The sequence below is a fragment of the Gorilla gorilla genome, chromosome 6 (genome assembly GCF_029281585.2).
Source record: "Gorilla gorilla gorilla isolate KB3781 chromosome 6, NHGRI_mGorGor1-v2.1_pri, whole genome shotgun sequence".
In the NCBI taxonomy this organism is placed as follows: Eukaryota; Metazoa; Chordata; class Mammalia; order Primates; family Hominidae; genus Gorilla; species Gorilla gorilla.
In genome coordinates, this window is record NC_073230.2 from 110,986,630 (window position 1) to 111,274,987 (window position 288,358).

A 288,358-nucleotide genomic window follows, 5' to 3' on the forward strand; every position below is an offset into this window, starting at 1 on the left:
AAAGAAAAGAAAAGCCAGGACAGAAGACAAAAGGACTTACAAGCTATCCTGAGTTGTCCTCTTAATTATCATATCTGAAGTGTACTGTCAGTGCCAAACCTCAAATATAACTCTTTCATAAAACAGGCAATGCATTCTAAAACCAGTAAAATTTTGTTTACATATAAATGTAGTTACATCAAGTAAGAGAGAGAGTGAGATCTATTCTACCACACCTAAAACCCATCATGTTTTAGCAGCCTAAAAGTATTTTGAAAAGAATGGCACTTTTGTCTTCCCTTCCTGGGACAGAAATCGTTATGTCTAGCAGGACAAGAGAGGTATTTATCATACCATTCCCAGCACCCATACCTAGTTTAGTGACCTTGGTTTAAGATAATCCTCAATATCTGTCTCTGTTGGCGTAAGTCAACTTTTGATAATTAGCTTTAAGAGTAAAAAAAAAATTCAAACTGGAGTCAATTCAAGATTTTACGGTTTCTACTGAAGACAGAAAAGAACTTTTAAAGTTGACAAGATTAAAATGTCAATTTTAAGAAAATAATTACAAAAGTAAAAAGACTGTGGTTATCAATTTTAGTATTTATTGAATGATGGAAGACAAGGAAAATATCTCTCAAACTCCAAAAACAAATGTTGCACCTTTGCTAAATGTAAAATGAATTTTGAGATATTTGTTTTACATGACAATGAACCTGTCCAAAAAATAATGCAAATTTACCCAGATGGTGCTAATTTATTATTTACAAAAATGCTCTTATCTGCCATAAGTATTGGGGAAAAAACTGTTTTACACTCAGGAACACTAATGAAATACCTTAACGACAACTTAAAAAATAAAATCTTCCCTACCCTCAATGACCACCACTCAAGAAAAGTTACAGAATGCATTAAAAATGAATATATGTGGAAACAAACATAATTATTTCCCACAAACATACACACACAAAAACAGGCACATGCACACACACAAATACAGTGTTGTGCAAAATCAACTTAATGTTTATTTAAGGTCAACAGCCTTGGTAACAAGGAAGATAATGAATATGGCTTCAGTAAAGTTTGCAAGTAAATATCACAAATGTTAATTCTTTTGCTAGCTAACCAGCTATCCTGAGTATGGAATACGTATTATTTAGATAGCTAAAAGGTTATAAACAAAATGGAGGGGTAGGGAGGGGGAAGCACTATAGCAGATTCCACTGAGGTACCTTAGTTTTTATGTAAAGGTCTGTATACCCATTTAATAATTTACATAACAATTCTTTATTCTATATAGTATATGACCATATAGAAACAATGTCTTATGTATTTTATTGTTCTGGTCCAAGAAACTGGAAATAAAAGCAAAACGCTTGTATTCAGATAAAGAACTGGAATGTACTATGAAACCATTAATATAATGCAATATTAAAATAGAAAATTTTTGCATGTAACAAAGGTAGTCAACAAGTTCTCAGATTGTATCTGAAGAGGATTTGAAAATTATAACCCATAAGACAAGGTACGTAAGCATTATTGAAGGCAGTAACAAGGCTGTACCTGCAAATCTTGAGCCCACTGATTTATACTTTACCTTCAGAGATGTATGCTTTTTTTTTGAGACTGTCGCCCAGGCTGGAGGGCAGTGGGGCAATCTCGGCTCACTGCAACCTTCACCTCCCCGGTTCAAGCAATTCCCCTGCCTCAGCCTCCCGAGTAGCTGGGATTACAGGCACACGCCACCACGCCCAACTAATTTTTTTGTATTTTTAGTAGAGACGGGGTTTCACCATGTTGGCCAGAGTGGTCTCAAACTTCTGACCTCGTGATCCGCCCGCCTCGGCCTCCGTAAGTGCTGGGATTACAGGCGTGAGCCACTGCACCCGGCCGATGTATGCATTTTTAAAACAATTAAATGTTCATATTATAGATAAGTCTGACTATAGGTGATACAGGAAACTATACCTAAAAGTAACCACTATGGTTGTTTTTAGATATGCCTTCCTTTAAGTTAAAAAGTTTAAGGCTCATATTTTGGAGGGATACCCTAAAGACATTTTCTCACAGTATGACCTCAATGCATCTACATATATGCTACTGGAAAATTAGAAATAAAACACAACTCTTGTTAAATATATCATTCTTCAACTTTAAAGAGAAACAGAAAACCATTTTAACTACATCCCTTCTTATTTCTCAATACTGGTTTGTTAAGAACTTTTGTCACTCAAAAAGGTAGGTGCAAATCCATAAATTTAGCTTAAAACAGAAGATTAAATAGGTGGGGAGCATGGTAAGACAATGACATATAAAACAAAACCCTTACTATCTTGATTTATACCTTCCCTATCCCATGAAACTTCCTACGTTGCAAACACTGATTTCCTACAAACCATGAAGATTTCCTATGATATTTGCCTATCCTTTTATTAAACTAGGGGCCAAAACTGACATCATTGCTGCAATTAACTTTTACTTGTTCTGGTGAAATGCTTCTTCCTAAATGGCTTCGCCCTAACCAGAAATATAAGCAGTTTTGATGGTTACCATAAATTAAGCCAGAAATGGAAATACCAACAGTAACCCAAAAGGCAGCACAAAGAACCCCAACTGAAAGTCATCAACCAAAGTATGTGCCCAGAATAATACCAAAAACAAACAAAATAGATTTGCAATGAGCAGAGTTTCTTACAGCAACGCATACATCAAAGACTTCTGATTTTTAATTACAATAGTAGAAGCAGTGTCAAATAGTGAGTCTATCATTAAAGAGGTCTGTTTTACTCATCTTTAGTTAGGCACTGTCAATCTGTCTCCTACCTCAATTTAATTTCTAGAACTTCTTTCGAAAAGGAAGTACTCCAAGTTGTTTGCCTTGCTAGGGTAGGGAGGAGATCCTGAGAGATAAGAGGTACCACAAAGTATTTTGTTAGTTATATCTCTATATGGCAGTTGAGTCATTGTCATTGCCCTTATTTTACAGTTTTGTATTTGCCATATTTTTCTCCCATTCTGCAAGAAAAATGTAAAAGGATTTTAATTGCTCACAAGCTTTCTGTAACTAAAGATTTTATACTTAGCTATTACTTAGTAAAGGTACTTACTAGTAAGAAAATTCTCTAAACTTCTTATCATTCCATACACAATAAAAAAAATCTATGGTAGGCTATGTAATCTGGCCACGTAACTATTAGTTAGAAGCCTTTGTTATCTTTAACATACCTTGTTTCTCCCAACTTTCTAAAACTGTTTCTATTACCTAAACTGCTTTCTTAATCGTTTAATATAAAACTTTTTTCAATGTATTTTGGGGAGAAGGGCTAAGGAATTTCACATATTGATCTTATTCAGCAATTTAAGAAAATTATGCAAAATATGATATATATATATACACACATTCACACACACACAGATGCACACTTTCTTAACTGAGTCTTGGTTGTTAAAAATGCCTGCACAGGCTGGGCGCTGTGGCTCACACCTGCAATCCCAGCACTTTGGGAGGCCAAGGTGGGTGGATCACGAGGTCAAGAGATCAAGACCATCCTGGCCAACATGATGAAACCCCATCTCTACTAAAAATACAAAAATTAGCTGGGTGTTGTGGTGCGTGCCTGTAGTCCCAGCTACTCAGGAGGCTGAGGCAGGAGAATAATCACTTGAACCCGAGAGGCAGAGGTTGCAGTGAGCCGAGATCACACCACTGAACTCCAGCCTGGTGACAGAATGAAACTCCATATCAAAAAAAAGAAAAAAAGAAAAAAAGAAAAAAAAAAAAGCCTGCAGTGTGAGGAACTTAAATATTTACTAGATTTGAATTACATACATTTGCACTACAATACCACACTAAATAGATATACCAGCAGAGAATCATATCAAACAAATGGCTTAAATGAATTGTCAGTTTGTCTTTACAGACTCAACAGAAAACATATTTATTAATATGAACATATGAACCTTTATTAAGTGGCTCACATTTCAGTATAAATCACACTAAAAAGATATTTAAAAGCTATTTACACTACGGTGCTGACACATTTAAAATGAAAAAAAAGATATAAATAAGCTCTATGGAAAAGCTTTAAATTGTTGAAAAAGAATTCTGGCTCATATTACAAAATATATATATATTTATATATATATATGTTAATGTCAGCTCTATTCTAAAACCTAAAATTCCAACGTAAATGATTTTTTTTTTAAAGACTCCTTTATGTTTAAACCTGCAATGTTTACAGTGCATCTGGCCCTAAGTGCTTAATACTTCACAGTTATGGACAGGCACTGAGGAATGTTACAAAGCTACATAAACTATGTTTTGTAACAGACATAGGAGCAAGTCCTTGGCTTGCTTTCAGAATTCATGAATCTTTATTACATTAAATTTTTTTAAAAAAGGATTTTAGATGGTATATGCAAATTTAGCACAAAATGTCATCGTCTTTTTTATCTTGATTTGAATGTGCTGAACTGTGTTGCCTTGTATCAACTAGACTTAGATTTCCAGGGCACAATTCTTCCTTTAAATCTTTGTTGCTATTTTCAAATTTAGAATCCATGTCAATCTTAAATTCTGTAAATTGAACATGATCCAATTTTGCTTTAACATTCTTGCCATCCATATTATTCAGTGCTGTAGTCTTTTCAGGAATATTAACATTCACAGGTTCTTCCTTGATTCTTACAGATGCAATAGGTTCATGTTTAATCTGCTGTAATTCATATTTAGAATGAAGTTTATCTGGAAAAACAGAATCCAAGGAGGCTTTGCTTACAGCACAAATCATGTTGTCAGTGTGAGGTCCAAGAACAGATGATGTGGAATCTGATGATGTGCCTGTTTCATGAGTAGCTGTATTCTGAGAAGTGTCCTCCTCTGAGTGATATAATTTGAGCCGAATATGCCATGCTAAACTGCATACAGCTGAAACTGTCTTGAACTGATGAACAACATTCCTTGGAATAAAATAAATGTCATTATCATATAGCTGAATCCTGGCATAGCGAATGCCTTCCCTCCTCAGTTGATTCAGTTTTGCATCATCAACCCATTGGACACACTAAAAAATAATAAAACAAGAAATACAAATAAGTCTCTTCACAATAAAAACTAAACCAAAGACAGTAAGTGTATTAAAAATACCTGGGACAGTGGAGGTTCATGTAAATCTAACTGCATTCGTTGAACTACTTCTAAGAAATCTTCAGCATGAAAACAAATTACATCTTTGGTTATACGGGGTTGATCAGGCCTAAAAAAGAAAACGAGATAACAAGAATCTGCCATAAATGCTTCACTCTTTTGAGTCCTTATTAAACTCAAAGCAAAAATAGTTTATGGTCAATACCATAGTACTGTCTTACAAATAAAGTTAAACTGTTAATTGGAAAGCCATTTCACATATTTAAAGAAAGGGCCAACACCATGACTTTCAACCTAGACACAGATTAAAAACTGACTTCGTTTTTATATAAATATTTGTCACAAGAGTTTGGAAAATTGAAATGATCTGAATTGGTAAATTATACAAACCAAGAAAATTAAGTGTTCTATTTGAAGAATAAGATCAATGCTTCATAAATTTAAGTGCTAAAGTTGAAAACACTACATAAAAATTAGAAGTAAATATGAGGAAAAGGGAGTTATTTCATTTCCATAGAAGATACATATAACTATACTGATGCATAAAACTCTTAAATAACTTTATAAATTAAGAGAGTTCATTAGAAAAGTACTAATACAATAAACTTGGTATTTGCTGAGGTTACTCATGCCTTTAAATATAATTCTAAAAAACTCTCAAATTCTTCAATTAATTAGGAATATATAAATACATTTTTAAAGAGATGCTAAAAAATGGATTTTGGAATAAAATTCCAAACAACATAAAGAAAATCATATGAAGGCAAATCATAACTAAATTTCTAAAAACCAGTGATAAAAGAGAAAATCTGAGAATCATGTAATACATTATATACAGAGAAAGAAGGATAAGAATGATCATAGACTTAACAAAGACAATGCAAGCCTGAAGAGAATGGACTACTTTTAAAGTATTAGAAGAAAAAGTCAATCTAGAATTCTATATCCACCAAAAATATCCTCCAAAAAATGTGAAATAAAAACATGTTCAAATAAACAAAAGCTGAATCTGTCACCGAGAAAACAGCATAACAAAGACTGCTAAAGGAATTTCTTCAGGCCGAAGGAAAATGAAACTTAAATGAAAATGTAGATCTATGAAAAGGAATGTACAGCACACCTAATGATAAATATGGAAGAGGTTTTATTCTCTTTAAATTTAAAGAAATCTCTTTAGAAATGATTCTTTAAAGCAAAATAACATACATCATGGGGTTTATAGCATATGTAAAGTAAAATACATGACAATTAGCACAAAGGCCAGAAATGTGAGGGGGGAGGGAATAAATGGAAGTATACTATTGAAAGGTTCTTACACATTACATAAAGAAGTCTCATATTATTTGAAGGTAGATTGTGGTAAGTTGACAATACTGAAATAAAAAAAAAAACCCACAGAGCTACAAGCTACTAACCAAATCATGGAGGTAAAATGGAATGCTTAAAAATGACAAGAAAAGGGGAAACAAAAGAATAAAGAATAAAGAAGCAAATTGGAAAAAGCAAGATGGTAAATTTAAAACCAAATTTACTAATATTTCTATTAAATATAAATAATCTAAATACTCCAATTAAAAGACAGAGATTGTCACTGGGTTAAAAAAAAGGTAAGACCCAACTATATGATATCTATCTACATGTAACAATAATATAGACATACAGATAAGTTAAAAGAAAAAGAATGGGAAAAGATAGAGCATGTAAATACAAATAAGAAGAAGGCTGAATTGGCTATATTAACAAAGTTTCAGGACAAGGAATATTACCAAGGATAAAAAGGGCACTTTATAATGAAAAAAGGGGCCAATTCATCAAGAATAACAATTCTAAATGTGTACTTGCCTAAGAACACAGCTTCAAACTATATGGAACAACCTTCAAAACACTACGCTAAGTGAAAGAAGCTAATCACAAAAGACCACGTTATGTGATTCCATTTATATTAGATGTTAAGAATAGACATATACCTACAGACAGAAAGTAAATTAGTGCTTGCCTAGGGCTGGCAGGATGGAAGATGGAGGATTGGGGAGGTGATGTCTAAAAGGTGTAGTTCCTTTCTGAGGTGACGAAAATGTTCTATCATTTTGGTGGTGGTTGCATAACTGTGAATATACTAAAAACTATTCAACTGTACACTTTAAATGGGTGAACTGTATGATATGTGATCATAGCTTGATAAAGCTGTCACAAAGGAATAGAGCAAAACCTAGAAAAACTGACAGGAAAAACAGGCAAATCCAATATTAAAGTTGCAAATTAACAAGCAGACAAAAATAAGTGAGAATATAAAAAAAGTGAACCACATTCACTATCAACAAAGTTGACTTAATTGCTCTTAATTTATAGAGCACTATATCCCTAACAACAGCAAAATACACTTTTTTTTTTGAGACGGAGTCTTACGTCAATCGCCCAGGCTGGAGTGCAGTGGTGCCATCTAAGCTCACTGCAACCTTCACCTCCTAGGTTTAAGCGTTTCTTGTGCCTCAGCCTCCCGAGGAGCTGGGATTACAGGTGTGTGCCACCACGCCCAGCTAATTTTTGTATTTTTAGTACATATGGGGTTTCATCATGTTGCCCAGGCTGGTCTGGAACTCCTGACCTCAGGTGATCCGCCCGCCTTGGCCTCCCAAAATGCTGAGATTACAGTTGTGAGCCACTGCGCCTAGCCAAAATACACATTTTTTAAAGTGGACATATAAAAATTCATCAAGATGGTCCATAAAACAAACCCCAAGAAATTTAGAAGCACTAAAATCATACAGAATATGTTCTCTGACCACAAGAAATTAAATTAGAAATGAAAAACACCAAAACAAAAATCTGGAAAAAAATCCTCAAATATTGGAAACTAAACAACACTTCTTGATAACCCATGGGTTAAAAAAGAAATCAAACAGGAATTAGAGATATCCTGAACTGAAATGAAAATGCAATAGAAAAATCTGTGAAACACAGCACGATCTCGGCTCACTGCAACCTCCACCTCCCAGGTTCAAGCAATTCTCGTGCCTCAGCCTCCCAAACAGCTGGCATTATAGGCATGCATGCCCAGCTAATTTTTGTATTTTTAGGAGAGGCAAGGTTTCACCATGTTGGCCAGGCTGGTCTTGAACTCCTAACTTCAAGTGATCTACCCACCTCGGCCTCCAAAAGTGCTGGGATTACTAGCATGAGCCATGGCACCTGGCCTGTTTCTCCTTTTTTTAAAAAATTAAACTGCTCTAATAAGGCCAGGTGCAGTGTTTCGCACCTGTAATCCTAGCACTTTGAGATTCCAGCCTGGGCAACAGAGCAAGACCGTGTCTCTACAAAAAATTTTAAAATAGGCCAACTCTGGACATACTGCCTATGAGTTAGTCCTGCTCTACAAGGAACAGTAATACAAATAAACAGAATGTAAAAATAAATAAATATTCACTGGATGTGGTGGTGTGTGGCTGTAGTCCTAGCTACTCAGGAGGCTGAGGCAGGAGGCTTGCTTGAAGCTGGGTGGTCAAGGCTGCTGTGAGCCATGACAGCACCACTGAACTATAGCCTGGGCAACAGAGTGAGGCCCTATCTCTTAAAGAAAAAAACAAATTTTAATGGCTCTAATAAGCAAAATAGCATATTCCAACTCACATTTCATACCCAAACAATACTCGATTTTGGAAAACAAAAATCTAAGCAAGCAAAATTATCTTTTTTTTTTTTTTTTTTTTTTGGTGGTGGGACGGAGTTTTGCTCTTGTCGCCCCAGGCTGAAGTGCAGTGGCACGATCTTGGCTCACTGCAACCTCTGCCTCCTGGGTTCAAGCAATTCTCCTGCCTCAGCCTCCTGAGTAGCTGGGATTACAGGCACGTGCCACCATGCCCAGCTAATTTTTGTGTATGTGTGTATTTTTAGTAGAGATGGGGTTTTACCATGTTGGTCAGGCTGGTGTTGAACTCCTGACCTCATGATCTGCCCACCTCAGCCTCCGAAAGTGCTGGGATTACAGTTGTGAGCCACCGCACCTGGCCCCAGCTAATTTTTGTATTTTTAATAGAGATGAGGTTTCACCATGTTGTCCAGGCTGGTCTCGAACTCCTGACCTCAGGTGATCCCACCCACCTCGGCCTCCCAAAGTGCTGGAATTACAGGTGTGAGCCATCACACCTGGCCGCAAAATTACAATAACTTTGCTTTATATGTTTTATCAATTTAATAAATGGAAAGGTATTTAATGTATGAGATGACACCTCAAGTATATTAAAAAGAATAATCTATTTTTTAATCTGTCAAAATATTCAAAGTGAAACTTGTAAGCAAAGCTGGAAAAAAAAGAATACAGAAAAGCAAATACATAAGAAAGAGAAACCAAACCTCAGAAAGGGTACAGCAAAGCAGGAGGAAGAGAAAACAGAAGAGTATGGAATCAGATTGAAATCAGTCTCAGCTCTACCATTTATTAACTATATGACTGTAAAAAAAATTATTTGACAGCCCTGAGCCTCAGTTTCCTTATGTGATAAATACGGAGCAAAAAGCAGTTGAGAAAAATTAAATGACATTTGTAAACAGGCATACAGTATGCACCAGGTAAGCCTTAGCTTTCCTTTTCATTTTTTTTACATCTAGTCACTTAGAACATGAAATTAATTATTTCAGTTAACCCAAATGATGAAACCTAGATTCTAGCAATTTATTTGTTTTTGTTTTTGTTCGAGATAGAGTCTTGCTCTGTCACCCAGGCTGGAGTGCAGTGGCGCGATCTCGGCTCACTGCACCCTCAGCCTCCTGGGTTCAAGCAATTCTCCTGCCTCAGGCTCCCGAATAGCTAGGACTACAGGCGTGCGCCACCACGCCCGGCTAACTTTTGTATTTTTAGTACAGACGGGGTTTCACCATATTGGCTAGGCTGGTCTTGATCTCCTGACCTTGTGATCCACCCACCTCGGCCTCCCAAAGTGCTGGGATTACAGGTGTGAGCCACCCCACCCAGCCAGATTCTAGCAATTTAAAATCTTTAGTACAATTATACAATTAAGATATCCAAATATGGGTAAAAAATGAAACTTTTCCCACAGTAAGGAGGAATTACTAAGATTTTCCAAGAAAAATTGTAGAAGCCAAGAAATTCTTTCATTAAAATAGCGGTAGTTATATATACCACTCTCCACAGTGCACAGCCTTCAGCACTCCAACAGCAGCTGTAGTCTGTCGTTCAAAACCTTGTCCTATATGATCTGCATGAGCTCTTGTCCTGTCTTCAAAGAGCATCTCACGGGGCTCACTTGTTCGAGGTAGGTACTGAAGATTTTTTATTTCATTGGTAGTTCTGTTTTTTAAAAAAAAGAAAATTACATTTATATAATGACACTTAATTGCTATCAAACATTCAATAATCACATAATTCAGACAAAATATATGAAATCTGCTCTCAAATCAAATTCTATCTTTAAAATGAACACAAACAAACAAAAACACAAATACGATGCCCTCATTTTTCTAATACACCTTCACAACAGGAACAGTTGTAAGGAAATACATGGATAAAAAATTAAATTACAAATGGTGTTGTTTACCCAAGTTTCCCTATACACAGAATCTTTACCTGGGGTTTGGGTACCATGCCCCCACTCAGATCTCTTGGGTAACACAAGATAGATATATATCTGAAACAAATGGGTAACTTTTAAAAATGCATTAATTCAATATTGATAGGACACATACTATGTGCTAGGTACTATCTAAGAACTGGGGCCAGTGAATGAGACAATAGCAAATAAGACAGAAGAGGACCCCACTCTTGTGGGAGTTTATAGTCTGTCTAGTGAGGGAAGAATCAAAAAATAGATTTAGCAATAAAACACCCAGCAATAAGTGCTTCCACAAAACATGCATGGTTTATTGGAGGTAGAAAGGAAAACCTTAGCTCTGTCTTGGAAGACAGCTATTTCCCACTGGCCCTCTCCTCCACCACTTTCCTTCTAGAATGCATATATACACAGAAGTTGCTGCCTACTTAGCCTCACTCATTGCAGAAACCTCTCCAGTTTTGCTGTAGGCAAGGAAAAGGGTAAGAATTTCTTTGGCAGAGAGTCATCATTTTATCTTCCTCTACGGTTTTTGCTTCTTCCAGATGCAACTCTGCATTACCCCCATAATTGTCTCCTCTCATCCTTATCTATCTTCCCAGGGATCACTCTTCCTTACTGGTTCTCTACTTTCCCACCCTTAATCTCTATTATTTAACTACTCTTTGTGCACCCCTGCATTACAGTCTTATTACACATATACATAATAATTTGTTTTTTTTGGTTCTTTGTGAATAATGTTCTACATGTGTCAGAATGCCAGATGGTGTTGCTTCCTCTGGAAACCTAACAGGTTCTCAAACCCACAAATTTAGCTGCATAAATACCACATTCTAATGAATTAAGACTGTACAGCACTTGACACAATGCCTGACACTGTTTTTGTTAGACTATTATTATCGTATATACCATGGGTTGTATACCCTGAAGTGAATGGAAGTTCCTCAAGGTAGTGGTGAACCCCCTTAAAGTACATCTAAAAGTTTGTATTTATCTGCATTGTTCTGAGAAAAGACTTTCAGATTCTCAAAATGATCCATACATTCTAAAAAAATAAATAAATAAATAAAAATTAAAAAAAAAATTAAGAATCACTGAGGAGGCCGGGCGCAGTGGCTCACGCTTGTAATCCTAGCACTTTGGGAGGCCAAGGCAGGTGGATCACCTGAGGTCAGGAGTTTGAGACCAGCCTGGCCAAAATGGCGAAATCCCGTCTCTCTTAAAAATACAAAAATGAGCTGGGAATGGTGGTGCACGCCTTTAATCCCAGCTACTGAGGAGGCTGAGGCAGGAGAATCACTTGAACCCAGGAGGCAGAGGTTGCAGTGAGCCGAGATTGTGCCACTGCACTCCAGCCTGGGTGACAGAGCTAGACTCTATCTCAAAAAAAAAAAAAAAAAAAAAGAATCGCTGAGGAACACATCAATTTTACCATTTACTACTAACTTACAAATTAACCTGTAAAATCTTATTCATCCAATATTAAGCACCAGACACTGTTTAGGTGCTAGAGAAACATTAGTAACAAACCCAACAAAGTCCCTGCCATCATGCAACCCAGAGTTTACTCAATGACTTTTTCCCTGTTTTCTTTTTAACTTAATAATCACTGTAACCGGTAAAACCATCTTTAGGTAATCTAAAAAGCTATAATCAGGACGGGCACAGTGGCTCACGCCTATGCACTCTGGGTGGCCGAGGCAGGAGGATCACGAGATCAAGAGATCAAGACCATCCTGGCCAACATGGTGAAACACCATCTCTACTGAAAATACAAAAATTAGCCGGGTGTGGTGGCGTGCGCCTGTAGTCCCAGCTACTCAGGAGGCTGAGGCAGGTGAATCGTTTGAACCCGGGAGGTGGAGGTTGCAGTGAGCCGAGATTGCACCCCTGCACTCCAGCCTGGCGACAGAGCAAGACTCAGTCTCAAAAACAAACAAAACAAAACAAAACAAAAGGCTATAATCTCTCCTAGCATCATCTCCATCCATTCCAATCGACGTTAACCTAATGTACATTTTCTCCACACTTTTCTCTGTGCTCACTTAAGTACACAATCACACATAATAGGGTTTTGTTATTTCTTTGGATAAAAACAAAATCATATTAGATACATTACTCTACATTTGGCTGTTTTCAAATGTCATGAATATCCATCCAGATCAAGACATTTTTTAAAACTTTAACTATTTCACCATTTTTTTTTTAAGAGATAGGGTCTGGTTCTGTCACCCAGGCTGGAGTGCAGTGATGTACTCATAGCTTACTGCAGCCTCAAACTCCTGGGCTCAAGCAGTCCTTGACTCAGCCTTCCGAGTAGCTAGGGCTACAGGCATGTACCACCACATTGGCTAAATTTTTTAATTTATTTTGTAGAGGCGGCATCTCACTATGTTGCTCAGGCTGGTCCTGAACTCTTGGGATTCAAGTTATCCTCCCACCTGGGCCACCCAAAGTGCTAGGATTACATGAAAGAGCCACTGCACCTGGCGTATTTCACTATACTCTTTTTTTTGAAACAGAGTCTCGCTCTATCAGCCAGGCTGGAGTGCAGTGAAGCTATCTGGGCTCACTGCAACCTCTACCTCCCAGGCTCAAGCAATTCTCCTGCCTCAGCCTCCTGAATAGCTGGGATTACAGTCATGTCCCACCACGCTGGGCTAATTTGTTCTATTTTTAGTAGAGACGGGGTTTCCTCATGTTGGCCAGGCTGATCTTCAAACTCCTGACTTCAGGTAATCCACCCGCCTCAGCCTCCCGAAGTGCTGGGATTACAGGCGTGAGCCACTGCACCCGGCCTAACTATACTCTTTAATAAGAATGTATGAAATCTATTCAACCATTCCCCTACTGACAGGCATTCAGACCATTTTAAAATGTTTTCCTTACCACAAATTTATTTGCCTTTCGTGTTTTTATTCCTTGGGATTCCCAAAAGTAGGAGCGCTAGATCAGAGAGTTTTATGTTAAATTTTATGATCTACTGCCAGATTACTTTCACAAAATTACAGCAGCTCATCCTCCAGTCAACAATATATAAAAAATTGTTTCTTCACATACCTACCAGCCTATAATATTAATGCTATATTCATAATTTTTGCCAATATAATGAATAAAAATATCTCATAGTTCTTTTAAAATAAACTTAACTACCTGAGGTTATTTTTCTACTGGGTTGTTTACACTTGAGAATGCTCTTTGTACATTAACTTTGGTGTGTCATGAGTTCCAAATGTTTTAGTCCAGTCTATCATAATTTTGAACCTCATTGTTGATGTCGCTTCCCCCCCAAATACTATTGCCACTGCATTGTTTGGTCTTGCTTAGGAAGGTCTCCTCCAAGCTTAAACAATTTTATTCTAATATTTTAACTGTTTTATCTGTGATGCTTAATTCTCTAATTTACTTCTTGTATGAGGCAGGGGCTCTGCCTTTGTTTTTATGAGAGCCAAATATGCCAGCATTATTCATTAAATACATCTTCCTCTTCCCACCTATCTCATATATTAAGTTCCCAATATACTTAGATCTATTTCTGGACTCTTATTCCAATGATCTATTTGAACTTTATAGTAATTTTTAATATCCTGTATCATAAGCTGCCTCTCACTAATCTTCTCTTTCACTGAAAACTTTACTTCCTTATGAATTTTAAAATAATTTTATCCAGGACTGGAAGTGTTAGTCCAATTGAAATGCAGAAAATTTTAAAGAACTATCATTTTTATCCAATCCAGAACACAGCAGGGCTTTCCATTCGTTCTGATCTTATTTTATATCCTCCACAAAACATTTTAGTCTTCTTAGTACAGGTTCTGAATATTATTACATTTATTCTAAAATAGTTTATATCTTATGACATTTTTTCCACCATCATTACAATTTCTTGTCATTTGCCTCCATTTCTCATGCCTTATTTACATTTTAGGTTTTATAACAAATTGTATTAGCATGTATCGCTATTTTGAAATTTATATTCCAATTGTGCTCTAAACTTTGCATTCCTCCTTCCTCCAATTTTTAACTAACCTACACACCCCAACATACAAACACTCATCTCCTCCAATAAAAATGTGTATACAACATACCTTTTCCTTTTGAAAGGTGACTTTGGCATATCAGCCACAGGGATCATTTGTTCTCCTGGACGAACCCACATGATGGGACCATCATCACTATCTTTTCGACTCTGTAATTTTAGACTAGATAGCGTCCCCCATGGCAGTGTACACTGGAGATAAATAATTAGGTAGATTGCAATTATTTTCAAAATGTATCTTCAAGTGTATGTTAATAATAATATTGTTCCCCTGACAAACACACTTTCATACACAGCTTTATACTTAAGCATCTGAAATACATAATATTGAATATATCCCTATATATTGATATACTTTGCTTCAAAAAATTGTTTCAAACACACCAAGAAAATAATTATGCTTGGATGGTTCTGTCCCCCTACCCTGCTAGAGGTATGATTCACTATATTCATCATTTGTTATTCTTCCTTCTACCATATAGATCATATGATGTTAACGGACTAAATAAGCAAGTGCTCTCGTAAGAATCTATAAAAATGAACAATTAAATTTGAGTTTAAAAACTGGATACCTCTTTGATTAACGATAATTAAAAACAAAACAAAACAAAATCAAAACATATTTCTGTTTAGCAGTTTCTTGAAGAGGTTGTTGGCTTAAACCAGAGATTAAAGTATTTTAAAATGAAAGAACAAGGCTGGGCGCGCAGTGGCTCACGCCTGTAATCCGAGCACTTTGGGAGGCCGAGGCGGGCGGATCACGAGGTCAAGATATCAAGATATCGAGACCATCCTGGCCAGCACGGTGAAACCCCGTCTCTACAAAATACAAAAATTAGCTGGGCACGGTGGCGCGCACCTGTAGTCCCAGCCACTCAGGAGGCTGAGGCAGGAGAATCGCTTGAACCGCGGAGGCGGAGGTTGCAGTGAGCCGAAATCACGCCACTGCACTCCAGCCTGGTGACAGAACGAGACTCCAAAGAACGAAAGGAGAGGGAGGGGGGAGGGAGAAGGGGGGAGGGGGGAGAGGAGGGGAAGGGGGAGGGAGAAGGGGGAGGCGGGAGAGGAGGGGAAGGGGGAGGGAGAAAGGGGGGAGGGGAGGGGAGGGGAGGAGAGGCGAGAGACAGAGGGGAAGGGGAAGGGGAAGAGAAAAGAGAAGACGGTGGCCGGGCACGGTGGCTCAGGCCTGCAATCCCAACACTTCAGGAGGCTGAGGGAGGCAGATCACCTGAGCTCAGGAGTTTGAGACCGGACTGGGCAACATGGAGAAACCTCGTCTCTACTAAAAATACAAAAAATTAGCCTAGCATGGTAGTGTGTGTCTGTAATCCCAGCTACTCGAAAGGCTGAGGCATGAGAATTGCTTGAACCTGAGAGGCAGAGGTTGCAGTGAGCCGAGATCGCGCCACTGCCCTCCAGCCTGGATGACACAGCGAGACTCCATCTGAAACCAAAAACAAACAAACAAAAAAAGACAGAGAGAGGGAAGAAGGAAACTGAGGGCCACTGTCCATGGAATGTTGAGAACAAAATTAAAAAAAAAAAAATTTCACCACACACCCCCTTTCCAAAAAGGCTTGTCAAATTTCTTTAGAAACAATGCATTTAGGTTGGGTGTGGGTGGCTCACGTCTGTAATCACAGCACTTTGGGAGGCTGAAGGAGGAGGACTGCTTGAGCCCAGGACTTCAAAGCTAGCCTGGGCAACATAGCAGGACCCCATCAAAAGAAAGGAAGGGAAAGGGAAAGGGAAGGGGAAGGGGAAGGGGAAGGGGAAGGGGAAAGGTAAGGGGAAGGAGAAGGGGAAGGGGAAGAGGAAAGGGAAGGGGAAGGGGAAGGAAAGGAAAGGAAAGGAGAAATAATGCATTTAGTTCATGTGCTTTGAAAATTAAATTTGAAGCAACCATTTAAATAATATTTGGTAATTTTTAAATATAATTCAATAATAAATGCAACCTAATTCCATGATGTAACTACTAGAGAGAAGTAGAAAAGGAACAAAAAGTTTAAAAGGAAAAGAGAAAAAGGAATGGAACAAGGTTAAAGAGAAAGGGAAGAAAAAGATATATGTACATATAGGGTAAAAACACCAAGCAAATAGAAGTAATAAAAGAAGAGATGTCCTATAGATTATGTGGTATCAGAAATCTTGTCACATTCCACAGCTTACCTGGACCCTGAATTTCAGTGTAGGTTTGCACTGACCTTTGAGTTACTGATTAAATAATTAACCTAACCACACAGCTCAGAGTGGGATAGCCCCAGCACCTCACAATAAGAAATACTTTTTGAAAATCAAGAGGCTTTAAAAAAAAAAAAAAGGAATCTGGCTACAAACTATTTAAAGGGGCCTGTGGGGGTGGGCACAGTGGCTCACACCTGTAATCCCAGCACTCTGGAAGGCCAAGACAGGAGGATCACTTGAGTCCAAGAGTTCAAGACCAGCCTGAGCAACATGGTGAAACCCCATTTCCACAAAAAATACAAAAGTTAGCTGGGCATGGTGGCATGTGCCTGTAATCCGAGGTACTTGGGAGGCTGAGGTGGGAGGATCGTCCAAGCCCACGGAGGTCAGGGCTCCACATTACACCACTACACTCCAGCCTGGGCACAGAGTGAGGCTGTCTCAAAAAAATAAATTAAATAAAGGGGCCTTTGGCTACATTGTCTAAACATGTTATTTTATGGATGATGAAACTGAAGCCCAGAAAGTTTAAAGGGCTTGACCAACCCAGATAAGTACAGCCATGGCTAAAATATGGGTGTGTAATTTCCCAGGCGAGTTTTCCTGGAATTTAGTTTAGGAATGCTAAACTGCCATTCGTTTGTCTTAAACATTTGTAGTAGAATCCTTCCTGTACTTTATAAGTCCTTTAGTACTTAGTTCACAAAGAGCTGATAAACACATGGAACCTAATTTCCTAAAGTGTTAAGAGGTGTTATTTCATGGCCCACCACTTAGCTTTGCCATTACAATTAGAACCTGAGATGTCGCATGTACACACTACACAAGAATTATGTCAGTTTCCCATCTCTTGCTCTCCTTCCCTCCAGTTCAAATAAAACCAAAACGTTTCTATTTCTGAAACAGCCATTCATTTATATTGCATGTAGCATGAAAGAAACAAACACACTTTAGATTACTCATACTGGTTTTTCTTGCCTTTTTTTAAAAAAACTCTAATCCCATGACAGATTATCTCTTACTTTTAAAAATGGTGACTCTTCCAACATGTCAAGGAACTCAGGGAAATAATCTCCTACTTCTTCATCAACTGCTCCCACCAAGCTTATTTGTCTCATTGGGCCAGCTCTGTAAGTACCATGAGAATACGTTCTTTTTACCTGAAGAAACATGGATTTAATTAAAAGTTAAATACGTTCTTTTTACCTGAAGAATATGGATTTAATTAAAAGTTACACATAAGATAATGCTTGCTATCATTTTGTAACAATAAATTATTATCTCAGAATATTATATCATAATGAGGCAAGCAAAACAAAACTTTACTAACAGTAACAGATAAGGCATTTTAAAAATAAAACTTGCACTAAATCAAGCTATTTTACTTTCTCTAACTATTCCTACACACTGCTTATGAAAACAGAGTTAAGACAAATAAGCATTAATTCTAGACAACTGACATCTCCTTAGAACAGAGGAACTCATTATCTGAGTATTCAAAAGTTGGTGTACCTGCATTTTTCTAAAGTGAAATGAAGTTCATATCTTTTCATCAACATTTTCAAAATTAGACCCTCTGAAAACATTTAACCATCAACAGTGGCTTATATGACTAAAAGGCCACCAGGGATGCTCTTCTTTTTTGATCTTACCATATTAACTAGAAACCAGTTTATATATCTATTATTAACTCTCATGAGAAACTATTAGAAATTAAGAATCACAGCCGGGCACAGTGGCTCACACCTGTAATCCCAGCACTTTGGGAGGCCAAGGCAGGCGGATCATGAGGTCAGGAGATCGAGACCATCCTGGCCAACATGGTGAAACCCCGTCTCTACTAAAAATACAAAAAAATTAGCCGAGTGTGGTGGCGGGCGTGCGCCTGTAGTCCCAGCTACTTGGGAGGCTGAGGCAGGAGAATGGCGTGAACCTGGGAGGCAGAGCTTGCAATGAGCCGAGATTGTGCCACTGCACTCCAGCCTGGGTGACAGAGCGAGACTATGTCTCAAAAAAAAAAAAAAAAAAAAAAAAAGAAAAGAAAGAAATTAAGAATCAGGAATCCTAAAATCCAAATCTGCCTTTGCTATCTACCAGTTACATGACCTTCAGAAATCATTTGCGTTCCTTGAGCTGTGGTTTCCTTAACTGGAATGTTTTACAGCAGATTGCTGAAGAAAATTTGATAATGATATAAACTCACCTGCCACAATGCTAGCAAATGGGTGGCATTCAAAGAGCCAAAACAAAGCCATGTGCACCTCAAGATTCTTTGGTAACTACATTTCTTGCCAGCATATTTAAATCCTGACAAAGAAACCTATGTGTTTTCATATACTAACACTAGTAAACAAGCTGAGTCTGTCTTCAAGCGAAACAACTCGTTTTGATAACCAAATTATAGGCAAAATTGTAATTGTCTTTCTCTGGATTAGCCTTTGTGGACAACAAGTTTAGGAGACCAATTTGTCCCAGTTTGCCCAGGACTATCAGTCTTAAAACTGAAAGTCTTGTATTTCAGGCAAACATGGATGTCAACTTTTATCACATCACAGACACAGATTATAAAAGATAGTCACAGCAAAAGTTGAATCCTTACAATCATAGCTGGTAAGAGTGTCACAACGTAACAAAGTAAACCCCAACCCACATGTTTTCCTAACAAAATCATTTAAGAAAGAGAATCTCATTTGTTATTATAATCAGCAAAGCAGTTTAATAATGACATTCTTTAATAAATTCACCAGATTTCTAAGCTTAAATTTTCCTAAACTGTTACAAATTGACTTCTCAGAACCACAAACCATTCCTACAAGTTAGAAAATTAAGGGCCTGTAAGCCCAGCACTTTGAGAAGTGGGAGGATATCTCCAGCCTGGCAGGTCCAGGCTGCAGTGAGCTGTCATCACGCCACTGCACTCCAGCCTGGGCAACAGAGCGAGATCCTGTCTCAAAAAAACAAACAAAAATAAGAATAGCTGGGGCTTATGCCCCCATTGTATGCTCACTGTCTCATCTTTTTCCTGTCGCCTAGAAATTCCTATCATCTCCAATATCAAGAGAGCTAACAGTTAAAGCCTAACTCTACAACAGTCTTCAGGCTCTAGATGCATTAATAGCAGCACAGTAAGAAATTCAGTCTATGCACCTCTGTAATGCAGTCTATCAAAGAAGCTAAGAGTATCAATCTCAACTCTAGCACATTTACCAGAATAGAACACATCAAGTCTGTTAAGTGATTCTGAGATTCTGAGTTTTGTGTCTGCAAATGACCATAAGGGGTTTTGAGAGACGATAACCATTTAGAAAGTGAAATCAAATAACTGATATTGTAAAACACAAATTTTCCAAGTGCTTTGAAATATATCTAAAAAGTCAAATTAGAGTTAGGGGTGGTGACACGAAACTGTAATCCCAGCTACCCAGAAGGCAGAGGCAAGAGGATCACTTGAGCCCAGGAGTTCAAGATCTGCCTGAGCAACACAGCGAGACCAAAAAAAAAAAAAAAAGTCAAATTATATATATTTCCACCTCAAACAAATAAGTACATTTTCTGTGCATAAATTTCCTTATCTTGTTTAAATTAGATACCTAAAACATTTAGTTCTAACAAAGCCATAATCAAGTCCTTGCCACTGAGTTGGTTCATTCTATGACATCACAGTACCAACAATGATCACCTAAATAATTTGGGCAGTTTATCTTGTGGGGAGGGGATGACTGTTAGGAAAGAATTTTCATTAAGTGAATTCTTCTAAAATACGAAGCACAACTAAACTTTCAATTTATCTAGTAGTTTTAAAAAGTCATATTATACATGAAATAAAACCAAAAAACTGTAACATTATTAAACTATAGAGAGTAGGAGATAATACAATAATCAGAAAACCAGAACCAATTGTTAACACAGTCCTTGTAGAGTAAAATTTATGTATTTAAATGTGAGTAAAAACATGTATCATTGAGTAACAGGAAAAAAAATGGGTAAAACTTGGGTGGTAATATTACAGACACATCACATGTTGTGTCATGACTCAAGAACTTTATTTACTAATTTTGCTTTGACCAGATGTTGCTATTTCAGGTTAGAATAATTATTTCATTGACTGAAGAAGTATTACTGACCTAGCCATCTCATTTCTTTCAAATTATACATTTACATTAATTTCCAAGTTTACAAATATTGCTTTTTATTTCAAAATAAAACAAATCACGTCTAAATTAGTATAGACCTAAACATTAAAATGTTTAACATAATAGACTGAATAAATCAAAAACCGATTTTTCCCCCTATTCTCTGTCTAGTTTGGGCACTACCTAAGAAAAGGCTTTTATCTTTTGTTGATTATTTTTAAGTATGGTCCTATTAAAATTCATAACTATTTCAAAGGATTTTTTAGAGACCCTGAATTTTTAAAGTAAAGTAAAACAGACTCTACTCTGATTATATTGCTAAATATCTTAATTGAATTTTTAGTTAGTTCTTCCCACCTCATGCCAAAATACATATAAAACATATAGATGATATGTAAAATTCACTTTCACACATAACTTATTATAACAAAAGTATAAGTCTCTCCCTTGTAACCAGAATGTAGAGGTAGATGCCATTTGCCCACTAATAAAACCAAAAATAAATTCTATTAGGAAATTGGCCTTTATAAAAACTGCTTAGCTCTCACGTTTAAAATAAAACGGCAATGATCTTCCAAAACCTTTATTCTCCAACAGTAAAGATAAAATGATGATCACCCACCTGAATAAACATATTTAAACTTAGACCAAATTTTAAAAATTAAATTGAAGTCATCAAAATCTTAATCTATAAAAGTATTAAATTTAAAAATATATTGTAATATAACCTTTAACTATATATCATTTAATACAAATTTCTAGTTTAATAACAATATCTCAAATCCATCAGTTGTAACCATTAACTTAAATGTTATAAACATGGCAAGTTACACGCAACGTTTCCAATTTAAAAAGTATATACTGCTTGATAAAATACATGATGGTACTTAAGTTGTTAAAATAAAATGTAAGAATAAAATCCACACGCTTTTCACAAAAATGTAAATACTTCTTGATTTTGGTGACACCTCTTTTGTAGAAAAACTATATACCAAATATGCAGAATTCACCTAGTACAAAAAAAATCAAGCCTCATTTCTCTAAAAATCACCTATCCAGACTATGCCAGACTGCGAAGAACTCAAGGGCGGTGAGGTGGGAGAGGTAACAGATAAGGATTAAAAGAATCTCTAAATAATCAAAGTAAATGTCACAAAGACCATGGCTCATAAAAGTTCTTCTTCTTACATATCAGTTCCTATATTAGGCACAATTGTAACTACTCTCTAAAATCATAAAGGACAAGAAACCACATATTTAGAAGGGGAAGGAAGGGAAAAGGGTAAGCACAGCTGCAGCTGCCCTAAGGCATCAGTATTGTATCATAATGACAAACCAATACTGAAAATAAAGTGACATCATGTTGCATATGTTCAGCAATGAAGATATTTTTATAAAATCTTGATACTTAAAACTACGTTTCCATTAACTAAAAAAATAGCCTATCTGGAAAACCTCACATCCTGATGACGCTCAATGTGAGCTTACTATATTTGCTTTTATTCACTCCAGTAAACATTAATCAAACCAGTTTTCTGGTGTAGTTAAAAAATTAACCTGAAAAAAAGTCAAAACATGTCACTGCTTTAAAATATACACCAGGCGTCACGCCTGTAATCCCAGCATTTTGGGAGGCCAAGGCGGGAGGATCATTTGAGGTCAGGAGTTTGATACCAGCCTGGCCAACATGACAAAACCCCGTCTCTACTAAAAATACAAAAATTAGCCAGGCATGGTGGCAGGTGCCTGTAATCCCAGCTACTCAGGAGGCTGAGTGAGGCACAAGAATGCTTGAACCCAGGAGGCGGAGGTTGCAGCCAGCGAGATCGCACCACTGCACTCCAGCCTGGGTGATAAAAGTGAAACTCAGTCTCAAAAAATAAATTAACTAAATAAAAAATAATAATAGAATATATTTGCTTTCTAAAAAAAGAAATGCACTGAATTACAAAGATTATACATATAGCTCCTCTTGATTTAGGTATATAGATGTGTCAGAACACAATAGAAGACAGGCATGGTAATTATGTATTTGTGGAAAAGCTTATATTTAAATAGTGGCCTTCAGAAGAAATATAACATATTTAATCTAAATCTCCTCCCCCTCCCCACAAAACCCCATGACCATCATGGCCACATTTTCACTTTTCCCCTTGTATATTCTCTATAAATATTATGAAGGGAAAAAAGAAAGCAGAAGTAGGAGACCCATTGTACCCATTGCCAGTAAGTGTCAATACCAAAATCTGAGAAGCTTTGGTTAACATAAAATGAAATAATTGTTTAAACTAATATTCGACTTATATAATGTAATCTTTAAAAAAAACACTTTAGGATTCTGAGGTGGGCTTGCTACAAAGGGAAAAAAGTAGCCTATTCTTAACAGGAAATATGCTGCCAAAAACAAATCTATAAGATTTTTTACCTACTGCTGTTTTCTCTTATGTAATTATGAAAACTGCTGCAAGGGGGAAAAGGCAAATATAGTAATAACAAGTTTTTTTTAAAAAACCCCAAAGAACGACTCACTTGAAACAACCTGCTGTTTCCCAAAACATGTTCCCTGAAGAGAGAGCTCTACAGTCCACTAAGTTTGGAAAACCCTTCTTGTTTAGGAGGCTCACCACGCACACTGGCTATTAAAGTTTCTGAGGAGTCTCACTGCAAACAAATATTACTTATTTGGTCCAGCATTACACTATTTTGGACTTCAAAACCTCTTTTTTTTTGTACTTGTTTTAGTATACCTATCAACATTCCAAGATATTAAAAGTTCCTCAGAATACCTTCATAGTGATCCACCATAAATATGGAGATACAGATATTTTTGGCTTGTATCAGCACCAATGTGAAGAAAATACAAAAACAGGATCCTTATTAGAGCCAAAGAATTGAGGGGGTGGGAGCAGAAGCTGTTGATTCAATTCTGCTGAGGTTTTTTTTAGCGGGTGGGGAGGAGAGTCCCTTATTTTTAAAAACAAGGCCTGCTCAGGACATTCTGAGGCAATCTAAACATGTCATAAATGACTGTGCCACAAGGGGGAGCCATTATCCATCACATCTGGCAGATGGTTTCTAATCAAAATAGGCAATATTTAACCAACATTTTATTTCAAAAATACCCATATAACGGCAACTAAAATAAGAACGAAAGTATTATCCATTTTAAAATTAGTAAAATAAAGGGGGAAAGCTTTTTGATTATTATTAGAGCATCTGGTCCCTGACACGATATTTTGTATAGATCAGTTCATAAGTATTGGGGGAGGATGGGGCAGGCACAATTGGTCAAAATGAAAATTTAGTACAAAGGCAAGCAATGTTTCAAAGATGAAACATCAAATTGCTTTTAGTAGCCTAACACAGTGAATGGCCCCAGCACAAATTCAACAAATGCTAGTGTTCTGCCCCAACTCTATAGTGAAGCAGGTCTAACAGTCAGATGAGATTTAATAAGTTTCATTATTAAAATAATAGACTTTTAATCATCAATTAACACTTTGACATAAGTTACCTGAGAAATAACTTAGAACCAGAATAAAATAAAAATAAGATTTAGAGTTTGGAAGTGGAGGAAGGGTGGTTAGAAAACAACTACTCCAGTTTTTACATTCTCACAGTTCTTAGTACAGGGTTCCAGAGTATGTACACTGATTAAACATAGTGACAAGACAGAAATCTAATTTATTTCTTGACAGAGAAAATTCCTATTTTATTTGCCTTTTTCTATCCCTACGGTAGAACACAGGAGCACAATAAATGTCTGAGTGAATATTTGAATGAAATACAGATGCTAGAAAACCTAAAACGAACGTGGTCAATTGCAAATGGCCCCAAATTCTTCCCAGGCCTGTATGCTCACTCCTGTGCAATGTGATTTTGCCACTCCTGTCATCAAGAAGTGGAGTCTATTAATGGGCACGCACAAAAAAAGAAAGAATGAATAAGGCCTACGATTTCACTGCACAACAGGGTGACTATAGTCAGTAATAATTGCACATTTTAACTAAAAGAGTGTTGTTAATTGGATTGTTTGTAACTCAAAGGATAAATGCTTGTGGAGATGGACACCTCATTCTCCATGATGCACTTATTTCATATTGCATGCTTGTATCAAGACATCTTATGTACCCCATATATACATCTATTATGTACCCACAAATATTAAAAATTTAAAGGATTTTTTAAATAGGCCGAGCACTTTGGGAGGCCAAGGTGGCACATGCCTAATCCCAGCTATTTGGGTGACTGAGGCACAAGAATCACTTGAACCTGGGAAGTTGCAGTGAGCCGAGATCGCACCACTGCACTCCATCCTGGACAATGACCTGTTAAAATATATATAATGCACAACTTCTCCATCATATAAGAAAATACAAAACACATATAACATTACTATATATACTCTTTTATCGATTAAAAATGGTGCTACTTAATTACCTAGAGGATAGCATTATCATGAATTTCTTTCTTTTTTTTTGAGACGGAGTCTCACTCTGTCGTCCAGGCTGGAGTACAGTGAGACTCTGTCACAAGAAAAAAAATTAAAGTAAAATGAATAAATAACCTAAAAGAAGTGGAGTCTATTTTTCCACACGAATCTGGGTTTCACCATGTGACCTCCCTTTGTCAATGGGACATTAGCAAACACAACACAAGCAGAAGCTTGTACACTGGGGCTTACCCTCTTTCTACTCAATGGAACCCTGGAACCCTGGAACCACCACCATGCAAATGAGCCCAGGCTAACCTGTTGGATGATGAGAAAAATGTGGCCATCAACCCAGCTAACATATAACATACATCAACCACCAACCATATAAGTGAGGTGTCCCAAGACCCAACTGGTCTGCCAATCATCAGATATAAGAATGAAGCCATATAGCCCCAGCTAAGTTAGCAGAGACCACAAGAATTGTCCAGCAAGCCCAAAGAACTGTGATAAATGAAACCTTTTTTCAAGTCACTAAGTTTTGAGGCTTTTGTTTATACATTTAATACAGCAAAAGCTAACAGATATGGACAGGTTACAAACTTTGGGAAAAGTCCATGCATATGTTTCTATCCTCAAACAGACTTTCATGATACAGTTTCCTAATATATCACTAACCTCAGGGCCACAGCATTAGAGAAATGACATGACCTGTTAAAATATATATAATACCACATGGTCTTCAAACCTTTCAGGCAACCTGCAAGGATACAAATGAAGATGGAAAACAGAATTATACAAGTAAAAAGAATTCCAAAACCAAAGACGAAAGAACAGGGATGTTTTAATCCTTTGTCAGTGTTGTGTATATGTGTTTAATAAAGTTGAACAGATGTAAAAATGAGTATTTGTGAAAGCTACAAGATACTATTACAGAGATAAACACTATCACTACAAAAATCATAGAAACAGCTACATAATTTGTCATCTTTTAGTTTCTACAGAATTTAAAGCAAATTATTTTGGTTGCCCTGATTGTAATTTAAGAACAATAACAAAAACAGAAAACTAGGCTCATGAGGATACAAACTCATCATGAACTTGGTTTGGGTTCCACAGCTATTGGTGGTCAGTACCATCAGGTTGCACAACCTAGGGACTGCCATTCACATCACTGAATGGCTGCAGTGCACAGCTTCTATCATTATATAAGAAAATACAAAACACATATAGCATTACTATATATACTCTTTTATCGATTAAAAATGGTGCTACTTAATTACCTAGAGGATGGCGTTACCATGAATTTCTTCCTTTTTTTTTGAGACGGAGTCTCACTCTGTCGTCCAGGCTGGAGTACAGTGGCGCATCTCGGCTCACTGCACCCTCCACCTCCTGGATTCAAGCGATTCTCCTGCCTCAGCCTCCCGAGTAGCTGGGACTACAGGCGCCCACCACCATGCCCAGCTAATTTGTCTATTTTTTTTATTAGAAACGGAGTTTCACCATATTGGCCAGGCTGGTCTGGAACTCCTGACCTTGTGATCCGCCCACCTCAGCCTCCCAAAGTGCTGGGATTACAGGCATGAGCCACCACACCCAGCTATAAATGTCTTTAATGCTGCTAAATGTATTTTCCAAACTATATTACATTCTAAAAAATAAAGGTCAGGCCGGGGTGGCTCACGCCTGTAAACCCAACACTTTGGGAGGCCGAGGCAGGTAGATCACCTGAAGTCAGGAGTTCAAGACCAGCCTGGGCAACATGGTGAAACCCCATCTCTACTGAAAACACAAAAAATTAGCCAGGTGTGGTGGTACGCGTCTGCAGTCCCAGCTACTCAGGAAGTTGAGGCAGGAGAACCGCTTGAACCCGGGAGACAGAGGTTTCAGTGAACTGAGATCATGCCACTACACTCCAGCCTGGATGACAGAGCTAGACTCTGTCTCAAAAAAAAAATAAAAAAATAAAAGTCAGATTTGCACCATTTTTCTCTATCATCTTCACTCTACTCTGTCTTCCCACATTTTTCTAGATCTTTTGAATACTGCTTTTGGACTAGTTTTAACTAGATCAAAGATTTTTCAGAATATAAAAGGTAGAAAAGGGAATTGAAGGATAGTTACTGAATTAAAAAGATGTCAAGTACAAAACTTTTCTCTACAGTTCTGCTTTCCTCTGCTCTGTAGAAAGCATTATCATCTCATAACAAGAGCAGGTTCTACTGAACTGAACCTAGTGAACTGAGTCAAGATGGTCCCCAACTCAGATGGTTCAACTCATAATTTTTTGACTTTACTACGGGTTTATCAGGTTGAAACTTCATAGTTAGGTCAAGCGGCATCAGGACTTAAGATGGTTCAGCTTACTTACAATTTTTTTTTTCAGTGGGCTTATCAGAGGTTGTTTGTTTTTTGTTTTTGTTTTGTTTTTGAGACAAGTCTCACTCTGTCACCCAAGCTAGAGTGCAATGGCGCGATCTCGGTTCACTGCAACCTCCGCCTCCAGGGCTCAAGTGATTCTTCCTGCCTCAGCCTCCCGAGAAGCTGGGATTACAGGTGCCCACCACCACGCCCAGCTAATTTTTGTATTTTTAGTAGAGACGGAGTTTCACCATGTTAGCCAGGCTGGTCTCTTAACTCCTGACCTCAGGTGATCCGACTGCCTCGGCCTCCCACAGTGCTGAGATTACAGGCGTGAGCCACCACGCCCAGCTGCTTATCAGAGTTTTAAATGCATTTTCAACTTAAAAATATTTTTGACTTACAGGTTTATTAGGATGCAGCCCTAGCGTAAGTTGAGGAGCACCTGAAGTTACTGAGGAATCATCATGACCAAATCAACAAGTTTGATTCCTGAGCAAACATTTAACATTAATTTGGCTTTATTATCCACAATTTGTTTTTGCTGTGGTTTATATTAAGTAAAACTACATTCCAATATTGGTACCTCTGCTCTTCCTTCCCCTAGAATACTGACTCACATTAGCTCAATTAATGTCGTCTCAACCAATTCTTTTGGCGAAAGCAATTTCACACAGCAGTATGTAGGCTGATCCACTTGACACCACCAAAATATACAGTTTCACTATATTTTGTGAATATATATAGTGAATATATATTCACTATATTCTAATAACAAGCATTCATTAATGGAAAACTAGTTTTTTCTAAATTTCATAAAACCTAATTACTAAACTTTGGTTTTTGTTTTTTGGGGTTTTCTTTGAGACAGGATCTCACTCTGCCGCCCAGGCTGGAGTGCAGTGCTGTGATTTTCTTCATTTTCAAAGAGACATGGGCCTTGCTATGTTGCTCAGGCTGGGCTCAAACTCCTGGGTCCTAGTGATCCTCTTGCCTCAGCCTCCTAAATAGTGCCATGGCTAATTACTAAACTTCTGACATTCCAAGTAACTAGCATGTGCATGACAGTACCACAGATAAGGGAAAGGGGGATGTTGGAAGATAAATGGAGTACAAAATACAGTTTCAGTTTCTCAGGATGAATGTTAATGTCACATTCTAAGAAGTGCTGAAAACTTCCATGTTCTCAAAAAGGGTGATTAACAACATGAGGTCTTGAATATACAGGAATAAATCTTAAAAATCTGCAAGACCTCTATGCTGAAAACCAAAAAATATTACTGACAGAAAATAAAAAGACAAATGAAGGGGAATACCATGATCACAGATCGGAAGACTCAATGTTGTAAAGGCATCGATTCTACCCTAAATTATCTATAGCCTCAATGTAATACTAAGCAATATTCTAGCAGATAACTCTTTGAAACTTGAAAAGCTGATTCGACAGTTTATATGGAAACGTAAAGAGCCAAGGAAATCTTGAAGAACAAAGCTGGCAAACTGATTCTAGATTATTGAGATTAATGATAAAGCTAGGCACAGTGGCTCATACCTGTAGTCCCAGCTACCCAGGAAGCTGAGGTGGGAGGATCACTTGAGGCCAGGAATCTGAGACTACAAAGCACTATGATCGTACCACTGCACTCTAGCCTGGCTGATAGAACAAGACCCGGTATCTATCAATCAATCAATAGAAAGAGTTATTATAAAGCTGTAACAATTAGACAAACAAAACAATGGAATCAGAGGGAGCCCAGAAACAGACCCACACACACATGATTAGCTGGTTTAAGGTGACACTACAATACAATGAGGAAGGGGTATCTTTTCCATAAATGATGCTGGGTCTTTTGGATATATTTATATGGAAAAACATGAACCCTGATCTTTACCTCATGCCATATACAAAGATCAATTCCAGATGAACTACAGATTATTTTTCCAATACTTTTAGCTGCTGTTTTATTAACTATAGATTTAACCATGAAAGGTAAAACAATAAGTTTCCAGAAGAAAACTTCACAGAATATATTAATGACTTTGTGGTAGGCAAAGATTTCTAAAACAGAATGTAAGAAACAGTTATCATAAATGGATTATAAATTATAAATCAGATTACATTAAACTTAGGAACTTCTAGTTATCAAAAACACCTATGAGTGAAAAGGTAAGACACCAAGTGAGAGGAAATATTTGCAATACAGTTAGCTGACAAAAGATTCTTATCTACATATATAATAGTCCAACAAATCAACTAGGAAAAAAGCAAATAAGAAACTGACAGAGTGGACAGGTACTTCACAAAAGAGGATATTCAACTGGATAATAATCATATAAAAAGGTACTTGACATCCTTAGTCATCAGGGAAATACAAATTAAACCACAGGGAGCTACAACTACATAGTCACCAGAATGACTTAAATGAAAAAGACACTACTAACCGTGGCACAGGATGTGGAACACTGCCACTAGGAATGTAAATAGGCACATTTAACTTTGGAACACTGGCAGTATCTAGCAAAACTGAATAGGTGCATATGTTTTGATCCTGAAATCCTAATCTTAGGTATATACTCAAAAGAAACACATACATATTCTCATCAAGACATGTGAAAAATATTCATAGCATCCGTGTTCTACCAGCCTCAAACTGGAAACAACTCAAATGTCCATCCATATGGTAACAAGATCAACAAACTGTGGTATATTAACACTGGTATACTAACACAGTGGAATACCATACAGCAGTACCACTACATACAAGATGGATGAATCTCACAAACATTATACTACAGAAAAGAGACCAGACACAACAATGTATGTACTATCTGATTCCACCTAAGTTCAAAAAGAAGCAAAATATATCAGTGATGTTCAAAGTCAGGACAGTGATTACCTGGGTATTTGTTCATGTGGTGGGATTGGGGGGTTGGCACAGTACTGATAAAGAAGGGTTCGGGGATGGTTTCTGGCTATTAACAATACTTGGCTTTTTAAAATCATGGGTGTGTTCTCTGTGAAGATTCATCAAGTTATACATTTATAATATGTATACTATGTATTGTATATACATTACACTTCAATAAAAAGTTTACTAAATAAAATCAGCTCCTGGAGGGACACTTCAATGTAGGCTGAGAGAGCTTTAACTGGGAGGACTCCAGGGATGAGAAACAGAACTGTGCAAGAAGAAGCATGCTCATTTTTCTCCTACTGCTCTCTCTTCTGGATCCCATTCAGTTTCATAAAGCCAGTGCCTAAGGACAAATCAAAGGCTACCTCCCCAATCTGCACACAACTTCCCCACTCACAGGAATGGTAAGATCTGAAGAATCTTGTGATAAAAGGAATACGGGCCTTGCACATGTACTTTCCTGCCTTTAAGTCTAAAGCTAAAGAAGCAAAAGTAGTCCCTGCAGCTGACATGCTTAGGTCACCAGGGTAGCAGATCACACAGATATGGGGCCAGAACCACAACTGGTAAAAAACAGGATCCATCTGCCTGGAGTTTCCTCTTTGCAATATATATTACCCAAGAAGCCCGAAGACATGGTGACAACCAGAGGTGGCGGCTCATCAAAGACTTGAGATCCACATCCCAGGCATACACTGCCATGATTAACAAGTCCAGCATCTCATTTTATTTAGTAACAAAAGCAGTTTTCATGGTGTACATACTACATAGTTGAGATGAAAATTTTTATCATTTAGTATAAAATTAATAATTCCTAACCTTATTTGAAAAACCATCTGAAAAGCATGTAATGTGATGCACATCAATGTACTGTCACATTTAAAAGGTTACTGAAGCAAACTTGCATAGTATCAAAGCAAGAAAGTTTGTGGTATTGTGGAAATAACTGGGAATGGGAGCCAAGAGGCCCAATAGAAAACCGGACATTTAGGAGACATGCAATAAACGACAAATGATAAGGTGATAAGGCACTTTGAGCATGTTATCTCTTCTCTCACTGGATCTGTTTCTTCACTGCTAAAATAAGATTATAATGAGGATTAAATGAGTTACTACATATAAAATACTCAGAACAACTAGTCCTTGGCACAGTCAGTACTCAATAAATAGTAAACACTATTATTAGATACCAGTCCTGATTCTGCCATTATATTCAGGTGTAACCTCAGACAAGTAACTCACCATTTTGGGTTTCTATAAAATGACAGGGCTAGTAATGGATGCTCTATAGCTCCCTATCTAGTTTAGAAAATATTTAATTTTCAATTCTCAAACATGTTATGTTAGAGAATAATTCCCAAATACGCACATTAAAAATTATTTTCCAGGCTGGGCAAGGTGGCTCACGCCTGTAATCCCCACACTTTGGGAGGCCAAGGCAGGCAGGTCACTTGAGGTCAGGAGTTCGAGACCACCCTGGCCAACATAGCGAAACCCTGTCTCTACCAAAAATACAAAAATTAGCCAGGCATGGCGGTGCATGTCTGTAATTCCAGCTACTTGGGAGGCTGAATCAGGAGAATCGCTTGAACCCGGAAGGCAGAGGTTGCAGTGAGCCAAGGTCGCACCACTGCACTCCAGTCTGACTCCATCTCAAAAAACAAAAAACAAAAAACAAAAAACAAAAACAAAAAACCACCACATTATTTTCCAGACTACAATCTACTACAGAATATACACCAAACATACTTATACTATTGGGGGCAGGGTACATGTGGATGTGACTGAACATCCAGACTACCATTTAAAGTGGAAACTATAACTTGAGCACCCACCAAAAAAGGAACATATTCAGAATAAGGAAAGGAGCCCTGGATGAAGATTAAGATTTTGTTCTATTCCTGACACTGCTGACAATGTTAAACAATACCTTACTCCTCTCTCTCTACGTCTGTTTACTTATTTGTAAATTGAGAGGTGTTGGGATAAATAATCACTAAGATCCATTTGAGACTTCCTTTACTTTTTCCCTCCTTCCAAACTAGAATGTTGTCCTAGAAACCAAAAACTGTCCCTAGAAAACCAAAAACTACAGCATCAATAAATGTGAGAACTGGCCAATCTCCAGACTAAACAGTCCCAATCTGAGGACGGGTGATAATGGCACCAGCCTTTCAGATGGGCCCACACTGATGTTCAAGACCCAGCAGACTCTATTCTGTCTGCTTTCCAGAATAATATATATTCTCCACCATAGAGAAGGGTAGGAAATGAAAATTAGCTCAATATACTGATTGCTACTTTTAACACATCATTACACAGTAACTGATGATTCCTTCATACCACAATATTTTTAATGGCCAACATTTATTCAGTACCTACCATGTGATGGGCTGGTGCTAAGTACCTTAAAGCATCCTAAAGCTAGAAGACAATTTTAGGTGATTTCCAGGTAAGAAAACTATTTAAGGACTGGAAAATACATGGCTAAATTCATTTCCTTAGGTTCAAGACCACTCCTTGCAAAAAAAAAAAAAAAAAACCACAGAATCTTAATTATTTCATTAATTGTCTTTAAAAAAAAAAACACACATAAGTGAAAATTGAATTTTAAATTCTGATGCTCACATCAAGAAAGTAATTTACTCTTAATACTCCCAAATGGTTTCATTATATTCTTACCTTTTTATTTCAGCCCTATAATTAGGAACAAAAAAACAGAAACTCATCTAAAAATATATAATTAAAAGTTATTTTATAAAACTAAAAACCTCTTACCTGAGCATGAAAATTGGACATAGTCGTTGTCTCTATATCTTTCTTTCCCAATATCTCCATTTTCACTGGTGAATTGGGAAAATTAAATGAAAAATAGTCTAAAAAGTCAGGTAAATAAGTAGCTGCCCCATGAACAATACCCATCACGTAGAAAGCTGCAGAGTTTTCATTTTCACTGAACACTAGACCCACAAACTCTTCTGCAAACCTCTCCATCTCCATAGGAGACAGGTGGGAGAGTTCGTTACTGTAGGCATGGATAACCGATGCACCTCCATTAGGCTGGTGCTCTATATGAATGAGTTGTTTAAATTCCAAAGTGTCCAACCTTTTGAGGTTATTCTGAACTCGTGGCTCCTTTAATGAGACAAATGGAAACTCACTGTTCTCTGGAATTTTGGAATCATAGTTCTTGGTATCCAAATTCTTCCCAGCGTAATCTTTTATGTTATCATTTAGGATGCCTTTGGCTGCTTGATCTTCAACATCAGTTAGCAATCCTGAGCAGATGGTCTGAATAGATTTGCTATACATTTTCGGACGCTTCCGTTTTTCATTCTCTTTGTGTTTCTTTTTCTTTTTCTTCTTTACCTTTTTAATTTGTAAGTCTTCTATATTTGTTTTTGGTTTCTCCTTCCCACCTGTTGGAAAAAATGTTTTTTGAAACTCCATATTTTAATTACTTTAAAAACCATGCTTTAGGAACAGTTTTGTCTAAGTAAGAAGTTTACTTCTGAAAATTTACTCAGAATTATATATTTAGGACTCATTTTTTACAGAATTGATAATCAATATTTAGTCAGTCTTTTTTGAGACAGAGTCTTGCTCTGTCGCCCAGGCTGGAGTCCAGCGCCACAATCCTGTCTCACTGCAAACTCCACCTCCTGGGTTCAAGCAATTCTCCTGCCTCAGTCTCCCAAGTAGCTGGGATTACAGGAGCGCGTCACTATGCCCAGCTAATTCTTGTGTTTTTAGAAGAGACAAGGTTTCACCACATTGGCCAGGCTGGTCTCGAACTCCTGACCTCATGATCTGCCCGCTTCGGCCTCCCGAAGTGCTGGGATTACAGGCATGAGCCACCACACCCAGCCAGTCAGTCTCTTCATGTACACAGCGAGAGAGAGACAGAGAGAGAGAAAGAGAGAGACAGACAGACAGACAGACGGGCATAGAGCAAAGTTACATCTACAGTGTGTGCTACCATTCTGACATATAGCAAATGCTCACAGTTTACAGAAATAAGGAGATGAATGAATATTTTAGAAAACAATCTTCAGGCCAGGCGCAGTGGCTCATGCCTGTAATCCCAGCACTTTGGGAGGCCGAGGTGAGTGGATTGCTTGAGGTCAGGAGTTCGAGACCACCCTGCCCAAGACAGCAAAACCCCGTCTCTACTAAAAACACAAAAATTAGCTGGGCATGGTGGTGAGCACCTGTAATCCCAGCTACCCGGGAGGCTGAGGCAGGAGAATTGCTTGAACTGAGAGGCAGATTGCAGTGAGCCAAGATTGTGCCACTGCACTCCAACCTGGGCGACACAGCAAAACCCTATCCCAAAAAGAAAAAAATAAAGAAAAAAAGAATCATCTATGCCTAGTGTCTTTCCTTTACCACCTTATCATTCTTACTGCTTAAATTCTGGTTCTGTTTTCAATCTGTTTAAATTTGCTTTCCCAGAATTTTGAAATATCAAATCCAGTCATATTTACTCAAGTCATTTTTTCTGGTGTCTCCGTGATTTGACAGAATTATCCAGCTCATCCTTGATTACTTCTGAATTCCCTGATGCCACTGTCTTAATTTTTGGTCTAACAGCTGCATAACTGTCTCTCATCCTGAATGCTACAGCCATATTAACCTTTCTATAATTTTTATGTATTCTTTTGATCATATTCATTCCTTAGCTAAACTGCTTTCAAGAGCTCTCAATGTCTACCTATAATCTCTTCAGTCTGGAATCCAAAGACAGTGCCCTCAAGTACCTCATGCTCTGGTCAAACTGAACTATTTATTTACAATTTCTTATAAAACATAACTCTACTGGCAAAGGTATTTCCTCTCCTTAAAATACACTTCACTTGCTCGTTATTTACAAATGAACTCTTTTCTATCCATTTGACGTGACTGAAAGTTTCCTGAGGCCCCCCCCAGAAGCTGAGCAGATGCCAGCATCATGCTTCCTGTACAGCCTGTAGAACCATGAGCCAATTAAACCTCTTTTCTTTATAAATTACCCAGTCTGAAGTATTTCTTTAGAGCAGTATAAGAATGGACTAATACAGAAAACTGGTACTGAGGAATGGGGCACTGCTATAAAGACATCTGACAATGTGGAAGTGACTGCCCTAGTAGAGAGGTTCTCCATGAGAGCTCCATTCCTTTAGCAGGCTTCTGCCTGAACATCCAGGTGTTTCCATACAGCCTCTGAAAACTAGGTGGAAGCTCCCAAGCCTCGAATCTTGCATTCTGGTACTGGCAGGCTTAATACCACATAGAGCCACCAAGACTTATGGCTGGCGCCCTTGAAGTAGTGGCTCAAGCTATACCTGGGCACCTTTGAGCCACAGCTGGAGCTGGGGTGGCTGGGGAGCAGGGAGCAGTATCCTGAGGCTGTGCAGAGCAGCAGGCCCCTGGGCCTGGCCCAGGAAACCATTCAGTCCTACTAGGCCTCCAGGCCTGTGATGGGAGGAGCTGCCACAATGTTCTCTGAAATGCCTTCTAGGACTTTCTCCCATTGTCTAGTCTATTAGCAGTTGGCTCTTTCATTTTATTTACACAAATTTCTGCAGTTATTTACACAAATTTCTGCAGCCTGCTTGAACTCTTCCCTGACAATAGGCTTTTCTTTTCTACCACATGGCCAGACTGCAAATTTTCCAAACCTTTATGGTTTGGAAAAGGTAATGTGGGGAAATGTGGGGTTGGAGCCCCCACACTGAGTCTCCACCAGGGGACTGCAGAGTGGGGCTATGAGAAGAGTGCCACTGTCCTCCAGACCCCAGAATGGTAGATCCACCAAAAGCTTGCACCATGCACTTGAAAAAGCCTCAAGCACTCAATACCAGCCCTTGAGAGCAGCCACAGGGGCTGAACCCTACACAGCCACAGGGGTGGGGCTACCCAAGGCACTGGGAGCCCACCTCTTGCATGAGAGTGTCCTGGATGTGGGTCATGGAGTCAAAGGGGATTATTTTGGAGCTTTAAGATTTAATGACTACCCTGCTGGGTTTCGGACTTGCATGAGGTCTGTAGCTCCTTTTTTGGCCAATTTCTCCCTTTTGGAACAGAAGTATTTACTCAATGCCTATACCATACCCACCCCCCTCTATGTTGGAAGTAACTAACTTGTTTTATATTTTATAGGCTCATAGGTGGAAGAGACTTGGCCTTGTCTCAAATGAGACTTTGGACTTTGAACTTTTGGGTTAATGCTGGAATGAGTTAAGATTTGGGGGAACTGTTGGCAAGGCATGACTGAATTTTGCAATGTGAGAAGGACATGATATTTGGGAGGGGCCAGGGGTGAAATGATATGGTTTGGATCTGTGTCCCCTCCCAAATCTCATGTCGAACTGTAATCCCCAATTACAATTGAATGTGGGGCCTGGTAGGAGGTAACTGAAATCATGGGGGTGAATTTCCCCCTTGGTTCTGCATCACCATTGTGAGTGACATCTGGTTGTTTACAAGTGTGCAGCACCTCCCCCATCACCACCTCTCTCCTGCTCTGGCCATGTACGGCGTGCCTGCTTTCCCTTCACCTTCCACCATAATTGAAAGTTTCCTGAGGCCTCCCGAAAGCTGAGCAGATGCCAGCACCATGCTTCCTGTACAGCCTGCAGAACCATGAGCCAATTAAACCTCTTTTCTTTATAAATTACCCAGTCTCAGGTACTTCTTTACAGAAGTGTGAAAATGGACTAATACACTATCCTTTAATGCAGGCATCCCCAATCCCAGGGCAACAGACCGGTACTGGTCCATAGCCTGTCACAACTAGGCCACACAGCAGGAGGTGAGCAGTGGGCAAGCCAGCGAAGCTTCATCTGTATTTACAGCCATTCCCCATCGCTCACATTACTGCCTGAGCTCCACTTCCTGTCAATATTAGATTCTCATAGGAGGGCGAACCCTATTACGAACGATGCATGTGAGGAATCTAGGTTGCCTGCTCCTTATGAGACTCTAATGCCTAACGATCTGAGATGATACTAGTGCTGGGAGCTGCTCCAAATACAGATTAACAAGCTCAGGGCTCCCACTGATTCTACATTATGGTGAGTTATATAATTATTTCATTACATATTATAATGTAATAATAATAGAAATCAAGTGCACAATAAATGTAGTGTCCTTGAATCATCCTGAAACCATCCCATCTGTCCATGGAATCACTGTCTTCCGTGAAATCAGTCCCTGGTACCAATAAGGTTGGGGACCACTGCATTAAAGACAACTCTTATATCCTTTCCTTCATGTTGCTTTCCCTCATTTCTCAAATTAGAACTGAAATCACTTCACTCCTAACTCATATATTATAAAAGTTACATGTTTCTCTCATAGGATACCTGTATACCATATGTCAATCAACACTGTATAAGTGAAACAAATAACCTTTATATTAATTTAGAGTGAAATAATACCTCCTTTTCCATCATTATATCCCTCATAGTATCTGGCATATTGCTACATAAGAATATTTAATGAAAGTATGAATGAAAAAATCTGTCTCACTAACAGACTACCTGAGGCTTATAGTTTTTTCCCTTATCTTCCTTTCAGTCAACATTTTTTTTTTTTTTTGAGACGGAGTTTTGCTTTTTGTTTCCCAGGCTGGAGTGCAATGGCATAATCTCGGCTCACTGCAACCTCCACCTCCCGGGTTCAAGTGATTCTCCTGCCTCAGCATCCCAAGTAGCTGGGATTACAGGCATGCGCCAACATGACCAGCTAATTTTGTATTTTTAGTAGAGACAGGGTTTCACCATGTTGTTCAGGCTGGTCTTGAACTCTTGACCTCCAGTGATCCACCCGCCTCAGCCTCCCAAAGTGCTGGCATTGCAGGTGTGAACCACTGTGCCCAGCCTCAGTCAAGCTTTTGCACATATGAATACCACTAAATTCTAGCCCTGAAAACAACAAAAACTATTTTAAGTTGATAGCAATCCATAAAAGTTAAGTTTAATGTTAAGAAATTCTCTGTAAAAATTCACAGAAGTGATAATTCGTAAGTATCCAATGAAGAACTAGTATGAGAAGCAAAAACAGTAATCTGTCAACATTATTCATTACACAGGTGTATAAAATCATAAAAGGCAAAGTGTTAATTCTCTAAAGAGTCTATCTGTGGCCAGGCGCAGTGGCTCACACCTGTAATCCCAGCACTTTGGGAGGCCAAGGCAGGCGAATCACCTGAGGTCAGGAGTTCGAGACCAGCCTGGCCAACGTGGTGAAACCCCGTCTCTACTAAAAATATGAAAAATTAGCGGGGCGTGGTGGCAGGCACCTGTAATCCCAGCCGAAATTGCACCACTGCACTCCATCCTGGGTGACAAGAGTGAGACGTCTCCTCCTCAAAAAAAAAAAGTCTATCTCTAAGCAGCTAAGACACACACACACTTGAATAACGTTATCAAATTCAGACTTGCTGCCTAGGTATGAACTATCAAAATATCATATTTAGGTTAATTAGTATCTTAAGGACAAAATTAATTTTTTTAAAAAAGTCAAACAGTAGGCCAGGCATGGTGGCTCACACCTGTAATCCCAGCAAGGATCACTTGCACGCAGCAGTTCCACACCAGTGTGGGCAACATGGTGAGACCCTGTCTCTACAAAATCTTTTTTTTTTAATTAGCTGGGCATGTTGGTACATGCCCGTAGTCCCAGCTACTCAGGAGGCTGAGGCAGGAGGATGGCTTGAGCACAGTAGGTTGAGGATGCTGTGAGCCATGATCATGCCACTGCACCCCAGCCACGGCAACAGAGAAAAAAATAAAATAAAAATAAATGTAAAAAGTAAAACAGTCCAGACATGGTGGCTGATGCCTGTAATCCCAACACTTTGGGAGGCCAAGGAAGGAGGATCACTTGAGGCCAGGAGTTCGAGATCAGCTTGGGGAACGTAGAGAGACCTCATCTCTACAAAAAAATGAAATAAAAATAAGTGAAACAGGGGACTAACCAAAATGAAAGATGAAACAATCAAAAAAAAATCAGGGAAAGAAGGCAGTAATGCAATAAAAAATAGAATTTAAGAAAGCTTAAAGGGCATAGGTGTGATTAATGACATTCCTAAATACAACTGAAAATATATGTAGAACTGCATAAATTATGCAATTGTTGCCAAAATGAATAAAACTTCATTTGAGTGAAAGTATATTTAATATCCTACACTTATGCCTAACACCAAAAAAGGTTAAATCAGAAAATATTACCAGGAGAACACATTAGTTTGAAATAAAACAGAGACAACACTTAGTCTATTTCATAGGCATGAGGATAAACCAAAAGGTACTGTAACAGGAACTGAAAAATGCAAACCAATAAGAAATCAGTTAAGAGATTCCTTTAGAAAAAAAAAAAAAATCAACTAATTTATTTTTTTTTTAATAGAGACAGTGTCTCACTATGTTGCCCAGGCTGGTCTCAAACTCCTGACCTCAGGTTATCCACCCGTCTCGGCCTCCCAAAGTGCTGGGATTACAGGCATGAGCCACTGCACCTGGCCAAGAGATTCTTAGACTGAGCATCAAGGAGTTAAATTCTCACAGCAGAGCAGCCTGGGAAACATAGCAAGACACTGTCTCTACAAAAAATACAAAAATTAGCTGAGTGTGGTGGCAAATACCTGTATTCCCAGCTACTCAGGAGGCTGAGGCAGAAGGATCACCTGAGCCTGGGGAGGTAAAGGCTGCAGTGGCCTGTGATCACACCACTGTACTCCAGACTGGCAACAGAGTAAGACCTTGTCTCGGAAAAAAAAAAAATCCCATGGAAAACTATTCTGTAATTAAATACTGAAATGAGCACTGTATGCAGAAGAGATAATATACCTGAGACTGTTATTCTCAGAGAGTCCTGTTTGCAAGGTTGACTCTCGGCTAGCATCTAGGAACTCTTATTTTTGGAGGGTTCCCCCCATTCCATAAGTAAGAGTCTTCACTGTGCCAAAACTGTGCAAACAATATAGTTCGTTGTTGTTGTTGTTTAAGACAGGGTCTCACTCTGTCGCCCAGGCTGCAGTGCAATCGTGCAATCTTGGCTCACAGCAACTTCCGCCGCCTCCTGGGTTCAAGCGATTCTCCTGCCTCGGCCAATTGAGTAGCTGGAACTACAGGCATGCACCATCACGCCTGGCTAATTTTGTATTTTTAGTGGAATTGGGGTTTCACCACATTGCCCAGGCTGGTCTCGAACTCCTGACCTCAAGTGATCTGCCTGCCTCGGCCTCCCAAAGTGCTGGGATTACAGGTGTGAGCCACCACACCAGGCCTAAACAACATGGTTTTGCTGAACACTTGTTTTCCTTCTGGGAGTCTGGAATTTTAGTTTGTGGTAGGCAAATGGTGCCTATATGACCAATGTCCAAGAAAAACCCTGGGCACTGAGTTTTTAATGAGCTTCTCTGGCAGACAAGATTTCACATGTGTTGTCACAATTCACCACTGCAAGAATTAAGCACATCACATGTGACAACATTGGGAAAGGACTCTCAGAAACTTGTGCCTAGTGTCTTTCAGAAATTGCACCAAGTGCTATTTTTCTTGTTGATTTTACTTTGTATCCTTTCACTGTGTCTGTATATTTTTTTTTAAAGATGGATTCTTGCCGTGTGTGTGTGTGTGTGTGTGTGTGTGTGTATTTTTTTTTTTTTTAAAAGATGGGTTCTTGCCACGTTGCCCAGGCTGGTCTCGTACTCCCAGGCTCAAGCAATCCTCCGGCCCCAGCTCCCCAAAATGCTGGGATAAGAGCTGTGAGCCACCATGCCTGTCCTCCTTCACTATAATAAATCATAGCCATAAGTACAACTATATGCTGAGTCCTGTGAGTCCTTTCAGCAAATCACAGGCCCTGGGAGTAGCCTTAGGAATCCCAGTGGACACAGGCAAAATGCATTCTTTACATGAAACCAAACTGGGGTACTAGCATTCACTAGATAGATTAAGAGCTTTATGTAATCTCTCACTCATTTCCTATCTCTACATATGAAATGCAGTAGATATGTATGCAGAAAATTTTAAAATAAGGAAAAAGGCCATTTTAAATACCAATTTGCTTCTCCTACACTAAAGAGTATTTAAAGTCCACATTAAATCTATAATTCTTTTTTCTTTTTTTTTGAGACCGAGTCTTGCTCTGTCACTCAGGTTGGAGTGCAGTGGCACGATCTTGGCTCACTGCAAGCTCCACCTCCTGGGTTCACACCATTCTCCTGCCTCAGCCTGCCTCAGCCTCCCGAGTAGCTGGGACTACAGGTGCCTGCCACCACGCCCAGCTAATTTTTTTGTATTTTTAGTAGAGACAGGGTTTCACCACGTTAACCAGGATGGTCTCGATCTCCTGACCTCATGATCCACCCGTCTTGGCCTCTCAAAATGCTGGGATTACAGGCGTGAGCCACCACGTCTGGCCTAAATCTATAATTCTGTAACAGAACCCAATAAAGGATCCTGACAGGTACCTATAACAGAAAGAACAGAACTGCTATCCAACTAATCTGCCCCTTCAAAAGTGTAAGATTAGAAGTAAAATGGTGGCCAGGTGCAGTGGCTCATGCCTGTAATCCTAGCACTTTGGGAGGCTGAGGCGGGTGGACTGCTTGAGGTCAGGAGTTCAAGACCAGCCTGGCCAACATGGTGAAACCCCATCTCTACTACAAATACAAAAATTAGCCAGGCGTGGTGGCGCACGCCTGTAGTTCCAGCTACTCGGTAGGCTGAGGCAGGAGAATCGCTTGAACCTGGGAAACAGAGGTTACAGTGAGCCCAGACTGTGCCACCGCACTCCAGACTGGGTATCACAGTGAAACTCCGTCTCAAAAAAAAAAAAAAAAAAGAAAAGAAAAGAAAAATGTTGATGGGAGACCCTCCCCAAAGCCACATACAAATGCACAAAGCAGATCACACACACAAAGTACCACAGATACACACATGTATAGAGTCAGAGCCAGAGAGAGTGTGCCAGACGGGGAGTGAGGGAATCAGAAACAGAGATGCAGGTATACTTAGAGCCAGAGAGAGACACTCACAGAAGCAGAAAGAAGCACACACAGAAACAAAGACAGCATGTATTGTTAATGGCTAATTATGAAAGAAAAATAAAAAAAAACTTTTAAGGATCACAAATTCATTGAGTTAATTCTACCACCAATTTTCGTATACTTTTTGTATTAATAAAGTGAAAAACAAAATTCAGAAAAATTTATAAAATTTATATCTGTCTTTCTCTCGCCCCCATCCCATTATTACATATAGGAAAAAAGTACTAATTAGCTTAGTTATTCTCAACTTTTGGCCTCTGGGATTCGAATCCGCTTTTTCGGCACTGCAGTGTTGTCACTCTTGCAGCCATGATTTACCTACCTGTGACCTTTAGTACACTACCAATCACCTTGGACACTGGCTTCTTTCAACCCCCATTCTAACTGCTCACCAGCAAACTTATTTAAAAATGCTATAATGACAAACATTTACTCTAAAAAATACTATAATCATAACACATGTTCTCACACTTTATCATTAATAAACAACATAAAAATGCCTGGAACATAATGCATACAATCAGAAAAAGCAGTTGGTGAACTTTAGTATAAAATAAGACCCACTAAATAAGCTTTGTTTCAAACTTACTTGTTCCTTTAAATTATTTTGAAAAGAGCAAATAATCCAACTTTCTTAGCAAATAAACTTTTATAAGGTTTTCGCATTAATAAAAAACTTTTTATCATATATATAATTTTGTGTGTATTTCTAGTCAAAAAAAAAACTTGACAGGCCAGACGCAGTGGCTCACGCCTATAATCCCAGCACTTTGGGAGGCCGGGTCAGGCAGGCTGCCTGACCTCAGGAGTTCGCTATCAGCCTGGGCAACATGGTGAAACCCTGTCTCTACTAAAATACAAAAAATTAGCCCTAGGCATGGCGGCGTGCGGCTGTAATCCCAGCTACTCAGGAGGCTGAGGGAGGAAAACTGCTTGAACCCAGGAGGCAGAGTTTGCAGTGAGCCGAGATCGCGCCACTGCACTCCAGCCTGGATGACAGAGCAAGACTCCTCTCAAAAAAAAAAAAAAAAAAAAGACACAATTTTTTTTTTTTTTTTTTTTTCTGAGACCAAGTCTTGCTCTGTCACCCAGGCTGGAGTGCAGTGGCACAATCTCGGCTGCAGCCTTTGCCTCCTGGGTTCAAGCAATTCTCCTGCCTCAGACTCACGAGTAGCTGGGATTACAGACGAGCGCCACCACACCTGGCTAATTTTTCTATTTTTAGTAGAGATGGGGTTTCGCCAGGTTGGCCAAGCTAGTCTCAAACTCCTAGCCTCAAGTGGCCCACCCGCCTTGGCCTCCCAAAGTGCTGGAATTACAAGCGTGAGACACTACGCCCAGTCTACCTGACACAATTTTTAAGAAAAACCTGGAGGAAATGAATTGCTGTGACATACTTGACATCTATTTTAGATTTTCTAATGCCATCATCCATCAACACCTGTGTATACCACAGCTTGCAACATTATCATTAACAGAAGAAAAAAATTACAAGGATAGAACAAAAGTTGGAGGCCACAAGGAAAAAAGTGGCACACAGTAGTAAATGAAAGTATATTTTCCCTCAGCAAAGTAAATGATTTGTTGTTCCAAGTCACCAACAACAAAAGATGCCTTTTCCTACCACCACCACAGGCTCACTCGGGAAATGGCCCCACATACTAAGCAAATTCTTTCTCGTAGATAGTAACATCAGATAACACTCAGTGCTTTCAATGCGACAAGCACTGTTTTCCCAAATAATTTTGAATCACGTGTTTATTCACTTAACTATCTATGTACTACACACTGAGGAGAGGAGATAGTTTGGTTTTATTGGGTTTTTTTTGTTTTTTTGTTTGTTTTTTTTTTTTTTTTGAGATGGAGTCTCTCTCTGTTGCCCAGGCTGGAGTGCAGTGGCACCATCTCGGCTCACCGCAACCTCTGCCTCCTGGGTTCAAGCGATTCACATGCCTCAGCCTCCCGAGTTGCTGGGATTACAGGCACCCACCGTAATTTTTTGTATTTTTTAGTAGAGATGGGGTTTCACCAAGTTGGCCAGGCTGGTCTTGAACTCTTGACCTCAGGTGATCCACCTGCCTCGGCCTCCCAAAATGCTGGGATTACAGGCTTCAGCCACTGTGCCTGGCCAATTCTGTTGCTTTTTAATCACAAAGTTAATCTCTCATACATACTTACAAGAAAGATTTCATAACTATTTACTACTCAGTAGTAAGTACCTGTGAGCCAGATTCTATACTTGGCACTTTCCTCATACTTTCCCTCATTTAATCTTGGTAACACTGTAAGGCAGTAATTAAATTATTACTTACCTCCACTGTGAATACATTTTCCCTAAATTTTTCCATGGACATCCCAGAAGTCACAAATTAATTTCCGCATCTATCTCATTCTTTTACCTTAATCATCACTAGTTTCAGTTTAACTTGGTTCAAAATATCACCTAAATTTTTGTCTACTTCAAAGTTAATATCGTATATTTCGTTTTTTTTTTAAATCTCAATTTTTAGGCTGTTTTAAATTTTATTTTCATGTGTAATCTCTGGATTCACATAATTCACATTATGTTAGGAATCCAGTATTCAATCAAGAACATATGAGGCTTTTATAAAGTATTTCTAAAACAGATTCCTTCTCAAGTAATAGAATTTACAGCATGATATTTTCAAATGAATAAGAAAACAACTATTTGATTAAATCAGAAAAAAAAATGGCTATTGGGCTAAACCAAGGGTAAAGTTAAGTAGACTTGACTTTTTCTTTTCTTTTTTTTTTTTTGAGACTGAATCTCACTCTATCGCCCAGGCTGGAGTACAGTGGGGTGATCTCAGCTCACTGCAACCTCTTGTCTAACGGGTTCAGGCAATTCTCATGCCTCAGCCTCCCCAGTAGCTGAGATTACAGATGTCCACCATCATGCCCCACTAATTTTTCATTTTTGGTAGAGATGAGGTTTCACCACGTCGGCCAGGCTGGTCTCAAACTCCTGACCTCAAGTGATCCACCTGCCTCAGCCTCCCAAATTGCTGGGATTACAGGCATGAGCGACCGAACTCAGCCTTAAGTAGACTTTTCAAGCATTCATCACTAGCTGCTATAAATAACTAGTGCGGTTATATTCAATTCCTGCCTCAAAGGCTTACAATCTAATTAGACAACACAGACAGAATATGCTGGCAAAAGAAACAGAACAAAAGGATCATGAGCATTAACTAATAAGCAGCCATCAACTTAAGCTCTGACGTATTTCTTCAAGGTTGAAAGAATATCGTAGAAAATGAAGTTCTGATATGTAGATAATAGAAAACGAATATCTGAAAACATGACAAAGAATGCAATGAAAATACAGAATCTAATACTCTTTATCTTAGATAATATAAACTACCAGTTATTTTGCTACATATGCAGTGCTGTGGTCTTTCCCCCCCAAGCAAATATAAAGCCTTATCAACAATTAAATTCAATATGAAGTTAATCAAGGTCAACATGTTCTCATCATCAACTATCAACATGATAGCACTAGTAGATTTGCTAGCTAGTGAATTCGCTAGTTGTCTAGCAACCGAATGCCATGGATTCTTCTTACCTTGACATCTGAGTGAATTTAAGACTATCCTTACGTCTATTCTACCATAAATTCTCTCTTTACAAGTTCAGACTTATTGATAGGATTTGCAGTATACTTATTACCCAACCACCTACCCCCCAAATTCTTCTCTCCACCCCACCCTCATATATAAACAGCAAATGAATGCAACTGTAACAGAGAAAAAAAAGAATAAAACAAGGATATTCTTAAACATACAAGAAACATACCGCTTCTGATTTAGCTCACAGTAAAATGTTCCCTCTAAATGCTAGACTATGGTATGGTGATGACAGTCAAATATTTTTAAGAAGATCACTTACTTCACCATCCCTATCATACTAAAACTTGCTTCGGCAATTTTTCTTAATTTCTTCCTTTTAGATTATCTAAATATGAGTAAGACTAGTAATGCAAACATAGAATTAACTTATTTTAAAATAATTTAAGAAATTAAGTTTAACGAAGCTTAACCTTTTAACTTTTTAATGGCTCACTAAATATACTATAAGACATGTTACCATACAGATTAGAACTCTCCATTGTTACATTTACTTTTCATTTCCTCATCATTGTTCATTCTCCGCAAAATTCAGCACCAAATAACATTTCTTATTTTATTCACTTAGCCAATACAGATACTGAACAGTATAATAAAGTAGAACTAAAATCACTGAATAAAACTTACTTTTCAGCAAAATCTTTACTTCTCCATTCTCTTTCTTGATCTCATTCATTACTTTATGTTTCTTTTTTTCTCTCTCTTTTTCTTTGTCTCTCTCTTTAATTTTGTCTTTGATTTTATCTGGAAGACAAAACAAAGGAAATATTTAAAATGAAAAAATTACAACTTTATTTATCTGCACAAACGACAGGTAAATTTCTGGAATTACAATACATAAAGAAAATCAGAATGAGGAACAAATAATGCCTTTTCTTTTTCCTCTCAGGTTTTGGGGAATATTTCTAAATTCCCCTTTTTATTGAATATGAAATACATATTGTCAAAATGTATCATTATACATTTTATTCTAAGTATTCTTCACTTCGTGTCAACCAAAATATTAAATTTATTTCAAATCACTTAAAATAACTAACTTTAGGTGAAGCAAAAGCTACGATGGAAAAGTGCCAGTGTTGAAATTGAGCATCTATGGATTAGCAACATAACAGAAAAATTACTTGATCTCAGTTTCCTAATCTGTAAAATGGTAGTTGATACCTTCCTCATTATGGTTACTATAAGGACTAAATGAAAAAATATATAAAATGACTATGTAGAGCCTGGCATACATAAGACTAGATGTTGGTTCCCTTACCCTTGGCTCCTTTTAAAAATAGTATGACTCAATCTGACTACTTGGTGATACTGTGATATTTAAATAAAGGGCATAATAACTCTAGGGATCATTCATTTGCATTCTAAAACTTCAAACAAAATATTTGATAGCCTATTAAATTCTTCTTTGTTCAAATGACTTCCTATGCACCCAGCAAAAGACAAAATACAGAGAAGGATATACAAATAGTGACATAAACCTTTGCCCTCAAAAAGCTTACGACTGATTACAAAACCATGATGGAAGTATACAAGAACTGTGAAATATCCCGGAATATAGTAGAGATTATATAAGTATACATGCATATTGCATAATCTCTTAAAAATCACTCCTTACTTTCCTTTCTATAAATACTACCATAACCCAGGTCCTAATCATGTAGTGATTAGATTACTGTCTATATAAGCACTGTCCAGATCTAGACAGTAATCTAAATCTGAATTGGTAAACAATTTTATTAATTTCAATGATATATTTTGCTTAACCCAATGGGTCCAACACATTATAATTTCAACATGGAACTGATATTTTTAAATGATGAGATATTTTACATTTTTTCATAAGATTTCAAAATCTAACATATGTTTTACATTTATGACACATCTCAATTTGAAACTACTTTCACTTTAAGTGTTGAATAGTCACATAAAACTAGTGGCTACCATACTGAATAGCACAGGTCTAGACTACTTAAATAAATTTTCAAAAAATTAAATTCATGTGATAATAAACATTTTTAAACTTCACTCATTAATAATATACAAATTAAAAGACATTACTTTCACCTATAACACTGACAAAGTGTTTTTTGTTTTTTTTTTTTTCAAGTGATAACACTCCAAGCATACGAAAGTACAGCAAACAGGAATTCACTGACTCAACAAATACATAGTCTGAGTACAAGAAAAAGATGAGGGATACAGGGGTGAATAAACGAGATAAACTCCTTATCTGTTCACATATAACTTAACTTCTGAATTAGATTACAGTGTTCCCACACTTCTGATTGGTTTGCTACTCTTACTTTCTGATGTTAAAGTCCTTGAAATCCTGTCATAGGCTGCTGTCTAGCTATAAAATGTTACTCCAGGCCGGGCGCGGTGGCTCACGTCTATAATCCCAGCACTCTGGGAAGCCAAAGTGGGCGGATCACCCGAGGTCAGGAGTTCAAGACAAGCCTGGTCAATGTGACAAAACCCTGTCTCTACTAAAAATACAAAAATTAGCCGGATGTGGTGGTGCATGCCTGTAATCCCAGCTACTTGGGAGCCTGAGGTAGGAGAATCGCTTGAACCCGGGAGGTGGAGGTTGCAGTGAGCCAAGATCATGCCACTGCACTCCAGCCTGGGTGGCAGAGTGAGATTACATCTTGGAAAAAAAAAAGTTACTCCAAGTAGCTGGAGCTTAGACACATTATATAATATTTCCTAAGTAACTAAACTTTTAACAAAATGAACTATTTATATATCACTTAAAATTACAACTGAAAAAAAGTCACCTAAAATGTCTCCACATTTTTTTCCAATAATTCATTTTAATCTTATCAACTTAAACGTATTATTTTAGTAACTATTAAATTTTATTAAAGTATAATATTAATGTAATAAAATGAAGATACTTGTGAAACGGCACCACAGAATCCTTCTGTGTTCCCTTCCAGTCTTTGTATAGCACCCCTAAAGGTACTCACGATCCTAACTTGTAATCATACAGGTTAAAATAACCATAAACTTTTTTTTCTTTTTTTGAGACAAAGTCTTGCTCTGTGGCCCAGGCTGGAGTGCAGTGGCATAATCTCAGCTTACTGCAACCTCCACCTCCCGGGTTGAAGCAATTCTCCTGCCTCAGCCACCAAGTAAATGGGATTACAGGCACACACCATCGCACTTGGCTAATTTTTATATTTTTAGTGGAGATGGGGTTTCGCCATGTTGGCTAGGCTGGTCTCGAACTCCTAACCTCAAGTGATCCGCACGCCTTGGCATCCCAAAGTGCTGGGATTACAGGCGTGAGCCACCACACCCAGCCAACAACTATAAACTTTTAATAGCATATATTCACTATATAAGCCTACCACAATCACAAAACATAAATATTTTTCAGAATAAAATTAAACTAGCTTCTAGGGAAATAAAACTATCATACACTATGACTCAATTATTTTTAAACTTTAGAAATATACATACATTCCAAAAACAAACTGAAAGATAACCCAAATTATTAAAAGCCATTATTTAAAATTATTTATTTAATTAAATATTTAACATATTGAATATATTTAATTTATTTAACATTTAAAATTCCACTATTTAAGGTGGAAAGTTTCTAAGTTTCTGCAATGGGCACATTAATTTCATAACACAGGAAAAGGAATCTTAGAATATGCACTCGGGTATGATATTAAATAATTAAACTACAGTTGAAGGTATGAAGTCATTATGTGAAAAACATCTATAGAAACAAAAACAATGGCAAAGCCAAGACAGGAGAGTTATAGACAACGTAACTGCAGTTACCCCTCCTGATATCAAAACATCCTCAGCAAACACAAATAATCCCATCTATACATAAACAAAGGGCATTTTTTTGTGACATCACTTCTGTCCTTAACCCACACATCTGTCTTGCTCTCACCTCTCAGCCTTTCAACCTACCTTTCACCCTTCTTACAATTTTTCCACTTTTTGGTAGAGTCTATCCTTTTTCAAAATCCAATCTTTTTTTCTTTATTTTTTCTTTAATAGAGACAGAGTCTCGCTATGTTGCTGAGGTTGGTCTCGAACTCCTGGGCTCAAGCAATCCTCCCGCCTCAGCCCCTCAAAATGCTCAGATTGCAGGCATAAGCCACCACGCCCAGCCCAAAATCCAACCTTAAATGCCTCCATTAAACTTCCTGTAGTCATGTTACATGGCAGAGCTATGATAAAGTGGAATACCTACAAACTCAGGAGACCTAGGTTCAAGATTATGCTCTACAACCTAGATAACTGACAAACTTTCAGATCTCCAGTTGCAGCTGTAAAATGGAGTTTGTGTAAAGATTAAATAGAAAATACATACCGAAGCAGTTTGTAAAGATAAAAGCCTTCCAAATGTAGAATAATATCTGTCTATTTACCTATAATATTGGTATCCATAATCCCAAAGAAAGAAATTTTGGCCATAATTCAGACCACTGTATATAAAATCAAATCTGCCACTAATGTATCGTAGTATGTTCCTTTTAAAAAGCCACTTCTAGGCTGGGTGTGGTGGCTCACGCCTGTAATCCCAACACTTTGGGAGGTCAAGGCAGGTGGATTGTCTGAGGTCAGGAGTTCGAGACCAACCTGGCCAACACAGTGAAACCCCATCTTTACTAAAAATATAAAAAATTAGCTGGGCATGGTGGCGGGTGCCTTTAATCCCCGCTACTTGGGAGGCTGAGGCAGGAGAATCACTGGAACCCAGGAGGCAGAGGTTGCAGTGAACCAAGATGGCACCACTGCACTCCAGCCTGGGCAACAGACTGAGACTCCATCTCCAAGAAAAAATGAAAAAGAAAAAGCCACTTCTAGATCTTTACATACAGAAGTGATGGAAAACAGCGCCGTGGCATCACTGTTTACTATAATACATTACTCCTAACAAGACTAGAATTCTTATTCAGTTTTTATTCATTTATTTCTGTGATCAAGAATTTGTATGGTTTTATCCTTCACAGTCTAATCTCAGGCTTGGAAAAAATTTGTAACTGATCTTCTCATTATAATTCTCAGAATAAAAGTAAGAATTCTAACACCATAAAAGCAAGAAACTCTCTGAAAAGTCAAACTAAATATAAGGATTACATATTTTATTTAAAAATAAAAAGAGAAATCATGACAATGTGTTATGGGCAAAAGAATACACAAACAGATCAATGGAACAAAATAGGGAGCCCAGAAACAGATCCACTTAAATACAATCAACTTATCTTGATGGAGATAGAAGTCTTTCCAACAAACGGTACTGGAACAACTGGATATCCACATACCAAAAAAAAAAAAGTCTAAACTAGGAGAAGTGGTATGTGCTAGAAAATAACACAGAAGAAAATCTAGATGACCAGGGATTTTGGCAATGACTTTTTAGATTCAGCACCAAAGGCACAATAGATTAAAAAAAAGAACTGATAAAGCTGGATTTCATTAAAATTAAAATTTTCTGTTCTGCAGAAGACACAGTCAAGAGACTAAAAAGAAGCCACAGACTATAAGAAAATACTTGGTAAAGATGTATCCAATAAAGGGTTATTATCCAAAAAAAGGTAACTCTTAAAACTCAATAATAAGAAAACAATTAAAAATGGACCAGGCTGGGCACAGTAGCTCAAGCCTGTAATACCAGCACTTTGGAAGACTGAGGCAGGCGGATTGCTAGAGCCCAGGAGTTCAAGACCAGCCTGGGCAACATGATGAAACCCTGTCTCTACTAAAAGTACAAAAATTAGCTGGGCACGGTGGTGCGTGCCTGTAGTCCCAGCTACTCGGGAGGTTGAAGTGGGAATTTTAGGTGAGAGGTTGAGATGGATCACTTGAGTCTGGGAGACAGAGGTTGCAGGGAGCAGAGATCGTGCCACTGCACTCAAGCCTGGATGAATGAGTGAGACCCTGCCTCAAAAAAAAAAAAAAAAAAACCCCAAAAAAACACTAAAGACCTTAAGAGACACCTCACCAAAGAAGATATACAGATAGCAAATAAGCATAGGACAAGATACTCCACACCTGATGTCATCAAGGAAACACAAATAAAAACAAAAATGAGATACCACTACACACCTATTAGAATGACCAAAATCCAGAACACTGACAACACCAAATGCTGACAAAAATACAGAGCAAAAGGAACTCTCATCTGCTGCTGGTGGGAATGTAAAATGGTACAGCCACTCTGGAAGGCTGGTTAGCAGTTTATTACAAAACTAAATATACTCTTATCATATGTTCCAGCAATCACAGTCTACGGTATTTATCTAAAGGAGCTGAAAACTTATGTCTACACAAAAATCTGTACCACAACATTTACAGCAGGTTTACTCATAATTGGCAAAACTTGGGAACAACCATGATGTCCTTTAGGTAGCACATTCAGACAATGGAATATTCTTCAGCACTAAAAAGAAGTGAGCTATCGAGCCATGCAAAGACATGGAGGAAATGTAAATGCATACTAAGTAAAAGAAGCAGTGTGAAAAGGCTACATAACATATGCTTGTAACCATATGACGCTGTGGAAAAGGAAAAACTACGGAGACTTTAAATAAAAAGATCAGTGGTTGCCAGGGTATAATGGGGAGGAGGGATGAACAGGCAGAGCACAAAGGATTTTTAAGACAATTAAAATACTCTGTGGTGTATGGTGGATACATGTCATTATACGTTTGTCCAAACCCATGAAAATTTATAACACCAACAGTGACTCCTAATGTAAACGATAGACTTTGGGTGGTAATGATGTGTTAATGCAGGTTCATCAGTTGGAACAAATGTACCACTCTGATAGGGGATGTTAATAATGGGGAAGGCTATGCATGTGTCGGGGGAGAGGATATATGAGAAGTCTGTAGCTTCTGCTCAATTTTGCTATGAACCAAAAAGCTGCTCTAAAACATGAGGTCAACTTTTTAAGGCATAAATAAGTAAATACAAAGGGGAGTGGGAGAAACAGATGCAAATAGACCTATGATACAGTTTAAACCCAAACAGCCAAAGGAATCTAAGAACGAAAGAAAGAAGGAATATATGACTAAGTTACTATCAACCCAGAACAAAAAAGAAATCATATATGTGGAAAAATGAACATGGGCTAAACACACACTTTTTAAACACATATAAAGTATGTGTTTAGCCCACATATAAAGATTAAGATATAAAAAAGAAACTCATTAAAATAATTGTTTTTTTGGGACAGGGTTTTGCTCTGTCACATGGGCTGGAGTGCAGTGGCATGACCACAGCTCACTGCAGCCTTGACTTCCCAGGCTCAAGCGATCCTCCTACCTAAGCCCCTCAAGTAGCTGGGACCACAAGGTGTACACCACCACACCCGGCTAATTTTTTAATTTTCTGTAGAGACAGGGTCTCACTATGTTGCCCAGGCTAGTCTCAAACTCCTGTGCTCAAACACTCCACCTACCCTCAGCCTCCCAAAGTGCTGGGATTACAGTGGTGAGCCACTGCACCCAGCCTAAAATAATTTTAAACAAAATACAAATGGGATCTTCAGAAATATGGTGAACTTATGATTTAGCAGTATAAGCCACATATGCTTCAGTGTAATATGTATCTCATTCACCCAATGTACTTCTGTTAAGCATGTATGGATTTAGGAAATAAAGATGAATACTGCACTAAGAATCTTACAGTCAACAAATGCCAGTTGATTCTTATTGTAACTACCACTTTGGAACACCTGTTCTTAGTAACAAAATAAACTCATCTGGTTTCAATAAAATTCACTAGTCTCCACTATTATTAAAGTCATGAGGGCTCCCAAGGTGAGTCAGTAGTGGACACTGCCTTCATTTCTGTTCTGACCTTGCAGCTACGGGGCCCCCAGAAACCTTGGAGAAATTCTTGTTCACCACCTCCTTCCAACTGCAGCCATACAGACCTCAAAATTAGGGCAGAAAATCAGACTCAAGAAAGCTAATAACTCTTACATGGAATAAATAAAAAGAATTCCACACATAAAAACACCACAATGGAAGCTGCAAAACAGCTAAAGACAAAGAGAAGACTATAAAAGAAGCGGAAGGAAAAAACAGACTACAGCAAGAGTCTACTGACTTCTCAACAGCCATAAGCCAGCAAAATATTTTCAATATGTTAAAAAATAAATAAGGACAGTGGCATCATCAAATGGCAGAGCAGAAGCCATCTGGCTTCACTCTTCCCCACAGAAAACCAAAAACAAATATCCAGGATCAAGACTATCGTTAGCAATATCCCAGAACTCAAACCTGAGGTACAGATAATCTCCAGGGTCACAGGGAAATTTACAACTCCAAACAGATGGTAAGAGAAACCGACTTCTGTGATTCCCCTCCCCAAATATGCGAGGCACCCCATGGAAAAATCCCCCAAGACTAAAAGTTTTACATTAGAAAAAGTAAGAATGAGGCAGACAGCCAGCTTCTTCACCATCTTGCGTTCTCCTGCAGGAAAACAATTTCTGCCTTAATCCGCAAGAAACACTGCAAGTGCCTGCAGGGAGAAAAAGCCCTGAAGGCAGCTAGAGACAGCCCAGGAAACTGCTGTTTATCTCTGCCAAAAATGATGCCAAATCAGGGTGGCTGTTGAGCAGCGCCACACCATAGGAGGCAAGCTCCACGGGTCTTCTGGGCGTGAACCTATAGCCAGCCCTCGCACACAGCCGGAATATCCTCTTTAGGACCAACCCCCGCCACCCCGCCCCACTGCCCGCGGCGCCCCCACCCCGCCACTGGGGATAGGCAGTCCTCTGAACATTTGCCCCAGATGAGGCAAACTTGGGCTTACTGCGCCATCTAGTGCTCAAAAGGAAGGCAGCAATATGGAATTAAGGGGATTCGACAGGCAACCGAACAAAACCACCAGGCAAATATACTCTGTAAGGACCAAAACCAGCCAGACGCCAGACACTGAAGACCAGAATACATAACTAATCCTTCAATGCAAAGCCACAGACATAAGACCACAAGACACAACAGCAAACAGGCAGCCATCACCTCCCCAGACAAAGCAAGGAGCCAGTGACCAACCCTAACAAAACAGTGACATGTGAGCTCTCAGTTCAAAACTTCAAAATAGCAGTTTTAAGGAAACTCAGACAACTCCGAGACAACACAGAAAAGCAATTTAGGAATTTATCAGAGAAATTTCACAAAGACATTGAAATAATGAAAAAAATCAAAAAGAAATCCTGGAACTGAGAAATACATTTGCTGCAATGAAAAATGCACTTAGAGGCTCTCAACAGTAGAAACAATAAAGCAGAAGAAAGAATCAGTGAACTCAAAGACGAATTATTTGAAAATACACAAAAGAGAAAAAAGAAAAAAGAATGAAAAGGAGCAAAGCATGACTACAAGATATAGTGAATAACCTCAAAACAAACGTTAAGAGTAGTTTCCAGAAGTGGAGAAAGAAGGGACAGCAAGCTTGTTTTAAAAAATAATCCTTTTCAATTGTGTTTGCAGCCACCGCCACATCGCTGTCACTCTCTAAGGCCAGCACCACCTCCAGCTCACTGAGCTCCAGCCTAACGAGAAGGTGGGTAAGTAAGGAGGTCTCTATACCATAGTTCCTACAAAACTGACTGCCCGCAAATCGACCAGTGTAGTAAAGCAGCCAGAAGGCTGCTCACAAGAGTGTGCCCTCTACTGGAAGGGTGAAGACACATCATCACAGGCCTGGTATTCCATGAAACTACAGGTTATCAGAAGTCCACTGAATCACTGACTCGCAAACTTCCCTTCCAGTGTCTGGTGCAACAAATTGCTCAGGGCTTTAAAACACATCTATGCTTCTAGAGTGCAGTTATTGGTGCTTTGCAGGAGGCAAATGAGGCTTAACTGGTTGGCCATTTTTGAAGACACCAACCTGTGTGCTATCCATGCAAAACGTGTAACAATTATGCCAAAAGGGCTGGGCGTGGTGGCTCATGCCTGTAATCCCAGCACTTTGGGAGGCCAAGGCGGGCAGATCATCTGAGGTCAGGAGTTCGAGACCAGCCTGGCAAACGTGGTGAAACCCTGTTTCTACTAAAAATACAAAAAATTAGCCAAGCATGGTGGCACGTGCCTGTAATCCCTGCTACTCAGGAGGCTGAGGCAGGAGAATCGCCTGAACCTGGGAGTCGGAGGTTGCATTGAGCTGCAATCACACCATTGCACTCCGGCTTGGGCAACAAGAGCAAGATTCCATTTCAAAAAAAAAAAAAAAAATTATGCCAAAAGACATCCAGCTAGCACACCGCTAATACGCGGATGTATTATCCTTTTTCACACTGCTATAAAGAACTACCTGAGATAGAAAAAAGGTTTAATTGACTCACAGTTCTGCATGGCTTGAAAGGCCTCAGGAAACCTACTATCATGGGGGAAGGAGGAGAAGCAAGCACTTTCTTCACAAGGTGGTAGGAGAGAGAGAGTGAGGGGGGAACGGCCAGACACTTTTAAACCATCAGATCTCATGAGAATTCACTCACTATCGCAAGAACAGCATGGGGGAAAACTGCCCCCGTGATCCAATCACCTCCCACTAGGTCCCTCCCTCAACAGGTATGGATTACAGTTCAAGATGAGATTTGGGTGGGGACACAGAGCCAAACCATATTAGTGGAGAATATGCTTGAGAATCCAGTATGATGAGAAACATTTCATTCTTCAAAAAAAAAAAAAAAAGAAAAAAAATTATCTTCTTCCTGTTATTGGTAGTTCTGAACGTTAGATTTTTTTCCCCCATGGGGTCAAAAGGTGCCTAAGTATATGACTGTGAATGGAAGAACAGGTGACAGAAATCACATATTGGCAGTTTTTACATTTTCATTTGTGTGTGAATTTTTAATATAAATGCAGGGATGTAAAGCATTAATGCAAGTCAAAATGTTTCAATGAACAAGTTTCAGCAGTTCAACTTTATAATAATTATAAAGAAATGTTAAATTTTTCTGGAAAAAAAAAACAGAACATAATCCCAGAAAACCTTCCAACCCTGGAGAAAGATACGTGTCCAGACACAGGAAGGTCAGAGATCACCAAACATATTCAACCAAAATAAGACTACCCCAAGGCATATCAAATTCTCAGAGAAAAAGGACAAAGATAGGATTTTAAAAAGCAGTAAGTGAAAAGAAGCAAATATCATATAAAGAGCTCCAATTGGCCTGACAATAAACTTCTTAGCAACTATACATGGAGGAAGTAGGACAACATATTCAGAAGCTCTTCAATGTGAAACAAAGGGGTGCTAACATACAAAAAAATTTGAAGGTACAAAACTCATGGGTAAAAGTACATAAATTCAAAATACTCCAACACTGTAACTGTGGTGTATAATCCACTCATATTTCTAGCATGAAGTATAATAGGTAAATTGGCTGGGCACAGTAGCTTACACCTGTAACCCCAGCACTTGGGAAGGTGGAAGTGCGCGGACTGCTTGAGGTCAGGAGTTCCAGACCATCCTGGCCAACATGGTGAAACCCCATCTTTACTAAAAATACAAAAACTAGCAGGGCACAGTGACACATGACTGTAATCCCAGCTACTTGGGAGGCTGAGGCAGGAGAATCGCTTGAACCCAGGAGATGGAGGTGGCAGTGAGCAGAGATCGCACCACTGCACTCCAGCCCAGGCAACAGAGTGGGTGAGACTCCATCTCAAAAAAAAAAAGATAAATCTATCAGAAATAACCACGGCATGCAACCTGTTAAGAGATGGGAAATATGAAAAGATCGACATTAAGAGAAGAAAAAGTCAAAATGTGATGGAAACTGATGTAAAGAGGTTTTTTTTGTTTAAGTTTTTCCTTGGTTTCTTACTGATCAAAAGAAAAATGTTTCTAAACATTTGTTTAGAACTAAACAGACGTTCAGTTGACATCTGTTTAAAATAACTTGTGGTCGGGCATGGTGGCTCACGCCTGTAATCCTAGCACTTTGGGAGGCGTAGGTGGGCGGATCACCTGAGGTCAGGAGCTCCAGACCAGCCTAACCAACATGAAGAAACCCCATCTCTAGTAAAAATACAAAATTAGCCAGGCGTGGTGGCACATGCCTGTAATACCAGCTACTCAGGAGGCTGAGGCAGGAGAATCACTTGAACTCAGGAGGCAGAGGTTGCGGCGAGCCGAGATCACACCACTGCACTCCAGTCTGGGCAACAAGAGCAAAACTCCATCTCAAAAAAACAAAAACAAACAAAAAAGCCTTGTTATTTCTAGAAGATGTTTTTGCAAGCCCCACAGTAACCACAAAGCAAAAACTTTTCATAGATACCCTTAAAAAAAAAAGGCAATGAATTAAAACATACTACTAGAGAAAAATCACTTAAACACAAAAGGAAAACAGGAAGAAGAGAGGAAAACAACCAGAAAACAAGTCCTTATCTATTGATAAAAATAATGAATAAAAATAGACTAAACTATCCAATTAAAAGACATAAATTGTTGGGAGGCCAAGACGAGTGGAACGCTTGGGCCCAGGAGTTCAAGACCAGCCCGGCAACATAGCGAGACTCCCATCTCTACAAAAAATACAAAAATTAGCCAGGCCAGGTGGTACATGCCTGTAGTCCCAGCCACTCGGTAGGCAGAGGTGGGAGGACCACCCGAGCCCCAGAGGCATAGGTTACAGTGAGCCGAGATGGCACCACTGCATTCCTGCCTGAGTGACATGGTGAAACCCCATCTCAAAAAAAAAAAAAGAAAGAAAGACAAGAAAAAATTAGCCAGGCATGGTGGCGTGCACCTGTAGTCCCAGTTACCTGAGAGGCTGAGGTAGGGGGATCACTTGAGCCTGGGAAGTCGGAGCTGCAGTGAGCCATGATCACATCACTGCACTCCAGCCTGGGTGACAGAGAGAGACCCTATCTCAAAAAAAGGGGGGCGGGGGGCAGCAAATGATCTAAATAAGGCATTTTTCAAAAAACATACAAATGGCCAACAAGTACATGAAAAAAGAATCAACATCACTAATCATCAGGAAAATGCAAATTAAAACCATGCGATATCGTCTGACCCAAGTTAGAATGGCTTTTATCAAAAAGACAAAAAAAAAAAAAACAAAAAAACAGATGCTGGCAAGGACGCAGAAAAAGGAGAACACTTGTACACTGTTGGTGGAAATGCGAAGTAGTACAACCAATATGGAAAACAGTATGAAGGTTCCTCAAAAAATTAAAAATATAACTACCATATGATCCAGCAATCCTACTGCTGAGAACATACCCAAAATAAAGGAAATCAGTATATCAAAGAGATATCTGCACTTCCATGTTTACTGTACTATTTACAATAGCCAAGACAGAGAATCAACCTAAGGTTTCATCAACAAATGAATGGATAAAAAAATATGGTACATATACACAATGGAATATTATTCAGCCTAAAAAGAGAAGGAAATCTCATCATTTGCAGCAATGTGGATGGAACTGGAGGTCACTATGTTAAATGAAATAAAGCAGGTACAATTTTCTGCATGTTCTCGCTCATATGTGAGAACTTAAAAAGTGGATCTAATGGAGGTAAAGGGTTGATTAGCGGTTACCAGAGGCTAGGAAAGGCAGGAAGAAGGGAAGGATGAAGACAGGTTGATTAATAGGTACAAAATACAGTTACAAGAGCCAGGCTCACACACATGTAATCCCAGCTACTCAGGAGGCTGATGTATGAGAATCACTTGAGGCCAGGAGTTTGAGAACAGCCTGGGCAACATAATGACATCTGCATCTCTTAAAAAAAAAAAAATTGTTGTTTTGTTTTTTAATTAGTTGGACATGATGGCACATGCCTACAGTCCAAACTACCCAGGTGGATCCCTTGAGTCCACAAGTTCAAGGATGAAGCGAGCTATGAACCCTGCACTGCAATTCTAGCTTGGCCGAGAGAGTAAGACCCCATATCTCTACAAAGATAAAAATAAACCCAACGGGAGGATCACCTGACCCCAGGAATTCGAGGCTGCAGTGAGCTAGAGCCATGCCATTACATTCCAGACTGGGTGACAGAGTAAGACCCTATCTCTAAAATAAATATCAAAAAATAAGCCTGAGAAACATAGCAAGATCCTGTCTCTACAAAAACCTTTTTTAAAAAAATTACCCAGGCATGGTGGTACATACCTGTAGTTCTAGCTATTCAGGGGGCTGCAGTGAGATATGATAGTGTCATGGCACTTCTGCCTGGGTGACAGAGCAAAACCCTATCTCTAAAAGAAAAACTAGAATAAATATGTCAACAATCCATTTATCTGGAATCTTCACAATTACCTGCCAGATAACAGAAGACTGCCATTTTTTAACTATTCTCGTGACTTTTTAAAATGTACTACATACTTCCTTGCTTCCTAAAATATATCTTATGACAAAAATTTTAACTCTCATCATTCTCTTATTGATGACCTCAAAAATAGAAAAAATTTTTAAAAATTACTCAAAACTAAAAATTTGTTGAGTCTCATTTCATTTTATTCTATCTTTTAATTCTCAGATGTCATTTATCACTACAGGAAAGAGAGGTAACAGCTCTTAACTTTTGGCAATCACGTAAAGGACCATTCTTATTTTTTCTGTGCTAAGAAACTAAACAAGGTCCATTAGTACTATACTGTTTAGTAATCATGTTATCTATCTGTATTTCAGGAAATTTCACACTGTATTCAGGTTACAGACATCTGTCTTACCATCCTCCTCCCCACCCACATAAACTCCATCAGAGTAGAGAAGGCTTTCTTTCAATAAATGCTTGTTTTATGCATGAAACAGGTTCTGTGATAAAGTGAGAAATTACTGCGTTATTTTCTACAGTAAATCAATGACTTTCTCTTGCGTAAGGTGCTCTTGGTTCATCTTTGTTAATCCTTCCGTCTTTTCCTTTGCCATGCTACACCAGAGAAGGAAATTCTTAGTCCTTAAAGTCTTCCAAGAATAGTTCCTCAAATTTTTTCCCCTTATCTAACTGGCCTAGTCATTTTTTACAGTAAGTTCTATCACTGAATGAAACTACTCTTCCCTAACATTAAGGATCCCCAATTTTTCTGGGTGTAAGTATAGGACAAGCAATTTTCCCCAAAAGAGAATGGGTTAATTTCCTTCTTAAGTAGAGCTTTTTTTAAAAAAATTACAAATACAAATTGTATATATTTATGACGTACATGATGTTTTGATGTATGAATACATCGTAAAATGGTTAAATCAAGCTATTTAACATATATATGCATTACTTCACATACTTATCTTTTTGTATGTGGTGAGAACACTTAAAATCTACTTAGCAATTTTCACATCTACAATGTACTAACTGTAGTCACCATGATATACAATAGATCTCTTGAACTTATTTCTCCTAACTGAAATTGTGTATCCTTTGAACATCTCCCCAATCCCCCAGCATCTGGTAACCACCATTTTACACTTTTCCTGTGAGTTTGACTCATTTATACCTCACATATAAATGAGATCATAAGGCATTTGTCTTTCTGTGTCTGGCTTATTTCATTTAGTACAATATCCTCCAGATTCACCCATGTTGTTGCAAATGAAATGACAGGATTTCTTTTTTTTTTTTGCTTTTTTTTTTGTTTTTGTTTTTAAGGTCACACAATAACTTATTGAGAGCCTCCTCTCCCCGCCCTTGCAGTCTAGAGGCCACTTCTTCCGCTCACAGATTTTGTGTGCTAGCCCCTGGAAGATAGCTGGGGGCAGGGGCACCGCGTACTGCCACATGAGACCCATAAGGTGGCTCTGTCTTCCTCAGACTGCAAGAACACAGCTGGTAGATCCAGCTCCTCATATAGCGCCTTCACCGGGTCCACCTTCTTGGCCTCCTTCTCCCGTAATTCTCCTGCAGGATCTGATAACTGTTCTGGAGTGGCCTGTTGCAGACACTGAACCATCAGCCAGCTGCATTTGTTGTCCTGGATGTCAGTGCCAACATTACCAGTCACACTGGGGTCCCCAAAGAGGTCAAAGTAATCATCTCGAATCTGAAAGAACTCTCCCATCTCCAGCAGGTCTTCCTGGCACTGGTGTGTTCCTTCTTGTCATCAATGCCCACCATATACATGGCTGCAGCTACAGGAATCGATTGTAGTTGACAATAGATTTGTACCTCTTTTCAGTGAATCTGCCAAGATCCACCCTGCCCTGGGAGGGCTGTGATGAGGTCCAGAGTCTGCCCAATCTCAGTCTGACAGAAACTCTGCAGGAAGAGCTTGATCAGGTTCAGGTAATAGGGCTGCTCCAGGCAATAGAGCATGTATCTCTATTGAACTTATTTTTCCTAACTGAAATTGTGGTAGATACAGCAAGCGGTAGACACATGCTTACAGAAGCACAGCATCATTGATGGCATCCAAATCTACGCCTGGCTTCTGATACCAGCCGATCTGCCCCTGGCAGGTGAATGAGGATGAATCCATGCTGTCATCTGACACCAGGAAGAAAGTCTGCAGTAGTTCCACACACCAGCTCACAGTCAGGGCCCACTCAAGACTATCAGCATCCTGTTTCCCTGGCTCCACCAGCACCATTTAAACCCTGGTGATACTTGCCTCCAATGGCATTGTACTCCAGGATCTCCTCGAGTTGGGCAATAGCACTCCTGTCTATGGGTGCCCCATCTCATTCTCAGTCAGCACCCTGACAATCCGGGAGAAGTGCTGAATGAATTCCTGCTTTTCTTGGGCATAAACATCTGATTTCTGGTCTCCATTCATTCTGAGGGAGGATCAAAGTGCTCTGTTCTTGGATGTGGGTTCCTGCTTGGTGGATTTCCTTCTTTCTTAAGACTGAATAATACATCCACAGTGTATATATATCAACATTTTCTTTATCCATATATCTCTTGATGGAAACTTAGCTTGACTCCGTATCTTGGCTATTGTGAATAATGCTGTAATGAACATGGGAGCACAGTAATTTCCTTTCTTTTGGGTATATACTCAGCAGTAGGAGGGCTGGATCACACGGTAGTTCTATTTTTAATTTTCTGAGGAATCCCTATATTGTTTTCCATAGGAGCTGTACTAACTTACATTCCTACTAATAGTGTACAAGGGTTCCCTTTCTCCACATCTTCACCATCTGTAGAGCTTTGTTTAAAAAAAAAAAAAAAAGCTCTTACAATACCAAAAAAACTTTAAAAATTAAATTTTAAAAATAGCAAAATAAAAAAAGGAACAAAGGACATGAAACAGCAAGTTTCAAAGAATGTTAATGTTAAAAAAAAATGGAAAAAAGTTCAACCTTACCAGTATTCAAAGAGATACAAATTAGAACAGTAGGAAACCATTTTTCACTTATCAAATTGACTATTTAAAAAAAAAAAAAGAATAACAAATGCTGGCAAAGGTAAAGTGAAATAGGCACTTCTACACAATGAGTGTAAAGACAGTCTTATGGAGGACAATTTAACAATATGTAGAACAAACTTTAAAACAGATCAATCCTTATTCCATAATTCCACTGCTAGAATTTAAAAAAAAGGAGGCAAACCTGCACAAATATAGTTGTCCATCATCCACAGGGGATTAGTTCCAGGACACCCCCATAAATACCTAAATCCAAGTACCAAAATTTGTGGATGCTCAAGTCGCTTATATAAAATTATGTAGTATTTGCATATATAACCTATGCACATTCTCCCATACTTTAATTCATCTCTAGATTACTTATAATACCTAATATAATGTAAATACTATGTAAATAGTTGTTAGACTGTATTGTTTACTTTATATCATTTTTATAGTTGTATTGTTATTTTTCACTGCTTTTTTCCAAATATACTTTTGATGGATGGTTGGTTGAATACACAGATGCAGAATCCACGGATGAAGAGGGCCAACTGTACAGCTAGCTATATTACATTACACAAGGGTCCTCATCCCCCATTATTTACAATAGTGAGTAACTGTAAATAACTTCAAAAAAAATTTTTTTTTTGAGACAGGGTCTCACTCTGTCACCCAGGCTGCAGTACAGTGGCACGAACATGGCTCAGTGCAGTCTTGACTTGCCCAACTCAAGTGATCCTCCCACCTCAGTTTCCCAAGTAGCTGGAACCACAGGCACCCGCCACCATGCCAGGCTAGTTTTTTATATTTTTTGTAGAGATGGGGTTTCACCGTGTTGCCCTGACTGGTCTCGAACTCTGTCCACCTCTGCCTCCCAAAGTGCTGGAATTACAGATGTGAGCCATCACATAAGTAATAACTTAAATTTTAATTGTGGAGAATTGATTAAAGTTGGGTATACTCATACAATGAAAAATTATGAAGTCATTAATGTTTAAAGTAAGAGTCAAAATCTACAAAAGTATCCCAAGACTATCATATATACATGTGTATGAATACATGTATATACACATATATGTACATATACATCTATGCATATACGTGTTTGCACATATGTATATATACACATACAGCTATCTTAAGGAAAATTGATTAAAAGTTTATAAAAAGAAAAGTCAAACTTCCCACTTCACCCACACCAAATACTGGAGATTATTTCACTCTCATCCCTTAAGGAAAACACTGAACTTCCATTTTTGAAGAAACTAAATAGACTTCAAGCCTCAGGCACCCCAGGTAAGGCAAAGGATGTATCTAAAAACATGCTGCCTGTACTTTCCTAAAACGCTTAAACAGAATTACATTTAGAAAGGAGATATGGAAAATTAAAAATACAATAGCAAAACTGAAAAACTTAATTAAAACATTACAATGTAAAGGTGAGATAATCTCCCAAAAAGCTGAACAAAAGGCAAAAAAAGTAGAAAACAGCAAAATAAGGTGACCTAAGAGGATCTATTCAGGAGATCCTATATCAACTTAACTGAAATCTTGGGGGGGAGGGGGGATTCAGAATTTTATAGGGAAGAAAAATATCAAATAAATAATACAATAAATTTTCCCAAAAAAGATCAGTCTCCCGAATGAAAGATTTCATAAGGGATGAGTACAAAGAATGGAATCCACCACCGTGGTCCCCTCCTCACACACACACTACACACACAATTATGAAATTTCAGTACACTGGGATAAATAAAAGATCCTAAAACCCTCTAGAGGAAAGTAAAAAATAAACAGATCACATAAAAGATCAGGTAACTATGGAAATGAACTCTTCAACAGTAACAGTACACAGATGCTAAAAAGCAATACAGCAATGCCTTCAAAATTGCGAATGAAAATAATTTTTAACATACAATTTTATAATCTGCCAAACTATCAATCAAGTATGCAGGAAGGCATATTCAGACAAGCAAAAATTTAAAAAAAATTACCACACATGCATGCTGTCACAGGAAGTTATTTGAGGGTGTGCTCAAGTAAATTAAGGAGTAGTAAACAAAGGAAGACAATGTGAGATCGGAGGACCCAGCATAAAAGAGCAGATGAGAATGTATTAAAATAAACACTCTGCAGATGGCTCAGCAGATAACTAGTTCAGGCCGAAGTACAAGAATGGAGCTCTTAAAAACAAGACCTCCAGAAACAAAGGGGGACCTGACAAATTTTCTCTTATCACAGAACACAGAGAATAGAGAGAAAATGAAGCAATGGATACATAAGTAAATGAAAAAGAGAGGCAATTTTTAACTACACAAAAATGAAGAAAGCCATATAAAAGGATCTCTCCCTGATCTGCATTAAACAGCATTTGCAGAGTCATTATAAGCACTGACTATTGTTTGAACTAAGGTATGTGGAATTATTAAAAAGGAAAGAAGCTAGGTTATAAAAGTGGTCATTCTGGCCAGGCTCAGTGGCTTACACCTGTAATCCAAACACTCTGGGAGGCTGAGGCACGAGGTGTACTTGATGCCAGGAGGGTAAGACCAGCCTGGGGAAGAAAGTGAGGCCTTGTCTCTACAGAAAAAAAAAAAAAAAAATTGTTTTTTAATTAGCTGAGTAAGGTGGGACAGGCCTGTAGTCCCTGCTACTAACCGAGCCACTGCACTCTAACCTGGGTGACAAGCGAGTCTCTCTTGAAAAAAATACTAAAAATAAAAATAAATAAATAATAAAAGTGACAATTCTTACCTAACATAACAAGAATGCATTGTATGTCTAAAACTAAAAAAAAGTAGTATGAGCATTTTATTCAGAAATTTGGAATTAAAAGCAGACGGGAGGCTAGGCATGGTGGCTCACGCCTGTAATCCAAGCACTTCAGGAGGCCGAGACAGACAGATCACCGGAGGTCAGGAGTTCGAGACCAGCCTCACCAACATGGAGAAACCCTGTCTGTACTAAAAATATAAAACTAGTTGGGCGTGGTGGCACATGTGTGTAATCCCAGCTACTCAGGAGGCTGAGGCAGGAGAATCGCTTGAACCCAGGAGGCGGAGGATGCAGTGAGCCGAGAGAGTGCCACTGCACTCCAGCCTGGGCAACAAGAGCGAAACTCCATCTCAAAAAAAAAAAAAAAGCAGATGATGGCCAGGCACGGTGGCTCACACCTGAAATCCCAGCACTTTGGGAGGCCAAGGCGGGTGGATCACGAGGTCAAGAGATTGAGACCATCCTGGCCAACATGGTGAAACCCCATCTCTATTACAAACACAAAAATTAGGCCGTGCACAGTGACTCACACCTGTAATCCCAGCATTTTGGGAGGCCAAGGCAGGAGAATCACTTGAACCCAGGAATGTGGAGGTTGCAGCGAGCTGAGATCGCACCACTGCACTCCAGCCTGGGCAACAAGAGCGAGACTCTGCCTCAAAAAACAAACAACAACAAAAAAATTAGCTGGGTGTGGTGGCACGCGCCTGTAGTCCCAGCTACTAGGGAAGCTGAGGCAAGAGAATCGCTTGAACCCGAGAGGCGGAAGTTGCGGTGAGCCTAGATTGCGCCACTGCACTCCAGCCTGGGCGACACAGCAACGCTCCGTCTCAAAAACAAAAAAAAGTAGATGGGATACTAAACAAGCTGAGGAACACGAAATGAATAGGGAAAGCTAGGGACACTTCTTACTATAAATTTTTCGATATTTTTAAATTAAATTTTGTTTTTAAAATTTACAGTTATTGTCTTCCTCCCCAAAACCCTAAACTCTAGTCTAATCATGAGAACAACATCAGACAAATCCCAGTTGGGAGACATTCCACAAAATACCTAACTGGTACACCTCAAACAATCAAGGTCATTAAAAGCGATGGAAGTCTGAGATACTGTCTCAGCCAAAAGGAATCTAAGGAGACATGATGATTAAATGTAATACAGTATCCTGGATGGGATCCTTGAACAGAAAAAGGATATAAGACAAAATACTAACGAAATTCTGAATAAAGTATGGACTTTAGTTAACAATAATGCATCACTACTGTTTCTTAACTATGATAAACGTGCTAAAAAAATGTAAGATGTTAATAATGGTGTATGGGAATTCTGTACTACCTTTGCAAATTTTCTGTAAATCTAAAACTACTCTGAAATGAAATGCTTACTAAAAAACTTATAAAGGCAAAACTTAATTAGAAATACAGACAGATACACATGCATATGTATGTGTGTATAAATTTAACAATATATAACAGAAGCGCTACAAGACACACTGTTAACTAAAAAAAAAAAGCAGGTTACAGAAAAAGGCATATATATAGCATATTTAGGTTTTTAAAAATAAACTAGATAATCTCAGCCAGGCGCAGTGGCTCTTGCCTGTAATCCCAGCACTTTGGCAGGCAGGCGGATCACCTGAGGTCGGGAGTTCCAGACCAACCTGACCAACATGGAGAAACCCTGTCTCTACTAAAAATACAAAATAAGCCGGGCATGGTGGCACATGCCTGTAATCCAGCTACTTGGGAGGCTGAGGCAGGAGAACTGCTTGAACCCAGCCTGAGCAACAAGGGCGAAACTCCATCTCAAAAAATAAAATAAAATAAAATAAAATAGTAAACGATATAATCTCTTCTGTGAGTGTGTGTTTACATATGTACATATGTAAATGCACAGAACACTTAAAAGGGCTTACCCCTGGCCGGGCGCCATGGCTCATGCCTGTAATCCCAGCACTTTGGGAGGCTGAGGCAGGTGGATCACCTGAGGTCAGGAGTTCGAGACCAGCCTGGCAAACATGGTGAAACCCCGTTCATACTAAAAATACAAAAAATTAGCCATGTGTGGTGGTCAATGCCTATAAACCCTGTCTCTACTAAAAATACAAAATAAGCTGGGCATGGTGATGCATGCCTGTAATCCCAGCTACTTGGGAGGCTGAGGCAGGAGAATCGATTGGACCCAGGAGGCAGAGGTTGCAGTGAGCAGAGATCGCACCACCGCACTCCAGCTTGGGCCACAAGAGCAAAATTCTGTCTCAAAAAAAAAAGTGGGGGGCTTATCCCTAGGGAAGAAAGAAAAAGAACTTCTGGTTTTTATTTCATTTACTTCCTAAATTATTTGAAACTTCTACAACAGAAAGGGATTCACGGCTGGGTGCAGTGGCTCATGCCTGTAATCCCAGCATTTTGGAAAGCCAAGGCGGGTGGATCACTGGAGGTCAGGAGTTCAAGACCAGCCTGGCCAACATGGTGAAACCCCGTTTGTACTAAAAATACAAAAAATTAGCCAGGCATGGTGGTGTGTGCCTATAATCCCAGCTACTCAGGAGGTTGAGGCAGGAGAAGCGATTGGACCCGTGAGGCGGAGGTTGCAGTGAACCGAGACTGCACCACTGCACTCCGGCTTGGGCCACAAAAGCGAAACTCCGTCTCAAAAAAAAAAAAAAAGAAAAAGAAAAAGAAAAAAAATAGGGGGATTACCCCTAGGGAAGAAAGACAAGGAACTTCTGGTTTTTATTTCATTTACTTCCTAAATTATTTGAAACTTCTACAATAGAAAGGGATTCATGGCCGGGCACAGTGGCCCATGTCTGTAATCCCAGCACTTTGTGAGGCCAAGGCAGGTGGATCACCTGAAGTCGGGAGTTCGAGACCAGCCTGGCCAACAGGGTGAAACCCCATCTCTACTAAAAATACAAAAATTAGCTGGGCATGGTGATGCACGTCTGTAATCCCAGCTACTCAGGAGGCTGAGGCAGGAGAATCACTTGAACCCAGGAGGCAGAGGTTGCAGTGAACCAAGAGCGCGCCAGTGTACTCCCACCTGGACAACAGAGTGAGACTCTCAAAAAAAAAAAAAAAAAAAAGAAAAAAAGAAAAAGAGATTCATATATTATGTATTATTTGTACAATCGAGTTGGTAGCCTAACTCTCCTTCCCGAAAGAATTAATAATTATGTTCAGATACATACTTTTTTAAAGATTTAGAATCACTCAATGTATTAGAAGGAGATACAAGAAAAAAAAATTCAAAGTAAAACACTGAATATATAACATAATATGTACTCACATAAACACATTAAAAAAAGTTTCCAAAGGTCTCCCTCCATTAAAACTGTTCAAGTGCTGTTCTACCTCACTTGATATATATTATCTCAATGTTATGCTATAGTTAATCAAGAGGAGAAAAAAAGGAGAAAATTAGAAATAATTATAAGCTGGTGTAAAGGCTCATTCATGCCTGTAATCCTAGCACTTTGGGAGGCCAAGGTGGGAGGATAGCTTGAGCCCAGAAATTCAAGACCAGCCTGGGCAACACACAGAGACCCTGTCCCTATTAAAAAAAAAAAAAAAAAAAAATTTTTTTTTTTTTTTTTTGAGACAGAGTTTCACTCTTGTGTCCCAGGCTGGAGTGCAGTGGCGTGATCTCAGCTCCCTGCAACCTCCACCTCCCAGGTTAAAGCAGTTCTCTTGCCTCGGCCACCCGAGTAGCTGGGATTACAGGCACGCTCCACCATGTCTAGCTAATTTTTGTATTTTTAGTAGATACTGGGTTTCACCATGCTGGCCAGGCTGGTCTTGAACTCCTAACCTCATGATCCTCCCACCTCGGCCTCCCAAAGTGCTAGGATTACAGGTGTGAGCCACCACGCCCAGCCAAAAAAATTCTTTTTAAATTAACTGGGCATGGTGGTACATGCCTGCAGTCCCAGCTACTTGGGAGGGTGAGGTGGGAGGATCGCTTAAACCCAGCAGGTCACGGCTGCAGTGAGCTGTGATCATGCCACTGCACTCCAGTCTGGGCAAAGAGTGAGATCCTATCTCAAAAAATTAAAATTAGAATTAAAAAATAAATTATATATGTATTCTGAACATGCATACACACATACATTATTTATTAGGTTTAACAGTTTTTAAGAAAAAGAAGCCATACTTTTACTCAACCACAGATTTTGATGTATAGGAAATTCTTTATATAGGTTCATTAATTTTTTTAAGAAATTACAGCATCATAAAAATCCACACTGGAAGTTCTTAAGAAATGTTGGCCGGGCGCAGTGGCTCACACCTGTAATCCCAGCACTTTGGGAGGCCAAGGCGCGTGGATCACTTGAGGTCAGGAGTTTGAGACCAGCCTGGCCAACATGGTGAAACCCCGTCTCTACTAAAAATACAAAATTAGCCAGGCGAGGTGGCGCATGCCTGTAATCCCAGCTACTCAGAAGGCTGAGACACAAGAACTGATTGAACCAGGAGGCGGAGGTTGTGGTGAGCCGAGATTGCACCACTGTACTCCAGCCTGGGTAACAAAGCGAAACTCTGTCTCAAAAAAAAAAAAACAAAGAAAGAAAGAAAGAAATGTTAGAACTTCATACTACAGCTTTCAGTCACAATATATTGTTGCTGCACAAACATCAAACAAGCTTCACACCATCACAGTTTTGCCTGCCCTGAATATGAGCCATATGAGCCATAATTCACACCATAATAATGCAGTCCATGAAATCAACTGAACTGAACAACAACAATGACATTCCCCACCTTCCCTCTCTTACATTATTCCTTCCAGGAATAATGTATGGCTAGAAATAGATGAGAGAACAAGCAGCGGCAGAAGAAGAGAAATGTACAGAACTTGAAGCAGAAGGAAAAGCAGTTACATTACAAAATGATTACAATTACATAGACAAAAATAAAAATTGAAGGAGATGAAGGATACAGTAAAAAGAAGAGAAAGGACTTCACAAACAGTAAATGGGAAAGAAGTGATTTATCACAGGCCCTCGCTAACACAGCTAATCAAAGCTAAAAAATCCAGTGGCTTCTCAGCCCTTTTTTCCATGGACCTCACTGCAACATAACAGTATTGATTCCTTCTCAAAATTTCTCCCTAAGTTTCACTGAAACTGTACTATCCTACCTGACTACTCCCTCATTCTCATAATCCCACCATCCAAACCTGCACATTTACCTAGGATCTCTCCTAAGCATTCTTCTCTCTTCTCTATAATGCCTCTAAAATGCACTCACATGATGTAAACTATAACCCTGTGGCAAACTAATCTCCAAATTAATCTCCCAACCCAACCCCTCTGCCAAACTCCACATCTTCATCTCCATAATATTTAACACCAAAATATCATCTTTCTAATATACAAAAGTTCAAGTTCTCCTTCCAATTCTCTGTTAATGGCACATCCTCATCCAACATCCAAATATAAAAAATTTTCAGTAACACTAATAATATTTCTTTCTTCAATTTTCCCCTAACACTAAATCACTTGACCAGTTCAGTTCATACTTCGTTAAAATATTTCCATCTTTTTTTCCCTTTCCATAGTCACCACCTAGTGTATTCTCACTAGCTTTTAAAAGAAAGGGTTTCCGCACCTATAGTTTCTTTCCTTTCCACCAAGTAAGCACAGTGACCAAAAAAGATTCCTTAAATGTATAGTTTACCATGTCACTGTCTTCTGCTTAAAACGAATGAACAAACCAACTCAGCTTACCTCTGCCTATGTAAAAACAGAAAACTCCCATAATATGTCATTCAAGAATCTTCAGTTAAGACTCACTTCTTTTAGCCTTTTCTTCAACTATTCACCCACATATATAACAAGATTCCGGATTACTTGATTCATCATTACTCAAATGTCTTACTCCAATATTTTTACTAATATATCCCTTAGCTAAAATGCGATTGCCCATCCCAATTCCTCCTGCCCAAATCCTACACATCCTGTAAGATTAGGGTGAAATTTAGCCTCTTCCACTAAGCACTTCTTGATGCCCATAATCACAAATGATCATATCCTCCTCCTCCCTCTTTTATAATTTGAATTCTGATTTTTTGTATAACTGCTCAATCTGCCCTCCTGGTTTCTAAGCTCCTTTGCAATTATCATATCTTGCTCTTCTTTGCTACCTTCTGTAGAACCTAGAATGGTGCTTTGCATATAAGTGATGCTCAATGTGAATGAAGTTTCCAGGAGGCAAAAGATTTAAGTAAAAAGAAGGAAATTACTATTGATAAGCATTTGAAGGCAATCATAGAAGACAAAAAAGCAATACACAGAAAAAAAAAAAAAAACAAAATTACCAACAACGAGCAGTGTCTTTTACATTGCAGCTATTTATCTCTCCAATTAAATTAAAAATTAAGGCAAGAAACAGAAAGTTCTCCTCTTTGTATCTCCCTTTCTTCCACCACCACCCAAGCACAAAGCAGGCCATAAATAAGTGTTAAATCCACATAAGAAAAAAAGCAGTAGGCTGGGCACGGTGGCTCACCGCTGTAATCCCAGCACTTTGGCATGCCGAGGCAGGCAGATCACTTGAGGTCATTTGACCAAAATGGTGAAACCCCATCTCTACTAAAAATACAAAATGTAGCCGGGTAAGGTCGCCCACGCCTGTAATTCCAGCTACTCAGGAGGCTGAGGGATGAGAACCTGGGAGGCTGATGTTGCAGTGAGCCAGGATCACACCACTGCACTCCAGCCTGGGTGACAGAGTGAGACTCTGTCTCAGAAAAAAAAAAAAAAGAAAAAAAATGAAAAAGAAAGAAACCCTAAATGTATTGTGATATAACAGAAATAATTCAGGCTTTGTAATTATACATATTAAGCTCAAATTCTAGCTCTGCCAATAATTGATCAAGTGACACGAAGCAAGTTACTTAACCATGTTGTGCCTCAGTAGTCTCATCTGTATAGATAATAACACTTGTCTTCTGCAATTTTTTTTTTTAACGGAGTTTCGCTCTTGTTGCCCAGGCTGGAGTGCAATGGCACGATCTCAGCTCACCGCAACCTCTGCCTCCCGGGTTCAAGCGATTCTCTGCCTCAGCCTCCCGAGTAGCTGGGATTACGGGCATGCAGCACCACGCCCAGCTAATTTTGTATTTTTAGTAGACGCGGGGTTTCTCCATGTTGGTCAGTCTGGTCTTGAACTCCCAACCTCAGGTGATCCACCCACCTTGGCCTCCCAAAGTGCTAGGATTATAGGCACGAGCCACCACGCCCAGCCTTTTACAATGTTTATAACAAGGCAACATATGCATTATTTCCAACACTATGCACAATACCTAATTTTAAGCACCGGACAAATATAGCTATTATTATTAAATATAAATAGAATTTTATTACAAAAGCACCCAGTAACAAAGAGTGACAAAAATACTACAATAACAATAGTCACAAGAACACACAAAGAGTAAAGAAAATAAAAAAAGACACATACAGCTGGGAACAGTGGCTCACACCTGCAATCCCAGCACTTTGGAGGACAAGGTGGGAGGATGGCTTGAGGCCAGGAGTTCGAGGCCAGCCTGGACAATATGGCGAGACCCTTTCTCTACGGAAAATACAATAATTAGCCAGGCATAGTGGTGCGCACCTATAGTACTGGCTACTCAGAAGGCTCAGTCAGATGGATCACTTGAGCCCAGGAGTCTGAGGCTGCAGTGAGCCATGATCACACCACTGCACTCCAACCTGAGCAACAGAGTGAGACCTTGTCTCTAAAAAAAATTTTTTTTAATACATATATACATAAAAACCATGCCAGGCATAACATGATAAAGTGGCCTGTGAAAAATTTTGCTCAGGTTTTCCTCACTAAACTATCAGAAAAGATTGGTCTCCAGAACAGAAATAAAAGCATTTCGTCTGTTCTCAACATATTATAAAACCAAGACATGAAGTATTAAGATATTGTAGGTGGTATCTGGTTACAGAACTAAATCACTTTAAATCAGTGAATCGTGTGTCTATAGCTACTATATCAAACGTGATTCTTTCACATATATACAACCTGGGGCATTCTTAGACATCTAAGTCCACATTATACAATTACATTATTTATTACAATTTAAATTATACTCTGTAATGCAAATGGTAAATCATATACATAGTTCTTAATGATAACAATATGTGTGGGCATATATAACTATGGGAACCAGACTCTTGTTGTACTTGTTATATACTCTTAGTTACACTTTTTCACACAACCAATTAAAGTTCTACATTTTTTAAAAGTTGTATATTTAGCTAACATCATTAGATACACACCTACAGATGCTTTATCAATCTTAATTCAATTGGAATGTGCTCCAAGTGAAATTTTCCAAAACACACATACATTATGTGCCCTAATGTATGTGCAGTGAGAAACTGGTTCAGACTTCCAAAGCTAAGTCATAAGAAGACTTGCTGTTTCCACCTATGTCGCTAGGTGTCAAGACTCTTGGAGTCCTGAGCTGCCACGTAAGAAATCCAACTTCCTAATTAACAGACCATGTGGAATGGTACTGAAACAACTTGGAGAAAGAGAAGGGTTCACTCAGTTCAGTATCTAGCCATCCATAACACAGCAACAGGCACGTGAGTAAGGTCATCTTGGACCTTCCATACCAGACCAGCCACCAACTCAACACCAATGAGCAACTCCAGTCAACACTGCATGAAGCAGAGGAAATCACCCAGCCAATCATGCCAGAATTTGTGATTCACAAAATCATCTGATATAATAAAATGGTTATTGTTTCAAACCACAAAATTTTAGGGCAGTTTGTTATGCATTAAGAGATAATTCAGCCCTCTCCCTCTCCCTCTCCCTCCCCCTCCCCCTCTCCCTCTCCCCACGGTCTCCCTCTGATGCCAAGCCGAAGCTGGACGGTACTGCTGCCGTCTCAGCTCACTGCAACCTCCCTGCCTGATTCTCCTGCCTCAGCCTGCCCAGTGCCTGCGATTGCAGGCGCGCGCTGCCACGCCTGACTGGTTTTCGTGTTTTTTTGGTGGAGACGGGGTTTCGCTGTGTCGGCGGGGCTGGTCTCCAGCTCCTGACCGCGAGTGATCTGCCAGCCACGGCCTCCCGAGGTGCCGGGATTGCAGACAGAGTCTCGTTAACTCAGTGCTCAATGGCGCCCAGGCTGGAGTGCAGTGGCGTGATCTCGGCTCGCTACAACCACCTCCCAGCCGCCTGCCTTGGCCTCCCAAGGTGCCGAGATTGCAGCCTCTGCCTGGCCGCCACCCCGTCTGGGAGGTGAGGAGCGTCTCTGCCTGGCCGCCCATCGTCTGGGATGTGAGGAGCCCCTCTGCCTGGCTGCCCAGTCTGGAAAGTGAGGAGCGTCTCTGCCCGGCCGCCATCCCACCTGGGAAGTGAGGAGCGCCTCTTCCTGGCCGCCATCACATCCTGGAAGTGAGGAGCGTCTCTGCCCGGCCGCCCATCGTCTGAGATGTGGGGAGCACCTCTGCCCTGCCGCCCCGTCTGGGATGTGAGGAGCGTCTCTGCCTGGCCGCCCCGTCTGAGAAGTGAGGAGACCCTCTGCCTGGCAACCGCCCCATCTGAGAAGTGAGGAGCCCCTCCGCCCAGCAGCCACCCCGTCTGGGAAGTGAGGAGCGTCTCCGCCCGGCAGCCACCTCGTCCGGGAGGGAGGTGGGGGGGTCAGCCCCCCGCCCGGCCAGCCGCCCCGTCCGGAAGGGAGGTGGGGGGATCAGCCCCCCGCCCGGCCAGCCGCCCCGTCCGGGAGGGAGGTGGGGGGGTCAGCCCCCCGCCTGGCCAGCCGCCCCGTCCGGGAGGTGAGGGGCGCCTCTGCCCGGCCGCCCCTACTGGGAAGTGAGGAGCCCCCCCGCCCGGCCAGCCGCCCCGTCCGGGAGGGAGGTGGGGGGGTCAGCCCCCCGCCCGGCCAGCCGCCCCGTCCGGAAGGGAGGTGGGGGGATCAGCCCCCCGCCCGGCCAGCCGCCCCGTCCGGGAGGGAGGTGGGGGGTCAGCCCCCCGCCCGGCCAGCCGCCCCGTCCGGGAGGGAGGTGGGGGGTCAGCCCCCCGCCCGGCCAGCCGCCCCATCCGGGAGCTGAGGGGCGCCTCTGCCCGGCCGCCCCTACTGGGAAGTGAGGAGCCCCTCTGCCCGGCCACCACCCCGTCTGGGAGGTGTACCCAACAGCTCATTGAGAACGGGCCATGATGACAATGGCGGTTTTGTGGAATAGAAAGGGGGGAAAGGTGGGGAAAAGATTGAGAAATCGGATGGTTGCCGTGTCTGTGTAGAAAGAGGTAGACATGGGAGACTTTTCATTTTGTTCTGTACTAAGAAAAATTCTTCTGCCTTGGGATCCTGTTGATCTGTGACCTTACCCCCAACCTGTGCTCTCTGAAACATGTGCTGTATCCACTCAGGGTTGAATGGATTAAGGGCGGTGCAAGATGTGCTTTGTTAAACAGATGCTTGAAGGCAGCATGCTCGTTAAGAGTCATCACCACTCCCTAATCTCAAGTACCCAGGGACACAAACACTGCGGAAGGCCGCAGGGCCCTCTGCCTAGGAAAACCAGAGACCTTTGTTCACTTATCTGCTGACCTTCCCTCCACTATTGTCCTATGACCCTGCCAAATCCCCCTCTGTGAGAAACACCCAAGAATGATCAATAAAAAATAAATAAATAAATAAATAAAAAGAATAACTTTATAATGTAAACGAAAAAAAGATAATTCAGCCTTCACAAAGTCTTATTATAGATAATGAAAAAGTTGTTTTGTTTAAGTATATACAAGACATGCACTGACTCTAGAAAAATGTTAAAGTAGAAAATTGTCTTACAAAATACACTGATGGGCCAGGTGCGGTGGCTCACACCTGTAATCCTAGCACTTTGAGAGGCCGGGGCAGGCAGATTGCTTGAACCCAGGAGTTTGAGACCAGCCTGGCAAACATGATAAAACCTCATCTCTATAAAAAATACAAAAAAATTAGCCAGGTGTGGTCGTGCACCTGTAGTCCCAGTTACTCAGGAGACTGAGGTGGGAGGATCAACTGAGCCCAGAAGTTGAAGCCGTGATTGCACCAGTGCCTACAAATACATAAAACAAAATACACTGATATATTAAAATCAAGGAGTGAAGGGCTAAAAGAAAAAAGGCTTAATATATAATGTCAGAGCTATAAACAGAATCAAACGCCTTGAAATTATTTCCTCCCGTAACTTCTGTGACATTGTAGAGCTCGCTTTTCCTATCTAGCTGCCATGAATATTAGTTCATATAATGTTCTGTCTCCCCACAACTCCTTTATCTCTTTGTTGAAATCCTACCATACTGCCCTTTCAAAGTTTCTCTCAAATATCTCCTCTCCTACATCTCTTCTCCCTTTCTTTTCTGAGACACAGTCTCGCTCTGTCGCCCCGACTGGAGTGCAGCAGCACGATCTCGGCTCACTGCAGCCTCCGCCTCCCAGGTTCCAGCGATTCTCCTGCCTCAGCCTCCCAAGTAGCTGAGATTACAGGCACACACCACCACGCCCAGCTAATTTATATATTTTTTAGTAGAGACAGGGTTTCACCATGTTGGCCAGGCTGGTCTTGAACTCCTGACCTCAGGTGATCCGCCCACCTCAGCCTCCCAAAGTGCTCAGATTACAGGTGTGAGCAGCCACACCCGGCACCTTGTCCCTTTCTTAACTGCCTTAGTATCTGCCTGCCCTCACTCCACACCACAACTTTCTACTTACGGTATTTAACTTACTGCAGTATATATTATAAGTATCCTGCTGCATTGTTTGGAGGCAGAGACTGTATTTATCGATTTTGCCATTTTTCTTAACTCTTTGCCACAGCATTTAAGAACCAAAAATGTTTATCTCTGCTAATCTCAGATTTCAAAGACAAAAACAATGCTTGAAGTACCACAAAGTATTTTACTATAATTCATTCTGTTTCTGATTACAATTGTATAGCTTCTCACTGTTATAACATTATATATCCAATTATCAATTATATGTAGAAAAACCAAAGTCTTTTTTATATACTAGTAATAATCTCACAAAAATATACTATGAAAAACTCCCAATCATAAAAATAAAAATACTAGAAGAAAACTTACAATCTGTATTAAATACCAACAAAAATCTCTAAGACGATATAAAATAATATAAGACTATGACCAGGCACAGTGGCTGACGCCTGTAATCCCAACTTTGGGAGGTCAAGGAGAGAGGATTCCTTGAGTCCAGGCAACATGGCAAGAGTATCTCTACAAAAAATAAAATAAAAAACAGCTGGGAGTGGTGTCGCTCACCTGTAGTCCTAGCTACTCAAGAGGCTAAGATGGGAAGATAGCTTAAGGCCAGCAGTTCCAGACTGCAATGAGCTATGATTACGCCACTGCACTCCAGCCTGGGCAACAGAGCAAGACCCTGTCTCCTTTGAAAAAAAAAAAAAAGAATATAAGAATAGATAGGCCAGGCACAGTGGCTCATGCCTCATGCCTCATGCCTGTAATTTCAGCACTTTGGGAGGCCAAGGCAAGCGGATCACCTGAAGTCAGGAGTTCAAGACCACCTGGTCAACATGGTGAAACCCCATCTCTACTAAAAATACAAAAAATAGCCTGGCGTGGTGGCGCACGCCTGTAATCCCAGCTACTCGGGAAGTTGAGGCAGGACAATCGCTTGAACACAGGAGGCGGAGATTGCAGTGAGCCAAGACTGAGCCACTGCACTCCAGCCTGGGTGACAGAGCAAGACACCGTCTCAAAAAAAAAAAAAAAAAGATGAAGATACACATGCAGCTTTTAAGTACAAAGATAATTCTGTCATGACTATAATTTCCTAGTTTAATCAATAAATTTAATGAAAATATCTAGAGCGTCATAGTGGGTAGAAGAACTTTACAGAGTAATTCTCAAGTTAATAAAAATGGGGGAAAAAAAAAAAAGGAGCCAGACAGCTGAGGCGGGAGGATCATCTGAGCCCAAGAGTTCAAGGCTGCAGTGAGCCATGATCACACCACCACACTCCTGCAGCCTGGGTGACAAAAGTGAGAGACTGTGTCAAAAACAAAAACAAAAACAAAACAAAACAAAAACAAAGAAAAAGACAAAGGGAATCTTGACCCAAACCTTACAGATGGAAGTTTTCAAAATGCATTGCGGACCTAAATGTGAAACCTAAACCTATAAAATGCCTAGAGAAATCTAAGAGAAAATCCTGTGATCTAGGGTTAGGAAAAGCTTTGGAAGTTAAGAAACAAAAGATGCAAACCATAAAAGAAATAAAAGTATAACGTGGGCTTCATTAATTTATAAATTTCTGCTATGAAAAACTGTGAAAGACAGTATTAAGAGAAAGAAAAGACAGAGAATGGTAGAAAACATTTGCAAAACATGTATCTGATAAAGGAGTTCTACCCAGAATATGTAAACAACTTTCACAATTTGATAATAAGAAAACAACCCAATAACAGACACTTTGAACAGACAGCTCATCAAAGAGATATATACAGAAAATAAGTACATGAAAAGATGCTCAACATCACTATTCATTAGGGTAATGCAAATTAAAACCACAATGAACTACTACTATGCAACTACTAGAATGGCTGAAGATTTTTAAACTGGCAATATCGAGTTAGGAGTCTTTCTTGAGGGAAGGTCTGAATAAGGAAAAAACAGAGCTGGCAGAAATGAAAAATACAACCACTTTGGAAAACAGTTCAGCAGTTTCTTATGAACTTAAACACACTTAACAGGCCACTTACACTTAACAGCCCAACAATTCCACTGCTAGGGCCAGGCACAGTGTCTCATGCCTATAATTCCAGCACTTTGAGAGGCTACGGCAGGCGAATCACTTGAGGCCAGGAGTTCGAGACCTTCCTGGGCAACATGGTGAGCCCCCCATCTTGACTAAAATTTTTTTAAAAATTACCCGAGTGTGGTGGCGGGCATCTGTAATCCCAGCTACTTGGGAGGCTGAGGCACAAGAATCACCTAGCCGAGATCACAAGACTACACTCCAGCCTGGGCGACAAAGTGAGACTCTGTCACACACACAAAAAATCCCACTGCTAGGTATTTACCCAAGAAAAATGAAAACATACATCCACTCTAATCTTTTTTTCTTTTTGAGACGGAGTCTTACTCTGTTGCCCAGGTTGGACTGCAGTGGTGCAATCTCAGCTAACTGCAACCTCTGCCTCCTGGGTTCAAGCAATTCTCATGCCTCAGCCTCCCAAGTAGCTGGGATTACAGGCACATGCCACCACACCTGACTAATTTTTGTATTTTTAGTAGAGATGGGGTTTCACCATGTTGGTCAGGCTGGTCTTAAACTCCTGACCTCAGGTGATCTGCCCATCTCAGCCTCCCAAAGTACTGGGATTACAAGCATGAGTCACCACATCCAGCCCACTACAAGATTTTTTTTTTTTTTTGAGATGGAGTCTCTGTCACCCAGGCTGGAGTGCAGTGGCGCCATCTCAGCTCACTGCAAGCTCCGCCTCCCGGATTCACGCCATTCTCCTGCCTCAGCCTCCCGAGTAGCTGGGACTACAGGCGCCTGCCACCATGCCCAGCTAACTTTTTTGTATTTTTAGTAGAAACGGGGTTTCACCGTGTTAGCCAGGATGGTCTCAATCTCCTGACCTCGTGATCGGCCCGCCTCAGCCTCCCAAAGTGCTGGGATTACAGGTGTGAGCCACCGTGCCCGGCCACCCACTACAGGATTTCTATGTGAACTGTTTAGGGCAGGCTTACCCACAATCTTCAAATACTAGAAACAATCCAAATGCCCATCAACTTGTAGCAACAAATTGTGCTATCTCCACAAAAGGAATTACTACTCAGAAATAAAAATAAATGAACTGATTCATGCAACTGTACTGATGGATCTCAAAAGTAATACAACAAGTGAAAAAAGCTAGACCGAAAAAGCTAGTGTATGATTCAACTTATATGACATTCTAAAAAAGGCAAAACTACTGAGACAGAAAACAGATCACCCTTGGATTAGAGATGATGGGAGAGCACTGAGTAGCAAGACAGAACTTTCTGCGGTGATAAAAATCTGCTATGTCGTTACTCTACTGGTGGCTATCAACTATTCATCAAAACTCATAAAACTATACACCTAAAAAGGGCAAATCTATTTTATGTAAATTATAATTCAATAATGTTTCAAAAAGCCAGGAAAATTCTGAATAAGAGTATCGGGATTTTTGCCCTATAGATATCAAATCTATCCTAAAGATAGAGTAAGGGGGGTGTTAGTTGAGCAGAAATAAACTTACAGAAGTAAATGTAAAAAAGTGCAAATCTAAAAACAGAGCCAACTACACATGTGATTTTAGTATGATAAACATTAGCATTCTACATCTTTATGGAAAGGAAGGACTAGTCAATAAATGATGTTAAAACAACTAATTACTGGAACAAAATTAATTTGGATTCCTAATTTTGTGTCTAAATAAATTCTAAACAGAGCAAAGATTTTAATCAATAATGTCATATAAAATAATAATAGGCTATTTAAGAAAATATTGTTATGAACTAAAGGTAGAAATAACTTTTCTAAGAAATAAAAACCAGAACAGCCAGGCGAGGTGGCTCACACCTATAACTCCAACACAGGGAGGAGGCCAAGGCATGAGGACTGCTTGAGGCCAGGAATTTGAGATCAGCCTGGGCAACACAGCAAGACTGTGTCTCTATTTTTAAAAAAAAAAGGAAGAGAGAGGCCGGGCATGGTGGCTCATGCCTGTAATCCCACCACTTTGGGAGGCCAAGGTGGGCGGATCATGAGGTCAGGAGATCGAGACCATCCTGGCTAACATGGTGAAACCCCGTCTCTACTAAAAATACAAAAAATTAGCCAGGCATGGTGGCGGGCGCCTATAGTCCCAGCTACTCGGGAGGCTGAGGTAGGAGAATGGCGTGAACCCGGGAGGTGGAGCTTGCAGTGAGCTGATATCACACCACTGCACTCCAGCCTGGGCGACAGAGTGAGACTCTGTCTCCAAAAAAAAAAAAAAAAAAAAAAAAAGGGAGAGAGAGAAATAAAAGCCAAAAAATTAAATTACTGATGAATTTGAGTACATAAAAACATAAAACTTCCGTATGAAAAACCAAGCACACCCCCTTAAATAATGTTTATGAACTAATGATAGTTTAGAGAGAAAAAAATTGCAACAGTAAAGGGCTAATATTCTAATATACAAAGTTTCACAAATCAATTTTTAAAAAAAGAAAAGGATAAGTCCCTTAGACTTGGCAAAGCACATGAACATATAAGTGAAATGTGAAAAAATGTTTAATCTTAATCATTAATAAATGCAAATAATAAAATCTTCAACAATCAAAACATGGAAGATTTTGAAATCTGAGAAAACTTAGCATTGGAAAGAATGTAAAAAATGGACAGTCTCATATATAATGCAAGTGAGACAGCAAATTGTTTATCTTTCACGAAAGCATTATTTATCAAAATTTAAAGTGTATGTATCTTTAACTTTCCCCTTACCCCCTAAAATTCAACTTTCAGAACTTTATCCTAAGTTTTAAGTGAATAAATGCCTATACATGAAGTTTTATTTTAGCATCATTTACAACAGAAAAAAGAATCTAATGTCCCATACAGTATCAGTTAAATATATTATGGTTTATACATATAATGTAAACATGAATACTAGGTAAGCAATTAAAATTGATAATATAGTTCTACATGTATTGACATGGAACAGTATTTCTAATATACTGCTAAATGAAAAAAGCAGGTTGCAGAACACATAAACAATGTTGTGTGCATTAAAAAATCACATATGTGGCCAGGCACAGTGGCTCACGCCTGTAATCTCAGCACTTTGGGAGGCTGAGGAGGGTGGATCACCTGAGGTCAGGAGTTTAAGACCAGCCTGGCCAACATCGTGAAACCTGTCTCTACAAATATACAAAAATTAGCCAGTCATGATGGCATGTGTCTATAATCCCAGCTACTCGGGAGGCAGAGGCAGGAAAATGGCTTGAACCTGGAGTGGAGGTTGCAGTGAGCCGAGATTGCACCACTGCACTCCAGCCTGGATGACAGAGCGAAACTCCATCTCAAAAAAAACAAAAAATCATTTATGTATATATAAGATTTGTACACATATAAAAAAGCATATGCATAAAAAATTATATACATGTACATACTAAGTGAAAATAATACACTAAGTGAAAATGTAATCATTAAAACAATAGTATTTCAGATGCTTTTCTTCCTAAAATTTGAATTATTTTTACAATGAACATATATTATTATAATTAGAAAATTTAATTAGGCAATTTTTATTATGATTACAAAAAAAATACAATTATAAAACGTCAAACGAGCTTACAAAGAACTTTCAGTATTTGGTTCAAACCTCTTATTTTACAGATGAAGACCCTCACCCTCACACAGGTTTTACTCCTTTCCTTCAGATCACAAATGGGTGGTAGGGCAAGAATTTGCTCCTAAGGCCTCCTGATTCTCAGTCCTATGGTTTTTCCACTGGATATTACACAACATGTATGTTTTCACTCATAATTCTATATATATGGAAATATGCACAACAGGTAAAATTTTACTAAAAATTTACACTGTACTTAAATATGGTTACTTCTGAACACAGAACAATTACTCAAAATGCCACTATTCTAAAATAAGAAAAAGCATTCCCTCCTTTACTTCTATTTGTTCATTCCCAAACTGTTGTTGGTTAACACAGCTTTAACAATACAGGCTGGGCACTGTGGCTCACACTTGTAATCCTAGTACTTTCAGAGGCTAAGACAGGAGGATTGCCGGAACGCAGGAGTTCAAGACCAGCCTGAGCAACACAGCAAGAAGCCATATCTACGAAAAACTTTTTTTAAATCAGCCAGGTGTGGTAGTGCTCACCTGTAGTCCTAGCTACTCAGGAGGCTGGGGCAAGGGGACCACATGAGCCCAGGAGTTCGACGTTACAGTGGGCTATAATCAAGCCACTGCACTCCGGCCTAGGTGACAGCAAGACTATGTGCCAAAGAATAAAAATGGTTAAAAAAAAAAAAAATGCAAAATATCTTTTTTATACAATGTAGTGCTAAGTTTCAACTATGTGCAGTTAGAGTATACAAATGGCAATTCTGATAACTCAATTTGTCAAATATAATTTGGTTATTATTTACCCACAGTTTATTTCCTTTCCACTTGACAATCTGCCTGTTGTCTATGAGCTGCTGGTCAACTTCTTATCCCATTATCACCCTTCTGCTGTTTTCAGTTTGAAATACCAGCCAATTGTTTTTCTAAATGATAATCGGGCATCTCTTCTGAGCAGGCAAAAAGGGCTGAAATATACTGCAACTCATTCAGTTCCCAAATATGTATCCAGAAGCTGAAGGTCTGATCCAAAAGAAGATAATCACAGACCCAGCTTTCACAGAACTTGCAGTCTAGCAAAGATGACAAACGAGTTACTAAAATGAAGGAAAGAAGGCTGGGCACGGTGGCTTAAGCCTGTATAGCACTTTGGGAGGCTGAGGCGGGCATATCACTTGAGGTCAGGAGTTTGAGACCAACCAGGCCAAAATGGTGGAACTCCATCTCTACTAAAAATACAAAAATTAGCCAGGCATGATGGCAGGCGCCTGTAATCCCAGCTACTCAGGAGGCTGAGGCCGAAGAATCACCTGAATCCAGGAGGCAGAGTTTATGGTGAGCCAAGATCGCGCCACTACACTCCAGCCTGAGCAACAGAGCGAGACTCCATCTCAAAAACAACAAAAAACAAACAAGAAAATGAAGCAAAGAAAGTCAGGATAAGAGAAGAACAAAGTGAAGGGAACCTAACCTAGTCATAGAGGAGCACAGGCCTCCCTCTCAAGTTGAGACCTAGAGAGATGAGCAGACATTAGCTAGGTGTAGTAAAAGTGTGGAGCTGGGGATGGAAAGAAAACGGGTAGAGAAAGTTCTAGGTGGCGAGGAGCACTGAGGAGAACCTGAAGAACAAAACAAGAATATGATCATCCAGAGCTTTGGAAGACATTTCAAGGAATCTGAACTTCATCCCATAAACAGAAAAGTGAGATGATTAGACATGCATTTAGATGAGATACAGGGTTCAGGGTGGTATGTCTGTAGACTATATGCATTTAGATATCTGGTTATCACTCTGACTATATAGCATGAAGAATGAAGTGAAAGCACATGGATCTGAAATAGGGAGCCCACTAAGGAGGCAACTGTGCAATAATCCTGGCAAGAGATAATGGTAATCTGAACTAAAACTAGTAGAAAAGACAGAGCAAAAGTGGAAAGATATGAAAGACAGTGAGTGGTAACAAGATTTGGCCACAAGTTAAATGAGAGCAGAGGGTACAAATCCAGTTTTCAAGACGGAGCCACTAGGTATATGGTACTGAGACAAGGAACATACATAGCAAGACAAATCTGGATAAAGAAGACTAAAAGTTTTGAACACGTTAATTTTACAGTTGTAAAAAATATCTGAGGACATATTAAATGTCAAGGAGGCAATTTATATAGATTTAAAAATGGACTAAGTTAAAATTTGAGGAGTGCTAACAATGGACACTAGAAAAATACCAGGGCAATTAGCAAAAGCCAGAAAGAAGAGTACAAAGGGCCCAAAACCAAACCAAATGCTGAAACTTAGTGGCAGAAGACAAATAAGGAAAATTAGGGGGTGGGGCTAGAAGACTCTGAACAGTTAATTGCTTACCTAGGAACTAAGAAGGATTCTAGATTATTTGCTCCTCATAAAAAAGGTAACTATTGGTGGGGAACGGTGGCTCACGCTTGTAATCCCAGCACTTTGGGAGGCCAAGGTGGGTGGATCACCTGAGGTCAGGAGTTTGAGACCAGCCTGGCCATTATGGTGAAACCCCGGCTCTACTAAAAATACAAAAATTAGCCAGGCGTAGTGGTGGGTGCCTGTAATTCCAGCTAATTGGGAGGCTGAGGCAGGAGAATCACTTGAACCCAGGAGGTGGCGGCTGCAGTGAGCCAAGATTGTGCCACTGCACTCCAGCCTGGGTGACACAGTAAGACTCTGTCTCAAAAAAAAAAAAAAGAAAAGAAAAGAAAAAAATAACTACTGCTATCTGCCACTGTAAGGACAGTTCTAAAAGGGTCCCCTCCACACAGGCAGGCAGACACACATACACATACACATACACACACACACACACAAACAGAATCCCTTCTATGTCGAGCAGTTATTTTTAACCCTTACCACTGACTCACCACTAATTTTGAGTTCTATCTGATAACAAAACTCTAATATAAGGTACCTGCCTACATTTCGAACTCAGTTCTGTGGGCCAACTCTCAATTCTTCAGTGATATGCTTATTTTCTTCATCTGAAGCCATGAAAATATCTATGAATCCTTCTTTCTTGCTACATATTCAATAATCAAGATGCTTTATCATATATTTCTCTCTAGGTTTTCCTTGCCATGTCCAAGTATACCAATCATTTTATCAGTAAAATCACTTCATTTAACTAATACAGTAGTCTTCAATATCTGTCTCCAATTCTTCTCTCAGCCAACCCATCCTACACAATGCCAAAGTTATTACTGCTAAAATACCAATTTGAATATATTATCACCCTCCTAAAAAACCATGTCTTGCTGTTGCCCACAAAATAGTCTGAACTCGGCTGGGCACGGTGGCTCACGCCTGTAATCCCAGCACTTTGGAAGGCCGAGGCGGGTGGATCACGAGGTCAGGAGATCGAGACCATCCTGGCTAACACCGTGAAACCCCGTCTCTACTAAAAATACAAAAAAATGAGCCAGGCGCGGTGGCGGGCACATGTAGTACCAGCTACTCCGGAGGCTGAGGCAGGAGAATGGCATGAATCCGGGAGGCAGAGCTTGCAGTGAACCGAGATCATGCCACTGCACTCCAGCCAGGGTGACAGAGCGAGACTCATCTCAAAAAAAAAAAAAAAAAAAAAGTCTCATCCTGGCAAAAGGAAGGCACATTGTGGCCAACTTTCAACTGCCATGCCATCTTAACTTCCAATTCTGTACAAAAGCATCAATCTTAGCCAGTGGTTCTCTTCACACAACACCGAACACGCCACACACCCTCCTGCCTCTACAATCTTATTCACACCATCCCACCCCCTACCCCAAACAAGCCTGTCTCCATCATCTCCATTTACCTAAATTCTACTCTTCTTCCAAAACCCAGTTCATTCATTTGGTAGTCTCACAACGCAAAGTACGATTCTGGATGAAGGTGACTTAAAAACAAATTTAACAAAGTTTGCAAGGTATTTGAGAACTGGGGCTCTGAAATCAGACTATCTAAAGATCTGAAACCTAGATTTACAACTTATTTTATATTTAAATTTTCTGAACTTCCATACAGTATTTATGAAAGGCTAATATCTAATTAAACTTTAAAGGACTTGTGAAAATTATATAAAACCACAGGATATGTAAAGTGCTGAGTACAGGTCTACACATTTTAGCTATTATTATTATTGTTTCTGTCCTCAAAGAGCTCATATCCCAGCTCATGGTGCACCCAAGTACTCACTGCATAAGCTTATGACCTATCTCGAAAGTGCTTGATATAGATGCCAGTCATCTATAATTTAAAAAAAGAAAGAAGTGCTTGACAAAATTTACAAATTTTGGTACTTTCATTATTATCAAATGAGAAAATTGAGTAATAGTGAACATTTACTCCTTTAAGATATAAAATTCATCACTAATTCAACCAAAATATTATCCCAGGACATCTGCTTTCCATATATTGCTCCAATGACAAACCAGTGAAAGTGGCTCTGAGTTAAATATCTACAGGAAATACATACTCTTCTATAAAAAAAGCTAACAAAAGTAGCTACTTAAATATGCAATGCAAAGATGGTTGATAAAATTAATATCTTAATAAAAAGGTATTATATATTTTTTCTTCAGATTAATCATTGAGAGTAAGGGAAAGGTCATAAATGATCACTAAAACAATACCTGCTCTGAAGGACTTTATAAAATCTAGTTCAAGGCCAGACACGGTTGCTCAAGCCTATAATCCCAGCACTTTGGGAAGCCAACGCAGGTGGATCACTTGAGGTTGGGCATTCAAGACCAGTCTGGTCAACATGGTGAAACCCTGTCTCTACTAAAAATACAAAAATTAGCTGGGCGTGGTGGCACACAACTGTAATTCCAGCTACTTGGGTGGCTGAGGCATGAGAATCACTTGAACCTGGGAGGCAGAGGTCGCAATGAGCCAAGATCGCGCCACTGCACTCCAGCCTGGGTGACAGAGTGAGACTCTGTCTCAAAAAAAAAAAAAAAAATCTAGTTTAATGGGAATTCATATGGGTATACAGTTAATTTACATTAGCCAAGAGAGGACATTATGGAATAGAGATTATAATTTTAAATTATACACAGTATCATTAATATATATTTGCTATATTTAAAAATTGGCAGGGCTTTATTTTTGGCCATGTTGCCAATATTGTAATAGATTACCAACTGTAATTGCACTACTACAATCAATCTTTATCTACAAGCACTGTGCAAGTGGCCTTCCAAAATTCAAACTATGGTGAATTAAGAATTCAATAAAAGAGTTTACCACAAGATTCTGACCATACAGGTAACAATAAACTTACAGTATTTACTCTGGTATCTGAAATCAAAATAGATTGCCAAATTTTAAACTAGACATAGGAGGAGCAATTTATACTGAATTTCCCACCCCCTAGAATAATTCATTTTATATTTAGAAATCATTTGGCATCATTCTTTAACCCCCAATGAAATGGTTAGGCTGGGATAATTAACAATATAATACCATTAAGGCCAGGCCTAGTGGTTCACACCTGTAATCTCAGCACTTTGGGAGGTCGAGGCAGGCAGATCACTTGAGGTCAGGAGTTGGGAGACCAGTCTGGCCAACATGGTAAAACCCTGTCTCTATTAAAAATACAAAAGTTGCTGGGCGCAGTGGCTCACGCCTGTAATCCCAGCGCTTTGGAAGGCCAAGGCAGGCAGATCATGAGGTCAGGAGCTCGAAACCAGCCTGGACAACATGGTGAAACCCCATCTCTACTAAAAATACAAAAAATTAGCCCAACGAAGTGGCAGGCGTCTGTAATCCCAGGTACTCAGGAGGCCGAGGCAGGAGAATCGCTTGAACCTGGGAGGCAGAGGTTGCAGTGAATCAAGATCGCACCATTGCACTCCACCATGGGCGACAAAAGCAAGATTCCGTCTCAAAAAAAAAAAAAAAAAACATTAAATACAAAAGTTAGGCGGGCATGGTGGCAGGCACCTGTAATCCCAGCTACTTGGGAGGCTGAGGCAGGAATCGCTTGAACCTGGGAGGTGGAGGTTACAGTGAACCAAGATCACATCACAGCACTCCAGCCTTGGCGACAAAGTGAGACTTCATCTCAGAAAAAAAAAAAAAAAAGAAAATGTTATTAAGTAAAAGACAGTTACGGAATTGGATATTCACAAAGCATCACCCCACAGATTACAAGCTAAATGCAAATATAAAAATGAACCATTACAGGCCAGGCGTGGTGGCTCATGCCTGTAATCGTGAGGCCGAGGCAGGCGGATCACCTGAGGTCAGGAGTTCAAGACCAGCCTGGTCAACACGGTGAAACCCTGTCTCTACTAAAAATACAAAAATTAGCTGGGCATGGTGGCATGCGCCCATAATCCCAGCTACCCAGGAGGCTGAGGCAGGAGAATCACTGGAACCCAGGAGGCAGAGGCTGCAGTGAGCCGAGATTGAGCCACTGCACTCCAGCCTGGGCAACAGAGCAAGACTCCGTCACAAAAAAAAAAAAAAAAAAAAAACCATTACAATGGAGAGACCTAGTGGTCACCTCAATCAAGTAATCACATTTAGCATCATTAATAATGGGACAGTCTAAAGACTGTATGCCTCCTGATCCAAACGTAATATGAGTACCTAGGAAACACTCTCACCAAAATTGTTTAACTCGAATTTAATCAAGTCTTTATAGTTAACTTCCAATTTACAAGAAATACAAAGTAAATATTACCACAATAAGACAATGATTTAAAAAATTATGAATACAGGAAAATTTGCATGATAACAGGTATGCTGGACTGGTATCTTCAAAAAGTCAATGTCATACTAAAAAGTCAAGGTACATGTATTTTATCACAATTTTTAAAAATAATTTTTTAACAAGAGCTAATCTGGAAAATATAAAAGCAAATCTAGACTGGCAATATACCAAATTAATGATAGTATGGGGGTTAAGATATTGGAGATACATCAATTAATGATAGTTTGCGGTAGAGGAAGAATCTCACTCTTATATTTATACATTTACACACACACACACACACAATTAAAACTTTTTTTTTTTTTGAGACAGAGTTTCACTCTTGTCGCCTGTCGCCCAGGGTCAAGTGCAATGGTGCCATCTTGGCTCACTGCAACCTCCACCTCCCAGATTCAAGCGATTCTCCTGCCTCAGCCTCCCAAGTAGCTGGGATAACAGGCGCCCGACACAGCTAATTTTTGTATTTTTGGTAGAGACAGGGTTTTACCATGTTGGCCAGGCTAGTCTCGAACTCCTTGACCCCAGGTGATCCACCCACCTCAGCCTCCCAAAGCGCTGGGTTTACAGGCATGAGCCACCACGCCTGGCCACAATTTAAACTTTATAAGCACTATTAGTTACGTAACGGGAAAAAAAAATCAGCTCTAATTGTTTCTTAGTGAAATTATTTATGTCTGGAATATGCTTTAAAATGCTAGAGCCAAAAATAAATAAATTAATGGAGGACGGGAGGTGAAAAAAACTGTTGAAGTAGCATAATGGGTACATCCAGAATTCAATGTACACTGGTTTCTTTTGTATTAATTTAAAATCTTATGATTAAAAAGTTAAACTTTTCAATCTGTAATTCAAGAAAAAATAAAATATACAACATAAAGTTTAATGTATACTCAAAAATGAAAATGTTTTGAAGTTTTAAGTTTATCATTATTTTTCAATATCCTATTTTAGGTAGTTTATCCATTACTTGAAAAGTTTAATTCACTTGAGATTGGTGAAAAATTAATGAGATTTATTATAATCACCTTAAAACTTCTGAAATACAAACTTCTTTCAAAAAGTTAGTATTGTTCATTCTAACATATCAGGTGGTCTCAGAAACCAGGACACCATGGGAAAATTAGACAAATTATACTTACTTGTGAATTCAGTGAAACTACATGTCTCCAATGCATTAGGTATGAAAGAAAGGTCAGGAACTAGCATCCCTTACGAATGCCTAACAATATGCCAGGTTCTACAATATAGCATGGTCACATAATTCTAACAATCACCCTGTGAAAATATCATCCCTTTATAACAGATGTATATCAGCTCAAAAAGAGTAAGTGTATCGGGGCGTGGTTGCACATCTGTAGTCCTAGCTACTGGGGAGGGTGAAGCAGGAGGATCCTTCGAGCTCAGGAGTTCAAGGTTACACTGAGCTATGATTGTGCCACTGCATTCCAACCTGGGCAATAGAGCAAGACTCCTGTCTCTTAAAAACATACCCAAATAGTCCGAGCGCGGTGGCTCACGCCTGTAACCCTAGCACTTTGGGAGGCCGAGGCAGGCAGATCACCTCAGGTTAGGAGTTCGAGACCAGCCTGGCCAACAGAGTGAAACCCCATCTCTACAAAAATACAAAAATTAGCTGGGCATGTTGGTGGGCACCTGTAGTTCCAGCTACTTGGGAGGCTGAGGCAGGAGAATCGCTTGAACTTGGAGCAAGATTGTGCCACTGCACTCCAGCCTGGGTGAAATAGTGAGAGTCCTTCTCAAAAAAAAAAAAAAAAATCCAAACAGTAGGAAAAAAGAGACAAACACACTCCACCTCTGACATAACTAGGAGATACTGTAACTATTACCTGAAATACAACGTATAAAGACAAAAAGCTGATGGTAGAATGGTAAATGCCTTAGCATAATGGGAGAGATAATGACAAACAATCCTCTTTACCCTGCAATACCCCAGAAAAGCTCAGAAATCAGAGGGCGCTAGGAAATAGGGCAGAATACCCACAAACACACACTCCTAAGGGAACAAGAGGTATGGTCCTCAGTAAAACTGAATCAGAGTGGCTCCAAGATGAGGGGTATCCCTCACAGAAAAGAGAAGTGAAATGCTGGTATGAAAACAGGGAGACTAGGTAAAAACTTACGAAATGAATGACAAGACTTGTAGCTTTCTTCCCCCATGAAGCACTAGAACCCTGTCATACAAACTCATTACCTCTGCCAAGCCCTTCACTATGGACTGAATCATGCCTCCCCAAAATCCATATGTTGAAGCCTTAATGCCCGATGTGACTGTATCTGAAAATAAGGCTTTTCAGAGGTAACTAAGATTAAATGAGGTCAAAGGGCACAGTCCCAATCCAATAAAATTGGTAGCTTTATAAAGAGAAAAGGAAGAGATTTTTCTTTCCATTATAGGAAAAGTCATGTGAGCACACAGGAAGAAGGCAGTCATCTACAGACCAGGAAAAGAGCCCTAACCAGAACCTGGCCATGATGGCATGCTGACCTCAGGCTTCCAGCCACCAGAATTATAAAAAAATTAATTTCTGTTAAGTCACCCATTCTATGGTATTTTATTATAGCAGCCCGAGTGACTAAGACATTCCTCCTCTCTCCATCATTCCACCCACAAAGAGACAGGAAAATTAAAGGACATCTATCTGAAGAAACTGAAAGCCTTCTTGCCCACCACCCAGAGAAAAGAAATGAAGATTAAAAACACAGCAGTCCATTAGTCATTAACCTTGCTCATGATCACAAAGATCTGAACAAAACCTCTAACTAAAAGAAAGCAACCAAAACAAACAGAAATAAGTAAGAAAAACCAAAAATAATAGGAAGAACAGAAGAACACCTCAAAGAAGCTGTAATTAATATCCTTGAAGAGGAAACAGAAAACGTTGCACCCATGAAAAAGGAACAAAATACTATAATACTGAAACAAAGGACAGGAGCTCTTAAAAATTCTTATTAAAGGCTTAAACTTTTCCAGGCGCAGTGGCTCACACCTGTAATACCAGCACTTTGGGAGGCCAAGGCGGGTGGATCATGAGGTCAGGAGTTGGAGACCAGCCTGGCCAACGTAGTGAAACCCTATCTCTACTCAAAAATACAAAAAATTAGCTGGGTGTGGTGGTGTGCGCCTGTAGTCCCAGCTACTCGGGAGGCTGAGGCAGGAGAATCATGCGAACCTGGGAGGCAGAGGTTACAGTGAGCCAAAATTGCGCCACTGCACTCCAGCCTGGGCGACAGTACAAGACCGTCTCAAAAACACAAAAGCTAAAACTTTAAAATTCAGTCAAGGTCAGCCACGGTGGCTCACGCCTATAACCCCAACACTTTGGGAGGCCAAGGCAGACAGACCATCTGAGGCCAGGAGTTCAAGACCATCCTGGCCAACATGGAGGAACCCCATCTCTACTAAAAATACAAAAAATTAGCTGGGCATGGTGGTGCACACCTGTAATACCAGCTACTTGGGAGGCTGAGGCAGGAGAATTGCTTGAACCCAGGAGGCAGAGACTGCAGTGAGCCAAGATCATGCCACTGCACTCCAGCCTAGGCAACAGAGCAAGACTCCATCTCAAAAAAAAAAAAAAAAAGTAAAATTCAGTGAAAGTTCAGAAGGAAGAGTGAGATGTGAAGAAAAACACCAAAGAAAAAAATATATAAATTATAAAATTCAGTGAAAGGATTGAAATTCCCCAGATAGTAGAATAGACAACTTTTTGGAGATGAGACGTCTTAACATCTACTTTGGGAACCAGGCAATAATGGAACACCACCTTCAAACTTTTGAGGGAAAATTATTTCCAATGCAGAAATCTCTTAACTGCCAGTCAAGTAAAAGGGTAAAAATGAAATCCAAAATGAAAATCCAAAATGAAGGAAGAAACCAAAAGGAAGGCATGAGATCCGGAAAAATAAAATTCAATAAAAGTTAAAGAAATTCCCAGAATGTCAACTAAGGAAAGTCCCAAGGTGACAGCTATGCAGCAGGCCTAAAGAGGAAACAACCCAGGCTAAAGCAGTAAGGACAGCTACAGAAGGGATGTCTTGTTTTTTTTTTTTTATTGTTGTTGTTTTGTTTTGTTTTGTTTTGTTTTTTGAGCCAGAGTCTTCCTCTGTCGCCCAGGCTGGAGTACAGTGATGCCATCTCAGCTTACTGCAACCTCCGCCTCCCGGGTTCAAGCGATGCCTCAGCCTCCCAGGTAGCTGAGACTATAGGCGCGTGCCGCCACACCCGGCTAATTTTTTGTATTTTTAGTAGAGATGGGGTTTCACCGTGTTGCCCAGGCTAGTGTTGAACTCCTGAGCTCAGGCGATTCGCCAGCTTCAGCCTCCCGAAGTGCTGGGATTACAGGCGTGAGCCACCACGCCCGGCCCCAGAAGGGATGTCTATAGGAACAAATGGAACGGGTAAGTTTATCTGACAGATTTGCCCATGTGGAAAATTGTACTGAGAAGCATTTTATGGAGCTACTAGAGGGTACAGAAAGACGCTGCCAGAGAAAACTAAGCAAATGAAAAAAATGAGACATGAAAAACAAAAGGTTACACAAGAAAATAAAATCACAGTAAATTATTCCCTCAGCAGAGACAAATATTTAGTCATATGATAAAAACTCTGAATATGAATTTAACCTAAAATTGTGCAGTAACAATACTGGAGGAGAGTGTGGTTAGAAACATCTTCAGACACCCATCCCTTTGACATCACTCACATTTATATACCTCAAATTATTTGATTCTAAGAAAAGCTGCTATTTTCATTAGAGTTAAATCCTGCAACTACACTTTCAAGGCAAAAATTCAGTGAAATGCTCTGGTTTTGTCTTGAAATACTTCACAGGGTCATTTTAAGGAAAAAAGTAAGTTAACAAATACAAAGCGAAAGTACTAAAAGTTAGAAGATCTATATAAATTTTGCTGGTTACTGGAGTCAGTGAAGGCACATTGACAGCTAATGAAATATTTGCTGTGGTTTGCCATAAAATAATTCTAAATTTTGGATACCCTTGGTATATGTCCACTTTTACTTTCCACACTTACCAATTCTACAATTTATTCAGTCTTACAGGAATATTGATTAACTCTCCAGTAAATTACCTCCATAAGCACTAAAATCAGGTTATTTTCTGGTTTTAAAAATCTAAAATGTTGGCTGGGCACGGTGGCTCACGCCTGTAATCTCAGCACTTTGGGAGGCCAAGGCAGGCAGATCACAAGGTCAGGAGTTTGAGACCAGCCTGGCCAACATGGTGAAACCCCCTCTCTACTAAAAATACAAAAATTAGCCAGGCGTGTTGGCGAGTGCCTGTAATTCCAGCCACTCGGGAGGCTGAGGCAGGAGAATTGCTTGAACCCGGGAGGCGGAGGTTGCAGCGAGCCGAGATCACGCCACTGCACTCCAGCCTGGGCAACAAGAGCGAGACTCTGTTTCCAAAAAAACAAAAAAAAATCTAAACTGTTTTGCACTTTTCCTTTTTATAAGAAATTTAACTTTTACTTGGTGAGTCAAGCTATCACGCAAGTCAGCTACAGTACTATGATTAGATGGCCTTAGAGATTGTGAGGCATCAGGCCCTGGTACTAAATGGGGCCATATTAGTATACTTTCATAATTCTCTTGTTCAGCATTCTTAACTTTCATATCTGTCAATGATCCTTCCTCTATCAGCATTCACCCATCTTTCAATTAGTTATAGCGTTAAAAAATTAATAACTATGCTTCAGACTCAAATAACATTTACTAAATACCCTGCTAGGCCCTTTCTTATACATGCTTTCATTTAACCCAAATACGTTCTGTTAGAATGGTCACCAATGTAAAACTAAAGCAGTTCTGACTTAGGACTTTTTAAAAGCCCTACTATTAATAAATACAGGAGCTTAATTGTTTAATCAAATTGGGGTGCAGGCTAGGTCTTTCGAGTGTGTGTGGTTCAGTTTTGTTTTGTTGAGGGAGAATCTCTTCCTTGTTTAGGTGTCTTTATAGCTAATGTCTGGTTCTGACTGAGACTGTTCAATCAGCCAGCTGTGGATAATTGAGGGGTTACTGAACCATGCACAGCCAATTTAGGGCAACACTAAAAAGAAGTATATACCTAAACAAACACTTGGTCACCCATTCACTAAAATTTTTACAAAAAGCACAGAGAAATGATCATTGTATTGCAAATTAGGACTTTCATATTTGCAATTATATCTATAATAAAGGCATATATGTATTCTTGCTATACCACTTGTGTAATACCGCTATTTAAGAATCTTCTTAATTCGTTAAAACAGAACCTCAATTCAGTTAAATCCAAACTTTAGAAAGATATAAGTATTCCCCAAGTTACGAGGGAAAAATTTTCACCATTAAATTTACCACCAAGACACTGGAAAGGAATCTTTTTCTCTGATAGTTTTTCCTCAACAAGATAGCATCTGTGTCTGAAAAAATGAAAATCTTACAGTAGTGTTAATATCTTGTCACTACTCCAAAAAACCCACATAGGTCGTGGGAAAAGATCATTCCCACATCTTAATGTAAAACCTGTCACTGTTTATATTCAGGATTAATAATATTAGTGTTAACCCTCAAAAGAAGAAGGATTCTAAATGTAATTGAAAAGACTATAAAAATTCCTCTTTAACAGCCATTTCACTTTAAGGACCATTTGCGTACTCCACATTTTAAGTTAGAATTGTTAAAGAATGCTTACTTATTTCTTCTCAAATATTCCATTACTCCAACTATGTAATACTCATATTCACTTCCTCTTTCAGAGAACTTACAGCAAATGTGCAGTTTACACACCACAAACACTAGTGATGATACCAAGCTGCATATGGATAAACTTCCAGGCACTTATCTCCTAAATTTTACATATAATTGTTAAAACAAAATAGCTTTAAAATACTAACCACCTGGAATTACTGATTAAAAGTACCAAAATCCCATCCTCAAAACCACTTTCCTAGAAACAACACTCCCAGAAGCTGAAAGATATTTACATTGCACCAGAGTCCCTGATGGCTATGCTTAGATGTTAAAGCTTTGCTACAGGCAAAAAATATCAAGGAAGAAGTGACACTATTGCTACATGCACATGCAGCATGTTTTAAGTTGTGAAAACAAACCATTATAATCCAAACAGAATTTTTCATGATCTGAGCTACTGTTAGATCAGCAATGCTAAAACTGCTTGACATTTCTTTTTCTAAAAAACAAAAAGTTATTTGACAACACTGTGTATGTAGCACTGCACATTTATAATAAAGATTATGCGCTTTAAGCTTGCGATCACATAAAGATTTGATTTTCAACTAGTCCGTATGTTGCACTATTGTCAGATCATTGTGTATCCGTAGCTGAAGTGGTGGAAACACCTGAAAAATTATACGACTAGCCTACATTTAAAAACAAAACTGACCCTGTCTGACAAGAACCCTTAAGAATTTGCCTTTTTCTAATGCTCAAACATTCTGCAGCCGCTTGATCTGGCCAAAAATCGTCAAAGCTCCTGGTTTTATCATTTGCTGCAGGGAAAAAAAGAATATGGCTGAAAATTCTTTCAGAAGGGTGGTATTTCAAACAGGACCACCCAAAACACTTAAGAATACGCAGCGGAGAGTAGGGTGCAGGGAGGGTACCTTACGAAACAGCGCACTTCGGGCCCTGCACGCTACCTCATTTCCCTAATAGGGATGAAAAGCTCAGGCCTCTGGTAGCTTCCAGCTGACGCCAGTGCTCTCTCCACACCCCTTTTTTGACAGGATTATCCGGGGTTGAATGCTGTGTCACAAATACGAATTCCCGCGACCACGTCTAAATGGTCTAACAATCAATCAAGCATCTTTTACAAGACCAAACCCTTCCCCCATCCCGTTCCCTCCATCTCTCTGCCTAGCCAAACAAACCTAGGGGAGTCCTCAAGATGGATTTTCACAAATCCTGCAGCGCACTAACTGGGAGGAAGAAACGATACAGAAAATAAGAGCGTCGGCCATCCCCCTCTCTGCAACCGAAATTACAGGCTCCATTTCCTGTCCCCTTGGGAACTGCAAAATCCTCTGCTGAAAACCGGACGCCTCCCAGCCCGTCCAGGCCGGCGCACGCGGCCGCCGCGCTCCCCCTTCCCGGGCCCCATGGGCGCCAGGGGGCGACGGGGACCCGCGGCGCCCTCCCCTCCCCTCCCCCTCCCCGCACGGCACCCACCTCGGGGCAGCGGCTTCACCTCCCCGTTCTCCTCCCGGGAGGCCCCGCCGGCCTCTCGGGCCCCACCGAGACCGTGCCTCCTCCTCTCCTTCTCCCGCTTCTCCTTAGGTCTGCGCGACTTGGCGTTAGCCGAGGCAGCGGCGGCGGCGGCGGGCAGGAGGAGATGGTGAGGCTGAGCGTGCAGCAGCGTAGGAGGGACCAGCAGTTTGCGCGGCACCGGCTGAGACAAGGAAGCGGAGGCTGAGGAGGGAACGGCCGTGTCAGCGGAGAAAGAGAAACTGCCCCGAGAAGAGGACGGGGAGGGAGCAGCAGACAGAGGGGCAAAGCTCCAAGACGCGGGGCTGCCATAGCTCTGAGGCGAAGGTGCTGCCGGCGGCTGCAGCTGCCTGCTGTTCCCGCCGCTGCCCCCTTCTCCGTTCACTCTCCGCGGTGCCTTCTTCTCCTCAGTCCGGACCTTCTTGGCGGACAGAGAACCCGGAGGGTCCCGGGAGGAGAGTTGCAGCTTGCCAAACGGTTCTTTCTCCGAGACGGTGGCGGTGGGGGCCGCGGCAGCGACACAGTGCACGGGGCTCGGCGGTTCCGCCATTTTGCGCTCCTGTTGTATTTACTCTCCTCCGCTAGCCGGCGCGGGGCAGGGGGCGGGCCCTCCGCGAGGGGTAGGGAAGGGGCGGAGCGGCCAGGCCACCGGCCGGCACCTCCATTGGGCGAGCCACGCTGAGTGATCCACCTAAGAGCCAATCAAAGGCACAAACATCAGACGAAGGGGCGGGATCGCCACAGGGGCCCTCTTTGGAGGTCAGAGCTCGGCAGGGTGCGGCTAGTGGCGGAGCGCGCTGAGAGGGGAGGGCTTTCCACTGTCGCTGGCGTGAACTCGCGTGCCCGGTGGATATCAGGGAAGAACCCCTGCCCCGGACCCCCAGATCTGCCATGGCCGAGGTAGCGATAGTCTCTGCGGCCACGGAGACTGTTTTAACTTGTACCACTTTCCCTTCCATTTTTCCTGGGGTGCCTCTAACCCTGCATCTGCGCGTTCAGAAAGCTGGATTTCGGGAATGCTCAGTTCAGAAGAGAAAAAATTGCCGGGAATCAAGTCCTTCTTTTTGTTAGTCGGTAGTCGATTGATGGGAAGTGTTCAAAATCATTCGATGTGGTGACAAGGTACGTTATTATTGCTAGATCATGTGCTGTAATCCATTGAAGGAGATAACTTCCAGCAAATCTAGAACTTTAGTATTACTTACAAGCTTGAAGGTGAGAGTCTCCCTTTGTTTGGAGACTTTTGAACTGTTGTGACTAGACCCTTAAGATTTTTATTTTATTTATTTATTTATTTATTTATTGGGACGGAGTTTTGCTCTGTTGTCGAGGCTGGAGTGCGGTGGCGCGATCTCGGCTCACCGCAACCTCCGCCTCCCAGATTCAAGCGATTCTCCTGCCTCAGCCTCCCCAGTAACAGGGACTACAGGCGTCCGGCACCGTGCTTGGCTAATTTTTGTGTTTATTAGAGACGGGGTTTCACCATGTTGGCCAGGCTGGACTCGAACTCCTGATCTCAGGTGAGCGGCCCACCTCCGCTTCCCAAAGTGCTGGGATTACAGGCGTGAGCCACCATGTGCGGCCTTAAGATTTGAATTTTATAATAATTATTATAGCCGGGCGCGGTGGCTCACACCTGTAATCCCAGCACTTTGGGAGACCGGGGAGGGCGGATCACGAGGTCAGAAGTTCGAGACCAGCCTGACCAACATGGTGAAACCCCCTCTTTACTAAAAATGCAAAAATTAGCTGGGCATGGAGGCGCGCACCTGTAATCCCAGCTACTCGGAAGGCTGGGGCAGCAGAATCGCTTGAACCCAGGAGGCGGAGGTTGCAGTGAGCCGAGATTGCGCCACTGCACTCCAGCCTGGGCGACAGGGCAAGACTCCGTCTCAAAAAATATAATAATAATAATAATAATAATAATTATTATTATTATAACGTAGACTTGCCAAGAAAAATTCGTTGGCGATTATTTATAGATGTTTGAAAAGCAAGAATTGTTTTTTTAGGTTTCTGTATTTTAGCGTTTAGTAAGCACACTGCGTGTTCGATGTTTTGTAAGCATGTGCTTTGATTTTTGCTTCGAAAATAAGCAATTTGGGGAGATGGGTTTTAGCTTAAAAGATAAGGAATGTGGCCGGGCGCGGTGGCTCATACCTGTAATCCCAGCACTTTGGGATGCCAAGGCGGGCAGATCACAATGTCGGGAGTTCGAGACCAGCCTGGCCAACATAGTGAAACCCTGTCTCTACTAAAAATACATAATTAGCTGGGCGTAGTGGCATGCGCCTGTAGTCCCAGCTACTCTGGAGGCTGTGGCAGAAGAATCCCTTGAATCTGTAAGGCAGAGGTTGCAGTAAGCTGAGTTCATGCCATTGCACTCCACCCGGGGCAACAGTGCCTATTTACTCATTTTTTTAAGAATATTTTTAAGAATTTTTTTTTTCGGCCAAGAGTGGTGGGTGGCTCACGCATGTAATCCCAAGACTTTAGGAGGCAGTGATGGGTGGATCACCTGAGGTCAGGAGTTTGAAACCAGCCTGACCAACATGGTGCAACCCCGTCTCTACTAAAAATACAAAAAAAATTAGCCAGGCGTGGTGGTGCGTGCTTGTAGTCCCAGCTCCTCGGGAGGCTAAGACAAAAGAATCGTTGACCCCTGGAGGTGGAGGTTGCAGTGAGCCGAGATCGTGCCACTGCACTCTAGCCTGGGTGACAGAGTGAGACTCCATTTCAAAAAAAAAAAAAAAAAGAATGTTTTGGAGTCAAATTTAATATTGGTTTATGGACTTATTTTTATGTGCCTCAAATTTTTTAAAGTAATAACAGTATTTAATATGTAACGTGAAAACTTTCTAATTGGAATTGACTGGCAGCAGATGTCTTCAAGAAAATTAGCATTGGTGGGAGAGTGGACTGAGTGGATTAGGCTGGAAATCATCTGCTAACACACTAGTTTCGTGACCTTAGTCAGGCTGCTTCACTTGTTAGGACCTCCGTTTTCTTACCTGTTGAGTTAGCATATTTGATTATGTGATCACTAAGGTCCCTTCCACACTCAACTTATGCCATATTCAAGAAGCTTTTCAAAATCACACCGAAACCATTACAATTGAATTCATTTTTTAATTGTTGGCCCTCCTGATCTAGAAAAGTGTCTCTAACATACATTAATGTAGTGCCTGGAAACTTGCACCACTCATTCTCTGATCTCTAGCACACAGGTCTGGAAAATTGGACTTCTTAAGAGCCCAGTTAAACTACACCCTTGCCTGCATGAATTTGTTACTCCTTGCATTACATTATACTTTCATGCACTGTTATTAGGCCTGGCACTAAATTTGTAGAGCCTAAGCAAGAGTGTGGCTATGGAGGTCCACACACCATCTGTCTAAATATTTAAAAAATAAATCAAGATAACAAACTATTATATAAAATACATTCTATTCTACTACCTTGACAGATCCACTTTCATATGATCTGGAAGTCCACGTTTGAATTTAGAGTTCTCAGAGTCCCCACACTGACCCCATTCTCCTCCCATCCCCAAGTTCACCTGCCACACGGAAAGGCCGTACATGCACCCAACATGTCCAGGTGTATGTCCACATCCCCCTACTCCGCAAATGGTGATGTACAATCGGCAGCTCACTCTGCCCTCAGATCTAGCCAGTCTAAAAGAGGAGGGCAGGCTCCAGGCAGGCATGGCCCCTGACCTCATGGGCTCCTTGTTCTTTACAGCAATAGGAGGGCCAAGTAAACAGAGGCCCCTTACCCAGGTCTAAAGACAGGACTTGTCTGTTATTAAAACATGCGCAACTATCTCTTTTCTGTGCTGTGTAATTAGCCATTCCCTTTCAACTAGATTATTCTTGTCAACACTTAACTGGCAGAGGTGTTCTACCACTATCACCAATTTCTTTTAGCATAATCTCTTTATAATCTCGTATAGGTTTTCCATTCTACAGCTAGAAAGCTCTTTTCAAAACCTTGGCCGAGTACAGTGGCTCATGCCTGTAATCCCAGCACTTTGGGAGGCCGAGGCAGGCAGATCATCTGAGGTCAGGAGTTTGAGACCAGCCTAGCCAACATGGTGAAACTTTGTCTCTACTAAAAATACAAAAATTAGCTGGGCATGGTGGCACGTCCTTGTAGTCCAGCTACTCGGGAGGCTGTGGTAGAGAATCGCTTGAATCTGGGAGACGGAGGTTGCAGCGAGCCAAGATCACGCCACTGCACTCCAGCCTGGGCGACAGAATGAGACTCTGTCTCAAAAAAAAAAAAAAGGAAAACCAAAAAAACCTGGATCTGACCATCTCTCTTGCCTTGCTTCAGACCTGAAGTCAATGGCTTTCATTGCTCTCGGGACAAAAAACAAAATCCTTAATGTGTCCTGTAAGACCTTTCATGAACTATCCCCTTCTTCTATTTCAAACTAAAAGGTCTTTAATCTCCAGAACCCACCATGTTGTCTTTCAACATAGAAACACTGCATATGTGATTCTCTCTACTTGACGTGCTTTTTCCTTTGGCTATTGCCTATGTGATGATTTGGATAATGAACATAAGGGAGGCAGATATCATGAATACCTTCTATATTTCTAACCAGCAAAACTTGGCAGTGGTACCATTCCCTGAGCCAAGAAACAGTTGAAGAGTGACAAGTTTCAGGTACTCTTGGACCTTGGACCTGTTGAACGCGATGTGCCTTTTCTCATCTCCATTCCTTTTTGCTTTTAGGTCATTGGTGTTGTTGACTCACTGGTTATCTCTTGCTTCCTTTTCCATTTCATTCTCTGTAACAGCTCTACTGAAAGCATACTACCCTACCTACCCTACACCCTGCTTCTCCACCTTTTTTTTTTCTTTTTTCTTTTTTTTTTTTTTTTTGAGGTCGGGTCTCAGCTCTATCACCCAGGCTACAGTGCAGTGGCAGCTTCACAGCTCGCTGCAGCCTTGACCTCCTGGGCTCAAGCATTCCCCCCACCTCAGCCTCCCAAGTAGCTGGGACTAAGGCATGCGCCACCATACCTAGCTAATTTTTGTATTTTTGTAGAGACAGGGTTTCGCCATGTTGTTGCCCAGGCTGGTCGAGAACTCCTGGGCTCAAACACTCTGACCACCACGGTCTCCCAAAGTGCTGGGATTACAGACATGAGCCAGCATAGCCAGCCGAAACTGGGTCTTTTATAAAGAACAGAAATTTATTTTGTCACAGTTCTAGAGGCTGGGAGCCCAAGATCACGGCACTGGCAGGTTCATTTGTTTGATATGGGCCACATCCTCCTGAGGGGAGGAACATATTGGCCTCACATGGTAGAAGGCAGCAGGCTGAAGGCTTCATGAGGCCTCTTTTATCTTATTTATTTAGAGACAGAATCTTTTTTTTTTTTGAGACGGAGTCTGTCTCTGACGCCCAGGCTGGAGTGCAGTGGTGTGATCTCGGCTCACTGCAAGCTCCGCCTCCCGGGTTCACGCCATTCTCCTGCCTCAGCCTCCCGAGTAGCTGGGACTACAGGCGCCCGCCACTACGCCCGGCTAATTTTTGTATTTTTAGTAGAGACAGGGTTTCACCGTATTAGCCAGGATGGTCTCAATCTCCTGACCTCGTGATCCGCCCGCCTCGGCCTCCCAAAGTGCTGGGATTACAGGCGTGAGCCACCACGCCCGGCCTGACAGACTCTTGTTCTGTCGCCCAGGCTGGAGTGCAGTGGCGCAACTGCAGCCTCGACCTCCTGGACTAAAGTGATCCTACCACCTCAGCCTCCCAGGTAGCTAGGACTTATGACACTCGCCATAACTCCCAGCTAATTTTTGCTTATGTTTTGTAGAGATGGGGCCTCACTGTGTTACCCAGGCTGGTCACAAACTCCTGGGCTCAAGCGATCCACTTGCCCATGAAGCCTCTTGTAATCCCATAAACCTCATTCACAAGAGAGCAACCCTTCTGGCCTAAACACGTCTTAAAGGCCCCACATCTTAATACCATTACATTGGCCATTAAGTTTCAACACCTGAATTTTGGAGGGGACACATTGAAACCATAGCAATGGGTAAAAAATAATAAGTCAGAGTCAGGTTGAATGTGAGATAACAGGAAGTGGAGGGAACTATAGAAAACTGGGAATATGATGTGTTTTCTACAATATACATTTGTGTTTCTCAGCTCTCGCTGCTCGTTCCCTTATGGAAATAGTGGTCCTACTTGCTAAATATATAGATTTTTTAATGGGAAGTTTCCTAAAACACCATGCAAGCCAAACAAACATCTGTGAGTCAGTTATAACCCATAGACTAGCAGGCTGACTTCTGATCTAGAAAGGAGTAGCTTCGTTTTGTTAAGATCGTTTTGAGAGTTTTGTTTATTTTAATTCACAACCCTGTCTTTGTCCGTTGCTGGAATAGATGCTAATCAAATATATTCAAACTTCCAGCCATAACAAATGTGTGTTAGCAGTGCTTAGAGCTGTCCTCTGTACAACCTAGAATCTGGTTTCTCTGCACGTGACATCCTTCTGCCTTTCTGAGCTGAACTGTATTTTCACTCTGCACATGTACTATCCCTCTGGCCTTGTCCAGGTTCCTGATCCCCTTGTATAAAGAAAGCAGTTATTTGACCCTTGTACTTTATGCAGCCATGTACTAACCTTAAAGACATTTCTGGCCAGGTGCGGTGGCCCACGCCTGTAATCCCAGCACTTTGGAAGGCCGAGGCAGGTAGATCATGAGGTCAGGAGTTTGAGACCAGCCTGGCCAACAAGGTGAAACCTCATCTCTCCTAAAAATATGAAAAAATTAGCCAGGCGTGGTGGCACGCGCCTGTAGTCCCAACTACTCCAGAGGCTGAGGCAGGAGAATCGCTTGAACCTGGGAGGCGGAGGTTACAGCCAGGCAAGACTGTGCCATTGCACTCTAGCCTGGGTGACAGGGTGAGATTCCGTCTCAAAACAAACAAACAAAAAAGGACATTTCTTCTGTCCTTATGGCATAGATATCTCAAAGCTCTACCTCCACCACATTGACCTGCTCATCTTTTTTTTTTTTTTTTTTTTTTTTTTGAGACAGAATTTCGCTCTTGTTGCCCAGGCTGGAGTGCGATGGCACGATCTCGGCTCACTGCAACCTCTGCCTCTCGGGTTCAACTGATTCTCCTGCGTCAGCCTCCCGAGTAGCTGGGATTACAGGCATGCGCCACCACACTCAGCTAATTTTTTGTATTTTTAGTAGAGACGGGGCTTCTCCATGTTGGTCAGTCAGGCTGGTCTCGAACTCCCGACCTCAGGTGATCTGCCCGCCTTGGCCTCCCAAAGTACTGGGATTACAGGCATGAGCCACCACACCCAGCTGTCCTGCTCATCTTTATGTGTCTTTCTTATTTGAATCAATCAATCACTGGCCAGTTATAAAGGCTGGTACTCTGCTTTCAGAAAACCTGAAACCTTTAAACTTTCATGCTGTCAGTTCCAGTGTAGTCCATACTCTAGTACAGGGGCCAGCAAACTTTTTCTGTAAACAGACGTATAGTAAATATTTTAGGCTTTGCAGACCTAAAATATTTGTAAATATTTTAGGCTTTGCAGACCTAAAATATTTGTAAATATTTTAGGCTTTGTGGTCTCTGTGGCAGCTGCTGCTCATAGCACAAAAGCAGCCATAGACAAGATATAAAGGAATGGGCGTGGCTGTGTTCCAATACAACTTTATGGAAACAGGAGACAGGATGGGTTTGGCCTGTAGGTCATAGTTTGCTGGCTCCTATGAATTTTGGTTTTTGTTTTGTTTTTTTTTTTTTTTGAGATGGAGTCTCACTCTGTCGCCCAGGCTGGAGTGCAGTGGCGCAGTCTCAGCTCACTGCAACCTCCGCCTCCCAGGTTCAAGCAATTCTCCTGCCTCAGCCTCCCAAGTAGCTGGGATTACAGGCACCCGCCACCACGCCTGGCTAATTTTTGTATTCAATAAATTGTTTTTCAGGCTAGGTGCAGTGGCTCACTCCTGTAATCCCAGCACTTTGGGAGGCTGAGGTGGGCAGACTGCCTGAGGTCAGGAGTTCGAGACCAGCCTGGCTAACATAGTGAAACCCCATCTCTACTAAAAATACAAAAAATTAGCCAGGTGTGGTGGTGTGCACCTGTAATCCCTGCTACTTGGGAGGCTGAGGCGGGGGAATCACATGAACCTGGGAGGTGGAGATTGCATTGAGCCATTGCACTCCAGCCTGGGCGACAGTGTGAGACTCCACCTCAAAAATAGATAAATAAATAATTTTTTTTTTGTTAATGGCTCCCCAATTTATATCTCTAAACCTGACTGCTCCTCTGTGTTTGTGATCTAACTACTCCACATCTTCCACAGATATGTCAGCACTTAAAACTCAGCATATCTATGACAGAGACTGCTCATTTCCTGCCAAGTATCTGTTTCTCCCTTCTCCCTTATTACCTGATCCCTTAATTCATTGAGATTGCAAAGTATCTAGTTAAGAAAAAAAAAAAAAGTTGCTTGCCCTTCTTTCTCTTAGGGATAGCAATGAGATGTCAGGGAAAGTCTTTGGGTGAGGTTTTCAGGGAAGCTCCTGGGTGAAGAGGAGAGGAAACCCCTTTCTCTCTTTCCTGAAATTTGGAGAAGGCGATGTGGGGCAGTAATTATGAAGATTGTAACCTTTCAGCTCATATTTTGCTTATTCAACATTTCAGGTAATTCAGGTAAATTGAATTCTCAACTCTTTATTTTTCTGAGACCAAGTCTCACTCTGTTGCCCAGGCTAGAATGCAGTGGCGTGATTTCAGCTCACTGCAGCCTCTGCCTTCTGGGTTCAAGCAATTCTCCCACCTCAGCCTCCCAAGTAGCTGGGATTACAGGCATGCACCACCACACCCAGCTAATTTTTGTATTTTTAGTACAGACGGGGTTTCACCATGTTGGCCAGTCTGGTCTCAAACTCCTGGCCTCAAGTGATCCACCCACTTCAGCCTCCCAGAGTCCTGGAATTACAGGCGTCAGCCACCATGCCCAGCCAAATTCTCACCTCTTAACCAGAAAATTGTCTCACAACAAATATAGCCTAACCACTTGCTCAACCACAGTCTTCTTTCCAGTTTGAATGTGTACTTAAGGAGAGCAAACTGGGGGAAAATAAAGTTGAAAATTGTAGTAGAGGGATCAGCCACTGCTTAAAGGCTTCACTGAAGAGCCATTAGCAGCCACACAGCAGGAAGCAAAAGGTAGAGGGAGTAAAAGGGGCCAAATAGAGTAAATAGAAACTATCCATAAATGTCTCTCCTGGGGTTAATTATGCTGCCAGAATTTTCATATGGAAGAACATCAGCTCATTTTGATACTTATTTTAAGAAAGGTATAGGAGGCCTATAAAATGTGTATCAGGAGCCTTATTCAATAATATAAATCTCTGAAAAGAAAAGCTTAGGTTTTGTGGTGGTTTAAAAAAAAAAAAATGGTTTGTGGTTCCAGTCAATTCTCCAGGAGGAGGAAGCTATTTTAGGTAAGAACTGGTAGGTAGAGAGTAAAGTGTATTTATCCACACCTTGAAGCCTAGGTCCGGCAAAGAAATGTAAGGAAAAATGATAGACTCATAGAATGTCTGAATTGCAAATGCAGCCCTGTACGTAATTTGTTAATTTTCTTTACTATCCTTTACTTTCTTTTTGAACAGTGAATAACCTCCAGAATAACCATTCTTGGCTTCATAGTTTGAGCCACACTGTCAGACCACTTGTGGTTAAGAGGATAGTGTTTACTGAGTGCCTTGTGTATCTCTTATGTTTGTGGGTGTTATGCATCATCCCAGTTCTACAAAGCTTTCCAAGGTATTTTTCAAAACTGAGCTGGAATTTCATGTTTATTCTGACTCTACACCAGTTTTCTTTCTAATATATCCTATTTTGCAAGAGGAAGCAGAAGTCTAAAGCATCAAAATGTTAAATCCAGACATTGGTCAGGCCTCTTTAGAAGTTTAAGTTAATTTAAGTTTTATGTTTAGAAAATAGGCATTCAAAAAAGATGCAGTGTTTCTTAGAGTGCTGGTAGATTCCAGTGCTTTTATCTCATAGAAAAGAACAGGTTTGAATGTGTCCCCGAAAGTTGTGTGTCCCCCAGAGTTCATGGGTTAGAAACTTAATCTCTAATGCAACAGTGTTCAGAGGTGGGACCTTTAAGAGGTGATTAGGTTATGAGGGCTCCGCCCTCATGAAAGGATTAATGCCATTATCCAGGAGTAGATTAGTTTTTACAGGATCGGGTTCCTGATAACTGATAACCCACAGTTAGAAGAGTGCAGTTTTGTACAAATACTGCACATGCCAGTAGAGCCAACAAAGTACAAAACTATGACTGTCACAAAGTTATTTCATAATTTTAATTTTGCAGATTCTGCTTTGAAAAGCTTGTCTGTATGATTTATGTGCCTTGAGGTAACAATATGATGCTATCCTAATATATATTTTGCCTCAGATTCAAGTGCTGGCTCTTCTTGATTCCCCTCAAATTAATAACTACTTCTATACCATTAGTTTGAAAATAGATGAATAATTAAAACAGCTAAAGACCCATCAAGGAAATAACGTCTCTTTTTTTTTTTTTTTTTTTTAATTGAGGCGGAGTCTTGCTCTGTCGCCCAGGCTGGAGTGCAATGGCGCTATCTCGGCTCACTGCAAGCTCCACCTCCCGGGTTCACGCCATTCTCCTGCCTCAGCCTCCCGAGTAGCTGGGACTACAGGCACCCGCTGCCGCGCTCGGCTAATTTTTTTTGTATTTTTAGTAGAGACGGGGTTTCACCGTGTTAGCCAGGATGGTCTCGATCTCCTGACCTCATGATCCACCCGCCTCGGCCTCCCAAAGTGCTGGGATTACAGGAATGAGCCACCGTGCCCGGCCTAACCACTCTTTTATTTAACTTTTAAAGCTAACCCAATAAGTCTACTTTTTCTTATTTTCCACGTATATTAAGTGTTTAATCAGTAAATACTTACACCTACCTGTTGCCAGGCACTAGGCTAAGTGCTAGAATATAGCAAGAGATATGGCAGACATGGTCTCTGTCCTCATGGAGTTAACTTTAATCACAAGATCTGTTTCCAAATAATCTGTTAAGACTGTGTTGTTGGGGTGAGGTGGGAGGGATAGCATTGGGAGATATACCTAATGCTAAATGACAAGTTAATGGGTGCAGCACACCAAGATGGCACATGTATACATATGTAACAAACCTGCACATTGTGCACATGTACCCTAAAACTTAAAGTATAATTTAAAAAAAGACTGTGTTGCTCTGTTGTTCAAGACTGTGATCCTATTTATTACTGATGACAGTCAAACAGTATTAAGTGTCTACAATGTGCCCAGCACTGTGTGACAATGTAATTAATAATATAATGAGATTAGTAAGCAAAGAACATGGGGAAAGACTTTCTAGGCTGAGGAACAAGCATTTGGAAAGAGATGAGAGTAATGACACATTCAATGTGGTATTGTTTGTGAGAAGTTCATTGTGGTTCAAGGATAAGGGACACGAAGTGCCATAAAAGGAGAGGGCTCTCTAAAATGGGTGAGAGCCAGATTGTGTAAAGTGTTGCTCTTGACTGCCTTGGCATGCTGAGGAGTCAGTAAATACCTTTTGTTAACTTAAGGGCTTTAATGAGGAAGAGTGAAAAATGTTTACGTAACCATTTTCACTTCCTGCTCATTCCTCACAGGCTTCACCAGGTACTGCCTTCTAAGTTGAGTTGGCCATTTCCACATGTCAGATAGGACCAACTTGCCTTTTAACTACCCGTGTGATACTTAAACACTGTTGCCGGTATCACAGCTTTTCTTCAAAACAGGTAACATTAGGGACACTTGAAATTTGGGAATTAGATTTACCTTTGCTGTTACTAAATAATTGTTAGAATTTTAAATGTCATACTCATTTTACTCAACTAATCTCTTTAGCTTTCCTATTTATATTCCTACTTATGATTACGTGTAATTCTCATCTGAAGGATTAAAATATTTTGAAAGTAAGACAGTAAAATTGTGAAATACTTTGGTATTGGTTACAAAACAGTACTTAGGTACCTTCTTCCTGATTTTTCTGTATTTTTAAAAAATAAGGCCAGGCACAGTGGCAAATGCTTATATTCCCAACTGCCCAGTAAGCTGAAGCAAGAGAATCGCTTGAGCCCAACCTGGGCAACATAGTGAAACCCCAGTCACCAATTAAAAACAAACAAACAAAAAGAGTATGTTTTTTGAAGATGTTTTACCACATATACAGAAGCAAACAAAGAGGGGAAGGAATTGTTTAAAATAATGTTAAGCTAAATAAAGTCAAAGAAAATTTAAGTAATAGTTAATAGTTATTGTTATAGAAGACATCAAGTTACTACCCCATTCTCAAAAAGGAAAATCTGCAAGTAGACTGTAGTGCTAGAGTAAGCTTTTCCTTAATTTCAGAAAGCCTGTATTAAGCATTTACTTTATGCCAAACTCCATTTTAGTGACTGGAAATATAAAATAAATAAAACACAGTCCCTGCTCTCAGTGGACTTGTTGTCTAGGGAATGTTAAGTAGAACCACCTGAAATTGCATTGTTTTTGTAAGCCAGCTCTCGGTTCCACCTGACATTATATGTGGAAACAGAAATTTGCAATAATAAAGATATGACCACGGTGCTACGGGGCACTGACAAACTGCTTCCTGCTGCCCAGGGCAGTCAGTGAAGGCTCCCCAGGGGAGATGACGTTTGAGCCGAGTTTCAGAAGATGATTGGAGTTTACCACGTGTTCACAGGAAGCAACGAGAATGAGGGCATTCCAGTAGCAGGAGACAGCATGCATAGAGATGCTGATGAAGAAAGAGCCTAGCGCACGTGGGAAACTGCAAAAGTTCAGACTGGTTGGAATGCTGGAAATGTTGTGAATGACAGGAGATGAGGCTGGCGAGAAAACAGAGGTCAGATTGTGGAAGGCTGTCAAGCCAAAGACTTTGATTTTATTCTTGAGATTGATGAGATGTGTGTAATCCAGGAGTGTGCAAGACAATCTGTAAGGGTTCAGAAAACATACTGCTTCTATATATAGTTACCTTTGTCTTAACCTTAAAATTTCAAATTGTGTAGGAGTTACAATGTGTGTAATTGTTATTATAGTACTGGATCCAAATAATTTATAAATAAATAAATATAGACATAATATGGTATATTACAGGTTAAATTGTGTACCTCAAAAATTCATGTTTAAGTTCTAACCCTCATTATCTCAAACTGTGACCTTATTTGGAAATACAATCATTGCAGATGCAATAGTTAATGAGGTCAAGTTAAGAAGCAATAGGAGGCCAGGCATGGTGGCTCACACCTGTAATCCCAGCACTCTGGGGAGGCCAAGGTGGGTGGATCACCTGAGGTCAGGAGGTCAAGAGCAACCTGGGCAACATGGTGAAACTCCGTCTCTACTAAAAATACACAAATTAGGCTGGGCTTGGTGTCTCACACCTGTAATCCCAGCACTTTGGGAGGCCAAGGCGGGCGGATCACCTGAGGTCAGGAGTTCGAGACCAGCCTGGCCAACATAGTGAAACCCCGTCTCTACTAAAAATACAAAAATTATTTTGTATTTTGGTGGCGGACACCTGTAAGTAATCCCAGCTACTCGGGAGGGTGAGGCAGGAGAATCGCTTAAACCTGGGAGGTGGAGTTTGCAGTGAACCAAGATCACACCACTGCACTCCAGCTTAGGAGACAGAGCTAGACTCTGTCTCAAACAAACAAGCAAACAAACAAAAGAAAGAAAAAAAGAAGGAGCGAAAAGGTGGGCCCCCAATCCCTAATCCAGTATGACTAATGTCCTTCTAAGAACAGAAAATTTGAACAGAGACACACAAACAGGAAGAATACCTATGCCTTTTGAAGGTAAAGGCGGACATTGGGGTAATGCTTTTATAAGCCAAGGAACTCCGAAGGTAGCCAGCAAACTGTCAGAAGCTAGGCGAGGGTCCTGGGACAGATTCTCCTCACAGCCCTCAGAAGGAATCAGTCCCGCTGACACCTTGATCTTGGACTTGTAGCCTCAGGAACTGTGAGGCAAATGTCTGTTGTTTATCCAGTTTGTGATACTTTGTTACAGCAGCCCTAGCAAATTGAGCTACTTGGTCAAAAACTTCAGGCAACACTGATGAGATGATATAAAGACTTTAAAGAGTTGGTTTATGTTTAAGAGTCCAAATTATCAATGTCCTATCTTTATTCAGTCTCTGTATTCAAGAATTGACCTTAGGCCAGGTGCAGTAGTTCACGCCTATAATCCCAATACTTTGGGATGCCAAGGTAGGAGGATTGCTTGAGGTCAGGAGTTTGAGATCAGCCCTTGTATATTAGTTCGTTCTCATGCTGCTGATAAAGACATACCCAAGACTGGGTAATTTATAAGGAAAAAGAGGTTTAATGGACTCACGGTTCCATGTGGCTGGAGAGGCCTCAATCATGGCGGAAGGTGAAAGCCATGTCTTAGGTGGCGGCAGACAAAAGAGAAATGAGAGCCAAGTGAGAAGGGAAACCCCTTATAAAGTCATCAGATCTCGTGAGACTTATTCACTACCATGAGAACAGTATGGGGAAAGCGTCCCCATGATTCAGTTCCCACCGGGTCACTCCCACCACACGTGGGAGTTCTGGGAGCTACAATTCAAGATGAGATTTGAGTGGGGACAAAGCCAAACCATATCACCTTTTCTCCACTAAAAATTAAAATTAAAAAATTAAGCTGGCATGGTACTATATGTCTGTAGTCCTAGCTACTTGGGATGCCGAGGTGGGAGGATTGCTTGAGCCCAGGAGGTTGAAGCTGCAGTGAGTCATGATCATGCCACTGCACTCTAGCCTGGACAACAGAGCAAGGCCCTGATGCAAAAAACAAAAAATAATAATTTAACTTAAAGTGATGTCTTGATTGCAGTATTTATTCTACTTTTTAAAGCCATTATGGTGGGAAAACAATTTGTTTACATTTGTAGTATAGTTTATGTTAAAGGTTGAAGAAATTGGGAAATATTTTATCTTTAACTCAAAACAGGATGGTGATATGCAACAGTTTTAGGCAAAAAATATTTACATTTAAGAAAAAAAGTATCATTTAATCCCATTAGGCAGAAGTGGAGTCAAAAGCAAAAATATGGCTGGTTATGGACGTATGTTTCCCTTCCTGTTCATATGTTGAAACTTAATTCCCAATGTGATGGATTTTGGAGATGGGGTCTTTGGGAGGTAATAGGTCATGAGAGTGGAACCCTCGTGGATGGGATTAGTGCCATATAAGAAGAGTCCATAGAGCTAGCTCACTCCCTTTCTGCCATGTGAGGATACAAGAAGTCGGCCTGGAAAAGAGCCCTCACCAGAACCCTACAATGGCACTCTGATCTTGGACATTCGGCCTCCGGAGCTGTGAGAAATAAATTGTCTTTAAGCTATCCAGTTTATGGTACTTTGTTACACCAGCCCAAACTGACTGAAGATGGGGTCCTACCAAGCGAAATCATAGCTGTGAACAGTGTAATAGTATCTCATCAGCATGGGGAGGGCTATAGGCAAAACATGCACTAGTCTAGCTACTTAATCTTCAAGTATTAAGGACAACCTGTCCTTTTTATACAAGTCATACATTAGACATGTGCCTGAGATTACAAAACACTGTGATCGCGTTTTCAAGGCTAGGGATACATCTCAAACTCAGATGTACTTCTTTGGTGCCTATTTGTAAGTCAGCAAAATCCAGAACTCAGCAATATGTTAATTAATGTATTAATACAGAAAATATTTTTGTGCGTTATATTTTCTGCATTTTAGATATTTGTGTGTCATGGAATATTTGATAATTTTTGGCTTTATTTAGGTTAAGTCAACCAAAGCATTTTGAAATGCTGCTTTTTTTTTTTAACACATGTATTTGTGGGTTTTTGTTTTGTTATTGTTGTTGTTTGAGACAGGGTCTTACTCTGTCATGCAGGCTGAAGTGCAGTGTCACAATCACGGCTCACCGCAGCCTCAACCTCCCGGGCTCGGGTGATCCTCCCACGTCAGCCTCCTTAGCAGCTGGGATTACAGGTGCCCACTACCACGCCCGTCTCCTTTTTGTATTTTTAGTAGAGACGGAGTCTCACCATGTTGCCCAGGCTGGTCTCAAACTCCTGGGCTCAAGTGATCTGCCCTCCTCAACTTCCCAAAGTGCTAGGATTACAGGTGTGAGCCACCACACCTGGCCTAAATCCACATGTGTTTGTAATAGTTTTGCCATTGTTTAGACAGGTAGTTTTAAGATTTTTTAAAGTAATAGAAGCCTTTCTTCAAATTAAATCTTATGTGGAAGTCCAGTATGCAGCAATTATGTTAGGTAGTCATAGAGGACTGGCCATTCGTAAAAAAAATACCCTTGTTTTAAATCTTTGTTTCTTGAATTTAGTCTTGAAGTTCCATGTTTTATGACTATGTATTCCATGTTTATTTTATAGTGTGTTAGCAAAATGAAAGGAATGTACATGGATGGGGATGATAAAGATGCTACTGACCTATTATTATAGGGCCTGTGCTTGGAGTTGCTTTTCAGTAATGGGATTGGATTTGTAAGAATCCATCTATCAGGCCGGGTGCAGTGGCTGACGCCAGTAATCCCAGCACTTTGGGAGGCCGAGGCTCAAGTAGCTCAATTTGCTTTAAAAAAAAAAAAAAAAAAAGAATCCATCTATCGTCTGGCCGGGCACGATGGCTCACGCCTGTAATCCCAGCACTTTGGGAGACTGAGGCGGGCGGATCACGAGGTCAAGAGATCAAGACCATCCTGGCCAACATGGTCAAACCCCGTGTCTACTAAAAATACAAAAATTAGATGGGCGTGGTGGTGGGTGCCTGTAATCCATCCCAGCTACTCAGGAGGCTGAGGCAGGAGAATCACTTGCACCCGGGAGGCGGAGGTTGCAGTGAGCCAAGATCATGCCACTGCACTCCAGCCTGGGCAACAGAGTGAGACTCCCTCCCAAAAAAAAAGAATCCATCTATCCTCTTTAATTTAGTCCCCTTTGTGGCCACACAGCAGTCTGTGTCCTACACCCTCTTGGTCAAGAATATAATGTCTACTACTCACAAAAATATATTTCTCAGTAAGTGACTCCCCTTCCTCTCATCATTGTTCTTTTAGCAATTTTTGTGCACTATTCATTTAACTATAACTTTGCCACCTTTGGACTCTAATAGACTCAAAAACCTGTTTGTCCAGTTTAGTGTGTGTGTGTTTGTTTTATTCCCTCACCCATGACTTCCAGTCATATTACTGTAAGCTGATATTTGGAACTACATATATCTTTCGTATGTTTATTTTTTTAATTTTTTTTTGCAAGTTTCAGGATCTATATTTTGTTGTATGTTTGTTTGTTTGTTTTTGAGACAGAGTCTCATTCTGTCACCCAGGTTGGAGTGCAGTGGCACGATCTCAGCTCACTGCAACCTCCGCCTCCTAGGTTCAAGCGATTCTCCTGCCTCAGTCTCCCGAGTAGCTGGGATTACAGGCACCTGCCACCACACCCGGCTAATTTTTGTATTTTTAGTAGAGATAGGGTTTCACATGTTGGCCACACTAGTCCCAAACTCCTGACTTCAGGTGATCTACCTGCCTTGGCCTCCCAAAGCGCTGGGATTACAGGTGTGAGCCACTGCGCCCAGCCTATATATGTTTAAATTGTCATAAAAACTAACACCCTTTGGGAGGCCGAGGCAGGCAGATCATGAGGTCAGGAGATCGAGACCATCCTGGCTAACACGGTGAAACCCCATCTCTACTAAAAATATTTTTTTAAAAATTAGCCAGGCTTGGTGACGGGCGCCTGTAGTCCCAGCTACTCAGGAGGCTGAGGCAGGAGAATGGCGTGAACCCGGGAGGCAGAGCTGGCAGTGAGCCAAGATCACACCACTGCACTCCAGCCTGGACGACAGAGAGACTCCATCTCAAAAAAAAAAAAAAAAAAAAGAAAACCAACACCATGTGGGGATGTTGGGAATAGCAGTTGAATGTTTCAGAATTAGGTTTTTTGTATTTGTGGTATTCTCAGATGGCCCATTTTTCCAAGATCACGCTATGTCATGTGGCTAGTTTGACAGCCCATAAGCCATAGTTCAGGGACATTTTTACCTTTTTCTAAAGGGTATATATAAAAAGATATAAAAAACAAACTATTCAGATAGTTTGGTATCAGTGAATCATTTCAATAAAAATATACTCTGAGTCTTCCTTCTTTCAGCAAATGTTTACTGAGCTCCTACTATGTGCTAGCAGTCATTATGCTAAGTTTTAAGTATACAGCAGCAAACTAACTGAACATCATCCAGGCCTCATGGGATAGAGAAATTACACCAAAGAATTATATGCATAATACATTCATACATGTATAAAATCTTCATACCAATTACAAAGGAAATCAACAGGGCTCTACAGAGAGTTAAAGAAGCTACTCTAAATAGAACAGAAAAGGAATGAGAAGTGAAAGGAATTCCAGCATTCTAGCTGGGTGCCGTGGCATGCACCTGTAGCCCCATCTACTCAGGAGGCTGAGGCAGGAGGACCCCACGATCCCAGGAGTTCAAGTCTAGCCTAGGCAACATAGCGAGACTCTCATCTCAAAAAAAAAAAAAAAGAAAAGAAAAAGAAAGACTGTGTTATAGGCTGGGCACAGTGGTTCACGCCTGTAATCCCAGCACTTTGGGAGGCTGAGGCGGGTGGATCACGAGGTCAGGATTTCAGGACCAGCCTGGCCAAGATGGTGAAACCCCGTCTCTACTAAAAATACAGAAAAATAGGCCGGGCGCAGTGGCTCACCCCTGTAATCCCAGCACTTTGGGAGGCCAAGGTGGGCGGATCACGAGGTCAAGAGATCGAAAACATCCTGGTCAACATGGCAAAACCCTGTCTCTACTAAAAATACAAAAATAGCTGGGCGTGGTGGCACACACCTGTAGTCCCAGCTACTCAGGAGGCTGAGGCAGGAGAATCACCAGGAGGTGGAGGTTGCAGTGAGCCGAGATTGTGCCACTGCACTCCAGCCTGGGCGACAGAGTGAGATTTTGTCTTAAAAAAAAAAAAATGAGTAGGATTTGGGGGACGAATGGCAGAGAAATGACCTGGTTATCTGTTGCCAAAGCAAAAGCAAAGCAAGGAAAAATTGTTTTACAAATACTTTAAAGAACAAGTGGAGGTCAGGTGTAGTGGCTCATGCCTATAATCCCAGAACTTTGAGAGGCGGAGTCGGGTGGATCACCTGAGTTCAGGAGTTCGAGACCAGCCTGACCAACATGGTGAATCCCTGTCTGTACTAAAAATACAAAAATTAGCTGAGCATGGTGGCTAACACCTGTAGTCCCAGCTGCTCGGGAGGCTGAGGCACAAGAATTGCTCGAACTCAAGAGGCAGAGGTTTCAGTGAGCCTAGATCATGCCACTGCACTTCACCCTGGGCAACAGAGTGAGACTCGGTCTAAAAAAAAAAAAAAAAAAAAAAAAAGTGGAATTTGAAACTAAAAGCATAATACCATTTATATTAGCATGCCCCCAAAAATTAAGTACTTAGGTATAAATCTAATAAATGTGTACAAGATCTGTAAGAGGAAAACTTTGAAAACCTGATGAAAGAAATCAAAGAACAATTAAACAAATATTGAGGTATTTCATGTTTTTGGTTAGGAAAACTCGATATTGTCATGATGTTCTTCCCAACTTCATCTACAGATTCAATGCAGTCCTTTTCAAAATGTCAGGAGATCATTCTGTAGACATAAACAAACCGATTCTAAAGTTTATATGGGCCAGGCGAAGTGGCTCACACCTATAGTCCCAGCACTTTGGGAGGCCAAGGCAGGCATATCACCTGAGGTCAGGAGTTTGAGACCAGCCTGGCCAACATGACATGGTAAACCCCTGTCTCTACTAAAAATACAAAAATCAGCTGGGTATGGTGGCGGGTGCCTGTAATCCCAGCTACTCAGGAGGCTGAGGCAGGAGAATCCCTTGAGCCCAGGAGGGAGAGGTTGAAGTGAGCCGAGATCGTGCCACTGCACTCCAGCCTGGGTGACGGAGCAAGATTCCGTCTCACCAAAAAATAATAATAATAAAGTATATATGGAGGAGGGAAAAGACCAAGAATAAGCAACGCAATATTGAAGAAGAATAACAAAGTTAGAGGATGGCACTACCCAACTTCAAGACTTACTGGCCGGGCATGGTGGCTCACACCTATAATCCCAGCACTTTGGGAGGCTGAGGCGGGTGGATCACCTGAGGTCAGGAGTTCGAGACCAGCCTGACCAACATGGTGAAACCCCGTCTCTACTACAAATACAAAAATTAGCCAGGCATGGTGGTGGGCGCCTGTAATCCCAGCTATTCCTCAGGAGGCTGAGGCATGAAAATTGCTTGAACCTGGGTGGTGGAGGTTGCAGTGAGCCGAGATCTCACCATTGAACTCTAGCCTGGGCAACAGAGTGAGACTCCATCTCAAAAACAAACAAAAAAAAGACTTACTGTAAAGCTACAGTAAGTGGATGCCTGTAATCCCAGCTGCTCTGCAGGCTGAGGCAGAGAACTGCTTAAACCTGGTAGGCGGAGTTTGCAGTGAGCTGAGATCGCACCACTGCACTCCAGCCTGGACAACAGAGTGAGTCTCTGTCTCAAAAAAAAAAATTGTCACATGTCTAAATATAAAATGCAATGCAAAAGCATTAAAACACCTAAAAGATAAGACAGAATTAAATCCAGATGACCTAGGGCTTCGCTATGACTTTTTAGGTACAACACCAAAGGCATGGTACATGAAAGAAAGAACCAATAAGTTGGACTTCCTTAAAATTGAAAATTTGTGCTCTGCAAAAGACACTGTCAAGTGGATAAAAAGAGAAGCCACAGATTGGGAGAAAATATTTGTAAGACATATCCGATACAAGACTATTATCTAAAATAGACAAAAAATTCTTTGAGAGGGAGTCTCGCTCTGTCCCCCAGGCTGGAGAGCAGTCGCGCGATCTCGCCTCACTGCAAGCTCTGCATCCCAGGTTGATGTCATTCTCCTGCCTCAGCCTTCCAAGTAGCTAGGACTACAGGCACCCACACCACGCCCGACTAATTTTTTTGTATTTTTAGTAGAGACTGGGTTTCACCGTGTTAGCCAGGATGGTCTCAATCTCCTGACCTTGTGATCCACCTGCCTCAGCCTCCCAAAGTGCTGGGATTACAGGCGTGAGCCAATGCCCCCGGCTGACAAAGAATCTTAAAACTCATCAATAAGAAAACACCCAATTAAAAAATGTACCAGGCTGTGCCTGGTGGCTCACGCCTGTAACCCCAGTACTTTGGGAGTCCGAGGCTGGTATATCACTGGAGTCCAGGAGTTTGAGACTAGCCTGGCCAACATGGTGAAACCCCGTCTCTACTAAAAATACAAAAATTAGCCAAGCATGGTGGCATGCCACTGTAGTCACAGCTACTCACTTTGGAGGCTGAGGTGGGAGGATCACTTGAGCCTGGGAGGCGGAGGCTGCAGTAAGCTGAGAATGCACCACTGTACTCCAGCCTGGGCAACAGTGAGACCCCTATCTCAAAAAAAAAAAAAAAAAAAAGACCAAACACCTTGATAGACATCACACCGAAGAAGATATTCAGATGAGAAATAAGCATATGAAAAGATGCTTCTTGTGCAGGATCTGGATTTTTTCTAAGAAAGAAAAAAAGATGCTTCGCATCATATGTCATCAGTGAAATGCAAACACAATAATACCATACCTCAAAAAAAACTATGATGAGGATGATATGTTTTTTAAAGACAGAATCTCCTTCTGTTGCCAAGGCTGAAGTGCAGTGGTATGATCATAGCTCACTGCAGTCTCAACCTCCTGGCAGTCCTCCACCTCGGCCTTGCAAAGTATTGAGATTATTACAGGTATGAGTCACAGTGCCCATCCTACACACCTATTAGAATGACCAAAATCCAGAACACTGGCAACACCAAATGCTGGAGAGGATGTGTAGCAACAGGAACTCATTCGTTGCTAGTGGGAATGTAAGATGGAAGACTACTTTGTAAGGCAGTTGGCAGTTTATTAAAAAACGAAACAGGCCAGGCACAGTGGCTCACGCCTGTAATCCCACCGAGATCACGCCAGTGCACTCCAGCCTGAGTGACAGAGACTCCATCTCGAAAAAATAAAAATAAAAATAAAATAAAATAAAATAAAAAATGAAACATACTCTTACCCCATGATCTAGTGATCACAGTCCTTGGTATTTAACAAGGAAGCTTTGGCATTTACAAAAGAAGTCGAAAGTTTATGTCCACACAAAAGCCCACATATGGATTTTGTTTGTTTTTGTTGTTTTTTGTTTTCTTGTTTGTTTTTTGAAACAGGGTCTCATTCTGTCACCCAGACTGAAGTGCAATGGTGCAATTATAGCTCATTGCAGCCTCAAACTCCAGGACTCAGGTGGTTCTCCTACCTCAGCCTCCCGGGTAGCTAGGACTACAGACATGTGCCACCACACCAGGCTGGTAACTTCTATTAGATATCCTCTTGGAGCTATTGAGTTTTAAGTTGTATGAATGCATTGCATTGCATTTCAAATTTAAAATGCAATTTTAAAAATAAGAATGTTAACTAGATAATTATGTAATAACTTAAAAACTTTGCTTGCCAGAATTTTATTAAAATGTTATTTGGCTTTCAATCATTTAAAAAATTCTTCATTTCTTAAAGATTTATCTAATTTCTCTACCAAGCATACACAGTAATAACAGCAACAAGAAAATTACCATCAGGGAGACATAAAAGCAGTATAATGAAGCTAGTTTAGCAAGAAGGGGTGCAAATAAACGAATACTCATAGGAACTCAGCTTTTTACTTAAAAAAAATGGAAAGATTTTGAACATGCATATTAGATTTTATTAATTAAATATGTTACAGGACCATTCTGGAGAGAATTATATATCTCATGGCGGGGATTCCTGGGGAATCTTTAATGAGGGATAAACTCCAAGGGCCAGAGAAGCTGTTCACCACACTTTTTTTCCTACCCTTTCCCCCAAGCAATCCCCTACTGACAGAGGAACTGCCCTTATTCAGGAGCTGAAAGAGGATATCAGAGCTCCTCTCTGTTCTAGCTAGCCTAGGTCCCAAAGAAGACCCCCAAAATACACCGTTTTTTCTTAAAAACATCCTTCACACTTGGTCTGATGATTTTTACTTGTTAAATGCAATCCGTTGGCTGGGCGCAGTGGCTCACACCTGTAATCCTAGCACTTTGGGATGCCGAGGCAGGTGGATCACCTAAGGTCAGGAGTTCGAGACCAGCCTGGCCAAATGGTGAAACCTGGTCTCTATTAAAAATACAAAAATTAGCTGGGCATGGTGGCAGGCGCCTATAACCCCAGCTACTTGGGAGGCTGAGGCAGGAGAATCGCTAGAACCCAGGAGGCAGAGGTTGCAGCAAGCCAAGATCACGCCATTGCTTTCCAGCCTGGGTCAAAGAGCGAAACTCTGTCTTAAAAAAAAAAATGCAATCCATCAAAAACTTTTTCTTCTAAGTTATTTCTAATTAATTAAGTATAAGTATAAAATTGAATTCAATTGTTTCAATAATAGTATATACAGAATTCTAAATTATAACTCCATCAGTTTCTTTAAAGCTTTTTAGTTTAACCTTTTCACAATATTTGGTCTCTACTTCCATTGCTATGCGGTTTGTTGAGGCAAGATGTCCCTCTGGAGTGCAGTAGTGCAATCACAGCTCACTACCCCCTCGACATCCTAGGCCCAAGTGACCATCTACCTCAGCCTCTCAAGTAGCTGGGACCACAGGTGCGCACCACCATGACCAGTTAATTTTTCCTATTTTTTGTAGAAATAGGGTCTCGCTTTGTTGCCTAGGCTGGTCTCAAACTCCTGGGCTCAAGCAATCCTTCCACCTCAGCCTCCCAAAGTGCTGGGATTGTAGGTGTGAGCCACCACACCTGGCCTGTTTGTTTTTTTAATCCCGTGATTTACCTTTCTGTTTCACCTATACCTGAGACTTGGTAACCATCTCTTCACATACTTACAGTTAATTGTTCACCATTCATCACACCTGGATGTCTTGCATTTGACTGAACATGCCCAGTTCTTTTCACAATTTCTCGTAGGTCTAATTTCACAAACCTTTCATCAGTTGCTGTTCTCTGAACAGTCTCCAAGTTTTTTCTCTTTATATAGTATGACATGTAAAATTAAATATAGTTTGTTCCAACTGAAGCCTGCCCAGTGCCAAATAAAGCAAAAATAATTGCTTCCTTCCTTTTTCATGCATATGCCTTAATACAATCCTATGAAGTATTTGTCTCTTATTTCAACTCATTCAACTTAACACCAACCACAATTGTTGGCTCTCCCTTGGCTGTTTCATCTACAGCTGTCTTCGCCAGTATTTCCGCATGTTTGCTGCAATTCAGTAGCATATTAAAAGTTACATGTTAAATTTCTAAGAGGATTTCTTTCACACATTTTTTATTTAAAAATTGCCCCATGAACAATGTGGATGTAGTGTTTGGGGCCTCAAGAACTAAGGCTTGAACAATTCCAAGTACTTTGGTGGTGGGAACTGGAAAGACAGATTTAGATGGAGAGGTACCGGAAGAGATTGCTGAAAACTGGAGAAAGATGGCTGCCTTTGGTTTTCTCTTTGTTTTTGTTTTTTGAGACAGAGTTTCGCTCTTGTGGCCCAGGCTGGAGTGCAGTGATGCGATCTCGGCTCACTGCAACTTCCACCTCCTGGGTTCAAGCGATTCTCCTGCCTCAGCCTCCAGAGTATCTGGGACTACAGGCGTGTGCCACCATGCACAGCGAACTATGTATTTTTAGTAGAGATGGTTTCACCATGTTGGCCAGGCTGGGAGATCAAACTCCCGACCTCAGGTGATCCACCTGCCTCAGTCTCCCAGAGTGGCGGGATTACAGGTGTGAGCCACTGCGCCGGGCCAACTGCCTTTGTTTTCTGCTGTCACAGTTCTTTGGTTGTAAGCAAGGGAAACCAATTTCAGCTAATGTAAGCATAGGGGAATTTGTCGGAACTATATCAGAGGATTTTCAGCTGGCTGGAGAATCATGCTTAGAAACTGGCAAACACCAACAATGCTCCCAAAAGCAGCTATCTCAGCCATAGTTTATAGAAGAAGAGAGCCGGATGTGGTGGTTCACAACTATATGTCAGTGCTTTGGGAGGCTGGAGGTGGGAGGATTGCTTGAGGCCAAGGGTTCAACATCAGCCTGGGCAACATAGTGAAACCCTGTCTCTACAAAAAATAAGTTTAAAAAATAAGCCAGGCGTAGTGGCACGCTCCTCAGGAGACAGAGAGGAGGATTGCTTGAGCCCAGGAGTTCAAGGCTGCAGTGAGTTATGATTGCACCACTGCATTCCAGCCTGGGCATCAGTGTGAGACCATGTCTCTTTAAAAAAAAAAAAAAAAAAAGCATTAGTGTCCATCTTTGGGGCATCTTCCTCGGTTCTTCCCCAGTTCCAAGTTCTAAACAACCCTGGACACTGGATGTGAGGCACTGTGGGGGATTCTAAGAGTAAAAATACACAACCTGTGCCCTTCAGGATGTTACAATCTAGGAAGGAGAGAAAGATACACAAATAGTGAAATATAAACCCAAGTGTTAAATATGCTCTAAGAAAAGTAAAATGTGGCCAGGCACACAGGCTCACACCTGTAATCCCAGCACCTTGGGAGACTGAAGCGGTAGGATCACTTGAGCCTAGGAGTTTGAGACCAGCCTGGAAAACATGGTGAGACCCCGTCTCTAGTAAAAAAAAAAAAAAAAAAAAAAAAAATTAATTAATTAAAAATAAAGTAAGCCTGGCTTGGTGGCATGAACCTGTAGTCCCAACTACTTGGGAGGCTGAGGCAGGAGAATTGCTTGAACCCGGAAGGTGGAAGTTGCAGTGAGCCGCTGGAGGTTGCAGTGAGCCAAGATCATGCCACTGCACTCCACCCTGGTGACAGAACAAGACTCCGTCTCAAAAAAAAAAAAAAAAAAAAGTAAAATGTGCTAAAAGCCAAGTTCCCAATTGTCTCCTGGTTATGGAGAAATAGATGTTCCCAATAACTCTCACGGTAACTATGGTTGGCATAAGGTGCATTTAGACTAGCTTTAACAACCTCTCAGTTATTTTCTCATTGAACTTCTTCACTCAGATACTGCAGTATTTCCAGACAGGTAAGTACCCTAACCTATGTAAAAGTCCCCTTAAGCGCTTGTTTTACCTTCACCCTAGGAAATCTCACATTCAGAGGATACCTCATCAACATCATCTGCTCAGATGTCCTCTTGCTCAGCACTTGCAACATTAGTGAAATAACACATTGGTATGTCACTTTTTTGTTTCTTTTTTTTTTTTTTTTTTGAGACGGGGTTTCGCTCTTGTTGCCCAGGCTGTAGGGCAATGGTGCGATCTCACTGCAACCTCCGCCTCCTGGGTTCAAGCAGCCTCCCAGGTAGCTGGGATTACAGGCGTGTGCCACCATGCCCGGCTAATTTTGTATTTCTTTACTAGAGATGGGGTTTCACCATGTTGGTCAGGCTGGTCTTGAACTCCTGACCTCAAGTGATCCACCTTCCTTGGCCTCCCAAAGTGCCAGAATTACATGCATCAGCCACTGTGGCTGGCACCCCCCGTCCCATTTTATTTTTTCTTTAGCAGAGACGAGGTCTTGCTATGTTGCTCAGGCTGGTCTTGAACTCCTGAGTTCTCCCACCTCAGCCTCCAAAAGTGCTGGGATTACAGGCGTCAGCTACCATGCCTATCCACATTTTTTTTTTTTTGTTTTGGTTTGGTTTGGGTATGTCACTTTTTGATATTAGGTGATCCAAAATAATTTATCTTGGTATGCAAGATGTTCAAGGAACAAACATCTACAATAAGGTACCAAAGTTTTGAATTATTTATCTGTGTATATGTATGTATACCCACACAGACCATTATGAGGCATTTTAGAAATCACTTTCTCACATGCATTCCAATATAATTTCCTAAGAGAGAAAGGAGTTCCATGCAGGGAGTTATACATAAACCACAGCCTACTTTTATGGCCATTTTGAATTACTTTTGTATTTCAAATTCACTTTTTAAAACTTCACCCATGGGGTGGGAGGATTGCTTGAGCCCAGGAGTTCGGGACAGCAGTGAGGTATGATCATGCCACTGCACTCCAGCATGGGCAACAAAGCGAGACACCCATCTCTAAAAAAATCAATAAATAAAGGAAACTTCACCCATACCCACAGAAGAGAAAATTGTGAATGAGTGCATCAACATCTACAGTACACAAAAACAGTAGTCTCTGAACATTGTTAGTAGGGTGCTAATAGTTATGATAGCCAAGTGAAAACTCTCAAAGGAAAGTGAAAATATTCCTTATATCAATAACATGGAGGGAATCTACCAATTTTATGTTTTTAACAATAAATTTTATGCCTTTTCAAATAATGTGTACTTGTTTTATTGGTGTTGTGAGTAAAGGCTGGGGGAGAAATCATGATATTTAAAAATTAGATATGCTACATTTTGGCGATTCTTACATAACTGATTTCACTATTGTTGAATTCTTAACATTAAGTGAACATGTTTTATTTTTGTTTTTTGTTTTGTTTGACAGGGTGTCACTCTGTCATCCTGGTTGAAGTGCAGTGGTGCGAACACAGCTCACTGCAGCCACAGCTTTCTGGGCTCGAGTGATCCTCCCCCCCGCACTTCAGCTTCCCAAGTAGCTGGGACTGCAGGTGTACGCCACCATGCCCAGCTAATTTTTTATGTTTTATAGAGGCAGTGTCTCGCTTGTTGCCTAGGCGGATCTTGAACTCCTGGGCTTAAGTGATCCTCCCACCTTAGCCTCTTATAGAGTTGGGATTATAGGTGTGAGCCACTGGACCCAAGGCTTGTTTTTCTTTTTTTGAAACAGTCTCACTCTGTTGCCCAGGCTGGAGTGCAGTGGCATTATCAGAGCTCACTGCAGCCATGACTTCCCAGGTTCAAGCATCCTCCGGCCTGAGCCTCCCTAGTAGCTGGAACTACAAGCGCTTACCATTACACCAGAATAATTTTTTTAATTTTTAATTTTTGTAGAGATGGGGTCTCACTACGTTGCCCAGGGTAGTCTCGAACTCATGGGCTCAAGTGATCCCCCTGCCTCGGCCTCCCAAAGTGCTGGGTTTATAGGCATGAGCCACCATGATGCCCAGCCTTAAGTGAATATTTAACAAAATGATTTTGTAGTATTATTTTCTTCACTTACTAATAAAATTGTTGTGGGGTGTTTTTTTTTTTTCCTTTTTTCCCCAAATCTGAGTACATCCATGGAAATACATCATACAGATAAACATCATCCATTCTTTGTGATAATGTGGAAAAAAGATTAAGAAACTGCCCTTTAATACTCTTTGTATTAAAGAGTATTATTTGGGGATATTTGGGGATAGTTGAGAAATCACTAACCGTTGATGGAAATTTGATTGGGTTTTTTGGGAATAGTCCAAAAGTCATCAAGTACTGATGGAACTTTATCATTCTAAATTCCTTAGAGACTTAAAATTATTTCTTGGAAACTTAAACTTCAGGCTAATGTTGTAATATCACAAGCATCCATGAACGTATCATTTTAAGTAAGAGGTGGTATCTTCTACTCTCCTCCTCTTCAGTTCAGGCCACTGTGATAATGTGCTTATAGATGTGGTAATGCCTCCTCTTGGTACCAAAGCCACATTCATTAGCTTTGTCAAAATAAATGATACCAGTGATACTAATTTCTTGTGCTCTCAGTGATGTAACAGGATTTCAATGAAACAGTCCCTTTAGTTTTTACTTTTTTATCACAGCCCCCTTAAATTACAACCCCCTTAAATTAGAACTCTGGTGTGAATCTGTATGAGCTAGAATGGGTGAGAGGTTACCAGGACAGACCCTCGGAATTATCCTTTCACTCAAACACTGGCCTAGGCAGAGATCATTCTTCATGGGTTTTGCATTTCTGCATATCTGGTGAGTGAAGCACTGACTGCCCTTCTTTCAGGACTCTCTCTTCAGGGTTGTTCGTAGAGCAAACAGTCTTAGATGATAGGAATAAGGTTTTCCAGAGCAAAGGGCAAGCAAGTTTATTGCCACTATAAAAGATTCAGGCTCCTGAAGCTGAAGGTTCCCCTTCTGTAAAGCAGCCCACTGCAAGGGCAGATGCCATCTGGCCTTCTTTGCCTCTCCCTGTGGAAATTGGGACTTTGCTAACTAATGCCAAAAACAAACCACAAAACTGATACTCTGGCTATTGCTATGGCTATTGCTGTAAGAAACTCTTCATTCTGGCTCAGGACTATGATATCTTCTGCCAGCATCCATGTGCCAGGCGAACTTTTTAGCTTGTAAGTTGGGTGAAATCTGAGATTGTTTACGGTTTTTCACATTGCCTTAAACCAAATGCACGCGCTCTGACTCCCAAAAGGCTATTTTGTCCCTTATGTGAATACATCCTCCGGTGGACTAACTCCACCAGTGTTCCAGATGGACGCCCCCATGGCTGAGTCCTAGAGGGAACAGAGCTTAGACTTAAATCGGGACCCCTGCTACACAACTCTGCCAGTGTAAATTATTGTCATTATCCAAAGGCAGACTTCTCACTGTGCTCATTATGATGCCTATGGAGGCAACTAAGGAGGCCCTCCCCCTTGACATACACTCTGCCTCTGTCCTGCCGCTTTATATCCCATGGCTCCCATGAAGTCTTCCTCAGTTATTCCACCTGTGTTAGATCTTTTTCAGTTGCATGGAACAGAAACTCAACTTATAATTAAAGATTAAACACTGGCTAATGACCAAAAACTAAAGTGATGAACACATTCATTACTTGGTTTGTTTATCCTTGTATTCTCACAGTTAATTTCCTTGATTAAAAATATATATATATATACTGACTGACGGGGCGTGGTGGCTCACATCTGTAATGCCAGCACTTTGGGAGGCCAAGGCAGGTGGATCACTTGAGGTCAGGAGTTCAAGACCAGCCTGGCCAACCTGGTGAAACCGTGTCTCTACTAGAAATACCAAAAAATGGCTGGGCACGGTGGCTCACAGCTGTAATCCCAGCACTTTGGGAGGCTCAGGTGGGTGGATCACAAGGTCAGGAGATCAAGACCATCCTGGTCAACGTGGTGAAACCCCATCTCTACTAAAAACACAAAAATTAGCCAGGCATGGTGGCACGTGCCTGTAATCCCAGCTACTCAGGAGGCCTAGGAAGGAGAATCGCTTGAACCAGGGAGTCAGAGATTGCAGTGAGCTGAGATCGAGCCACTGTACTCCAGCCTGGCGATAAAGTGAGACTCTGTCTCAAAAAAATAAAAACAAAAAGAAGAAATATGGCCTGGTGCAGTGGCTCATGTCTATAATCCCAGCACTTTGGGAGGCCAAGGCGAGCAGATCACCTGAGGTCGGGAGTTCAAGAATAGACTGACCAACATGGAGAAACCCTGTATCTACTAAAAAAAACAAAATTAGCCGGGCTTGGTGGTGCATGCCTGTAATCCCAGTTACTTGGGAGGCTGAGGCAGGAGAATCACTTGAACTCGGGAGGAGGAGGTTGCAGTGAGTCGAGATCACACCACTGTACTGCAGCCTGGGCAACAGAGTAAGATTCTGTCTCAAAAAATAAAAATAAAATAAATAAATAAAAGTGCTGACTGAGTTTATTTCTTGGTTTAAAATGGAAACTTATTAAGTTCAGGCATAAATGTAAAATGAAAACATCCTTTTACTAATAACCCTAATGGCATTCTTGTCTTTAGGATGAGAAACGTAAGCCTGTAACAGAAGGAGCCTAAGAGCCCATTTACATTTCTGGAGCTAAAGGCAATGTACCCCAGAGACCCATTTTATCCCCTTCATTATCTTCTTACCATAAGAACAATGCAGGATCCTTGCTTCTACACATTCCTGGGCATTTTCTTCTCCGTATCTTTTTTCCAAAAGATATCCTTTCCTTCTTACACAGAAAGGTGGAGAAAAAAAAGTCAAAGGATGCAATTTCCACTTTCTTTAACCCATGCTATGTGCCCAATTATGTCTCCCCAAAAATTCATATATTGAAGTCCTTAAATACCCAAGAATGGGAGTGTATTTGGACACAGGATCTTTAGAGAGGTAATTAGAGTAAAATGAGGTCATTAGAGCAGGCCTCCTTTTTCCCTTTTAATAATAGATCCCTGGCTGGGCGCAGGGAATCGCTTGAACCAAGGAGACGAAGGTTGCAGTGAGCCAAGATCGCGCCACTGCACTCCAGCCTGGGCGACAAGAGCGAAACTCCATCTCAACAATAAAAATAAAAATAAAAATAAAATAGATCCCCTCTCCACTCAAAATGATGGGTGGGCACATGACTTCCCAGCTGGAGACATTTCCCAGCTTCCCTTGTAAATCAGTGTGGCCATTTGAACTAGGTTTTGGTTAATGAGATATAAGTGGAAGTGATCAGCATTCTTCTGCTTTAATGACCTCAAGAATGAACTTGCCTACTCTCCACACATTGCCTTACTCAGGGCTGGAATGTGGACAGGGTACTGGTGAGCTACTTCAACCCCATGTGGTTGAAGACAACTGCCTGTTACTCAGATATGGAATCTAAATGCAGAGGCAAGTAGAGACATGGCCAGCTGGGTCCCTGGATGAACTCATGTCTATCTTCACAACTGTTACAGGGGAGAAATAAACACTTCTTATTTAAAACAATGTTATTTCAGCAAGTTAGCCTAAACATTAACTAATACAGCCAGCAGTAAACTAGTGCTTTTGTGTCAGGCAGTGTATTCAGCTTCTATATAGATTATCTGCTTTAACCCTCACAACAGCCCTGTGATCTTGATGCTGTTATTAACCCTGTTCTATCAGTGAAGAAACTGAGGCACAGAGTGGCTCAAGTAATTTGACCAAGATAATGTAGCTAGCAGATGGTAGAGCTAGGAAGTATGCTTAGGCAGTTGACTTCAAAAACTAGTTTTTAGGGAACACTTACACACTGTTGGTGGAAAGGTAAATTAGCAAAACCTCTATGGCAAACAGTTTGGAGATTTCTCAAAGAACTAAAAATAGAACTTCCATTTGATTGAGCAATCCCACTAGTGGGTATCTACCCAAAGGAAAAGTAATCACTATATAAAAAAGAAAAAAATGATACCTGCACTCATCTATTTATCACAGTACTATGCACAATAGCAAAGATATGGAATCAACTAAAGTGATGTCTATCAACAAATGATGGGATACAGAAAATGTGATGTGTGCGTGTATATACATACATAATTATATACATTTTTTTCTTTTTTTTTTTTTTGAGACAAGGTCTGGGTCTATCACCCAGGGTAGAGTGCAGTGGCACGATCTTGGCTCACTGGAACCTCTGCCTCCTGGGCTCAAGCCATCCTCCCACCTCAGCCTTCCTAGTGGCTGGGACTAAAGGCACGGGCCAACACACCCGACTAATTTTTGTATTTTTTGTAGAAACAAGGTTTCAGGCCGGGCACAGTGGCTCACCACATGTAATCCCAGCGCTTTGGGAGGCCGAGGCAAGCAGATCACCTGAGGTCAGGAGTTCGAGACCACCCTGGCCAACCTAGTGAAACCCCGTCTCTACTAAAAATACAAAAATTAGCTGGGCATGGTGGTGCGCGCCTGTAGTCCCAGCTACTCGGGAGGCTGAAGCAGGAGAATCACTTGAACCCAGGAGGTGTAAGTTGCAGTGAGCCGAGATTGCACCACTGCACTCCAGCCTGGGGTGACAGAGTGAGACTCCATGTCAGAAAAAAAAAAATTAGAAAAGAGGTTTCACCATGTTGCCCAGACTGTTCTCGAAATCATGAGCTGCAGCAATCCACCTGCCTCAGCCTCCTAAAGTGCTGGGATCACAGGCATGAGCCACCACACCTGGCCTGGTGTGCGTGTATATATATATATCTCCTGCCTCAGCCTCCCAAGTAGCTGGGATTACAGGCATGCGCCATCACTCTCGGCTAATTTTGTATTTTCAGTAGAGATGGGGTTTCTCCATGTTGGTCAGGCTGGAGTGACCTCAGGTGATCCACCCACCTCGGCCCCCCAAAGTGTTGGGATTACAGGTGTGAGCCACCACACCCGGCCCATATATACATATATATTACAATGGAATACTATTTAGCCATAAAAAAATGAAATTGTATCTTTTGTAGCAACATGGGTGGAACTGGAGGCCATTGTCTTAAATGAAACAACTCAGAAACAGAAAGTCAAATACCACATGTTCTCACTTACACATGGAAGTTAAATAATGTGTACAGATGGACATAGAGTGTGGACCAATAGACACTGGAGACTTGGAAGGGTGAGTGGGTGGGAGGGGTAGAGGAGTGAAAAATTATTTAATGGGTACAATATACATTATTTGGGTGAGTAAAAGCCCAGACTTCACCACTACAATATATTCACATCACAAAACTGCCCTTGTATCCCTTACATTTATACCAAAAAGCTACCTTTTACTGGTTAACTTTAGTACATCCCCTGAGAGAATTTGAGATGCTTTGCAAGGGCTAAAAATAGAGGCATTCCTGTTTTACCAATCAATTTTGTTCAGTTTCCTGTCTGGTACCTGCATAAGAAAAATGAATTTTTAAAATAATTGGTGATTTTAATGTATTCATCTTTTGCATTATAAAACTCTACTCTGGAAGATACTCTTTAGACATTCCAGATATTGGAATTTTATTACAGTAAAATTTCCAAAATAATTTTGGAGACTAACATGGACTTTCTTCTTTCTTCCTCTTTCTTTCTCTTTTTCTTTTCTTTCTTTCGTTTTCTTTCTCTTTTTCTTTTCTTTCTTTCTCTTTCTTTCCTTCTTTCTCTCTCCCTCCTTCCTCTCTCTCTCCCTCCTTCTCCTCTCCTTCTTTCCTCTCTCTCCTTCCTTCCTTCCTCTCTCTCCTTCTTTCCTGTCTCCTTCCTTCCCTTCCTTCCTCTCTCTCCTTCTTTCCTCTGTCTCCTTCCTTCCCTTCCTTCCTCTCTCTCCTTCTTCCCTCTCTGTCTCCTTCCTTCGTTCCTTCCTTGCTTCCTTCCTTCCTTCCTTTTTCTTTCTTTTCTTTCTTGACAGAGTCTCACTCTGTCACCCAGGTGGAAGTACAGTGGTGCACTCTCGGCTTGCTTCCCAGGCTCAAGTGATTCTCATGCCTCAGCTGCCCAACTACCTGGGACTACAGGCGTGTGCCACCATGCCTGGATAATTTTTGTATTTTTTAGTAGAGACGGGGTTTCACCATGTTGGCCAGGCTGTTCTTGAACTCCTGACCTCAGGCGCTATGATTATAGGCATGAGCCACCACGCCCGGACTAACATGGAGTTTTTTAACTTTTGTTTTTGCCAAGGTGAGTACCTTGAAATGTTAAAAACCTATTCATTCCCATCATTCACAAAAAGGACATTTTAACTCCAAGATAAATAGGAAAGTCAAAGACTGGGCCAAAAAAGGAATTTATTGTAATTAAACTGGATAAATTTTTCTTCCACTGTTTGGTGCTTGAAATATATCACATTCCACCCAGTGGAAGTGAGCCTCTGATGAAGAAAAAGGGTATTTTCTCTAAGTTTACTTTAACAACAGACATCATTGGGCCATTTAAAATTCTTGGGCATGGTGCCTCACTCCTGTAATCCCAGCATTTTGGGAGGCCGAGGCGGGCGGATAACGAGGTCAGGAGTTTGAGACCAGCCTGGCCAACATGGTGAAACCCCATCTCTACAAATCCAAAAATTAGCTGGGCGCAGTGGTGTGCGCCTGTAGTCCCAGCTACTCAGGAGGCTGAGGCAGGAGAACCACTTGAACCTGGGAAGCGGAGGTTGCAGTGAGCCGAGATCACGCCCATTGCACTCCAGCCTGGGTGACAGAGTGAGAACCCGTCTTAAAAAAAAAAAAAATTATTGGTGGGGCCTGGTGTCTACAAATCATACATTTCTTTAGTGTGAAGGCAGCACTAACTGTAGCAGGATATTGCTTCACACATCTAACCTCTTGTAGTTTATTTCACTAAACTGAGTTTTGCAACATGGAAATAGTATGTACCTTATTTCCTCACATACTTCCATCTCATAAAATTTATCCTAGAACCTATTTTGGGTATCAAATAAAAGGTGATTTTTATGGTTTTAAAGTCTCTCTGTTCTCCCTCTCCCTAGCTCCCCACCTAGATAGGCTGCCATTATGATCGCTAACAGAAAAACTGATAGATTTAAAATTACTGTTTATGTTATTATCTGTGCAGGAACAATCAAAAAATAATTTGTGTCTCATTCTGCTGTAGAGACAAAAAATTTTTCTTTCTTTTTTTTTGAAATGGAGTTTTGCTTGTTGCCCAGAGTGGAGTGCAGTGTCGAGATCTCAGCTCACTGCAACCTCCGCCTTGCGGGTTCAAGAGATTCTCCTGCCTCAGCCTCTCGAGTAGCTGGGATATAGGTGCCCACAACCAAGCCCAGATAATTTTCTGGTAATTTTTAGTACAGACGGGGTTTCACCATGTTGACCAGGCTGGTCTCAAACCCCTGACCTCAAATGAACTGCCCGCCTCTGGTTCCCAAAGTGCTGGGATTACAGGCATGAGCCACCAAGCCTGGCTGACAAAAATATTTTTAAAATTTCTCCTAATAGCTGTTTTGTTTTGTTTGTTTGTTTTTTATTTTAGGATCTTGCTGTGTCACCCAGGCTGGAGTACAGTAGCACCATCGCTGCTCACTGTAGCCTCGACCTGCTGGGCTCAAGTGATCCTCCCATCTCAGCCTCCTGAGTAGGGACAGACAGGCACCACCATGATCCGGTAATTTTTAAATTTTTTGTAGAGACTGGGTCTTTTTTTTTTTTTTTTTTTTGAGATGAAGTCTCTCTCTGTCGTCCAGGCTGGAGTGCAGCGGCGCGATCTCGGCTCACAGTAACCTCTGCCTCCCAGATTCAAGTGATTCTACTTCCTTAGCCTCCCAAGTAGCAGGGACTATAGGCGCCTGCCACCACGCCCGGCTAATTTTTGTTTCTTTTTTGGTTGTTGTTGTTGTTTGAGACAGAGTTTTGCTCTGTCTCCCAGGATGGAGTGCAATGGCACGATATCAGCTCACTGCAACCTCTGCCTCCCGGGTTCAAGCGATTCTCGTGCCTCAGCCTTCCAAGTAGCTGGGATTATAGGTGCGCGCGACCACGTCCAGCTAATTTTTGTATTTTTAGCAGAGACAGAGTTTCACCACGTTGGCCAGGCTGGTTTCGAACTCCTGAGCTCACATGATCTGCCTGCTTTGCCCTCCCAAAGTGCTGGGATTATAGATGTGAGCCACTGCTCCCTGCCTTTTTTTTTTTTTTTTTTTTTTTTTTTCCTTCAGAGTCTCACTCTGTTGCCCAGGCTGGAGTGCACTGGTGCAATCTCGGCTCACTGCAACCTAAGCCTCCCGGGTTCAAGTGATTCTCCTGCCTCAGCCTCCGGAGTAGATGGGATTACAGGTGCCCGCCACCACGCCCAGCTAATTTTTGTATTTTTAGTAGAGACAGGGTTTCACCATGTTGGCCAGGCTGGTCTCAAAGTCCTGACCTCAGATGATCCACCACCTCAGCCTCCCAAAGTGCTGGGATTACAGATGTGAGCCCAGCCCCTGACTGCTGTTTGAGATATATGTTAGTTTCCTGAATTTGTGCTGAATATGGAGATGCTCTTCTAGGCCAAAGAAGTATTAAAGAAAATGATTACCTTAAAAAGCTAATTTGGGCCGGGTGCGGTGGCTCACGCCTGTAATCCCAGCACTTTGGGAGGCCGAGACGCGCAGATCACAAGGTCAGGAGATCGAGACCATCCTGGCTAACACCGTGAAACCCCGTCTCTACCAAAAATACAAAAAATTAGCCGGGCACGGTGGCGGGCGCCTGTAGTCCCAGCTACTCGGGAGGCTGAGGCAGGAGAATGGCATGAACCCAGGAGGCGGAGCTTGCAGTGAGCCGAGATCGCGCCACTGCACTCCAGCCTGGGCGACAGAACGAGACTCCATCTCAAAAAAAAAAAAAAAAGCTAATTTAAAGGCTGCGTGCAGTGGCTCATGCCTGTAATCCCAGTATTTGGGAGCCTGTGGTGGGAGGATTGCATGAGCCTAGGAGTTTGAGACCAGCCTGGGCAACAAAGCAAGACCCCATTTCTAAAAAAAATAAATAAATAAATATTAGCTGGGCACAGTGTTGTGCACCTATAGTCCCAGCTACTTGGGAACCTGAGGTGGGAGGATCACTTGAGGCCAGGAGTTAGAGGCTGCAGTGAGTCATGATGTCCCACTGCACTCTAGTCTGAGTGACAGAGCTAGACGCTGTCAAAAAAAAAAAAAAAAAAAAAAAAAAAAAGGCCCGGTGCTGTGGCTCACACCTGTAATCCCAGCACTTTGGGAGGCTGAGGTGGGTGGATCACCTGCGGTCAGGAATTCGAGACCAGCCTGACCAACATGGAGAAACCCCGTGTCTACTAAAAATACAAAAAATTAGACGGGCGTGGTGGGGGGCGCCTGTAATCCCAGCTACTCTGGAGGCTGAGGCAGGAGAATCGCTTGAACCCAGGAGGCGGAGGTTGCAGTGAGCTGAGATCGCGCCATCTAGCCCAGGCGACAGAGCAAGAGTCCGTCGAAAAAAAAAAAAAGTTAATTAAAAAATTGCAATGTACTTGAATTTCCTCAGGTATCACCAGTCTGTGGGTACAAAAGGAGAGTAACATGAACGATTCAAATTCCACTGGCTCTTGTTCCCATGGATTCACAGAAGTTCAGCCCCATTTGAAAACTTCTCATTTGCTTCTGGGAAGCCCATTCTGGAAAGTTTCTCTGTGGCCCTCTCCAGAAGGCAGCGCGACTTCCACCCAGCAACACAAGTCTCTGCAGCACCTGCCCCAGCAGCGCCAGCTGAGCCCCGGAAGCTGGGAAGGCTTAAGCTGACTCTTCTGCTGCACATAGCAAAAAATGGTCATTTCTGTAGTTGCAGCTCCAGATCTAAGATAATCAATCTATATCCATATTTTATGGGGTTTTTTTGAGACAAAGTCTTGCTCTGTTACCCAGGCTGGAGTGCAGTGGCATGATCATCATTCACTTGTAGCCTTGACCTCCCTGGCTCAGGTGATCCTGTCACCTCAGCCTTCCAAGTAGCTGAGACCACAGGCATGCACCACTAAGCCTGGCTAATTTTTCAATTTTTATTTTTCGTAGAGACAGGGTCTCCCTGGGTTGCCCAAACTGGTCTTGAATTCCTGGGCTCAAGCAATCCTCCTGTCCCGGCACCCCGAAGTGTTGGGACTACAGGCATGAGCCACTGCGCACAGCCTTTTTTGTTTTTGTTTTTGTTTTTTTTAAAGGTAATTTCCGTGGAATCCTCGAGATTTCTTCATGTTTTTGGAAAAATGAGTTGCATTTTAGATTGTTTTCCTTTTTGGAATTTAATGGTATACATTATATTACATAGCTATGTTGAGCTCTATTACACTAAAAAGTAGGCTAATTGTCTTAACTTTGATCAGTAATGACATTAAATGTGTGAAGATTATACTTGGAATAAAGCACTTGGATTCATTCATTTCTTCAGTAAATATTTATTGAGCACTAATATGTTCCAACGAGTGTCTGTCTACATTCTGGGGACAAGTGATAACTAAATCCCTGTCCTCGTGGAGAGTTAACAATCAACAAACTAACAAACATTTAATTTATGTCATCAACTCATTTCCACAAATATAACAACATCTTGACTTCAAGTTTCCTGAGTTTCTGGTCTAAAGAATTGCTACCTTCAAGAGCTCAAATCATTTGTTGGGGAGAGAGGCCTGTGATATATTTTCTCCTTTACAATGAAAGTAACTGTAAAAAGAGGAAGAGAAATTCTGAGGGTAAAGATAAAAAATGTTGAAATCTTCTTTCTGGATTTCAGATTGAGTCTCTTGCCCTAATCGATGCAATTTACACTCCATGCATCTCCTTCCCTGGACCTTCTCCAGTTCTTGGGGACTACAGATGAACTTACTTTTAATGCATTTTATGGCATTTGGAGGCCCTCCAGTGGACAAATACTATACCTGAAAAAAATCCTTTTGCTATGCTAAAGTGTTCAGGTGTGAAGTGTACTCATGTTTGCAAATCACTTTGAAATATATAAACAAAAATGAATTAATGGATGAATAGAGTGATGCATAGACCATTAGACATGTGATAAAAATAACTGTTAATTGTAGAATCTAGATGATGAGTATATTATATGGCCCACTGTATAATTCTTTCAACTTTTCTGTTTGAACGTTTGATAATAAAATATTGAATAAAAATCTTTTTGCTAAAGATTTATGCCTTGTAGTTCACATTATTGAAAATTTTGCTGAGATAACATGTAAATTACCTTTCAAAAATCATCTTAAAAATTGTCTTAATAAACATGGATTAATTTTTATTTTTATTTTTGAGACAAGGTCTTACTCTGTCACCCAGGCTGGAATGCAGTGGCATGATCATGGCTCACTGCAGCCTTGAGTTTCCAAGCTCAAGAGATCCTCCCATCTCAGCCTTCTGAGTAGCTGGGACTAGAGACTAATTAAAAAATTAACCCAGCTAATTAAAAAACATTTTTTTTTTTTGAGATGGAGTCTCGTTCTGTTGCCCAGGCTGGAGTGGAGTGCAGTGGTGTGATCTTGGCTCACTGCAACCTCTACCTCCTGCCTCAGCCTCCTAGTAGCTGGGATTACAGATGTGCGCCATCACGCCTGGCTAACTTTTTTATTTTCTGTAAAGATGGGGTTTTGCCATGTTGGCCAGGCTGCCCTTGAACTCCTGACCTCAAGTGATTCACCTGCATCAGCCTCCCAGAGTGTTGGGAATCCAGGCATAAGCCACTGCACCAAGCCTTAAAAATGTTTTCGTAGAAAGCGAAAGAATCGCTCCCTCCCCCTCCCCCCTCCCTCTCCCCACGGTCTCCCTCTCCCTCTCTTTCCATGGTCTCCCTCTGATGCTGAGCCGAAGCTGGATGGTACTGCTGCCATCTCAGCTCACTGCAGCCTCCCTGCCTGATTCTCCTGCCTCAGCCTGCCGAGTGCCTGCGATTGCAGGCGCGCGCCGCCACGCCTGACTGGTTTTCGTATTTTTTTGGTGGAGACGGGGTTTCGCTGTGTCGGCGGGGCTGGTCTCCAGCTCCTGACCGCGAGTGATCTGCCAGCCACGGCCTCCCGAGGTGCCGGGATTGCAGACAGAGTCTCGTTAACTCGGTGCTCAATGGCGCCCATGCTGGAGTGCAGTGGCGTGATCTCGGCTCGCTACAACCACCTCCCAGCCGCCTGCCTTGGCCTCCCAAGTTGCTGAGATTGCAGCCTCTGCCCGGCCGCCACCCCGTCTGGGAGGTGAGGAGCGTCTCTGCCTGGCCGCCCATCGTCTGGGATGTGAGGAGCCCCTCTGCCTGGCTGCCCAGTCTGGAAAGTGAGGAGCGTCTCTGCCCGGCCGCCATCCCACCTGGGAAGTGAGGAGCGCCTCTTCCTGGCCGCCATCACATCCTGGAAGTGAGGAGCGTCTCTGCCGGGCCGCCCATCGTCTGAGATGTGGGGAGCACCTCTGCCCTGCCGCCCCGTCCGGGATGTGAGGAGCGTCTCTGCCTGGCTGCCCCGTCTGAGAAGTGAGGAGACCCTCTGCCTGGCAACCGCCCCGTCTGAGAAGTGAGGAGCCCCTCCGCCCAGCAGCCACCCCGTCTGGGAAGTGAGGAGCGTCTCCGCCCGGCAGCCGCCCCGTCCGGGAGGGAGGTGGGGGGGTTAGCCCCCCGCCTGGCCAGCCGCCCCGTCCGGGAGGTGAGGGGCGCCTCTGCCCGGCCGCCCCTACTGGGAAGTGAGGAGCCCCTCTGCCCGGCCAGTCGCTCCGTCCGGGTGGGAGGTGGGGGGGTCAGCCCCCCGCCCGGCCAGCCGCCCCGTCTGGGAGGGAGGTGGGGGGGGTTAGCCCCCCGCCTGGCCAGCCGCCCCGTCCGGGAGGTGAGGGGCGCCTCTGCCCGGCCGCCCCTACTGGGAAGTGAGGAGCCCCTCTGCCCGGCCAGCCGCCCCGTCCGGGAGGGAGGTGGGGGGGTCAGCCCCCCGCCCGGCCAGCCGCCCCGTCCGGGAGGGAGGTGGGGGGTCAGCCCCCCGCCCGGCCAGCCGCCCCGTCTGGGAGGGAGGTGGGGGGTCAGCCCCCCGCCCGGCCAGCCGCCCCGTCTGGGAGGGAGGTGGGGGGGGTTAGCCCCCCGCCTGGCCAGCCGCCCCATCCGGGAGGTGAGGGGCGCCTCTGCCCGGCCACCCCTACTGGGAAGTGAGGAGCCCCTCTGCCCGGCCACCACCCCGTCTGGGAGGTGTACCCAACAGCTCATTGAGAACGGGCCATGATGACAATGGCGGTTTTGTGGAATAGAAAGGGGGGAAAGGTGGGGAAAAGATTGAGAAATCGGATGGTTGCCGTGTCTGTGTAGAAAGAGGTAAACATGGGAGACTTTTCATTTTGTTCTGTACTAAGAAAAATTCTTCTGCCTTGGGATCCTGTTGATGTGTGACCTTACCCCCAACCCTGTGCTCTCTGAAACATGTGCTGTATCCACTCAGGGTTGAATGGATTAAGGGCGGTGCAAGATGTGCTTTGTTAAACAGATGCTTGAAGGCAGCATGCTCGTTAAGAGTCATCACCACTCCCTAATCTCAAGTACCCAGAGACACAAACACTGCGGAAGGCCACAGGGCCCTCTGCCTAGGAAAACCAGAGACCTTTGTTCACTGCTGACCTTCCCTCCACTATTGTCCTATGACCCTGCCAAATCCCCCTCTGTGAGAAACACCCAAGAATGATCAATAAAAAAATTAATTAATTAATTAATTAATTGTAAAAAAAATGTTTTCGTAGAGACAGGGTCTCACTATCTTGCCAATGCTGGTCTTGAACTCCTGGGCTCAAGCAATCCTCTTGCCCCAGACTCCCAAAGTCTGGGGCACAAGCCCCTGCACCCTGCCTGGATTAATTTTTAAATGTCTGAAAAACACTTATTTTTAGAAAGTTTAGACAATGTAAATGTGAAATAGCTCTATGAATTCTTTGTTTGAAAAAAGTCTTATCTTCCTGGAATATGTGTTTTATGAACTCAGGAAATTGTTAACAAGTTAACTGAATTTACTTTGCTTTTTAAATTAGAGAGGCGATTGTTTGAGAATTATTGACAATAATTTTTCTTAGAGGAGATGCATTGGTCTGGGTTCAATGCAGAGGTAAAATCTACCCTTAGCTGGTTTAAGCCAAAAGGGACTTATTACATGGTATATCATAAAATTTGTCAGATTAAAGAAACAGCGTATAAGCACTTTGGGAGGCCAAGGTGGGCAGATCACAAGGTCAGGAGTTTGAGACCAGCCTGGCCAATATTGTGAAACCCTGTCTCTACTAAAAATACAAAAATTAGCTGGGTGTGGTGGCCCTCGCCTGTAGTCCCAGCTACCCAGGAGGCTGAGGCAGGAGAATTGCTTGAACCCGGGAGGCGGAGGTTGCAGTGAGCCGAGATCGTGCCACTATACTCCTGCCTGAGCAGCAGAGAGGGACTCCATCTCAAAAAAAAAAAGAAAGAAAAAAGAAACAGTGTACAGGCTGAGCTTCAGGAGTGACTCACAAATCCACTCGATAGACCTGGGCTATCAAAACATGCTGTTGATGCCAGGATCCGGAAGCCAGCCCCTACAGCCGCTAGTTCCAGAGACACATTACCTTTCCTATAAAACACTCCATCAGGAAGGATGCCTCATAATCTGTCTCTCTGCCACTCAATTATGAATTCTTCACTATATGCAAGTGCTTCTAGAAGTGGTTGGTTGGTTTGTTTTCAGATAGGGTCTCATTCTGTTGCTCAGGCTGGACTGCATTGCACAATCATGACTCCCTGCAGTCTTGACCTCCTGGGCTCAAGTGATTATTTTGCCTCAGCCTCCTGACCAGCTGGGACTACAGGTGCACACCACCATGTCCCACTAATTTTTTTTTCTTTTTCAGAGATGGAGTCTCGCTATGTTGCCCAGGCTGGTCTCGAACTTCTGGGTTCAAGTGATCCTCCCACCTCAGCTGCCCAAAGTGTTGGAATTTAAAATTCATGTAACAGCCTGAAAAGGGTACCTTCTTCACTCTGACTGATGGCCACCTCCTTTCAGACAATTTCTTTGCAAGTTATGTGCATCTGGGTCCACCTGTAAGCAGAAAATCAGGTTAGGCCCTCAAGGAGCTTGCAAGCAAATGTGGAAGACATATTTTATAAACAGCTAATTTTAAATGATGTGGAAAAACTGCACAGAATACAAGAGCTAAGGAAGCCTGATGGAGAAAGCAGCTGATTCTGCCAGAGGTCAAGGGAGTGATACATGGAGAAGTAGGAAGGCTTTATAAACAAAGTAAACTTGGTGGACTTTGAAAGGTACGTCACTCTACTTTTGCTTTTGGAGAAAGTGGTCAGGGTGGGGCCAAAGGAGCAAAGCACAGAGTTGGAAAATTCCAAGGTATATTTGGGGGCTAAATTTCTGGTTGAAGGTTAGGGTGGAGGAGCAGTGGGAGTGATAGATAAGGTAGAAAGCTTGGAGCTACATAATAGATGTCAAATGCTAAGGCCTTTATGCTCTCATGGTTACTTTCCTGGGAAGAATTACTTAAACAGAGCTGTTACTTCAATATATAATATCACCTAACTCCAGTCCCGCCTCCTCTCCCACATCCTTCATCTAGTATAGAGGGAACAAATCTTCCCTGCATTGTAACCTAGGACAAGTTACTTAACTTCTCTCTTTAACTTGATGTCCAAATCTATAAATGGAGATTGAAGATAGTGCCTATATGGTTAGTTAAATGATGTACTTAAAACAGTATATGGACACAGTGAGCACCATATGGACGCTTGCTACATAAATAAGTTGTAGGCAGTGGATACAGCATTGCCTATTAGAAATTCTCAAATAATTGTTTTGAGACATTTAAATAAAAAGGAGGCTGGGCACGGTGGCTCACACCTCTAATCCCAGCACTTTGGGATACCGAGGTGGGTGGATTATTTGAGGTCAGGAGTTTGAGACCAGCCTGGCCAAGATGGTGAAATCCTGTCTCTACAAAAAAAAAAAATACAAAAAAATGAGCCAGGCATGGTGGCATGTGCCTGTAATCCCAGCTACTCGGGAGTCCGAGGCAGGAGAATCACTTGAACCCAGGAAGTGGAAGTTGCAGTGAGCCGAGACTGGGCCACTGCATGCCAGCCTGGGCGACAGAGTGAGACCCTGTCTCAAAAAAAAAAAAAAAAAAAAAAGGATTTTTAGACTTGTGCTAACTCCCAATCATGGGCTTAAGACTTTCACAATAAAACTCATTATGTGTATATATCATTCTAGCCTTAAAAAACATAATTGCTAAAAGGACTATTAGAATGCCTTTCTATTTTACAGTCTGGGTAAATGCTTTCCCAGACTTAAGAGCTTCTTAGAGAGTTTTATCAAACATGCAGGCACATTTCTGATTATTTAAGGCTTAAGACTTTGGAAATTCTTTGGCATTTAGCTACAGCCTTTTGATATTTTTGCTGTTCATTACCAGTACCGTGCTGTGGAAAGGAAAAGAGAAGGGACACACAAGGTGATTTTATACACCTACAAACAGTGGAAAAGTGATAGTGGATAGGAAAAAAGTAGAATCTACATGAAATATTTGTAGATTTAACTTATGTTCTGTTCTCCATTATTGTAATTGTTTGTGTCATACATTGCTGCATAATAAACTACCATAGGCCAGGTGCAGTGGCTCGTGCCTGTAATCCTAGCACGATGAGGGGGTGAAATGGGAACATTGCTTGAGGCCAGGAGTTCAAGACCGACCTGGGCAACATAGCAAGGCCCCATCTCTACATCTGAAAAAATAATAAATTAGAAACCTACTATAAAACATAACTTTAAAAGAACACTTAATGATTTCTCACCATTCTGCATGAGGGCGCTGCTGTATGACTTTCTTCCATGTGATGTGGGTTTGGACTTGTTGGGAATCTCCCCACGTGGTCTCTCATCAGTCCATGGCTTAGCCTGAGCTTCTTTACATGCCAGCAGGACCCCAAGAGACTGAAGCAGAAGGTCTCTTAAGGTCTCAGAACCAGCCCAGAAACACATCTGCTCATTTTATTGGTTAAAGCAAGGCACAAGGCCAGCTCAAATACTAGGGCCGGGAAAACAAACACTACCTTGACGGGAGGAGCTGCAAAATATTGTGGCTATGACTTCCAACACACCTCAGTAGCTGACCAAGTTGACTGTAAAATTAAATTGGACAAAATTGGACAAAAGTGGACTTCTGCCAGACATTTATTCCATTTTGCATTTATCCCATTTGCATTTATTCCATTTGCAGATCTGCAGATTAGGAAGTAGACAGAAACAGTAAGAAAAAACACGTGGATGTCTTAATCACTTTTCAAGTTTTTTTTTTTGGAGATACAGGTTCTTGCTAGGATGCCCAGTTTGTAGTGCAGTGGCTATTCACAGATGATATACCACACTGTGGCCTCAAATTTCTGGGCTCAAATAATCCTCCCACTTCAGCCTCCTGAGTAGCTGGGACGATAGGCACATGCCACTGCGCCCAGCTTCAAGACATTTGTTGTTTTTTTTTTTTTGAGACATAGTCTTGCTCTGTTGCCCAGGCTGAAGTGCAATGCCGCGATCTCGTCTCACTGCAACCTCCGCCTCCCGGGTTCAAGCGATTCTTTTGCCTCAGCCTCCCAAGTAGCTGGGATTACAGGGGACTGCCACCACGCCCAGCTAATATTTGTATTTTTAGTAGAGATGGAATTTCACCATGTTAGCCAGGCTGGTCTTTAACTCCTGACTTCAGGTGATCCACCCGCCTCGGCCTGCCAAAGTGCTGGGATTACAGGTGTGAGCCACCATGCCTGGCGAACTCACAGGCTTTAAAACATATGTCTTGGGGACTGGGCGCGGTGGCTCACACCTGTAATCCCAGGACTTTGGGAGGCCGAGGCAGGCGGATCACGAGGTTAAGATATCGAGACCATCCTGGCTAACATGGTGAAACTCCGTCTCTACTAAAAATACAAAAAAAAAAAAATTAGCTGGGCATGGTGGTGTGTGACTGTAGTCCCAGCTACTCAGGAGGCTGAGGCAGGCGAATCGCTTGAACCTGGGAGGGGGAGGTTGCAGTGAGCCGAGATTGCACCACTGCACTCCAGCCTGGCCATAAAGTCTCGTCTCAAAAAAAAAAAATTTTATATATATATATATATACATACATACACACACACGTGTGTGTGTGTGTGTGTGTGTCTTGGACTCATGCCTGTAATCCCAGCATTTTGGGAGGATGAAGCGGGTATATCACTTGAGGTGAGGAGTTGGAGACCAGCCTGGCCAACATGGTGAAACCCTGTCTCTACTAAAAATACAAAAATTAGCCGGGTATGGTGTCAGGCGTCTGTACTCCCAGCTACTTGGGAGGCTGAGACAGGAGAATCACTTGAACCTGGGAGGCAGAGGTTACAGTGACCACAGATCATGCCGCTGCACTCCAGCATGGGCGCCAGAGCAAGACTGTCTCCAATAAATAAATAAATCATAAAATAAAATAAAGCTTATCAGTGACCCTTGACTTAACTAGCCCCTTTTTCAACTGAGTTAACTAGCACATATGTTTCTTATCCATTAAAGCCTGTATTCCTATATTCTCTGAAATCTAGAAGCATATAATAGGGTCAGTAGTTAAGAGTGAGGATTTTAGAATAGGAGCTAGATTTAAATTGTGGCTTTGTACTACTTTGTGTGACTTTATAAACATTAGATAGTCTGTATTTTTCAGATTCATTCATAAGACAGTCTACCTCACGAGGTTTTTGTGAAGTTTGAATAAATATGTGTACAGAGATTAGCGAGTGTCTAGCACACGGAAAGCATCCAACAAGGTCAATGATTTTTATTTGACAGGCCTCAGTCTGCAGGAACATATACTGAAGCTTTAAGATTTGCTCAAGCCTCTTGCAAAATGGTCTACGGGGCCTCTGGCAGTAGGGACTTCATATACACTCCCAAACACTGAAGCCACCCAAACAAGCTTTTGTACTAAGCTCTCTGAATTTCGAGTGACTTTTCTAAATTTTTTGACCCATAAATTTCCTCTTGGTTTGCTTTGCTGCCCTCTTCTGGTGGAATGGCAAAAGAGTTAGATGACATTTCCAATCCCTACTGCCACTCAAACTGCTAAAAGCTATCAATATTTTGAATCCTTAGTCAAAGAATCCAACTTGCAAAAATCTCTGGCCTTACATTCAAGTCAATTCAAATGAAAATAAAGTCTAAACGTAAACCTTCTACCTATGAATTTCAATTTATTTCTATTACATGGAAAGTGATATTGGTAGGTAGAATAATTATTAAAATGGACTACTCATTTTAGGTTGAAAAGATCTAAGAATATTTTGTTATTCTGAATGGCAACAGAAAATTCCTTATAAACTGCATTTCACTTTTCTGAAACAGTGAAATGTGTACATATAGAGCCTTAATTTTAAAAAACTTTTTTCCTAGGCTGGGCACAGTGGCTTACGACTGTAATCCCAGCACTTTGGGAGGCCGAGGCGGGCGGATCACAAGGTCAGGAGTTTGAGACCACCCTGGCCAACAGAGTGAAACCCCATCTCTACTAAAAATACAAAAATTAGTCGGGCATGGTGGCACATGCCTGTAGTCCCAGCTACTTGGGAGACTGAGGCAGGAGAATCGCTTGAACTCGGGAGGCAGAGGTTGCAGTGAGCCTAGATCATGCCACTGCACTCCAGCCTGGGCAACAGAGCAAGACTACATCTCAACAAACAAACAAACAAACAAAAACCAACCAACCAAACCAAAAAAACCCTTTTTTCCTAACGTTAACATCAGCTAATCTCTATATCTTCCAAACTATAATACCTATGTATTATCCTGGTATTTAAAAATTTTAGCATAGAAACTGCATGCAAAATGTTACTGTGTACTTCCTTCAAATACAATGAGAAAGGTAAATACTTAGCCTAATACAGAAAATTATTTAAATCACTTAAACAATTTTCACATTGTTTTGGAAGATATTGTAAATATTCTAGGCCAGGCATGGTGGCTTATGCCTGTTAATCCCAGCACTTTGGGAAGCCGAGGCAGGAGGATCGCTTGAGCCCAGTAGTTCGGTCTGGGCAACATGGCGAAACCCCATCTCTACTGAGAAATACAAAAATTAGCTGGGCGTGGTGGCATGCGCCTGTGGTCCCAGCTACTCGGGAAGCTGAGGTGGGAGGACTGCTTGAGCCTGGAAGGTCAAGGCTGCAGTGAGCCATGACTGCTCCACTGCACACTCCAGCCTGGGTGACAGAGTGAGACTCTGCCTCAAAAAGAAAAAGAAAAAGAAATATTCTAGGTTTTATATAGACAAAGCTAAAATTTAGAAGCAAATGTGCAGAAAGTTTGTACATTTGAATTTTCATTAAACTGTTAATCCTACTGTAGAATTTTGTGATCAGAAAAACATTTCCTTGGTCCTTGATTTTCAGAAAAACATATTTTAAGGAGAAATATACATTGTTTTCTTGTTTACTTCATATTGGCTGTTTGGGTATAAATCTGTAGAAGTTAAAAAATATGTTCTTTTTGAAGTATTGGCAAGAGTTCTAAAGTTACAAATACTAGTACATTAAGTCATGATAACAGCACTTATGCCACGTTATCTCTACAAAATGTAAAATGACTGGAATCTTTGGAATTCCCTTCCCCCACTAATTCAACAAAGCTCAGATTTGTCGTACTTTAGAACAGAGAGACTATCTCCTTGAGCTACCCAAGCATTGCTGCTTTTACTGGTCAAATTATTTACGATCTAAATATTGGTCATTTGCATATTTTATAGGAATTATGCACCTTGGAGACAAGGGAACAGGTTGCAGCAAATCTGTTAAAAATACAGTTTATGTTCAAAACTAGATCTACTTTCCATGTTTAGCACAATATGCAAGGGTTGCTTATTGAGTGGAAATATGCCAAAATCTGGGTTAAAGCCTTTGCAGTTCTCTATTTGCCAGAACGAAAACATGAATTTCTGGCCTTTAAGGCTGTGTAACGAAGACCCAGAATTGAAGAATAAAGTACTAAAAAACTGAAATTAACGTTATACGCCATTATTTAGAAAGTTATTAATATAATCTGAATTTTTGATACCTAGAATAGCCATTAAAAGCAGGCAATTAGGAGATACCTCTGTAAAAGGCCAAAAGCAACAAGAACTTTACTAAAACCAGCATAAAAGTGAGCTAATTCAATTTAGTATTGTATTTAATATTAAACCAAAATGATTTCATAGATTGCAATAGAGTACCAAATATAGGCTGGGTGCGGTGGCTCACGCCTGTAATCCCAGCACTTTGGGAGGCCAAGACCACCAGATGGCTTGAGTCCAGGAGCTTGAAACCAGCCTGGGCAACATGGTGGAACGCCGTCTCTACAAAAAATACAAAAATTGTCCAGGCTTGCTAGTGCGCTCCTGTAGTCCCAGCTACCTGGGAGGCTGAGGTGGGAGGATCACTTGACCCCAGGGAGTGGAGGTTGCAGTGAGCTGAGATGGTCCTACTCCACTCCAGCCTGGGTAACAGAGTGGGACCCTGTCTCAAAAAAAAAAAAAAAAAAAAAAAAAGTACTAAATATATATCAACAAAAATATTACAATCCAAAAACCATTTTAAGGCTAAATATAAGGAAGATGCCGTTCTTCACTGGAATTTCTCTCAAAAGCTTCAGATTGCATTAATTCATTTTATTGCTCCCCTTTAAATTAAGCACAAAATTGTCTCTTTTTAGTTTAACTCTGAAAACATTTTTTTTCTTTCCCCTTCCTTCCTTCCCTCCCTTCCTTCCTTCTCCCTTCCCTCCTTTCTTTCTTCCTTTTTTTCTTCCCCTTTCCCTCCTTTCTTCTCCTTCCCTTCCTTCTTTCTTTCTCTTTCTTCTCCTTCCCTTCCTTCTTTCCTTTCTTTCTTTGTCTTTCTTTCTCACTATAACCTTGAACTCTCAGGCTGAAGCAATCCTCCTGCCTTGGCCTCCCGAGTAGCTGGGACTACAGGTGAGTACCGCAATTTGCTACTTTTCTTTCTTTCTTTCTTTCTTTTGAGACGGAGTCTTGCTCTGTCACCCAGGCTGGAGTGCAGTGGCCTGATCTCAGCTCACTGCAACCTCCGCCTCCCAGATTCAAGCAATTCTCCTGCTTCAGCCTCCCAAGTAGCTGGGACCACAGGCGCGTGCCACCACATCCTGCTAATTTTTTATATTTTTAATAGAGACAGGTTTTCACCGTGTTACCCAGGATGATCTCATCTCCTGACCTCATGATCCAACTGCCTTGGCCTCCTAAAGTGTTGAAATTACAGGCACGAGCCACTGCGCCCGGCCTTTTTTCTTTTTTTTCTTGAGACGGAGTCTCACTCTGTCACCTAGGCAGCAGTACAGCCGCACGGTCTTGGCTCATTGCAACCTCTGTCTCCCAGGTTCAAGCAATTCTCCCCACCTTAGCCTCCTGAGTAGCTGGGATTTATAGGCACATATCACCATGCCCAGCTAATTTTTGCATTTTTAGTAGAGATGGGGTTTCACCATGTTGGCTAGGCTGGTCTTGAACTCCTGACCTCAAGTGATCCACCCGCCTAGGCCTCCCAAAGTGCTGGGATTACAGGTGTGAGCCAACGCACCTGGCCTAATTTTCTTATTTTTGGTAGAGATGAGGTCTCACAATGTTGCCCAGGCTGGTCTCTTAACTTCTGGGCTCAAGCAATCCTCCTGCCTCAGCATCCCAAAATGCTGGGATTACAGGCCTGAGCCACTGCGCTAGGCCAAAAACTGTTCTTATATATGTAATTTTCAGAAAACATGTATAGATGTTTACAGAAAAGAGTCAAATATAAAGTTTGGAGACTATGGGTATATTCTTGGCAAATAATATTAGTAGATGATGTTTTGTTTTGTTTTTTTTGAGATGGAGTCTTGCTCTTTTGCCCAGGCCGGACTGCAGTGGCACGATCTCGGCTCACCGCAAGCTCTGCCTCCTGGGTTCACACCATTCTCCTGCCTCAGCCTCCCGAGTAGCTGGCTACAGGCGCCTGCCACCGTGCCCGGCTAATTTTTTGTATTTTTAGTAGAGATGGGGTTTCATGGTGTTAGCCAGGATGGTCTCCATCTCCTGACCTCGTGATCCACCCGCCTCAGCCTCCCAAAATGCTGGAATTACAGGCGTGAGCCACCACGCCCGGCAGTAGATGTTGTTTTTAACCACTCTGCTTATGAACTGACTCCAGGAGCAGGGATAAGAGTGTAAACAACCTACATTAAGCTTTACTCCATGGGTATCTTTATGTAAGTGTTTTAAATAGATCAAGAGGTATTAAGTTTGAAAATACAGATTTATTAATAGGAGTCTATTAGTAGACTTCTACTGGGAATATAAATCAAAACCAGGTATGGACTAGCTACCTTAACATGTACTATGGTTTTGGATTTAAGTCATCTATTCAGTAGACATTTATTTATTTATTTATTTGTTTGTTTGCCAGGCTGGAGTGCAGTGGTGCAATCTCGGCTCACTGCAACCTCCGACTCCTGGGTTCAAGTGATTCTTGTGCCTCAGCCTCCCGAGCAGCTGGGATTACAGCCACGTGCCATCACACCCAGCTAATTTTTGGATTTTTAGTAGACGCGGGGTTTCACCATGTTGGCCAGGATGATCTTGATCTCCTGACCTCGTGATCCGCCCGCCTCGGCCTCCCAAAGTGTTGGGATTACAGGCGTGAGCCACCACGAGTGGCCAATACTTTTTCTTTTACAGATGGAGTCTCACTTTGGGAAGTCGGGGCAGGAGGATCACCTGCATCCAAGAAACCAGCCTGCGTGATATGGCAAGACCCCATCTCTATAAAAAAATCAAAAATTAGTCATGCATGGTGGCATGCACCTGTAGTCCCGCTACTCGGAGTCTGAGGTAGGAGGATCGCTTGAGCCTGGGAGGTCAAGGGGGCAGTGAGCTGTGATTGCACCACTGTACTCTAGCCTGGGTGAAAGAGAAACACTGTGTCTCACAAAAAAAAAAAAAAAAAAAAAAAGAGGCAGGGCGCAGTGGCTCACGCCTGTAATCCTAGCACTTTGGGAGGTTGAAGCGGATGGTTCACGAGGTCAGGAGTTCAAGACCAGCCTGGCCAAGACGGTGAAACCCCGTCTCTACTAAAAATACAAAAAAAATTAGCCAGGCATGATGGCAGACACCTGTAATCCCAGCGACTCAGGAGGCTGAGGCAGGGAATTGCTTGAACCCGGGAGGTGGAGGTTGCAGTGAGCTGAGATGGCGCCACTGCACTCCAGCCTGGGTGACGGAGCGAGACTCCATCTTAAAAAAAAAAAAAAAAAAAAAAAGGGATGGAGTTTCATTTTGCCCAGGCTGGAGTGCTGGGGTGTGATCATAGCTCACTGCAACCTTTAACTCCTGTCCTCAAGTGATCCTGCCTCAGCCTCCCGAAGTGTTGGGGTTACAGGTATGAGCCACCACACCTGGACTCAGGACCATATTTAAGAAAATACTTATATTCAGGCTACACCTGTAATCCCAGCACTTTGGGAAGCCGAGGTGGGCAGATCGCTTGAGGCCAGGAGTTCGAGACAAGCTTGGCAACATGGCAAAACTCTGTCTCTACTAAAAAATTACAAAAAGTAGCCGGGTGTGGTGTGCATACCTGTAATCCCAGCTACTCGGGAGGCTGAGGCACAAGAATCGCTTAAACCTGGGAGCCAAAGGTTGCAGTGAGCCAAGATTGCGCCATGGCGCTCTAGCCTGGGCGACAGTGAAACTCTGCCTCAAAAAACAAAAACAAAAACAAAAACGCTGGGTGCAGTGGCTGATGCCTGTAATCCCAACACTTTGGGAGACCAAGGCAGGTGGATCACCTGAGATCGGAGTTCGAGACCAGCCTGGCCAACATAGCAAAACCTCGTCTCTACTGGAAAAAAAAAAAAAAAAAAAAAATTAGCCAGGCGTGGTGGCGTGTGCCTGTAGTCCCAGCTACTCAGGAGGCTGAGGCAGGAGAATCGCTTGAACCCGGGAGGCAGAGGTTGCAGTGAGCTGAGATCGCACCACTGTACTCCAGCCTGGGTGACAGAGTAAGACTCTGTCTCAAAAAAATAATAATAAAAAAAGGCCGGGCACAGTGGCTCATGCCTGTAATCCCAGCAGTTTGGGAGGCCAAAGCAGGAGACTCACAAGGCCAGGAGATGGAGACCATCCTGGCCAACATGGTGAAACCCCATCTCTACTAAAAGAAAAAAAAAAAATTAGACAGGTGTGGTGATGCGTACCTGTAGTCCCAGCTACTCAGGAGGCTGAGGCAGGAGAATCGCTTGAACCCGGGAGGCGGAAGTTGCAGTGAGCTGAGATCGCGCCACTGCACTCCAGCCTGGCGACAGAGCAAGACTCCATCTCAAAAAACAAACAAACAAACAAACAAACAAAAAAGAAAATACTTATATTCAAAATTAGTCCTACTTTTCACACTTAGCTACCTGAGTCTATATATGCCAATATTTCCACTAAATTTCACGGTCATTTCTCTCAAAGAGGCTAGTTTAGTAGAGCAGAAAGTTTAAGTAAATGTACTTAAACAGTATAGGAACAAAGAGGAAATGGTTGATTTGACTTGTTGGGAGACAGGACAAGTTAAGTTTAATACAGGAAATGACACTTGAACTAATCTTGTTAGATGAGTAGGGCTCAACAGAACAGGACAAAGAACGATGTTCAAGAGGAAAGGTATAGGATGACTAAGGGGGTTGGGGAGCTCTGGAAACTATAAGTAGTTCATGGTTGGAGCACAGATGTGACCAGAGTAAAGGCCAGAGAGAATAGCAACAGGAAGATCTTGAACAGGTCTTGCATGATCTGCTCAGGAGTCTGGACTTGATCCTGTAGGTCTTGTTCTCCAATTTTATTACGCAACAGAATCACCTGTACTGCTTGTCTAAAATACACATTCTTTGGCTCCACTCTAATTCAGGTCCAGAGTAGGATCTTGGAACCTGAATTTTAAGAACACTGCCTCAATTCTAGTGCAGGAGAATTTGGGCCAGGTTTTGATTTTTTTTTTTTTTTTGGAGATGAAGTCTTGCTTTGTCTCCCAGGCTAGAGTGCAGTGGCGTGATTTTGGCTCACTGCAACCTCCGCCTCCTGAGTTCAAGCGATTCTCCTGCTGCAGCCTCCCAAGTAGCTGGGATTACAGGCGCCTGCCACCATGACTGGCTAATTTTTGTATTTTTAGTAGAGACAGGGTTTCACCATGTTGGCCAGGCTGGTATTGAACTCCTGACCTCAGGTGATCCACCTACCTCAGCCTCCCGAAGTGCAGGGATTACAGGCATAAGCCACCGCTCCCGGCCAGATTTTGAATGTTTTGATGAAACATTACTACAGGCAATAAAGAACCATTAAATATTTCTTAGGGAGAAGTAACAATTACAAAGTCAAGAGCAGATCCAGGTTGGCCTTCTAGCAACATCAGCTTGATGGTAGTGAGGAAGGTGGATTGAAGAGATCAGAACCTAGAGTACAAAATGATTCAGATGACTGGCATGGGGATATTGCCCATGTTTAACCCAAATCATATTTTGACAAATAGAAATGTAAAGATTTACCATGTAACTGCAAAAATTCATTTAAATATCAAATAGTTCATTTATTCTCCCTGGGGTTTTGTGCACTCATGGTTTCATTCATGTCTATATTAATGCCCTAATCTTGATCTTCAATGTGGACCCTTCTTCTGAACTTCAAATATATTTCTACCTGTGGACTGGATATCACTTCTTTGATGCTGAAGCTATTGTCAACCTAAAAGTCAACATATCCAAAGTTGACATTTTTTCCTTTCCAAGCCAGAATCTTGGGAACTAAGAGACCTGCCCATTCCCTCATAGCCATTTAATTATCTAAATAGAAGTAGGAATTCTGAATGTTCTATCTATAGTAAATTCAATTTCAGAATATAAAAAGGCAAACTGATATACAGTAAACTCTTTACATTAAATAATTTAACATTCACAGTTACTACTATTTTAAGTGGCCCCAAGGGTTTAGAACATAGAGTCACATCATTTTGCTCAGGCAAAAATCTGAACCACATATTCTATGAGGCTGTTACATGTAAGCAAGTCAGTTACCTAGTGACTGAGTCTAGCTCAGCACTTACATATAACTATGGCTTTATTGCTTTATCAATATATGTAGAAAATGTCCATAAAGTAAAAAATACTTTGTGAAAAATGGCTCCCAAAAGAAAGCTAACTGATAATACTTACGGTGGAAAGAGATTTTTTTATTTTCTTTTTTTTTTTTGAGATGGAGTTTCGCTATTGTTGCCCAGGCTGAAGTGCAATGGCGAGATCTCAGCTCACTGCAACCTCCGCCTCCTGGGTTCAAGTGATTCTCCCGCCTCAGCCTCCCGAGTAACTGGGATTTACAGGCATGCGCCACCACGCCTGGCTAATTTTGTATTTTTAGTAGAGGGCTTCTCCATGTTGGTCAGGTTGGTCTCGAACTACCGACCTCAGGTGATCTGCTCACCTCGGCTCCCCAAAGTGCTGGGATTACAGGTATGTAAGAAAAAAACAGGTACAAAATTGCTAAATTTAGGGTATGTATTATATTCAGTTTTAGTTGATACTACCAAATAGTATCTGCTTCAGACTTGAACATGTAGTTCACAGAAGAGGATATCCACACGGTCATATGCATGTGAAAAGCTGCTCAACCTCACTAATCATCAAAGAAATAGACATTCAGGTAAGGCAATACCACTACATACCCATTAGAATGGCTAAAATGAGAAGTATTGACCATATCAAGTGTTAGCAAGGATTTTAACAATTAGAAAAATCAATTTAGAAAACTAGCAGTATGTACTAAAACTGGAATATATATGCCAACTCTGTGATCTCAAAATTCCACTCCTTAATATATATCCAACAGATACATGTACATGTGTGTGCCAAAAGATACATGCATGGCTGACACAGTGCCTCAGATCTATAATCCTAGCACTTTGGGAGGCTGAGGCAGGAGAATCACTTAAGGCCAGGAGTTTAAGACTAATCTGGGCAATATAGTGAGACTATTTTTTTTTTTGATTTGGAGTCTCACTCTGTCGCCCAGGCTGGAGTGCAGTGGTACAATCTCAGCTCACTGCAAGCTCTGCCTCCCAGGTTCAAGCGATTCTCCTGCCTCAGCCTCCCGAGTAGCCGGGACTACAGGTGCCCGCCACCAAGCTCGGCTAATTTTTTGGTATTTTTAGTAGAGACGGGGTTTCACCGTTTTAGCCAGGATAGTCTCGATCTCCTGATCTCGTGATCCACCCACCTTGGCCTCCCAAAGTGATGGGATTACAGGCCTGAGCCACCGTGCCCGGCCCATAGTGAGACTTTTATTTTCTACAGAAAATAAACAAAATTAGCCAGGCGTAGTGGTGTATGCTTGTACTCCCAGCTACTTGCGAGGCTGACGTGGGAGGATCACTTGAGCCCAGGTGGTCAAGGCTGCAGTAAGCTCACACCACTGAACTACAGCCTAGGTGACAGAATGAGACCCTGTCTCAAAAAACAAAGAACAAATAACTGCTACACATATGAAAATGAACAAATTTCAGAAGCCTAAGGGGGTGGCTTCTCAGTTGCAGATACTGTTCTACTGCTTCACCTAGGCAGCGGTCACACTCACATAGGTGATATTCTTTATGATGATTAATATGACTTTTTTTCTTTTTCTTTTTTTTTTGAGCTGGAGTTTTGCTCTTGTTGCCCAGGCTGGATTGCAATGGCGTGATCTCGGCTCACCGCAACCTCCACCTCCCAGGTTCAAGCAATTCTCCTGCCTCAGCCTCCCGAGTAGTTGGGATTACAGGCTAGCCCTACTACGCCCGGCTAATTTTGTATTTTTAGTAGAGACGGGGTTTCTCCATGTTGAGGCTGGTCTCAAACTCCTGACCTCAGGTGATTCCCCCCGCCTCAGCCTCCCAAAGTGCTGGGATTACAGGCGTGAGCCACTGCACCTGGCGATTAATACGATTTTTGCATACTTCTAAATATATGTATACTTCAGTGAAGGTATTCCAAGAAACCCCACCCCAACCACAAAAATCCTTATGATTTTAGTAGTCTACGATAACTCATCAAGTGTGTGAAGGGGCTAAAAATTTTTTCAGTTATGCTTTTATTTCAGTTTACATTGTATTAGGAATAGATCTATTACAAGAGTGCCTGTGTCTTGAAAATGACAAGCATCCACTGTATTACCACTTCCTTATTACCAAAGCATACAGAAAATTTTCAAATTCTAAGGGATTGGCCAGGTGTGGTGGCTCACGCCTGTAATCCCAGCACTTTCGGAGGCTGAGGCGGGCAGATCACCTGAGGTCAGGAGTTCAAGACCAGCCTGGTCAACATGGCAAAACACCGTCTCTACTAAAAATACAAAAATAATTAGTTGGGCTTGGTGGTGGGCACCTGGAAGCCCAGCTACTAAGGAGGCTGAGGCAGGAGAATTGCTTGAACCCAGGAGGCAGAGGTTGCAGTAAGCCGGGATTGCGCCATTACACTCCAGCCTGGGCGACAAGAGCAAAGTTCAGTCTAAAAAAAAAAAAAAAAAAAAAAAAATCCTAAGGGATCAACAGGGATCAACATGAAGACCAGTTAGCTTTAAAACAAATTTAACATGAAATTGTAGTATTACTTTCTCCTCCACAACAATCCCCCTTCTACTCATATAAGGTTTTCCATGTACTTTAGTTTTACAATTTCTTCAATCTTTTGTATGCAGAGGGAAAATACAGATATCCAACAATTCCAATCTATGGTTGTGAAAATTCAGACTTAGTATTGAGGAATGGAATCTGTGCTCCAGTCATGGGATGAGAAGAAACCAGTTCCCATTCTCAACATCCCCTTGGTTTGGTTTTCTTTTCTTTTCTTTTTTTTTTTTTTTTGAGACGTAGTCTTGCTCTGTTGCCCAGGTTGGAGTGCAGTGGTGCGATCTCAGCTCACTGCAACTTCCATCTCCTTGGTTCAAGCAATTCTTCTGCCTCAGCCTCCTGAGTACCTGGGATTCCAGGCATGTGCCACCATGCCCAGCTAATTTTTTTGTAATTTTAGTAGAGATGGGGTTTCACCATGTTGGCCAGACTGGTCTTGAACTCCTGACCTCAAGTGATCTGCCTGCCTTGGCCTCCCAAAGGGCTGGAATTACAGGCGTGAGCCACCCGGTCTGGCCCCCTCTGTTGGGTTTTCTACTAGGACTTTGGTAGGCTAATAATGATAAGGATGAGGAATGCCTAGGAGCAATAAGTATTTAGAATCCGCAGAACCATGTTTTTTGCAGAAGGTACTCTCTATTCCTTAATTAAGAGATTAGGCCTGGCATGGTGACTCATGCCTGTAATCCCAGCATTTGGAGAGGCCAAGGTAGGTGGACCACCTGAGTTCAGGAGTTTGAGACCAGCCTCGCCAACATCTCTACTGAAAATACAAAAATTAGCCAGGCGTCGTGGCAGGCTACTTGGGAGGCTGAGACAGGAGAATCACTTGAACCTCAGAAGTGGAGGTTACAGTGAGCCAAGATGGTACCACTGTACTCCAGCCTGGGTGACAGAGCAATACTCTGTCTAAAAAAAGAAAAAAAAAAAGAAATTAAACCCCATTCACATTCATTTCATACCAAGACTGAGCCAGCAAGAAGGCTGATAGTTAAGTCCAATATCCTAGGAATGAGAAATGAAAAGCCAAGGCAACAAGTAGGCACTGTAAAATTGTTTGTTTTTTTTAATGACAGGTCAAATATCCTGAAACATACATGTATTTTGATAGTCTTCTAATCCCAGTTGAGTTCAAATATTAAAGAAACACACACAAGCTAAGAGAATTCAATATTGTTCCAAGGCACTTACTGAATCTCTGACTAGATGAAAACAGGAACAATTAGGATGAACAATTAGACTGTATATAATATAAAAATAACTTTTTGCTTACAATTTACAAAATTATTATTACAATCTTTGATCTCTGATAACCTGCAAAGCTGGCTGCATGAATCCAGCAAGTTTAAAATTCAGAAACTATTTTCTAAAACTCCAGGGCAAATAATTTACAAATAAAGTACACAAAGATTTAGACCATGCAGAAATTTCTTACATCTTCTGTTAATAATATTTCAATTGCAACTTTATCAAATTATATACCTACTTGCCCTGTACATATACAAAATAATGCATACATGATAAAACAGAAAAAGAGTAGTCCTTAAACTCAATATATCATAAAAGTATTACTATATTAACATGTCTACAAGCAGCGTGTAACAGGGTTAAGAGACATTAAGGCAATAATACTTGAAGTTTCAAAATAAACCATATGTAATACTTTTTCCTAACTGTAGTATAAGGCAGGTAGATGGTCCCAGCAAAAAAATATTAAGGTAACAATCTACACTGCTGTTAGTCCCACATATTAAAGATGGAATACTATAAATCTGGCTTTCAGTGGCACCTGAATTTTCCAGTATTAACTTAAAGTGTCTTTTAGCTCCCTGAATCATGTCCATTCTGAAGGTGGATCTCTTGGTCCTTTGGGTTTTCCACATCGATTACCAAAACCTACAGTGAAAACACCACAATAACTAGTCAGTGTTCAGAAATACTTTCAAACTACTAAAAACCATGTCCACAGACATTCTCATTTTCTGGAACAAATAAATTTCCACAAGGGAATTTAGAATTTAAGCCAAACAAAACTTGGTAAATGCAAAACAATTGTAAATTTATTTGGAATAACTGAAAATGATTGCTTCTTTTAAAAATCTTATGCTGGAAATAAAACCAATTTTATCACAATGTAAGAAAAATATCCATGATAATTCAGTCTTTCCAACACAAAAGATTTTTTATACTGCAGTTTTCTATTTTGGTTTTTAATCTCAATGTGAAATAGAATTAAGTATTTCATTTATTTCATGACTAGTCCAAGCAACTTCGGAAAATCATGTTTTATTCTTGGCAAGTGTCATTTCACAACGGCAAATGAGCTTTTCTCATTCCTGCCAGTGTTAACTACTTACTAAAAATTATTTATTAAACAAATTACCAATATCTGTGGCTTCTGTTGGATTTTCTGATATTTGTTCTCTCTTGTCACTGAAAGTAGGTGGACATTCTATGCACATTTCATAGTGAATACCTCCCGCTGGATGATCTAAGTAGCAACACAAAGCCTTTGTTAATCACCATCCTTTGTAGCATCATATATATATAACTCTTTAATTTTTTAAATGTTGGCAAGCATGAAAAGAGAAAATTTTCTCTCCTGGGCACCATAATTTTACAGGTCAAGAACAATATAAATACAAGTGTAGTGTGCACAGAAAATCATGTCAGGTATTATTGTGGTCACACAGAAATCTGCAGTGAGTACTGCTGCAATGTGAGGATTCTCGTTATTCTTACTTCATAAATCTAGGTCTTGACATATTACATTCCCTTAAGGTAGCTATACTATATGCCTATGTTCTAAGGGAATAGTTGCAACTGAAATGTCTTTGTATAGAAATCAACAAGGTCAGGCCAGGCGCGGTGGCTCACGCCCGTAATCCCAGCACTTTGGGAGGCCGAGGCGAGCCGATCATGAGGCCAGGATATCGAGATCATCCTGGCTAACATGGTGAAACCCCGTCTCTACTAAAAATACAAAAAAATTAGCCAGGCGTGGTGGCGGGCGCCTGTAGTCCCAGCTACTCGGGAGGCTGAGGCAGGAGAATGTTGTGAACCCAGGAGGCGGAGCTTGCAGTGAGCCGAGATTGCGCCACTGCACTCCAGCCTGGGCGACAGAGCAAGACCTCTGTCTCAAAAAAAAAAAAAAAAAAAAAAAAAAAAAAAAAAAGAAAGAAATCAACAAGGTCAGGGTTAATTAATGAACTAATGAACTATTTGCACCTTGAAATAATAACTCTACTTGTTTTTTTTTTTTTTTTTTTTTTTGAGACGGAGTTTCCCTCTTGCTGCCAGGGTTGGAGTGCAATGGCGCAATCTCGGCACACTGCAACCTCTGCCTCCGGGGTTCAAGGGATTCTCCTGCCTCAGTCTCCCTAGTAGCTGGGATTACAGGCGGATGGCATGACGCCTAGCTATTTTTTTTATTTTTAGTAGAGACGGGGTTTCACCATGTTGCTCAAGGCTGGTTTCGAACTCCTGACCTCAGGTGATTGCCTGCCTGGGTCTCCCAAAGTGCTGGGATTATAGGTGTGAGCCACCACGCCAGGCCTAATAACTCTACTTTTAAAGTTTTATGTTGTTTAGATTGTAGTTTACTCTTTAATTACCAGTGTTTAAGATTAGTAACAAAAGATGTTAACTACTAAAATTCATTCATTCTTTCACAATTTTATTGGTCTTCACAAATAAATGAAAAAGTACTAAAAGGAAGATTTCTAAAACAATAGGTTTCTACAGAAGCAATTCCATCATGTAGGTAAATTTGGGGCATTTATTTAAGTCGGGATCTAACTTCTAGGTGTTTTTAAAAACAGAAAATAAAAAACAGAAAAATATTTTTAAAAAAATCTCTTTCCCATTAGCCTGTAATTATTGATAGTAAATGCTCCCATGATTTTCCAGATCAATACTACTATCTGGTGGTAATAATTAATTTGGAAGAATTATAGTACAATATTAAGCTTCTACAAGAGTTGTCCTAGACATTTTCACATACAGAAATAACTATATAGCATGAACTATGAAGCACGTTATTTTGTAGAAATTAATCAATAAAATCTACAGTAAAAAGGAAAAAAAAATCTAACAACTTACCACATTTCTCATTTTCAGAGGTTATCAAGCCCTACGAGGAAGACATTTAATACCTATTACAATACATTCATTTTATATACAAATAATAGAAAGCTGGGTCTGTTATGGGTATATATCCCAAGAAATCAAGGCCTATCATTTTCAGCATCAGAGGAAAAGCAAACAATTGTTTTTAATTAGGCTTAAAATTTTTAAATGTTATGCTGTTTCTCCTTGGAGTAAATGTTTCTGGATGAGCACTGAAAAGCATGGGCTACTGCATGAAGGAACATACAGCTGTGTTTTGCCAGCCACTATTACTAATTATATCATTATTGTATTTTATATGTCAATTAAACTACATCATGTCTTAAAATCAAATATAAGATGTAGCTAAATTTCAGAGATATTAAAGTATGGGAGAAAATACAAAACGTACTAATGTTAATAAAAAATGTTATCTCCTATGGACAAATGTGTTGTTGTTGAGACAGGGTCTCACTCTGTCACTCAGGCTGGAGTGCAGTGGTGTGATCATGGCTCACTGCAGCCTTGACCTCTGGGGCCCAAGCAATCCTCCCATCTCAGCCTCCCAAAAAGCTGGGACCATAGACATGCGCCACCACGCCTGGCTAATTTTAAAAATTTTTGTAGAGATAAGGTCTCCCCATGTTGCCCAGGATGGTCTTGAACTCCTGGACTCAAGTGATCCTTCTGCTTGGCCTCCCAAAGTGCTGTGATTACAGACATGAGCCACCATGCCACGCCCTCAAAATATTTAATTGTCAAAACATTTCTCGAATGTCAAAGAAATGCCAGGTAGCCAGAAAAAAGCAAAAGAAGCGACTATGTGCCTAGTGTTATAATGGGAAGCATCTAGAAATATAAGAAAGAATTAGGACCCTGAAAATAGTAACTCCTATTTCATTCATACCTTCAAAATTATTTGAAGCATAATTTACATATTTCAAAAACAGCTTGAGAAAACAATACTTTAAAGTGATAGTTGTATGTAGATCAGGTTACCCTTTTAAAAAATTTCAGACCCTACCTTTTATATGGGCTTTTCATCTGAAATCTTAGTATAAGAAATGCCGATCAAAAATTACAAACTATATTTAACGATCTTAAGATGACACCTATTTCAACAACTGCAAGATTAGTTAACAAAAGAATAGAAATGTTAAGCTATAACTGTTCCAATTCCAAAAGGACTTACTTCAGACTTTTTTTGGTCAGATCGTTCCTGACTTTGAAGTTCACTCCATTCCGATCTTACAGGTGTATCTGAGAAAAATGAAATCTTATTGTTATTAACACCTTGAATTTCTGAAATTTCTTTGCATTAAAGTAATACAAAAAACAGATCCTAAAGATTTTAGAAACTATCGCTTCCACAAAAATTTTGTAGTTTCTGGGTAAGCATATTTCTGAAGTTTCTAAAAAAAAAAAATTGTAGTTTCCATTAATTCGAGAACATTCTTTTATGTTTCCTTCCTTCAAAACCTAAGTAAATAAATTCAGTCATCAGTGTATTACAGTCTATAGATAATGTGACAGACAAGTGAAGTATACTGCTTAATCTATAGACAATGTGACAGACTTAGACAACTGAAGTATACCGCTTCATTGCTTTCAACATTCTTTTTAGTTGTTGTTGAGACAGGGTCTCACTCTGTTGACCAGGCGCGATCTCGGCTCACTGCAGCCTCAACCTCCCAGGCTCAGGCAATCTTCCCATCTCAGCTTCTTGAGTAGCTGGGACTATAGGTGCATGCCACCTCGCCTGGCTAATTTTTGATTTTATACAGACAGGGTTTTGCCATGTTGCCCAGGCTGGTCTCAAACTCCTAGGGCAAATGGAACAGAGATCCACCTGCCTTGGTCTCCCAAAGTGCTGGGATCACAGGCATAAGCCACTGTGCTTGGCTCTTCAACATTTATCTTAAAATCAGTCAAAATTCACTTTGGGAGGCCGAGGCAGGCAGATCACTTGAGGTCAGAAGTTCAAGACCAGCCTGGCCAACATGGTGAGACCCTATCTCTAATAAAAAAATTAGTTGGGGGTGATGGTGTATGCCTCTAATCGCAGCTGCTCAGGAGACTGAGGCAGGAGAACAGCTTGAGCCCAGATCGTGCCACTGCACTCCAGCCTGAGTGACAGAGTGGAACTCCATCTCGAAATAAAACAAAACAAGGCCGGGCGTGGTGGCTCCCGCCTGTAATCCCAGCACTTTGGGAGGCTGAGGCAGGCGGATCACGAGGTCAGGAGATGGAGACCATCCTGGCTAACATGGTGAAACCCTGTCTCTACTAAAAAAATACAAAAAAATTAGCCGGGCGTTGTGGCTCATGCCTGTAATCCCAGCACTTTGAGAGGCTGAGGTGGGCAGATCACGAGGTCAGGAGATGGAGACCATCCTGGCTAACACGGTGAAACCCTGCCTCTACTAAAAAAAATACAAAAAAATTAGCCGGGTGTGGTGGCAGGCACCTGTAGTCCCAGCTACATGGGAGGCTGAGGCAGGAGAATGGCATGAACCCAAGAGGTGGAGCTTGCAGTGAGCCGAGATCGTGCCACTGCACTCCAGCCGGGGCGACAGAGTGAGACTCCATCTCAAAAAAATGAATAAATAAAAAATAAATAAAAAGAAAACCAAATGAAACAAAACAAAAATCAGTCAAAATTAATATATTGGTAAAATGTACTTAGACAAGTGAGCACCTCCACTGAGCATGAGACACTGTAAATACAATCAAGCTGTTTCTGCACTCTTTTTTAGAGGATTAATAGGGAGAAGTATATTATCAATGTTTTAAAGTATCATCACTTTCTCCCAGTTCTGATACTCCAGTGGTCTTTATTTTTTCTTCCACAGACGGGGTCTCACTCTGTTACCAAACTGGAGTACAGTGGTGCGATCATGGCTCACTGCAGCCTCCAACTACAGGGATCAAGCAATCCTTCTTCTTCAGCCTCCTGAGTAGCAAGGACTACAGGCACATGCCACCACACCTGGCTAATTTTTTGTTGTTATTATTATTTTTTGAGACGAAGTTTTTTGCTCTTGTTGCCCAGGCTGGAATGCAATGGTGTGGTCTCAGCTCACTGCAACCTCTGCATCCTGGGTTCAAGCAATTCTCCTGCCTCAGCCTCCCAAGCAGCTGGGATTACAGGCACCCACCACCACAACTGGATACTTATTTTATTTTTAGAAGAGAGGAGGTATCACTGTGTTGCCCAGGCTGGTCTCAAACTCTTAGGCTCAAGCAATCCTCGCGCCTTGGACTCCCAAAGTGCTGCGATTACAGGTATGAGCCAATGTGCTCAGTCTACTCCAGTGGTGTTAAATGTCTTTCAGTTAACACCAATCCAGTGACGCCCACCCAACAGAAGTGTTTACTGACCTAAATCTAAGGAAAGCAATTAATGTTTTCGTAAATAAGTGCTACTTTTTTTTTCTGAGATGGAGTCTTGCTCTGTTGCCCAGGCTGGAGTGCAGTAGCACGGTCTCGGCTCACTCCAACCTCCGCCTCCTGGGTTCAAGCGATTCTCCTGCCTCAGCCTCCCGAGCAGCTGGGACTACTAGTGCATGCCACCACGCACAGCTAATTTTTTGTATTTCTAGTAGAGACAGGGTTTCAGTGTGTTAGCCAGGATGGTCTTAATGTCCTGACCTCGTGATCTGCCTGCCTTGGTTTCCCAAAGTGGCAGGATTACAGGCATGAGTCAGTAAGTGCTATTTTTAATGAATGAAAATACACCAGATTGCAAATACACTTATAATTGCATTTTTTTTTTTTAAGATGGAGTTTTGCTCTTGTTGCCCAGGTTGGAGTGCAATGGTGTGATCTCGGCTCACTGCAATATCCACCTCCCAGGTTCAAGCAATTCTCCTGCCTCAGTCTCCCAAGTAGGTGGGATTACAGGCATGCGCCACCACGCCTGGCTAATTTTGTATTTTTAGTAGAGACGGGGTTTCTCCATGTTGGTCACGCTGGTCTTGAACTCCTGACCTCAGGTGATCAGTGCATCTCAGCCTCCCAAGGTGCTGGGATTACAGGTATGAGCCACTGCACCTGGCTTTGTAATTGCATTTATTTATTTATTTACTTTTTGAGACGAAATCTTGCTCTTCGCCCAGGTTGGAATGCAATGGCGCAATCTCGGCTCACTGCAACCTCCAACTCCCGGGTTCAAGTCATTCTCCTGCCTCAGCCTCTCAAGTAGCTGAGATTATAGGTATCCACCACCATGCCCAGCTAACTTTTATATTTTTAGTAGAGATGGAGTTTCACCATGTTGGCCAGGCTGGTCTCCAACTCCTGACCTCAGGTGATCCACCTGCCTAGGCCTCCCAAAGTGCTAGGATCACAGGCTTGAACCACCATGCCCAGCCTATAATTACATTTAAATGAACTGAATTCTGATATCTAACATAAATGCAGTAATTTCTATCGATCTTAGCAAGTAAAAAATATAATTTAAAAGCATTTTTCAAACAAAGAATTAAAAGCATGTCAACATCAATTTACTTGTTTTTGAATTTAATTATGTAGCACAATAGCTAATAGATTAAAATCAGGTATGTTTTTCGGAGTTTATTATTAGAATATGAAGTAAATGTAAAAGCAAAAGAGACACTCACTATGTTCACTTGCTAACACAAACGATTCAGGAGTTCTTTCAGGTAGGGGAGGAGGTGAATCTTCACTAACATCAACATCTAAATTAAACACATAAAAATTTAGACAAATTAACATGTCATCTAAACAAAATCAGAGAGCTTTCTTGACATTCTAAAAATTCCTGCCACAAATATCTAGATCAGTTTTTAAAAATGCAAAAAAATGCAAGAAACCTTTTCCACTCAACTCATTATCAAGAATTATGATGCTTATTGAGCAAAGATAATGTATACAGAAAATGACTCTCTCCCATGACCTTCCTGCCACTCTACAGATACCATTCAGTTCTCCAAGCCTGAAGGGAATCTTCAGTAGAGAAGTCAGCTGGCAAGTGACTTCTCTACTGAGCTTACTGATGATGCTTTGTGTCCAAAAAGGAAAGCTTTGGTCATTTGCGTTATGAAACGCCTAAGCCAGTGTTTCCCAAACAGGATTCAATTGCTTAACACCTTTCATGATTTTTGCCATACTATGTAACATGTGTCCTATTAACTTTTAAAATCTGACTCATTTTAAACTTAACTGTGTACCTCAGTCATGTCTTAAACAGCAATAACTGAAATAACATTGGAAATACTAATTATTTTTCCAAAACAGATAAAGATATAGCTATTAAAGTTTTTTAAAAAATCTTCATTTATTTATTGCTGAAGATTTTGTGTACAGTGGCACATGGCTGTACTTTGAGAATGCTGACTGAAGCTATATACAGGTTTTTCACTAGTAAAAACAAAATTAGCTCTTGGGAAAGATAGTGCATTAAGTAAGCCTCATTGGTTAGCTTTATTATGGCTTAAGGTAAATGAGTGTATTTGATCTTTGAGTTTTCACTGGAGGAATAGAAAGAAAATATAAGAATACAATCCTGTGTGTGAACTCTCAGGTTGGGGAGGGTGGGATAAAGAAAAAGAAATGTGACGGTCCTGTATTATTTTGTCTTGAGCCTTGCCCATTGTTCTTAAATGAACACACAGTTCTGCCATGATACTCTGCTATTTTACCACACCTGATGGCTATGCATAGGTCTTGTCAATTTTCAACACGCATGAGGTGAGTATGATTGCTTTTGCCCCACCTACATTTATTTAGCTGGAGACACAAGAAAATACAGCTTCTGGGTCCTCCTGAAAGACGAGTTCCAGTCCAATACTTGATACATCTACCAAGACTACCAGAACTCTCTCTTGCCACTAAAGAACTATCTACCTTATCCAGTAGTGGTAGTCTGAGTCATCACCATATGTCTCCTTGCCCTCTTGCTACTAACAGCGCACAGTGAAGAGATGGCTGTTGGAAGGAAGGGACACATAATCTTGGCATTCTGGTACCATTTCTTAAATTAAATGAACAAAACAAAAAGGGCAGTTCAGCCCTTTTTCTATCAGTTATCTTCCAGAAACTCTGTGCTTTTTCTCTCATGGCAGTTCTCACCCTTAAAAACTTTTATTTTCTAAGCATGGCCCTTGCTTTGCAAATGCATGTTTCTCCCTGGAACTTTGGGCTGCCTTTCCTGTTAAAAACTTTTGTTTTAGAGGTTATCCAACCAGATATTGCATATTTTACATAGGCTTTTGCAAATCATACACTGTATGGGGCCTTCTGTAGTTGAATCTGAGAAATCTTTCAGGAGGCCTAAGTCAAGACTGAAATTAGAATTGATAGCTAAGAATTTTTGTCAGGCAGTAACTTATGCAAAAGTTTTTTTTAGGTATCAATACAAAAGTATTCCATTATAGTCATGCACTACATAACGACGTTTTCATCAACAAGACCGCATAAACAACAGCGGTCCTGTAAGATTATGATACCATATTTTTACTGTACCTTTTCTATGTTTAGATACACAAATACTTACCATTGTGTTACAATTGTTCAGTATGGTAATATGCTATACAAGTTTGTAGCCTAGGAGCAAGAGGTTACATTGTATGGCCCAGATGTGTAGTTAGTATATACTATACCATCTAGGTTTGTGTAAATACATTCTACGACATTCACACAATGGCAAAGTGCCTAATGACATATTTTTTTTAGAACATATCCCTGCCATTAAGAAATGTGTGACTGTAATTCACTAACAAGTTCTAGGACCAAAAAACCCCCCAAAACTCTAATTCTGGTACCAATGGCTCTATAAGATAATGATCTACAAAGGAAATAATAATCTATAAGGTAAATAAACAATCTATAAAGTAAATAATCCATATGGTAAATATTTGGCAACACATTAAAAATGAGACTACTTGTAGTTATGCTGCAACAAAGAACATTTACACACAGGAAAATCTTCGGTTAAAATCAAACCAATAACATCAAACCAATAACATAGTTAAGGTTGAGTAAAAAGAAACCAGAAATCACATGTATAGTGATTTTTGCTTTGAAATACAAAACCAAACAAACAGAAATGAGCTGGCACATAGTAGGGTGCTTTTAGCTACATCTTACTCTTTTTTGTTGTTGTTGTTGTTGAGACAGGGTCTCCCTCTGTTGCCCAGGCAGAGTACCGGGACGCAATTATGGCTCACTGCAGCCTTGAGCTCCTAGGCTCAAGTGATCTTCCTACCTCAGCCTCCAGAGTAGCTGGGACCACAAGTGTGCACCACCATGCCCGGCTAGTTTTTTATCTTTTGTAGAGATTGGGTGTCACTATGTCACCCAGACTGGTTATGAACTCCTGGGCTCAAGTGAACTTCCTGCCTCAGCCTCCCAAAGTGCTGGGATTACAGGCATGAGCCACCAACAGACTCGTCATGTAGTAGTAACTTTTAATAAGCATATCACATCATGCATCTTTCTGGCCCTCACCAAATCCTATTTCCAGTAATGGTTTTTTGTTTTTTTTTAAAAAAAAAAAAAGCAAAAGAACAAAACAACAACAAAAAAACAATAAAACTTCCTAGGTACAATACCACATGCTTGATATACTAAAAACTCAAAATGAAAATTTCTTATCTACATATTTTCTTATATAGTTACAGCTGGGCAGTTATATTTCAAATTCTGAAGCTGAGGAACAAAAGACATTAGCAATTTAAAATTATGGTAAACTGGTAAAGTAATATTATACTATTCATTATCTTCTAAAGATCCTTCAAATAAAACAAAGATAAATCAAGAAAAGATAATTCTGTAATTTAAGCAAATAGTTTAAGACTGTCACCTGGCTGGGCGTGGTGGCTCACGCCTGTAATCCCAGCCCTTTGGGAGGCTGAGGGGGCGGATCACGAGGTCAGGAGATCCAGACCATCCTGGCTAACACAGGGAAATCCTGTCTCTACTAAAAATACAAAAAATTAGCCAGGCATGGTGGCGCATGCCTGTATTCCCAACTACTAGGGAGGATGAGGCAGGAGAATTCCCTGAACCCAGGAGGCGGAGGTTGCAGTGAGCCAAGATTGCGCCACTGCACTTCAGCCTGGGCAACAAGAGCAAAACTCTGTCTCAAAAAGACTGTCATCTAGTCTATCAAATACACTCTCTCAAGTTAAAAAATACAGTATGTGTGAGAGAAAATACAAGCACTACAGTATGGGTGGTATATAATGGGTCAGAAATAGAAAATAATCTTTCAAGGCCAGGTGTGGTAGCTCACGTCTGTAATCCTAGCACTTTGGGAGGCCTAGGTGGGCAGATCACTTGAGGCCAGGAATTTGAGACCAGCCTGGCAAACATATCGAAACCCTGTCTCTACTAAAAACATAAAAATTAGCTGGGTGTGGTAGTGGGTGCCTGTAATCCCAGCTACTTGGGAGGCTGAGCCGAGATCTTGCCACTGCACTCTAGCCTGGGTGACAGTGCAAGACTCAAAAAAAAAAAAAAATCTTTTGAGTGCAAGTCTCAAAAAAAAAAAAAAAAAATCTTTCAAGGTCACAGTACTTATTTTGCCTGCACATTATAAATACCAGTCTGTATGTGTCACTACCAAAGTTCACTGATAGGTAAGTGACCACTGATAATCAATATATCAATAAACAGCTTTCAAATTTATATGTTTACTCTCAACTTTAGGGTCTGTTTAAGATAGTAGCCATCATTACTTTCAGCAGATCAAAGAGGAGTTTCAAGAAGCAATAATACACTTTGGGAACTGAGTGCATGCATTATCTTGAAATGCTAAGAGTGCTAAAAAAATAATAATTCTTTAAATAATAGCTTTGATGGGTAGGTATGCATATAGCCCACTCACTACTGAATTGAGCAGTTTGCAGTATTGTTCCTGGGTTAAACTCAGGGTTGGAAGCAGCCATATTTGGAAGCATTTGTGAAGACAGTAAAAACAAACAAAAAAATGTAATCTGTAGTTAAAGGAACAGTAAAAAATGACTAAATATTTAGGAGAAACGAGTAACATTATATGGCCAATCAAGACATTCTATAGTATTTTTGCCACTGTTATTTTAAGTGATTCTTCCCTAAATTATTTCTAATTATTCAGTCAGATAAATTTTTGACCGATACAAAGACACTAAGATCTATAATACAGAAGAAAAAGAAAATAAGTTATCCAGTTATAACTACTAAAATAATTTAGAAACACAAAACCCAGTAATATAATGTGACCAAATTGTTAACAATACATTAAAAGCTTATATTAAAGAATTAGTATCTAAGACAGATTTTGCTGTAGGTTCTATGGTAGAGTGTGGAATAAAACATAATAAATCAATACAGTTAAAGTGCTTAAAACAGTGACTAGCACATAGGAAAGACATTTAAATATTTGACACTATATTATTACCTTTTTCAGCACCTGAATGTGTTGTTCCTGCTATATTATGTCTAGCAATGGACATTGGCAATACTTTCCTAGTAGAAATGCTTTCAGTACTAGTGGCAGCAGAAACTGTGGCACTTGCTGTTGAAATATTAGTTTTATTCTGGGTCACAGCACCATCAGAGTTTCTTTCATCTGAGTCTGAGTCATCAGAGTGAAGTGGATTAGTAAAACTGAGGGGTGTTCTGAAGAGTGGTGAAGTGTTATCATGATCCACAAGATCAGGTGTTTCAACTTGTGTTGTAGGACTTGGTGTTAAACTCACAGTTTTCCTAGTTTGATAGTTGATATCTGAGGAATTGCCTTCAGATAAATCAGGTATGGGTATGGCATTTTCAGGTCCATGAAATGACCACGTTACATGTCCTTTCTCATCAAGAGGCAAGCGGTCTGGCCTTGGAGGTGTGTCTGAATTCTGGGATTCTTCTGGTGGAGTAACCGAGACTTTGTTTGATTGTGTTACACTGCAGTCCACACAAGAATTCTGGGAAGTATCACCGACATTTAGATCTGAACTTAATTCCTGTGGCTTAGAGATTTTATCAGTTATACAAGGTGAAGCAGATTTAATTTTAATTGCATGTCCCCTATTCAAAAGTGTGTTCCCATCAAAACTTTTTGGTCCCTCTTGGAGAGGGACCTTCTTAATCTCAAAACTTAAATTTCGTTCCAATTTTTTATCTATCTGTTCAATTGTTGATTCATTTTTCCCTGGAAGTTCTGTTGATTTACTATAGTTTCTGTTGAGGTCTGCTGAATGTTGTTCTGATGAAACCATATGCAACACTGGCTTTGGATGGTATCTATCATTGTCCTGCCACACAGTAGTGACTGTTGGAAAAGCTGAAGGGGGAGAAGGTGTCAAGATGGGTGGCACCGGATGAGGTTCCGGTGGTTGCAGTATTTCTTCTTTAGCATCCCCTTCAACAAGGCAACTGAAAAACAAACATTTAAAAAGGGCATTTTAAGACTGTTAAACAAGTTGATACCTGAGAATTATGTAGCTAAGACTAGCATATTAAGAGCCATTACAATCTGGCTGCGAATAAAAACTGCAGTTTTTCAGACTAAGAAAATTTAATGTTCATCAAGGTAATACACATATACTGTTTAAAAAGTCAAATACAAGACTTTTAATGAAAAACATAGTCTCTGCCCCGCAGCCCTCCTGTTAGCCAGAGGCATCCACTTTCAACATTTTTTTTATAGCTGCTTCTAAAATTTACACCTCTGTATTTCAGACTATTTCAAAAGTTATTTCTTGATCTTTGTTTCACACATTTTCTACTGACTTCCTACTGTGGAAGTGTCCTTCTCTATCTTTCCAATACTGTTATATTGTAATTTTTCATTACCTCAGTCGTATGACTGCAGATAGTATTCCCATCTATGACACCATAATTTCGTATCTTTTCTTCTATAGTGTCTTGTTTTCCCCTAATGACTGCCTTGGATTTCTGATGGCTTAGCTCTCTATGCATCATCAGTTACTCAGCTTTTCTTCTACTTTCTTGCAGATTGGTATAGCTCCTCTCAATAATGACAAGCACACATAGTAAGTATCAATACCACAGACATCCTTGTTAGTAACTTTTGGCCTCCTGCTCCAGTGTGGACTACTGGTTCCCTAGTCCATCACAGAGCTAATGTTCTCTCTGGTTTCAGATTCTCCTGTTTCCCAGGTCTCATTTTCCTCTTTCTGGGTATACTCCTTTGTTCGGGTGGGTTATACCCTCTAGTTGCCTTTATTTTTTTCCTTAAAGAAATGGGGGCCAGGTATGGTGGCTCACGCCTGTAATCCCAGCACTTTGGGAGGCCAAGGTGGGTGGATCAATTGAGCTCAGGAGTTTGAGACCAGCCTGAGCAACACAGTAAAACCCCATCTCTACTAATAATACAAAAATTTGCCAGGTGTGGTGGCACACACCTGCAGTCCCAGATACTTGGGAGGCTGAGGCAGGAGAACTGCTTGAGCCCAGGAGGTGGAGATGGCAGTGAGTTGAGATCACGCCACTGCACTCCAGTAGTTGAGATCACGCCACTGCACTCCAGTCTAGGCGACAGAGCAAGACTGTCTCCAAAAAAAAAAAAAAAAAAAAAAAGAGAGCGAGAGCGAGAGCGAGAGCGAGAGAGAGAGAGAGAGAGAGAGAGAGAGAGAGAGAGAGAGAGAGATGGGGGCTGGGCACTGTGGCTTACTTGAGCCCAGGAGTTCAAGACCAGCCTGGGCAATATAGCAAAACCCTGTGTCTTCAACAAATACAAAAAAATTAACTGGGTGTGGCAATGCATGCTTGTAGTCCCAGCTACTAGGAAGGCTGAGGTAGGAGGATCACCTGAGCCTGGGGAGGTCAAGGCTGCAGGGAGCTCTGATCATGCCACTGCACTCCAGCCTGGGTGAAAGAATGAGATCCTGTCTCAAAAAAAAAAAAAAAACCAAAGAAGAAGATAGGGTTTACTATGTTGCCCAGGCTTTGTTGCTTTTTAAGAACTTTATATGAAGCAAACTTCTTGAGGGCTTGTATATTTAAGTTTTTGTGTTTTGTTTTTCTTTTGAGATAGTCTTGTTCTGTCACCCAGGCTGGAGTGTAGTGGCACCATCTTGGCTCATTGGAACCTCTACCTCCTGGGTTCCAGCAATTCTTGTGCTTCAACCTCCTGAGTAGCTGGGACTACAGGCACATGCCACCACACCTGGCTAATTTTTGTATTTTTAGTAGAGATGGGGTTTTGCCATGTTGGCCAGGCTGGTCTCCAACTCCTGGCCTCAAGTGATTTGCCTGCCTCGGCCCCCGCAAAGTGCTGGGATTACAGGGGTGAGCCACTGGACCCCACCTCAGAGTTTTTGCTTTTTTTTCTCCCCCTAGGTGATCAACCTTTTTTTTATCCAACCAGATAACTGGCAGTAATCACTTGGTACACCAGGTTTCCCCTTAAAAGAGACTCTGTGGGCCAGGCATGGTGGCTCACGCCTGTAATCCTAGCACTTTGGGAGGCCAAGGCAGGCGGATCACAAGGTCAGGAGTTTGAGACCAGCCTAACCAACATGGCGAAACCCCGTCTCTACTAAAAACACAAAACCCTAGTCAGGCATGGTAGCATGCGCCCGTAATCCCAGCTACTCAGGAAGCTGAGTCAGGAGAATCACTTGAATTCGGGAGGCAGAGGTTGCAGTGAGCTGAGATCACGCCACTGCACTCCAGCCTAGGTGACAGAGCGAGACTCTGTCTCAAAATAAATAAAATAAATAAATAAATAAAGACTCTGTGAAGTTCAGATTCTCTAGACACATTCCCACATTCCTAGGACATGAGAAGATATTCATTTATCTCCAGAATACTGATCATATTAAAACGACAGCAATACTCTCATAAGATATTCCTATATCTGTTCAAGTTTTACAAGTAGATTCTTTTTTTTTTTTTTTTTTTTTTTTTTTTGAGACAGGGTCCTGCTCTGCCACCTGGGCTGGAGTACGGTTGCACTATCTTGGCTCACTGCAACCTCTGCCTTCAGGGCTCAAGCCATCCTCCCAGTTTAGCCTCCCAAGTAGCTGGGACTACAGATGTGCACTACCACACCTGGCTAAGTCTTGTATTTTTTGTAGAGATGTGGTTTTGCCATGTTCATGTTGCCCAGACTGATCTCAAACTCCTAAACTTAAGCAATTCACCTGCCATGTCCTCCCAAAGAGCTGGGATTACAGGTGTGAGGCATTGTACCTGGCCTACAAGTAGGTTCTTAATCTGAAAGAGTGGCTGTCAAATTTTTGCGATCTAAAACAAAAAATAATTGCAGACACCTCCTACAATTTATAAAGCATATGCAAAGACCAATAGGTTATCCAAAGAACATATTATAATACAAATAGAAAATATGAGTTTTAAAAGGATGAGATAAAAATTTTGATATAAATTGAGGTGTATTATTTTCCCTACGTGTACATGATGAGACCACTTTTCCATAATCAGTATTTTATTTACATATTTTTTATTGAGACAGAGTCTCATTCTGTTACTCAGGCTGGAGTGCAGTGGTGCAATCTCGGCTTACTGCAACCTCCGCCTCCCAGGTTCAAGCGAATCTCCTGCCTCAGCCTCACAAGTAGCTGGGATTACAGGCACGCGCCATGACGCCCGGCTAATTTTTGTATTTTTAGTAGAGACAGGGTTTCGCCATGTTGGCCAGGCTAGTCTTAAACTTCTAACGTCAAGTGATCCGCCCTCCTCGGGCTCCCAAAATGCTGGGATTACAGGTGTGAAACACCATGCCCGGCCTCATGACCAGTATTTTACAGATTTACTTGATTAACAAACCCCATATATCCTTAACAGTACCTTTTTCACAGGGTAGTTAGGAGAATTAAATGAGTTAACATCTGAACAACAATTAGAACAGTGCTTGACAGATATCGAGTATGATATATTGGTTTGTTAATCGAGTATTTTCAAAGTTTTTAATTAAAAAAAACTTACTCCAAATTTCAGCATTATTTTTATCTTACTCTAAACCTAAGCAAGGTTCTTATGTTGGATGTTCTATAATTTCATAATGTAACTTAAAAAACTATATTTTTAAACAATTTTATTTTTATCCATCACATTTGGTGGTGTATATCAAGCTTGGTGTATACGCTCTATATAAAAATTTATGCCCTTTAATTCTAATACATTTTTTCTTCTTTTTTTTTTTTGCTAATTTCTTCTTCCCTACTCTTTTAGACTATTATTAGTTCAGTGACAGATCTTCTAGTTTGCTTTCTAATTTCCTTTTCTCTCCTACTTTCTCTTTATCCATTCATTTTCTTGAAATGAATGAATTTCTTTATTTTGGAAATTTTATTGGAAATAAAATATTCCAATATTTCATTGGAAATAAAATATTCCAATATTTCATTGGAAATAAAATATTCCAATATTTCATTGGAAATAAAATATTCCAATATTTCATTGGAAATAAAATATTCCAATATTTCATTGGAAATAAAATATTCCAATATTTCATTGGAAATAAAATATTCCAATATTTCATTGGAAATAAAATATTCCAATATTTCATTGGAAATAAAATATTCCAATATTTCATTGGAAATAAAATATTCCAATATTTCATTGGAAATAAAATATTCCAATATTTCATTGGAAATAAAATATTCCAATATTTCATTGGAAATAAAATATTCCAATATTTCATTGGAAATAAAATATTCCAATATTTCATTGGAAATAAAATATTCCAATATTTCATTGGAAATAAAATATTCCAATATTTCATTGGAAATAAAATATTCCAATATTTCATTGGAAATAAAATATTCCAATATTTTATTGGAAAATGGAGTTCCTTATTTTCCAAACTTCTGCTTAATTTTTAAATTTATAGTATTTTAATTTCTTTCTTTTTTTTTGAGACAAGAGTCTCATTCTGTTGCCCAGGCTGGAGAGCAGTGGCGTGATCTCGACTCACTGTAACTTCTGCCTCCCGGGTTCAAGTGATTCTCCTGCCTCAGCCTCCTGAGTAGCTGGGACTACAGGCACACACCACCACGCCCAGCTAATTTTTTTTTTTTTTTTGTATTTTTAGTAGAGACTGGGTTTCACCATATTGGCCAGGCTGGTCTCGAACTCCTGACCTTGTGATCTGCCCACCTCAGCCTCCCAAAGTGCTGGGATTACAGGCATGAGCCACTGCGCCTGGCCTATATTCTTAATTTCTAAGAGCTTCTTACTTATTACCCACAGTTCTTATTTCGTGGTTGCAGCATTTCCCAATGACTGAGAAAAGTGGACTGTTGTTTCTTTTTTCCCCCCATCTTTTTCATTTTACTCTGTATTGTCTCCATTTCCTGTTTTTTCATATTAGAGGCTTCTGTCAAATGCCCAATCATTCCTAGTTCTGTTCACTTTTAAGAACTGGAAGAACTGGAATACTGGTGGGACATGGTGGCTCACGCCTGCAATCCCAGCACTTTGGGAGGCCAAAATGGATGGATCCCTTGAGCCCAAGAGTTTAAAACTGGCCTAGGCAACATGGAGAAAACCCATCTCTACAAAAAATACGGAAATTAGCCAGGCATGGTGGTGTGTGTCTGTAGTTCCAGCTAGTTGGGAGTCTAGGGTGGGAGGTTCAGTTGAGGTCGAGGCTGCAGTGAGCCATAATCACACCACTGCACTCCAGCCTGCGCAAAAGAGCAAGGCTCTGTCTGAAAACAAAACAAAATAAAACAGAAAGAATTGGAATATTAAAAATGACTGAAAGACATGTATAGTCATGTGATGTTTCAGTCAATGATGGGCCACACATACCATGGTGGCCCCACAAAGTTATAATGGAGCTGAAAAATTCCCATGAATTTGTAGCAAAATGCGTTATTCACGTTTGTTGTGATGCTGGTATAAACAAAGCTACTATGCTGTCAGTCATATAAAAGCACAGCACATGTAATTACGTACAGGACATAATCCTTGATAATAATGATAAAGAAAATAGTTATTGGCTTACGTACTTTTTTTTTTGAGATGGAATCTCGCTCTGTCACACACAGGCTGGAGTCCAGTGGCACAATCTTGGCTCACTGCAACCTCCACTTCCCGGGTTCAAGCAATTCTTTTGCCTTAGCCTCCCAAGTAGCTGAGACTACAGGTGCCTGCCACAACGCCCAGCTAATTTTTGTATTTTTAGTAGACACAGGGTTTCGCTATGTTGGCCAGGCTGGTCTCGAACTCCCAACCTCAGGTGATCCACCCGCCTTGGCCTCCCAAAACGCTGGGATTACAGGCGCCTGGCCATGTACTTACTTTTTGTTGTTAATTTTGAGTGTATTCCTTCTAATTGTTAAAAAATTAGTTAACTGTTAAACAGCTTCAGGCAGGTTCTTCAGGAGGTATTCTAGAAGAGGGCACTGTTATCATAGGGGATGACAGCTCCATGTGTGTTTCTGCCCCTGATACCTTCCAGCAGGATGAGATGTGGAGGCAGAAGGCAGTGATATTGATGATCCTGACCCTGTGTATGCTTAGGCTACTGTGTGTGTGTGTCTTATTTTTAACAAAAAACGTTTAAAAAGTAAATAAATAAATAAATAAATAAAAATAAAATATACACACAACACATATTTATATATATATATATATATATATGGACTCAAGCAATCCGCCCACCTTAGCCTCCCAAAATGTTGGGATTACAGGCGTGAGCCACTATGCCCAGCCAACATGTACTTTATTTTTGTTTTTTTATTTTTGAGACAGAGTCTTGCTTTTTCACCCAGGCTGGAGTGCAGTGGCGCGAACTTGGCTCACTGGCACCTTCACTTCCTGGATTCAAGCGATTCTCCTGCCTCAGTCTCCCAAGTAGCTGGAACTGCAGGCGTGTGCCACCACGCCTGGCTAATTTTTCTATTTTTAGTAGAGACGGGGTTTCACCATATTGATCAGGCTGGTCTTAAACTCCTGACCTTGTGATCCGCCTGCCTTGGCCTACCAAAGTGCTGGGATTACAGGCGTGAGCCACCACGCCTGGCCCCATCATGTACTTTAAACAAACAATTAATGTGTTTACTGTAGTCATACTGAAAAACAAAATATACTATTTTACTTGTTATCAATCTTATGATTTTGTGATTTTATTTTCAGTTATGTTGGAACAATTTATAATAGTTCTAAAACTCATCCCAACTTAGAAGTCACAAGGTTCTCTTTGTCAAAAATAATGACATTCTGGCATTTGACTCCATTACATGAAGAAGAAAAAAGGTGACCTATGCATGTATTATAAAATCACACACAAAGAACTTTTAGAATGTATGCCTAATAAAAATGTGTCTTGAGTTGAATATTTTTTCTTAATATGCATTTGCTTTTTTCTTTATTATCTTTTTGTTTATTAGAGAGTAACAGAAGTAAAACTTTTGAACAGGTATAGGAAAAAGGCTTTAAATTCAGATATTCTACTCTTTTCCTGTAAAATTAAGAAGAGACTGCTGCTACATGTAGGTAGAGGTAGAAGAACATACAAATCATAAATATCAGTGTAGACTTTGAAAACCTCTATATTGGCTCAATCTCAAAAACCAAATTAAAACACAGGGCAGCAAAAATGTTCCTTAATTTTTTTAGGGCCAGTAGTTTCTTTTAGGATTCTAGGGCTCCTATATGGAACAGAGAAGTTAGATAACTAATATTTTATAGGTTTCAACTGGTTACCTTCCACAGGTGGCTAAAATGCCAACCAGTTTTGGTGGATACCAAAGTGGAAATCGAACAGGAAAGAACTACTAAAAGTTTTGTTAGCACACAGTTAACATCTTGAACATTTAACTGTTGAGACCTAACCTCATCTATATATAGGCTTCCTGAGGTTCCTAAGAGAAGTATGCAAAGGTATTCTAGAGACTATAACTACCACCACACTTAAAAAATCTGTTACTATAGGTCAGGCATGTAACTACATGCTTTATATACATTATCACTAATTTTTAAAAACGGAGAATACGAGTACTCTCACTACAATGAAGTAAAGTATTTTCAGAGAAGTGGCTTGTCAAAGTTCATTCAGTGGCAAATGCTAAAGTTAAAATTTGGAATGGGACCTATTTATGTAAAAAGCCTCTTTATACCAGAGTATACTGCCTCTTTCTGTACTCAGCAGCTTCCTTCCCAGGCAGTTAGAATCCTGCATGGTCAAAATGAGAATAAATTGCTCCTGTGGTGTGCAGGGATTCTAACCAAACCTTCAGTTACTGAGGGAAGCTGCAGGCTTTTTCTTTTGTTGAGAGAGATGATTTCATTAGAATGATCTCTTGGAATTAGCAACTCAATGCTAAGACATGACCCTGGCCGTCTGACCCAACTTCCCCCAAAGTTTTAAGATGGAAACAATTGGTGTATCCTGTATAAAAGAATTTATTTTGATGGGAAGTCAATCAGTTTTGGCAGATCTACGTGCAAGAAAGACACTATAAAATATTCTAATAGTTTTTTATTTAATCCTTAGGACAATATTTAAACAACTCCTTCTCCCCAGGATTAAGTAAATTAATCCTAGATCCCAGAGCTAAATGGCTAAAAAGGAGTTGAAACTATCTTCTTCTGCCTATGTATTCTTTCCATACTACCATGTTACTGACTAAGCAGCTACCCTGAACAAGAAGGGAAGGAAAAGAAAGATAGGAATATATATGATTTTAACTATTATAAATGAGCTTGGTAGAAAAGCAAGAAAAATTAAAGAAATAAACTCATCTTTGCTAGTAACGTTATTAAATATCCTCACACTTCAACATGCATGCAATTTTTGGCAAGCATATTTAGTCATCAGGAAAAAAATGGGAATCTTTAGAATAACTAAAATTTTAGTTATATCACATATCAAAACATAAACCATAGTCAATTCATGGTAGTATCCACATTCTGCTACAGTATATTATTGAAATTTTATCCAAAATGAAACCAAATTTTTAATAAACCAGTAACAAATCAGTTGTCATACGTATGTTACATCCTAACAAAATAATAATAAAAGTTATAAAAGTAATTTAGAAATATTCAGAATTTGTCATTTTAATTAACAGTGAGTAGAAACAAGTATGCTTTTAAAGAAAATGTTCAAAGACATACAATACCTGCGGGTCCTTGGTGGCTTTGGAGGAGGAGAATCTTGTTTTTCAGGCTCTATGGAGCTGACCATGTTTTCAGTGTTAATTTCATTCTGCCAAGGGAAAAAATACTTCACTAAGGTTAAGAGAAAAATAATTTTTCCTCTTCATGTTTCAACTAAATTGTTTCTGTGCTTTTCAATCCTTAAAACAATACCAATTTTGCCAAGTTAAAAAAAAAAAAGTCTTATATTCTGGCTCTATATTTTAGCCTGAAGGACCCGACTTCAGTGGAGAGATTGTATCAAAAAAACAGCGCATCACAGTTACTGGAAAGATCAAGGTGTACAGCAGCATTTCAACACATCTCAAATGCTACCGTAAAAAAACAGATTCCCCAAGATAATGTGGATTAAAGAACGTAGTATCCCCCCACCCCGCCATCACTACCACTAGGAACTTAATATATGCAGAGACAAAAAAAAGCCAACAAATAAGGCTTATACCATTTACCGAGTAATGGAGTATCTTTTTATGACTCCCCATTACTACCTAGTACTTTTAAACTGGTGGTCCTAGGATTCATTTTAACCATTTCTTGCCTCACTCTCACTCTGTCACTATGCGGAGTGCTCTAATCCATTAGGGAATATAGCTCCTATATCACTGGCTACCCAAATGGACCTCAAAAAGGCAGACAGAGCCCATCCCCAGAATATCCTTGGTTCTTGCTGGTCATGAGGACCAATAACATCATTAACATTGATGTTTCAGAGTCAATACAGGTATAAGAACCTTAGGTTTAGGACTGTGAATAGGGGAGCGGTGAAATGAAAATACTGCCTTGAATTAGTTTCACTGTCAACATATCTCATATTTATCTAGCTAGGGTATTTTAATTCTAGGGTATGTTATGTCCAGAAGACAGGAATGATTTTCACCCTTGCCAACATCTCAGATAATTTTAGACAACAGCCATCTTTACACATACTATCAACTAAGGAACTCTGAAACCGTAGCTGCATTTTGTTTTGTTATCATTGTTTTTAATTAAAAGGCACTTCTACTATGTCCATCATGACAGCTTGTCCAACTGTTACTTCAATTATTTCCAACTGAACAACTAGAGATCTCAACTTCCTAGCAATTTTAAGTGCACCCTATCTCCTTATATATAATCTGAATTAATAGTTTTATACATATCACTTCCTGACAAGAACAACAGAGTTACGTCATAAAACTTAAAGCGTTCATCCTTAATTAAAGCCACCCACCAAAATCGAGGCATTTGGTGCAGAAATATCTGGCTATAGGTAGGGTGACCATGTAATTTATTGTCTAAATCAGGGCTCTTTTGAGAATGAAAAAGAAGCATTATTAATTATTATACCTAGACAACTAGTGTGAACTGATGTGCCTCACACAAATCAGGACTTTTGGCTGCCAAAGTTTCAGATCCTCAGGTACCACCAGAATTTAGAGACTCTGCATCAAAAAGGTACCCCCTAGGCTGGGCGCAGTGGCTCACACCTGTAATCCCAGCACTTTGGGAGGCTGAGACTGGTGGATCACTTGAGGTCTAGAGTTCGAGACCAGCCTTGGCCAACATAGTGAAACCCTGTCTCTACTACAATACAAAAATTAGCCAGGCGTGGTGGTGCACGTCTGTAATTCCAGTTACTTGGGAGGCTGAGGCGGGAGAATCACTTGAACCTGGGAGGCAGAGGTTGCAGTAAGCTGAGATCGTGTCTCTGCACTCCAGTATGGGTGACAAAGCAAGACTCCGTCTCAAAAAAAAAAAAAAGTACCCCCAACATATTATTGATCATCTGCTTATTATTTCCATTAATGATATAACCATAATTCTGTAACACTTGATATTTTGTACCAAAATGTGCATTAAGTAGGTTAAATAAAAATTAAAGGCAAACCATATGAAACTCCTTTTGAACTGTTTCTAACCTACAAAACAGCATTTTTCTTTTGTAGCACACATAAACTCATGTCATGTCAATGAAATATTTTGTTGCCAAGTGAGTGTAATATTGAATTCACAAAAACAAAACAAAACTATGTTTTCTTTGGATTTTGGAACTGCAGGTAAGGCAATGTGGACATCTAGTGAAATGCACTGAATAAAGTCAGCAATGCAGAGGATACTAAAATGTAAGAAGGACATGCTATTATCTTTAACTTCAAAATGTAGTCTGGTAAAATCCCCAGAAAAAAAGTAGAAGGGTAATACTACAGCCCCAAAGTGGCATAATCAGTACTATGAAGCTATGAAATCAGAAAAAAAAAAGCTATAGTTGAGAATATTAAGAATATAATTGAGAAAAAGTAAGTTGACAATATTAAGGTAAAATGTAGAATGGCACTGAGGGATTGGTAAGATTTTGACAAAAAATGAATGAGGATTGGAAGGAAAAGGAAAAGGGATTGGAAGAAGGTGGAAGGGTAAAGAGAAGAGACAGTAAGGACATTTTAGGCAAACACTACATGTGAGAAAGTAAAGGTTTCATGAAGGATTCCTCACTCTGGGTGAGTAAGAGCATGACGAAGCCATTAACAGGAAGAACCAAAAGAGAGCTTCTAGGAGAGATTAGCTTTCAGAACATACTGAGTTTCCTCTGATGAAAGGAATCAATGTGACAATGCAGAACTGCAATTCGATAAAGAGCCACTACCTAAACAGCATGTACAAAACCTCCACTGGACTTCACAATGTTCTTGGATTTCCTAGTTAATGTCTCCTACACACCTATATCTTCTGACTCTCTTTTATTACCTATAATTTTTTAGTCCACATTTGTCATGTATACAACTTGCTGAAGCAATCACCAACTTTTGAAATGGAAAAGAATTTTAGGAATTAAATAATCTAATGCAGTGGCATGATCATACCTCTGCAGCCTTGAACTCCTGGGCTCAAACAATCCTTCCATCTCAGCCTCCCAAGTAGCTAGGACTACAGGCACGTGCTACCATACCCAGGTAATTAAAAAAAAAATTGTTTTGTATAGATGGGGTCTCGCTTTGTCACCCTGGCAGGTCTCAAACTCCTGGTCTCAAGCAATTCTCCTGCCCTGGCATCCCAAAGAGCTGGGATTATAGGCATGAAATGAGCCACGGCGCCTAGCCTGTGTTCTCTTGTTTTAAACAGAACTTTCTAAAGTTATCTTGTGTACTGTTATTTTCCATAACAGCTTTATGAAAGGCTACAAAAACATTAAGAAACAAATTATCTAATATTTAAGAATATTATCAGCTGCAGAAGAAAATAAATTATAAATCAGGGTGCTTTAAAAATAAAAAAATTATATTTTAGGAAAAAGAATCCAGAATTCATTATCACATCTAAAATGTACTATATAAACACAATAAAAGGACAATAATACAAACTGTTATTGCTATTACTTAATCATTCTAGAACTGAAATACTGGTATTGACAGTACTTGTAACGGTGTCCTTTACATACAAGATAAAAAGGCACACTGCACAACTTAACAGATGTTTGCTTATTAAGGTACCTCTAAATCCTCAGTCAATATGATACAGGCTTACAGAATAAATTTTCTCTTTAGATCTCTCACTCCAGGAAGTCACTGTAGTTATAAATATCTCTAAAAAAACACTATTTATTTTAAAGTCTTAAACAACCAACTAGTATACCAAACTAAAATTTCTACAGAAATAATACTGGAACACAGAACATTTAAACAAAACTTTTACCGATTAAATTGTCAGAAAAGTAGTAAGTGGGGACTTATTTTTACTTCTCACAGCATAGCTTCTAAATAGTAAATACACCTTTCCAGTCATTTCATTCAACCACACAGTTCTAAGATGATTTTTCTCAATTTTTCAGATTCCACATTTTCTTTAAGATTTACGGTCTGCAACCACAGACAGCCATCCTATAAAAACAGTCACCTATATTTACAAGTTTACAGAAAACATGATTTCTTAAGAAGAAAATACTAAAAAGTTATCTGGAATGATAATCCATCTTTTCTTCTGTTTTTTTACTATTTATCCATTCATCTATGGAGAGATTTCTCTCAAACATTTAGTTTATGTCTACTATATACCATGCAATGAGGTAAGAAAGTAGGTTTGAAGTAACTACTTATCTGCTATGGGTATTATTTCATCTCATCTCCTACAAAGTATGACTTTTTTATTATATTCCCGTAAAGCTCTGACCTATTAGACAGAAAGAGCCTATGATAGAATTATAATCCTAGTATAGATTTCAGGATATTAAAAAAGGATTGATTCAATGGAATAAAACCTTACAAAGATCAGACTTTGATCTAATGAGAAAAAGATGAAAAGGTGATGTGGTATTTATCACATATTTTCTGGAGATTATTTAAATATGGTTAAAAGCTTTAAAAAATACAACAACAGCTGGGCACAATGGCTCATGCCTATAATCTCAGTGCTTTGGGAGGCTGAGGTGGGGGAGGACTGTTGGAGCCCAGGAGCTCAAGACCAACCTGGCACATAGTGAGACAACATCTCTACAAAAAAAAATTTTTTTTTAATTAGCTAGGTGTGGTATATGTGCCTATAGTCTCAGCTACTTGGGAGGCTGAGGCAGGAGGAAAGCTTGAGTCCGGGAGGTTGAGGGCGCAGTGAGCCCTGATTGTTCCACTGCACTCTGGCCTGGGCGAAATAGCAAGACCTCGTCTCAAACAAAACAAAACAAAACCCAAACACTGAATATTGCAATAAAAGAACTTTAGCCTATAATTCCTGCACTTTGGGAGGCTGAGGCGGATGGATTGCTTGAGTCCAAGGATTTGAGACCAGGCTGGGCAACATAGTAAAACCTCATCTCTATAAAAAAATAAACTCAGCAAGGTGGTGTACCCGTGAGTCTGGGAGGCTAATCTTTTTTGTATTTTTGGTAGAGATGGGGTTTTGCCATGTTGGCCAGGCTGGTCTTCAACTCTTGGCCTCAGGTGATCCTGCCTGCTTCAGCCTCCCAAAGTGCTGGGATTCTAGGCATGAGCCACTGCATCCAGCCTAAAAACCTGTATTTCCAGATATAAAAACTTTAGCTTTGAAATTAATCTTGAATTCATGGAATAAAACAGAAATACTTTTCAATTAAAGTTTAAAGATGCTGGGTGCAGTAGCTTATGCCTGTAATCCTGGCACTTTGGGAGGCTGAGGTGGGTGGATCACTTGAGGTCAGGAGTTCAAGACCAGCCTGGCCAACATGGTGAAACCCTGTCTCTACTAAAAATACAAAAATTAGCTGAGCATGGTGGTGGGCGCCTGTAATCTCAGCTACTTGGGAGGCTGAGGCAGGAAAATCACATGAACCCGGGAGGCAGAGGTTGCAGTGAGCCGAGACTGCGCTACTGCACTCCATTCTGGGCAACAGAGCGAGACTCCATCTCACACACACACAAAAAAAAACCCAAAAATTAAAGAAAAGTGTTTATAGCCTACTCAGCTTTTCGAAATATTAAATATCTCAACTTAGATTAAATTACACAAAATAATATAAATGTTTGGCCGGGCGCAGTGGCTCACACCTATAATCCTAGCACTTTGGGAGGCTGAGGCAGGGGGATCGCCTGAGGTCAGGAGTTTGAGACCAGCCTGGCCAACATGCAAAACCCCATCTCTACTAAAAATACAAAAATTAGCTGGGTGTGGTGATACATGCCTGTAATCCCAGCTATTCAGGAGGCTGAGGCAGGAGAATCGCTTGAACCCTGGAGGCAGAGATTGCTGTTAGCAGAGATTGCGCCACTGCACTCCAGCCTAAGTGACAGAGTGAGACTTCGTCATCAAAAAAAAAACCAAAAACCAAAAAACAAAAAAACCAATCAAACAAAACAAACAAAAAACACATTCGAGGCCGGGCGCAGTGGCTCATGCCTGTAATCCTAGCACTTGGGAGGCTGAGGCGGGCGGATCACCTGAGGTTGGGAGTTCGAGACCAGCCTGACCAACACGGACAAACTCCGTCTCTATTAAAAATACAAAATTAGCCAGGTGTGGTAGCACATGCTTGTAATCCCAGCTACTAGGGAGGCTGAGGTGGGAGAATCGCTTGAACCTGGGAGGCGGAGGTTGCGGTGAGCCAAGATTGCACCATTGCACTCCAGCCTGGGCAACAATAGCAAAACTCCATTTCAAAAAACAAAATAAAACAAAACAAAAACACATTCGATTCTACATTATAAAATATTTGGCTAGATTCAGAGCATGTCATAATAGGATTTAATTAAGCTAAAGGCATTGTAGGAGGATTTCCTTGCACAATAATTCCTATGTTAATAAAGGAATAAGAACGATGTCACATAAAACTTAAAAACGTGAAATTGTCACTTGGCTAATAAAAGAAATGCATATTTCCTAAAACTCATGGACCGATATTAGATTATCCTAACAAACTGAGATCAGCATTTGGTAATAAATCTGTCATTTGGAAAACCAAGAAAATTCAAACAAATATTCTGGGAACTGACAAAACCATTTAAAGGGAGAAAAGGAAAATGAAGGTTATAAATTTTGCAACTTATTTTCTCATACTTGGTTTAACAATGTAATAGTTATCATAGACTCAATGACAAAGATGTAAACAAATTCTACAAAAAAAAAAAAAAGCTCAGCACCTTCAGGGACAAGGTGGTTATATATAGAATTGAAACAAGACAATTGGTTAGAAAACAAAGGCAGAAATGAGAACACTAAGAGAATACAGTGTTTTTGTCAGGTCTAGAAGTTGAATATCCAGTAAGATGTTACAAGGCTAAAATAACACTGAATTACAACACGACAAAAGGGAGTTAACTGTGGCTCTTTAATTCTGCTTAACTGAAAAGCATATACACAAGGCCAGGAGTGTTGGCTCATGCCTGTAATCCCAGCACATTGCACACTGGGAGGCCAAGGCGGGCAGACCACCTGAGGTCAGGAGTTCGAGACCAGCCTGGTCAACATGGCGAAACTCCGTCTCTACTAAAAATACAAAAATTAGCTGGGCACAGTGGCGTGCGCCTGTAATCCCAGCTACTCAGGAGGCTGAGGCAGGAGAATCACTTGAACTTGGGAGGTAGAGGTTGCAGTGAGCTGAGATTGTGCCATTGCACTCCAGCCTGGGCAACAAGAGTGAAACTCTGTCTCAAAAAAAAGAAAAGAAAAGAAAAGCATATACACAAATAACTAAAACACTTTATACAAAATGAAATTCAAGTAGAATCAATGCAGAATTACTTGGGTGGGGATGGAAGGGAAGAGTAAAGAGAACAATGCAATTATTTTTTAAAAAAGTAAAACATTAACGAATTATATGATTTTTGACATGAGATCTTTCCTAACTTTATTTCATTTAGAACATAATTTACCTTATATCAGAGTCATTAAATAGCCATCATAATACAGATACGAATAAGAAGGAAATGAGTTTAAGTAAAAATGTTAAGCGTCCTGTATATTCTTCTCATGTTAGACAAAACACAAGATGACAAAAAAAGGCTAAATATTACATCTTAACAAAGAGTAAAAGTTTCCTAAAATTAATAGACCAAGAACACCTACCACTCCATCAGCAATTTTCTGAGCTCCATGAATTTCATATAGTTGTAGCTGTTTTTCAAACAGCTGGGCAATAGCTCTATGAACAAGTTCATATTGCTCCTAAGAAGGAGAAAAATGATTAAAAAACAAAATGAAAAAAACATTTTAAAAAAGAAGAAAGCATTTATAAAATAGTTTATAAAGGGAAACAAACAACTATACCTTTGTTTGTACTGCAGAATGCCTTTGTGTTCTCATTTCTTGTATTAAATTAAATACATTAAATTCCTCCGGTATTTTCTAAAACAGAAAATTTAATACATCAACTTTGTGTATCTATTCAGAAAATAGTAAAATATTCTTCAGCTTTTCACATAAAACTTAAATACCTGCTGGTTTACTGCAAACATTTATTGAACACCACTTAATGCATCTCAGACACTGTGCTTGGCACTGTGGAAACAAAACTGTTCTTGACCCTCAGCATTCAAGATGGGGAGACAGTTATGTCCAGACAAAGTATGACTACAGTATACAGGGAATAAAGAGGTTATGGCTAACTGTTGAGTGTGTGCAGCTGCAACATAGTTGGATATCAAAAGAAGGTTATCCCATAAAAAGTGAAGGAAATATACATAAGCACAGCAGATTCAATGTATAATCTATGTGGGGAATTGAGAAGTTTGATGTAAACAAACCCTAAGACTAAAAGGAGAAGGTACTCAAAGGAGGAGAGAAGATAAGGATATTTGGGATCAGACTGTGAACATAATAAAGAGACTGAATTTATTCTATAGGCCAGTACCTCCTGGATTGGCTATATAAGGACCAGCTAAAAGACCTAGGTAAAAATATAGATCCTTTGGCTCCAAGTTGGGGAACTAATTATGAAACGACCTAGACAATTCTTTTGTGTATATGGAATTGGGACTACTGCAATAGGCAATGTTGACATGAGAAGATCTGATATTCACACAATTTTTGTATCAAGGAAGAGGACAGTCTGAAAGAGTGAGAAACTGGCGGAGGTTTACAGAAGCAGAAATATCATAACTGTTATCAACAAGAATATTTTGGAGTGATTAAGATGGAAGGGTTAAAAATGATTTCCAGGTTTGCTGCTTGGAAGTCCTTATACATACATCATAAGATTTTTGTTTTGTTTTTTTTTGAGACGGAGTCTCGCTCTGTCGCGCAGGCTGGAGTGCGGTGGCGTGATATCCGCTCACTGCAAGCTCCGCCTCCCGGGTTCACGCCATTCTCCTGCCTCAGCCTCCGGAGTAGCTGGGACTACAGGCCCCCGCCACTACGCCTGGCAATTTTTTTTATATTTTTAGTAGAGACAGGGTTTCACCGTGTTAGCCAGGGTGGTCTCGATCTGCTGACCTCGTGATCCGCCCGCCTCGGCTTCCCGAAGTGCTGGGATTACAGGCGTGAGCCACCGCGCCCAGCCAAGATTTTTACATGAAGACTTAACAACTAGGCCGGGTGCAGTGGCTCATGTCTGTAATCCCAGCACTTTGAGAGGCCAAGGCAGGCGGATCACCTGAGGTCAGGAGTTTGAGACCAGCCCGAAACACGGTGAAACCCCATCTCTACTAAAAATACAAAAATTAGCGAGGCCGCGTGCATGTAATCCCAGCTACTCGGGAGACTAAGGCAGGAGAATCGCTTGAACCTGAGAGTCAGAGGTTGCAGTGAGCCGAGATCACACCACTGCCCTCCAGCCTAGGCAACAGAGTGAGACTCCATCTCAAAAAAAAAAAAAAAAGAGAGAGAGAACTATGTTCAAAATACACAACTTTTATTTTATTTTATTTTTTGAGACGGAGTCTTGCTCTGTCACCCAGTTTGCAGTGCAATGGCACAATCTCAGCTCACTGCAACCTCTGCCTTCCAGGTTCAAGCAATTCTCCTGCCTCAGCCTGAGAAGTAACTGGGATTACAGGCGCCGGCCACCATGCCTGGCTAATTTTTGTATTTTTAGTAGAAATGGGGTTTCACCATGTTGGCCAGGTTGGTCTCAAACTCCTGACCTCAGGTGATCCGCCCACCTCAGCCTTCGAAAGTGCTGGAATTATGGCATAAGCCATGGCACCTATCCAAAATACACAACTTTTAAAATGACCAGATGTTTGTTTTGTTTGCTAGCATTCATTTATGTGTCCCTTCTCATTCCAATTTTAATCTTTGACTTTTATGTTAAAATGTGATAGAATTCCAGTTAAATTTTGTTCACTTAAGCATTTTCATTTGAGAATTAGATGATTATAGTTTTTGAGGAAAAAAATATTTAACCCCAGAGGGCTTTTTAAGGAACTGTTTAACATGTAAATATTTCCTTGCAACAATAAAAAACGGAGAGATGGCAGGGAAAAAAGAGAAATAAGGGGAAGAAGGAAGAAAAAGAAAAAATAAACATTTTATTAATTCTACTCTGTACAAGACAAAGATGAACAATTCATGGAAACTATAAAGCTATGAAGGATTAAAGGCGCCTCTCTAGAAATGAACACATTATGGAACCAGCAAAAGAATCAAATGTATACATAATGAAGAGACTTGTTTTTCAAATCTATAATGAAGGCTGTATCTTATTTATCTCTGTATCATCCACAGTATCAAACACTATTTCTTGGAAAAAGCAGTAGTAGGAACAACAATCACAACAGCAACAGTAATCAACACTAACAATAAACTGAGTACTTACAATTTACCACATAGTTCTGAAGAACTTCACAAAAATTAATTTATTTAATTCTTATGCATTACTACTACTATGACCCCTATTTTCTGATAAAGAAATAGAGGCACTATGGGATTAGTATTTTGACCAAGATCCCACAGCTAGTAAATGAGAAAGCCAGAATTATAATCTGGGCAATTTGGCTCGAGTCAGCATTCATAGACTACAATACTATAATGTCTCCAGCAGGCATAAATACATACTGAGTGAAATACACTTATACCTAGAATAAACATAAAAGGCAATGGGCCAGGCACCGTAGCTCACGCCTACAATCCCGGCACTTTGGAAGGCCAAGATGAGTGGATCACCTGAGGTCAGAAGTTCGAGACCAGCCTGGCCAACATGGTGAAACCCTGTCTGTACCAAAAATATAAAACAATAGCTGGGCGTGATGGCAGGCACCTGTAATCCCAGCTGCTAGGGAGGCTGAAGCAGGAGAATGGCTTCAACCCAGGAGGTGGAGGTTGCAGTGAGCTGAGATCGTACCGTCGCACTCCAGCCTGGGCAACAAGAGTGAAACTCTATCTCGAAAAAAAAAAAAGGCAATGAAAATTCAGTATTGGAAAAGTCAGTAACAGTTTATATCCTAATGCAAGTATTCACTCACCTAGAACACTGTCACATTGTTGCCCAATGCATCCTATCAAAGGCAATATGCAGCAATTATACCTTTTCTCCACCTTTATTTCTTTTTTATAATCATTTTATTTTTTAATTATTTTTAGAGACGGGGGTCTCCCTATGTTCCCCAGGCTGGTCTCGAGCCCCGGGGCTCAAGCGATCCTCCCACCTTGGCCTCCCAAAGTGCTAGGATTACAGGCATAAGTCACTGTGCCCGGCCTTCACTACCTTTATTTCTTACTTAATAAAACTACTTTGGAAAAAATAACATGTATAATAAAATATACACTATAATTTACTGCAATTATAATTAAGTTTGAAAATCATAATAGATCAATTGGACATAATGCTACAAAAAATTATTCTTACCCCAGCTTTTAGTAAATTCCACGTATAATCTATGGCACAAATGGCACCTGTTCTTCCACAGCCTGCACTAAGGATATAAAGTTTGAAAAACAATTGATTTTTGTGATAAAACAACTATAAAATAAATGTGGATAGACATGTTAATATTCAGAAACAAAAAATCATTTAAGAAGTTTGACAAAATTCTACTTAGTAATAAACAAAATACAACTTACAGTGTGTTCATGGCAACATCTGTTACACAGAATACATATACATATACACTATGATTTTTCCTATACGTACATACCTATGATAAAGTTTAATTTATAAATCAGGCACAACAAGAGATTAACAACAATAACTAATAATACATTAGAACAATTATAACAATCTATCACTACTCACTACCTCACTACTGTTGAGGTTTGGGCCATTATAAGTAAAATAAGGGTCATGTGAGCATAACCACTGGGACACCATGACAGTCCATCTGATAACTGCAGTATCTACTATGTGACTAATGGGCTGGTAGAGTCTACAGTGTGTACACACTGGACCATGGGATGATTTATCTTGCAAGCAGGACATACTTCCCCATGCTTCTCAGAATGGTGCAGCATTTAAAACTTACAAAGTGCTTACTTCTGAAATTTTCCATTTGATATTTTTGAACTATGAGTAACTGAAACTGAGGACAGTGAAGTCTTGAATAAGGAAGGCCTATTGTCTATCTTTTAAACATTTCATTTAAGGGGTTGGGCGCAGTGGCTCATGCCTGTTGTCCCAGCACTTTGGGAGGCCAAGGCAGAAGGACTGCTTGAGCCTGGGAGGTCGAGGCTGCAGTAAGCCATGATGGCACCAATGCATTCCAGCCTGGGTAACAGAGTGTGACTTCATCTCAAAAAGAAAAACAAAAATTAATTTAAGGAACTTCCAAGAGTAAGTGACACAGAGAATAGCTACTAAGTTGTCACTCTGGAAGTCTAATGCTACATCAGAAAATGTGACTAGCTAACAACGTCTTACAGAGACATTTATTCTATGTTCAAGATGGCTCTTGTGGCTGGGCGCAGGGGCTCATGCCTGTAATCTCAGCACTTTGGGAGCCTGAGGCCGGTGGATCACTTGAGGTCAGGAGTGTGAGACCACCCTGGCCAACACGGTGACACCCCATCTCTACTGAAAACACATAATTAGCTGGGCGTGTTGGCAGACACATGCAATCCCAGCTACTCAGGAGGCTGAGGCAGGAGAATCACTTGAACCGGGGAAGTGGAGGTTGCAGTGACCCAAGATCATGCCATTGCACTCCAGCTTGGGCAGCAAGAGTAAAACTCCAACTCAAAAAAAAAAAAAAAAAGATGGCTCTTGTTTTAGAGTATAGGAGGAAATGGTACATCACTTCAATCTATAGAAGGTATAGGAAAGGTGAAGAATGCTATAAGCCCTAGAAAACGGATTGAGCGACAGCAGTGATTTCATCAAAAGAACAAGACAATGATATGCTCTCATATCCCAAAAAACTAATGGGAGCTGGGGACTGTAGAGTAACATACCATAGGGTTTTTTATTTTAAAACATGACAGGCTGGGCTCAGTGGCTCACGCCTGTAATCCCAACACAATGGGAGGCCAAGGAGGGCGGATCACCTGAGGTCAGGAGACAAGCCTGGCCAACGTGGTGAAACCCCGTCTCTACTGCAAATACAAAAAAAAAAATTAGCCGGGCGTGGTAGTGGGCGCCTGTAATCCCAGCTACTTGGGAGGCTGAGGCAGGAGAATCACTTGAACCTGGGAGGCGGAGGTTGCAGTGAGCTGAGATCACGCCATTGCACTCCAGCTTGGGCGACAGAGCGAGACTCCGTCTCAAAAAAAAAAAAAAAAAACACATGACAAAAGTATTTTAAAGTAAGTGCTTCTCAACTAGAGAAAGGCTTATGCATCTTAGAATTGAAAATCACTATGAGTAATTATAAGATGTTACTGACATCACCAGAATAATCTTTGGCAAAAACCCCCACAAAGTTGTGTAGCATTTTAATGCATATTTTGAAATGTATACCTATCAGCAGTTTGTTAGACATGTAACCTAAAATTCCTGATAAAAGTACACTATAAACAACCTAGAAAGATTTTAAAAAACTCTTAATAAACATAATCAATTATATTAATTTTTAGTTGATACATTTGTGAATTCTGTGCATCAAAACATTTATAGAATTTTAGTTGAGTTACTGGGATAAATTATATATATCTAAAATTTGATAGTTAAAAGTATAACATAAAGATACAGATAACCAGATCAATGAAACACAATAGAAAGTTCAGGAACAGATCTGAGTACATGTAACATTTCTTACATAACAGTGAATTCTCCAGAGATCAGACCGTTCAGTAAGTGGCAAAGGAGAAGTTAGCTATCAATGAAGAGCAAAAAATTAAATTCTGATCACATACCTTAACCATAAAAAATCCAGGTGGATAAAAAAAAAATATATATATATATGATATAAACATATTGGATATTTATCCAATGATAAATGTTAAAAAGTAAATCTATGAAAGTACTAAAAATATATGCAAAATATATATACTATTGTGTTAGGGAAAAACTTTCTATGTACAAATATCTCAATGGACAAAAACCATTCAAAAATCTGACATGACAAAATGAAACTTATGTATTGCAAACAGGCAGAAGACAGGAAAAACCATGGTACTTACAACATGAATAAAAGTTAATGTCCTCAATATATAAAGCACTTGTATAACTATTAAAAGATGAGGCCGGGAGCAGTGGTTCACGCCTGTAATCCCAGCACTTTGGGAGGCCGAGGCCGGTGATCACCTGAGGTCGGGAGTTCAAGACCAGCCTGACCAACATGGAGAATCCCCAACTCTACTAAAAATATAAAATTAACCGGGTGTGGTGGTGCATGCCTATAATCCCAGCTACTTGGGAGGCTGAGGCAGGAGAATCACTTGAACCCAGGAGGCGGAGGTTGCAGCAAGCCAAGATCGCACCATTGCACTCCAGCCCAGGCAACAGCGCAAGACTCCGTCTCAAAAAAAAAAAAAAAAAAGGAAGAAGAAAAGCAAACAAAGGCTGGGAACCGTGGCTCACACCTGTAATCCCAGCACTTTGGGAGGTGGAGGCGGGCAGATCATGAGGTCAGGAGTTCAAGACCAGTCTGGCCAACATAGTGAAACCCCGTCTCTACTAAAAAATACCCAAAATTAGCTGGGTGTGGTGGTGTGTGCCTGTAATCCCAGTACTCGGGAGGCTGAGGCAGGAGAATCGCATGAACCCAGGAGGCAGAGGTTGCAGTGAGCTGAGATCGTGCCATTGCACTCCAGCCCGGGCGACAGTGCAAGACTCTGTCTCCAAAAAAAAAAAAAAAAGCAAACAAAAAGATAACACACAGTATTGGGGAAGGTATAGGGAAATATGTACTCTCACATACTGCCAGTGGCAGAATTAAGTAGCATCAATTTTCTGGATAACACATTAAAAAATACTCATTAAAATACTTTAAAAGTTTATGTCCTTGACCAAGAAATCTCACTTCTGGATATTTATCCAATAATAACTTTGTCCTAATAATTGCAGATGTGCTCAAAGATTTAACAATAAGATGGCCATTAAAGTAAATTAAAAACAAAAAAATAGAGTGGCCACTAAGCATTTAAACTGCTGTTTAAAATAGTTGAGGCGGAGGTTGCAGTGAGCCGAGATTGTGCCACTGCACTCCAGCCTGGGCAACAAGAGCGAAACTCCGTCAAACAAAATAAAACAAAACAATACTGTATGTACACATACACACACTGTAAGGACACATTCTCGAGTTTTAACAATGGTTATCTCCAGTGGAACTAGTGGAAAGCAAAAGAATTTTCTTGCTTTTATGGATGTGTTTTCTAAGTCAATACAGTTAACGTACTGTTTTGATTGTCTAAAAATATTTAACGGACAATTTAGTTTTTGATGAAAAGCCTTCCTATACAAAAGGATTTATGATTGAACAGGAAATTATTTTAACTAACTTATAAGAAGTCAAAGTGAAAGCAATTTCTTTATCTTTTAATTCTATAATTAAACATATTGTTTATTTTTAACTGGTCAATCCTACTTAATTAAATGGTTAACTAACCACTGAATTAACCACAGAAAAAAATAGTTTTAATGAACCAAGTTGTTAACTGATTCCCACATCTCCACCAGCAAGTTACTTTCCTGGCCCATGAATAAAAAGTAGCCCTTTTACTTCATTAATTATGAGCATTATGGTCAAACCAAGTGAATAAGAAAACTATCTTCAATGCTTCAACTCCACTGAAAAAATATTTTAACTATGTAAATAATAAAAAATAAATCTCTTAAGTTTGAAAAATCTCATTTACTTTTTATAACAAATGTGAATGCAGATAACAAGTCCCTTAGAGGAATAAATTGATAGCAGTCTTATGAAATAAGTACTATGACTGTAAGGCCTTTAGAAGAATCTAATGTAAACTAAAAATTCAGAGCAGAAAAACTGTCTAAGGATTCAAGTAGCTTCTACTGTGTAGAAACCCATACCTATATAATGAAATTCCAAAAATTAGGTTTCAAAATATCCTGTATCACCCATATTATAACGATACCTATATTCTTTTTTTTTTTTTTTAAAGATAGGGTCTACTATGTCACCCAGGCTGGAGTGCAGTAGTGTAATTGGTGTCAGCCTCAAAGTTCTGGGCTCAAGCAATCATCCTGCCTCGGCCTCCCAAAGCACTGAGCCACTATACCCGGCCATGACACTTATTGCAAACATTTAGTATTTTCTTGACTAATTCAGTTTTGTGCTTTTCCTTTTAAAGGGGTATTTTCCATTATACTCCTAAATCCATAATACAAATTTAGCTTTGTTTTATGTATTACATATAATGTATACATATACATATATGTGCATATGTATTATGTATATTTAGCTTTGTATTACATACTAATATATTACCTATGTATTATGTATTTAGCTTTGTATTATTTGTATCATGAGAATGACCAGATGACAAAAATAAGCCAAAATGTTGGATTAAGAAAAGTTGGTTATCTTAAACTGATTTCTCTTAGCTAAAATATATTATACATTAACCCCCCTTCTAGAATACAAAATTAACTGCCCCCCAAGAATAAACAAATCTCATGTTCATTCCCCCAAAGTCAAAGGAAGAGTTTACATGATTTCTTAACACATCCAAACGAGTAATTTTGCAAAACCTAACTGAACTTCAAATATTATTTGAATAAATGAAAAGATTTCTATCGTGCAATTTAAAGTAGGTGCACCTATACTTGTCCTTTCACATTCAGAGGTAGCTTAACTAGGTCAGTAATCATTGAATTTTATGTAATCCTTATAATGAAGTAATCTACTATAAAACATAATAAAAATGTCTAGTAAATGTGTATCAATCGTTTATATTACTTTACTACAAGAATGCTTGCTTCCTGCTTTAAATTTTTCAGTAGCTATAAATTATAAAATTTCATGATATGACAGGCAGTGGTGCAAATGTGGAAACTGATGTTCCCCAAGAATAAAAACAGCATTTAGTTTTTCATCAAATCTAAAACACACTTTTTAATCTCAATGTAACAGCTCTGAGATTGGTATGTATCTTACCACCAATGGCTTCTTACAAATGACATTTTCCCCTTATAATTGGCAGTGATTTTTTTTACTGTTAATACACATAATAATGGTGTGTCTTAGAATTGATGATATCTTAGATCAATAAGACCTATGTATGTACATCTTACATATATTAAAAGAAGAAAGTCATGTTGCCAGGCGTAGTGGCTCACGCCTGTAAGCCCAAGACTCTGGGAGAGCAAAGTGGGAGAATCACTTGAGGACAGGAGTTCGGATCAGCCTGGGCAACAGAGCAAGACTTGGTCTCTTAAAAAATTTTTTTTTAATTAAAAAAAATTAGTTCAGTGTGGTAGCACATGCCTGTAGTCCTAGCTACTTGGGAAGCTGAGGCAGAAGGATCACGTCAGGCCAGGAGTTTGAGTTTACAGTAAGCTATGATTGTGCCACTGCACTCCAACCTGGGCATCAGAGCAATATCCTGTTTTTAAAAATCTCATGTCAGTGTTTATCAGGAATGAAAATTGCTTGGTCATTGTTTCAGGGAAATTGATTAAAAGAAAATACTACTATACTGACTTTAAAAAGTAGAGTATGATGAGGATCTGAGATTATATGCTCTAATCAGTGAACAGTAAAAAGAGTATGTTCTATAGCTTCCCACCATGTGAATACTATTTTCAAATAGATGATCCTGCGTTTTAATGCAACAATACTCTAAACGGTCTGTCAACCAAATGAGACCACATCAACTTACAAGGCCCTAGTCCCAAACATTATATCAAGGCTAGGAGAAATTCAAGATTACTAACATATTAATGCAGAAATAAAACCTTGTGTAACATCAAACTTAAATAAAAATAATGTATTTATAAACTTGGGAAATTCTTTTGTACCTGCAATGAATACAAATAGGAACATCTTCATGTTCTTGATATTTCCTCATTAAGCTTATCATGTCCAGAATAGAATCAAATGATGAAGGAACATCATGGTCTGGCCAGTTCACATAATGAAACTGATACAGCCTACGAGATTCCTTCAAGAAAAACAGAAAGTCAACAATTATGAAAATACTTTGCAAAGTTTAAAGTTGCACAGCTCATTTAAACTGCCATTTCTAAGAAATTTGTGTGGCATTTAGCACTGCTTTTAAAAAAACCCAAATAAATAATAGCTGACACTTATTGACTGTTTAACACATGCCAAATACCTAAGGGCTTCACATGTAACAATTTAATTTCCATGAGGAAAGTACTGTTAATACCATCCTCATTTTATAACTGAGATATACAGATAAAATAACTTGCCCAAACTTTCCTAAGAAGTGACAAGTGTGGGCTCTAAACCAGGCAGTTCTACTTCCAGAGCATGTACTGTAAACATTACACTATATATACTATTTAACTAATCTACACTATTAAATGGATGAGCAATATACCGTAAGCACCATGTTAGAGTAGGTTAGAGTAGTATCCATTGTAATCAGAAGACTAACAGAACATTAAACTGAAAAAGAATGGAGAGGTGAATTTGTCCAATCCCAAACTCACTAGTCTTCTTACAGATTAGTGGTTCTCAATATACGGTCTGGGTACCCCCTCCCCTCAACCCTTTTGAGGGAGTCTATGAGCTTTAAATAATTCTCAGAATAATACTAAAATGTTACTTGCCTTATTCTTTAACAGCCAATACAATATATGCTTATGTATTCACGTTTTTTAAAAATTTCTCAGTTTTAATTTCAAATATAGTATATACTGAAAGATATAACCCCCAGAAACAAAAACTTTGCGATCCTCAATAACTTTGAAGAATGTAAAGGAGTACTGATGTCAAATGTTTTGAGAATGGTTACTGCAGGTGTTTAACAGAAAGAGCAATACTCGGAATCTAAGCAAACCATACTCAAATTCCTACTTTGGCCATTTCCTAAATAACTTCAGGTAAGCTATTTAACTTCTTAAAGCTTCTGTATCTTCATCTATGTGCAACAGACGTAACAGTATCTGGATATGATGCAGTTAGAAGAATTAAGATGCCTGATCTACCACAGAAATTCATTAAGGTACTTATTATTATTACCGTAGATTAAAAAATTAGCAACCAGTCCAGATTCAGTGGCTCACATCTGTAATCCCAACACTCTGGGTGGCCAATGCAAAAGGCAAGATCACTCAAGGCCAGGAATTTGACAGCAGCCTGAGCAACATGGCAAGACTTCATCTCTATAAACTATAAAAAATTTAGCTGGGTTTGGTGGCTCATCCCTATAGTCTCAGATACTAGGAAGGTGGAGATGGGAGGACTGCTTGAGCTCAGGAGTTTGAGTCCAGCCTGGGCAATATATAGTGAGACCCTGTTGCCAAAAAAAAAAAAAAAGTCGGGGCGCTGTGGGGGGTTTCAACTAAAAACTATATATATCTAAATGAAGCTTAGCTTTGATAGTGACTTTTCTTTAACAAATTGTAAACTAGTAAAACAGGGTAATAATTATATAAACAATGCAATAACCTGCTTACTGCAATAGAATAAAAATATTTGCTGCAAAGAAAGTATAACTATTCCAAATTTAACAAATTTAGGGTATGTTATAATTAATATTACTTTTTATGTAATGTGATAAGCATAAATGTCAAGACACTAAATATTACACTCTCATTTTCATCTTCGTAACTAAAAAATTACCAAATTTCATTAATTATGTTAAATAACATAGTATACTATTAATATAGCTTGTTTTATTTTTTTAGTAGCTAAAAGTTGATTAGTTTGCAAAGACAAAAACTAACTTCACATGCTTTAAAAATAAAAATTGCTGATACCATTTTTTTACTTACAAAAAACTATAAAGCAGATATAAAGCAAAATAATAATATATATTATATATATTATTTGTATTTTGCAGATATAAAGCAAAATAATTTTCTAGCAAACCCATTTTACCAAATAAAACATTTAGGTAGTAGTATTATATTTTCTATTTTTAAAACATTTATTTTATTTTTTATTTTATTTTCTGAGACAGAGTCTTGCTCTGTTGCCCAGGCTGGAGTGCAGTGGCACCATCTCAGCTTATTGCAACCTCTGTCTCCCAGGCTCAAGCAATTCAAGTGCCTCAGCCTCCCGAGTAGCTGGGATTATAGGTGTGCACCACCATGCCCAGCTAATTTTAGTATTTTTTAGTAGAGATGGGGCTTCGCCGTGTTGGCCAGGCTGGTCTTGAACTCCTGGCCTCAAGTGACCCACCCAACTCAGCCACCCAAAGTGTTGGGGATTACAGGCGTGAGCCACCATACCTGTCCTCAACTTTTATTTTGGATTAAGGGGTACATGTGCAGCTTACATGGGTATATTGTATAATGCTGAAGTCTGGAATACAAATGATCCTGTTACCAAAGGAGTGGGCATACTACCCAATAGGTGGTTTTTCAGCCCACGCTCCCCTCCCTCTCTATATCTTCTCTTTGAAAACTATTCTCTATTCTCAAAACCATTTTTGAGAGTCTCCCTCTGTTGCCCAGGCTGGAGTGCAGTGGCACAATCATGGCTCACTGCAGCCTCAACCTCCCGGGCTCAGCCTTCTGAGTGAGTGGGACTATGGGCACATGCCACCATGCCCGGCTAACTTTTTTCTTTTTGTAGACACAAGATCTCACTATGTTGCCCAGGCTAGTCTTGAACCCCTGGACTCAAGTCACCCTCCCACTTCAGCCTCCCAAAGTGTTGGGATTACAGGCATGAGCCACTGCACCCAGCCTGAAAACTATTCTTACAGATAGTCTATAAATGGTAAGTACCTACATTTTGAAATTCAAGTAAGAGTGTCCTGATGAAGTAGTCTGTTCTTGCTTGTTCATCCTCCTAAATAAAGAGAAACATTTCTAAGTCAGTGAAAACGTTAAAACAAAGACACATCAAAACAAATAAAATACTTGTATCAAAGTCCACAATATAAAATTAATCTTTAAAATTCCAGATGTACCTGATAATTATAAAAAAATTCTAAAAGTCATCAAACATTTGAAATGTTTGAAGTGATAGACATGCTAATTATCCTGATTTAATCACTCCACATTTTAAATTACACATACATGTACCAAAATCACATGTACCCCATTAATAAGTATAGATACTATGTGTCAATTAAAAATAATAATAAAAGGAAAAAAAGAGCTAGTAAGCCATGAAAAGACATGGATGAACCCTAAATGCACATTACTAAGTGAAATAAGCCAATCTGAAAAGGCTACATACTGTATGATTCAAACTATATGACTTCTGAGCTGGGAGCAGTGGCTCATGCCTGTAATTCCAGCACTTCGGGAGGCTGACGCAGGTGGATCACTTGAGGTCAGGAGTTCGAGACCAGCCTGGCCAACATGGTAAAACCCCATCTCTATGAAAATACAAAACTTAGCTGTGTGTGGTGGCGCGCACCTGTAATCCCAGCTACTCAGGAGGTTAAGGCAGGAGAATTGCTTGAACCCAGGAGGCAGAGGTTATAGTGAGCTGAGATGGTGCCACTGCACTCCAGCCTGGGCGACAGAGCAAGACTCCGTCTCAAAACAAACAAACAAACAAACAAAAACAAACTATATGACTTCTGGAAAAGGCAAAACTATGGAGACAGTAAAAATAATGACTACCTAGGGTTGGGAAGGGGGTGAGATGAATGAATGAATAGGTGGAGCACAGGACTTTTAGAGCAATGACACTATTCTGTATGATACTACAATGGTGGATACACGTCATCATATATTTCTTCAAAACCACAGAATGTATAGCACCAAGAATGAACCCTAATGTAAAATGTGAACTCTTGGTGATAATGACTTGTCAGTGTAGGTTTGTGAATTGTAACAAAGAGACCGCTCTGGTAGGGAATGCTGATAATGAGGGCTACATGTGTGGGGACAGGGTGTATATAAGAAATCTCTGTACCTTCCTCTCAATTTTGCTGTGAACCTAAAACTGCTCTAAAAAAAATAGTCTTGAAAAAGTTAGGCAGTGGCTCACACCTGTAATGCCAGTAGTTTGAGAGGCTGAGGTGGACGGATCGCTTTAGCCTAGGGGTTCAAGACCAGCCTGAACAATATAGCAAAACCCTGTCTCTACAAAAAAATACAAAAACTAGCTGGACATTGAGGTGTAAGCCTGTGGTCTCAGCTACTTGGGAGGCTGAGGTAGGTGGATCACTAAGCCCAGCAGTGAGGCCAAGGCTATATAGTGAGCTGCGATCATGTCGCTGCATTCCAGTCTGGGTGACACAGTGAGACCTTGTCTCAAAACAAAAAACACTAAAAAAAAAATTTAAAAAAAAACCTTAAAATGAAGTCTCCTATCAGATAAAGTCTCCTAACAGATAGACCCAAACAATATGTACAAATAAGAAAAGTGAATTTGGGAATCAAGTTACCTACTACACTAAGAAACTTGAAAAAAAAAAAAAAAGTTCATTAAAAAAATTTGTATAGACAGTAAAGAAAAAAACATCAATTTGCTTTTGTAAGTTTTACTTATACCTAAAAAAAAAGTGTCTAAACGAATTACTTAAGCATCTACCACCCAATAAAATATCTGCAAAGTAGTAACCACCCCCAGAATCATGTAAATATAAATAGAATGTCATTCCTCAGTACCAACCACCATATCCCATCTTCAACCATTTTACCTTTCCATAACACATGATTTTCCCTAACATTCAAGTTTCAATTAACTGGATAGCAACTGAAGAAGGAAGAGGGAAGAACACCCCAAATTATTATTATTATTGTGGTTGTTGATAACATAACCACTTTAAAGGTCTCTTACTGTGATTTAGTCGAAGTGTTAATCTACATCAGTCTATCACTAAGCAAATTATTCTTTTTGCCTTATTGGTTAAAACTACAGATAGTTTAGAACAAGGATTATGAAGAACAACAGTGTATGTTGTTTTATTAATAAAAATAATACTATTATACCTGCTTTAATTTTTAAAATTATAGTAATTTACTTTGAACTTTTCAAATAATATTTGAACTTTTTCAAATATTTCTGTAAAGGACCAGATAGTAAATATTTTTGGCTTTTTGGGCCACAAAGTCTTTGTCTACACAACTTTGCTATTGTGATAGACAAATTCATAAATTAATGCGTATAGATGTGTTCTAACAAAACTTTATTTACAAAACAGGCAGTGGGCTAGATCTGAGCCATGGGTAGTGTGCTGACATCCAGTCTAAGTGGTTACATGTGGTAACATGTGATTGAGCTCCTGCTAACCAGTCTTCACCCTTTCACCACCACTTTACCCTTGTCCTCATCCCACATCGAGAGAGAGCTCTAGAAAAGACAGTCATTTCTCAGTCTCAAACTCTGACTGCCAAGTAGTCAAATGACTTACTACGAATATTTTTACCAACATGCTATTTATAAATTTGATTTTCCTTTGCAGTTAAGTCAATGATAACAAATCCCGAGTTGTCTGAACCAATTATAAGACAAACAAATTACCTTCCATTTTAAAATTATCAAAGAAAATATTTCTTCAGCATGGATCAATCCTGATGCTGACAAATTAAACCAAGTCGTTACTAATCAAATCAAACCAAACCACTTATCTAGAGACCTTTCAAGTTATCTGTTTTCTTTTTAATAAATCTTTCTCCATGTTTTGTTTTTTCTTTGTGAACCATTTATAGAGATATATCTTTTAGTTTAATTGAAAAACCATCCCCCAAGAATCAATTCATTTTCTACATTATAAACTATTGCACTCTTCCTTATATCCATTATTGTAAATTGTTTACTATTCCTGACTCTCAAAATGTTCAAAAATTTTAAGTTGGTTTGTTGTTGATGTTAAGCACTGTATTTTCTCTTGAATTATAATATTCACTATAGTTATCTTATTACATCTAAATTTACAAATGTTTGGCCGGGTGTGGTGGCCTGTAGTCCTAGTACTTTGGGAGGCCAAGGCAGGCAAATTGCTTGAGCTCAGGAGTTTAAGATCAGCCTGGGCAACACAGGGAGACCTCGTCTCTACAAAAAGACAAAAATTAGTAGTGGCCCATGCCAGCACCCCGGCTACTCGGGAAGCTGAGGTGAGAGAATCACTTGAGCCTGGGGGATTGAGGCTGCAGTGGGCCATGATCAGACCACTGCACTCCAACCTGGGTGACAGGGCAAAATCCTGTCTCAAAAAGATATATACAAATAAAACTTTAAAAATAAATTTACAAATGTCCAAAACAACCATACTACACAGAACTAGGTTTCTACACTGTCAAGGAATCTAATATTACAGATTTCTTTCTGGATTGGTGAAGGAGGGTTGTTATTTCCCCACTGAAGTAGACAGTGTGGTGTGTATTGGGTATTATTCAAGCCAAATAAAATGAAATGCAGTGGGATTTTTAACATTTTTAAAAATGTTAATAATGTCTCACTATTTTGCCCGGGCTTGTCTCAAACTCCTGGGCTCAAGCAATCCTCCCCACCTCAGCCTCCCAAAGTGCTGGGATGACAGGTGTGAGCCACTGCACCTGGCCTAAAATTTTTACATTTACCCCACAAATAGTTAATTCTAATCAGCACCTTAAGAATATTGACTAAATACTACATCCAAAAAGTTCAATGGTGAGTTATCGTTAATATTATTAAAACAACATTGATTTATAAAGTAGACAGCATAATACAGATTCAGTCTTGTCCTTTTTTATGTCAACCTAGAAAGCACTAAACTTTGGGTATGTATGAGAGGAATTCAGAAGTCATGAGTATAACTAAGTCATAAAATTATGGAGTTCAAGAACTCAGCAATGACAAGTAAAACCACAGAAATTATATTTCGTTTAATCATGGAAAACAAAGTCAAAAACAAGAAACTCTGAATAAGGAATGTGATATTTAATTTTATCTGTCAACTTGGCTGGGCCACAGTGTGCCCAGAATATTTGGTCAAACATTATTCTAGTTATTTCTGTGACACTGTTTTTGGATGAGATTAACATTTAAACTGGTAGTCTCTGAGTAAAGCAAACTGTCCTCCATAATGTTGTTGGGCCTCATCCAATCTGTTGAAGGCCTGAATACAACAAAAGGACCAGCCTCCTGAAGCAAGACAGAATTCTCCAGCAGGCTGCCTTCATCTGCAACATCGGCTCATCCTGATTCTACAACAGACTTTTCCAACTAGAACTGAACATCAGCTCTCCTGGGTCTCCAGCTTATCAGCATTCAGACTGAAACTGCAGCATTGGCTCTCCAGAATCTCCAGCCTACCCTGCAGATTTTGGACTGGCCAGCCTCCATAACTGCCTGAGCCAATTCCTCATAATAAATCTCCTTAAATGTATACACATGCACACAGACGCATGCACACACACTCTTATTCTATTGGTTCTGCTTCTCTGGAGAACCCTAATATAGGCAAATTCATTAATTTTTTTTTTTTTGAGATGGAGTTTCACCCTTGTCGCCCAGACTGGAGTGCAGTGGTGCAATTTCAGCTCACTGCAACCTCCACCTCCCAGATTCAACAATTCTCGTGCCTCAGCCTCCCAAGTAGCTGGGATTACAGGTGCCCACCACCATACCCAGCTAATTTTTGTATTTTTAGTAGAAAAGGGGTTTTGCCATGTTGTCCAGGCTGGTCTTGAACTCCTGACTTCAAGTGATGCACTCGCCTTGGCCTCTCAAAGTGGTAGGATACAGGCGTGAGCCACCGTGCCTGGCCTAAATTAATTGATTTTTAGGTTATGTTCAATTACAGTCTTTTTATGGCACCTAAAGAAAACTTGGTTCTATTTTAAAATTCACTTATATTTTCCTTCTTTTTGTCCATGCCTTTCTTTTTCCTACTCCTATTTCCTTCACTGTTTTCATTTTTTTATTCATTTTCTCAGATTTTTGCTGTGTTAGCTTTTGGGCTTGAATTTAATTCATTTCCAGAGGTCATTACATATTAAGAAAACATTTTAAGTTTCATATCAAATAATCTGCCAGACAGGACCAATCTTTACTTCCAGTATGGTAGGTCTTAAACTTATCTTTATATATAATTATAACAATTTTTGAGAGCACAATTAGATATGAAGGGTTAATATGATACACTATACTCCAGTTACCAAGTCTTTCCCATTTAATCAATTTGAAATGAATACACGATTTCCAAATATTAAAAGCACAGTTACTCCATTTACATGTAAACACCTACTATCAATTGATATACAAAGACTAACACACAATCAATATAGTAAGATACAAGGAAAATATGCATTTATGAAGTCAACCCAAAAGCTTCCAAATTTAAAAGCAGTATATAAACAAAATTTTTTTAAATGTAAGCATAGGTTTGTGAGTCCTTGGCGTCTATAAACCTGGGTTCATACCACATTATAATTTAATTATTCATCAGTATAGCATGCCAATTTTCTGAAAAAAGTGTTTACAAAAATGGATACTTACACAAGAAATTTTAAATGGTGCAAACGTTATGGGGTCTTCTCCATACAAAGGCCAATAGCGCTCACATTTTTTCTGTCATCCAAAAAAAAAATTAGTAAGTAATTCATGTAAGTTTTTCTTAAACTGTTATAAATATTTTGTGTCCTGAGGTTCTGCTTACTTCTACTTCCCCAAAACAGAAAAACCCACATTAGCAGGCATGGAGCTGAGAGAGCTTAGATTTACCCAATTGTTTTAAAAAATAGGCTACTCTGTCTTCTCCAAGAATAGTCATAAGAACCTTACTGACTTAAGTGCATAACTGTTCATTGCTATCTGCCAGGTCTACAGAGTAGACCAAAGATCCTCCTCTAGACAAGAAAAACTAATTTTAAAAAAGTGTCTGGTACAAGGAGGTATTTGGTATAAAGGTTGCTAGGCAAGTTGTATTGCTTGTAACATGACAATCTCTACAAATATCTGGCTGAATTCTCATTAAATGTAAAATATGTGATGAAGTGGAAAGAGTATTCTACTTGGAATCAGAAGAATTTTGCAAGTACTAATTCTACTCCTTTATTGACCTTTAGTTTCTTTATCTGTAAAAATAGGAATAATAATCCTTATCTTACAGAGTTGTTGCATGTTTGTTAAATAAGTGTATTTCAAAGGTACCACAGATGGTAAAACCCCTACACAAACATGATGTATTAACTATTCAATTTTATTAGAGATTACAGAAAGTGTAGTCAAATAATTTGTCCTCTTACCTTCCTATTTTAAACAGGTATAGAGAAATAATGATAAATTTTCATCAGTTTCTAATATCAAGCACCTCATCATTTTAGAAAATCAGGTAAGTGAATGAAAAGCCTAACTTTATGGAAAATAGAATGATTCAGATATTAAGAAATGATGCAATTTGTATCAAGGCCCAATAAAATCAAAGTCTCTAAGTGACCATCTAGCTTAAATAAACCTTTTCAGCAGTGGGAAATGCATTGGTTAATGAATTCCTAATTAAATCTTCACAGTTCCAAATACAGTAAATGGAGTTATTACCTATAGGCTGAATGAACTATAAGTTGACAGTAATGCTCACAGAGAAACAAAGTAGAACTGTCTGGTATGTTGGGTTAGCTAACATTTTAGAGGCTTAAAAACACAGGTAACTTCCAAATCTCATTTTCCAAGAGATGTTTACAGAAAATGATTAAATTAAATTCTCTCTTTTTTTAGATAGGGTCTCACTTTGTCACCCAGGCTGGAGTGTGCAGTGGTGCAATCACGGCTCACTGCAGCCTCTACCTTCTGGGCTCAAGTGATCTTCCCACCTCAGCCTGCTGAGTAGCTGGGACCACAGGCGTGTGCCACCACAACCGGCTAATTTTTTTTTTTTTAATAGATGGAGGCCAGGCATGGTGGCTCATGCCTATAATCCCAGCACTTTGGAAGGCCAACGTGGGTGGATCACTTAAGGCAAGGAGTTCAAGACCAGACTGGCCAACATGGCAAAACCTTGTCTCTACTCAAAAATACAAAAAAATTAGCCAGGCATGGTGGCACATGCCTTTAATCCCAGCTACTCAGGAGGCTGAGACATGAGAATCGTTTGAACCTGGGAGATGCAGGTTGCAAAGAGCTGAGATTGTGCCACTGCACTCAAGCCTGGGCGACAGAGCGAGACTGTCTCTCCCCACAAAAAAAAAAAAAAAAGATTTAAAAAAAATAGAGATGGGGTCTTGCCATGTTGCCAAAGCTGGTCTCAAACTCCTGGGCTCAAGCAATTCTCCCACCCTAGCCTCCCAAGTAGCTGGGATTACAGGTGTGAGCCACTATACTTACACTTGGACCTTAAATTATTTTTGAGAGTTTAAAAAACATTTTTTTAATCTTTTACCTGACAAAACTTTAATACCTTGAAACAGATAGAAAACAAGTTGTAAGAGATTAATTTAGTTAAGAATAGAAAGCGGTGTGACTAACAATGCCCCTCATTCAGATGAGCAGTAATAAGATTATATTGGTACTTATATTCCTGGTATAAAACTAATAATGATATCAAAAACTATGTGTTAAATATCATATATACATAATCTCTAACACTGCAAGGTGGGTATTATTTCCTTTCAAATGTGAGGAAACTGAAGCTCAGAGTGAACTGTACTGCACCATGGTCAAAATGCTTGTAAAAGGTAGGTTTGTCTGATTTAATTATCTATGCTTTTTCCACCAGGTCACATTTAAAGTCAAGATCAAAGTCAAGGTTATCAGATAATTTCATAGTTCCTAACTTGCTCATAATCTATTACTAATAAGACACAGTGAATCACAAAAACCTTTCGCTTCAAAAAATTATGTACTCAATACTACTTGATTTTTCATCAATAACTTGATACATACTATGAGCTTACTAATATAATGAAAAGAGAAATACATCCTAAACCTTAACAGTAACTTAAAACATTAGGAGAATGACATTTAAATTCTCTTAGACAATTGATTAATAATATTAATGTATATATTGACAACCCTTAAATAGATAACTTGATTACTTAATAATTTCTCAGTTTTTATATTTTCTCATTTTATTCACTTTCTGTCCAACATTACTTAATACTGATATAGGAAATAGCTGGGAGTAATGGAATAAATTAAGGCTTCCCAATTATTTATGTAATATAACTGAAAGATGTATCTTTTGCAATATATTGCTTACTGAAAAAATTAACATATTTACAAACTAAAGATAATTTTAAATATATTAACTACATTAGTATTAAAAAACTTCAAATAAAATCACTATGTAATTGGTAAGTTTGATTTGTATGTCATATTTATAGAAGACCACACTTTATAAGTTTTATTTAAATATGAATTATCTGTAAATATATCATTACCTCCTACAGTGAGGACAGAATATGATGCTGTAGGATACCAGAGTAGCTTTGAAATAAATTTTACTTCGACATAGCATAAAAATACCAATGTTAGAAAATCAGGGTAAGAAATTATCTTCTCTCAGTTTTGAAGATAGGAAACAAACAAAACATACTGTGGTATTAACAAACAGACTAATCAAGATATTCAGGCCTGGTGCAGTGGATTACATGGGATTATATGCTTGTAATCCCAGCACTTTGGGAGACAAAGGCAGTTGGATCACCTGAGGTCAGGAGTTCGAGACCAGCCTGGCCAACACGGTGAAACCCTATCTCTACTAAAAATACAAAAATGAGCTGAGCCATGGTGGTAGGCGCCTGTAGTCCCAGCTACTCGGGAGGCTGAGACAGGAAATATACCTGAACCCGGGAGATGGAGGTTGCAGTGAGCCGAGATCGCGCCACTGCACTCCAGCCTGACTGACACAGCAGGATTCTGTCTCACAGTCTCAAAACAAACAAACAAACAAACAAAAATTCAAACCATATATTAATGATAACCAGATTTTTAAAATGTATTTCCACTTGTTCAATTTTATTCCTATTTAAAAATACCTCTCTATTTCAGTCCATAGATGGCATTCTAGTTACAACACCATTGAATATTTGAAGATTACTAAGTAACAATACCTAATTAATTATTGTTAAGTACAGGCATACCTCATTTTACTGTGTTTCTCAGACACTGCATATTTTACAAATTGAAGTTTTGTGGCAACCCTGCACCAAGCAAGTATATCGGTATCATTTTTTCAACAGCATATGCTCACTTCAGGTCTGTGTCACATTTTGGAAACTCTTGCAGTATTCCAAACTTTTTCATTATGATGATATCTGTTATTGTAATCTGATCAGTGATGTTTGAAGTTACTACTTTGTTTTGGGGTGCTACAAACTGCTCCCATATAAAATGGCAAACTTAATCAACAGATGTTGTGAGCATTCTCACTGTTCCATTGACAAGTTTTTGTACAGTCTCTCTTCCTCTCCTTGGGCTTTCCTATTTCCTGAGACACAATATTGAAATTAGACTAACTAATAACCCTACAATGGCCTCAAAGTATTCAAGTGAAAAGGGTCACAAACTTTTCACTTTAAATAAAAAAGCTAAAAATGATTAAGCTTAGTAAAGAAGGCATGTTGAAAACTGAGATAGGCAGAAAGGTAGGCCTCTTGTACTAAACAGCCAAGTTTAGAACAAAAAGGAAAAGTTTTTGGAGGACATTAGAAGAGCTACTCCAGGAAACACACAAAAATTAAGTAGGTCAAACAGCCTTATTGCTTACATGGAGAAAGTTTTAGTGGTCTAGATAGAAGATCAAACCAGCTGCAACATTTCTACAAGCCAAAGCCTAATCCAGAGCAAGGCACTAACTCCCTTCATTTCTATAAAGTGTGAGGAAGCTGCAGAAGGAAAGTTAGAAGCTAGCAAAGGCTGGTTCACGAAGTTTAAGGAAAGAAGCTGTCCCCATAACATAAAAGTGCGAGATGAAGCACCAAATTCTGATGTAGAAGCTGCAGCAAGTTATCCAAAGATATAAGCTAAGAGCACTGATGAAACAAGCTATACTAAATGACATATTTTCAGTATGGATGAAACATCCTTATATTGGAAGAAGGTGCCATCTAGGACTTTCAGAACTAGAGAAAAGAAGTCAACGTCTAGCTTCAAAGCTTCAAAGGACATGCTGACTCTCTTGTTAGGGGTTAATGCAGCTGGTGACATTAAGTTGAAGCCAATGCTCATTTACCATTCTGAAAATCCTAAGGGCTCTAAAAATCATGCCAAATGTACTCTGTCTGTCCTCTATAAATGGAGTAAGGCCTGGATGTCAGCACATCTGTTTACAGCATGTTTTTGTTTTTTCAACCCCACCCCCAGCCCATCCCTATTGCATGGTTTAATGAATATTTTAAGCTCACTACTGGGGATTACTGGTTGGAAAAAAAAATTCCTTTCAAAATATTTCCGTTTACAATGCACCTGGTCACCCAAAAGCTCTGATTGACATGTACAAGGAGATTAATATGTTTTCATGCCTGCTAATACAACATCCATTCTGCAGCCCATGGATCAAGGAGTAATTTCGAGTTTCAAGTCTTATTATTTAAGAAACATATTTTGTAAAGCTAAAGCTGCCATAAATAATGATTACTCTGACGGGTCTAGGGAAAGTGAACTGAAAACCTTCTGGAAAGGATTCAGCATTCTAGATGCAATTAATTACATTCATGATTCGTGGGAGGAGGTCGAAATATCAAGATTAACACGAGTTTGGAAAAAGTTAATTCCAACCCTCGTGATAACTTTGAGAGGTTCAAGACTTCAGTAGAGGAAGTAACTGCAAATGTGGTGGAAACAACAAAGAGAATCAGAAGTGGAGCTTGAAGATGGAAATGAATTGCCACAATCTCATGATAAAACCTGGAATGGATGAGGAGTTGCTTCTTATGGATAAGAAAAGAAAGCAGTTTCTTGAGATGGAATCTACTTTCTTGAGATGGAATGAATATACTTTTGGTGAAGATGCTGTGAACACTTGAAATGACAACAAAGGATTTAGGACATTAAATCAACTTAGTTGATAAAGCAGTGGAAGGGTTTGAAAGGACTGACTCCAATTTGCCAAGTAGTTCTACTGTGGGTAGAACAGCAACTGCTGTTGCTATCAAACAGCATGGCATGCTACAGAGCAATCTTTCATGAAAGGAAGAGACAATCAATACGGCAAACTTCACTGTTTCTTATGTTTTTATAGGTGGAGTCTCCCTCTGCCCAGGCTGGAGTACAGTGACATAATCATAGCTCACCGCAGCCTCAACCTTCTGGGCTCAAGTGATCCTCCCACCTCCGCCTCCCAAAGTGCTGGGATTCAAATGTGAACTACCGTTCCTGGTCCTGTCTTATATTTTATCAAAAATTGCCACAGCTACCCCAACCTTTAGCAAATACCAACTTGATCAGTCGGCAGCCATCAACGTCAACAAAACCCTTTACCAGCATAAAGATTACAACTAGCTGAAGGCTCAGATGATCATTAACATTTTTTAGCAATAAATTATTTTTAAATTAAGGCCTGGAAGGCCAGGCGCGGTGGCTCACGTCTATAATCCTAGCATTTTGGGAGGCCGAGGTGGGCAGAACACCTGAGGTCAGGAGTTCGAAACCAGCCTGGCCAACATGGTGAAACCCCATCTTTACTAAAACTACAAAAACTAGCCAGTTGTGGTGGCACATGCCTATAATCCCAGCTACTCAGAAGGCTGAGGCAGGAGAGTCGCTTGAACCTGGGAGGCAGAGGTTGCAGTGAGCCAAGATTGTACCACTGCACTCCAGCCTGGGCAACAGAGTGAGACTCTGTCTAGAAAAAATGAAAAAATAAAATAAGGCATGAAGTGTTTTATAGGTATAATGCTACTGAACATTTAACAGACTATAATACAGTATAAATATGACTTTTATATGCACTAAGAAAACAAAAAATTTGTTTGAATTGCGCTATTGTGGTGGTCTGGAACTGAACCTATAATATCTCTGAGGTATGCCTGTGTGTGATAAAACATACTTACAAAATATAAAAGAAAACAACATGCTTGAGAGATTATTTTGTCCCTTGTATGAAATAAAAGCAACAGCAGTACCCCAAAATAAAAGAAGTATCTACATTAACTGCTTATGTTAAGACTATAATAATAAAAGACTAAGAATATTTATCCCTAAAAATAAAATAGTAAGAGGAATAGATTATACATACCCTTCCCATCTCAAATTCTCGGCAGGCCATTACAATGATCTAAAAAGTGATGGTGGGGAGTGAGATAAAGAATGTATCAGTTAAACACAATTTTACTTTTTAATAAAATACAGATTTCAAGAATTTTGCACCCTGAGAAGTATAATTGGCTTGCCTAAAAAAGTAGTTTCAATATTAAATGTGTAAGTTAAAGAAATTATCAAAATTAGACTTTCCAAACAAGGGCTAACTATACAGCAACAAATTAAATTGGTTCCAATTAACATGATGTTTTTGGTTTGAATTAAATCATGTAAATCTTACAGATTTACTTTGTGAAATTATATTAAATTATATTAAAATATCACTTAGGATATTTACCTAATTATAAATAGCACTATTAATTAAAAATATATTTATAATTATTTAAATATTGAATGCGTTTAACACCATTTTAAAAGTTGATCACACCTGCTTTTTCCCATTTTATAATGTAAACTTTCCAACACACAGCATAGTTGAGAATTTTACAGTAAACATTGTATAGCCATCACCTATATTCTATCATTAACATTTCACCATGTTTTATCACATAGCTATCCCTCTATCAATCCATCTTATTTTAAAAATGCATTTCAAAGTAAGTTGTGAACATCAGTACACTCTCCCCAAAATACTTCAGCATGCATATTATTATCTAGAACACAATAAATTTTTTTTTTTTTTTTTTTGAGACGGAGTCTCGCTCTGTTGCCCAGGCTGGAGTGCAGTGGCGCTATCTCAGCTCACTGCAAGCGCTGCCTCCCGGGTTCATGCCATTCTCCTGCCTTAGCCTGCTGAGTAGCTGGGACTACAGGCGCCCGCCACCACGTCCAGCTAATTTTTTGTATTTTTAGTAGAGACGGGGTTTCACCGTGTTAGCCAGGATGGTCTCGATCTCCTGACCTCGTGATCCGCCCGCCTCGGCCTCCCAAAGCACTGGGATTACAGGCATGAGCCACCCCACCCGGCCAATCTAGAACATAATTTTTATATTGTTTCCAGTATTTTTCCCTTGAGGCAAATTTTACATATAATGAAATGCACAAATCCTAAAGTGAACATTCTCTGAGTTTGGACAAATACACACATCTGTGCAACACAAATCTTATCAAGATACAGGATGTTCCCATCATCCAGAAAGTTTCTCCATGCTCTTTCTCAATCCCCAAGCACATCTAGTTTTTAAAGTGAAGTACAGCAAATATAAATAACTGGAAAATTTCCCCCCTTTTATTAATCTTTCAAAGACCAGAGGATGTCAATGCTTTAGAATCATTACAATTCCATTAAAAAGCCGTAAGACAAAAATGAAAGTTTCACATTACTGATTTTCCACATCCACACAATGAAAAGTATCAGTGCACATGGTTAGGTTTCAAGAATACTACAGAGCAGTATAGGGTAACTCTTTGCAGTATTCTAACTAATTTCTCTGCTTCTAAATCTAAGGGCATTTTATTTCCCTTCATCCAAAAGAACAAGAGGGCACTGAATGAACTCCAGGGATAGATGAAATTCTCTTACACTGCATATTTATAGTCTATTTATAGTTGTGTGTTTATATATATTTTCCTGAGAAGAGGGACTCAAATGAGTATAACTGTACTATCAAGTATTTTACTGACCTATTAGAGCACTAATCCTTTTCTGCTTTTTATAAGTTGTTTGATAGCTGTATCATTACTTACTGACTTAGGACAAGATTTAAATTATTATCACACCTTCTTAAAATATTTAGCCTAGTTTGTAAAAATTTAATGAGACATCCTAAAAATGGGTCCATCTTTTTAGTAAACATCAGCAATAAGTAAACATAATTATGGATTTTTAAAAAATCCCCTCATTCCTTATTCAGTAAAATAGCCTATGTCATTACATAAGTATTTCTCAAAATTTATTGTGAAAAGTAAATTACTTACCACAACATTATACTCCCATATCATCCTCCAAAAATCTATTACTGTATTTGCTAAAGGTCCTTGAGTTGCTACATATGCTTTTGGCCCATAGACGCCCTAAAAATGGTTAAAAGCAAATTTCACATTTATTTTGATTACCAAAAATATTTCATTACCCAAAATATAAGGTTTCAAATTGTATTAGTAATATTGTTGTTTTAACTTAAACCATTTCCAAATAATGTGTCTTTCATAGTATATTAAAGCATGGCAAAATATATTCAATTCACTTAAGCTTTTGATGACTGTTATTACTTTTTGTTTACTGGATATGGTGCACAGAATAGGTATTTAAGAACCGCCTTATGCTAATTAAAAATTATTACTTACCTAGGCATTAATAACAAAAGCTCTAATACCTACTCAACAAAGCTAACTGGCAGAAATACAGAGCATGCTCTGATTCTAAAACAATACTAAAACTAGTGAAGAGCTCTTTCTTAGTTTCTTCCATAGCTACCTTCCATTATCTATTCAACTCAAAAGTTTATCAAGCATCTACTATACAGGTTTTTAATAATGAACATGAGAATATAAACCAAACAATGTCATTGACTAAAATACTAAACTGGTACATAACTGACTTATACAATGAATCAGTGTCATTAAGCATAAGTAAAAACTATAACTTTTAACAAACAGCCTTAAAAAAGAATATGAACATTGACAACATCTGAAATAGCAAACTATCAATTTATTAGTTTTTATTTAATGTATTCATTTTGGTTTTTAACTTTGTTAAAAAAAGAAATTTTTATTTAAAACCATGACTGCTGAATATTGACATAGATAATAATTTTACCACATAAACTTTTTTTTTTTTTTGAGACGGAGTCTTGCTCTGTCACCCAGACTGGAGTGCATTGGCACGATCTCGGCTCACTGTAACTTCCACCTCCTGGGTTCAGGCGATTCTCCTGCCTCAGTCTCCCGAGAAGCTGGTATTACAGGCATGCACCACCATGACCGGCTAATTTTTGTATTTTTAGTAGAGACTGGGTTTCCCCATGTTGGCCAGGCTGGTCTCAAACTCCTGATCTCAGGTGATCCACCCGCCTAGGTCTCCCAAAGTGCTGGGATTACGGACATGAGCCACCGTGCCTGGCCTAGCATAAACTTTTATCAGTTAACATTTTTATCAACAAAAACATATGAAAATATGTATAAACACCATATATAAAATAAATGAAAATTATACTATCATATCACTTGAAAGATTAAAAAACACAGATTAGCTGATGGAAAAAAAGCCTTTTATTTAAACTGAATCAAGTGGCACTTTGCATCTATCTCTACTGATACCATAAAGAACTTGACGCTGGGCGCAGTGGCTCACGCCTATAATCCTAGCACTTTGGGAGGCAGAGGTGGGTGGATCACAGGTCAGGAGATCGAGACCAAGGCAGGAGAATGGCGTGAACCCGGGAAGCAGAGCTTGCAGTGAGCCGAGATAGCGCCACTGCACTCCAGACTGGGCGACAGAGCGAGACTCCGTCTCAAAAAAAAAAAAAAAAAAGAACTTGACTGCTTTTCATCAAAGGGTATCTAAACAAAGATTATAAAAGAGACTATTTAATCTTGGATTTTGGGTTGCCACCTGAAACAGTGACAACTGCCAAAAGTTTTCCATTTAAAGCTATGTTCTAGAATTTTAAATCAGTATTATCCAGTAATCCCACCCCTAGTAATTTATCCTAAGAAATTATTCAAAAGAACAAAGATGTTTACTGCAATATTATCATTTAAAAAATTTGGAAACAACCTATATGGGTCAACAACAGGGATTGATGATGTTCATTTGTGTCCAAAGGGATAACTGAGAAAATAATTTAGTAATAGGTAAGACTTCCATGGGAAAGAAGAAATAAAAAAGAAAATGTTATCTCTGCTATCACAAAACTAAGTAGAAACTATTTATCTATATGAATAAGAAGGCTAGAAGGAAAGCATATAAAAACATTGTGCCAGGGCAGTGGCTTTATTTTTATTTCTTTTGCTGTTGGTATCATGTTTGAGCAATTCAAAAAGTTTTTACAAAACTAGTATGTAGAAAGACATTAATATGGCAGAGAAACACCATTTAAAATTAGTACATACCTTTATAAAATTTGCATTGATATAGTCTGAATCTTGTGAAGGAGTCTTTAATGTCAATTTAACTCGGCTGTGATCAACTACGAGAAAAAAATTCATAAAATTATGTATGGTTGACACACAGGTATTTTCTAATGAAGCGTAAGTAAGGTTAAATAGACAGCTTAAGAACATTTATTTTAAAAAACAGTGGATGAAAATGGACTCTAGGTACCAGCAGGGTAATTTCTAACATTAAACTGAAAGGAAATGAAATAAATTTTCAGACAATCACCACCTGGCAGGCACCTGTAATCCCAGCTACTCGGGAGGCTGTGGCAGGAGAACCACTTGAACCTGGCTAGGAGGCAGAGGTTGCAGTGAGCCAAGATTGCGCCACTGTACTCTAGCCTGGGTGACAGAGTGAGATTCTGTCTTAAAACAAAACAACAACAGCAAAACAAAAAAAACCAAAAACCAAAACAAAACAAAAAAACACCACCACCAGTGACGTAAAGCAGTGTATTAAAGTTGCAATAAGAATCATCTCTGGAACTCTTTTAAAATTCAAATTCCAGGACATTATCTCTGATTTACTAGAGCAGAATCTAGGGTTTCAGCCTCTGCAGCTTTTAACAAACATACCAAGTGGCTGATGAATACTAACCAGTGATACACAAGCCCATATGCTAAAATTCTTATTAAAAAAATGTAACTTTCATATTTCACAAGAAACTGTAAAAAGCAAATTATAACAAATTAATGAATTGAGATTATATATAAAAAGTGTTCGACACTGCTCTTGGCTAATAATAGTTATTATTAGGTAATAGAGTAAAAAAATCTTTAAAAAAATTTTATGAAGTATATTTTTCTTTTAAGTTTTTATTGATTTTTTTTAAAGGAATATGTATATAATTTTTAAAAATTAGACCTTAAAGAAAGGTATAAAGTGAAAAGTAAGCCTCCCCTGCCCTTCAATTCCAGGGCTCTCTCCCATCAAGATACTATACTAAAGTTATTTTTCCCATTCCAAGTGTACTTATTACACATATAGTTATATACTTTGAAAAACTACTACACAAATGCAAGCATTCTATACATGCTGTTCTGTATCATTACTTTTCAGTTTATAGTATATCCTGGAACTCTTCCCAAAGCACAGAAAGATTTACTTTATTATTTTTACTATTATTTTAAAATACAGAGACAAGGTCTCACTCTGTCACTCAGGCTGAAGTGCAGTGCTGCAATCATAGCTCATTCGAACCTAAAACTCCTGGGCTACAGATCTTCCTGGCTCAGGCTCCCAAGTGTTTGGATTACAGGTGTGAACCATTGCACTCAGCTTGCACTAGGCTATCTCACTCTTTTTAGTGTAACAGAGAATTCCATCATGTGAATGTTTCATTCTTTATTTAGCTACTCTACTGATGGGCCATTTTTTTCCTATTAAAAACATTACTACAATGAACACTAATGTATATATAGCTGTTACCAGCATTGCTGTAGGGTAAATTCCTAACAGAGGAATTGCTACTTGCCTTCTAAAAGGTATGAAACAATTTATACAGGGTTATGTAATAAGGGTGACTGGGTATTACCAAACTTTTCATCACTGACAAACCAAAAAGTAAAAATATCTTGTTTTAATTTCCATTTCTTGAATTATGCAAAGTATTGTATGTTTTAATATATGTATTGGTTCTGTGTACTTCTTTTTCCATAAACCACTTGTTTATATCCTTTGCCCATTTTTCCACGTCTGTTTTGTCCTACTGATTTTTATGAGATCTATGTAAAAAGAAAAAATCAGCCCTCTGTCACAGGAAGTGCAAATAGTTTTTTCCAGTTTGTGCTGATGTTTAAAACTTTTTATTTAGAACTAATTTTAGATTTATAGAAAAACTGTAAAAATAGTACAGAGAATTCCCATGCCTCTCACTGACCTTCCTCTAATAGTAACATATAACCATAGGACAATGATCAATAATACCACAAAATTAACACTTATAAAACTATTAATTAAACAAGACTATACAAATCAGTGTTTTCTAATCTTTTTTCTCTTTCGAGGATCTCATATTAAATTTAATTTTTAGTGGCCAGGCATAGTGGCTCACCCCTGTAATCCCGGCATTTTGGGAGGCCAAGGTGGGCGGATCACATGAGGTTAGGAGTTTGAGACCAGCCTGGCCCACATGGCGAAACCCCATCTCTACTAAAAATACAAAAACAATTGGCAGGGCATCGTGGCGCATGCCTGTAATCTCAGCTACTCGGGAGGCTGAGGCAGGAGAATCACTTGAACCCAGGAAGCGGAGGTTGTGGTAAGCCGAGATCGCGCCACTGCACTCCAGCCCGGGTGACAGAGTGGGACTCCATCTCAAGATAATAATAATAATAATTTTTATTTCTCCTTAGTCTCCTTCAATCTAAAAAAGTTTCTCTGATTGATTTTTTTTAAATGACTGGAACGAAGTTATGAATTTTTGGTAATACCACAGAATGATATTGTGTCCTTCTCAGTACAACACATCAGAGGATACATGATATACATATGCTTTAGTACTTGTGATGTTAACCTTGGTCACTTGGTTAATATGGTATTGCTTGGTTACCAAAAGGGAAAGTTACTGCCTTTCCCTTTTATAGTTAGTAAGTATTTGAGGTTAGATGCTTTCAGATTATGAAATCCTAAAGAAGTAGAATTGCCTAGTATTCATTGTTTCTGGATTAGAAGAGACCATAACATACAACATGTAAAATGCCATTATTATTATCAAATTATAATCCCTTCTAATCCATGAATGAGTATCAAAGGCAGTAAAAATACAAAAGGAAATACAGAAATGTTAACAGACATGAATAAACTTCTTAGCAAAGTATTAAAGAACAACTAATAGTAACTAATTTATTTTTCATTGGCTCAAATTTTATACATAGCACTAAAGGCCCAGTTCTGCTAATTTAATTGATAAATTTACTTTTAAAAAAGTCTTCTTTAGAAATTTGTAGAAGACACATATAAGGAAGATATACTTGCTTCTGGTAAAAATTATTCATCTCCTCACTGTATTCTAAGAAACAGAATGTTTAAAATATGTTTGTCAATGCTCTGTCATTTATTTCACGCCACCCTACATGTCCCATCCCCCTTTTTATATGCCATTTGGGATAGGAAATACACATACAAAAAAAAGCTATGACTCTGGAAAATGAGAATAGAATATTCAGTGGTTAGGATAATGATGGCTGAATAACTACAGGAAGCTTCCTCTTACCATGTTTGCCAGTAATAAGGGGTCTCAGTTAATTACCCTTATTCATATGGCATATTAGCCTCTATTCAAAGTATCTCAAAGGCAGAATACAATAGCTGGTTTACCACTGGGTCCTCAGTAAAGTTTCTGGTGACTGTAAATCCAAATGAGAATAGTGGCTCCCAAATGATAGTTAGGACTGGTGCCAGGCTGGCTACATGCAGGCTGGTAATTTCTTTTTTTAAAAAATTTTCTAAGATGGAAAATTTTAAGCATACACCAAAATAGAACAGTATAATGAATCTTTGTATATCCATTACCCAGCTTCATTATCAACATTTTGCCAATCTTATTTCATCTATCCCCAATCATTCAACAGCTGGGAAAAGCAAATTAAAATCCAAGATTTCTGGAGTACTATATCTTGTAGTAAGTTCAATTCAGTAAATTAAAAATGGGGCACAGAAATACCCTTTTTAAAACTCCTCATTTAAATTCTAAAACACAGGCAAATTTGGTAGTCACTGCTTTCTACTATGTACCCACAGCACATGAGATTTAAAAATCAACATTATGCTACTTATACAGCATATCATGTGTATTTTGATTTTGGCATTTTAAATGTGAATTTTAGTATCATTCATCCAATAAATATTTATTGCATGTAATAAGCACAATAATGTTGTTCATATATCCATAGTAAAGTAGTAGCAAGGAAAGGGAGTAAGGAACATCTTGAGGATATCAGCAGTCTTCAGAGGTGTGACAAGCTGGGTCTCAGGGAATGAGAAGTTTGCCAATGATTAAAAAGAAAAAAAAAATAGGGCATTATAGGTAGCATAATAGGTTCAAAAGTATAGAATTAATAAAAAATAGCTACCATGGAATGAACGTTTCCTCTAAGCACATAATTTTATCCTCACCACACACCCATGGAGATACAAGTTATTATCGCTATGCACAGACAGAGATATGCCCAAATCACAAAACTGAGATGGCAGTGACACATTTGAAACTGGGGCTGTCTGATTTAAAAGCCAAGGCTCTGGGTCTAAATAAGTACATGTACTGAAGAGATATGAAGCAACATGGGACTACTGGAAGGAAGCGGTGAGCAGCAAGGCTGAAAATGTAGCCGCCTGTTCTCACTCACTTGACCATAGAGCAAAGAAGGGGTGGGCTGGAATTGGAGTATGGAACAAATGCATGATTTCAAATAAATGAGTGTATATCCACCCCAGTTCTGTCCACTGAAAAGGCCTAAAAGCAATGACACACCAAACCCTGTTCAACTGTGGGGTCAGCCAGGCCTTCCAGGATTGCTCCCCGCCCTCCCAGCTGGCTTTTCTGCCACATTCCACTGCCACAGCAGACTGGGTGTCCTTCACCTGCCTGCATCTTCTGCAGTTTGTTAAGTGGCACCCTTAGCTCCTGTGACACCTTAGGGAGAAAGCCACAGCACCCATGATTTTGGGCCACCATTAACACCCGGCAAAGTGCCGGGAACTAGAAGTAGCAAGAAAGAACTTGGGTGGCTGTTTTAATATTCTTCATTGGTGCTCTTTTTTTTTTGAGACAGTGTCTGGCTCTGTCACCCAGGTTGGAGTGCAGTGGCACCATCTTGGCTCACTGCAACCTCTGCCTCCCAGGTTCAAGTGATTCTCCTGCCTCAGCCTCTCAAGTAGCTGGGACTACAGGCACATGCCATCATGCCTGGCTAATTTTTGTATTTTTAGTAGAGGCGGGGTTTCACCGTATTGGCCAGGCTGGTCTTGATCTGATCTCAAGTGATCTGCCCGCTTCGGCCTCCCAAAGTCCTGGGATTACAGACATGAGTCACCTCGCCCTGCCAGATTGGTGCTCTTATTAAGTATATTTAGAAATAATCTCAGTATCAAAAAACTGAAAACAATTATTCCTCTCCATGGTTTTGCTAGCTATCCATCCAAGAGAAACAAAATCATAGGTTCACACAGAGAGTTGTATGACATGTTCATAGCAGCATTATTCAATATGTTCATCATTCATACAATGGAATATTATTCAACAACAAAAAGGAATGAACTATCGATGCATGCTACATCGTGAATGAATCTTTAAAATGTGTTAACGAGAGGCTGGGCACAGTGGCTCAAGCCTGTAATCCCAGCACTTTGGGAGGCCAAGGCAGGCGGATCACGAGGTCAGGAGTTCGAGACCAATCTGGCCAACATAGTGAAACCCTGTATCTACTAAAAATAACACAAAAAATTAGCCAGGCGTGGTGATGTGCGCCTATAATCCCAGCTACTCAGGAGGCTGAGACAGGAGAATCTCATGAACCTGGGAGGCGGAGGTTGCAGTGAGCCGAGATCATGCCACTGCACTCCAGCCTGGGCAACAGAATGAGACTTCATCTCAAAAAAAAACTGTTAAAAGAGCTAGACACAAAAGACTATATATTGTATGATTACATTTATATTAAATTCACAGAAAAGGAAAATCTATACAGACAGAAAGCTGATTAACAGCTGCCCAGGGCTGAAGACTCAGATCTTTTAGGGGTGATGGAAATGTCCTAAAACTAGATTGTATTAATTGTTGCAAAACTCTATAAATTTACTTTAAAAAGATCATTGAATTGCACAATTAAAATGGATAAATTTCATGGGTATGTAAATTATACCTCAAACCTGTTTTAAAAATTCTATTTCTGCAAGCACTGCACATGTTAAAACATGCAAAGGAAGTTAGTGAATTAAATTCTTCTCCATCTTATTTTTTGAGACAGTCTCGCTCTGTTACCCAGGCTGGAGTGCAGTGGTGCAATCATAGTTCACTGCAGCCTTGACCTCCTGGTCTCAAGTGATCCTCCCACATCAGCCTACTGAGTAGCTGGGACCACAAGTGTGCACACGAGAGAGAGAGAGAGAGAGAGAGAGAGAGTGTGTGTGTGTGTGTGTGTGTGTTGAGTTTTGCTATGTTGCCCAGGCTGGTATTGAACTCCTGAGCTCAAATAATCTGCCCAGCTTGGCCTCCTAAAGTGCTGGGATTACATGCATGAGCTACTGTGCCCAGGCAATGAATTAAATAGTTATCTAACAGTAAATAAGCACATATCTCTCAGTACAATTACTTTCAATATAAATTTCCAGGCCAGGTGCAGTGGTTCACACCAGTAATCCTAGTACTTTGGGAGGCTGAAGCGGGTGGATCACCTGAGGTCAGGAGTTTGAGACCAGCCTGGCCGACATGGTGAAACCCTGTCTCTACTAAAAATACCAAAAAATTAGCTGGGCATGGTGGCAGGTGATTGTAATCCCAGCTACTTGGGAGGCTGAGGCACGAGAATTGCTTAAACCTGGGAGATAGAGGTTGCAGTGAGCCGAGATCCCACACTGCACTCCAGCCAGGGCGACAAGAGTGAGATTCTGTCTCAAAAAAAAGAAAAAAAAAATCCCAAGTCAAAATAACTAGAAATTTACTGGAGACCTACTTATCAAACTTTAAATAACTTAAAGGAAAAAAGGCACTGTCAATCTGATTACTGCACAGTAATTAAGAACTCAAGCTCTTGGACAAGGTCTCTCAACGCTGACACTCATATATTTTGGCGAGAAGTCTTTGTTTGGGGAAGGGGGCTGCATCCTATGCACTGCGGGATGTGTAGCAGTATTCCTAGCCTCTACCTGTTAGATGCCATTAGCAGCCTGTCCACTCCCGTACCCCAGTTGTGACAACCAAATCTCTCCAGACATTGCTAAGTGTCCCTTGAGAGGCAAAATCACCCTAGTGAAGGCTTTAAAACTGCCTGTGTTTAAATTCTTACCCCACAATATTTAACTGTGTGACAAGCTTTTTAATCTCTCTGTCTCAGTTTCCTGTTTGCAAAATGGCACATAACAGTACTTACCTCAGAGTTTTGCTGTGATGATTATGGTAAATAATCCATTTATCACAGAAATCAGCAAACAATACAAATCAGAACTTTCAGAGGACCAGTTTAACACCACACCACTAATCTTTCCCACTACCCCAGCCAAAACTGTAAACTTCCCCTTCTATCCTCTGCTTTCTCCCTATCTCTCATTCGAACCATACTCTCAATAACACTAATTACCACCACATGACAGACCATATATGTTAATATGTATTGTCCATCACCTTGACTAACATATAAGCTCCACAAGGGCAGGGATTTTCGCCAGTTTGTTTTTTGTTGCATTCCCAGCATACAGTACACCCTCAGAGCTTTCTGTAAAATGAGTAAATGCCAAGGGAGGCGGATGACCTGACGTTAGGAGTTCGAGAGCAGCCTGGCCAACATGGTGAAACCACGTCTCTACTAACAATACAAAAATTAGCCGGATGTGGCGGCAGGTGCCTGTAATCCCAGCTACTTGGGAGGCTGAGGCAGGAAAATAGCTTGAAGCCGGTAGGCAGAGGTTATAGTGTGCGGAGATCGCACCACTGCACTCCAGCCTGGGCAACAGAGCAAGACACCGTTTCAAAAACAAAGAAAATGAAACATCATATGAAAAGAGAAACCTACGGCTAGACGACAGAAAAAGAAAGTGGACAGGCTAACTCTTTGAATGTGTGCATGAATAATTCCAGAGCAATGTAGGATCACCTTAAGATTATCTTGTTTAATACAAAGTATCCAGAAAGCCATGTCATCCCCTATTCTGAGGCAGACTGGTGCTATGGTCTGAATATTTGTGTCCTTCCCAAATTCATAAGTTAAAACATAAATTCCAATGCAACAGTATTAAGTGGTAGGGCCTTTAGGAGATGATTAGATTATGCATTGTGAATGGGATTACCAGCTTTTACTAAAGAGGCCCGAGAGAGCTTGTTTGCCCCTTCTACCATGTGAGGTGCAGTGAGAAGGCACCATCTATGAGCCAGAGTGACCCTTCACCAGACAGCATATCTGCTGGTGCCTTCATCTTGGACTTCCCAGTCTCTAGAATTTGAAGATACAAATGTCTGTTATTAATAAGCAACCCTGTTCATGGTATTTCTGTAATAGCCTGAACAGACTAAGACAACAGGTGAGAAAAGTGGAGTGTATTTTGCAAAAGCTTAATGATTGGTTACTATGTGCTAGGTACACTGGTTATTTTGAAAAAGCTTAATGATTGGTTACTATGTGCTAGGTACACTGGTTTTTTTTTTTTTGAGATAGAGTCTTACTCTGTCGCCCAGGCTGGAATGCAATGGCGCAATCTCGGCTCACGGCAACCTCCACCTCCTGGGTTCAGGCAATTCTCCTGCCTCAGCCTCCTGAGTAGCCGGAATTACAGGCACGTGCCACCACATCTGGCTAATTTTTGTATTTTTGGTAGAGATGGGGTTTCACCATGTTGGTCAGGCTGGTCTCGAACTCCTGACCTCGTGATCCACCAGTCTCGGCCTCCCAAAGTGCTGGGATTATAGGCGTGAGCCACCGCGCCTGGCCACTGGGTACACTTTTAAGCATTTAATATTAACCTGTCTATTGTGCAAATAATCCTAAAACGTATTATTATAATCTCCATTTTAAGGATGACAAAACCAAGGCACAGAGAGGATCAGTCCAAGGTCATATAGCTAGCAACTGGTGGAGTCAGGATTTCAACTTCCAGAATCAGAACACTTTACCATTATGTTATGTTGCCACTTGTTAATTCTGCCAACACAGGCTATCCACATATCCCACAGCTGATAATAATGTAGAACAACAAAAGGATGAAGGATTAAATTGAGGCAAAGAAGTTAGTGGAGAAAGAAAGAGATGAGAGGGAAGAGGTGTTTTAAAAGAGTTATCATGGAAGAAGAAAATTTCAAAAGTAGGGATTGATCAATGGCATCAAAATAGTTCAACATTCTTGAATAATCAATATTCTTCCTGTTAGAATGAACAGTAAAAAAAAGACCACCAAATCAGGCAATTAAAAAGCCACTGGGCCCTGGGCAACATGGTGAAACCCTGTCTCTACTAAAGTACAAAAAATTAGCTGGGTATGGTGGCAGGCACCTGTATTAGAGTTGTCCCAGCTCTCAGGAGGCTGAGGCACAAGAATCGCTTGAACCTGGGAGGCGGAGGTTGCAGTGAGCCAAGATCCCACCACCGCACTCCAGCCTGGGCTACAGAGCAAGACTCTGTCACAAAAAAAAAAAAAAAAAAAAGTCACCAAGAACTTTAAGGGCATTTTAGAGAGAACAACCTTTAAGACTGAATAAGAATTGAGGAAATGTTGTGATGGAATGTAGATATTTCAAAATACTTATGAAGAAAGAAAAACGACGGCAGCTTTAAAAGACAGCAAGTATGACGTATAGCTTTTACTGGATAAAGTGATGGCACACCTTAAGTATACTTTCAGAGTTAAAGTTATCTTGCCAGAAAACTGTGCTATTTAAGAATACAGACAGGGCGCAGTGGCTCACACCTGTAATCGCAACACTTGGGGAGGCTGAGGTGGGAGGATCGTATGAGCTCAGGAGTTTGAGACCAGCCTGGGGAACACAGTAAGAACCCCCACCTCTAAACAAACAAACAAACAAACAAACAAATAAATAAAATATCATTAGAATGTAATGCAATCAGTCTAAGACATATACTTAGAGGCACATATTCAGACTGCTGAGAATAGTAGACACACAGATGTTTGAGTCATCCTATGCTTCATTTTCTCATGCATAATTAATCAATTAAGGTTCTTATGTATAGATATATGAAAAATCAACATTGTTAGCATTTTATAAAATGTATTCAGTTGTCTATTATTTTAATGAAATAACATCTTTGAACAGAGAGTTGACAGAAGATATTTTCACTTGGATTTACAGTATTTAAAAGTAATTTAGTATTAGAGCAACTGTGATACTTAAAGGAAAAAAATTAAACAAAAATTAGGATCAGAAGGAAAAACAAAAAGCACAATTATGAATTATTATCTTTTCATGTACTTTGAAAGATAGGTTAATTACTACTTCCTTAACAGTGAAACTCAGGAAGAATAAAACTAGTTAGGTTACAAAAGGCTAATTAGCATTTCTATGTATTTTATCAAGGGCATTTCCAACTTACATGGCAGTATGTCCTTGTATCTGTTCTTTTTAACATTTTCTTCTTTTTCTCCAGTGGCTGTGGGATATATCTTTTCTGTTCTATATTTGGTAGACAATCTTCTTAACCGCTTAAAATACAACAAATAAAAATTAAAGTTCAGAGAAACAGTGATATTTTAAAATTTTTAATGAAATCTGGTGACACCAATTCCTCACAACTCATTTTCCTGTCTCTTAGCTCTTAATTTCCCCATCCCTTAATAATTAACCCCAAGGATAATTTATTTTATAGCATAAGTGCAAACATAAGATTCATATTTATTTCACATGAGCAGCAAAGAGGGAAAACAGAATAAAAGTAATATAATTTAAAGATATCATTAATAAGCTGAGTCAGAATATTTAACTCAGTCTTTAACATATTCGAGTAATTTCAGTGTTTTAACTAAGGGTCACAATAACCAAGTTTTAAAAACATGCCTAAAAGAATTTTCTTCTCTCAATAAACCATGAGCACGCACCCATGATGTGCCAGGCTTTCTCCCAAGGCATAAGCTAATAATTACTTACAAGACACTGCAAAACAAAGTTCTTTCATATTGAATTGGAAATGTCCAACAAAGACCAATTCTGCTTATTCACTGCATTACAGAACTAGTTTGTGGGTTAGTGACAAATTCTTACCACATATGGCAGTAGGGATGTTCTTTGGGCTGGAATATTTCTGCGTGTCAGTAATACACTTCCTGCTTTCAGAAGCACTGAAAGTCAGTATTGTGAATTGTTCAAATTCTACACAACTACACTGCTGAAATTTAATTTCAAAGGAACTTTCTTTCAGGCCTCAAGACATATTGAAAGCATTCTGGTTTTACCATTCAACAAATTATTAAATACAAATAAAATGAAAAATAAATCTGATAAAATTTAACTTTCTCATTACTTTATTTTTGCTACTTGTGATACTGATATTTAAGGAACTAAAACTGCCTATAAACCTTTCTTTTTCTTTGAAAAACGACTAAATTTTATCATCACAATACTAGAGACCTACAACAAGAATACATTTTTTTCTTTATGATAAAGATTTACTAGAATCTTATTCTGCACTGGCACAATGTCAAAGTAAAATTCCCCACATTTATGATGCTATTTCTTGTGATTTCCTGTGGTAATAGAGTTCTCCAAATATATACATGTGTCAGAGGAAAAAGTGTATTCAAAAGCAAGTGGGGGCCGAGCATGGTGGCTCACACTTGTAATCCTAGCACTTTGGGAGGACTGCTTGAAGCCAGGAGTTCAAGACCAGCCTGCTTAACAATGCAAGACCCTGTCTCTGAATTGTACTTCTACAACTTTGTCCTCCAGATAAAAATGGGACACACATGAAATGATTAATATTCAAAGTTACATACCACAGCACTTTGTTTGTTTGTTTGTTTGTTTGTTTTGAGACAGGATCTCACTCTGTTGCCCAGGCTGGAGTGCAGTGGTGCGATCTTGGCCCACTGCAACCTCGGCTTCCCAGGTTCAAGCAATTCTTGTGCCTCAGCCTCCTGAGTAGCTGGAATTACAGATGCGTTCCACCAGGTCCAGCTAATTTTCGTATTTTTAGTAGAGACAGAGTTTCACTATGTTATCCAGGCTGGTCTTGAACTCCTGACCTTAGGTGATCCACCCGCCTCAGCCTTCCAAAGTGCTGAGATTACAGGTGTGAGCCACGTGCCCAACCACTGCAGCATTGTTAGTAACAGCAAAAAACTACAATCAAAGAAACCTCTTAATACAAAACTGGCTAAATTTGTTTTATTCATACCATCAAATATGAGAGAGCTGAAAAACAAATGAGTTAGCTTTTTATATATAGTAAGATGACAGTATCTGAAAAATACATATTAAGTATAAATGTAAAAAGCAGGAAACATAATAGTGTACATTATATACACAGTGTAGTATGTATATATGTAATATATTACTACTGGTGTTAAAAAGAAATAAAAACATTTGCATTTGCTTGTACATATGCATATATCATCTCTGGAAGAAAAACTATTAACAAAGTATGTGTCTGTGGGGAAGGGAAATGGGTACCTAAGGGAAACGGATGAGAATGAGACATTACTATTATGTCTTTTCATATCTTTTGGATTGTATGACTGTATTGCCTGTTCAAAAAATTGAACGTAAATAAAAAAGGACAGTAGAAAAGATTGTTTATGATGTCGTTACTCCATATTAACAAAGATCCTCATGGTTACTTATATACACATCTTGCACATTTAATTAGAATGTTTGTATTTTCTCTGCTCAAAGATTAAGCATCTGAAAAGATGTATTTTTAGATACTTATAGTATCAGTGCATTTCAAAATATTATATTTGAATCTGACTTAGAGAAGGATATCAACTTAAATAGTTGCAGAAACACAGAGGGGAAAGGAATATATCTTAGGTCAATGTCAGTGAGAAAAAATTTAAGTACAAAGAGTGGTTGAGTTTAATTATAAAATGTGAATGTACCTCAGGAATGCCTGGTACAATCACTCTAAGCTTTTTCTTTTTCATTCATTCATTCACTCATTCACAGACGGAGTCTCACTCTGTTGTCTAAACTGGAATGCAGTGGCATGATCATGGCTCACATAGCTTCAAACTCCCATGTTCAAATGATCCTCCTGCCTCAGCCTCCAAAGTGGCTGGAACCACAGGCTCATGTCACCATGCCCAGCTAATTATTATTACTATTTTTTGTAGGGCTGGGGTCTCCCCATGTATGTTGCGGAGGCTGGTCTCGAACTCCTGGGCTCCAGCAATCCTCCTGCCTCAACATTCCAAAGTGCTGGGGAATACAAGTGTAAGCCACCATGCCTGGCCCACTCCAGACTTTTCTTCTTTTACATGACAAATTACGTTATTGAGAAATGTGCAAAACAAAGCTTTTATGTGAAATGACTTTACATTTCTCATAATGAACCTTGAGAACTTTCGCGTCCAAATATTTATCTTATTTAAGTTTGGATTTTCATTTATCCAGTTTTCTTAAAGCCTAGCACGCCATTTCTTAAAATGCTTTCTATATTAAAGTTTAAAATGGAGAATGCTCTATTAAAATAAAAATCTACAATAGTGTTCTTAGCAATTTTCATGCCCATCAGAGATACAAAAGTGGTCCATAAAACAAGTAAAAACTTTGTTTTGTACTTTAGAAAGGTATCTTCAAGTTGGAACTTATTTCCCACCGAAAAATGTCAGCTTTATAGTAAGCTACATAAATTAAAATTCTGGATCTGGTACTTTCTTAGCTGTGTGACAATTAACATATTTAACCTCTCTGTGTCTCATCTATAAAACTGAGATAATAACCTTTACTCAGCAAAAGGTCTAGTACATAAAATGGCTCAATAAATGTTAACTATTATTATTGAACTAATTACTGGAACTCTTTAAATGTTGTTACTTCAGATTTATTTCTTTAAAACCTTTCCTAGATCAAAGATCAGAAAGAGTTGCATATTCCAGGTCAATTTATCTGCCTGAAATTGCAAAGCAGTTTGTCAAATTTGAGTGTGCTTCAGAATCACCTGGAGGGCCACATTGCTGGGCCTCATCCCAATAGTTTCTGATTCAGTAGGTCTGAGGTGGTAATTGCCTGATAATTTGTCTTTTTAAAAGTTGCTAAGATTCTACTTTAAAAAAAATCCCATGATAATCATTTTTCTGTGTCTTTGTGTATGCTTTTTCTTTGCTTGTTGGTCGTCTCCCCACTTGCACACCTCCAAAGCTTACTTATCTTTTAATTTTAAGCCCTAGCTCCTACAGTGTTTCTGATGCCCTTCCTCCAGACATAATCTTCCCCTCTGAATTGTTTTACCTTTATATGTACTTTTAGAACACTTACATTTCTTACTCTTATGATAAATATATAAAGAGAATACATCTAATTTGCCCTGTTAAACAATAAACTCTGTGGGTACAAAATTACCACCAGATTAAGATCTGATTTGGCCTAGAGCAGGTTTTTTTTTTTTTTAACACATCAACATTAATGTCTAAATAGTTCCTGAATAGAAGTAGCACCAAAGTTCATTTAAACTCTATGAAACAGAAAGTATCTACACATATAATTTCATTTTAACTTCCTGACCACTATTCTATTGTCTCTGATGAAGCTATTACTAAGAAAGAAACAAAAAAATTCTGTATTATTGAGAAACATAATATACTAAGAAACCTTATTCATAGACTGTATGAGAATAGCACTAAACATTAATAAAATAATTCATTTATTATATAATTTAATTATTTCATATAATCCTAAAGCAAGAAAGAATTTTTAATCATTTACTGTATTAACTGGGCAAAAATATAGCTAAATGATGTCCGCATTAAGTTATAGGTACCCACCACACCCTTTATCATGTGTGACTTTTTAAAAAAAAGCTAAGAAAACAAACAAATCCTTTAAGAAAGCATTTGCAATTAAGTCTACCCTAAAGATCTTTATTGAGACAGGGACTCACTCTGTTGCCCAGGCTGGAATGCAGTGGTGCAATCACAGCTCACTGCAGTCTTAAACTCCTGGGCTCAGGTGATTCTCCCACCTCAGCGTCCCTTAGCGAGTAGCTGGGACTATAGGCACGCACCGCCACGCCTGGCTAATTGTATTTTTTGTAGAGATGGGGTTTCGCCACGTTGTTCAGGCTGGTCTCAAACTCCTGGACTGAAGCCATCTGCCCACCTTAGCCTCCCAAAGTGCTGGGATTACAGCCATAAGCCATTGCACCAGCCTACCCCAGAAGTCTTTAAAAAGTCACATAAATGAATTCCAAAAATAACTGCACTCCTTTATTACTGTTCTAAAAAGTCAAGTCTGACCATTTTACTCCCACATTTAAAAACTCTCCTATGTATCTATCACCTCTAACATAAACTACCGAATCTTTAATTATAAGATATGTTGAATGTTGCCTGTCCAATTTTCTAGCCTCTTTTTATAATGCTCTTATTAGAGTTTGATGCTTCAGTCATATAGAATTACTCACCACCACTACTACTAGCAGTAACCCTCCATTTCTTAAATATCAAAGTTGCACAATTTTTGCTCTTACTGGTGAGCAGGGCTCTGGCTAAAGTGTTATTTCCTTTTTGAAGGCTTTCTTGAACCTTCCCTGCTTTACTGCTCCTCAGCCTTCTGCAATGAGTCCATAACACATTGTTCTATTGCCACTTGTGAAAAGTATTTCGTAAGTATTTCAGTACTTGTCTGTCTCGTCCACTAATCTATAAAACTGAAGGCAGAGATTAGACTATCTTACTGGACTTTATAGACCAATAGCTAATGCAAAGCAAAACTCTCATTACAAATTGAAGAATTATTTACTGAGCCGTCTCAGACAAGTCAGAGAAACATTTTTAATACTTAGAATTTTTGATGCAAACAAAATTCGAGTTTAATATTCACTTTGCTTTAAACAGTTTATTTCCTAAAACACTAAATTTGTATTCCCCTAATCCTAAATCAATAAATGGATTCTCAAAAGCCTCCAAAATCACATGCAATGTGACTTTAAGATACCCATTTGTGTGTCAAGATTCAAGTTCTTAAAAGAGTGGAACAGTTCATTGTTCATCTAAGCTCCTGAGAATGTTTAAAGTTTGTTAAATCTCTCCAGAGTCAAAGAGCTGTCTATTGGCCTGTCCACTGGATGTGTAATGGGCATCACAAACATGCCCAAATAGCACCACCATTCAACAGTAGTTCAAGCCAAAAACCTAACACTCATCCTTGATTTGTTCCTTTACCTCGCTCTTCTCCCCATCAGCAAATCTTGTTAGCAAAAATATAGCTAATTGTCTTCATATTCACTGAACAGACTTTGAAGTGAAAATACATTTAGACAGACAAGCGTTAAATTAATTTGTTGGCTGGATTTTAAATCAGCACAATTAAGAAAACAATAAATTAACACAAAAAGAAACAGCACTAAAATGGAAATTAAGCTAACTGAAATTCCTTTTGGAATAAGATGGGATATATAGAAATTAAGTATCAAAGCTGAAGCTCTCTCATGCTCTGTTATTAGACCACACACCACTGCCTCAAATTCCTCAATGTTATAACACTTAAAACACAGTACGAGTTTCAGCTGGGTGCGGTGGCTCATGCCTCTAATCCCAGCACTTTGGGAGGCCTAGGCTGGTAGATCACGAAGTCAGGAGATCGAGACCATCCTGGCCAACATGGTGAAACCCCATCTCTACTAAAAATACAAAAATTAGCTGGGCATGGTGGCACATGCCTGTAATCCAAGCTACTCGGAAGGCTGAGGTAGGAGAATCACTTAAACCAGGAAGGCGGAGGTTGCAGTGAGCTGAGATCGCGCCACTGCACTCCAGCCTGGCGACAGAGCGAGACTCCGTCTCAAAAAAAAAAAAACAACAACAAAACACAGTATGAGTTTCATAAAGCACAACTTTTAGTAAATATGCATATAATATACAAATATTAAAACTATACTTTGTATAGTAAATAAAAATGGAAATTACTTTAAGCTTAAGAGTTACACTGTGGCAAAATATTAAGGCTACCTAACCCATAAAATCATACTCCTTTTACCTAATTGCTCCGGAAAATTTCTGAGGCAATTACTGGAGAATTCATCTGAATTTTAAAAGGTAGCAGGTTTGGGACATAGTTCACATTCAATAACCATTGTTAAATAAATAAACTCATCTGGCTTTATATTTGAAAATTTTAACTGTCCTCAGTAAGAAAAACCACACCATCTTAATAGTATTAATTTAACCCTACAAACTGCATGATAGCCAAACCAAAATTTCTTAAAACCCCAAATATAAATAGCAGCATACAGTAAAATTAGAGTACCAGCCAAAGTAACACTATACTATCTCAAAGTAACACTGTATTATCACTATTTTATCTCTAACTTTACAAACATACTTACATAAAAATATGTATATGGGCTGGGCACGGTGGCTTGTGCCTGTAATCCCAGCACTTTAGGAGGCCGAGGTGGGCAGATCACTTGAGGTCAGGAGCTCAAGACCAGCCTGGCCAACATGGTGAAACCCAACCTCTACTAAAAAATACAAAAATTAGCCAAGCCTCGTGGCATGTGCCCGTAGTCCCAGCTACTCAGGAGGCTGAGGTTGCAGTGAGCCGAGATCACACCACTGCACTCCAGCCTGGGTGACAGAGCTCCATCTCAAAAAAAAAAGAAAAAATGCACATCACTAACGATAATTGTTATAAGCAGCTAAAATAACCAAAGGGTCTTTCAACTATACAACTGCAATGTCTACCTTTAGTTGCAAAATATGCAACTCTGCCTATCAAAATTCATCTTCCTATCTTTGCTCACTGTTCACCCACTGCTGCATAACAGACTAATTCTCTCCCTTTTTTTTCAGAAATGCATGGCTATGCCTCCTCATTTGAAGCCAACTCAGGATTGATAATAAAGAAAGTAACTTTGAAGTAAACAGGGCCAGTCTTATGAGTCTTGGAGTAATAAAATGATTCTGTGCTTTGCTCATGTCAAAATCTATGCTTCACTTATTCCCCTAATTGTCTGCCAAGAAACTCCCTGCTTTTTACTAGCCCAATACAGAAACCATCTTCATGAAATTTTTCCTGATAGTAGTACTGGCATACAGGCCCATCATCCACTTCCTCATCTCTATCTACTTTATATACACCTCTTATCTAGAACATATCCCAGTGTACAGTAATTATTTAGATATGCACATATGCCATCCCTGATAGAACATGAATTACCTGATTTAGACCGTATCTTCTATTAGTAATAGCTACTATCAGCATAATCCCATAACAAATAGTAGGGAGTAAATAAACTGTTAGGTCTTCTATGTAAATCAGAATTGACCAGTATACTTAAGAATATATTGCTTACACTTCATTTCTACTTCACAATAGGGCAGCTTTAAGTCAGAGAAGCTGGGGTTCAATTCCTAGGTTTCATCAATTACTAGCGAAGGAGATCTCTCCAATACAGCTAGATAATCTTCCCTGAATGCGTGTAGCAATAGTCCTTGATTTTAAGAATGTTTTTAAATAAAACCTTGTACTACAGACTTCATGTTTTAAAATAATAAATACGGCAAATCATAAACTAAATGAAAAAATGTAATAAAAAAACAAGGCTGTTCTTTTTTTTTTTTTTTTGCATAGCCTAGACAATAAGCAAATGATTTTTTTTCTTCTCTCCTGTCCCTTCGTGAGAAAATACAAACTTATAATGCAAGTTTACCCTTTCCCTATCCTGAAAGTATTATTTTTATGGAAATAAAAGTAGAATCCCACTTGAACTAGGAGGACAATAAAATTTTGTCATATACATTAATTTTATTGAAATGAAGATATCTAATACAATAAATGGAAAGTGTTTGATTATTTTTGTTTCAACTCACAAGGCCCTCACTTTCTTTTACCCATTTCCTCATCATCCATTATCTAATGTCCCTCTATATATTTAACTTAGCAATCGCTGGTTCCACTGATGTTCCGCCAATCCCAATTTCAAATACTTTGTCCCTATAGTAAATTACCCTAAAATTCCAAAATCTAGATATTAAAACTATGGCTCCCGACTATGTCTTCCTTCATCTGGTTATGCATCCTGATTCTGATTTAAGAAAACACAATCACTATAGTCCCACTTAGTCTTCAGAGGGGCACACTCTGCCAAACCCAGACTCCCAAAGTATTACAAAGCAATCCATCACTAATCTCATTATCTCATAGTATATAATAAAAACATACAGCAGGCCGGAAGCAGTGGCTCACTCCTGTAATCCCAGCACTTTGGGGCCGAGGTGGGTGGATCACCTGAGGTCGGGAGTTTGAGACCAGCTTGGCCAAGGTGGTGAAACCCCATCTCTACTAAAAATACAAAAATTAGCTGGGCGTGGTGGCATGCGCCTGTAATGCCAGCTACTCGGGAGGCTGGGGCAGGAGAATCGCTTGAACCCAGGAGGCAGAGGTTGCAGTAAGCCGAGATTGCACCACTGCACTCCAGCCTGGGCAACAGAGTGAGACTGTCTCAAAAAATAAATAAATACACTTTGGTAGGCCGAGGCGGGCGGATCATGAGGTCAGGAGACCGAGACCATCCTGGCTAACACGGTGAAACCCCGTCTCTACTAAAAATACAAAAATTAGCCGGGCGTGGTGATGGGCACTTGTAGTCCCAGCTACTTGGGAGGCTGAGGCAGGAGAATGGCATGAACCCAGGAGGCGGAGCTTGCAGTGAGCCGAGATCGTGCCACTGCATTCCAGCCTGGGCGACAGAGCAAGACTCTGTCTCAAAAATAAATAAATAAAATAAAATTAATTAATTAATTAAAAACATACAGCAAAATTGAGAATATTAAGTTCTAGTATTAACATATTAAGCCACAATTACATCAATTCTCTTTACCTCCAATTACAAAAATAAAACAAAGACTCCCAAATTAGTAGCAGAGATTCAGAATTCACACTTCTCTCTGCAAAAACAAATATACCACAGGAAAAGAGTCACTTGTGTAGTTTAAGAGACCTCAATACTTATTGACCGCTATATGGAAAAAAGTTATTTTTGCAAGGCCAGAGACTGCCACAGTGCTGTGGTCAGCTGACCAAACTTTCTAAAGAGAAACTACACTTCCTGGTGAACCACTAACTCCTACACCCTCTGAAAATTTCATTTTTCCCTTTATTACCCTACTAAAATTACTTTTAGCAAGTCACCAATAATCTCCAACAGGCATCAAAATCTTAATAGCTTCAATTCCTATGAAGTATTTCATATAGATGATTCAACAGACACAATTTTACATCCCTGTATGACTTAGCAATCCACTCGAACCATTGTGATGGCTACTATCAAAAAACCAAAATAGGCTGGGCACAGTGGCTCATAACTATAACCCAAGCACTTTGGGAGGCCAAGGCAGGAGGATCGCTTGTGCCACTTGAGGAGTTCAAGACCAGTCTGGGCAACACAGCAAAACCTCATCTCTATAAAAAACAAAAAACAAAAAACAAAACAAAACAAGCCAGAATAACAGGTATTGGCAAGGATATGGAGAAACTGGAACCCTTGTGCTCTGTTGTGAAATATTAAATGATACAGTTACTATAGGAAACAGTATGGTGGTTCCTCAAAAAGTAAAAGTAGAATTATCATATCATTCAGCAATTCCACTTTTGGGTATATACCCCAAAGAACGGAAAGCAGGGTCTCGAACAGATATTTGTACAACCATGTTCACAGCAGGAGCATTCACAATAGCCAAAAGGTGGAAGCAACCTAAGTGTCATGCTATGGGCAAATAGATAAACAAAATGTGGTATATACATACAATGCAGTATTTTTCAACCCTTTAAAAAGGAAGATTTTGACACATACTACAACATGGATGAACCCTGAGGACATTATGCTAACTGAAATACACCAGTCACAAAAAGACAATATTTTATAATCCTAATTATATGAGGCACCTAGAATTGTCAAATCCATACAGACAGAAAGTGTAATAGAATGGTGCTAGAGGTTGGAGGAAGGAGGAGAATGAGTTTGGAATAAAGAGGGTGGTTTAATGGGAACAGAGTTTTAGCTTTCTAAGATGAGAAGAGTTCTAGAGATTGGTTATACAACAATGTGAATGTACTTAACGCTATTAAACTGTACATTTAAAAATGGCTTAGATGATAGGTTTTCATGTTACATGTATTTTACCACAATTAAAAAAAAAATTTTAAGGGAAAGAAACCCTTAGTAGTTGTTTGTACAGAATTAAATGTCCTATCCAGTATCAAAAAGAACAGCTAGTTGCAGGCAAGCGCCATTAAAGTATCTCAGATTACCAGGTCACATAATATTCATACAACATTAGAAAGTTCTGACCTATTCACGAATTAACTGCTATGATATTCCCAAAAAATATTTTTAAGTTTGCTGACATACTGGATTCAGAGATTTATAATAAAAAGAACTTCCTCTTCAAACTCAATTATCACTTTTATGATGACGACTGGCTTCACATTAACTCCACCTAACCTATCCTATGCCCAGGGACTGTTTTAGGTGCTAGTGTTAAGAGATGAATAGGACAAAATCCCTGCTCTAATGAGGCATATATTCCAAAAACATGTCCTAGTCATATAGTACTTGTCATTCTTGCCTTTTATATCCATCATGTTTACACATTTTATCCCATCACTACCAATGCCGCCATCACCCAAGATTATAATTCACTGCCTCACAGACAATAACCTATTTCTTTTTCTTCCCCCACAGAGCCTAGTGTCTTCCAAATACACATTCAACAAAGCAGGGCAAGTCTGCTAGACATAATAGACATTGATAACCCATTCAGAACATCACATAGGCAGTGAATTGGCACCCTATTTTCACATTCAGTTCAGTAAGTTTATGTAATATAATTTATAAAACTAGAGAGCATAAACTTAAAATGCTATTTGAAATTTAACATCTGTGGTTTAGCATCCTACTGACATATGAAGGTAATAAAAACTGGAAGTGTAATTTAAAATAATTTACCTAAAGCAGTATCTCCTTGTCCTAAATAACATACCTAAAGACACTCAATTTTTGATTCACTTCTTTATTATATCACCTACAGTGTTACCAAGGAAAGCTTTCACTGTTTTACCATCAAGGGAAAATGTGCACAATAAAGGGGTCAGATAATACACACATGTAAAAAACTCAGCATATCAAGTGATCCAACATATCACTGAATATAACCATACTCAGAGCTATAATTTATCACAGCTAAAGGATACAAAGTAAAAGCAGCAAAGAAAAAGGCACAAGAGGCAAAGTCCAGAAGAAACTAGGCACAAGCTTTCAAAAATCCTCTTCTAATGAAATTACACACGATCCTCTAATTCCTGCAGAAATAAGTTGTGACAACATGTGTGAAACGTTGTCCACAAGGGAAGCGCATTAGAAATAAAGTGCCCAAGGCTTTTATTGGAGGCTGGTTACACAGGCACTCTGCCTAAGAATATACCAAAATTCCAGACTCCCAGAAAAAAAGTAGATGTTCAACATAAACCATATTATTTTTTATTTTTGTTTTTCAGAGAGAGAGTCTTGTTCTGCTACCCATGCTGGAGTGCAGTGGCATGATTAAGGCTCACTGCAACTTTGAACTACTGGACTCAAGTTATCTTCCTGCCTCAGCTTCCCAAAGTAGCTAAGACTACACAGGTGCACACCATGACATCTGGCTAATTTTTAAAAATGTTTTGTAGAGATGAGGTCTTACTATGTGGCCCAAGCTGGCCTCAAGGAATCCTCCTGCCTCGGCCTCCCAAAGCACTGAGATTACACGATTGAGCCACTGGGCCCAGCCCATAAACCACATTGTTTGTACAGTTTGGGCACAGTGAACCACTCTTATCAGGGGATAATGGGAATTCTCCCAAAAGTCTAAGTTCCCAGACACCAGCCAAGGGATAACATTGTAAGCAGGCCTTTCTAAGGATAGCAGTCTTAGGCCTGCTATGTTACTCTTTTCTGCATACAGGTATAAAATGAAAAAGCCAAACTCTCTCCCCTCCACATCTGTTTCCTTTTAGGTAACCAGTTATGCAAAGTCTCCTTACTAATAGCTATTTTAGGTTGTTTCACAAAAATTGTTGCATACTTGGACATACTATTTTATGCACATATGCAAGTATTTTTACGGAAAGATCCCTAAAGTTGACATGCTGGGTCAAAGAGTATGTACATTTATCAATTCTATTAGAAGTGGCCAAACTGCCTTCCAAAACAGGCTTCACCAGTTTACCCTCCCCTTAACGGACCTAGGAACACTAGTTTTCTATATCCTTACCATTTTCTTTTTCTTTCTTTTTTCTTTTTCTTTTTCTTTTTTTTTTTTTGAGATGGAGTCTTGCTCTGTTGCCCAGGCTGGAGTGCAGTGGCGTGATCTCGGCTGACTGCAACCTCCACCTCATGGGTTCAAGCGATTCTCCTGCCTCAGCCTCCCGAGTAGCTGGGATTACACGCACCCACCACCAGGCCCAGCTAATTTTTCTATTTTTAGTAGAGATGGGGTTTTGCCATGTTGGCCAGGCTGGTCTCGAACTTCTGAGCTCAGGTGATCTGCCCGCCTCAGCCTCCCAAAGTGCTAGAATTACAGGTGTGAGCCACCATGCCCAGCCGCTATTCTCAATTTCTGAATTATTATGAATTTTTGAGTTTTTAATCAAATTTGGTAGCTACTCCCCCAACAGTTAATGATGATTAACTTCAATTTTTCTGATTATTGGAGAGGTTGATTATTTTTTTCCTGTGTTCAGCACTTATTTGCATTTGTCTTCTGGTAATTATCATACCATACGCCCATGTTTCTACTGAAATGTTCTTTTAATTGATATATAGAAGCTCATCTTAAAAATCCTTTCTATAAAGCCTTGTATGACCCTTCTAACAGTATGTGACTTTTTCCTTTTAAGAGTCCTAATTGCACAGTGTGAATGTATCTAATGCCGCAGAACTGTACACTTAAATGATAAATGTTTTGTATTAATACATTTTATCACAATAAAAAAATGCAAAAAAAAATCTGTCACTCAATCTTAAGAGCAAGTAAAAAGCTAAACAAACTGAAAAATCAACAACTTTTCTTAGATCTGTAAGAGAAGTTAAGTCACAGGTCAAACAGCTGCCCCCAAACTGGAGAGACAGAAGGTGAATACGGAGAATCACGAGTAATCAGAGCAGAAACACTCACACAGCAAACTTCCATAAGAAACCTGAACTGTAATTGATGAATTGCTAGAGGCTCAGTGTGAACAACTATGAGGGTTAAAATCTCCAGGGGAGGCTGGATGCAGTGGCTCATACTTGTAATCCAAGTACTCTGGGAGGTGGAAGCGGGAGGACCTCTTGAGCCCAGGGGTTCGAGACCAGCCTAGGCAAACACAGTGAGACCCCACCCCTACAAAAAATTTAAAAATAGCTAAGTGTGGTTGCATACATCTGTAGTCCCAGCTACTAGGGAGGCTGAGGTGGGAGGATTACATGAGGCCACGAGGTTGAGGCTGCAGTGTGCCAAGGCTGTGCCATTGCACTCCAGCCTGGACAACAGCGAGACCGCTCTAAAAAACAAACAAACAAACAAAAACTCCTGGTGTACCCAATCCAAAGGGGACCCTACATTTTTGTTTTACCTCCAGGAGCTCTACCAGGTTCTCATAGTAAGTATCAGAGAAAAATCCCCTCATGCTTCCAGCAGCAGGAGAAAGGGGAGCCATTTTGCAACACACCAGGATACTCCTTTCTTCTTTTTTTGTATTTTTATTTTTTATTTTTGAGATGGAGTCTTGCTCTGTCACCAGGCTGGAGTGCAGTGGTGCGGTCTCGGATCACTGCAACGTCCACCTCCCGGGTTCAAGTGATTCTCCTGCCTCAGCCTCCCGAGTAGCTGGGACTACAGGAACGCCCAGCTAATTTTTATTAGAGACGGGGTTTCACCATGTTGGCCAGGATGGTCTCTATCTCTTGACCTTGTGATCCACCAGCCTCAGCCTCCCAAAGTGCTGGGATTACAGGTGTGAGCCACTGTGCCTGGCCGAATATTCCATTCTTCTTAACAAGGTCTGCCCTACGGAGAAATGATTTAACCTGAGCCTAACCTGCTGGGGTTTTAACAGAGCCTTATTTACATGAGGTAAGGGAAATACCCAACTATAGGTCATTCAAGCCATCCTGGGGGTGAGGCGCTGAGAAACAGGATATAGTTCAAAATCCATAAACAAGCTCACTAAAAGACTGAGACCTTGGCTCTGGGTGGCTCATGCCTGTAATCCCACCACTTTGGGAGGCAGAGGTAGGCAGGTCTCTTCAGCCCAGGAGTTCGAGACCAGCCTGGGCAACATGACGAAACCCCTTCTCTACAAAAAAATATGAAAAATTAGCCAAGCATGTTCACACATGCCTGTGATCCCAGCTACTGGGGAGGCTAAGGTGGGAGGATTGCTTGAGCCCAGGAGGCGGAGGTTGCAGTTAGCTATGATTGTATCACTGCACTCCAGCCTGGGAGACAAAGCAAAACCCTGTTTCACACAAACAAACAAACAAACACCCTATGATTAATATCCTAAGAACTCTAACAGATAAAGTGGACAGTATGCAAGAATAGATGGGCAATCAATATAAGCAAAGAGACAGAAATTCAAAGAAATAACCAAAAAGAAACACTAGAGATTTTTTTTTTTTTGAGACGGAGTCTCGCCCTGTCGCCCAGGCTGGAGTGCAATGGTGTGATCTCGGCTCACTGCAAGCTCCGCCTTCTGGGTTCATGACATTCTCCTGCCTCAGCCTCCCCAGTAGCTGGGACTACAGGCGCCCACCACCACGCCCAGCTAATTTTTTTGTATTTTTAGTAGAGATGGGGTTTCACCATGTTAGCCAGGATGGTCTTGATCTCATGACCTCACGATCCACCCACCTCTGCCTCCCAAAGTGCTGGGATTACAGGCGTGAGCCACCGTGCCCGGCCTAAGAAACGCTAGAGATTTTTTTAAAAAACTGTAACAAAAATGAAGAATGTTGTTGGTGGGCTTACTAGTAGACTAGACATGGCTGAGGAAAGAATCTCTCAACTTGAGGATATCTCAATAAAAGCTTCCAAAACTGAAAAGAGATTAAAAAGACTAGAAAAAAACTGAAACAACAGAACGGAATATGCGAAAACTGTGGGGACAACTACAAAAGATGTAAATATGCATAAGGGTAATAACAAAGAGAAGAAGGGAACAGAAGAAATATTTGAAATAATGATTGAAAATTTCCCCAAATTGATGTCAGAAACCAAACCACAGATCCAAGCAGCTCAGAGAACACTGATCAGAATAAATGCCAGAAATACTTATGTAGGCATATCACTTTCAAACTACAAAAAATCAAAGATAAACAAATCGTTTAAAAAGCCAGAGGAAAAAAAAATCATCTTACCTACAGAGGAGCAAGTATAATAAGAATTACATCTGACTCTGTTTCAGAAACTAGGCAAGCAAGAAGAGAGTGACAAAATATCGTATTGAGAAGAAAAAACCCACCAACTTAGAATCCTGAACCTTGCAAAATTATCCTTCAAAAACCAAAGAGAAATAAAAACTTTCTCAACAAACAAAAATTAAGGCTGGGCAAGGTGGTTCATGCCTGTAGTCCTAATGCTTTGGGAGGCTGAGGTGGGTGGATGGTTTGAGCCCAGGAGTTCAAGACCAACCTGGGCAACACAGTGAGACCTCGTTTCTACAAAAACAGAAACAAAAAAAAACTTAAGTGAGTGTGGCGGTGCATGCCTGTAGTCTCTGCTACTCTGGAGGCTAGAGCAAAAGGACTGGTTGAGCCCAGCAGGTCAAGGCTGCAGTGTGCCATGATCATGCCACCGCATTATAGCCTGGGTGACAGACAGAGCAAGACCCTGTCCCCCACAAAAGATTAAGAGAATCTGTTGCCACAGACCTACCTTGTGAGAAATGTTAAAATAAATTTTTTAGAGAGAAGTCAAATTATGCTAGTCTGGAATTCACATCTACATAAAGGAAGAAGAAATGAGAGAAAGAATAAATGAAAGTAAAATTAAAACTTTTATTTTTCTTATTAATTGATCTGATACGTTTATTCAAAATAGCAGCAAACATGTATTTGGTTATATATGCTTGTGTGTGTATGTTTATTTGTAAGTGAGATAATGCCAGCAATGATACAAGGGATAGAATTAGGGTTACTTTGTCATTATAAAGTAATCTCACCATCCATAAAGTGGTACAGTGTTACCTAAAAATGGACTTGGATTTGCTGGAAATATACATTGCAAATGCCAGAGCAACCACTTAAAAAAGTAAAAACACCCAGCTGGGCACAGTGGCTCATGCCTATAATCCCAATACTTTGGGAAGCCAAGGCAGGAGGATTGCTTGAGGCCAGGAGTTTGACAGCCTGGGCAACATGGTAAGACCTTCTCTCTACAAAAAATAAAAAACATTACTTGAGGGTTGGTGGCACACACTTGTAGTCCTAGCTACTCAGGAGGCTGAGGCAGGAGGATCATGTGGGCCCAGAAGTTTGAGGTTACAGTGAGCTATGACATGCCACTGCATTCCAGCCTAAGCAACTAAGCGACACCTTGTCTCTTTAGAAAAGACCAAAAAAAAAAAAAGTTAAAAAAAAAGAAGTAAAACTGACATGCTAAGAAAGGACAGTCATATGATATTTTGAATTAAAACTGCAAAAGGCAGAAAAACAGTGGAAGACAAAAAAAAAAATAGGAACAAAGAACAATGACAACAGAAAATAGTGGCAAATATGGTAGACATTAATCCAATGCTATCAGTAATCACTCTGAACGTGAATGGTCTAAATGTACCAATTAAAAGACTGTCAGAGTGGATTAAAAACCAAGACCTAACTATATGCTGTCTACAAGAGATCCACTTTAAATATACAAACACACACAGATTAAAAGCAAATGGATGGAAAAAAATATATCAGCTAACACAAAAATAAAATGAGACTAGTTATTAATTTCAGATAAAGCAGATTTCATGGCAAGTAAAGTTATCAGGGATAGGGTGGCTTTACATCATGATAAAGGGGTCAGTTCTCCAAGAAGACAGTATAACCCTTAATCCGTATGTGTCTAACAATTGTACATAAAAATATGTGAGCCAAAACTGATAGAACTGCAAGGAGAAACATTTGAATCCACTATTATAGTTGAAGACTTCCATACTCCTCTATCAGAAATGGATAGATCAAGCAAGCAGGAAATGAGTAAGGACACAGTTGAACTTAACAGCATCATCAATCAACTGGATATATAATGCACGTCTATAGACTACCTAAGACAACAACTACAGAATACACATTCTTCTCAAGTTTACATGAAACATTCAACAAGACAGACCAAATTCTGGGCCATTAAACACACCTCAACAAATTTAAAACAGCAATCATACACAATGTCTGCTCTCAGACCATAATGGCACTCAAAAAATTTTGGATGTAGGGGCATTTTAAACTTCAGATTAGGGATGCTCAGCTCTGTATTTTCAGATAATTAAATATACTATACACATTCTTTCTGTCTCTGTCACCAAAAAGGTCCAAAAGAGAAAAAGAGCAAGGGGTGGCCTTTTTCCCCTCCCATTTATTTAACTTCTCACTTAATGCCCTAATCATGCTTCCTTCTGACACATCTGACACTGTGCCCTTTATTCTTACTAATTCAAACATTACAAACTATTTCTGTTTTAACGATAAAGAAGCTAAGATTGAGGGTGGTTCAAATCATGTACTCAACATTACACAGTAAGTAATGGCCAGGTCTAATACCTATATAACTGTTGTAAACCATATCATTGGACTGTCCACTATAATGCTAGACACTCAAATTCCTAACAAAGATATGTTACTTCCATCAGGTCTTTTCTTCCCTGCCTATTTTTACTTTTGTACATTCCTTCGTTTACACCCTCTTTAAATAACGTAAAGACTCCTGCCCAGTAGTATCATCAGGTTACCTTTCCCTCTTTTATCTATAACCTGTTTTAAAAGGCAAAATAATAATTTATAGATCTAATCCAACCTACATCCTATTTTAAAAAATGATAAAACCTCTATACCTTCTTTAACAACTACAGAAATAAATGATGAGGTCATTTTAGAACATATTTGAAAATATCATACATATGATGCTGAGACCTTGTAAACAATACAAAAACAGCATCTAATAAAGCAATGACAAGAAATTAAATGTATTGGTTAAATATTCATCCTGTACTTCCAGTTTAAGTTAAGTTGCATTTTCAAAAAAAAAATACTTTAAAAGTAATCCACCAGGGAGCAGTGGCTCATGCCTGTAGTCCTATCTACTTAGGAGGCTAAGGCAGGCGGATCTGTTGAGTCCAGGAGTTTGAGGCTACAGTGAGCTGTGATTGTGCCACTGCACTCAAGCTTGAGCAACAGAGACAGACTCTGTTTCTTAAAAATGAATTTTAATAATCTTCTATCTAAATTATAAAGTAATTTTAAAATAAACTTTTTACTTTTGTGCACCATCTAATAATGTCAGTGAATGGGTGTGGAGATAAATATCTGAACATGTTTAATTATTTCAGTTGCAAAATCCTATTACTAATATCCACCCACCCTATGTTTCTCCTTGGCATTCATACAAGGGGTCTTCAGAAAGTTCATGGAAAATATGTACCATGAAAAAAACTATGCATGGATTTCAATTTTGTTTTGCACCAAAATAAACTCATACTAACTTCTTATAACATGTCTGATGAACAGGATCTCATTTGAAGCACTAAGAAGTATAAGATATCAGTTTGAAAAGAGCCCCTATCAGAACAACATGAATTCTGCTAAAAAACTGAAGCAAGAACAAAACATCAAATTTATGGCAAAGCTTGGATGGAAGAATGGTGAAGCAAAGTTTATGGGGACAATGCCCCAAATATCAGCAGCTTACAAATGGGTGCCTCTTTTTAAGAAAGGACAACGTGATGTTGAAGATGAAACCTGCAGCAGCAGACCATCCACATTGATTTTTGAGAAAAAAATTCATCTTGTCACTTGCCCTAACTGAAGAGAACCTGCAATTAACAGCATAAACAATAGCCAACACCACAGACATCTTAAGTTGCTCAGCTTACACAATTCTGACTGAAAAATTAAAGCTGAACAAATTGCCACTCAATTGGTGCCAAAACGATTGCACCCAGATAGCTACAGACAAGAGCAGAGCTTTCAATGGAAATGTTAAACTGTCATGCCTGTAATCTCAGCACTTTGGGAGGCCAAGGCGGGTGGATTACCTGAGGTCAGGAGTCCAAGACCAGCCTGGACAACATGGCAAAACCTTGCCTATACCAAAAATACAAAAATTAGCTGGGTGTGGTGGCGCACACCTGTAATCCCAGCTACTTGGGAGGCTGAGGCTGGAGAATCACTTGAACCCAGGAGGCGGAGACTGCAGTGAGCAGAGATCATGCCCCTGCACCCCAGCCTGGGTGACAGAGCGAGACTCCATCTCAAAAACAAAACGAAAAATAATAAATAAATAAATAAATAAACAAGTGGGATCAAGATCCTGAAGCATTTCTTAAAAGGACTGTAACAGGAGATGAAACATGGCTGAACAGGAGATGAAACCAGTATGATCCTGAAGACAAACTCAATCAAAGCAATGACTACCAAGAGGTGGCAGTGGTCCAGTCAAGGCAAAAGTGGACCAGTCAAGAGCAAAGCTCATGGCAACAGTTTCTGGGGATGCTCAAGGCATTATGCATGTTGATTTTCTGGAGGGCCAAGGAAAGACAACATCTGCTTATTATGAGAGTGTTTCGAGAAAGTCAGCCAAATCTTTAGCAGAAAAACATCCAAGAAAGCGTCACCAGAGAGTCCTTTTCTACCCACAAAAATGCCTCTTGCTCATTCCTCTCATCAATCAAGGGCAATTTTGTGAGAGTTCAGATGGGAAACCATTAGGCACCCACCTTACAGTCCTGATTTGGCTCCTTCTGCCTTTGTTTTTTTTCCTAATCTCAAAAAAATCTTTAAAGGGCATTCATTACTCTTCAGTTAATAATGTAAAAAAACTGCATTGAAATGGTTAAATTTCTAGGACCCTCAGTTCTTAGGGATAAACAAAATGGTTGGTGTATCATCACTTATAAAAGTAAACTTATGGAGTTTATGTTCAGAAATTAACTTTATATTTTAATTTTAATCTATTTATAAATTTATTAATAAATAACATTTATTTACTTAATTCCATTTTTCCATGAGCTTTTTGAAGTCCCCTTGTATAATCTATTTACCGTATTAGATGAATTACAAACAACTAGGTGTAAATTACAGGACATTTCTAAACTACAAAAGTACTTTCCAGTCTATCTCTACTATCCACACGTTAACACACATTAATAAATCTTGGGCACAGACAACCAACTGACTGAGTAGGTAGAGAAAGGTGAGTAGGCAAATAGAATTTCAAAGGGAGGCACAAAGGCAGGCAGGCAGACACACAGGCACAAAGACAGGCACGCTAATAGCCAGGCAAACACAATGAACATAGTAACACATAAATTTTAGACGATTCATGAACTAAAAGAACTATAGTTAGGATAATTTTAACAATGCAAAACCTATTGTGAAGAAAATATGTTAGTTTTTCAGATAGTGATATATTTCTGACATATGATCAGGGAATAAATCATAGTGACTACTTTGATAAAAGTGATCCTTAGGGCCAGGCGCAGTGGCTCACACCTATAATCCCAGCACTTGGGGAGCCAAGATGGAAGGATTGCTTTAGGCCAGGAGTCTGAGACCAGCTGGGCAACATAGTAAGACCTCATCTCTACAAAAAAAGGTAAAAAAATTAGTAGGACATGGTGGCAACATGCTTGTAGTCCTAGCTACTCAGGAGTGAGGTGAGAGGATCACTTGAGCCCAGGAGGTCAGGGCTGCAGTGAGCTATGATTACACCACTGCACTCCAGCCTGTGTGACAAAGCAGGACCCTATCTCTTATAAAAAAAAATAAAAACAAACAAAAACCCAAACTTTAAAACAGGATTTCCTTGCAAGAAGGTTCCATATTTTAATGTTGAAAAATTATAATTTAAATTTAGGTACCATAAATAAGCAGCTTATAGATAATCTTAATTTTAGTTTGCTACACAGAAACGTTAAAATTTTGCCTGATGTTTAATGTCTAACTGTAAATGTGAAATAATGCTCTGCCAGAGCCAACAAATTGTTCTCTCAAGTCACAAGGACTCTTTGTGCTTTTTCCATCTCTGAAAGAAGGTGGGTGGAGTTCATACGGAGCTGAAACCTTAAAATAGTAAATTTTTTTTCAATTTTGCTTCAAGGATTCTCTACTAGACACTCTTTGGGCTGCCCGCCTAGTTATCAAGCCATCCCTTCCTTTCTCTAGAAAAAGTTCCTTCCTTCCATACACATATGAATAAGCTCACCACCTTATACTACACCCATCTCACTGGCAAGTTGGTTATTTTCTTCAGGAAATTGAAAACAAGATGTAGCAAAATTCTAGTCATTCTGAGCTCTTCCCATAATCTGAGATAAAAGTGAATGAGACAGGTTAGATTACCATAAGGGATGTCTTTATTCAGCACATGCAGGCCAAAACAGTGAAAGTCAAAATGCAGAGAGAGGTAATAGTAAAGCAGGTGTGCAGAGAAGCAAAGAGAAGTATCCAAGCAGCCCCAGAGACATGGAAACTTGAAAACCATAGAAAGACAAAGAGGCTGGCATGGAGAGAGGAGTCACCCAGGCTCTCTATTTCTTGGTTCTGATGCTTCAACCTGCTCAAGGGCAGTATTCCATTGCAATAAATTCTTTCTTCACTTAAGCTACTTTTTGGAAGTAGGCTGCAACCAAAAATCTATACTGACAGAAAACTTTTTTTGTAATTTTGAGGATATTTATGCTCTACTCTAGGGGGGTAGGAAGTGGGGCTTTACTGACTTTTTCCCTAAGACTGAAAATGTTGGCCTAAGCAGCATCATGTCATATAAAAAGCATCTGCTTTCCTAACTTGGGTCTAACCCAGTTCCACCACCTTTCTGTGGCAAGACCTGTAACAAGCTCCTTAATTTCTAAACAGTTTTTATGTTCCTTCTAACACTAAAGAGTTTATGACGTCGGGAGTAAAACCAACATACACAATGGGGAAGAGGGTGTCTAGAGAAGTTATTCTTCATGGTTTTGTAGCATGTGACCTAGAACTCCTTTCCTTTCTCACGTTGGTTCTGGTCACAAATGCAGTCTCAAAACCTCTTCAGAGTCATCTTATGGAAAACTCAATTCGCTGAGGAATCCAAACTAAGCAAGAGACCCACCATTATAAATAAGCTGCCTTAGTCCTGAAGGCTTTTTAAATGTAATTTCTTTCTACAGGGCACTTTAAACATATCTGATAGATGCCAATGAGAAACACTAATCTAGTCATCTAAGAACTGTGTAAACAGAGACAGTACTACTTTATATACCTGAGATAAAGTAAAATTACCAGATTTAAGAACATTTACCATGTGACAAGGACTCGATTTTTAAAAGGTCCTACTGTAAGATCAAACAACTATGCCATAATAATGGAACATCAAAACACTCCTCATCAAAACACTCAGGAACACAGGCCAATTTCATAATAGCATTTAAGCTGATATTCCTTTGGAAATCCTATTATTTGGGTACATAAGATTTTCTTATTTTATACACACTGCCCCTGTTCTTCCCATCTAAAACCCACAGTTCTATCTCTGTTTATCTCCAAGTCTTTGAAAGTGTTGTTGCCTTTTACTCACCTAGTTCACCTGACAAACTCTTCCTTCAAAAACCAGCTCAAATGTAGCATCTTTGTGGAAACTGTCCATGATCTATTCAGACAGATTTAGGCTCTCCTGTCTCTCTGGCTTATATTCCGAATATACTTCCACTGGAGCAGTATGTCATCTCAAATTCCTTTGACTACCTTCTATATACTATGTTAGAAACTTTACATATATTATCTTGTTCTTTCCAGGTATGTATTAGAGCCCCAACTTCTCTAGATAATCTGCTCAGAATCACAGCAGGGCCAGGATAGAAATTAATGACTGTATAGCTCCTAAACTCCTTATCTTTCCACTAGTCTAAGGGACCCAAACTCCTTGAGAAACTAAGAGCTATGAACTTTCTTCCCCCTAAAATGGGCTTATACACAAAAAATATTATATATAATTTAAAAGGGTTCAAAGATTCCCCTGAAGCCCACCCACTGCCCCCAGGAAAAGTCCCGCTGCTTCTCACAGGTCTGTTCAGTTAGTAAACTTCCTGAACAGAGTACTGCCATGTTTTCAACTGTCAATTCAAAAACACAGTACCTAGGGCATAGTGGGCACTCAGGTATCTCCATAAATACCTTCTGTATGAATGGATAAATGATAGAGACCATGGATGGATGATAGAGACCGTGGATGGATGACAGAGACAAATCTTTGCATTCCTTCAGAGACTATCAGGACAGTCACTCAAATGTTGTTAAAATAGCTTTTTAAATGCCGATTAGATATAAAAGTTATTACAGGAAATGTAGATATTAGCACACTTCCCAAAGTCTCTGAGATTAACATGGTCCACGATATGACTAGGCTTTGTGTCCCCACCAAATCTCATCTTGAATTATAATCCCTATGTAATTATAATCCCCCATGCTGTTCTCCTGATAGTGAGTTCTCACAAGATCTGATGGTTTTACAAATGTTTGGCAGTTCCTCCCATGTTCATTCTCCTTCCTGCCACCTTGTGAAGAAGGTGCCTTGCTTCCCCTTCACCTTCCACCACAATTGTAAGTTTCCTGAGGCCTCCCCAGCCACGCTGAACTGTGAGTCAATTAAACCTCTTTCCTTTAATAATTACCCAGTCTCGGGCAGTTCTTCATAGCAGTGTGAAAATGGACTAATACAGTCCACATTCCACTTTCTCCAAAAAAAACTTTTAGGGAGCAACTACTGTTTGCTTCTTATATCTGCCATAGGCCAGCTACAGACCCTACAATACTGTACAAATGCAAACAAGATTTTTGTGTGATTTCAGAAGGAAGGAGATAATTGTCAAGGTTTGACTGCATGAATCTAAAGAAACTTAAATACTACAGGAAATATAAAATGCTGGAAGAGGAGTTCAACTCATATTTGGAAAAGACTAGTGGTTTAGAAATTGGATATCACCTGATTTACCTTATCAAGTTTTCAACTCAAATCTAATGAAAGGCTTTTTTTCTTGTGATATTAAAGATCAAACTTTACAAAGGAGAAAAAGTGCTTTAAGATTAACTGTACTAAAATATTTATTCTAGAAGGTGAGAATTAATCAACATTTTTGCTTCTGAGTTTTTGGTGAACATGGTGAAGTCATTTTAAATTTTTAGCTTTCTCATCTTCCAAGTACTGGTTTATAAAATAAAAGGGGAGACCATCCTGGCCAACATGGTGAAACCCCATCTCTACTAAAAATACAAAAAGTAGCTGTGTATGGTCACGGGCGCCCGTAATCCCAGCTACTCAGGAGACTGAGGCAGCAGAATTGCTTGAACCCAGGAGGCGGAGGTTGCAGTGAGCTGAGATGGTGCCACTGCACTCCAGCCTGGCAACAAAGCAAGACTTTGTCTCAAAAAAATAAAAAAAATTAAAATAAAAGGGAAGCTTTCTGAGGGAAAAAGTATGTTCAACAGTACAACCACAGACAAGCAAGATTTCATTCATTTAGTAGGTATGCTCAAGGACCAGGAATAGCTTCCTTCAAAAAGAAGAGAGGATACATACCAGAGTATAGAAGTTTAACACTGGAAAGGTACTGTGACATTATGTTAAGAAGGTTCTGGAATGCCAGGCTAAGAAGTACAGACTTTATCCTATAGGCCTGTGATTCTCAACTAGGACCAAAGTTACAAAATTGGATGAAAACTTCCAGGTGAAGTATTTTTTTTTAATTATTAAAAAAAAACTATATATATATTTAAAATTGGAGGGAGCTGAGAAGGGAAAAAATCAGGGAATCAAATCTCTCTGGAAAGAGAGACAGACATAATTACAGTTTGAAAAAGGAGCAGCACTTGGATCATATGTTTTGAATTGACTTTCAAAATACACATTTAAAATTTCCAATAATTGTAATGGTCATCAAAGGGAGCAATGAGTTTTTTTAACTTATATTTTTAATAATAAAAATTAAACCATGCTTCCAGTGCAGCCCGCATCTCCTGATTGTACCACCAGTATGGTTTCCATTAGCCTACAGATGCTGCCACTTGAAAGTGGTATTTTAGGAAAGTGAGTATGATATGTTGAATGGACTGGATGAGGAAAGAAACTAGAGGCAAGTAGAGAACAACAGATATCACTTGTAATCACTCTCTAAATACCCACAAATTCACTATTTTTGAAGAGATACTGATAACATGATATCTTGATTTTATTAAGTCCAAAGCCAAAAGTTTAAAAGACATTTTATTAATACTCTAAGACAATGTCAACAAAGTATGATCCATTGGGTGTGGGATGCACAAATACAGAAGTTACCTTAAGAAACTGCAGCTAATAAAATCATATTTATTTAAAATATTTGAATTCAATGTAGCTCTTATCTTGTATTTTCTTTTTCAGTGGATACTGAAAATACAACGAGTTATGTGAGCACATCTGTGTAGGAGGGGAAGAAGCAGTTCTCATGATCGTCTAGAAGACAAACCCTTGGACCACTGAAGAATTCACCTGAAGAATAAATCTGTCTTACAGCATTAAGTTTGTCTACAATGTCTGCACATGCAATGGACATTAGTGCCTATTAAATGCCAAGCACTATATTAAGCAATGGGGATACAGGGATAATTAAGTCCCAGTCTCTAGCCTGGGAGGCGTTCAGTCTGGGGAAGACAGAAATGTAAATGTTTATGAATCTAATGAACTGAGTGCTACAGAAACACAGAAGTATTTAACATATGAACAAAAAACCTACACCCACCTAAATGTTAATGTCTTACTTTCAGTTTCATCCTTTAAAAATCCTTTTTCCAAGTTAAATATCAAATATTGATGAAAAAAGTTAATATATTTTGAAAGTAAATACAGTAAAACATTCTTGAGAACGCTTAAAGTAAATTTTTAGTTTACTGTCTCAGTGAACCATGTCTGGAGAGTTACTTAAAAGTTCACTTCCACTTCTGAAGTTAGTTGATGTAAATATGTTTAGGTGAATACTCATCAAAGGATGGATAAGAAAACCATAACTAAACCAGTGGCACTGGGTAAGCACTAAGATTAGCTCAAATGCAAGGACTGGAAAATATCTCCTATCACTCTAGCTTTGAAAGACAAATTAAGACACACAAAATCTTACAAGCTAACCACAAGAAGATACCACTTCACACCCAGTAGGATGCCTATAATCAAAAAGACAGCAACAAGTATCGGTGAAGATGTAGAGGAACTGGAACCCTCATATATTCCTGATTGGAATGTAATATGTGCAGCAGCTTTGGATAACAGTCTGGCAGTTCCGCAAAATGTTAAACATAGTGTTACCACGTGACTGAGCAATTCCACACTTAGATATATACCCAAGAGACCTGAAAATGTGACCACACAGAAACTTGTACACAAATGTTCATAGTTGCATTATTCACATTAGCCAAAAAGTGGAAACAATTCAAATACCCATCAACACGATGAATGGATAAACAAAATGTGATATCTATACAATAGAATATTATTCAGCCATAAAAAGGCCAAAAGTACTATGGATCAATACTATAACATGGATGAAACTTGAAATCATCATGTTAGGTGGAGTCAGTCACAAAACACCACATATTGTATGATTCCATTTATATAAAATGTCCAGAATACTTAAATCTATGGAAACACAAGGTAGATTTGTGGTTGCCTGGGGCTTATGGGAAGGTGGGCAGTGACTGCTAATGGGTACAGAAAGTGAAGAAAATGTCCTAAAATTGATTATGGTTATTGTTGTATAACTTCATCAATGTAATAAAAAACTAGTGAATCATAGACTTTAAATGAATAAATCTTATGGTAGGTACTTATATCTCAATAAAGCTATTATTAGTTTTTTTAAACCTATAAGCTACAACACTGAATAAACAAATGATTAAAATTTTTATATTTATCAAGACTGCAACATAAGATCTTCCCAGGCTAAAGAGGATATACACATAGACAAGAAATAATAAGAAAAATATTCTCTAGTTCTCTCCTTTTTTAAAAAAAAAAAAAGGGCAGTGGGAGGGGCACACTCTCCTTCAACCAATCTTCCTCTAGCTCCTACCATTTACTTTCAAAATGTTAAAAAAAATGGAAAGACACTAAACCCACCCTTCACCCTATAATCTAGCTTCTTCCCATACCCCAACCCAAACTGCTTTTTCTAGTCACCAAAGCACTCCTATGTGCCAAATGGAATGGGTACTTTCTCAACCTCACCTTACCGGTCCTCCCAGCATTATTTGACTCTGGTAATAACTCCTTTCTTGAAACTCTCCCTGGCTTTTCTGACATCTCTGGTTCTCCTCCCTCCTCCTTGACCACACCTTCTCAGGAACAATCACTAGTATATCCTTCTTTTGGCTGTTATTTTAAGACTGATGTTCTTCAACCTAAAGCTGGTCACTCTATAAGTTTGTTGGAATAAGCTCATTCACTCCCATGCTGTCAACTATCTCCTACATGCTTATATGATGATGCCTACATCTTTAACTCCGTCCTGTCAGAAATCTTGAGCTCTACATTTCTACTGGATGTCTCAGAGGCACCGCAGTTTTAACATGTTGAAAATTAAATTTATCCTCTTCTCCCCCTGAAACTTCCTCCTACAATGTTGTTTGGTCTCCTCTACTTGTTTCTCCTCCCTCACTCCTTACTCTACCAAATGGTATTCTCTAGCTTGGGTGACAGATACCAAGCTAGATATTTTGCGAGTCATAATACTATACTCTTTTCTTCTTTACTACCTACATCTAATGAATCATTGAGACTCCTTTCTTAATTCTTATCAGATGTGTTGTATACTCTATTTCCCCATCTCAGTTCACTTCAGGCCCTCACATCTCACTTCTTATATTTCAACAGCTTCCAAAATGCCACCCTTCATACTGCTATCAGATTCAACTTTGTAAAACACAAATGACTGTTTACCTTTCTTAAAAGACTCAGTAGTGCTCCAGAAACCCAGACTAATGATTCTCACCTTTTCTACCAGAACCTATCTAAGTAAGTGAAGGTTCAGAGTACAACTCAAGGAGCAGGCTGGAGAAGGTGAGGGTGGGGGAATGACGCTGGAGTGGACCAGCATGTCTATTTTCTTAACACCTCCCTACTTTCTCCATGACTCTAGGAGTTACAATGCAGACTGTCCAGAATTGCTATTATCGGTCTGTAGAATAAAATCTAACTATAGCACAGATATAAGATCCTTCACAAAAAGACCTCTACCTAACTTTCCCAGCATTACCTTTATCACTTACCATGTATTAGCTCACTGGTTCTCAAAGTATGGTCCAGGACCACCTCCCCAACCCCCAGCCATCAGAGGGAGTCTGTGTGGAGTAAAACCTAGGTCTGTCAAACATGAATGTGCACCACCCTACTTTATACATTTATCACTCATTTTGTAAATATTAAAAGTAGAGATAATTGAGATCAAATTCTGGATCAGCCACAAATTAGCTATTTGCTAATTTATTAGCAAAATTAGCATGTTTTCAACATGCAAATAACCATCTAGGCAACATAGTTCTGTACAGTCTGGGTACCTTAGCTGTCTCCTCTTTAACAGTATGGGGCACAACCAAGGCCAGGAATAGACACTCATAGAATAGTAATGACAGGTGGAAAATTTCTATCCTCAATACTAATCAAGAAATTCAAGTTAAAACAAAATATCAGTTTTCAACCACCAAATAAAGATCAAGAAAATTATAATATGAACACTCATACATTATGACAGTTGTATAAACTGACAAAACTTTTCCAAGTTTATGAACATGTATTAAATGTTTACATACATCTACCTAGTACTCTCGGGAAGCTATCTTATGCAACAGTGAAAAATGTCAAAGTTTCAGCAAAAATGTTAATCACAGAATTACTGTATGTAACAGCAGAAAGTAGAATGACCTAAATACTCAAACATGAAGAAACGAAATTAAGATATAAGATAGTTACCAAGTAGTAGGCCGGCTACGGTGGCTCACACCTGTAACCCCAGCACTTTGAGGCTGAGGCAGGTGGATTGCTTGAGCCCAGGAGTTTGAGACCAGCCTGGGCAACATGGGGAAACACTGTCTCTACAAAAAATACAAAAATCAGCAGGGCTTGGTGGGGTGGGCCCATAGCCCCAGCTACTCTGGAGGCTGAAGTGGGAGGATCACCTGAGCCCAGGGAGACCGACGCTGCCGTGAGCCAGGATCGCAACCATGCACTCCAGCCTGGGTGACAGAGTGAGACCCTGTCTCAAAAACAGAACAAAACAACAAAACAAAACAAAACAAAAAAATATTAACAGAAGTAGCCTTTAAATGATAGGACTATAGGACAGCTGGATAGAGCGAAAAGAGCATCATCACCAGTCAGGCAAGTGGAGTGTTCATTTGAACTGTGGTCTAAGTGTAAGGCATTATTATTATTCTATTAATTTCCAAATTTGGAATAAACATTATTTTATGATGGAACAGTTATATCAGCTACATTATCTCTAAGGCTCAGTCATAAAATGTTAAGACTTTAAAATGCATTTTTAATCGACATCAGAATTTAAAAATAATAGAATCTATAAGCTAATCTTTTTTTTCTCTTTCCATGCCAGGAGAACATAGTTCCTCTCCAGCCTTCCAGTCAGGGGAAAAAGCAGCACCAACTACCGGCTGTCTTAATCACAGCTATTGCTTATCAAGTCAGGAAATTAAAAAAAAAAAGCCCTATAAAAGAATAGCCTTAGTCATCAAATCTCTAATGTAGAATCACCTAGCTATACCTAGGTATCATGGAAGAAAAAGGAAACTCATTTAGTCTTTGAGAAATGAACTCTCGGTGGCTCATGCCTGTAATCCTAGCACTTTGGGAGGCTGAGGCGGGCAGATCACAAAGTCAGTCAGATCAAAGTTCAAGACCAGTCTGGCCAATATGGTGAAATCCCATCTCTACTAAAAATACAAAAATTAGCCGGGCGTGGTGGCATGCGCCTGTAATCTCAGCTACTCAGGAGGCTGAGGCAGGAGAATCGCTTGAACCTGGGAGGTGAGGATGCAGTGAGCCGAGATTGAGCCACTGCACTCCAACCTGGGCGACACAGCGAGGTGTTACATCTCAAAAAAAAAAAAAGAAAGGAAGAAATGAACTCTCCAATAGGAATCCCTGACTCATCCCCAAAGCATGAACCCTAAGGCCACTTCTCCAGTACAGGAGTTCAGAGGCTGGGCAACCTGTCCTGATGGCCCGCATCACCAAACAATGCTCCTTCCTGACGGTATATGCCTAGGGATAACAAGGTGACTAGCATGCAAACAAGAAATGACCAGGGACCACACCATCTCTTCTTCCATAACCAAAGTAAGACGGTAAAAAACTAGTTTTAGGCCGGGCATGGTAGCTCACGCCTGTAATCCCAGCACTTTGGGAGGCCAAAGCAGATGGATCACTTGAGATGAGTTCGAGAGCAGCCTGCAAATATGGCGAAACCCCATCTCTACTAAAAATACAAAATTAGCAAGGCGTGGTAGCTTGCGCCTGTAGTCCCGGCTACTTGGGACAAAAATTAGCCGGGCGTGGTGGCACGTGCCTATAAACTCAGCTACTCAGGAGGCTGAGGCAGGAGCATCGCTTGAATCTGGGAGGCAGAGGTTGCAGTGAGCTGAGATTGCGCCGCTGCACTCCAGCCGGGGCGACAGAGCGTAGAGCGAGACTCCGTCTCAAAAAAAAAAACCAACCAACCAACCAACCAAACAACCAAACTCCATCCAATTGCTGTAAATGACACCATTCAAAAGATACCAAGACAATAAAAACTCTCAATAGTAAAAAGGGAAAATGCCCTCTTTTCCTTAACCCTTTCAGATCAAAAAGTAATTTTTCAAAAATACATAGGCTAAATATCAAGAGCAAATGTTTAAATATAAGCAATATTTTTATTTTTAATAAGGAATAAGTTAGATTATTTAACTTATATTTTCAATCTTCAAAAGATACTGAGAAAACTTTACTTCCGTCCTCTATTATTCGTCTGGGGAGGCGGGAATCACAAAGCTCAACGATGCTAGTATAATACTGTGTATGGTCAAGGGCCTATTTTATAAGCTGTTAAAAATTTAACGCTAAAGCTTTACTAGACCAGTCTCTTTAAAACGTGAAAAAGTATTCACTACTAAGTCATATCACCTCCACCATAAATACTGTACTTTTTAAATAAAAAATAAAAACTAGCCAATGTTTGCTGCCCATTCATTTTACAGGCATTAACTGTGTATCCTTCTCATAATCAGATTTCAGAGTTAAGTGATTATTCTTCGAGGTGTACCTTACCCAAGATAAAAATTTTCCCCAGCTTATTTCCCATTCCCAACCCCCGCCAAGACTAAGGAGCAACCACTTCCCAAAGTCCCACTTCCTTTTCCATTCCCCAGACCTACAGGGTTTCCAACGCCCCAGTCTTGCGCAATATCCGTAGGAGCAGCAGCCGCAACCACCGCCTCCTAAGCCGGGAAACAACCCTAGAGGGAACATTGTCCAGCAGAAAAATAAAAGGGGCGGGGGTTGGGGGGGTGGGTAACGTAGGAAGTCGACTTCTGGTCTCACGCCTTCGGATCTGACCCCCTCACAGTGTGCTAGAGCAATAGTGTATCTAGAGCAATTTCATGAACAAGACTTTTAACCTTCACCTCCTCTCAAGACTGCCTGCACAAGCAGAGGGCGGAAAGTAGAGGGTGGCGGAGGCGGGGGGGCGCTGGGAAGGTTATCTCCCAGTTCAGGGCTTCGGCCCGTAGCGTCGCCTCCGCCCCACCAGGACTATTGTTCCCAAGTTCCCCACCCCCACCCCGGATAGGAAGTGATAGTCACATCCCCTCCGCCTTCGGCAATATCCCCTGGGGAGTCCGAAGTCGGCTGGCTTCCTTCAGGATAATTCCCCCACCCACACTTATCCCCTGAACCTATAGTCACACGGACCCCAAGACCACCTCAAACCTGGGCCTCAGGAGAGGAGAAGCGGGACGCGGGTAAATGGAAATTAGGTAAACCCATGAGATTCCTTACGGGCAATCCTTTCCCAAGCGTTGGAGATCATGACCGCGACCCCAGAAACGGCCTAAGTCCTACCCTGCCCGCTTTGAGACCAGCTAGAGCAAAGGGATCCCAGGAGTTAGTGCCAAACCTCAATACCCCCGTTCCTCTGTCAGCCACGATCTGCACTCCTCCCGGTCACAGCCAGATACCTTACCTCGACCCTCCTGGGAGGAGCGGACTGCGCGGGGAGGTGTGGAAACGCGAGCACCCCCCGGCCTGCACCTCACTTGCCTCCGGCTCCCGGCCCGGTAAACAATAGGTGGTCGCGAGCCGCGGTGCAGGCTGCGGGCTCGGCCGCGCGGCCGCTCCCTTCGCGTCCCGGGAACCCGCGCGGGGGTCGCGAACATGGGAGAAGAAAGGAGGCCACGGGGGGAGGCGCTCTCGCCTCCCGCTGGCCTCCGAGACCACCCGGCTCACCCGGCTGGTGCGCGCCCCCTCCGCCCCTCTCCTCACAGAGGTACACAAAGCACTGGCGGCCCGGCTGGGAGAGGCGGCGATGGGCTCCGGCGCCGGCCAGAAAACGCGACAGCGAGGGGACAGACTCACCATGAAGTCCCGGGCGAAGTTGTCCTCCCCATTGTGGTCAGGACTCTTCATGGCCTGGACCCTCTGGATGAATTTCCTCAGGATCTCCACTTGCTCCATCCTCCCGCGTCCCCCCGGCTGCGGTCGCTGGCCCCCCCGCCGCCCGCCCGCCCGGCACAGAGCCCGCTCCGTCTTCCCCAGCTCGTTCCCCCAGCACGTCCCTCCCTCCCGACCCCCGCCAAGCCCCGCGGCTCCCTCCTCCTCCCCACCGCCCTAGGCGGCGGCTGCGGCGGCACCGGCTGGGCTCCCGACACCACAACTTCCAGGAGCAGCCGCCGCTCTCCCACAGTACCAGGCGAGCCGCTGCGGCTAGCGCCAACCCCAACCCCCAGCTTGCTCCATCCTCCTTCCCCGCCCTCCTCCTCCGTCGGAGACGCCGCCGCCGCCGCCGCCGCCGCCGCCGCCGCCGCCGCCGCCGCCTCAGGAACACAGCTAGCTCTCCGCTCGCCCTGCCCCCCCTTCCCGGTTCCTCCTCCCCCCCACCCCCCGCCAGCAGCCGCAGCCGCAGCCACCTCTCCCCACCGGCGCGTCCCCGCCACCACCCAGATGCGCGGCCTCGCGCTGCGGCTCCGCCCCAAGCGCTGCGCCCGCTGATGCATCCCCGCCCGCCTCCCGGCCACGCCCCCAAGCCCGCCCCGCCGGCCCCAGCCCCGCTTGGAGTGGCTGGAAGGCACTTCAGCGGGCGGCCTGGAGACCTGACTCCATTTCCGGGGCGTGGCCCCGCCCGGCGTGCTTAGAGGTCGGAGTAGCGCTGGGAGGAGAGTTGGTTCATTTGGAGGAGGGAATGCGACTCTGAGCGGGGCAAGCCCTAGTGGGTCAGAGTAGGATTCTGATGGAATTTGCGGTCTCACCGCCTACTAGCGAGGAAAAGCAGTTTTCAGGAGTCCCGCACCGCCGCCAGCCGTGGGCTGGGACTACAAGTCACGGTCTGTGGAGTCCAGGAGTGGGGGCGGGCGGGAGGCAGGCTGGGAGCTGTAGTAGTGTCACCGCCACGTTCGCAGCAGGTAGATGCTCATCTTGCTAACGGATTGGTGAGAGTGGACAGCAATTAGGCTTTGGCACCTTGGAGCGTGGCTCCAGCTAAGGGAAGCGAAACGCTTCCTGGGTGAGAGGACTTTTATTCTTTGCTCATCCTCTTAAACCTGGCGAGTGAGCGCCTGAGGTTCGGAGTGCCTTCTTCACAGACGACGCGAATGTGGGGTCTTCGTGTTTGCCGAACTGAAGGGAATTTGCCTTCCTGCCTTTAGGTTCGCAGCAGTTCATAACTGAATAAGAGACTTTCCTCCATAGAATGGACTTTATAAATCTATTAATTTTTTTTTTTTTTTTTTTTAGAGCTGAGGTCTTGCTCTATCTCCCATGCCAAAGTGCAGTGCTATGATCACGGCTCGCTGCAGCCTTGAACTCCTGGGCTCAAGGCATCCTCCTGCCTCAGTACGTCACCAAGCCCAGCTAATACATTTTTAAAATTTATTATTTATTTGTTTATTTATTTTTGGTAGAGAAGGGAGTCTCACTAGGTTGCCCAGGCTGATCTCGAATTCCTGTGCACTGGGGATCCTCACCCCCTCAACTTCCGAAAGTGTTGGGATTTTAGGCGTGAGCCACCGCGCCTAGCCTATAAATCTTTATTCATCTTTGTAAACTTCTATCAGAGAATATATTCTGGTCTAACTCATCATTTTACAAATAAAGCGACTTCCTGACATCCCCCAGCGTATTCTTAGCAGAGCCGTAACTAGAATACAAGTTATTTTACTTTCACAACAGTGGCCTCTCACAATGTGACAGAACTGAAGGATTTGATCCATGAACTGACTTTCGTCATTTATACCCACAAACCTTTTTTTACAGAGCAGATTGGTCAGGGAATTTGGTTATAATAGGAAATATCAGTGGTAGAATACTTTCTCAGATGAAAGTTAGGAGCACTATGGAATTTAGTGAAAAACTCATTGAAGAAAATAGGTGTAGGCCGGGCGCGGTGGCTCACGCCTGTAATCCCAGCACTTTGGGAGGCCTTGATGGGAGGATCACCTGAACCCGGGAGGCGGAGGTTGCAGTGAGCTGTGATCATACCATTGCACTCCAACGTGGGCGACGGGAGTGAGGCCCTGTCTCAAAAAAAAAAAAAAAAAAGAAAATAGGTGTAACGGGATATAGTTTATTTACTTCTTCAAAAAAAGGAAAATATTTCTGTTAAAATAATCCAACTAATACATCCACTCCAGAAATATGCACTTCAGACCAGGCGCAGTGGCTCACGCCTGTAATCCTAGCACTTCGGGAGGCCGAGTTGGGTGGATCACTTGAGGTCAGGAGTTCGAGACCAACCTGGCCGATATGGTGAAACCCTGCCTCTGCTAAAAATACAAAGCCGGGTGTGGTGGTGCACGCCTGTAGTCCCAGGTACTCCAGAGGCTGAGGCAGAAGAATCGCTTGAACCTGGGAGGCGGAGATTGCAGTGAGCCGAGGTCGTGCCACCACCCTCCAGCCTGGGTGAAAGAGCGAGAGTCTGTCTCAAAAAATAAAAATAAAAAGGCCAGGCGCGATGGTTCACGCCTGTAATCCCAACACTTTGGGAGGCCGAGGCGTGCGGATCACCTGAGGTCAGAAGTTCAAGACCAGCCTGGCCAATATGGTGAAACCAACCCCGTCTTTACTAAAAATACAAAAAATTAGCCGGGCGTGGTGACGCATGCCTGTAATCCCAGCTAGTCAGGAGGCTGAGGCAGGAGAATTGCTTGAACCCAGGAGGCGGAGGTTGCATTGAGCGAGATCACGCCATTGCACTCCAGCCTGGGCAACAAGAGCGAAACTCTGTCTCTAAAACAAAAAAAGAAAAAGAAAAGAAAAAAATGCACTTCAAGTTATGCCCTTCCAAATTTTTTCCTATGCATTTATATATGTGTGTGCATGCAAAGAGATACAGTTTTGCTCTGTATTTCAAAAATTCACTTAGAGGAATAGTTTAATTTCTAAGGTAAACTTTATTTGAAAAAAGGGCCCGCAGTATTTTACTTTAACCAGATACTGAGACTGAGTTTCACGGGATGTGAGGAAATGCCAGAATCAGGGCTTGATCATGCTTACTGTAGATGGCCCTTTCCCCTCAGAAATGGGAGAGAAATTCGACTGTAGGAAGAGAAATGGAAGGATGATCAGAAGTGCCTCTGCTTTTGATGGTTCAAAAGAATGTACCAACCAGACAATGATCGGTAAAGAAGATATGCTGAACAAGTTGTGTAACAGTCTAGTACGGTTTGGTATAGTGTTGGGTAAGAAGTGTTACTTGTTTAAGGTATTGAGTCCCATTTTGGCTGGTGTTTTTAGTCTTTTTTAAAATGTTTCCTCTTATTGGCAAGCTTCTCTCTCTTTCTTGCAACACTTGAGAGTTTCCTGAGTTCTCAGCGGCTACCTTTGGCATCTACTGCTAGGTTTGGGAAAATTTATGTAAACTATCTCCAAGGATTTCAATTCTTTTTTTTTTTTTTTTCTTTTTTGAGATGGAGTCTTCCTTAGTCGCCCAGGCTGGAGGGCAGTGGCGCGATCTCAGCTCACTGCAACCTGAGCCTCCTGGGTTCAAGTGATTCTCCTGCCTCAGCCTCCCAGTAGCTGGGCTTACAGGTGCCTGCCACCACGCCCGGCTAATGTTTTTGAATTTTTAGTAGAGATGGGGTTTCACAACGTTGGCCAGGCTAGTCTCGAACCCCTGACCTCAAATGATTAACCCACCTCGGCCTCCCAAAGTGCTGGGATTACAGGCGTGAACCACCAAGCCCCGCCAGGATTTCAGTTCTTTGGAAAGGCTTAGCAGTGCTTTCCTTGGTACCTTGCTAGCTTTTTCTTCTTCTTCTTCTTCTTCTTTTTTTTTTTTTTTTTTTGAGACAAAGTCTCACTCTGTCGCCGACGCTGGAGTGCAGTGGCGTGATCTCGGCTCACTGCAAGCTCCACCTCCCGGGTTCATGCCATTCTCCTGCCTCAGCCTCCCGAGTAGCTTGGACTACAGGCGCCCGCCCCCATGCCTGACTAATTTTTTTGTATTTTTAGTAGAGACAGGGTTTCACCATGTTAGCCAGGATGGTCTCGATCTCCTGACCTCGTGATCCACCCACCTCGGCCTCTCAAAGTGGCTTTTTCTTCTTTTCAATACATTTAGGTCTTGTTTCAATCTACATATGGCTTTTTAACATATCAACATATGAGGGTTTATGCTGTGTGTGTCAGATACAAAAATGTTATAGAGATGGCTCCTACTCCTAAGGAATGAATATCTTAGTTCAGGAGACAGGAAAAACAATAAACTCTTAGTTACTTTAAGTTAATAAATGTGAAAGAGTGATACAGATAATAAGTAATTTAACAGTTCCGAGGAGAGAGAATTGTGGACCGGGCTGTCAGCATGGGGTGGTCACAGAGGTAGACCTTAAAGGGTAAGTTAAATTAGGTTTGAACAGGAAGTAGAACGCCCAGGCAAGAGAAGTGATAAGCATGAAGACAGCAAAGCAGAAGTTTGAAGTAGAACATTTGTATAGATGTGAAAGCTCCAAAGTAGACTAGGCTCTGGAGAATGTTGATACTGTAGGCATGGGAGCCACAAGAGGTTTCTGAGGATAGAAGCAAAATTATGGAAATGAGGAAAATAGTAATCTGGTACTTTTCTGATAAATTGTGAATGAGAGAGAAGGGAATGAGAGATATTAGGAGCCAATACATGAAGCAACAAAAATAAAAGTAAGAAGTGGCCAGGCACGGTGGCTCACGCATGTAATCCCAGCACTTTGGGAGGCCAAGGCGGGCAGATCACGAGGTCAGGAGATCGAGACCATCCTGGCTAACACGGTGAAACCCCGTCTCTACTTAAAAAAAAAAAATACGAATAATTAGCCGGGCGTGGTGGCTGGAGCCTGTAGTCCCAGCTACTCCGGAGGCTGAGGCAGGAGAATGGCGTGAACCCAGGAGGCGGAGCTTGCAGTGAGCTGAGATCACGCCACTGCACTCCAGCCTGAGTGACAGAGCAAGACTCCGTCTCAAAAAACATAAAATAAAAAGTAAGAAGTGCAGGCTGGGTGCCCTGGCTCACGCTTGTAATCCCAACACTTTGGGAGGCCGAGGCGGGCAGATCACTTGAGGTCAGGAGTTCGAGACCAGCCTGGCCAACACGATGAAACCCTGTCTCTACTAAAAATACAAAAATTACCCAGGCGTGGTGATGTGTGCCTGTAATCCCAGCTAGTCGGGAGGCTGAGACAGGAGAATCACTTGAACCTGGAAGGCAGAGGTCACAGTGAGCGGAGATCGTGCCACTGCACTCCAGCCTGGGCATCAGAGTGAGACACTATCTCAGAAAAAAAAAAAAAAAAAGTAACAAATGCAAATACAAAGACACAGATGGAGGTGAGAGAGACTTTAAAGAACTCACAGAACTGGGGAAAGAAGGCTGAAGTCCCAACACCGTGGCTCACACCTGTAAACTCAACACTTTGGGAGGTTCAGGCAGGAGGATCACTTGAGCCCGGGAGTTTAAGACCAGCCTGGGCAACACAGCGAGACCTCATCTCTACAAAAATGAAAAAAATTAGCCAGGCATGGTGGCATGTGCCTGTGGTCCCAGCTGCTTGGGAGGTTGGGGTGGGAGGATCACTTGAGCCCAGGAGGTCAAGGCTGCAATGACCCATGATCACACCACTACATTCCAGTCTGGGTGACAGAAGGAAACCTTGTTTCAAAAAAAAAAAAAAGGCACTGGTTAAAGAACAAAATTACATATATGCAATGAAGTTCTATGAAACCATTAAAGAAAAGAAGGAAAAATCTATGTATGCTAACATGGACTAGGACCGAAGATATGCTTATTGTAAATGAGAAAAGCAAGGCACACATTGTGTTTATAGTATTCTTCCAGTTATACAATATTTAAATGAGAATAATTTAAATTGAACATACATAGAATTTTTCTGAAGAATACTTTAAAAACTGTTAGCTATGGTTGCCTCTAGGAGGATCTTGAGAATGGTAGAAAGGAGACAATTTCCAACCTGTATATTCATTTATTATGAATATTTTACCATGTGCATGCATTACTTTTCCAACAAAATTAAATCTATTGAATTTTAAAATTCTTGTAGAATTTCAACCCAGGTTGTGGGAAAAATGGCAGTATCTTTAATAGAATCAGGCAAATCAAAGGAAAAGGAGGCCGGTGCAGTGGCTCACACCTGTAATCCCAGCACTTTCAAGAGGCCAAGGCTGGAGGATTACTTGAGCCTGGGAGTTCAAGAGCAGACTGGGGAACATAGCGAGACCCTGTCACTATGAAATAAAATAATTAGCCAGGTGTGGTGGGATGCGCCTGTAGTCCCAGCTACTCAGGAGGCTGAGGCAGGAGGATTGCTTAAGCCCTGGAGTTCCAAGCTGGAGTGAGCCATGATTGTACCACTGCACTCTAGCTTGGGCAACAGAGCAAGACCCTGTCTCAGAAAAAAAAGCTGGGTGGAAGGAGGCAGATCTTGTTTGGGAGATTTTTAAAAATGGCACATGGTAGGTCCAGCTTTAGAAAGCTCACCTACCTATACTATAGTCTCAGGGAAATTTACTGCTCTGCCTATCCTCTGTCACAGCCACGTGTTCGGGCAGTTGAGAAGTTAATCAGCTCATATAGACTGGCCAGCAACCTATGTCCTGGTATAAGAAGATGGTCTGGGCCAATCAGTTCTCACTCTTAGGAATCTGAATTTGGAAACCTAGAAAGAGTAAGTCATTATGCAGCAAGGGCAGAAGCTGAATGTATGCCATGGGGTAGAATTAGCGATTTGAAGCCTTGAGAGAGAGTAGAAAGTATAAAGAATCTGATTAAGAAGAGAACATTAGGATGCACTCAGTGGCTCACGCCTGTAAGCCCAGCATTTCGGGAGGCTGAGGCGAGCACATCACTTGAGGCCAGGAGTTCGAGACCAGCCTGGCCAACATGGCGAAACCCCGTATCTATAAAATAAAATAAAATAAAATAAAATAAAATAAAATAAAATTTTAAAGGAAAGAAAAGAACATTAAGCAGACATGCAGCAATATGTGGGTATGTCACAACATAACCCATATGGCCATGGGGGAGATGGGGAGAATCTCCAGAGTAACCTGACTTCTGATAAACTTTTAGGAGAGGTTCAGTTGACATTTATTCCATAAGTAAATTTTGCTTTTCTTGAAACAGAATAGGGCAGTAATAAAGAGCATGGGCTCTGAAGTCAGAGAAATGAAGGTTCAAAATCCTGTTCCATTTCTTGTTCAGGGTGAGTCGCTTAAGCTGTCTAAGCATCAGTTTCCTCTTTTAGGAAAGCCACCTGGTGCTGGCTTAATGAGATAATGTTTCAGCAGTGGTGTACTATATACTTACTCATAGAAAACACAAAATAGGCCAGGTACAATGGCTCACACCTGCAATCCCAGCACTGTGGGAGGCTGAGACAGGAGAATTGCTTGAGCCCAGGAGTTTGAGAACAGCCTAGGCAACACAGTGAGACCCAATCTCTACAAAAAATTTTTTTAAATTACCCAGGCAGGGTGGTGCATACCTGTAGTCCCAGCTACTTGGGAGGCTGAGGTGGGAGGATTGCTTGAACCTCGGATGTTGAGGTTGAGGCTGCAGTGAACTCTGATGCCACTGTATTCCACCCTAGGCAACAAAGCAAGACTCTGTCTCAAAAAGAAAAGAAAAACAAAACACAAAATAATAACTGGTTAAAGACAGTTAATGATTTCTGGGTCTTGTGCTTTTTTACCTCCTTCCTCATCTCTTTAGGCCTTTTTCCTACTCACTAGCTACATCACTCTGGGTAAATACAGGAGGAATGAGAAGAAAGCTAAATTTCATTTTTAAAAAAATCTCTCTTCTTACTACTTTTGTGAAGGTCTGAGTGGGAAGGAATTTAAAACTAATAATCCAAAAGAGGTTTCAGGATGATCTACTTGTTTCATGTTCATATTACCTTTTTTTCCCTTAGCTCAGGTAAAATTAATGCTTTAAATGTGTGGAAATTTTAACTTTTGGGGTGTTTTCACATCTATACTCATAAAAGCTACCTTTGTTATGGCTTTCACAGCATTTTATAGCTCTTTGTGAGTTCTGTTCTTTTTTTTTTTTTTTTACAACCCTGGGAAGTAATTTCATATCATTTTCTTCATTAATAGATAAAAGCTAAATGAAGCACAGTGAGTGAACATGATTAGCTCACTTGTGGAAAACAAATGTCAGACACATGGCCAAAGCTTACAGGTCCTGAGTTTCCAGATTGTTGCATAAACCACTGAGTCACAATGATTCTATACCTGGTGTGATTTAAGTGAAACTGCAGGTGAAGATTGAAATCATTCCTGAGAGTCTCCCACAATGGCATTTCTAATATTAACCTGTCATTTCATTCTACATTCCTCAGTCTTCTCCATACTCTGAAACTATATTTAAGATAGACTTTTGGGTGGCAGGTTATGAGAGAGTGAATGAGAAGCTAGGGAAATTCTTGTTTATCCTGGTATCCTATTTATTCCTTCTTCCTAGCCATAGTCACAGCAAATGTTGACCATTTTTTAATCTGAGTTTTTTGTTGAAATGTGTCATCTAATAAATAGGAAACTGGCAGTAAGGGAGCATAACTTTTTAGTTTTCTACGGTAACATAAAATTTTCAGAAGAAAGACACATAAAACTGAAGAGAAGTTTGGAAGGGATGAAATCTCTCTAATATTCAATGTGTATTTCAAAGCTTAATATTTCAGAGCTTTTTCATATATCACATCCTGTTTATCCTTATAACTCTACCCTTAAGTAGGTAGGTCAGGTATTATTATATATATATATATATATTTTTTTTTTTTTTTTTGAGAAGGAGTCTCTCTTTGTCCCCAGGCTGGAGTACAGTAGTATAATCTTGGCTCACTGCAACCTCCACCTCCAGGGTTCAAGTGATTCTCCTGCCTCAGCCTCCCGAGTAGCTGGGATTATAGGTGTGCACCGCCATGCCTGGCTAATTTTTTTTTTTTTTTGGTAGAGACGGGGTTTCAGCATGTTGGCCAGGCTGGTCTCTAACTCCTGACCTTAGGTGATCCACCCGCCTCAACCTCCCGAAGTGTTGGGATTACAGGCATGAGCCACCACACCCGACCCTATATTCTTTATATACGCATTAGAATACTAGTAAGGATAATAATGCATAACTTTAGAGAAACTAAATTATTTGCCCAAGATCACATAGATGGCAGAACTAGAACTAAAACCCAGATAATTCTCCACTCAATGAAAACTTAAGAGTGTTACACAACAAAGGCTACATACAGTAATAATTAATGCTAACTGCAAGAGAATACAGTCATTAAATCCACCTGTTCTCTAACCTTTCTATCTCATACTTCTTATGCTGTTTCATTTAACATTCAAAGAAAAATTAAAATTTTATAAATAACTTCAAAGTCAAATACTACCTGACCATCTAATTAGTGGTTTTTCAACATGATGACATTTGGTTTCTGTATTCAGGAATGGATCATTAACAAGGCTTATGAAATATAATTGTGCCATATAAAATTCATTCACTTTATTGATTGAGGTCAGGCCAAACTATCAGCAAAACAAAACAAGCAAAAAATCCCTTTTCTTCAGTGACCACTAATATTTTAGATTAAAAAAAAATATGCTTCCACTTATTTGAGGAATCTAAAGTAGTTAAATTCATAGAAACAAAATAGAATGGTGGTTACCAGGGGTTGGGGGCAGAAGGGAAAAGGGGAGTTTAATGGGCATAGATTTTCAGATTTGCAAGATAAAAACGTTCTGGAGATCTGTTTCACAACAATGTGAATCAATACAGGTATACTTAATACTAGTAAACTATACGCTTAAAAATGGTTAAGATGGCAAATGTATGTGTTTTTCACCACAATATAAATAAATAAAATATGTAGTTTGAGATGATAAAAAATGGTTAGTGGTGATGGTTGCACAACAATATGAATGTACTTAATGTTACTGAGCTATACACTTAAAAATGGTTAAAATGATAATTTTTATGTTAGATATATTGTACTGCAGTTAAAAAAGTGTATTTAAAGTTCCATGATTTTATATTTTTATCATATTCACTATTCTGTGAAAATCTTGCACTTCATGTTTCTGTGTTGGCAACTAGAAAGCAGAGATTTCTTTCAACTCTGTTATTTAGCCTATAGTCAAACAAATAATTGGTGTCGTTAGCAGCTATACAAGTCTAAACTAAAATCTAGAGAGGGAAATTTCATTTCCAAGAATTGCTGTAATATTATGCAAAAATCTTCTAATGCCCATAGAATTCTAGGAGGCACCTAATGTGCATATTATATGTCATCATTTGATGGTTACCTTACCTTGTCAGTGAATATCACATTTCTTTTATTTATTTATTTATTTTGAGATGGAGTCTCACTCTGTCACCCAGGCTGGAGTGCAGTGGCATGATCTCGGCTCACTGCAAGCTCTGCCTCCCGGGTTCACACCATTCTCCTGCCTCAGCCTCCCAAGTAGCTGGGACTACAGGCACCTGCCAATTTTTTAGTCATGTTCAAGTTCATTCAGTAGTTGAAACTTTGGTTTTTGTTTTGTTTTAAGACAGGGTCTCTCACTCTGTCACCCAGGTTGGAATGCAGTGACACAGTCATGGCTCACTGCAGCCTTGACCTCTGGGACTCAAGTGATCCACCCACCTCAGCCTCCCAAGTATCCAAGACCACAGGCACACGCCACCACACCCAGCTAATTTTTGTATTCTTTGTAGAGAGTTTCGCCACGTTGCCTAGGCTGGCTTCAAACTCCTGAGCTCAAGCAATCTGCCTGCCTTGGCCTCCCAAAGTGCTGAGATGACAGGCATGAGCCACTGCACCTGGCTCAGTAGTTGAAAATTTGTTAAAAGTTATTTACCGTTAATAGCTAGTTACAATTAGTCTTAGTTTTCAATTAGCAAGCATTTTATGGTTTTAAAATTGTTTTTAATTTCCATTTAATATGCTCTACCAGGTACTTTTTAAAAGTATACTTTTAAAATAGTTTGTTTTAAACTTTAGGGCATATCCTTTTTTTTTTTTCAAAGAAATTAGCTATGTAATTTATCAAGGCAATCATCAACTGCCCTTTCCTTGTCAATTTTTAAATAGTTCCATTATTTCAAAATTCTGGTGAAATATTTATTTATATCTTTCTTCAGTAGTAAGTTGTCTCCTAGAGATATTTCATTTCTTTTTCTAGCTGAATGTTTGGTATTTAATATTTCTTCAGTAGATTTCAATTTGCTCTCTTTCTGTAGTTCTCACTGAGTGATCTTTCTGTTGTGTTACATGAATACTATTTTTAAGTATATTCATAATATTTCACAAATCCAGTATCATGTGTCATACAGATGAGTCTAGGCAGTGGTTTTATTTTTAATGAGCAATTTGTGAGACATACTATTAATCATGCAATACCTTTAACAGTTGAACTTTTTAATTGTGGGTTTGTGTGTGCGAGGGAGATATTTACGATTTCTACTAAAGCCCTCAAAGCTGCTCAGACAGCCCTTTTATCCATTTTTGGTCAGCTCCCATGGCTTTATCACTCGCTTCAAGCCCTACACGCTGCTTCTTCATTCTTAGAAAAATGGAGTTATCAAGTTTTAACTCAGTTTCTCCTTTCCAAGTGAAATTGGGAAATCACAAATTTACCCCTATAACTTACTCGTTTCTCTCCACTATTAGGATTCTGTTGACCCTCTCTACCCTTTTATGTCTCTTCCTACTCTTGCTGTACAAATATCTCCTCTCCTTTTTTGTCAGTCTTTTCCCCTTCAGTGACTCTCCTTGTCCTACAAAATGCTCAAGACTCCCACAAACTACTGCCCATCTCATGCAACCCACAACATGGGGTCTGACTACTGGCACATTTCTCCTAAAGGACTTCCTACTTGCCAAATCTCATGACCTCTTAGTGTACATCCTTCTTAACCCTTGTGCAGCATTTGACCCTTTTCAGTGAATACCATTCCTTCTTGAAATTCTCCCTTTCCTTAGTTTGTTTTAATTGAAGTGAAATTTATATAATATGTAATTAATCATTTTAAAGTTAACAATTCAGTGGCATTTAGTACATTCACAATATTGTGCAACTACCACATCTATCTTTCGTGTCCCCAAAAGAAAGCCCTATTCCCATTAAACAGTTACTCCCTACTCCTTCCTCCCCTAACAACCTGGCAATCACCAATCTGCACTGTCTATATGGATTTACCTATTCTGTATATTTCATATAAATGGAATCATATATAATAGTATGTGACCTCTTGTGTCTGGCTTCTTTCACTTGCATAATGTTTTGTTTCAAATCTTAATATTTTCATATTTGCCTCAGATTTTCAGTAAGAAAACAGTACGGATAGAGTTGAGATGCCTATAGAGTCCTTCCTTTCTCTCCCCAGAAATAACCATTATCTTGTATTTAGAATTTTTATTGTTCCAGTGCATGTATAACCTTATGCTGAGTAGTATCTTGCCTTTAAAAAAATTCTGGTAAAATCACGTAACAAAATTTACTATCTTAACCATTTTTAAGTGTTCATTAGTGTTAAATATATTTGCATTGTTATGCAACAGATCTCCAGAACCTTTTCATCTTGCAAAACTGAATATGTATACTCATTAAACAATGTTCCTTCATTTCCCTGTCCTTCTAGCTCCCAGTAACTACCATTCTACTTTGTTTCTATGAATATAACTATTTTAGATACCTCATACAGGTGGGCTGACATTTATTTGTCTTTTTGTGACTGGCTAATTTCATTTAGTGTAATGTCTTGAAGGTTCATCCATGTTATAGCGTATGAAAGGATTTTCTGCCTTTTTAAACCTGAATAATATTACATTATAAGTATATACTACATTTTGTTTATTCTTTCATCCATTGATGGACTTTTGGGCAGTGTTCACTTTTGAGGAGTTGTGAATAGTGTTCCTATGATCATGGTTTTCTGTGGAGAACCAAACTGTTTTCTACAGAAGCTGCATTTTACATTCTCACCAGAAATTGTACAAGAGTTCTAATTTATTCTCATCCTTGCCAACACTTGTTATTTTCCTTTAAAAAATTTTTGGCCGTCCTACTGGGTACGAAGTGGTGCCTCATTATGGTTTTGATATGCATTTTCCTAATGATTAATGATGTTGAGCATCTTTTGATGTGCTTCTTGGCTATTTGTATATCTTTGGAGGAATGTCTACTCAGCCCTTTGCCTATTTCTCTCTTTCTTTCCTCCTGTAACACTTTATACATTTAACACAATATTTTAGCTCTTACATTGCCTTATACTGGTTTGTTTATATATCTAGGTTATGAGCTCCTTAATGTAGAGATCTATCCCTGTAGCTAATAAATCTCTCCCAAGTTCATAGTAAAAGTCTGGTACATAGTAGTTACTCAAAAAATACTAAATCTCAGAACTTGCATTTAATTTTTTTTTTTTTTTTTTGAGACAGGGTCATACTCTGCCACCCAGGCTGGAGTGCAGTAATGCTATCTTGGCTCACCTCAGCCTCAACCTCCCAAGCTCAGGCAATGCTCCAGCCTCAACCTCCCAAGTAGTTGAGACTATAGGCACATGCCACCAAGCCCAGCTAATTTTTTGTGTATTTTTGTAGAGACAGGGTTTCATCATGTTGCCCAGGCTGGCCTCGAACTCCTAGGCTCAAGTAATCCAACTGCCTCAGCCTCCCAAAGTGCTGGGATTACAAGTGTGAGCCACTGTGCCTGGCCACAATTTCTACATATATTTTCAGTGAACAAAATAGCTAAAGTAAAATACACTAATTATAAAAAAAAAAAAAAAGAAAAAGAAAAACTTTTAAAGAATGTGAAGGCCAGGCATGGTGGCTCACGCCTGTAATTTCAGCACTTTGGGAGGCTGAGGCATGCAGATCGCTTGAGTCTAGGAGTTCGAGACCAGCCTGGGCAACATGGTGAAACCCCATCTCTACAAAAAATTAGCTGGGCTTGGTGGCATGCGCCCATAGTCCAGCTACTTGGGAGGCTGAGGTAGGAGGATCGCCTGAGCCTGGGGAGGTTGAGTCTGTGGTGAGCCTTGATCACGCCACTGCACTCCAGCCTGGGCAACAGAGTGAGACCCTGTCTCAAAACAACAACAACAACAACAACAAAACAAAACTTTTTGTTATGGAAAATATCAAATGTGTAGAAGTAAAGAGAATCGTAAAATGAACACCCTTTGATAATTATCGATACAGCATCAGTCTGGTTTCATCTAAATCCCTTCCACTCTCTCCCCGCTGGATTATTTTAAAGCAAACCTCAGAAATCATTTTATACATACATAAATACTTTTGACATTTTTAAAGGAAAGATTTGAAGTACTAAACATAGAACTTTAGTTCACCTGAGGTTAACTAACTGAAACCCTCAATTAACTATCCTCCAATTTTAAGAGAACAGGACAAATTGGAAGAAATTATCTGCCATCTCAGAGCTTAAAAAAATTCATCGTAATAGGTTCTAGTCTTAAAACAAATCCAGCATAATTTTCTGAACTTCTACACTTTGAAAAACTCAAATGAGGAACTGATATTCATTACACTGAACTCAAGGTATTGCAAGAGCTAAATTATCACAGAAACAGCCAAGATGAAGTGTTTCACCAGAACCTTCCTATGTTGCAACCCTGCTTATTAAATTTAAATTTTAGTGTGGGAAGTATACTTTTCTATGGTAACTTTTTTTTTTTTTTTTTTGAGACAGAGTTTCACTATTGTTACCCAGGCTGGAGTGCAGTGGTGCGATCTCGGCTCACTGCAAGCTCCACCTCCAGGGTTAAAGTGATTCTTCTGCCTCAGCCTCCCAAGTAGCTGGGATTACAGGCGCTCACCCCCATGCCCAGCTAATTTTTGTATTTTCAGTAGAGACAGGGTTTCACCATGTTGGCCAGGCTGGTCTCAAACTCCTGACCTCAGGTGATCCACCCACCTTGGCCTCCCAAAGTTCTGGGATTACAGGCGTGAGCCACCATGCCCGGCCTATGGTAACATTTTTCAAAAGGACATTTTTGCTGAATCTCATTTTGCCAGAAAATAACGTTTCATTATATTTGGATGTAAAATGACACAGCTAGAATCCCAAAGTGTTTTTTAATTTCATTTAATAGTGAAGTAGTGTTATGTGAGGATTGTTGAGAATCTTGAAAATTACTGCTATTTACTTCTTGTAATCTAATAAACATTTTTTGAACTCTTTCTGTTTCCAACATGTCTTTTGGGACTCGAAACTTCTGAAGTTCTTTTCTGATATGTCTCATGATGACCACTGCAACTGCCTTTGTCCAAGCCAATATCATCTCTCACCTGCCTTTCATGATAGCCTTCTGATTGGTCTCTCTGCATCAGCCCTTTCCTGCCTCTGCCTGAAAGAGTTAAAGCAGTCCTTTTAAAACATGTCAGGTCACCTCACTTCTTGGCTCAGAACCCTCCAGTTGGCTTCCCATCTCACTAAGACATGGCGTGCAATATTCTCAGTAGAAATGGTATTGCTAAGGTATGTTTTGGAAATTTGTGGGAGTATTTTTGGTTGTACCGTAATTAAGTGGTAGCACTGAGTATGTGGGGGTCTGGGCTGCTAGACCATTATACATACTCCCTCACTATAGAGAATTGTCCCTCATCCTCCTGTATGAGTTTTTTAAAAAATCCATTTTTGGCCAGGCGTGGTGGCTCACACTGTAATCCCAGCACTTTGGGAGGCCAAGGCGGGCAGATCACCTGAGGTCAAGAGTTCGAGACAAGCCTGGCCAACGTGGTGAACCCTCGTCTCTACTAAAAATACAAAAAAAATTAAATGGGCGTGGTGGTGCGTGCCTGTAGTCCCAGCTACTCGGGGAGGCTGAGGCAGGAGAGAATCGCTTGAACCCAGGAGGTGGAGGTTGCAGTGAGCCGAGATCATGCCATTGCATTCCAACCTGGACAACAAGAGCAAAACTCTGTCTCAAAAAATAATGATAATAATAATAATCCATTTTTGAGGTATGGTTTATCAAAAGTAAAATGTACCCATTTTAAGTGTACAATTTGATGTTTGACACATTTATATATCTGTGTAACCACCACAATAATCAAGGCATAAAACATTCCCATCACCACAAAAGTTCTCTCATGTGCCTTCTGCATGGCTTTTGAATAGCCCTTTGGATATTCTTGAAGGTGAAAAACCTGTTTATAAATATCTGAGCCTAGAAACTAATTACATATATATATAAACACAAAATATTTTTAGCATGGTTTTAATGTACACTTGATTTTCCAGAAATGTAACTGTGATGTAAGTTGAGAACAAAATGGTATTTTGTTCAGAATTTTATCAGAGGTTTGCTATTCTGGAAAAACATGTCAGAGACAGCATCAGCTTCACTATTCATGGCATTTGAGACAAGAAGTCAACATTCCTCTATCAGTCTGCATTTGTAGCTACCACATTTATGTGATTCTACATAAAGGTGTAAACACCTATTTCATTATATCTTTTATGGTGTTCATGTCTGCACATTTACATATTAAAATTAATATTATAAATTGCTTTCATGCATTTCTTATTTATATTACAGGTTTAGCATTATATTAGTTATTTTGAAGTTAGTTTTGTATATAGTTATAATATCCATAAATTTAATTTCAGCATATGAAGGGAAAAGTATAAAATATTTATTATATAAAACGGGCACTGGGTCTGTTAGCCTAGAAAAACACTACCCTACATATTCTGACCCAGCCCCTTTCTTTTCCTAGATTTCCTCAGTAATTGAATCTACTGTTTGCTGTTCTGCTCTCCACTCCCTTGCTCTGCCCACTAACCACTGGCTTCCCTGCTTTTCCACGCAAGCTCCAGCATATGCCCACCCCTGGACCTCTGTCTGCATTTGCTGTTTGTTTTCTCTGTGGAGTGCTCTTCCATCAGGTATCCACATGCTCATTTCCTCCCCTCCTTCAGCTCTTTGCTTAAATGCCACCTGCTCAGTGAGGCTTTGCCTTATCACCCAATTTAAAATTGTACCTCTGTCCCCCGGTACTCCTCATATCTCTTCCCTGTCTTATTTTTCTTAGGGGACTCACTGATCCCTGGACAACTACTTATTTTTTGGTTGCCTGCTCACCTGCCCTTTACCTCACCCCTACAGACACACTAAAATTTAAACTTCATGAGCAGGGCCGCCACATATGGGTTGGTACTGGTGAAAAAAAAATTGTCCAATTCCTCAGCAAAATAACATTTGTTTTGACATGCTACATAATCAGCCCTGGGCTCCCTTTCATGTTTTCCAGCCTGGTATATTGTACTCGCTTCCCTCATCCCTTCCACCTGTTTAGAAAGGCAGCAGCATCCCTAGAGTTTAAAACAGTGCCAGCACATATTAGGTTCTCTCTCTCTCTCTCTCTCTCTCTCTCTCTCTATATATATATATATATATAATTTTATTTTTTATTATTTATTTATTTATTTATTTTTGAGAAGAAGTCTCACTCTGTCGCCCAGGCTGGGGTGCAATGGCGCGATCTCAGCTCACTGCAACCTCTGCCTCCCGGGTTAGTGATTCTCCTGCTTCAGCCTCCTGAGTAGCTGGGATTACAGGCACCTGCCACCATGCCCTGCTAATTTTTTTATTTTTAGTAGAGATGGGGTTTCAGCATTTTGGCCAGGCTGGTCTCAAACTCCTGAACTCAGGCGATCCACCCGCCTCAGCCTCCCAAAGTGCTGGGATTACAGGTGTGAGCCATTGTGCCCAGCCAAGTTCTGTTGTATTCTTTTCTTCATTAAGAGAATTGACAGCTCTGACCTAGTGTTGTTTATAAGCCATACCCATAAGTCACACTGATATGTCTCCTACATATGGTATAATAGCCTAAATTATAAAATTATTTATCAATCATATGCCCCCAGGTATTAGGGGCAATATGTGATATCTTTCTTAAGAATAAAACTGGTGAGGCCGGGCGCGGTGGCTCACGCCTGTAATCCCAGCACTTTGGGAGGCCGAGGCCAGCAGATCACAAGGTCAGGAGATCGAGACCATCCTGGCTAACATGGTGAAACCCCGTCTCTACTAAAAATACAAAAAACTAGCCGGGCGTGGTGGTGTGTGCCTGTAGTCCCAGCTACTCCGGAGGCTGAGGCAGGAGAATGGTGTGAACCCGGGAGGTGGAGCTTGCAGTGAGCCGAGATCGCGCCACTGCACTCCAGCCTGGGCGACAGAGCAATACTCCGTCTCAAAAAAAAAAAAAAAAAAAAAAAAAAAGAATAAAACTGGTGAAACACTGTTAACACAAATAAAATATATGTCATCGATATGAACTCCTACTGTTTCAAAAATTGAGTTAATTTGCTTGAACTGAGCTAAAATGTTTACCCTTGTATAATCCCTGAGTAAAAGCAGATCCGTTATATAGTATAAACATGATTACAGAAAGATGTTCAACCTATTTAAGACAACAACTGACTTGTAAGTAATCATTTGAAGTAATCCTTAATTCATTCAGGCAATATTTATTAAGCAGCTATATGCGCTAAGCATGGATCTAGAAATATAAGGATATATAAGGGATAGCCACTACTTTTAAGGAATTTGCCTTCTAATAGAAAGGAATACAAACAAGTAACAAGTAGATACAATAATATGTTATAGTCGCCAGGATAGCAGTCTTAGAGGGGACGGGGGTCGGGGTCGGGGATGGAGGTGGGAGTGTAATGGTCTTTTTACCTATGAGATTGGGAATGAGGTAGAAAAGTCTTTAAAGAGAAAGTAACACTTGAACCAAATCTCTGAAGTTAAGAATGTGGTTGTGTGGGCCAAGTGGGTGGTAGGTAGCATTAAGATATTTTTTAAGGCATAAAGAGCAACATGATTCAGAGATTTGAAATAATCCACCTGGTTAGCAGAATTGTTTGGCAGGGGTGAAGCATAGACTACCTACTGTGGGAGTGAAGTGAGATAAGGCTGGAGTGGTGGGCAGGGGTCAGGGCATGGATGGCCTGGTACCATGTACTAGAGGAATTTGAACTTTATCTTGTAGGTAGTAGAGAACCAGTGAAGGCCTTTAGGCAGGATAATAACATCACTTCATTTTACTGGTTTATCAGCAATGGATTAATGACGGAGCTAGAAGTAGACTGTTACATACTCCATATAAGCAAAGTCAAGATCCTGAACTAAGAACGTAGCAATCAAGATGAAGAGGAGGAAGACAGATTAGAGAAGTGCTAGAATCTGTAGGGCTTCCTAATCAATTGTAGAGGGAGGTATGGTGAGAGGTATGAGTAAGGAGAGAAGTCACAATCTGAGATATATTCAAGAGCCAGGCAAGTGTATATAAATGAATGAAAGGAGCTTCAGCATCCTTTATGGTCACTATGAAGACTACATGAACCAGGAGCTCATCTGCTGCTCATCTCTAGCCAGTTGTTCCATGCAGGTAGGATGAAGTGCTGCCTCATCATCTTCTGTTTTTTAAAGAGAAGCCTAAACCTGTGTTCTTATGTGAAGTCTCCCAAATCTTAAATATTGGCCCAAAGTTTTTAAAAGTACTTCCTGGACCAAATAAAAACAAGTTTAGTAAATAAGCAAGTTGCACCTCTGTTCTGGGGTGATTCCTGGTTTCTACCTTAAATGATTAGAAGCATGGTGCCTGCTAAGAGAGTAGATCTCTCCATATGCTTATCTGGATATGTTAATTAGCTTGATTGTGGAAACTATTTCACAATGTATACATATATCAAAACATCACATTGTACACTTTGAATATATACAATTTTTGTCAATTATATCTCTATAAAGCTGGGGGAAAAAACAAGCAAATAAAACCATCAGGTTAAAAAATAAGAAGTATTGTGCTATACAGATATGAATTAAAGGAGGAGAAGCAGTTCGAGAGGTGGCGTGGAGAACCTGAAGGAGCATTCAGGGTTTGAGGTAGCTTAATTAACAGGAAACTACAAATGCAGGTCTGGAACACAAGAAAAGTATGGACTGGAAAATAAAGATCTTGGAGTCGTCAGTAAATAGATGGTAGATGGAACTGCTGGGAGTGAGTTTTGCCCACGGAAAACAATATAGAATGGGATCAAAAGAGAACATGGAACAGAATCTTTGAGAACACTATCATTTAAGAGGCAGGTAGAGAAAGAGAAGCTAGCAAAGGACAATAAGAAGTTGTCAGAGAAGTAGGGAAAGAACTAGAGATAGGTCTTGTAAGTCCAGGGAGATAAATATATTTTAAGTGTCGGATACCTTAAAGAAGTCAAATAAGAATGCAATAAAAGAGGAGGAAGCATGGAGGTGTGCGTGTGTGAGAGAGAAAGGGAGAGGGGTTATGAGATTATTGTTGATGCGCAAGGCTTAAATGTTGACTAGTTGCTGAAGATGATAGGGACAAGAGGCAGAGTTGCATTATGTTAGAGAATACAATGCCAACTGAGATCCCCTTGGTTCTGTTTTGTTTGTTTTTAGCAAACTTTAGCCTTTGCTCTGCTCTCTCAAGTAGACTGTTACTGACAAGTGTTTCCAGTGTTTATGAAGAAAACAGTTCCAGGCAGTTAATAGGGAGAATTAGCCAGCTTCCTATATGGCAAGCTCCTGATAGAATCATAGATGGTTGAAATAGCAAGAAGGTCTTGAATTTGCATAAAGCATTGGATCTCAGTCTTGGTTACATATTAGAATCAACTATGGGGCTTAAAAAAATACTGATGCCCAGGCCCTGCTCCAAATCAGTTAAATCGGAAGCTCCATGGCCCTGCTCCAAATCAATTAAATCAGAAGCTATTCCCAGTTGATTCTATTATATTTGCAAGACTGAGAATTACTGACCTAGTGGAACTGGAGTCACCCTGAACCACTTGGGAAAAATGATGCAACAATACAGTTACTCCTTCATTTATAATAATAATGATAATTGCTACTATTATTCATAAACTAAAATGTGCAATAAATACTACATTACTTTCTCTAATTGTTTAAATTCTGTTTTGTGCCTATAATCCCACCTGACTGACAAAAAAAAGAGCAATCCTTTATGCCTCTGTCCTCCCCCAGTTATTCTAGGTTCTGGTCCCTTACACCTGGCCAAGCTGTCAGGTATTATTATGGCATCTTGTTCAGCTAATTAAGCAGTACAACTGAGACAATTGCCACCCCATTTGTCACGTGTGGTGCCTTCCAAGATAGCCCCCAGTGATTCTCACCTCCTGATATTCACACCCTTGTGTTGTGTCCTCCCATGTCATACCAAGGTTGGTCTTTGTGATAAAACTCAGGGAAGTGATGGTGTGTGACTTGTGACACTAGATCCGAAAAGACATGGTGATGTCTGACTTGTTCTCTTGGATGTCTCTCTCTGGGTGAAGCCAGCTACTTTTCATGAGGATACTCAAGCATTCCTATGGAGAGATCCACATGGTGAGAAACTGAAGCCTCCTACCAAGAGCCAGCACCAACTTGCCAGCTATGTGAATGAGCCATCTTAGAAGTGGGTTCTCTAGCCCTAGTCAGGCCTTCATATGACTGCAGCCAGGGCTGATATTTTGACTACAACCTCATGAGAGACTGAGCCACAACAACCTAGCTAAGAAGCTCCTGAATTCCCTACCAACAGAAACTATGTGAGATAATGTTTGTTGTTTTAACTAAGTTTTCAAGTGGTAATTTGTTATACAGAATATGTAACTAATAAAGCATGGCTCCTTTAGGTCCATACGTTGTCTTTTGCTTACACGATACCCCAGAAGCACAGGAATCCTGCTGTTTCATGAGGCACTTGAGTATGGAAATTCTTGTGAGGTTGCCTCTGTCCCTGTTTGCCCCAACACACCATGTAGTTATTCCTTCACTGGGCTTGCACCTTTCCACCAGTCTCTGCTCAGGAAGCAAAGCCTAAGTTTCCTCTTTTCCTAGAAATACAGACCTATTTGTAGACCTCCTGTTCTTCATCTTCAGCCTGCAGATATTTTGTTTTTATCTTGTGGAAATTCTCCTCATTTTTGGCCATGATACTTTGTACTTGAATCTTCTCAACCTCTCCAGGACTTTCGGAAATAAAAGGCAGAAAACTTACAAGGTTGTCTTCTTTCTACCATGTTGTAATGCCTCCCCTGAGACAGTGAACAAAAGGCTAGCTCTTTGAATTTTGTGAGATGTAGAAAGAAAGGGGAAAATGAAGGGAGAAAAAATGTGAATATCTCAAAATACCATCCTAGCAGAATTATCAATATGTGATGAGTGCTTACTGTGTGCCAGATACTATACCAAATGCTTTACATATTTTTTCTCATTAAGTACTATTATCAAGCTTATTTTACAAACAAGATGATCAGATTTAGAGAGATTAAGTAAGTTGCCTGAAGTTTCACTGTTTCTAGATGGTAATGCTGAAATTCTACCAGGAATCTCTGACTCCCAGCTCCAACTTTTGACCATTAGCATGCAAGTTCTTTCCATGTGGTTGGGGAGGGGAGAAGGTTGGTCTAAGGGTGCTTTCCTTTGGCTTCATTTCTTCACATAAATGAGGATGCCAATCATACCTAAGACTTGTCTGTCATTAATACATTTCTGACAGTGGCTTCCACTTGGCAACACTTTGTAGGCGAGTGGACCTACTCTGTACACTTGAAATGGTGAAAACTGCACTTCTTCTAAAATACTGTTTGGATCAATCATTTCATTTAGTTAAGCAGGCCATCTGTCTATCCAGCATGTTTTCCAAGTGCCTGTGCGTAGGTACCACGTAAAATGCTGGGGACATCAAGATGAATTCAACACTCACCATGAGCTATGTGTGTGGTGTTTAGATGAAACAGACATAAAAGCTAATTACAGCAGTGAGATAAGTTGTATATCTAAACAGCATATGAATATGTGTTCTGGAATGCAGAAGAAAAATACTAATTTCAGCTTAGGTATATCAAGGAAAACTTCTCAGAGGTAATAAGCCTTCAAGAATGAGTAGAAATTCACCAGTAGGACATTCTGGACAGAGGAAGAGGCATGGGCAAAAATGCTTGGCAATTTCAGAGAGGAGCACACAACTGAGAATAATTGGAGAGGATGATGTATGTTTATAGGAGCCAGATAATGAAGATACTTGTTCTACCATGCTAACAAGTTAAAATAATTAAAACTCTCACCCCACAGGAGGAATCTTGCCCGCAAATATTCTTTGTTTGGTGTAGGTTTTTTTTCTTGAATTTGAATGTCTTTAAAAAGACGTACATTCTCTAATCTTCTGTCTCCTCAGGCTCACCCCTCCATATTTAGGTTACCTAGCTATCCCTGCAGACATTTGAGCTTACTCCCCCTGCTGCAGCAATGGAGAGTCATGGAAGATTATCTTAAGGTGGAGTTAACATGAATGTATTTGCTCTTTCAGAGACCATTCTGGCTTACTGTGGAGGATAAATGGTGAGGCCAGTTGAGAAGGGATGGTACAAGATATAGAAATGTCTTAGCTCGGGCTTCCTTAACAAAATGCCATAGCCTGGGTGGCTTAAACTCAGACATTTATTTCTCATTATTCTGGAAGCTGGAAAGTCCAAGATCAAGGCACAAGCAGATTCAATTCTTGGTGAGGGCTTTCTTCCTGGCTTGTAGATGGCCACCTTCTTACTGTATCCTTAAAGAGAGAAGGAGCTCTGGTTTCCCTTCCTCTTCTTATAAGGGCACTAATCCTATCATGGGGCCTCCACCCTCATGACTTCATCTAAACCTAATTACTTGCCAAAGGCCCCACCTCCTCATACCATCACTATGGGGGTTGGAGTTTCAGCATATGAATTTTGAGGGGAATACAAACATTCAAGCTATAAAAAGTGGCTTACTGGGTGAAGAGGCTGAGAGGGAGGACTCATGATTCTCAGTTTCCCACTGAATGAACGGTGGTTCCATTAACTCCAAATGGATAGCACAAGAGGTTTTATTCTATATGTTTATATGAAGTTGTAAAATTTCTTAGGAAGGATTGTGGAGCAATTGCTAAAATCCACTTAATGTCTATTGGAAGTACCTAGATGAAGTTCACCAGGAGACTTTTCAAAAGTGTCTTAAGTGTTCCTATAAATATTGTGACATATTTATGTCATAAATCAGGATACATGGTAGGACATGTTGGGCATTAATAACAGACATAATATTTAAAATGGGAACTGTTCTGAAAAATCAGGAGTGTATGGTCACTGGATATAAAAATTACTCTGTTGTCTCATCTAGGTTCTCTTTTATCAAAGGTCCCTCTGAATAAAAACACTATCGTTAGAATGTACTTGTTTAAATAAACACGTCTCAAGTACAGCTAATCGATCTATGGGTATTTCCTCATTTTCATCTTCAATAATAATTTCAAACTCCCTACCATACTTTTCTACAGAGCTATTAATAGGAAGCTTCCATCAGCTAACTTGAGTTTCCTCTCATTTTCCCAGCTGACATTCACTGGAGGTATTAATGGGAAATATAATGTCTAAAAGACATAGGTAGTCTTCAAATTGGATACTCAGGCACTGAATAATCTTAACTTCATGAAAATCAGCTCTGCAATCTGTAAAGTATCTAGCACACAAAAAATGTAGAGTATATATAAGAGGGAAAACCATAGCGTGGCAATGTCTTCCTGTTATTCCATACATATTAGTGTGTTCTATTTTTCACAATGCTTGCTAAACTGGTTTTATGCTTGAAATAATTGTCACAGAGTTTCACAAAACTTTGGAAACACAATTAACCCACCAATATTGAGTGGGATACTATGGAGAATGCAAAGATGTATAAGACATGATTTCCTTTAGGCGTTTAATACTTAATAGAGGAAATAAGGCACATTCATGAAAAAGATAATAACATAAGCTACTATGTGATGTCAAACAATAGTCCTTTTTTTCATATCTATGAATTCATTAGAGACAAGAAAAAAATTTCACAAAAAGTTGGCATTTACAATGTAATGAAAGAAGCTTGACCTCTAAAATACAAGCACGGAAAGCAATAAAAATAATTAAAGGAAATACTTCAAGACTTACAATGTAAGAGTAAATTTTTTTTCTTCAAACTTTTCTTTCAGGTGCAGGGGGTACACATGCAGGTTTGTTACATGGGTAAATTGTTTGTCGCTGGGGTTTAGGGTACGAATGATTTCATCACCCACGTGGTGAGCATAGTACCTGATAGTCTTTCACTTCTCACCCTCCTCCCATCCTTCACCCTCAAGTAAAACCCAGTGTCTTGTTTTTCCCCTCTTTGTGTCCATGTGTACTCATTGTTTAGCTCCCACCTATATATGAGAACATTTGGGGTTTGGTTTTCATTCCTGCATTAATTCGCTTAGGACAATGGCCTCCAGTTGCACCCATGCTGCAAAGAACATGATTTCATGCTTTTTTAAGGCTCTGTAGTATTCCTCAGTGTATATGTACCACATTTTTTTAATCCAGTCCACTGTTGATGGACATCTAGGTTGATTCCATGTCTTTGCTATTGTGAAAATTGCTGCAAAGTATATGTGAGTGCATGTGTCTTTTTTTTTTTTTTTTGAGATAGGAAATGTGTCTTTATGGTAGAATAATTTATATTCCTTTGGGTATATACCCAATAATGAGATTACCGGGTTGAATAGTAGTTCTGTTTTAAGTTCTTTGAGAAATCTCCAAACTAATTTCCATAGTGGCAGAACTAATTTATATTTCCACCAGCAGTGTATAAGCATTCTCTTTTCTTAACAACTTCACCAACATGTTTATTTTTTCACTTTTTAAAAATAGCCATTTTGACTGGTGCGAGATGGTATCTCACCCTGGTTTTGATTTTGATTTGCATTTCTCTATTAACTGGTGATACTGAGTGTTTTTCATATGCTTGTTGGCCACATGTGTATATTCTTTTGAGAACTCTCTGTTCATGTCCTTTGACCGTTTTTTAATGGGGTTTTGTTTTGTTTTGTTTTGTTTTTTGTTTTTGTTTTTGTTTTGAGACGGAGTCTCACTCTGTCGCCCAGGCTGGAGTGCAGTGGCGTGATCTCAGCTCATTGCAAGCTCCGCCTCCCAGGCTCACGCCATTCTCCTGCCTCAGCCTCCTGAGTAGCTGGGACTGCAGGTGCCCGCCACCACGCCTGGCTAATTTTTTGTATTTTTAGTAGAGGTGGGGTTTCACTAATGTTAGCCAGGATGGTCTCGATCTCCTGACCTCATGATCCGCCTGCCTCAGCCTCCCAAAGTGCTGGGATTACAGGCGTGAGCCACTGTGCCCGGCCAGGGTTGATATTTTGTTTTTTTGTTTGAGATGGAGTCTTGCTCTTGTCACCCAGGCTGGAGTGCAGTGGTGTGATCTCTGCTCACTGCAACCTCTGCCTCCTGGGTTCAAGTGATTCTCCTGCCTCAGCCTCCCGAGTAGCTGGGATTACAGGCACCTGCCACCATGCCTGGCTAAATTTTGGATTTTTAGTAGAGACGGGGTTTCACCATGTTGGCCAGGCTAGTCTCAAACTTCTGACCTTAGGTAATTCGCCCGTCTTGGCCTTTTCATTTTGTTTTGTAGAATGGAGCCTAACCCCGCCCCCACCCGCCAAAATAAAAATAAAACAAATTTTCAATTACAATGAGCAATGCACAAAGATATTGAGGTACATAAGGAAGTCTGGCCCTGTAAGCAAGATTCAAAGGAAACAGCAGATATTAGAAACAGATCCACAGCCTATAAAACAACTATGTATGTCTGTAATTAAAAAAATAAAAAGACAACTTGAAAATATCTTCAGGTAACAGAAAACTATCAAGGGATATAGCATATTTAAAACAGACATTTTGACCAAATTGAGTAAATTTAACTAGTTTGTTTTTTCTCATGTTTAAACTTATTAATTAAATTAATTATTTTAGTCTTTCTAGTGTCATGTTTTAAAACCTAAATCAATGTACTACGGCCAAAAGTGTCAATCTCAACAGCCGTGGAGAATATAAGTGTCATTACTGTTATTATCATTATATATTAGAAAAGTCACAGTATCTCAGCAAATAGTCATCATCAAGTCATAGTATTTTAACTTACAATGATACAGATTCACGATGTCCTTCCATTTGTACAAAGGTAATTAGTTCTGACACTTAAGTCATTTATCTGAGAATCTGTCCAGCTTAAAGATATGAAACCAACCTTAAACCCACTGAAAAAAGAACTTACCACTAGATTCCTGTATCAGTCAGGAATAGCTTCAGCTGTGAGTAAAAAAACAAAAAAACAAAAAAACAATGGCTTAGTCTACAGCTGAGGTGGCCCGGTACTCTTGTAGCTTCCATTCCCAAGGTCACCTCTTGTTTCAGCTGGGCTACTCCAGCCATCACAACCACATTCCAGTCTGTCTGAAGGAAGAAAAGAATAATCGGGGGCAAAGGACCCATCAGCTGTCTTATAAAGACGGTTTCCATGAACTGCCATACTTTG

At 40.1% G+C, this 288,358-nt stretch overlaps 2 protein-coding genes, 1 long non-coding RNA gene and 1 pseudogene across 5 annotated transcripts; 1 reads left to right on the top strand and 3 right to left on the bottom strand.

Moving 5' to 3' along the window:
- Positions 1–562: 562 nt before the first annotated feature.
- Positions 563–99,412, bottom strand: RSBN1L (round spermatid basic protein 1 like). Its single transcript, XM_004045640.5, has 8 exons — positions 98,813–99,412; positions 47,071–47,187; positions 33,535–34,175; positions 17,935–18,072; positions 14,778–14,920; positions 10,263–10,430; positions 5,126–5,234; positions 563–5,042 (listed from the first exon to the last, which is right to left on the bottom strand). Exons 1-8 carry the CDS (start codon positions 99,396–99,398, stop codon positions 4,404–4,406), a joined length of 2,541 nt encoding a protein of 846 aa, XP_004045688.2. The 5' UTR covers positions 99,399–99,412; the 3' UTR covers positions 563–4,403.
- Positions 61,753–63,181, bottom strand: LOC109025284 (farnesyl pyrophosphate synthase-like; annotated as a pseudogene).
- A 44-nt stretch (positions 99,413–99,456) lies between the features above and the next one.
- On the top strand, positions 99,457–116,232 carry LOC109027796 (uncharacterized). Of its 2 annotated transcripts, XR_010134719.1 has the most exons (4): positions 99,457–99,970; positions 108,522–108,675; positions 110,560–110,688; positions 111,639–116,232. It is a non-coding gene; the product is annotated as an uncharacterized lncRNA (long non-coding RNA). The 2 variants fall into 2 exon arrangements; XR_002006873.4 differs by lacking the exon at positions 108,522–108,675.
- A 41,612-nt stretch (positions 116,233–157,844) lies between these two features.
- On the bottom strand, positions 157,845–261,208 carry PTPN12 (protein tyrosine phosphatase non-receptor type 12). 2 transcript variants are annotated; one of them, XM_004045637.5, is made up of 18 exons: positions 260,809–261,208; positions 227,343–227,451; positions 217,047–217,123; positions 214,911–215,006; positions 212,971–213,009; positions 206,295–206,366; positions 200,643–200,702; positions 197,735–197,877; positions 191,225–191,291; positions 187,708–187,785; positions 187,507–187,605; positions 179,967–180,052; positions 170,312–171,282; positions 165,531–165,608; positions 162,101–162,168; positions 160,903–160,933; positions 159,185–159,292; positions 157,845–158,697 (listed from the first exon to the last, which is right to left on the bottom strand). In XM_004045637.5, exons 1-18 carry the CDS (start codon positions 260,905–260,907, stop codon positions 158,636–158,638), a joined length of 2,343 nt encoding a protein of 780 aa, XP_004045685.1. In that variant the 5' UTR covers positions 260,908–261,208; the 3' UTR covers positions 157,845–158,635. The 2 variants fall into 2 exon arrangements, with proteins under 2 accessions (XP_004045685.1, XP_055248493.1); XM_055392518.2 differs by lacking the exon at positions 260,809–261,208 and adding an exon at positions 260,417–260,440.
- Positions 261,209–288,358: the final 27,150 nt, after the last annotated feature.

Bases quoted from the DNA above. Each gene is read 5' to 3' on its own strand.
- PTPN12 (XM_004045637.5), bottom strand. From the start codon at position 260,907: ATGGAGCAAGTGGAGATCCTGAGGAAATTCATCCAGAGGGTCCAGGCC. The intron at 165,609-170,311 runs GTAATAATATAG...TGTTTAATTTAG, and splicing joins ACATTCAGGTGCTGAAAAAG to ATGTTGATGTTAGTGAAGAT. The intron at 160,934-162,100 runs GTAAGTCCTTTT...TCTTCCTCGTAG, and splicing joins CTGACCAAAAAAAGTCTGAA to GGCTTGATAACCTCTGAAAA.
- RSBN1L (XM_004045640.5), bottom strand. From the start codon at position 99,398: ATGGCGGAACCGCCGAGCCCCGTGCACTGTGTCGCTGCCGCGGCCCCC. The intron at 47,188-98,812 runs GTGGGTGCCGTG...TTTGTCTTCCAG, and splicing joins GGTGAAGCCGCTGCCCCGAG to ATAAAATCAAAGACAAAATT. The intron at 34,176-47,070 runs GTAAGTTTTATT...TTTTTCCAACAG, and splicing joins AGTAAAGATTTTGCTGAAAA to GTGGGAAGGAGAAACCAAAA.